General features: G+C 40.8%; 5 protein-coding genes across 11 annotated transcripts; 3 read left to right on the top strand and 2 right to left on the bottom strand.

Moving 5' to 3' along the window:
* Positions 1–20,937: 20,937 nt before the first annotated feature.
* On the top strand, positions 20,938–29,490 carry LOC124870402 (protein shisa-like-2A). 2 transcript variants are annotated; one of them, XM_047369060.1, is made up of 3 exons: positions 20,938–21,192; positions 21,727–21,863; positions 27,852–29,490. In XM_047369060.1, exons 1-3 carry the CDS (start codon positions 21,011–21,013, stop codon positions 28,031–28,033), a joined length of 501 nt encoding a protein of 166 aa, XP_047225016.1. In that variant the 5' UTR covers positions 20,938–21,010; the 3' UTR covers positions 28,034–29,490. The 2 variants fall into 2 exon arrangements, with proteins under 2 accessions (XP_047225016.1, XP_047225017.1); XM_047369061.1 differs by having other exon boundaries at positions 21,727–21,873.
* Positions 29,491–78,680: 49,190 nt separating this feature from the next.
* LOC124869389 (type III endosome membrane protein TEMP-like) lies at positions 78,681–83,306 on the top strand. Its single transcript, XM_047367186.1, has 3 exons — positions 78,681–78,811; positions 81,878–82,066; positions 82,172–83,306. The coding sequence occupies exons 2-3, from the start codon at positions 81,904–81,906 to the stop codon at positions 82,543–82,545; spliced, it is 537 nt and encodes a 178-aa protein (XP_047223142.1). The 5' UTR covers positions 78,681–78,811; positions 81,878–81,903; the 3' UTR covers positions 82,546–83,306.
* On the bottom strand, positions 82,337–85,736 carry LOC124869388 (transmembrane protein 125-like). 3 transcript variants are annotated; one of them, XR_007038576.1, is made up of 2 exons: positions 85,117–85,736; positions 82,337–82,474 (listed from the first exon to the last, which is right to left on the bottom strand). XR_007038576.1 is itself a non-coding variant. In XM_047367185.1 (2 exons), the coding sequence occupies exon 2, from the start codon at positions 85,003–85,005 to the stop codon at positions 84,310–84,312; it is 696 nt and encodes a 231-aa protein (XP_047223141.1). In that variant the 5' UTR covers positions 85,006–85,007; positions 85,117–85,734; the 3' UTR covers positions 83,456–84,309. The 3 variants fall into 3 exon arrangements, 2 of the variants coding, with proteins under 2 accessions (XP_047223141.1, XP_047223140.1); XM_047367185.1 differs by lacking the exon at positions 82,337–82,474 and adding an exon at positions 83,456–85,007 and having other exon boundaries at positions 85,117–85,734; XM_047367184.1 differs by lacking the exons at positions 82,337–82,474; positions 85,117–85,736 and adding an exon at positions 83,456–85,110.
* Positions 85,737–115,928: 30,192 nt separating this feature from the next.
* Positions 115,929–254,690, top strand: LOC124870090 (low-density lipoprotein receptor-related protein 8-like). Of its 4 annotated transcripts, XM_047368567.1 has the most exons (19): positions 115,929–116,089; positions 116,729–116,845; positions 156,980–157,102; positions 179,581–179,709; positions 197,619–198,008; positions 200,889–201,011; positions 203,258–203,380; positions 213,286–213,405; positions 214,988–215,113; positions 225,076–225,247; positions 227,730–227,957; positions 231,308–231,426; positions 231,682–231,821; positions 240,678–240,819; positions 240,957–241,109; positions 242,308–242,595; positions 243,349–243,417; positions 252,273–252,632; positions 253,509–254,690. In XM_047368567.1, the coding sequence occupies exons 1-18, from the start codon at positions 116,023–116,025 to the stop codon at positions 252,611–252,613; spliced, it is 2,970 nt and encodes a 989-aa protein (XP_047224523.1). In that variant the 5' UTR covers positions 115,929–116,022; the 3' UTR covers positions 252,614–252,632; positions 253,509–254,690. The 4 variants fall into 4 exon arrangements, with proteins under 4 accessions (XP_047224523.1, XP_047224524.1, XP_047224525.1 ...); XM_047368568.1 differs by having other exon boundaries at positions 242,311–242,595; positions 252,273–254,690; XM_047368569.1 differs by having other exon boundaries at positions 252,291–254,690.
* Positions 254,691–257,636: 2,946 nt separating this feature from the next.
* LOC124870454 (KN motif and ankyrin repeat domain-containing protein 4-like) lies at positions 257,637–278,766 on the bottom strand. Its single transcript, XM_047369139.1, has 9 exons — positions 278,385–278,766; positions 264,639–266,099; positions 263,036–263,111; positions 262,085–262,390; positions 261,832–261,916; positions 260,384–260,603; positions 260,163–260,305; positions 259,752–259,952; positions 257,637–258,273 (listed from the first exon to the last, which is right to left on the bottom strand). The coding sequence occupies exons 1-9, from the start codon at positions 278,392–278,394 to the stop codon at positions 258,181–258,183; spliced, it is 2,595 nt and encodes an 864-aa protein (XP_047225095.1). The 5' UTR covers positions 278,395–278,766; the 3' UTR covers positions 257,637–258,180.
* Positions 278,767–288,358: the final 9,592 nt, after the last annotated feature.

The raw sequence follows: 288,358 nt of genomic DNA, 5'->3' as shown, positions 1-288,358 counted from the left end.
TTTGCTCAAAATATTGAAATGCACACAACATTATGGGTGACAAACCAGATGACAATGCACCAATACACCCAGCAAGACTGGTGAAAGATTGGTTTGATGAACATGAAAGTGAAGTTGAACATCTCCCATGGCCTGCACAGTCACCAGATCTAAATATTATTGAGCCACTTTGGGGTGTTTTGAAGGAGCGAGTCAGGAAACATTTTCCTCCACCAGTATCACGTAGTGACCTGACCACTATCCTGCAAGAAGAATGGCTTAAAATCCCTCTGACCACTGTGCAGGACTTGTATATGTCATTCCCAAGACGAATTGACTCTGTATTGGCCGCAAAAGGAGGCCCTACACCATACTAATAAATTATTGTGGTCTAAAACCAGGTGTTTCAGTTTCATTGTCCAACCCCTGTAGCTATCACACAGCCATGATCTCACTTCCATAGAAAACTTCTAGGCAGAGCTGAAATGGTGTATGTATGTGAGTCCTATAAACCTGAAAACCTAAATTCTTGTCAATAGGAATGGGCCAGGATTTCTTCAAACTTTTGTGAGAGCTATGGCTGAGACTGCTCCTCTACAGCTCCGACCTTCTTCACCGCCACATGTTTCAACCCCTCCAGCTACATCTTCCTACTCAGCCGCAGAAGGCATTGTCAGCTGAACACCTCAGCGTCAGCCTCTGAGGGTCCAGCTGACGCCCCCACCCTTCTCCTGGAGGGTCTGACCAATGCTTCCTGCCTGCCTGCAATTACATTATCCCTTAACCACAGAGGGCATTGCAATCACAAGGCTTCCACTCCAGCCGCCGCCTCTGTTCCTGACTCCAAGAGTCTGACCAAATTCCCTCCCCTGCCTGCCACTACATTACCCACTTGTCAAAAGACACCAACTTCTGTACTGGTGGGCATGGCGGAAGCTTCCACTCCTGTTCCAGAAAGACAGAACTTGTCAGAATATCTGACAAACAGATATGTGTTTTCGTTTGGTCCTCTTTCTCTTTCTGTAGATGTTTAATAACCTCCTCCAATAAAGCCAATTTTCTACTCTTGGCTCTTTACCGATTTCCAGTCATACCAGCCAAACACACTCAATCTGTTTTATGCATTCAGGTGTTCTTTATTTTTGTTATTAAAGTTTTTATTAGTTTCAGAACACATACATAAAACAAAAACAATCCCAAAATAGAATAATAACAAACAAACAAAGATCTAATAAAAATAAAACATAAAACAGCCAGGTCAGTGCATATTAGATTAATAAATGTTCCATAAAAAGATTTGTGTGTACAAACATCCTTGATGGTAACAGCAACAGCTACAATAAACAAAAATTCTCCATCAGTATTTTCCAAATTGGAAGTTCAGTTGAGGTATTTATTTGTCCCAGTATTGCAGGAGAGAAAACAGTCCCAAGTTTTCTTGAAGTTTTCTGTGTCATTATTTAGCTTGGCCAACATTTGTTCATATGACACAGTTTCCAACATTAATTCCAACCAGCTTTTAACATTTGGGACAGATGCAGATTTCCATAGCCTGAGGATTACTCTGGCAGCTGTGACCACACCCACCTGCATCACTGTATTTTGGTGTTTCGACATATTTGGCATCATTGTTTGGTCCCCCAATAAATATAATCTTGGTGATATGGGTATCGCCACACCTATCCACTTTCACTTTCCAATGTGATGTATTACTGTTTTCCATAATGGGAAAATTTATTTACAGTCCCAGATCGCGTGTAAAAAGGTTCCTGGTTCCACTTTGCATTTATTTTGTATCCTGAAAATTTTGAGTATGATCCAACACATTGTAACAATACCGGTATAGATTCAGTCGGATCTGCTATAAGGGCTAAGATGTCATCCGCATACATAAGCGATTTATGCTCTTTCCCCCCTGCATGCATCCCTTTAATTCTTGGGTCGGCCCTTATTGCAACTGCTAATGGTTCTATAACCAGTGTGAAAAGCAATGGGGACAGGGCACAGCCCTGCCTTGTCCCCCTGGAAAGCTGAAAAAAGTTGGACAGCCGACCATTCGTCATAACCACTGCTTTTGGTCTAGTGTATAATATTTCTACCCACTTGCAGAACACAGATCCAAATCCAAATTTTGGGAGTACCGTCTTAAGTAACCCCCACTCCACGTGGTCTATTCTTAATGAAGCCTACCTGGTTTTCTTCTATGATGTCTGGGAGTACTTTTTCTAATTGCGATGCTAGCATCTTTGTTAGTATTTTACAGTCTACTCCTATCAGACTGATGGGCCTAAAGTTAGATGGATCGGAGATGTCCCTGTCCTTTCTGGGAATAAGTGATATTAGAGCCTCATTGAGAGTGTCAGGCAGAGAGCCTGATTCAAAAGCTTCTCTGTATACTTCATGCAGCACAGGGGCGATGGTGTCAATGTACTTTCTGTAATATTCAACTGGGAATCCATCCAGGCCGGGTGATTTCCCAGTCTTCATAGACATAATTGTAGCTTTGATTTCTTCCAGAGTGAGGGAAATCTAACTTTTCTCTTTGCTCATTGGAGATAGTGGGTAACTTCAAGGATGAGAAAAAAACATTGATTTCTTCAGTGTCAGGCTTGTTAGTGGATATGTAAAGGTTTTTGAAAAACTCTTCAAAGACCTTATTAATGTCTTTTGCTGAGGTAAATTTCTCACCATCCTTCTTAATTAATGGAATGTTATTGGAGTTATCTTGTTTAAGTTATCTCGCTAATAAGCTGCCGGTTTTTTCCCCACCTTCATAATATTTAGTTTTTAGTCTAAATAAGGCATATTCAGCTTTCTTGTTATATAAATCATGTAACTGATATTTGAGATTACATAGTGTTTGATATAAATGGTATGAATAATTATTTGCTATTTTTTTCTGTAAGAGACTAATTACTTTTTCCAATTGTTTTTCTTTTCCAGTGTTTTCTTTTTTAATCTTTGATGCATAAGCAATGAATTTACCCCCTATGTATGCCTTCAACGCTTCCCATACTGAGGATATATTATCTGTGGAACCAGTATTTACTTGGAGAAAAAATTGAGATCCTCCAGAATTAAATCACTAAATGCCTCATTTTGAAGTAGCATGGTATTAAGTCTCCAACGTCCTTTCCTTTCTTTTCCTACATTGAAATCTAGGTGTAACTCCACTATGCCATGGTCACTTATAATAATTGTTCCTATTTCGCAGCTTATGACTGATTCCACTAACTTGTTAGATACTAGAAAAAAGTCTATTTAGGAATGTACATTATGACTGTGTGAATAAAAGGTATACTCTCTCTCCCGCGGGTTTGTCAGTCTCCATATATCAACTAAGTTCCAGTCTTGTGCTAACATTTGGATTGCCACAATGTCCTTGGGTGATGGTCTACCCCTCAATGTACTTTTATCAATAAATCCATCCATCACCTGGTTGAAATAACCTCCCAGAACAATATGACCTTCAGTATTTCCCCATACACTGTTGATTTCATGAAAAAAGTCAGGTTCTTCCTGATTAGGTGCATATATCTTGCACCGAACAGTCCTGGTTCCATTTAGCAAGGCTTCAACACATATGAAACGTCCTTTTTTATCATTATGCCTTTTAAGCATGACAAAACTCATATTCTTATTAACAAGGATCATTACACCATTTCGTTTGCTTGAATAGGAGCTGTGGTACACCCTACCCACCCAATCTCTTTTAAATTTTGCTGCTTCTTCGTCCCCAATATTATGAGATTTTTGAATGAAAGCAATATCGGCGCCTTTTGATTTTAGATAAGACAGAACTTTTCATCTTTTAATTGGATTCCCACATCCATTTATGTTCCACGATATTATGTTAATATATCCCTTAGCCATTTTTTGCTATTTGATAGGCATTCTGTGACTTAATCTGACACCTATCAAGGTACACGTCAACATAATCAAGACTATTAACAACATCTATGAACTGTATTAGGCAAAGTGACCTGGTGCGAAAGACATAAACAAAAAACCATAACATGAAACTAAACCAAGCAACAGGGAACATGTTGCCATTTTTAATAACTCCCATCTATTTAAACTTGGTCCATAAGACGCCCTTGAATTTGTCCTCAGGCAACATAACTATCCAAACCCCGAGCACACAACCAACGCTTTATCAGATTTTGATTAATATACACCTCGTATAGTAACACTTGTCTTACTTAGCTTGTTGCAGAAACCTTTCAGCTTCCGCGCTGTCCCTAAATGCCTTCCTCTCTCCTTTCCAAGTGAAAATGAGTGTTCACCTCCATCTCCTGTAAGCGTTTCTTTACAGTGTTAAAAGCTCTCCACCTCTCCACAAGCTCCTTCAAAAAGTCCTCAAAAAAAGATAATCTGCAGCCTTCCCACTCCAGCCCACGTTTCTCCTTTGCCATCTGCAGCACCTTGTCCCGAGCCGAAAACATCGTATCAGATCACATCTGATCTGGGCGCCAGTGAGCGATGAGCCCACTCCACTTTGAACTCACTGCCGGTGAGGCTGAATCCCTGAGTAATGATCCGCTCCACATGCTGACCCATGTTCCCTCTTTCTTCTTTACCTTCTTTCAGCCCCACCATTCTCACATTGTTCCTCCGACTCCGGTTCTCCAAGTCCTCCACCCGTTCCCAGAGCGTCGTTAATTTCTTGTCATGTTTTTCCATACATTTCTCCATTTGAGCATTTGCATCTTCAATATCGGACACTCGCAGTTCCATCTCGCCTAATCTTGCTTGAATATTTTCCACCGAGTCTTTAAGGTCTCTAGTCGTTTCTTTGATGGAGACAACATCCGCCGCCACCACTTGTAATGTTGCGCTCACTTTTCGGATTTCTTCCATGAAATTGCAATCGGTATGGTTCTCGTCAGTACAGCCCGAGTTCCTCATAGGGTTAACGGGAGTGTTTCAGGTGTTGGGCTGGTTCGCGTTGCTAGCTTGCTTCTTGTTGCCGCACCCTTGAAAAAGTTAGCTTTGCTGTTACTCGACATTTCTTTCTGAGAAATTATTAATATCTGGCCCTTTAGGAGGATTTTAGAATTTAACGCATCACAGGTATTTATACCCCGACAAATAAACAGGTGTATATTCCAGAAATATGTGAAAAGAAGGTTGTCGGTTCCTGGAGCTCTCCTAGCGTGCTGCCATCTTCCTCGACATTTTATGACATGTGTGTTAAAGGAAGCAGCAAAGAACAGAGGTTAATGGAGAGCTGTGGTACGTGGGGGAGCTCTGCTGCTGTAAGCGTTTGCTTCGCACACTGAGATGTTCATGACTGAATTAGTAATGAGAGAAGGCTGGACTTAAGCGTCAGTTAGAATCTATGTGAGGGATTTTCATGAACAACTGGGTGTGTACTCCAACCATTACACTGCTTCTCAATCTCTCGTCCACCGTCAAGTAATCCCTCGTCTGTTGCCAGTTTTTTGCTGGTTGTGGATTGGTTTGGCAGAGATAATCTGGGATTAATCCGGGCAGCCAGTGATGGCATGCTCCTCAATCAAGGCAGACGTGTTCAACATTGACGGCTCTTACGCTGGTAGCCTATAGATATTTTATGACATATAGTTTCTGACATTCCTTCACTTTAAATGAGGATGACAAGAGACACTATATACCATACACAGTGTAACACTGAGGGGACTAGAAGATAAGACTCTTACACACACAGTCCAGGCTTCTAGAGTTTGTTCAGACACATTTGTACTGCCAGAATTTGACCCTCAGACAATCCTGATGGACATATGGGAAACTAATTCAGCACAAGAGACTTCCAACAATGGTTTGGACCATTCAGTTCAACAAAGAAAACAAAATCTTATTGGAAATGTCTGTTCTGAGGTGTTTGTGAATGGAGAATGCTTAACAAAGGCATTTGAGAGGCGGATAGCCTCCGTAATATGATAACTGAGTAGTTTGTGCAGACTCCAATCATCAGAGCAATGTCCCCTGTGCCGTACTACCAATGGAAGGCCTTGAACCTGGAGTCTAGAGATGTCATTATGAGGGCAAGTCTATTAATTTAGATGCCACTGTCCTAAATGTGGATAATTACCTCATGAGTATGTAGGATTTACACAATGTGATGATAGACTGTGTTTTATTTGACTCAGTAAGCTCATACACTTTAGATAGACCACTTGTATGCAAGTCCAAAGCAGACATAGAGAAGCAGAAGTATAAAATAAGGAAACATATCAAATAAGAAGTATATTCCTATAATTATTCTATCTACTGACTTAAGAATATGTGAGGACCCTTGTAATACTATTTTTAAAGAGGACATAGTGCCTTTCAAAAGTATTCTTACTCCCTGGACTCCATATGTCACATAATAACAGTCACAAACTTCACTGGAGTTTATTAAGATTTCAACCTGAAAAGACTCACAAATGAGAGAAACACAGAGATGGCAATTAGAGGAGTTTATTAGCTGGTGTTTGTTTTCTTTTGGTGCTCGGACCCCGGTGGAAGACTGGTGGAGGCCTGAGGAGATAAAGGAGTTGGAAGGAGCTTGAAGCCTGATGGTGGAGATGGGGTGGAGGAGGGTCAAAGCTCAGCTGAAGAGCAGGAGATTCTGTGTATGAAGGTCTTTTAAAACAAAGCCTTGAGGGATGATTGGCCGAAGAGGAATGCGAACCAAAAGCTGATTGGTTGGAGTGGAGAACATAGTGGAGTAGTTAGACAAAGCCAGAAGTAGAGGTGAGTCTTCCAAGTTAAATTTTCATCTAAACTCCATTTTATTTGAGAGACCAACACAAAGCTGGAAGTCATTGGTGGTGTATCTCTACCAGCTTTGCACTTCTAGAAATAGAAATCTTTGCTTGCTCTTCTGGCTGGAATGCGTCTCTGAACACCATATTTCAAGTCTTGCCACAGATTCTTCATTGAATTGTGGTCTGGTTTTGACAGGGCCATTTAAACACATAAATATGCTTTGATATTAACCATTCCATTGTAGCTCTGACTGTATAATTAGAGGTATTGTTCTACTTGTAAGTGAACATCTGCCACAGTCTCAAGTGTTTTGCAGCCTCTAACAGCTTTCTTTCAAGCTCAGTCTGTAGTTAGCTTGGTTAATCTTTCCAACATCCATGTTTCCAGTTTTGCTGATCCGATCAAGAAAAACATCCCTACAGCATGATGGTGCCTCAACCATGTTTCACTGTGAGGGTGGTGGGTTATTTGGTAGTGATGTGACATTCATGAACATGAGAGCTGTTCTTTGTTTGTTACTGCTTTGCTTGCATATAATGCAACTTCTTCAAAGTGCACTTTTTTCTCTTCTATTTTGTTACATTTTGCTTTCTTTGTTTTGTTTCTATATTATATATAGCATTAAAATGCTAATAAGGTACACAAAACGTATAGTAAAGAACTACATGGGTATTTGATTTTTATGATTTGAGATTTTATCCTTAATATTATGGAAATATGTACATAAAGATTTTTTTTGCATGAACATACTGTAGTTCTACTTTGCAACTTTTATATAAAAATAATAATCTTACTTAATAAAGATGATTTAGCTTTTTTTTTATTTATTTAGCTTTTGTTGTAAATTTCACTCACACATGCCAGGTTTCCCAGAAATTTATATATTTACAACTATATTATGGGTAAAGTTCCTTGTTCTTCAAATTCTGCACATCTTTAAGAATAAGTCATTTCAACGGCTCTTTTGAACGACTCTTTAAAATGAACGGATTCTGAAGATTCGGTTCCCTTCAAAAAGCCATAAGTCCCATCACTATGATTTAGCTTTTCTCCACACATAGAATAATACATGTAGGTCAAAAGGTTTGTATACTGGTCACACCTGACCTGACCATTTCCATTTCTTCTCATTTATCATCAAGTCACATGAGGGATGATCGTGTTTGATGCAATGCCTTAAAATAAAATACAGGTGTGCCTGTAAATTAATTCATCAGAAACGTACATATAATGTGATACCATTGTGTCTTATGCTTTGCCATATTGTTTAAACACATGTATGTGTTCTTACTCAAAACTTTGAAGAAGAGAATTGGTGCAGTTGGTAGCACTGTTGCCTTGCAGCAAGAAGGTCCTGGGTTCGAATCCCTGCTGGGGGTCTTTCTGCATGGAGTTTGCAAGTTCTCCCCGTGCATGCGTGGGTTCTCACCAGGTACTTTGGCTTCCTCCCACAGTCCAAACACATGCCTGTTAGGTTAATTGGTCTCTCTAAATTGCCCTTAGATGAATGAGTGTGTGCTTAGTTGTTTGTGTGTTGCCCTTTGATGGACTGGTGACCTGTCCAGGGTGTACCCTGCCTCTTGCCCATAGACTGCTGGAGATAGGCACCAGCTTCCCTGCGACCCACTATGGAATAAGAGGTAGAAAATGACTGACTGATATTTGCAATCCTTAATGACCTGAATGAAGAAAGCTTAGTTCATTCTCACTATCTAATGAAGAAAACACAAAATTTGTAATGTTACATTTTATATAGTTTCAGCTGTGAGTACTTTTTGCATATTGTATGTTTTCTTTATTTGCTTTTAAAAAAGCTCAACTAACATTGCATTTTCAGTTTCTTTTTAAAGGATGTATGATGGTAGCAAAATATGTGAAATCCGAGTTTAGGATAAAAAGAGCTGTTATAAACATTGTATAAATACAGACCCAGTTATTTTTGTTGTGCAGCCACTATGTTTTAATCCTCATTCTTCAGGAAAACACATAACACTGCAATAAGTCTTAGAAGGTTGGACCATTCCTACTGGTCACCATTGGCTCTATTTTACTGGAAACTGAATGAGTCACCCTGAACTCAACAGTCAACTAATGCCAGGAAATGCAATATTTCATCCAATATTTCAGTCTGAAGTCACGGTGACTCCAAAGAGGTTCAACTGAAAAAAAAAAAAAAAACTGATGTCACCAGGTCTGTCCATTTGTGCCTCATCCTCAAAGCTGCTCATTTCACAGAAAAGAAAACAAGAGCACCACAAATATTAAAGGTAACAGTCTTTCTTATGCTATGTTCAATATAAAATTCAATTTGTGAAAAGTTTCTTCTTTTAAATAAAAAATAATGTATTATTCTTTAGCTTGGAAAACATGCAAGGACACAACAAAGTTTTAAATTTCTTGTTTGGATCTGCCATTTTGTTCTTTGTGTTTGTTTACTTTACCTTTTGGTGTTTCTGTTCCTTTAGGTTTAGTAGTTATGTTCATTTATTCCCCACTGGTACTGCTTAGTTTTGTAACTGTTCCGTCTGTACTTCTACCCCTCAAGTTCTACTGGAGTGTCCTCCCCTTGTCCTTAAATTCCCTTTAGTTATTGTTTACTCAGGGGATTGTTTTCCTTTATATTATTTGTTTCCTCAGCCTTATTTTGAGTATAGTGCTGCGTTAGTTCCTCTTTGACTAGGTTCTTGTATTTAGTTTTTCAGCAGGTCAGTGGTACTTAGTTTTGTTAGTTCCGTTTCCCCAAGTATTTTGTTCCCTTCTGTTTATTGTTACTTTAGATTTAGTTTTTCCCCAGGGTTGTCATTTAGTATAGTTTCTCATGTCCCTGCTTTGTCTAGTTAGTGTTCCTCCCAGTTAGTTTAGTATATTGCCCAGCTCCTCGTGTTCCTGGTTACCCCTGCTAATTAGTTTCACTTATTCCCTCAGTTCCCTGCAGCCTGGTCCACACCTGTTACATGTTTCCTCTGATTACCTGCCTCCCTGTCTCATTGGTCCACACTCCACTTCCCTCAGTTTATAAGCTCTCTAGTTTTCATTGTTCCCTGCTGGTCCCTCCTGTTAACTACCCTGCTGTTTCCCTGCCTTCACTCTGCACTACCTTGTTGGAGGCTTATGTAAGTTCTTGGAAACCATTTTTCATTAAAAGAAGAACGTTATTTCTCATCATGCTGCTGCCCAGTGTCTATCTGCGTTTTGGTCTAAACCCACCACATTCTCTGACATTTATAGCATTTCTGAATACTTTTTTAGGTAATTTTGTGTTTTTAATTGAACTGAATTTTGTTCTTCCACATATTTGCTATGTCCCTGTAGCTAAGGGACCTTTTTCAAAAATGGCTCTCCTCTTGGCTCTCTTCCATTGAGGTCAGACTCATAGAGTGCATTTCTAGTAGACAGATTCTTACACCTGAGCTGTGACTAGTTACAGTTATTCTATTTTCAGATAATGGATTGAGAGCTCTGTGAGATGTTTAGTGCTTGAAATATTGTTTTCTAACCCAACCCCGCTTTATGCATATCCATATCTTTCTCCCTGACCTGCTGAGTTTCTTGGACTTCATGTTGGTGTTTGTTCATTAATATTCTCTAACAGTCTGCTGAGGCCTTCACAGAACAGCTGGATTTATACTGATTAAATCATACACAAATGAACTCGCTGCCTTGAGATGGAGACTTTCAGAATTAAATATGAGCAGGTTTTTATCCATTTTGAGTCTCCAAGAAAACTTAGATTTCTGGCTAACAGAGTTGTCTTGGTCAATTCATTTCCTCCCGACGTAATAAGTATATGAATTATTATTTTAAAATTTCAACTTGGTGACAAATCAGACTTTTCAAACTTAAAGTGACTTTTGTTTTGTTATAAAACATTAGTGGAAAATAACCAATGATTAAACAGACATTGCTCCATAACATTTAGCTTTGAACTTTAAAATATTTTTATTTCTGATGTTTCTGTCTCTATCAGAAAACATCAGTGTTTGAAACAGAGAGGATGTTCAAACCACCTGCCAGATGGACCAGATGTTGAAGGAACTCGTGTCTCTTTCATCAAATGTTTGTGGAGGTTTGGTATTGCAAGCAGACCCAAACTGTTTTAGCAGCACAGAATCTACCCAAGAAAAGTTTTCACTTCTTCGCCTAAAGCCTATAACCTAACAACAGATGTGAGATAGAATAGATAACTATACAACCAGTTAATGCTGATTTGTGGTTCAAACGCGAGACACTTCTCACACCCTGCAGACAGTAAAATATGCCATCAATGTCTCAGTGAACACAAGCTTTGACTCCGTGTCCTCTGCTTATTAGAGCTCTCCTCGGTTCTGCTTAATAAATAAGCAATTTGTTTGTTAGGGCAGGCTCATATTTTCTGAATCACAGCTATCTGGTGTCTCTGGAGTTCCAACACAGAGCCAAGATTTCATTCAATGTCTTTTTCTTACAGGTAGGAAGCAGTACATTTAAAGAAGACTATTTCCTGTACAAATAAATGTGGTCTATTTGTATAAATGTCCATGTGGGTGTATAAAGCTAACCTTTTTTAACATAAAAGCAATATCTGAAAGATGAATGATAGACTTTAAGTTGAACACGGTTTTCTAAAATTTTTTCCCTCTCTGGTAGTAAAACAGCCTCTTTGTTGATCAGAACATTATTCAGGATTCCAACTGAACCGAGAGCTCAAAATTCTTCTGTGAGAAATTGTTTGGCTTTTAATGAACTGTTTTCCACAGAAAACACCACCCTCTCCTTTTGAAGTCATTGTGATTAAAAAAGTTTCCTTTTCAAATTTTTGGTACAGTCCTGTTATAAATAAACTACAATTCATACAGAGTTTACATTAGTTTAAATGTTTTTCTGTGAAAGGAAAAAATATTTATAGAGAACTTTTGTAAAATGATCCAGAATCAACAATATAAGAAGCAGTATTAGAGTGACTTGGAGAAAATTGAGCAAGACCTATTTCTTGACCTGTTTTAAGATTAAGGTTGAAACGACAGGAAAAGGTTGAAAAAGGATCTGAGCGATAAAGTTGAAATGACAAATAAATCCATGACTTGTGTAAAGTAACACTGTACAACAGGATCCTATAACAAAGAAACTTCCTCTTTTAGAATATTTTTTTCAAAAATATAAAGAGAATATTTTTTATTTTCTTTTATGTTTCTGAAAAAAATACTGAGAGCAAGCGGAGCCAAAGACAAATTCCTTGTTTGTGGGCACAAACCTGGCAAATAAAGCTGATTCTGATTCTAAACATGATGTGAACACCTTCTCAATATCGTGCCTTCTCTTTCAGGTATTATTTCCAGTTTTTTTCCAATACTTTAACTTTAATAACAAAACAGTTTCAAACTTTTGGTAGACATTTTGACTTTATCCTTGAAATTAAATTGACTTGATTCTCAACATTTCAACTCTGTTCTGTAAATAATTATTTTTCCGCTCTCCAAGTGACTCTAATACACTTTCACAATGATAATTATGTCTTTTCTGTAGGTTATTAAAACTGGAAAGGGAGTGTAATCACAAAGTGCACACAGCAGCCTGGATGTAAGACTCAAAGCACTTCTTCCTAGCTGTGTCTTATTATAGCAGGGTGACTGTGATGGTAGTATAAAAAATGAATCATCTACTAGTTACTCCAACCCTGATGGTTGCATTTTAGCTTGCGGCCAAATTCTGCCGACATACAGATTCTTTCTGTTTTGCTTTTTTTCTCATACTTGCATGACATATTCAGATCATCAAACATTTATATCAGGTAAGATAACCTGGGCAAATACAAAGTGCAGTTTCCAAATTATTGTTCCATTTAAGAAAGACAAAAATGCTATCCAAACCAACTTGACTTTATATGAGAAATACAAAATATTGCTCATAAATGTAATTGCAGCCATCCTCAAAGCACTATGTGTTGGTGTTCCTCATTGAAAAAATCCTGATTCTGTAGAAACATGACAGCTGACAAAATCACCACTCACATGAGTTAAAGACATCTGTCCTGTTATTTTGGGTATACTTAGCTGTATAATGGTTGAAGACAAAGGTTAAAAATGATAGAATAACTTTATTTTTATACCTCTGTTTATCTCTGATGCAAACCTCCAGCAGAGAGCCAGACTGCAGCTGACACACAGACATAGGTTGCAGACTTGCCAATTTGCATAATCCGCAGTTGGTTTTTTTCTGTCCATTGAAATAAACAAGGATTTATTGTTAATTTTACCTTTTAATCAGCAGGTTTTGATAGTAGAAGCATGAGCCGGCATGAGCTGATATAGTTACATTTCAAGTGAGTGGAGAGCCATCCATTATCAATATGGTGGAAGGTGAGACAGATGAGCCACAGTCTGAAATGCTCCCACACACAGCAGCAGTCCCTGAGCTCTGCTCTTTGAAGAAAAATGTCACAATAATTTTCTGGATATAGAAGATATAGTTCGTTCCAAATGTTTTTCTGTGTAAAGCTTTCATTTAATACTGAACAGAATGCAGTTTAATGACACCAGGGAGAGGCTTTCTCCCTTGTAGCAAAGTTGCGCTCACTTTACGTTTGTCAAAAAGAGCGTCAATAAGTTCAAACAAGAAGGCCCCTCATAACACATCCATTCTCCATTTATTTATTTTGGATGGTTTACGTTTTTGTTATTTCCTTTTTCAACAGCTCAGAACAAAACAAATGAAAACTGGGCTCAGCACAACATAGATCTATACAGTTAAGACAAGGTGAAACAATTATGAACATCTAAATGCATCGCAATGCTGTTTAGTATAGATGCAAAAGTAGAGTATGTGAAACAGAGGTAAGGGGTCTAGATATGTAAGAATGGTCCCTTTGTATACTGAAGGGAACAGGTCAAATGGACTGAACTTATATAGCGCTTTTCCAGTCATACAGACTGCTCAAAGCACTTTACACTAGAGCAACATTCACCCAATCACACTCACTAACATATTCATACACCAATATGCAAATCAGTAGGCAACTTGAGGTTAAGTGCCTTGCCCAGGGGCACATCGACATATGGCAGGAGTCAGCTGGAATCGAACCCACAACCTTCTGATTGCAAGACAACTACTCTTCCTACTGAGCCACAGTCGCCACAGTTAAGTATTCTAAAGGAAAAAACTCCATTACAAGTTTCTGCCAAGATGTTTTCGAAGGTGGATAAGGTCTGATGCAAGACAAGAAAATGTTCTTACGGGCAGCGTAGGTGATGTTATCATATAGCCTGCCAGAACCAGGATTGGGTCTACTGTCCCTGTATCCCAAGATTAACTAGACAGGATCGAAGGCCAAGGCAACTCCAAATATGTTGCTAAAATCTTTCATGACGTCCAGCCAGTATGTCTGAATTTTAGGGCAGGACCAAACACAATGAGTATGTGTTCCCAGTGCTGACTTGCATTTAGGAAAGTTAGGAGAGGTTTGAGGGTTCATTTTATGTCTTTTGCTGGGAGGACTTTGCAGACTATGAATAATTTTAAGCTATCAAAGCTCAGCTCGATTACAAACAGATATTCGTTTTGCTGGATTCCAAATGACATCCCACTTCTCCTTCTCAATGACCACACCCAATTCGGTTTGCCATGTTTGTGCAACATCTGGAGCTGTCTGTGTACCACAGGTCTGATTCAGCACGATATAAAGCAGCTAGCCACCTTCTTATCTGGACACTTAAGCAGTAATTTCTCTATTAGAGATAAAGTGGTATTAGAAAAAAGTGTAGTTTTTTAAGTATAAAATAAAAAACAATCTAAAACAAAATGGCTAGAGGGGAGGCCATATTTAGTCTGAATTAACTCAAATGAGGATAAGGAAGAATTCACAAATAAATCACTCATCTTTTTAGATCCCTGAAATGTCCAGACATTATAGCCTGTATCTGTCATACCTGGCTCAAAACCAGGATTTCCTTATTTGAGTAGAGCAGAGGAGTCAGTGTTGATTTACCCTCTAACCTTCGTACCACAAACCAAGCTTTGACAGTATTGACAACGATAGGATTGTTGTTGCAAAGGGTTCTTACAAGCTTTATATTCTTGCAGGACAAAACGCCAAGCAGTGAGCAACGTGTATATGGTTTACATTTTAAAATAAAATGCTGCAAGTATTGTTAGTAATTATTTCTAGAAATTAAAAAAAACAATTTCTACACGGCAGCAGGTGATGTACTTAATTTGAGAGACGGTGATGAACCCTAATTGTCCCCCAATGGCATCGGGCACGGCCACCTTACCAAAATAACTCCAAGAGCTCATAAATGACTCACACAGGGGGTCACGAAAGATCCCAGAACAACACTGGAAGCACTGCAGGCCCCATTTGCCTCAGTGAAAGTCAGTGTTTATGATTTACCAAGGTGGAACTTTTTGGAAAATCTGCAGCTGATTAATCTGTCATAAAACAAAGCATTTCAGAAAAGTAATATCATACCATCAGTCAATCACGATGGTAGTAGTGTGATGGTCTGGGGCTACATTGCTACTTCAGGGCCTTGACAACTTAGATGGTCATCCTACAGCCAGAATTCTCACTTGAAATGTCAAGGGTCCCTTAACAACCCTAACCTCACAATCTAAAATCGCAGACCCCCTTTTAGGGAAGAGCTGCAGGGGGATTGCCAACTTCTAAGTAGTGTTTTTACTGTCCAAGGGTTACCGTAAAAGTTATAATAGCAAGAAACACCCATTCACCTTAAAGTCTACTGCATTCAATCTTAGCTAAAAGAGTCAGTATTTATTGTTGCAATAAGTTAACAAGTGCCAAAAGATATATTTATATTTTCTAAGTATTCTGATATTTCTTATGCCCTCATAATTTTGACCATTCAGTAAACCACACTAGCGCCTAGATGACGGACCAAGAGCATATATTAACGACATTTAGACATATATAAAATTTTTAACATTACCTGGCTTTTTACCGTAGTTCCTTGGTCAGTCATCTTGGCGCTAGTGCTGCTGCTTCTTCTTCTTCTTCTGCTGGTGGTGGTACGCAACAAATTAAGAGGTGCATACCACCACCTACTGTACATCATTGTATAACTCCACCCACTATGTGCTACGTTTTAGTTTTGTCGTCGTCGTCTTCCGCTTATCCGGGACCGGGTCGCGGGGGCAGCAGACTCAGCAGAAACGCCCAGACGTCCCTCTCTCCAGACACCTCCTCCAGCTCCTCCAGGGGGAGCCCAAGGCGTTCCCAGGCCAGCCGAAAGACATAGTCCCTCCAGCGTGTCCTGGGCCGTCCCCTGGGCCTCCTTCCGGTGGGACGTGCCTGGAACACCTCCCGAGGAAGGCGTCCAGGAGGCATACGGTATAGATGCCCGAGCCACATCAACTGGATCCTCTCGATGTGGAGGAGCAGCGGCTCTACTCCAAGCCCCTCCCGGATGGCCGAGCTCCTCACCCTATCTCTAAGGGAGTGCCCGGCCACCCTACGGTGGAAGCTCATTTCAGCCGCTTGTATCCGGGATCTCGTTCTTTCGGTCATGACCCAAAGTTCATGGCCATAGGTGAAGGTAGGAACGTAGACCGACTGGTAAATTGAGAGCTTTGCTTTTCGGCTCAGCTCTCTCTTCACCACAACGGACCGGAACAGCGCCCCCATTACTGTGGCAGCCGCACCGATCCGTCTGTCGATCTCCCTCTCCATTCTTCCCTCACTCGTGAACAAGACCCCGAGATACTTAAACTCCTCCACTTGAGGCAGGAACTTCCCTCCAACCAGAAGAGGACAAGCCACCCTTTTCCGCCCCTCCTTGAACCGCCACCTTAACGTGGTGGAGGGGTTTGAGTGCTCAAATGATCCTAGAGGCTATGTTGTCTGAGGCCTAAATGCCCCTGGTAGGGTCTCCCATGGCAAACAGGCTCTAGGTGATGGGTCAGACAAAGAGTGGTTCAAGAATCCCTCATGAGGACCAATATATCGAGGCACGTGACGTCGCCCGGTACGGCGGAGCCGGGGTCCCACCCTGGAGCCAGGCCTGGGGCCGGGACTCGTCGGAGAGCGCCTGGTGGCCGGGTTGCTCCTCGCAGGACCCGGCCGGGCCAAGCCCGAACGAGAGACGCGAGGCCATCCCCCAGTGGGCCCACCACCTGCAGGGGGAACCGTGAGGGACCGGTGCAAAGAGGATTGGGTGGCGGACGAAGGTGGAGACCTCAGCGGCCCGATCCCCAGATGCTTAGGCTGGCTCTAGGGACGTGGAATGTTATGGAGTTAAATTTGTCTCAATATTATTCAATCAAACAAAAAACTAATCTCAATCTAAAAAAACCTAATCTCAATCAAAAAAATTATATTCAATCCAAAAAAAAACTAATCTCAATCAAAAAATGGACTCTGTTTTATACTACACTTCATAAAATTATGAAATACTAATTCTGGTTATAGCGTAGATGACCCTCTGATAATATCTGAAGAGATTTTGTTGTCAACTCTCATGGTTTTGGAGAAATAAATTCCTGAAAGTGGGACAAATGCATATAATGGTTGAGCATTTTGAGGTATTTTGACAAGATATTTCTCCAAAACTTTACAGTAAAATATAAAATATGTATTCTTTTACATAAAAGCTTTATTCTTTTACATGAAAGTTGTAAAAATGTAATTAATATAAATGTTCTGTAGGTTACTTTTCTGTTTTCCTCTTATTTTCTCAACCGTTGCCAGGATCGGCGTCCTTTCTGCTCCATTACCGTAATGCGCCTTGTATGCCCGACGCTAATCTTTAAGAGAGAGCTAGTGTCGGCTCACTTGACCGCAGTTTTCTTCTGTAGAGTTGATGTCTCCTCACTGAAGCGACGCTGCAAGCCCTGCAGTTTGAGCAGAAGTTCAGAGATGCGGGGGATCAGAGTCTGCTGCTTTAGTCAGCGCTAACCAATAGGGAAACGTCTTACAGCGTTTGTCTTTAGGCCCCGCCCAGGATGTTCATGTTTCCAGAAGTCAAAATTCGTTGAGTTCAACCAAAAACAGAGAGCGTCAAAACCAAAAAAGCGAGACTCGTAACCAAAGATTTTTGACATGTGCAAATAAAAGTTTATGTTTTGCAAATAACTTTTTTCTCTTTGTGAGAAAAAACTCTGAAAGTTTTGATCACAACTTAATATTTTTTGATTGAGATTAGTTTTTTTTTTAATTGAGATTAGTTTTTTGTTTGATTGAATAATATTGAGACAAATTTAACTCCATAGAATGTCACCTCGCTGGGAGGGAAGGAGCCTGAGCTTGTGCGGGAGGTCGAGAGATATCGACTAGAAATAGTCGGGCTCGCCTCCACGCACAGCGTGGGCTCTGGAACCCATCTCCTTCAGAGGGGTTGGACTCTCTTCTACTCTGGAGTGGCCCACGGGGAGAGGCGGCGGGCTGGTGTGAGTTTGCTTGTTGCCCCCCAGCTCAGCTGCCTCGTGTTGGGGTTTACCCCAGTGGATGAGAGGGTCGTATTCCTGCGCCTTCGGGTTGGGGAGAGGTCTCTATCATTTCAGCCTACGGGCCGAGTGGTAGTGCAGAGTACCAGGCCTTCTTGGCGTCCCTGTCGGGGGTGCTGGATAGTGCCCCTCCCGGGGACTCCATTATTCTGCTGGGGGACTTCAACGCCCATGTGGGGAACGACAGTGACACGTTTTAGTTTTGTATTTCATAAAAATAAGAACAATCCTTTATTTAAAATACTCTTGATTTCCCCCCTATCTCCCCTGTGTTCCTAATACTCCTTTTAGACTGAATTATCTCTCATTACCGTTTTCCGTCATCCAATCCCAGCACTACGTTTACTGGCCTGTGAGGAGTGTGACAACGCATGCGCAACGCGAATCGACTAACTGTGCTCCACTAACCAGCCTGAGATCACATGATGCCAAGTCGCTGATGTAAATTCGTATTCTTGTGTAGCAAACTAATTCATAGGTACAAAATTAAACTCTTTGAGCCATCAACCTAGCATCTGTAGTGATCACACAGAAAGCCAAATTAAGCTTGAGACCTCCACCATCTTACTGTTTTTAATGGTAGTTGTTTTCTTCTAAATAAACTGCTGACCACTATCCTCTGGGGTCTACTTATAGTTCTGTGATAGGAGGAAGTTGCATGTCACTGTGTCAACACAGCAATTGCAATGCTATGCTAGCCAAAGATATGCCTGTTTAAAAACCTATAAAATATGCACCCTCACGGCTTTTCGGCTTAAAAAAACTGCAGATATCTAATTGATAAAAATTTTTATAAAAATGACCAACTTCTGGCCTGCTGTAATCCTATTCTTTTCTATAAAATTACATTTTGGGGTATTTATTAGCTGTAAGATATAAATATCAAATATTTAAAGAATTAAGCAATTAAAATATATACGCCTATGCGATTATTTCTACATAATGTATGACTTTTAATCTTTGAATTCAATTACTGAAATGAATTTGCTTTTTGGTGACATTCTAATTTATAGAAATGCACCTTTTATGTCTGTATTACAGTTTGATATCTCATTTTTTATTAGAAAGGCTTGCTACAGAGCGGGCCCACCGTTGGCAGCAATAACAGCTTCAGATCTTCATGGAAGGCTGTCTACAAGGTTTAGAAGAGCATCTGTGAGGTCAGACATTGATGTTCAACGAGAAGGCCTGATTTGCAGTGTCTAATTCATCCCAAAGGTGTTCTAATGGATTGAGTTCTGGATTGTGAAGGCCAGTCAACCTACTTCTCACAAAACTTGCTCATTCATGTCCTTATGCACCTTGCTTTCTTGTTGGAACAGAAATGAGTCATTCCAAATTGTTTTCACAAATTTGAACAGACGTCTGTAGCTATTAACACTAAAATATTTCCAGTCGCTTCCACTTTGTTACATAAGAGTTGAGTGTGGAATTTAGTAGTGAGGAAATTTCACAACTGGACTTACATCCCTTTGGCATCCTATAGCTCTGAAATAATAATAAAAAAAGCCTGTAGTGTGTATTTTTTTTAATGGTTTAAAAAGCATCAGCTATCACTGAAATATAATGATAGGTCAGTAGTTTGGGACTAGCATCCCCCTGCTTTGCAATAGGAACAGAGAACATTTCTAGTGTGTGCAGACTGACTGTTATCAATCCAATCAGAGAAATATTAACATTTTCTGGAAATCAGAAGATTAAATAGCAACAACCACATAGCCTCATATATGTATTTTTTCACCACAAATCTAATGCCATCACCTGTGAGTCTACAGTTTTGGAGATACATTTGACCTGCATGTGGGGCTACAAGAGGGAGACAGTGAGTAGTGGAGTAGTAAAATCACATTTCCATTTGTTGTTTTTGGTGACATCACCAAAAACACCTTTAAGTAAAACAAAATGATGAACCGCCACCTGACATAATGACTATAATGCTATTACAAATGGTATGATATAGGAAATACTATATAATTGTGTATGTCATGTGCACTACAGAGCCTGGTCAAAATGATTACCAACAATATAAACAAAATAATTAATTCATTAATTAATAGTTTTATGTAAAACAGTATCAAAATTTGCCACCAGTCTATGGCTGGCTATGGGGGGGCACAGTAAGATTTCTTTTCATGGGGCCCAAAATCCTTGGTGGCACCCCTGTGTCGAGGTGATAGGTTTTATACACCTGATTCAATTACTTGGAGGGGGAATGAATACTTTTGGAAATACGGTTTCTGTTCTGAACCAGCTCACTGAAAGTAGAGTTCACTCCTAGATTGAGTGTCAGAGAGCTGCACTCAGTTTAAGTTCTTCATGTAAAAAACAGTATTATTCTCCAAAAGGTTAACTCCACTCATGAACTCCTTCTTACACAACACAGTCCATTGTATTAGATATTCAGGATGTGTGCCTGACAGTGACTTGACACCAGCAGACACAGCAGTGCTGGTTAAGCCTCATGGTTTTACTCTAATTAGATACACTACTGCTGACGAATAAAATCACATTTTTGCAACAAATCAAGAGGAAAAATAGAAAAAACAATCGATGCTTCAGTTTTTGTGTGTGACAAAAACAAGGAGAGAGAGAGATCCGTACTTTTCTTTGGATTCAAAGTTTTCCAGCTCCCTCTCTACCTCTCTCTCTCTCTCTCTCTCTCTGCCTCTGCGTCTTCAACTTCACTCCCTCCGCTGATGCAGAATCGCACTTCACTTTCCTCAGTGGCCAACAGTGATCTCTCATCACCCCCCCCCCCCCCCCCCCCCCCTCCTCAAGCAGTGATCTTCTTCTGCGCTCTAATCCACTGATCAGAAGTGCTCTGTCTTTTTGTATTCCTCGCCCTTTTCCTCTTCGCTGCACCATGAGCACTGAATGCAGCAGTTACTACAACACTGACGGTGTGTTTGTGGAGGCTTTCTCTTGCCCCAAACCAGGCAGCGCTGCTTTCGCTATCTATTGTTGTGGCTTTAATGATGTGAAGTATTGCTGCGATGATCCCAACAGCTTTTTTCCCTATGAATATGGATATATGTGGTGGCTGAGGTAAGCATGGCTTTTTTGACACAAGTTATTTTTCTTGTGTTACTTCATTCATTTGAAATCATTGTTCTTTCATGGACTTAATGACCCTTAAAGACTTAATTAAGCTGCTTAGTTAATTAGTGTGAGCTTTAATTTTCATTGAGCATTTTTTCATGTTTGTTAGTGCCTAAAAAGGCAGAAGATTTTCTTAAATTTCCTAATTTAAAAATGGCCAAGGTCACAAAATGTTTCACAAAGCTTTATACCATCCCCCTTGCTTTTTAGCTTATCTTTTAACTTGATTACTGCATGGCCCTCCAGTTGTTTCTCTTGATGTTTACATGTTTTCTACTACCAACGGAAGGAATACATTCTGGTTTATCTTCTAATATATAGATTTGCACTTAAAGAAGTGTTGGCCTCTAAATGTTGATTTTTTCATTTTTCTTTCAAGCACCCTGGTTTTGACATCTCTTTAATGTATTATCCCTCCTGGTGCTTTTTAACCTACCAGTTGTGTTTCCTAATTGATGATCCTGTCTCCTCTCCTCTCAGTGTTGGTGCTCTGGTAGGTCTATCAATTGCAGCGGTGGTGCTCCTCGCCTTCCTCATCACTGTCTGCGTCCTCTGCTACCTTTTCATAGCCACCAAACCTAGTCGCCTTGACAACGGCCTGCCACTCAGAGCACCAGGTCAGGATGGGTGTGTGTCAGACTCTTCATTCTGTGTCTTTTTTGTTACTGAAATTAGGATGGATTTCAGCCCTTTTGTGTGTGTGTGTGTGTGTGTGTGTGTGTGTGTGCGTGCATGTGTTTCTGTGCCGGGTAAGGGTAAAGGTTGTAATGGAATTAAACCAGCAGCCGTGCTGGTAAGCTGTGACACAGCATGCAGTAGAACAATATTTTTATGCATCTTCGACACAAACCTTGAATCAGTACTTCGGTACCTTGATATTTTCAACATGGAAAAATATTGCTGGTGGCAATAGTTTGGTGGTGTTGGATCCATTGGTCTTCAAACTGAGTTTTAGATCCTAGATGAAACAGAGACTCCAAGGTATGTCCAAAGTTTAGGCTTCAACTCAGCTCTCTGTTCTCCACACTTCAAACTCTATCCCAATCTTTCTTCCTGCTAACCACACTCATAAAAAGGACAATGAGGACAAAACTTAAAGTCCTCTAACCCTAACATTACTCTAAGAATTTCACACATGCCACACTAACCCAGACCAAACGTCTATAGAAATGACATTATGCCCCTTCCCTTCACAAGTCTGCTCTCTAAACGACTAACTAACTCAATGTTGTGAAAAGATCAAACACAGACTTTCATTAAGTAAAGAATGAATTGGGCCGTTCTCTATACAATGACTAACACCAAATCTAATTAAGACAAAGGGGTGTAAAAATAAATAAAATAGCCCTCACCTAAACCAGTAGAATATTTATGCCTTTTAAAATGATATACAGTATGAGTAAGTTACTGTTGTGCAGTCAGGATGCTTATGTTATTTAATATTTATTTAAATAATCATTTTCTGTCAAGTTTTGTCCTGGTAATACCAGCCCAACATGGAGGCGGTATTAGTACATTAGTTGAAAGAGTGATTCGAGCACTGGCATTATTGAACCAAACACTTTGAACACATATCGAATAAATTGACAATAACTTTCAAATATAAGAATTTATTTTTCAAAACAATTCAAATCCAAGTTAAACATATTTTAATAAGCACACTCTTTACTAGGCTATAACAATTCGACTACAACTACCAAGCAAAATGAAGGAATAAAGAAAACATAATGCACTATTGATGCAATAATATAACAATTATGTTTAGAAACCAAGGTTTATCTTGAGGAACTTGGAAATGAGGTTAAAGTAGTTTTACAACTAATTAAAAACATTAATTGTTATGTCTTTTAACAACCAGTCACAATGCAATTTTAGAGGAAAGGATAAAACATTATTTTAATAAAATAATATTTTAAAGAATGATTTGCTGAATTAGAAATAAACCCTTTTAGATAATTGATTCTTAGTGTTGTTTAATTTGCCATCCTTTCGTTGGTAAAATATTTAATGCTATATTATTGGCTGGATCAGAAATAAGCAATCTTTTTTGAGTAATGGACTACCAAAATGGCGACAAGGAACATCTATAAGATGGCGACTACTCAGATCTAAACATTTGACCTGCCTGGAACTAGTTTTAGTCATTAGCAGTTTTGAGTGCATTTAAGCTTATGTTGTGTTATAACACTGTTTCTTAGGTTTGATTATGTCCTTGTATTCCTGTTTTAGTTCCAGCCATGTTTTGTGTTCACTCCTGCCACATTAAGTTTATATCAACTTCACAACCACGCCGATCTAGCTTGTAACCTCAGGCTCTGTGGCCTGTTAGCATTCAAATGGTTTAGCTTTTACCTCCACAAACAAAACAAACAACACGTCTTGCGTGAACCGTTCTGAGGAAGGAGAACAGAAATTCCAAAGGGTGCGGATTTGGCTTGAGAAGTCCCGGTCCATCCACAAACAAAGAAATGTGGCAGCTATTCTCAGTAGACATTATGGGGTAGATCCTACATTGGAAAACGTGCAATACTGCGATCCCTGTTGTTTCCTTTTTGGCAGGAAGGATGCCTCTTCACTCGATGTGATTAGTGACAGAGTCTCTTCTGGGAACTCTATTGTTCAAATGCCTTACTGCAAAAGTTGAGAAAGAAAAGTTTCAAGACAAGTTTGTCTTAATTACCTCTTTTTGCATGAGCCCTGGATTATGTGGACAGCAGATCACACTTAACTTTGGATATTCTTGATCAACGAATTCGCTAACAGCAGATCGTAGTTAACTCTGATTTGAAGTTTGAAGTATTTGTCCAACTTGCCAGCAAGTGTGACATTCACATGTGTTTCCACTCTTTGGTCCACCTCTCTCGGAGAGTTGCGTGGTAGAGAATGAGGTGTGGCGGTGAAAGTGTTTTTGTCAGTGGAAGCATGACATCACAGGGGTTCCAGCTGGACCACGTGTAGGTAAGGAGCTGTATTTAAGGAGCTGCAGTTTCCTACCAACAGTTTTGTTTGTACAAAGTTCAGAGTCCGTGTTTTTATCCGTTTTTTTCCATGCCTGGGGAACAACACTACTCACCACTCATCAAATAGCATCTGTTACTACACAAAGTTCCCATGGTAGAGGCTGATGGCTGTAATACTCGGCCTCACATGCCAGTCCTCTCTAAGTCTACCAAGAGTATCCACCTTATCATTCTACCCCATCCTACCCTGTTGCCATGGGAGACTATTAATATCTTCTAATTATAAGGCGACTGGTGGAGTAAAGTGCTTTGTTTTGATATCTAATCATATGTAGTGAGATGTATTTTTGAAGTAACTGGTTTGTAGTTTGACTAAATGCCTTCATTTTTGCACGTTTCACTAATCACACACCTAGGACATGTCTCCGTGATGCTGAGACATGTTATGCTATGGTTGTAGCTTTAACCACAAGCTTAACTTGTGCCTTCATCAGGTATGTGTAAGAAGGATCCAAAGTGAAACCAGATCATTCCTGCAATCACTCAATTATTTTCCAGCATTTCCCAATGGTCTAGAAATCAAGATGAATGTGGTAGGAGAATAAATCTAAAGCGATCACAGAAAGCCCTGTTTCTGTGGTCTTTTCACTTTGTCAACTGAAAGCTCATGGAGATGAAAAATCCTTATTCCATGTTGTTATTGGGCAACAACCGATTACAAGAGAAGAAGCATTGGATTCTAAATTGGATTATGATTTTAGGTTCAATAGCAACTAATTTAGTTACCACTTTTTATGATCCGTAATATTTCATTAGTGCCAACAAAATGACATCCTGGTCTTTCCGTCTCTAACCTTATTCTTAACCTAAAGAAGAAAATTACCTCCTAAAAATATTGTGGTCAAATACTCAACTAAAGTGATCCAATTGATTTAAATCATAGAAAATGCCAGATCAATATTGAATTAAAATATATATATTTTTTACGTCTGTACTCCACGGCAGTAAAGTGTACAAAGCATTTATAGTTGGTATACAAAACACATATGGCGGCTGAAGTTTGAGACTCCAACTTGAGCCACACTTAAGTCACAAAAATAAAACGCTTCAGACTCGACTTCCAGAGACGGGCGTACCTGACTCCATTGACGTCCACTTGTACTTGAGGTGGACTCAATGTGGACTCAAAGCAGACATCAGACGGAGACCTCCATGCAAAGCTAGATTTTAATAACCCTGTGCATGTACCTGAAGTTACACAATAAACTGCTTGGCGGAAAAAAGTCTTCACATCAAACTTTGTTATATGTGACACACTGCTCCTAGCAAGCAGTTGCAAAGACGTATAATGTCTCTGCCACTCTGTATCGCACTTACAGGTGTGCCGTGGGCAGTGTTGCCAGATCTCCCTACTTACTGCAATTTATACTCAGGCTGTCACTCTGGGCTCTAGTGCGAGTGTGTTACAGGTGTGCAGTGTCGACTTGGGCGGGTGCGATAACCAGGAAGGACAAACAACATACCATTGTGTTTTGCTTTATTGTGGGGAGCTGGGAGATAATCAAGGGGTTTCACTCAGAAAAAAGTCAAGTCCATATAAGCAACTTCACAGTCGAAACAAGCCCAAAAACCACAACCTGCAACTTAAAAGATTTGTAAGAGACTTTAGAAAAAAAACAAGTACAAAGTTGCTTTTAATAAGCAGACTTGGCAACACTGGCACTGGATGTCCTGGTGGAGAATTAACGAGACTAACTAGCTCATCAAACAAGAAATACCATCCATTCGGAGGTATTTCTTGCTGTCCATCGTCTTCATGTCCTTAACTAACGTACTGTATTCCCCTTCTTAGCCTCTAGTCTGGTTTAATGGCCGTATATACAGTACAGACCAAAAGTTTGGACACACCTTCTCATTCAAAGAGTTGTCTTTATTTTCATGACTATGAATATTGTAGCTTCACACTGAAGGCATCAGAACTGTGAATTAACACATGTGGAATTATATACTGAACAAAAAAGTGTCAAACAACTGAAAATATGTCTTATATTCTAGGTTCTTCAAAGTAGCCACCTTTTGCTTTGATTACTGCTCCGCACACTCTTGGCATTCTGTTGATGAGCTTCAAGAGGTAGTCACCTGAAATGGTTTTCACTTCACAGGTGTGCCCTGTCAGGTTTAATAAGTGTGATTTCAAGCCTTATAAATGGGGTTGGGACCATCAGTTGTGTTGTGCAGGAGGTGGATACAGTACACAGCTGACAGTCCTATTGAATAGACTGTTAGAATTTGTATTATGGCAAGAAAAAAGCAGCTAAGTAAAGAAAAACGAGTGGCCATCATTACTTTAAGAAATGAAGGTCAGTCAGTCCAAACAATTGTGAAAACTTTGAAAGTGTCCCCAAGTGCAGTCGCAAAAACGATCAAGCGCTACAAAGAAACTGGCTCACATGAGGACCGCCCCAGGAAAGGAAGACCAAGAGTCACCTCTGCTGCGGACGATAAATTTATCCGAGTCACCAGCCTCAGAAATCGCAGGTTAACAGCAGCTCAGATTAGAGAACAGGTCAATGCCACACAGAGTTCTAGCAGCAGACACATTTCTAGAACAACTGTTAAGAGGAGACTGTGTGAATCAGGCCTTCATGGTAAAATAGCTGCTAGGAAACCACTGCTGAGGACAGGCAACAAGCAGAAGAGACTTGTTTGGGCTAAAGAACACAAGGAATGGATATTAGACCAGTGGAAATCTGTGCTTTGGTCTGATGAGTCCAAGTTTGAGATCTTTGGTCCCAACCACCGTGTCTTTGTGCAGCACAGAAGAGGTGAACGGATGGACTCTACATGCCTGGTTCCCACAGTGAAGCATGGAGGAGGTGTGATGGTGTGAGGGTGCTTTGCTGGTGACACTGTTGGGGATTTATTCAAAATTGAAGGCATACTGAACCAGCATGGCTACCACAGCATCTTGCAGCAGCATGCTATTCCATCCGGTTTGTGTTTAGTTGGACCATCATTTATTTTTCAACAGGACAATGACCCCAAACACACCTCCAGGCTGTGTAAGGACTATTTGACCAAGAAGGAGAGTGATGGGGTGCTGCGCCAGATGACCTGGCCTCCACAGTCACCGGACCTGAACCCAATGAAGATGGTTTGGGGTGAGCTGGACCGCAGAGTGAAGGCAAAAGGGCCAACAAGTGCTAAGCTCTGGGAACTCCTTCAAGACTGTTCGAAAACCATTCAGGTGACTACCTCTTGAAACTCATCAACAGAATGGCAAGAGTGTGCGTAGCAGTAATCAAAGCAAAAGGTGGCTACTTTGAAGAACCTAGAATATAAGACATATTTTCAGTTGTTTCACACTTTTTTGTTCAGTATTTAATTCCACACGTGTTAATTCATAGTTTTGATGCCTTCAGTGTGAAGCTACAATATTCATAGTCATGAAAATAAAGACAACTCTTTTTGAATGAGAAGGTGTGTCCAAAGTTTTGGTCTGTACTGTATCTTCATCTTTTATTAAATTTTTCCACTACCCCACTTGTCTTACCTACCTGCCATAACCCAGCATTTGGGGTAAAGAAATAACCCAATCATATTTTTTCGAGTTTTGTGATTTTGTTTTGTCTTTGTGTTTTTCAGCCAGAGACCTCTGCGGGGGACCCAGTCATGGAAGAGTGACCGGTCACTCTGGTCCGCAGGGGCTCAGAAAACACATGATGAACAGGAAAGTGGACTCTGACAATGAACCAGACCCAGAACGGCTTTTCCAGCGGTGTTTTACTGCTACGGTCACAAGTGTTAAAGTGGAAAGTCCAACCTAGGCTGAAGAGAAATTTGTCTTTAAGAAAAGCAACAAGCAGCATCCAGCTCAAGGAGGCAGGTGTACCTGGATGCAGTCAGAGCTGCCAGCTAACTTCTATTAGTGGGAGGACAGCTACATTAATTGACATCATGTGTCTCACATTGTAGTCATGGTAGCTGATTGAAGTAAATTACTAAGCGTTTCCAATTATTGGAGTAAAAAAGCACTCAGTGCTGTAGACCACTCTTGAAAGCACTTATCATGGTGACTGAAACTTTGTTCCTTTTTAAGTGGAAATAGCTGATTTTTTGTCCTCTTGGAAGCGAATGCAAACAGTATGTGTGGCTCTGTGAAAGCCTGAAAATATGATGATGGAGAAGGGATTGCTGAGAAACATCAAAATGTTAACAGGGTCTGCGTAGTGAGTTTTTAATGTTATATCAGACCCTTGTGACATTTAGTGGTGCGGTTTTTAAGCGGTGTCATTACAGGAATGCAAGGGTTGGGGTGGGGTTTGCCATGAAAAACTTTTTCTACCAAGAACACCAGTTGTTTCTTCGCATGCTTACAGTAACATAGTCTTACATTTAACTGGCAGACATCCTCTTCTACCCATTGATATGATAACTGAGACTGTCAGGCTTGTCAAACGTACGCATTATTTTCCGTTTCAACAGTCAACAATTACTTCTTTCATCACTTTCACAATGTTTTTCTCAACCAAATACAAAACTCTCCTTGAACATGTCTAATGACATTGATCGTGTGATATTAACAGTTTGTGACAGAGTGTATTTCAGTTAAAGTCATGAGGTGATGATGTAATGAGTCAGCTGACAGCACTGTGTATGAGCAAATTACTTGTGAAATTTGAATAAAACAGACAACCTCAGAGCTCTGGCTGAACTGGTAGTATGCTTCAACATGATGATTTCTCATCTACATTAAGGATATCTGCAATGAGACTTTACAGTTGAAACTAGATATTTACAATGGATAAAATAAATACTGAATAAATCTTTTAACCCTTTTTTCAGTTTAAATATTTCTAATGTGGCCACTGAAATAAATCGACAGCAGATGTCAGCAACAACCCAGGTAATCCACACCTACAAAACAAATCAACTGAAATATTCCACAAATGAAGCTATGGGATAACATGGAGTGACAAAATTGAACACACCTAAAGAAATATATTAAATACTTTGTGAAAGATGTGATTTTGACCTATTCATCCAAAAAGAACATCTTCAAATCTTGAAGATTCTAGAGGTTCTTTGTATGCACTCTGATCTTCAGTTCTTTTCATAGACTTTCAATTGGATACAAGTCATGAGATTGATCATTGTAATAATTTTACTTTCTTTATCTAAAACCAATTAAGAGTTTCCTTGGCTGTGTGTTTGGGAACGTTGTCTTACTTGGAAATCCACATTTGTTTCATCCTCAGATTCTTATTAAAAACGTCCTCATACATTTCTCGAGTCATCTTTTCTTCAATTTTATAAAGTGTGCCTGTACCTTCTGCTCTACGCCAACCTGCACTATGATGTTCCCTCCTGCAAATTTGTGCAGCTGATGTGCAGAACCCATTACCCTATTAAGACAGTGTCTCGCCCACGGCCAAAATTGAATAGGTTAAAAAATAATCTAAAAGGAGGAAATCAGGAAAATCTCATAAAAATAAACACAACTCAGACCGAAAAGAAAAATAAAACAATTAAATGTGGCCTACTGAACATAAGATCTCTCTCTTCAAAGACATTGCTTGACCTGATTTGTGACAATCAGATTGATTTATTTTGCCTCACAGAAACCTGGCTGCAGCAAGAGGATTATGTTACTATAAATGAGTCAACTCCTACTAATTATTTAAATTTTCACATACCTCGAAATACTGGGCGAGGAGGAGGAGTAGCAACCATCTTTCAGTCCGATTTATTGATTAGTTCCACACCAATCGATAGCTACAACTCTTTTGAAAATTTAATCCTTAGTTTTCCTCATCCAAATTGCAAAGCACTAAAACCACTTCTGTTTGTTGTTTTGTACCGTCCACCAGGCCCTTACTCTCAATTTTTAGATCAGTTTTTAGACCTTTTATCTCATTTAGTGTTAAATACAGATAAAGTTATTATAGTGGGGGATTTTAACATTCATGTTGACGCTGAATGTGTTAGCCTAAATATAACGTTTAATGCTATCTTAGACTCAATTGGCTTTGCTCAAAACATTAACAGACCTACCCACCTTTGTCTTCATTCTCTGGACCTTGTGCTGACATATGGCATTGAGTGTAAAGACATAACAATATTTTCTCATAACCCTATCCTGTCTGACCATTTCTTAATAACCTTTGAGTTTAATTCAACCGAGTACTCCACACCTGAAAGGAAATTTCATTATAGTAGATCATTATCAGGCAATGCTGTAACAACCTTTAAAGAATCTGTTCCACTTTTAATTTCCTCATTATCAGTGAAAAGCACAGTGGAGGGCAATAATTCTGTTACTGCCCCTTCACAAATTGATTTTTTTGTTCATAGTGTTTCTTCATCATTGCGTGATGCATTAGACAATGCAGCCCCCTTGAAAAAGAAGGTAATTATTCATAGGAGGCTAGCTCCTTGGTTTAATTCAGAGCTGCATACTTTAAAGCACAATGTTAGAAAATTGGAGAGAAAATGGCGCTCTACACACCTAGAGGATTCCTACTTAATCTGGAAAAATAGCCTACTGTATAAAAAGACACTTCGCCAAGCCAGAACAGCTTATTTCTCATCATTAATAGAAGAGAACAAGAACAATCCTAGGTTTCTCTTTAGTACAGTTGCTAAACTTACACAGAGTCATAGCTCTGTTGAGCCATCCATTCTCTTAGCTCTTAGCAGTCATGACTTTATGGGATTCTTCTTAAATAAAATTGATCCTATTAAAAAGAAAATCTTTGACATACTCCCGAAGATGATCACTTCATCCTCAGCAAGTGAGACAACATTGGAAATAACTGCAGAACCTAATTTGTGTTTGGACTGTTTTGATGCTGTGAAGCTTCCTGAGTTATCAGAAATATTAGCTTCATCTAAACCTTCAACTTGCATGTTAGACCCAATCCCAACCAAATTATTTAAGGAAGTGTTCCCTCTGATTACCAGCCACATTTTAGATATGATTAATCTATCCTTAGTAAATGAATATGTACCAAAGGCTTTTAAGTTAGCTGTAATTATACCTTTACTTAAGAAACCTTCGCTTGATCGAGATAACTTGAAAAATTACAGACCTATATCCAATCTTCCATTCTTATCTAAAATTCTTGAGAAAATAGTTGCTAATCAAATGTGTGAGCATTTACACAGCAATGACCTGTTTGAAGAGTTTCAGTCAGGCTTCAGAGCTCATCATAGCACTGAAACAGCTCTGCTGAAAGTCACTAATGATATTCTTATGGCCTCAGATAATGGACTTGTGTCTGTACTGGTTCTGTTAGATCTCAGTGTAGCATTTGATACAGTCGACCATAATATTCTCTTAAAAAGGCTGGAATATGCTGTAGGGATCAGGGGAACAGCGCTAGGCTGGTTTAAATCTTATCTGTCTGACAGATTCCAGTTTGTTCATGTAAATGATAAATCACCTTTAAACTCCAGGGTTAATTGGGGAGTACCACAGGGTTCAGTACTTGGGCCAATTATCTTTACTACATATATGCTTCCAATAGGTCAAATTATCAGGCAGCATAGGATACATTTTTCCTGTTACGCTGATGATACTCAGCTTTACTTATCCATAAATCCTGATGAGCCCAACCAGTTAGATAGACTACAAACAAGTCTTGAAGATATAAAAACTTGGATGACTTTACATTTTTTGCTTCTAAATTCAGACAAGACAGAAGTTGTTGTCTTTGGACCGGAGTCTTTAAAAAAGAAACTGCTTAGTCAATCACTTAACCTGGATGGCATTAAATTGACCTCTGGTAATAAAGTAAAAAACCTTGGTGTTACTTTCGACCAGGACATGTCATTTAAATCCCATATTAAACAGGTTTTTAGGATTTCCTTCTTTCACCTCTGGAACATTGCCAAAATTAGAAATATCCTATCCAGGAGTGATGCTGAAAAACTAGTCCATGCATTTTGTGAAGTAAAAGTGTAAATGATACATTTTGAAAGTTTTAAAATATAAAACTGTGAAATGTGTGGGATGCATTGCATTCATCTCTCTTTACTCTAATACCCCTAAATAAAATCCAGTGCCATCAATAGCCTTCAGCAATCACCTAATTGATAAATAATGTCCACTTTTGTGTTATACCAGTATTGACGTTATTTGTTGCTATAGAATTATTTGTGGGTGCAGCTTTCAGTGAGATAGCGGAAGTTGCAGTATTGCTGTTTCGGTAACTAACAGTATGAGGTGAGTAGTATTATTTAATTAACTGGTTGTGAGATTTGCTAAACTTCTTCTTTCATATCTATTTCAGTGGCATATTTTTGGACATATCCCTGTAAACCCTAACCCTAAGCTTAACATGCTCCCAAAGGGAAATGCGATTATTCATGGAATCAGTGGTTCAGTTTCTATCGCCTACCAACAGATAACCAGTACTAATATGGCTGGAGATTCTGAAGGTAACTGCCAAAAGGCCTGTGTGTTTGGTCCTTTCATTTTGTCAACAAAGATCCCTTACATGAAAATTCTGCAGAGAGCAGATAAGGTATAATTTTAGGGTTTAGAAATAACTTGGAAGTGGCTACGTCCCTTTATGAAATAGCAGTGACTGACATCCCATCCATCCCTACAACAGAAAATGTACCCATACAAATAGTCAAATACACAAACATAGAATACAGCCTATCAAATCAAATTATCAGCCCAATATGCTAATATATATGGGGCATCTTAAGAGACCATTTTTTCAGGTCATCCTCCTAAGGTGCAGAAGATGGATAAATACAGCTGTTCCGTGAAGGCCTCGAAGGTTTGTTCGAGAGCATTTGTGAACATACAGAATTATGAAGACTAAGGAAAACAGCAGACAAGTCATTGACAAAGCTGTCGAGAACTTTAGGAAGAGGTGAGAGTGACACACCAACACACACCAACATGCACACAGCTCACTAGATATGTCAAAAAAAACGTTATCAATTTCCTTCCAACTCACAGCTACACACTACCTTGTATTGGTCTTTCTCATGAAGTTCCAACAAAATAAGCTAAATTTTGTTGTTGTAATATGTAAAAATTTAAAAATGCTCACTGAGTATGAATACTTCTGCAAGGCACTGAAGCTGTAGAGATTAAAATATGTATGCTGCAAGATGAGGCTTGTAGGAAAGTTTTGTTGGAACCTTATTTACCCAAGCTGAATTTCATCACACGTGATAGAAACACAAGTCAGATACAATCTAGTGTGACAGACTATATGTATTTATTTTTTTCTCTAGCAAATCATTTGAAGAAGTACTTTGCGTGTCCTAGTGATTAACAGTCGAGCCTGTTTATGTTTTTCTCTAAAGCTAAATGATATAGCTTTAGAGAAGAACAGAAACAATTATTGTTGCTGTGCTTAGAAACTGATCACATGGAGGTAAAAAAATTATGTCCGGGTGCAAGCATTTTCAAGATTTGAAACAAAGCCCTCTCCTTCCAATGCCACTTATCTGATGAAGATATTGTTTGCCAAGGACATGCACAGCACAGACCACAAGGAAGTAGCCCATCATCATCATCTAAATGCCAATCATTTTAAATCGTATCGGATCTCGATTATTATCTCTTTTTTTAACAGTCAGAAATGTTTTTGCCCTTTAGTTGATTGTTTGAGATCAGGCTTGCTTCGAGTGGGGTCCGTGATGACTGATGTGAGCCTTGCATTCTATAGTGAATCTTAGTAGGGAGATGAAGAGGTGGTAGAGTGAAATATCACTTTCTGCTAATAATGTAAAAACTGACTGACAAAATTAAAGAAAGATATTGCATTATTATAATACTCTAAAACACAAAGAAAACCCTTTCCAAAGACCAAAATAAAGGTAGAAACTATCTGGTATGTTGCCTAAATTAAGTCCATCTGAATTTTGCTGGGGTATTCTAGCAAAGGTTAATGAAAAAAAAGTTACAGCACGTTTGGAAAAGACTAAAAACGTGACAAGCATATTTGTTCAGCTGCTTAGAGTCAATATTTTGTTGACCGCAAAAACAGCTGTAGGTTTTAGGTATTGCCACAGATTCCAAATTGATGTAGGTCTGGACTAAGACTGGATCATTCTAACCCATTAATATGCTTTGACCTAAATCTTTCTGTTGTAGCTCTCACTGTATGTTTAGGGCCGTTGTCCCGCTGGGAGGTGAACATCCACCCTAGTCTCAAATTTTTTGCAGTCTCTAACATTTTTTTTATGAGATTTCCCAGTATTTAACACCACCCATTGTTCTCACAACTCTGATAAGTTTCCCTGTCCCTGCTGAAGAAAAGCAACCCCCAGCATGATGTTGCTGTTAAAAGTGTTGAAAAACATGCTAGTTTCCACTTTATAATTGTGCACTACGTTGTGTTTGTTTATATCATAAAACTCCAGCAAAATACTTTCAAAAAGCTCAAATGGTATTTCAAGGCAGTGTAAATATATACTAAATGACAAAAAAAAGAGAAATTAGAAACCCAGAAAAAAGTTACAGATAGTTTGTTATACTTCCGAACCAACAATCAGTTTGTAAATGCTTTGAGGCGCATGGAGCTGGTTTGTCTACAAAGGGCCACCAAAGGGTGCAAGTGGCACCATCAAAGATGGGGCTACACTGTTCCCAGGCAGTCATTCCAGCCCTGATTACGGCCCTGTTTGACTGAATCAAATAGGGCTGCACGGTATATTGCAAATTTATTATCATCGCAATAGCATTGTACGCAATATGCATACTGTGGACAACTCCAATAACTAATAGCTAAACATTAGCTAATTATTTAAGTACCATGCATTCAGGTTCTCTATGTCTGTAATATATTTGGTGACACTAGTTGTTTAATACAACAAAAAAGTGGAAAAAAAAACAACAGACGTCCAGAAGCAACTTTTTCAATAAAGCCTTGTTGTTGAGATGGTAATATTGTATTTATATTATTTTTTCCAGTGTTTGGATAGACTACTCTATTCATGCCATGAAACCAACATAGAAAGACAGTAACACTTTTTAATTATTTGTTTATTTATAACAAGTCATACTGTCATTTCAACAATCACCAATAGTATTGCATAGGCTCCTTCAACATGTATCCTTCATGAAGACTATTATACTATTATATCGAGGCACGTGACATCGCCCGGTACGGCAGAGCCGGGGTCCCACCTTGGAGCCAGGCCTGGGGTCGGGACTTGCCGGAGAGCGCCTGGTTGCTGGGTTGCTCCTCGCGGGACCCGGCCGGGCCAAGCCCAAATGAGAGACGCGAAGCCATCCCCCAGTGGGCCCACGACCTGCAGGCCCTCAGCGACCCGATCCCCGGATGCTTAGGCTGGCACTAGGGACGTGGAATGTCACCTCGCTACGGGGGAAGGAGCCTGAGCTTGTGTGGGAGGTCGAGAGATATTGACTAGAAATAGTCGGGCTCACCTCCATGCACAGCGTGGGCTCTGGAACCCATCTCCTTGAGAGGGGTTGGACTCTCTTTTACTCTGGAGTGGCCCACGGGGAGAGGCGGTGGGCTGGTGTGGGTTTGCTTGTTGCCCCCCAGCTCAGCCGTCTTGTGTTGGGGATTACCCCAGTGGATGGGATGGTCGCATCCCTGCACCTTCGGGTTGGGGATAGGTCTCTGTCTGTCGTTTCAGCCTACGGGCCAAGCAGTAGTGCGGAGTACCCGGCCTTCTTGGTGTCCCTGTCGGGGGTGCTGGATAGTGCCCCTCGGGGACTCCATTATTCTGCTGGGGGACTTCAACGCCCACGTGGGAAACGACAGTGACACCTGGAGAGGCGTGATCGGGAGGAATGGCCTTCCCGATCTGAATCCGAGTAGTGTTTTGTTATTGGACTTCTGTGCTAGTATGGATTGTCCATAATGAACATCATGTTCAAACATAAGGGTGTCCATCAGTGCACTTGGCAACAGGACACCCTAGGCAAGAGGTCAATGATCGACCTTGTTGTCGTATCATCAGACCTTCGGCCGCATGTTTTGGACATTCGAGTGAAGAGAGGGGCTGAGCTGTCCACTGATCACCACCTGGTGATGAGTTGGATCCGCTGGAGGAGGAAAAAGCCAGACAGACTTGGCAGGCCCAAGCGCATAATGAGGGTCTGCTGGGAAAGCCTGGCGGAGCCAGGGATGTATTCAACTCCCACCTCCAGGAGAGCTTTGACCAGATTCCGGGGGATATTGGAGAAATAGAGTCCGAGTGGACCGTGTTCTCTGCATCTATTGACGATGCTGCTGCCTGTAGCTGCGGCTGTAAGGTCTGCGGTGCCTGTCATGGCGGCAATCCCCGAACCCGGTGGTGGACACATCAGTAAGGGCAAGCTAAAGAAGGAGTCCTATCAGCTGTGGTTGGCTTGTGGGACTCCTGAGGCGGCTGATAGGTGCCGTGGCAGAGGCAAAAACCCGGGCCTGGGAGGAGTTCGGTGAGGCCATGGAGAAGGACTACCGGTTGGCCTCGAAGCAATTCTGGCAAACTGTCCGGCGCCTCAGGAGGGGGAATCAGTGCTTCGCCAACACTGTTTATAGTGGGGGTGGGAGGCTGCTGACCTCCCACCCCCACTGACCTCGACTGAGGACATTATTGGGTGGTGGAAAGAGTACTTCGAGGATCTCCTCAATCTTGCCATCACACATTCCGTGGTGGAAACAGAGGCTGGGGACTCGGGGTTGGACTCTTTCATCACCCAGGCTGAAGTCACCAAGGTGGTTAAAAAGTTCCGCGGTGGCAAGGGTTCGGAGGTGGATGAGATCCACCCTGAGTACCTCAAATCTCTGGATGTTGTGGGGCTGTCATGGTTGACACGCCTCTTCAACATTGCGTGGCGGTCGGGGACAGTGCCTCTGGACTGGCAGACTGGGTGGTGGTACCCCTTCATAAAAAGGGGGACCGGGGGGTGTGTTCCAACTACAGAGGGATCACACTCCTCAGCCTCTCTGGTAAGGCCTACACCGGGGTATTGGAGAGGAGAGTCCGGCCGATAGTCGAACCTCGGCTCCAGGAGGAGCAGTGTGGTTTTCGTCCTGGCCGTGGAACACTGGACCATCCCTATACCCTCCACAGTGTACTCGAGGGTTCATGGGAGTTTGCCCCCAACCGGTTCACATGTGTTTTGAGGACCTGGAGAAAGCATTCGACTGTGTCCCTCATGATGACCTGCTGGGGGTGCTCCAGGAGTATGGAATCGGGGGCCCTTTATTAGGGGCCTTCCTCGGGACGTGTTCCATGCACTGGGGAGAGGGATGTCTGGGTGTCTCTGCTGAGTCTGCTGCCCCCGGAAGACGACGAGTACGAGTACGATGTTTTCCTCATATCATGCAGCCATAAAGAGTCCCTTACCTCATTCCTAATGATAGGAGCAGATGTCATGGAGATCTGTAATGCATAAAACACACCATGGTAGTGCTGTGTCGGTGTGGTCCATCGTGGGTGACAAGTACCTTCACTGTGCCCCATGTTCCACACAGCATCATACGGTCAGCCGCTCCCATTCAAATTTAAAAATGCAGCCTCTACAAACTTGATTAGGTTCTGCTCATGACCTATTAAGCGTCCTTTGTCTGTTGACCTTTAAAGTCTATACTTTGAGCCAGTTAAGAGAAGTAAAACTGTTATATTTGATAAATACCAAAATAATGAGAGAAAATGTTTATTACTTTCTTCAAACTCAGAGGTTTACATACATAACTAATACCTTGCTTTAAACAGTTTGAAAAAGCACAGATGATGAAATGAAGACTTTGTAAGCTTCTGATTACACTTAATTCCCAACATTTGAGTTTACTGGAGGCACACCGGTAGATGGATTTTAAGGCAGCACCAAAATACAATGCTTCGTTGTGTGACATCATAGAAAACGATCTAAAGGAATGGACAAAATATGAGAAAGCTTGGCATTAGTAATTTTATGTTTATCAGTTTAAACATTGCACAACAGCATGAGAATGCCCAACCATAATAGTGTTCACAAAGAGGATACATGCAATGTCCCAAAAATGAACGTATTCTGGTGCAAAATGAGTGTATGAACCCATGGTGCAGGTTGAAGATGGTAAGATTGTTATTATCCACAATTAAACAAGTCCTGTACAGATATGGGTTCAAAAGACACCGATTCCCCTTTTCCACAGGCTCTACTTAGGCCAGTTCCACTCCACTCGGCCCGCTTTGGAGGTGTTTCCGTTCGTTCGTTCGTTCGTCGTCTTCCGCTTATCCAGGACCGGGTCGCGGGGGCAGCAGACTCAGCAGAGACGCCCAGACGTCCCTCTCTCCAGACACCTCCTCCAGCTCCTCCAGGGGGAGCCCAAGGCGTTCCCAGGCCAGCCGAGAGACATAGTCCCTCCAGCGTGTCCTGGGCCGTCCCCTGGGCCTCCTCCCGGTGGGACTTGCCTGGAACACCTCCCGAGAAAGGCGTCCAGGAGGCATCCGGTATAGATGCCCGAGCCACCTCAACTGGCTCCTCTCGATGTGGAGGAGCAGCGGCTCTACTCCGAGCTCCTCCCGGATGGCCGAGCTCCTCACCCTATCTCTAAGGGAGTGCCCGGCCACCCTACGGAGGAAGCTCATTTCAGCCGCTTGTATCCGTGATCTCGTTCTTTCGGTCATGACCCAAAGTTCATGGCCATAGGTGAGGGTAAGAACGTAGACCGACCGGTAAATTGAGAGCTTTGCTTTTCGGCTCAGCTCTCTCTTCACCACAATGGGCCGGCACAGCGCCCCCATTACTGTGGCAGCCGCACCGATCCGTCTGTCGATCTCCCGCTCCATTCTTCCCTCACTCGTGAACAAGACCCCGAGATACTTAAACTCCTCCACTTGAGGCAGGAACTCCCCTCCAACCTGAAGAGGACAAGCCACCCTTTTCCGGTCGAGTACCATGGCCTCGGACTTGGAGGAGCTGATCCTCTTCCCAGCCGCTTCACACTCGGCTGCGAACCGCCACAGCGCATGCTGTAGGTCTTGGCTAGAGGGGGCCAGCAGGACCACGTCATCCGCAAAAAGAAGAGACGAAATCCACTGGTCCCCAAACCAGACCCCCTCCGGCCCTTGGCTGCGTCTAGAAATCCTGTCCATAAAAGTTATGAACAGGACCGGCGACAAAGGGCAGCCCTGCCGGAGTCCAACATGCACTGGGAACAGGTCTGACTTAGTGCCGGCAATGCGGACCAAACTCCTGCTCCACTCGTACAGGGACCGGATGGCCCCTAATAAAGGGCCCCCGATTCCATACTCCTGGAGCACCCCCCACAGGGTATCACGAGGGACACAGTCGAATGCCTTCCCCAGGTCCACAAAACACATGTGAACCGGTTGGGCAAACTCCCATGAACCCTCGAGCACCCTGTAGAGGATATAGAGCTGGTCCAGTGTTACACGGCTGGGACGAAAACCACACTGTTCCTCCTGAAGCTGAGGTTCGACTATCGGTCGGACTCTCCTCTCCAATACCCTGGCGTAGGCCTTACCAGGGAGGCTGAGGAGTGTGATCCCCCTGTAGTTGGAACACACCCTCCGGTCCCCCTTCTTATAAAGGGGGACCACCACCCCAGTCTGCCAGTCCAGAGGCACTGTCCCCGACCGCCACGCAATGTTGAAGAGGCGTGTCAACCATGACAGCCCTACAACATCCAGACACTTGAGGTACTCAGGGCGGATCTCATCCACCCCCGAATCCTTGCCACCGCGGAGCTTTTTAACCACCTCGGTGACTTCAGCCCGGGTGATGAAAGAGTCCAACCCCGAGTCCCCAGCCTCTGTTTCCACCACGGAATGCGTGATGGCAGGATTGAGGAGATCCTCGAAGTACTCCTTCCACCGCCCGATAATGTCCTCAGTCGAGGTCAGCAGTCTCCTGCCCCCACTATAAACAGTGTTGGCAAAGCACTGCTTCCCCCTCCTGAGGCGCCGGACGGTTTGCCAGAATCGCTTCGAGGCCAACCGGTAGTCCTTCTCCATGGCCTCACCGAACTCTTCCCAGGCCCGAATTTTTGCCTCTGCCACAGCCCGGGCCGCAGCACGCTTGGCCTCACGGTACCCGTCAGCCGCCTCAGGAATCCCACAAGCCAACCACAGCCGATAGGACTCCTTCTTCAGCTTAACAGCATCCCTTACTGCCGGTGTCCACCACCGGGTTCTGGGATTGCCGCCACGACAGGCACCGCAGACCTTACGGCTGCAGCTATGGGCAGCAGCATCGACAATAGATGCAGAGAACATGGTCCACTCGGACTCTATGTCTCCAACATCTCCCGGGATCTGGTCGAAGCTCTCCCGGAGGTGGGAGTTGAATACATCCCTGGCCGAGGGCTCCGCCAGGCGTTCCCAGCAGACCCTCACTATGCGCTTGGGCCTGCCAAGTCTGTCTGGCTTTCTCCTCCTCCAGCGGATCCAACTCACCACCAGGTGATGATCAGTGGACAGCTCAGCCCCTCTCTTCACCCGAGTGTCCAAAACATGCGGCCGAAGGTCTGATGATATGACAACAAAGTCGATCATCGACCTCCTGCCTAGGATGTCCTGGTGCCAAGTGCACTGATGGACACCCTTATGTTTGAACATGATGTTCATTATGGACAATCTATACTAGCACAGAAGTCCAATAACAAAACACCACTCGGATTCAGATCGGGAAGGCCATTCCTCCCGATCACGCCTCTCCAGATGTCACTGTTGTTTCCCACGTGGGCGTTGAAGTCCCCCAGCAGAATAATGGAGTCCCCGAGGGGCACTATCCAGCACCCCCGACAGGGACACCAAGAAGGCCGGGTACTCCGCACTACTGCTTGGCCCGTAGGCTGAAACGACAGTCAGAGACCTATCCCCAACCCGAAGGCGCCCACTGGGGGCCCACCACCATTAAAGGTTTTTCATCCCAGTACCTGCTTTTTTAGTACCTTCTCCCAAATAGGTACGATCAGGGCTGAGTAAGGGCTATATGTGACGTGAACAGACTGCAGGTCACTAATCACACATAAAATCAGCTGTTTAGACACACATTCATTTCCCCTTAAAACACACAAAACAATACTCCCATAAAACAGATCATGCAATAGTCCATGTAGAAAAACGAAAGTGTCTCTGAAATAAATCCTGTTGTGAGATTTTGCTAGAAAATCTGCTTACAAGGGCTCAAAAATAATGCATGAAAAATAACAATGGGGCAAAAATAACAGACAAAATACTGCCTCATAAAACCCCAAATTTTAAGACCCAGTAGCAAAGGCAATTCAACCAAATACTAATGAAATGTATGTAAACTTCTGAATTTGAAAAAAGTTTTTAGAAATTCTCGAAAGACTCACTCACATTATTCTGGCATTTAGGGAATAGAAATAATCTTGGTAATCCTAGCTGACCGAAAACAGGAAAAGTTTAGTCTGATGTATTGTCCGAGTGTAAGACATGAAAAGTGTCTTTTTATACAATGTATGTAAATATCTGGTTTCAGCTAGATGTCATCTGGTCCCTGTGTCAGATTTGGCATCTTCAAGTGCTCATCTAGTACATGTGTACTAAACTGCATCCAATCGGACCACTCCTACTGGGCTCCGAATTGAGTATAGGAGATATAAATTGTTATTTACATAGAAGAGTAAATACTCACAGTTAATGTTAGAATTGCTGCATGCATGGAGAGCTGAAGGAAGAGTGAATATGAGCACATTAATATTTAAATGGAAAGCAGTGTACACACGTTGTGTGGTTTATATTATTAAAAAAGAGCTGCCTTGCTGTGTGCCACCTCTATTGTATTGGATCGTTCACACATAAATGCACTTCATAAACTGGACTGCACTGGAAGGTGTTTCTTCATGCAAATGATAAATTGTATTAATTTATAAGTCTTACCTGTTTTATTGGTGCACTTTTTGCACCAGCACAGGTGTATTACAATCGTGCCTGAGCTATTTTCCTTAGTTCATGTCAATGCATGTATTTTTCTGTGTAAACCGACTTGGTAGACATTTGGCCTTCTGAAGACGCTCCCATGCCCAGCAGAAATTTACATTTCAAAGAATGAAAGAGGTCAAAAATCTGAGGTGGTTTGAATTGTTTTCATCTGATGTCCAAATATATTTTATAATAATATATTTTTAGATGCGTGCCACGACCATATACAGTGACTTATTAATGCAGCTCATGAAATTTAAATCAAAGCCAAAGGCTGGCATTGCCTTTGCAGAGATCAAATACATTATCTACAGATTCATATTGTGCAAAAACAGCAAAGAATTTCAATGTAATTAACACTAGTAGTTGTTTTCTGCACTCCTGTTGAAATAGTAACAGATGTTGGAGAAAGCACAGCATTAATCTTCGCTATGTTCTTTTTTTGTCTGGTTACTCAAAAAAAAAGAACAAATTTAGTAGACAAGTTGTTATTTTCTTTTAAACAGCTTCACTGTTGAGCTATGTGTGGATGGGGAAGCTTTTGCTGTTTGGCTCTCTGTCAACATTCAAAGCTGCAGTGTTTTTAAAAACAGCAACAGATTACATGAGTCAGTGAGACTAAGAATTAGACCGTTCAGATTCGGTTGAGCTTTTAGGTTCTTCAGTTTTTTGTTGCCAAGTCAACAGTCAAAACTGCATATGAATAAAATGAAATGCACTTTTTCCTACATCTATCATAGTTCTTTTTTCAGCGCAGTGCCTATAAATTCAATATATATAGTGGATTTGTTTTTGTCATTTGCCTCTTTTTCTGAATTGTAACTCCTAACTAAATTGGAGCAATTAAGCTTTTAACATGTTAATCCTGAGCCTACTGGGACAGGTGTTGTGCCAAGGTAGTTGTTACAGATAGACTCTTTATCCCCTGGTGCGGGAGCGTGCTTTCGTAGATCGGATCCAGTTGACTGCGCTACAATTCCAACCAACTAAACGTGGAAGTAATCATGTTTTCCTTCAATGAAAATGTGAAAGATGAGTATCATATTTCATCGCTCAGTTATTGTTTAGTTAAACAGAAAATGTTCTGTCGTGTTACTGAACATGAATATTTCAACATACCAAGAACCTTTGCCTAATACTGGGATGATCATGTCGCTGTAAACTTGATTGATATGAAAATTAATGCTCAATATACCACGTTCCCAACAAATAAACGGCTCTGCGTTCATTTGTAGATGTCCTACAAAACTACAATTTGCTCTGATTGTCGCATATCACCAAAGGTGATATGCGACAATCAGACAATCAGAAAACAATCAGACAATGCTAAAAACAAAATGCACCTTCCTGAGTAGATCAACAGTTGTCTGCTTTATGCTTGTAAAAGACGGTTTTGTTGCTAGGAAGACCACATGATAGAAAACAGAACCCAAATGTAATAAAATGAACACTGAATAAATTACTCATAACTCTAGCGGAACAAGATTTAAAATGACTTTCATTCAATCAAGAAGTAGAAAAAAGGCGGATATTCTCAAAATATAACAATGTATAGGGAGTAAAAAATAAAATTGTATTTACATTGTATTAGAATGGCATGTAAAAAATTATTCATAATCTTCATAATAATCAATAGAAAAACGTTGACTGTTGTTAAAGCACGGCATTTATAAGTGCTGACCAGCTTTTTGCATGTTTCCACTGGTGCTTTGAATTTTTTCTTTGGAGCACAGTCATTTAGGCTGGAAGTCCTCCTTGCCATCACCATAATCTTTGACACAGTGTCTGTTCTAACATTTTCATTCTGACATTCTTATTTCATTCTACACTGCCAGAATCTTTATAACCATTCTATTCCACCCGTCTAGTATTTTCATATACATATTCTTAAGATTATGATTAGAGCTCTTTACCTTTGTCTTTTAAAATCTTTCTTCCCCAAAGTGTAAAGTGTATAAAACATGCTATTAATGAAATAAAATCATCAACATAAGGCAGATTTATTACTAATTACTCTTATCTACACATGGGAAACTTGCTTTATCTCTGTAAACTATGTACACACCAAACAAAGAAAAGATTCTTCAACAGGTGGGCTTTCTATGCAGTGCTGGTGGAACCATTGCAGACAATTGTCGCACTGAATCTATAAAAAGAATTAAGGGTCACCCTATAATTGTCTTGTAACCATCAATTGTGCAGAAATGCCAGCTCCACCTGGCACATTGCCCATTAACACTTTTGTGGAACAAATATGTTTCAACTGATTTAGTCCAAATTTGCTGCAGTTATAGTCAAGTTGTTGGTGAATACAATCTGTGGCTTCTGCTAGGATTTCATAAGGATTTTCATGGTGTTTTGCAATGTTCATTCAGGACAAACATTTGGGGAGCTCAAAACATTTTTGTCTTTGTTTATTCACAAATAAATCAGACATAGTAACAGTTGCAATAGTGGTTCCACTGGAAATATATAATTTTATGTCTTATTTTTATACAGGTACCCCATGTTTGCATTCAGACTTTATGACCATGGAGCTATACTTGATTTATTCCAGTTATGCAATTTCAGGTGGAAATTGCTTCTAAAACCCTCAGGGCTTAACAGGATAGAGAGGTAATTGCACTGAAAACAGCAAACAATGAAAAACTTTTGATGTTTTCATCCAATTTTCCTTATAAAAAAGATTGTATTGGGTGACAATAAGAAGCTGATGCATTTTAACACACAACTGCTTTTGAGGACAGGACAACTCTGCAAACATACCAGTTCACAACCTGTTCCCTCTTTAAAGTTCTACTATTGAAGTGTGTGCAGGTGTCTATTACATCAGGTAAAGCACTGGGATGAATACTCAGAGATATTTTTGAGTTCACCAAGTTTTGGGTCCCAACCCTTAAAACACTCTTGTTTAAAAAGATAGTTTAGAATTTTTGAAGTGAGGTTTTCCCAAAGTAAATAAATCCAGATTCAAGAGTCTTCGTTCTGACCCAAGACTAAATAGTTATTTTAATGCACACGCTATTTTGCATTAAGTGGTTACCTAGATGGAAGGAAAATGCAGGTAAGAGGCTGTACACCATCTTCCTTTCTGAAACGCATAACTCAGAACAGAACATGTAAATTATGAACAATCTGAATAAAAACCTGTTGGAATAGTAAGCAATAAAACAATATTCACTTAAACTGCTGCAACATTATAGCTTTTTAAAGCACTTTACTTTCATAACAAACAGTTGCCTAGAAACCCTAGATAAATAATCTCTAGTTTCTTTGTAAATTCTTTGTAAAGCACAGTGTAACGGTCATATATTAGTAATTGTATAAACTTGATGTTTTTCAGATTGTTGTTTTAAGATGGTGAAAGTCTGCTGTTAGCTTCAACCTTCAAGACAGAAGACAGACTAATCTAAATTTAAAAGATTTACAATAACAAGATGGTAATTTGGAGGAGGATTTTAAGATGTTTTTAAACAAAGAAAGGAAAACCCAGTCTTGCAAAGCAACATCAGGCAGGTCTAACAAGTTCTTTGCCCTGCTGTATGTTCCACTGTTCATCACTGCAATCTCAGTAAAATAGGCCCTCTCTTTAGCATAAAAGCCCTGAACTCTTTTTACAGGCTATTGATGGGAAAGGGAACATTTATGGCCCCGCTGCACTTCACTGCCTCAATGTGAGTACACCAAACACATTTTTGTAAATCTTTTAGGATGTCTTTTATTGGGACAACATTGAGACTTTTTTCTTTCTTTTTTTTTAACCGTGTCCTGTACGGCAGAGCAGCGCTCTGAATTGTTGTCTGAGTGCCAAGAAAAAACCCAACAGATTTACTTTCACAAGTGGAGCATTAGAGCTAATGCTTTAAAGCTCTGCTTGATATTTTTAAAAATAAACTTTTTTAGAAGCTGCTTCGGGATTATTTCAGTTGTTATGGACACGGAGACAGAAATGAAAAGGAGAAAAAAAGAAGCATGAAAGAGAGAAAGGTGGGGCAAAAAGGAAAAGGGGAGAGAAGGAGAATAGAATGGAGGAAAGAAAGAAGGATGAAGAGAATACAAGATAACACCCTGCTTGCTTCTTTACCTGCAGAAACGTTCCTATTACCAGCTTTTTTACAGAAAAGTGCACGGTACTTATCAATGCAAGATGTATTTAGTGGTAAATGCGGCTCAATATAGAACATTGGTGTATCTGTTAACACCTGAATTGAAATGACTGTGGGTCTGAGTGTGAGCATGCTTTGTTTATACAAGGTTTCTCCATAAAAATATGTAATAGTGAGTGTGAGGAGCCACAGACCTGCCCCCATGGACCCGGGACAGATACAGAGGAGATCCAAGCCACAGACATCCAAATGCCCCCCAGAGCACAGGAACCCCAGCGGAACCATCGCCGGGACTACCGCAACTCCCCCAGAGAAGAACAGGGGAGAGTCCCAGGGGAACCACCCAACAGCCACAGTGCCCCAGGAAGCTGCAGCAACAAGCTCACAGGCCCCCGCCGGCAGCCGTCTATGCCCGAGCAGATCCAGCCATGGACCCAGAGATCCGACACCCCGGGAAATATCACTCCCCAAGCAGAGGCCGGACAGAGCCCAGGGGTCCAGGCCCCGGCAAGCAGCCACCGGGAGAGAGCCAGCACACACCAGAGCACCCAGCCCCGGATACCGAGAACCACAAGTACACTGGTGGTCAGAGACACCAACCACTGGCAGGTAGTGTGGCGGGGAGGGAATAGGCCCCACATTTGATGGGGAGCCTAAACTGATCCAGGAGAGGGAGCAGCCCAGGACCCAACCTGACACAAAAGACAGGAACACACAGTCACAATCACACATTCCCACCCTCATGCGTACACATTAAAACACTCACGCCCACGCACCCAATGTAAAGACAAACAACAATAGACATCGTACCCGCACTCACACTCCCCATACATATTCTATACTCCCAGGTCCAGGTGCTGATACCCCCAAGAGCCACAGAAGGAAGCATTGGAGGAAGGCCACCACAGCACGCTAAGGATCGGGCACCCCACCAACCCCACACCCACATCGGTCACCCACCCTCCCATACAGCACACCTCAACACACCAAGCAGGATGGCCAACCCCTCCACCAAAGCGAAGCCACATCTCAATCAACACTGCACACCGCCCAGCCAAGAAGCCAAAGGTGCCCCATCCCCACTAGGTGATGGAGCCGATTAAAAGAGCCCAGAGAGATTGATCTGATGTGTAGGCAGAGGCTGTCTCAAGACTTATATAATCCAACAGAAGGTTTCTGTACTGGTTAATATTAAGAAGGTATTTATTTTTCCAATTCATGAGGATAGTTTTCATAACAATACATAAGGCAGTGAAAATCATGTGAACTGAATTTGTCTCTATGGTGACATCATCTAAGTTGCCCGACAAACAAACTGAGGGGGAAAGTGATATATTACATCTCAGACACTTTGATAAGTCTTCACATATCAGGCGCCAGAACCTCTGAACAGGTGTACATAACCATAGTGCACGGATGTAATTGTCATGTATATTGCCTGTGCAGTGTAAGCAAGTATTAGATGGTGCAAAACCCATCCTGAATATCCGCTGACCTTTATAGTATACTCTATGAAGGATTTTATATTGTATTAATTGTAAACTGGTGTTACTAGTCATTTTAAAAGTTCTGGAAAACATCTGAGATCAAAATGTTTGGTCAAAGTTAACTGATAAGTCCACCTCCCATTTCATAATAGGAAGGGAAATTGATTCATCAATATTAGACAGTTTTCTGTATATCTTAGACATTAATTTGCAGGAGTTGAGTTTTAGGAAGTAGGAGAACACTGGGAGACTTTGATAAAATGTAAATTAGTCAGTGTACAGCTTGCATAATTGTAAATGTGCTGTCCCTTTCAAACAACCTCTGGCAACAAAAGTGAGTACACCCCTAAGTGAAAATGTTAAAATTGTGCTCAAAGTGTCAATATTTTGTGTGGCCACAATGATTTTCCAGCACCACCTTAACTCTCTTGGGCACGGAGTTTACTAGAGCTTCACAGGATGCCTGTGGATTCCTTTTCCTCTCCTCCTCCATGATGGCATCAGATTTGGTAGATGTTAGAAACCTTGCGCTCCTCCACCTTCTATGTGAGGATGCCTCACAGACGCTCAATATGGTTTAGCTCTGGACACATGCTTGGCCAGTCCAACACCATTACCCTCAGTTTCTTTAGTAATGCAGTGGTGGTCTTGGAGGTGGGTTTGGGGTCGTTATCATGTTGGAATACTGCCCTACGGCCCAGTTTCTGAAGAGAGAGGGATTACGCTCAATATGTCACAGTACATGTTATTAGTTAATAAGTTGGTGTTATTAGTGTTCTCAGTGTTATTAGTGTTTATACCTCAGTTAGGTTTGCCACAATACTCCCATCTCGTTCTTTCAGGTGATAATAAATATAAATGATATGATTTCATGTCATGTCATCTGGGCGATTAACACACATCTAGCCGCATATTATGATTTATGAATTATGAATTCCTTTGATAGCTCAATTATATTTTACACTCAAGAAAGATCTTCAAATCCCTTTTAGGATATTAATGTCACACAATAATTTGTTAAACTGTTTTTTTTTATTATTTTGTTTTTGCAACTTTAGTCCATAAACCACATCAGATTTAACTTTTCATTTTAACTTTAACTGCTTAACTCCAGGTCACTTCAAAATGTACTTGCAACAAAATATGGTCCCTGCAAACGTTGTAGATCTAGTCACAACACTTATTAATATTTGTCTAATTAATAACAATATTTAAACCATTGACTGAATAATTATTTGTAAAAACAGCTGACTCTGACCCAAATTATTTCTCTCCTTTCCAGTGTTAGAAGTGGACAAATCAAGAGGTTTTGAATCCTTTTCTTCTCCCAAACTGGTTGGTAGCAACAGCATCTTTGCTCTTTAGATTTGTAATTTTCAGTGTTTCTCATCCTTAGTAAATAGACATTCAAAATGAATAATCTTTAAATACAGTAATTATTAGTTCCCAGTGTAATTATTTTTGATTGATGCTAAATAAATCTTATTCTGTGAAATACACAGAAAAGAGGAAGTTAAGACCTCATCCTTCAGACAGTTTGGAATGGATTTATTTATATGCCTCAACATGGTCTACTGCAGCTTACCAGCTTTACACAAGGACTGATGAAAAGCCCTTTTTATCTCACTACAAGCCCTGTCAGGTTGTCAGTCTATCACGAGGACTTCTAACATGGCCCCTTCACTCACTCCTCACTCACAAGGATAACTAACCTAATATACATGTTATCAAAGATAAGGAGGAGAACCCTGAGATAAACTATGCATGCATAGGAGAACAAGATTTCAATCAGATCTTTACTGCTATGCAGCTTCACAGTCAGGGAAAATTCACTTAGTCACATTTAAAAAAAAATAACAATGAACAAAACATAAACATTATGCATGCATGAGTTTTTCACACTACAATTCTGCCTTAATGGAGACATGTAAGTTCGTTAAAGTCATCATTGACCATAGTTGCTTATAAATCTGCACATTTTCTGAGAAGTGCATAATTAAAATATAGACCTCAACAACCTCAACTCCATTAGCATAAACCTGAGAAAAAGCCCTGACTCATTCATACTCATTTAATTTTCTATGTCAAAGTGAGTCTGGAGTTAACATGAAAAATAGTAACAGACTAGCTTTGTTAACATTAAACCTTCATAGATCTTTGCCATAATTACAGGCCAGCAATGGCGCATATCAGACAAACCTTTTTAGCTGAGAAACTTAGTTTGAAAAGTATTTGTTCAAGTGACTCATAGTAAAGCAAGTAATAGTTGCTCATTGGAGACTTTTTTTTATATTTAGAGTGCCTTGCAGAAGTATTCATATCCTTTAAACTTTAAAGTCATTCTAACCACAGTCCTCAGTTTATTTTTTTTAAGGATTATTATTATTGATTATAAATATTAATAAAAATTATTATTAAAATCATAATTCAGAGGTAATATATTCTGAACAAAAATTATTTTGTACAAATTGAGATCAGAGTTCCAGTCTGGTGGTGTGATTATTATGCTCACAACACTAAATAATTACAATTACAAATAAATTGTACAATTACAAATAAAAATGTACAAACCAATTGTCCCTCCTACAGCCAACTAATCAGGTTCAACAACTTTCACCTAATTAAGCACGCACTATTCCACAAAAGGGGTACAATAATAACCAAAAATAAGGATGCGTGCTGAGAGTAGATTGAGATCAAACTAGCAGTTTATGGACTGAGTGGGAATGGAACAAAGCTTCAGATTGACTTGGAATGTATAAAAAATAAAAAATAAAAAATCAGTGGGGCGCTATGGGTTTCCACATAGGCAGCACCTTTGTGAGTGGCTTAGCTCTGTACCTGCTAACAGAGCTACTACACCAAACAGTCATAAAACCTCCCAAAGCAGGAACTTGGTGAAACACAAAAGGACATAAACTGTGACACAATGGAGATGAACATGAGGCTCAGGTCGCAGCCTCAGTCTGTTCTAAAGATCTACTTTAACTCCAACTGTCAGCGCTCAGTTGTTTAAAACACAGCTAACACATCTAACAGTATTAAACAGCAATCATACGGTTCTGCAGAACTTCAACAAAGCATTGCATGCAACATACAACTTAAAACACAATGGGTTAAATGAATGAAGATTCTAAAATCACCTTAAATAACCTCCTTTAGAAAACCTCGGTGGGTGTTTCTTACTTGATTTGCACGTTACAGACACGCCAGTACAGTAAATCTTCTGGTCTTCTTATCCCAGGATGATTTCTAGCTCTGTCAAACTTCTCATGAGGTTGGCCAATGATGGGGAATGGAGTGAAAACTCACCTGCGAGCTTTTGATTCTCCAGGGATGTGCCACCATTGCGGGCAACTTGTATCGGCTCCAAAGTTGGATTATTCCGCGAGCTATCGTCCAAGCTTCTGCTGGCAACAACTTAATGCTCACCTTCTACAGATGATCCACTTTTACTGTAACTAATTATATGTGCTCTCTTTCAGACTCTAACCTTGAAAACTGGCTCAGCGTTTATCTGTTCCTTCTTTCTAGATGAAACGACTAAAGGAACTACATCCATTAACATTTACTTTTCCTCCCCATAGAAAGTACTCCTGGATCAGTGCTTCTGTGTTCTTTTTGTGTCTCTGCTCTGTTCTCTCAAACCCCCAGTCGGTCGTGGCAGATGGCCGCTCCCATTGAACCTGGTTCTGCTGGAGGTTTCTTCCTGTTAAAAGGGAGTTTTTCCTCTCCACTGTCGCTACATGCATGCTCAGTATGAGGGATTGCTGCAAAGTCAACGCCAGTGACTGTCCACTGTCGCTACATGCTCAACCAGGAGGAGTAACTGCTACAAGTCTCTGACTCGATGCAATCTGCTGGGTTTCCTTAGATAGAAAAACTTTTTATCCAATTTGAATAAATAACTGAATCTGACTGCACTGTTCAATGGTTACGATTAATTGGAATGTATGTACCTCAATGTTGTGAAGTGCATTGAGACGACATGTTGTGAATTGGCACTATATAAATAAACTGAATTGAATTGAACTGAAGTAAACAATTCAACTAAAACTACCAAGCAAAATGAAGGAATAAGGAAAACTAATCAACTCTGTACAGCAAAGGAACAAGGGAAACAATAAAAATTATGTATTGATGTTGGATGGGTGCAAAAACTTGTTATCACTCATGTAAAAACCTTGTGTTGCAAGGCACCTGCACTATGCCTTCCTCCCTGTGTGTGTGAGATCATTGTTATCTCTGTGTGAACCAGCCTCCTTTCTGTCTCACACACACACACACCCTGTCTGAACTGTCTGTTGAACTGTGCATATAAATAAAGAGATAGGGTGTCAAAAACTTTGTAGTTTCACTGCAAAGTGGGCTACCCTTGCTGCAAGTAACTATGACTGTATCGTTCTTACCTCTGAGTTGACTAAATAATACCTAACATTTATTGGTCCTTCGAAGCCGGATTAATTCAATAACCTTATTTCTCTTTGCTTTAACAGTGACTCTGGGATCCGTGGGGGAAGCCTGACGTCGAGTGAAGCACCGCTGCACAGCCTCCATTAGCCGGAGTGGCTGAAAGTCCCGGTGTGTGTGAATTCACACCTGGCCAGTGGGTTATCGCCTTCCTCGGCGCGGGGTGACTCTCACAGGGTCCAGAGAGTCACCAAGAAGTCAACTCCGAGGTGAGACAGTTTTAAAATACAGTTAAAAGTACTTAACAGTCGTTGGTAGTGCGTCGCCGGTAAGGACGCTGCATTCGGATGGTTTTATTCCACCGTGAAAGGGATAGTGACAAATTTGGTACAATCCCGCCGTGAAGGGGATTAAAGAAAACGACTGAGGATTATTCTCCTGAGAGGGAATAGAGTAAGCGCTATATAAATAAAAGAAGAAAAGTACTTAAAAGTCGTTGGTAGTGCGTCGCCGGTAAGGACGCTGCATTGGGATGGTTTTATTCCACCGTGAAAGGAATAGTGACAAATTAAGGTAGGGCCCCGCCAAGAAGGGGGCCAAATAAAACGACTAAGGGTTATTCCCCTGCGAGGGAATAGCATAAGCGCTATAAAAGTAAAAAGAACGGAGTAAATTGAGCTCATAAAATAACACCAAGTTAACTTAGAAAAATTACAAGGTACCTGAAACTAACTGTGTGACTGTGTTGTGTGTGTATGGAGGACTAAGCATTTTAATAGAATCATAGCAGGATTCTGCTAGTCCTGTGTTTTCTTTTGCCCAGATTAAAACTACGTACTGGTGACTTTGGAGATTCAGGTCGGATTTCATTCCAGAAAATTAACACCGCTGCGAATTAGTTGCAGTAGAAGGCCGTGTTAATGTCCTCTCCTTAAAGTCTCATGCCAGTGACCTTTTATCTGGGACATTTATACTATAATTAAACTAACATAAAACATAATGGGGAAGAAACAAAGTAAACTAATTGACTTAGAATGGGAGGTAAAGTTTATGGAGAACTATGTAAAAGGAGCAGGTATGATCTGTCATAGATGGAATAAAAAATAAAAAAACATGGGTTTTTGGGCAAATTAGATACAAAGGATGTCTTAAAATTACAAGGGGATCTAAAATTAGCAATAATGAAAACTAAAAAGAGAAAAATAACAAAGAACAATGGGGAAAGAACAGAGAAAAAGCTCTGATTTAACAGAAATATGTACACGATGGCATAAAAATACGGATTTTCAGGTAACTTAATTATCACTGAAATCCTAAAACTACACGGGGATCTTAAACTGGAGATTATGCATTCAAAAGATTCAAGAGACAATAAAAAACCTTGCCAGATTATAATTTCAAAGGGGACTTTTCAGTCCCTGAGTGCTCACAGTTGATAAACAGATTAAAACAAAAAGATGAATTAAAAAAACAACAATAAGAGCAGCTTTTAACTGACATAGCCATAATACTGAGGCCTTAAGAAAAGTACAGGAAAAAACTTTCAGCTTAACTGAAAACAAATAAAGGGGGGGGCGGACTGCCACCCATCCCATTTTAGAATACCAAGGTAGCCCCAAATTATAAAGACTAAGAGGTGGTTTTAGAGGACGTGGTAAAAGAAGTTAAAAGAGGAGGTGACAATGTGGACAACATGGAAACTGTCCAACTGGACAACCCAGTGAACAATGACTAGAGAAGAGAGAACAGAATGTTGTTAAAGAAGTAATCTGAGAGTAAAAGATTTTGTAGGCAAGCATTAGTGAGAAACAGGTGCTTTAAAAATCATTCTATGGTGTTATACTACCAACAATACCATGATAAAATGCAAAAGATTCATTTTACAGGGAAATAATTCCATATTTGGCTCAGATTGTGTGCATTCTTGATTTTTCCTCTTTGAGAGAAGTTAAATTTCAGCTCTGTGAAACGACCTTGACAAAGAGATGCAGCTGCCTGAAAACAAAGATAAAACTAAGCCTGTCTCTGCTGAAAGGTCTGAAAAAAAAAATTGTAACTCTACCCTGCATGTGTCAAACTCAAGGTCCGCGGGCCAAAACCGGACCTCAGAAGTTTAGTGATTCTCTAGAAGTAGAGCCTTTTAATATGGTGATTGTGTGCTTGAATGTTATTTTGTCAATCAATAAGCAGTTTTGTCTACATTCTGCCACAATCTGCCTTTTGAAAATGTTTTGAATCTTGCTCTTTATGTATAAAAAAAAAAAAAAGAAAAGAAAAATTGGCTAAAGTCTGCAGACACAAAATGAACCTGGATTGAAGCTCTAACTATGTTTATTTTATCTGAGATCCTCTCCAAATGCAACAGTATATGTCAGTCTACATGAGATACTAACAACTTCACCTACTGGTATAATATAAAGATCTGATTGAATATGTGAAACAAACAATGATGAAAGTTTTTCAACAGGTGATGCTCATCCAGGAGGAAGACAGTGTTCCTAGGAAATGCAGCTCATTCATTAACAATCAATTTTTCTCCTATAGGTGGAAGTTTTGGCTGACTAATCATAGGCTGAATCTATGAAACATTATGTGCACAGAACAAATGACCAAGGTTCTGACTGACTTATGAACCTCACTGACCTGACAATGATAACATGACACCCAACAGATAACACCTTTAAGGTGGACCCCACTAAGACCACCTTATTGATTCTTGGTGAATAAAAAAAAAAGAATTGAAGCGTTCAAAACAGACCTTGTGGAAACAAAAGGGGTTATGAGGAAACAATGTGCATTTTAAGAATAATAGAAGTCAAATTATGTTCAAATTTTTGCAAATAAAATTACTCTGACAGAGAAATAAGTAAGTAGTGTGTGAATGTGTGTGAATGGGAATGACTGATTTCATTGTAATGCATCTTTGAGGGACCTTAAAAGCGCTAATAAAGGTCTGATGTTCTGATGATCTTTGCCAAATTTATATCTTAATAAGGTTTCCAGAATCTTTTTCGAAAAATCATTTAAAGATGGCAAAGGTTCTACCTCTATTGAAAATACTGATAACCATAAGAAAGTTCATAGACCCGTCTTCAATTTTTCCTAATTCTTTTACAAACAGGGTATTTAAACTTTCATGTGGCCAAATGTCTGTATTTGACTTTCTGTTTTTGTGAAATAAATGTCTGTTTCATGTTATGTAAAAATTAGAGTCCTCAACATTACCATAATAATATTAGGTCAGTTCTCTATGGTAAAACAAAAAGATTTTAACAGATGTTTAGACTTTTTCCAGTCAGGTTCAAAATGATTGAATTAGACTCAAACTTAACATAAGATGAAATGAACCTTAACAGAATTACTGAACTGGACTGAAATAGAGAAAACTTTAGTTAATTGAAACAAACTTTAGTTACTTGAACTAAATACAAAGCTGACTGAAACTGTATGTTGTACCTATAAAACTGGGTAAGATAAACTAAGATTATAAGATATAATATGCCCTTCATTTTTTGTGTTCATCAGTGAGTGAGTTTTTATGTTTTATTTTTAATAAGAACTAAACCAAGCATTATTTATAATAATAGCAACTACCAAAAATAGTGATCTCATTTTTAAATGTAATAAGGACTTACTTTATAAAATATGATAAAAAAGAATAATAAGAATTTGGAAAAACAGAGGCTTTAAACCTCTGCAGGAACAGCACTGACAGTCAAAGGTAGATCCTAATACAGGAATCTGGAAGCTCATTCTGGCATGGATAGTCAAAGTCCATCCAAGGACACATTTAGATGAGGCAGAGGGACAAATACAGGGCTTAGCTGAGAGCAAAGAGAGCAACATGCATCCTGCCCTATCTGCTGTCCCACCTGAACTGTGGTCCCAATCATCAACTGATGTAGGGCTTATAAAGGGGTTCCCACCATACAAGGTTAAACTAATATCTGAAAAAAGGCCATTAGTCCGCCAATACCCCTTAAAGCCAGAAGCTGAAGAAGATACTAAGCCAGTAATACAAGATATGTTGAAGTCAGGAATATTAAGAGAAGCACCTGACGCTACATGCAAGGCATATCACACTGACATCGCTATTATTATCACAGCCAAACATAACTCTAAAAAGATGTGCCCTTTAAATCCAAGTACTCTAATACCTACTGCAGAAGATGGAAAACCACATTCTTATAAAGCAAAAGTTGAAGAAGACACCAAACCCAGACAAGACATTTCTCAAACCCTTATACCAGATTCATGTGTTGTGTTTGTAGATGGCTCAGCATCTAAAGATGAATATGGAAAGAATAGAGTTGGTTATGCAATAACAACCATCGACAGAATAATAGAAGCCAAATCTCTACTCAATACATGCTCAGCCCAAACAGCAGAATTATATGCTGTAGTAAGAGCATGTGAATTACATGAGGGACAAATACTTACTATATACACAGACAGCCAATACGTTTTCGGATCAGTACATCACCATGCTAAGATTTGGCAAAATAGAGGTTTTAAAACATCATCAGGGACAGAACTAACTCATTTCAACCTATTAAAGAGAAAATGTCAGATCTGCTATTTATAGACACAGACGTGCTGAAAGACGCCCAACAGTCAGCACCCAAGACAGAAATAAAGGCCTGGCTAAAGAGAGGAGCACAGAAAAAAGATGACATCTATCAGATAGAAGATAAACCAATCCTCCCAAAAAATTTATACAACACAGCGGCTACAGTGACACATTGGGAAGACCCACGTGTCAAGGGGGGAATATGTCACATCTGGTAAAGCATTAATGCTACACTATAAATATTTCTGACTATGCAAATCATTTTTGCAGATCATGCATAATTTGTTGCAAACACGGGGGAAGAAATATTGCCTAGTTGTAATAGATGAACCTAGTGACACATTTCTTCCCCACATATGGTATCCCACAGATTATAAGGTCAGATAATGGAACTCATTTTGTAAATAAATTAATAGATCTAAGTTCTAATGCATTAGGGTTTCAGTTAAAGATTAAGGAAAACAATGGAAGAAACAGGGAGGCCATGGCCCGAATGCCTATCCCTGGTTAAATTATGGATGAGAATAACTCCAAATCAAACTGGTCTTACTCCATTTGCCACCTTCTGTACATCATTGTATGGCTCCACCCACTGTGTTCTGAGCCTGAGATCACGTGACACCAAGTTGCTGATGTGAATTTGTATTCTCAAAGAAATAGTACATGGCAGACCGTTTTCTCTGCCCTCTGACATGAATGAAATAGAGAAAGCACAACAGGAACCTTCATTAGCTGAGTGGATGAATAAAATGTTGCAGACAAAAGAAGAACAAATGTCCAGTGGTCTGCCGATAATCTCTGCTCCTATCCCACAGAATGAGGCCTGGAGACCTGGTCCTGATTAAGACACTCCACCGGAAGGATTGGAGCACTCCTCGGTGGAAAGGGCCGTTTCAAATACTCCTAACAACGCCCACAGCTCTGAAAATAGCAGAGAGGCCTTCCTGGATCCATAAAAGCCACTGTAAGCCAGTTTTGCCATTACAGGAGCCAGATCAACCGACGGGGTAGCAGAGGAAGTCCGGGTTCAAAGATGGCCCAGCGTCTCAAACCGGTGAAGAAAACAGCTGATCTGCGCCCAATTATAAAATGGCTCTCTGTAACTTGTGGACAGGACTGATAAGCCTGAGCTTAATTCTGGTAGCAGGACTCTTTCTCTATCTAAAGCAGGATCCATAGGAGGTGATACCGAACCAGAAGAGATGGACATCAGACGGGACCCATCTCAGAACACTGACGGAAGAACATGACGCACATCCATTCCTACAGAATTTCTGGTATTGTTCATGGTGGCATATGCAACACTGAACCAGGTAGAAATACACGAAAATGAAGGGGACGATTATGATGACATGTTGTAAATAAATCACATCAAAAGCCTGAGTGTACTCATACATTGTATTTCATAAAATGACCTTACAGCAGAAAATCAAAAGAAGTTGTTGCTTAAGTGAAATGAGAAAAAGTACAATGATGACATAAACAGGGCAGATTTTTTAATTCTTTTATTTTTATGATTTCAAGTATTATTCTTTTATTTTTATGATTTCAAGTATTATTCTTTTATTTTTATGATTTCAAGTATTATTCTTTTATTTTTATGATTTCAAGTATTATTCTTTTATTTTTATGATTTCAAGTATTATTCTTTTATTTTTATGATTTCAAGTATTATTCTTTTATTTTTATGATTTCAAGTATCATTCTTTTATTTTTATGATTTCAAGTATTATTCTTTTATTTTTATGATTTCAAGTATTATTCTTTTATTTTTATGATTTCAAGTATTATTCTTTTATTTTTATGATTTCAAGTATTATTCTTTTATTTTTATGATTTCAAGTATTATTCTTTTATTTTTATGATTTCAAGTATTATTCTTTTATTTTTATGATTTCAAGTATCATTCTTTTATTTTTATGATTTCAAGTATTAATCAACATTTAACTTTTAATGGTCGCCGAGGGCGGCGGGGCCGTATGAGTATTTCCCACAAAATATAATCTGTTTACCGTCCGTGGGTTTTCGCTCATACAAAGTATTTTTCTTACTCGTTTTTATATTAAATGTTTTTACTTGTGATAAAAGGAGGGACTGTTGGATGGGTGCAAAAACTTGTTATCACTCATGTAAAAACCTTGTGTTGCAAGGCACCTGCACTATGCCTTCCTCCCTGTGTGTGTGAGATCATTGTTATCTCTGTGTGAACCAGCCTCCTTTCTGTCTCACACACACACACACCCTGTCTGAACTGTCTGTTGAACTGTGCATATAAATAAAGAGATAGGGTGTCAAAAACTTTGTAGTTTCACTGCAAAGTGGGCTACCCTTGTCACAAGTAACTCTGACTGTATCGTTCTTACCTCTGAGTTGACTAAATAATACCTAACAATTGATATCACTGCTTTTTTCTCTTGCTCTCGGTGGAAGACACGCGTTTTCTCTCCTCCCTCCCCGCTGATCCTGGCTTCTGCTTCTTGTCTGTATTTTTCTCAGAACCTCACTTTGCATATCCTCTAAACTTGTAAATTATGGATTTGGTCAGCTGGTCTCGCAACGTAAATGATCAAATTTTTTTGACGGGAAGACAGGGTGTAAAGGAGAACCCTCTTGTCCAGACGGGACGTTCTTCTCTGGATAAACAATGGATTCTTGGCAGCAGTGGAAGATTGTGTGCCTGACTACGATGTCGGTCGAGGACGTAGAAAATGTGTACATATTTGGACTTTTGAAAACAGGATTTCTGCTTTTTGGAGTTGGTGGTTACCTGGCTTATCGAGTGATTCGCAAAACGTGGGCAGATGTTGTAAGCATTCCAAACCTGCCTGTAATGTTGGATGGAGTCTGTAGAGCGATCAACACTCAGACTGAAATGTTAAGAGAGCAGAATCGCAAGCTGGACACGATTCTTGAACAGAATCGCAGCCTGGCAGCAGTTGGACTCAGAGGTTAAAGGATATAATCTTGGAGAAGTTGTATGCTCGAGATCTGCGGAAAGTACCAGAAATTCTGGCTATTTGGATTCGCAATTGAGACATACCAGTAAAATTCTTAAGGTAGGTGGAAAATCACAACTGCCTGAACCACAATATTTATTGTTTTTCTAAATCTGGTGCCCCAATGTGGCCTTGGCAACTTCTGCTAACTGGCTATCGACAAAATATCTCATGGATGTGGATCTTATATAAACACGACGCTCTTCCCCAGCACTCCCCTACCAGCTGTGTGCTGATAGGACTATGCGGCCGATTAATAAAACTTCCACCTCTCTTCTCAAGGACAGTGGCGCTTCGATTAGTGTTGACAGTCTAATTTTTGCAAACACACTCAGACTTATGTATTTCCACCCTCAAGATTCCACCGTACCCTTGCTAAATCTTTACTTATGTGTTGCTTACCCCTGTTGAGATATTTTGTACTACTTCAGACTGTATTCTGCTAAGAATAGATTCTGAAATATGATTTTTTTTCCCCCCTCCTATCTTACTTTACCTGAATGTGTAATTTCATTACTTTTCATAGATTTTCAGATTTCTCAGAAGGAATACCAGCAAAAGCCAAGTATTGTTAGTATATGAGAATTTGGACTAAAGCTATTTTTACGCCAATGACCAGAGATTTTTAGATTTCTTAGAAGGATTGTTTTACAACCATTTCATATCAGTGAAAGCCAAACATTATTAGTATTTAAAAAGTTTGGACCTAAACTGTTTTATACCAGCGACCCAGCTACTCTATTCAGACTTCATTGAGCGCCCATGACTGTTACTATTTAAATGATGGGACCATAACTGCCTCATACCAGCGACCTCAAGGATTAATATTATCATTTTTCTTCTAGCACAGGATTAATTCCTTACCACAGAGGACTTAATAAGCTCATTACCTCTATTAGAAAGATTGGATTAGAACCATTGTAATGTTTTTCCTCATGTACAGCGCTTTGAGTGCCTTGTTGCTGAAAAGCGCTATATAAATAAACTTGACTTGACTTAATATGGAATTATGTGTCGGGATCTGGGAGCCTGTCTGTTTTTTGCTTTCTGCTAACCTTATTCGTCCAGCAGAGGGTGTCGAAGCTACAGGAGGAACGTGGACAGGTGTTTTCCATCTTCTGATTGGTGTGTACGCTACTTAAGCCATGGCTGCCTGCTACTCGTCGCCTGAGTGTTGAGTCTATGTGGTGACCAGCTCAAGCCAGCTTTCTGGTTTTGATCAGTTCTGTTTTCGGTCTGTTCTGACTTGTGTTTTCGCCTTAGGAAACTGTAACCTGTATGTGCGACAATCCTATCATCATTCCTCTAGCGCTTGGAGCCTTTTGGATTACCTGTCTGGATTCTGCATACACTCCAGGACCGAGTATTCTTCATCTTCTACTGGACCTATGCTACACTACGACAAGTGTACTCCTCCTGCAGACCTGTTCACCATCCAACGTAACTCCAGCTTCACCCTCCGCTCACTTCCCACGGAGAGTACGAGTGCTGTGAATTCTACGTTAGTTTCTTAACTCCGTCTCCCCTGGCGGATTCCGTTCTCTTTCTAGTAAGAGCATTTACCTTTATCTTTATTTTGATATATATATATATAGATATAGTTATATATAGATAGATAGATAGATAGATAGATAGATAGATAGATAGATAGATAGATAGATAGATAGATAGATAGATAGATAGATAGATAGATAGATAGATAGATAGATAGATAGATAGATAGATAGATAGATAGATAGATAGATAGATAGATAGATAGATAGATAGATAGATAGATAGATAGATAGATAGATAGATAGATAGATAGATAGATAGATAGATAGATAGATAGATAGATAGATAGATAGATAGATAGATAGATAGATAGATAGATAGATAGATAGATAGATAGATAGATAGATATATTGCTGTCTTTGTCTCTTACCTGCTCTTTTCCCTGCACAGTTGGAGAGACCAGACTCCTGTCACTTCCTTGTAGGATTTAGGAAATAATAAACTTCTTTTCTCTGCTTGTGTTCTTTCTGTATGTGGGTCAGATCAGTGTCAAAAATAATGTCAGAACACTCATGCCAAACAGACCCAGCAGAAAGTCTCAATAGAACTCTGTCTGAACATTCTCACCAGATTCACTCACACGATTCAGCTCTCCGTTCACTTTCTGAACAGATCCAACAGAATAATCAGCAACTAGATCATATTGTCTCTTTACTCCAGCATTCTTTAAATCTTCAGACCTCCAAGTCCTCTGAGGGCGTTGTAGCAGCTTCTACTTCTCAACGTCTTTCACACTCTCGCGACGTCACTTCCCCTATTCCGGAGAAGTTTTCCGGTGACATTCATCACTGTAAGGGGTTTTTGTTGCAATGTACTCTCGTCTTTAACCGTTCTCCTGATAGTTTTCCCCATGATGATGCTAAGATTTCTTATATACTTGGATTACTTACTGGAAGGGCCTTACGTTGGGCTGAGGCTCGTTTTTCTGACTGTAATCAGTTTGATTGCTCTTTTGATGATTTCATTCTTGAATTCAAGATGACTTTCTCCTCTGAGACTGACCAGACTAGCGTCTCTCGCCAGTTATGGGCTTTGAATCAGAGGAACAGACCTGTCTCTTAATTAGCCTTAGAATTTCGTACTCTTGCAGCTGCCTCTGGCTGGAATGATAGTGCTCTTAGAACAGCTTTTTTCCAATCCCTAGATGAGCCTTTGAAGGATGAGTTAGCTTTGATTGATGAACCTAAGACCCTTAATGGGCTAATATTGTTGGCCACACGGATTGACAATCGTATGCGTGAGAGAAGGAGAGCTCGTTCTGAGCGTTTCATGGCTCGTTCTTCACTTCCTGCAGACTCACAACCCAATGCTAGATCTCTCCCTCTAGTAGTCCTGCCTGAACCTAAACCCATGCAGGTAGGCCGCACTCATCTTACCCCTGAGGAGAGGCAACGGCGTAGACAGGGGAACCAGTGCTTTTACTGTGGCTCATCCAATCACCTTATTGCAGCTTGTCCAACCTGTCCTACCCGGCCAAAAGACAGGGTCCGCTAGTTTTTACGGGGGAGCTAACGGACCAGTTTAATGATTTTGAAGCCCCTAGATTTTCCCTACCAGCCACCTTGATTGGTAGTCAGCAGACTAGGAATCTTTTAGCACTCGTTGATTCCGGCTGTGAGCAGAATTTTATCGATAGCAAGTTGGTAGAACTGGCCCAGATTGAGATTGAGCTTCTGGATACGCCACGATTAGTTTCTGCCTTAGATGGACGGAGGTTGCAGAGAATTACTCACAAAACCATACCTATTGAACTAGTTCTCTCCGGAAATCATAGGGAGATGATTTCGTTTTATGTATTTCCGGTTTCTCAGTCTTCTTTAGTTCTTGGTTTTCCTTGGCTGCAAAGACACAACCCTCATTTAAACTGGTCCGAGCTCCGCATTGAGGCCTGGTCTAATTATTGTCATTCCAATTGCCTTCAGTCGGCCTTACCTGTTAGGAACTCCACTGAGCCTAGTCCTCTTAGTGATGACATTCCTGACCTGTCCAGGGTCCCTGCAGTGTACCATGATTTAGGACTAGCCTTCAGCAAGAGTAGGGCTCTTACTTTGCCTCCCCATAGGCCCTATGACTGTGTCATTGACCTCCTTCCTGAGGCTCCACTCCCCACTAGTAGATTGTATCCCATCTCTGGACCTGAACGACAGGCCTTGGAGGATTACATTAATGACTCCCTGGCTGCAGGTATTATTCGTCCCTCTTCCTCCCCTGTGGGTGCTGGGTTTTTTTTTTGTTGGGAAGAAGGATGGTTCCCTTCGTCCTTGTATTGATTATCGGGGTTTGAACCAGAATATAGTTAAGAATAGGTACCCACTTCCTTTACTTTCCTCTGCGTTCCCACCAGTTCAGGGATCTACTGTCTTTACCAAGCTCGACCTTAGGAGTGCATTCATTTAGTTAGAATCCGCCAGGGGGACGAGTGGAAGACAGCTTTTCAGACTCCTTTGGGTCATTTTGAGTATTTAGTCATGCCTTTTGGACTTTGCAACGCTCCAGCAGTCTTCCAGTCGCTGATTAATGATGTGTTAAGAGATTTTTGAACATCTTTGTTTTTGTGTACCTCGACGATATTCTGATCTACTCCAGAGACCTTGAAGAACACCATCATCACGTTTGACTAGTCCTTCAACGGCTACTGGAGAACCAATTATTTATTAAGGCTGAGAAATGTGAGTTTCACCAGTCCTCTGTTACCTTCCTGGGTCTCATCTTAGAGGGTGGACAGGTTCGTTCTGATCCTGATAAGATCAAGGCAGTCCTTGAGTGGCCGATTCCCGAGACAAGAAGACAACTTCAACGCTTCCTGGGGTTTGCTAATTTTTACAGGAGGTTTATACGGAATTACAGCCAGACCGCAGCACCTCTGACTGCTCTGACCTCCACTAAATTGCACTACACCTGGACCCCGGAGGCAGATTCAGCTTTTCAGGCTCTAAAGATGAAGTTTTCCCAAGCACCAATCCTTCTCTACCCTGACACTACCAGACAGTTTACCATGGAGGTTGATGCTTCTGATTTAGGGGTTGGAGCAGTTTTGTCCCGGACCTCTGCTTCTGATGGAAAATTACATCCTTGCGCTATTTTTTCCCGTAGACTAAATGATGCGGAGCGCAATTATGATGTAGGAGACAAGGAACTTTTAGCCATTAAATTGGCTCTGGAGGAGTGGCGTCATTGGCTTGAGGGAACCTGTCTTCCTGTCATTGTGTGGACTGATCATAAGAATGTAGCCTACTTACAATCTGCTAAGCGACTAAATCCCCGCCAGTCCCACTGGTCCTTATTCTTCTCCCGCTTCAATCTGGCCATTTCTTATCGCCCCGGTTCTAAGAATACTAAACCTGACGCTCTGTCCCGTCAGTTTTCTGCTGATGAAGCTGAACAGAGACCTGTCTCCATTCTGCCTCCTAGTTGGAGGTCGTCCCGAGCAGGCATGGTATGGTTTGATTTAACGTATTTTGTCTTGGATTAAAGTTGCAATTTGTAAAGCCAACTTGAAAGAGTGTGTCATTTAACAGCTTTTGTAGTTGCCTTCATCAGTGGACTAGTCTCTGAAGTTGGATTGTTTAAGCTTAAAAGAGACTGAGCCAAGCCCTTTACAATTACCGTATTTTCCGCACTATAAGGCGCACTTAAAAACCTTTAATTTTTTCAAAAAATTACAGCGTGCCTTGTAATCCAGAGCGCCTTATATATGGATCAATTGTTTAATTGGTTGATCCATACTGGTTGTACACAGCGCTCTGTCAAAATGTTTCAGTGCGACTGGTAAACTACAAAGCCGCACCGCTTGCAGCATTACGGCTACCGTAGTCAGGGGCGTCGCCGAAGTAATAGTGGTAAACACCTGTACTGTGCTTACTCCTAGTCCAACACCACTTGTGTGTGTATAACGTTTGAATGTACTGTTGCAGGAATTGCCTGAACTATATGTGATTAGAAGCTCAGTGTGTGGGGTGTATGTTTCGTGTGTGTGTATGGAAGATGTTGACATTACTCCTCCGGACAGAAGTGGCGCTGTGTGCTGCCGTAGCTGAGAATCAAGAGTGAAGGAGTGACGTTGGTATTATTGTGTGTGTGGGGTGGGTAGAGACGGCGACCGGAGCAGCGGTGTATGAGTCTGTAAGCCCTGTGTTTTTACGTGCTGCAAAGTCATTAAAAAGAACCCCGAATCTCGTCAACAACTCAGTGTTTTGATGCTGTTTCTTCATGCTCAACTCAGCAACGTATGAGTGAGGGAGTTAACCCCGAGGAAACTAGTAACTTCGGCCCTGGAGAAAGCGTCTCCCCTGTGTCATCAGACTACGGTCAGGGGACAGAAACAGGAAAGGTTAACAGTACTAACGTTTGATTTAGTGCATCAAACTGTTTCTTTTACGTGTTTACTGAATCAGGGAAACGTTCCCTTTCACGTTTTAACTAACGTTTGATTTCAACTTCAACTTCATAGACTCCAATGCATTCCTAACGTGCGGTTGGCTCTATTCAATAGAATTCTATGTAGAGGAGACCTTACCATGAGAGTGAATGGAGTTATCAGAACGCTGGTTTGTAGTGTATTAATAAAGTTTGACTGACTGACTTATCTGACTGTTTTGTTGACATTCTCTTTAGCACAGCTTCATCTAGTGGATGCATAATGCAACCCCAGTCAAACGTTTGACTGCAGTAGCTTCTATTCTATGCGCCTTATAATCCGGTGAGCCCTATATATGAAAAAAGTTCTAAAATAGGCCATTCATTGAAGGTGCGCCTTATAATCCGGTGCGCCTTATAGTTCGGAAAATACGGTACTTTATAGAAGGCAGATAAGATTTTTATTTGTTTAAATAAATTGACAGATGATAAAATAAAGGTATAAAATTCCTTTACAGCAAGTCAAACCTTTGTTGCCCACGTTTGATAAAAAGGTGGTGCAAACGTTTTAATCAAATAATTCACTCAATGATAAAAAGCATCTTGAGTAAAGCATACTTGCGATTACTTTACGTTACAATTATTTTTACATTAAAAGAGCATACCATACAATTAAAATAAATAAATAAAAACACACAGCAACCAGTTGCTTATTAAGTTTAATATTATTAAAATAAGTATCTGGACTGCATAAGGCTTGATTAGGATACAAAGACTAAAATCAAGACTCATTTGATTTGGATAAGACAATATTTAACAGTTACTAAATCTAACAACAATAAGAGGAAAATAAATATATTTAAAGAACAATACAAACAATCTTTCTAAGAGAACGAAAATAAGCAATCTACCAACAGTGATTATCGGGTGTAAAAACCCAGATTATGTTTCAAAGATCCCAAAGATTTCTAAGAAATGGCAGAAAAGGACACATGGATTGCCTTCACCATGGCCTGAAAATGGAAGCTTTGACCTGTCACTATGTGAACAAATGGAGACTCAAATTTTGGATTATAAGGCAAAAGATAAAAGTAAGAAAAGAGTGGCAAAAAGAGAACACGAGTTGAACATTTTAAAGTTATTCAAAGAGGATGGTCAGAAATACAGACAGAACTTGAAACAGCAGTTGACAGACTTGAAAAAACAACATGATGGAACTAAAAACAATAATCTGAAGCCAGCAGGTATATACCATTCCCTGGCTGGAACACTTAATATCATGGGAAACTTTGATTACAAAGGTGAAGAAACTGAACAGGGAGAAGCTCAAATATTACAAGGTGACTTATTGCAGGACATCATTGATGAAGTAATGAGAACTAGAGAACGCCCACTTAGTCCACAGGGTGTGTCTCCGGTAAGTAACGGACCTAACATGCAGAGTGCACCTGCGGGAAGCAAACAAACTACATCTGCAACGCAGAGACCACTCCCAATAAATACAGATTCACCAGTTGCAATTCTACAGCACCTTTTCCTGATGTGGTGCATCCATCACAGGTGGGTCCTCCAAACTTTCAAACTGCCCCGCCACCGCATCCGGTAGTAAATGTCTACCCTACGGCGTGGAATTCACGACCATTTGGAGCACGAGGAAGACAGCAAAGAGGATCCCCATGGGCAAATAGGGGACGAAATGCTGCACCTGGAATACCTGGGAGATGCTGGACATGTAATGAACCTGGACATCGTGCTGAACAATGTTTCCAAAGGCAGCATCCATACATGGGGCGAGCGTGTGGCAGGGCCGGGCCGGGTCCTCCCAGAGGTCCAACTAACACGCCAAATTTTGGCTACTAGGGGTGTCCAGAGAGCTCTACAGGGGAGAATCAGTACCCAGTGGTAAGCATGGGTGCTGAAAATGAGCCAATGCTAGCCATTCAAATAGAAAATAAAGAAATACCAATGTTAATTGATACAAGAGCAGCTTACACATGTGTGAGCCCAAATTATGCAACTCATCTCCCCATGTCTGATAAATTTGTATCAACAGTAGGGTTCTCAGGAACACGACAACTAATTCAAATGACGGCTCCTGTATGACTGGTGGCAGATGATGAAGAAATAAAAATACCAATTTTAGTCTCTGATCAAACCCCAATTAATTTGTTGGGCAGAGATGCTCTGTGTAAATTGAAACTAAAAATGTGGTATACCCCTCAAGGAGTATATATTCAAAAAGAAGGTCTGGATCTCCAAATGTTCATGCAGGCACATGAGGCAAAGGTTTATTGGCTAGGAGACATTAACAATCCAGTTGGAAATGTGATTTCTGAGTGGGGCCAGTACATTCAACTCCAACTTCCAGAAGCTAAAAAACCTTGTTTGGACTACCATTGTACAATGTACTACGATTTTTCTAAAAGCAAAGAGTTTGAGGAAAAATGGGACAGCGAAACGCAAGGATGTGAACCTGGCAACCAAATACATTGTCATTGGAACACAAGGGGCAGCGATAAATGTGGAAACGAACGATTTCATTTCCATATGGTATAACATTCTGGAATCGGTGCCACACATAACTTTGTTTGTAAATAAATATTTTCATGCAAAAGACTTGGGACCAATGATGAAAGTTGCAACCACAACAAAATGGGAAGAAACAGACAATCCATTAATTTTCCGATCACAGGATGCATCAATGATTAAGATTGTGAGCGAAACATTGATGAAATCCAAACCACAGGTGGTGACAGTGCCTGTAAATGACACAAACACATCTGGAGAAAAGGAGTTGTCAAAAGGAGGCATGATGTTTGAGGACATGTTAAAACATGTTCCAGATCACATATGGTCAAAACATGATACAGATGTGGGTTTGGTAAAATCGGCCAGCCCATTTAAGGTTGAGTTGAAAAACAATTTAGACCTTCCATTCCGTCCACAATAACCGTTAAAGGCAGAAACAGAACAAGGCACTAGCAGAACTATTGAAGGACTACTAGAAGCAGGAGTGTTGGTGGAAACAAGACGTGAGTGCAACACACCAATATTTCCAGTCCGAAATGCAGATGGATCAAAATATCGTCTGGTTCATGACTTGAGTCATCAATCAGGTTGTTCAGGATTGGCGGCAGATGTGCCAAATCCACACATGCTGCTAACAGCTATTCCACCAGAAGCACAGTTTTTCACAGTTATTGATCTCTGTTCTGCATTTTTCAGCATCCCTTTAGCAGAAGAGTCTCAACATTTGTTTGCATTTACAAACAGAGGAAAAAAGTACAGTTACACTCGCTTACCACAAGGGTTCAAACACAGCCCTCGTGTTTAATCACATCCTAAAACAAGATCTTGAAGGGTTAAGACTGAACAGCACATTGCTGCAATATGTAGATGATTTATTAATCTGTGCACCAACATTGGAAGACTGTCATCAAGATTCAATTAAAGTCCTTCAGAGATTGGCTGAAGGAGGTCATAAAGCCTCAAAAGAAAAACTTCAATATTGTCAGCCACAGGTAGAATACCTGGGCAGAGTCATTTCACAAGGAACCATTGGCATTTCGCCTTCGCAACTCGAAGGCGTCAGCAAATTACCATGCCCACGAACGGTTGGTGAGATGATGACATTCCTTGGGATGACAGGCTTTAATGCAGACTGGATAGAAGACTATGCAGAAAAAACAGCACCGTTAAGAGAGCTTATGAAAGAATCGGGAAATCAGTCATTGAAAACCATGTTATAATGGACGGCTGAGGCTAAAATAGCTTTTGAAACACTAAAACAGGAAATGCAAGTGGCACCCACTCTGGCGATGCCAGACTGTGACAAACAATTCTACCTATATGTGGCAAACAGAAAAGATATGTATGTCTCAGCAGTACTGATGCAGAAAACCTGTGCAGGCCGTCGGAAACAAGCTATTGCTTATTATAGCACAAAGCTTGACAATGTAGCACAGGGCTGGCCACCATGCTATCAAGGGCTAGCAGCAGTCTACTACGCCTATGAGAAAGCATCGACCATAACAATGGGTTACCCAGTCATGATAAGGACTCATCACAAAATTGTAGAGTTAATCAATCAAGGGAAGTTTGTTGTAACCCAGACAAGATGTTTGCAGTACATGCTGCTTCTGACATATCCAGATATAACTTTTCAAAGATGTAACACCTTAAATCCAGCCAATATGATTCCCCTCGATTGTGAAGGAGAACCACATGTGTGTGTTGTTGAAACAATGAAATACACAAGACTAAGACCAGACTTGGAGTCAACTCCATTGACGAATGCGGAAATCACTTACTTTGTCAACGGCTCATGTTTCAGACATCATCTCGGGAACCATGCAGAATTCGCAATCGTTGAACAAAGAAGTGATGACTTTGAAACTGTAAAAGCTGAAATGTGTGAGCAACCATGCTCAGCACAACTAGCAGAATTGAAAGCATTAACTGAGGCATGTAAACAGGCAAAAGGAAAGGAGGCAAACATGTTCACAGACTCGGCTTATGCCCATGGAGTTTGTTATTTGTTTGCTTCTCTTTGGAAGCAAAGAGGGTTCAAAAGAGCAGACGGAAGTCCAGTTCTACATAAAGAGCAGCTTCAACAGCTAATTGATGCAATGATGCTCCCCTCAAAACTGGCAGTGATAAAGTGTCAGGCACACCGCAAAGGTAATGACGTAGTCATAAGAGGTAACAACGCAGCAGACGAAGCAGCAAAAATGGCATCCTGATGCCAGATGGCTATCTTGGCACCTGTAGTGTCATTGGAACCTTTGGTTACGCCAGAAGACTTGATACTGATTCAACAAGAGGCAAACAGCAGTGAGCGTGACCTCTGGGCAAGAAGAGGTGCAACAATGAGTGAAAATGGTTTGTGGAGATCCCAGGAAGGCCTACTGGTGGCACCAGTGGCATTGTTAACAATGTTGATTTCAGAAGCGCATGGAGAAGATCAATGTGACAGAACTAAGGTGTTGGAGAAATTGAGAAATCAAGGTTTTTGGTCCCCACATTCACGAGCCATGGTAGATGAAAATCTCAGTCAATGTGACATATGTGCTCAAAATAATGCCCGCCAAGGCATAAAATCACCCATTGGACACATTCCAGTCCCTGAGGGACCATTCAAACATCTTGTGATAGATTTTGTAGACATAATCAAACCAGTTCAGGGTAAACGGTACATGCTGGTAGAGATTGATCGTTTTAGTCGATTGGTGGAAGCCGTCCCATCAAAAACACTGGGAGTAAATACCATTATCAAATTCTTAACAAGAGAAGTGATTCCCAGATTTGGAATCAAAATTAGAAAACTTCGTAAGGTTAGATATGTGCATGCAGAATGGAAATGGAAGGCCAGCATTACAGATACCAAATTCAAATGCTAAATGTTAAATGATAGTAGAAATGATGGGAGGAAGGATCAGGTTACACATCTCACCCCAAGAAATGAGAGATAACTTGTTGGGTAGGAGCATAATTATTTCTAGATTAGGTCTCACAAATGGCAAACGGCGAATGTGCAGTTGGTACATGGATTCAAATTATCAGATTACAGTAACAAATTCAGGAAAATGTAAAATGTGGTTTACAAGTTGTAAAAACAACCTGTGGATGGACTGTGGAAATGAACGTGATAGCTCTTAGAATAGAGAAAACATATGAATTGAGGTTAGAAGAAGCTACGAATGGTGGAATAATAGAGTCAATTATGTTTTGGAAAGTTCCAGACAAAGAAACTGTATTAATTGAAAACAAGTGTTATTTGCTGTTTACAGTTAATAGTAAAACTCCCACAATTGAGACAGATAAAGATGAACAAGATGACATAATTCTACCCCAGGTACATACCACGCAAAAATTCATTGCACCCACTACAATAGTAAGCACAATAGCAAACCCTATAAACAATACAAATATTATGCCCTCATTGGCACCCACTAAAACAACATTAAGTGCATTGATTGTTAAATGGAGAGTCGCCTTAACTAACACTAGTGGAGTTGAGGAGACCACTACGTATGGTAAAACAGTAGAACAGGCTAAAAACACTACACTTGTAAATAACACAGAATTAATCATGTTAGCAGAATTTGAAAACGTAACTGTATTACCAAGAACGACTGGCACTACAAACGTAACACATGCATCGGGTCTAACTGATTATGTTCTGATCATGGTTAAAACCACACTTATGCAGGATGATTCAATATATTTGCCAGAGCCTAACCGAACTAAGTACAGATGCTCTGAAAAGGAGGGCTGTCGTGACTATCAGGGCGGCTTGGATAAATTCTAAATGGAGCGTCGGGACAACAAAGTAACCCCAAGGGCAATAAATAAATTACAAGACATTAAGTGGCATGTTTTGATTATTTTAGCTCAGTGATCAGACCGCCTGCTCCTAAAGTCTCACAATAATATTGCAGCTGTAATAACGGCACAAATATGCAGAACAGAATTGCTGCATGGAGCACGTCTACAGTTCTTTTCCTAAATTTCAGGGTCTGTGCTCTGTCCTCCCCCCGATGGAAGCTATCTCAAAAAGATTTTACTGGCCAGGGATGTCCATTGATATGAAACAATGGGTATGTCATCTAAGCACAACAAACTAAATCAAATGTTTAACAAACCCAGTGCTCAGCCTGTCAAGCCAGTGCCAATGTGCTTAATCATCCCACTGAGTATACTCCTATAAAAGTAAATCAATATAAGATAAAATGAGAAAACATTGAAACAAAGTATATTAGAACAGATGTAGAAGAACGTCTTTTTATTCCTGGGTATTATGGGGTTTTTATTAACCCAAGAGATACTAACAAAATGTCAAAAACTAGAAGCCAGCTTTCTAAATGGATATTTATCTATTTTTTGATAGTTTCACACTTTGACTCGTTGTTTCATGTATCCCTTTATTTAAGGTTTCTCATGCATTTGAGCTCATAGGAATGGACCTCTTAGGAAGCTGACCCAAACAAAAAAAGGCCACCAGTATATATGTGTCCTAATTGACTACTTTACAAAGTGGCCACAAGCTTACCCTCTGCAAACAAAGTCTGCACCAGAGGTGACTGAACGCATAATAAAATTTCAGTTTAATCAGTTGAAAGCACCAAAAATAATTTTGACAGCCCAGGGAAGAGAGTTTCTGAATTCAGTAAGGTTTTTTAGTTCATGTTATACAAATAATAAAATAAACAATGTATTGTTTAGATAAAAACTCCACAAACTCTGTTTCCTCAGATTTATGTTATGTTTAAAGTGGTGTTGAACATTCTGTTGGTGTCTGTTCTCTGACATATATTACCTAAAATGCAGATCTATCTATCTATCTATCTATCTATCTATCTATCTATCTATCTATCTATCTATCTATCTATCTATCTATCTATCTATCTATCTATCTATCTATCTATCTATCTATCTATCTATCTATCTATCTATCTATCTATCTATCTATCTATCTATCTATCTATCTATCTATCTATCTATCTATCTATCTATCTATCTATCTATCTATCTATCTATCTATCTATCTATCTATCTATCTATCTATCTATCTATCTATCTATCTATCTATCTATCTATCTATCTATCTATCTATCTATCTATCTATCTATCTATCTATCTATCTATCTATCTATCTATCTATCTATCTATCTATCTATCTAATATTTTTGGTATAATATTTGTGACATGTAGAGCTCTAAGTAAATTTGTGTGAAGACGCCCAAGCGACTGAGACCAGAACATAGATGCTGTGATGTTTGGAATACGAACAAAGAAGCAAATCACCACCCAGTACTCCCCATACTTTCTAATGGAAGAGAAGCACGTTATCCTTCTGAGGTACCTGAGCACTACCCAGTAGGTTCACAATAATTATTTTCATTTGTTCTGGGAGTTTATCTGGATAGGGTTCTGAGTTACAAATAAGACTTAAAAAAAATTTGTATGTGTATGATGTTCTATTTGGTTAAAAATCCAAGTAAAAGACATGACTAAAAGAAATTTAAAGGATTTTATAGTCTTTGCAGGGCTGCAGACATGGAGGTATGGTGATCCACAATCTTTAGGCACCCACAAAAAATGTTAAACCATCTTTGAGTAATTGCATCAGCAAGAAACGGGACACCCCCTCTTATATTATTTTATATTATGTTATTATTTGATTCAGTAGGGAAACTATTTACACATTGCTGTCAGACAGTAGCTCATTCAAAAAAGGCGCAGTATTAATTTTCATCAGGCAAATAGATGGGAGAGCCCCCGTATTCGGCGCCAGCGAATGAGAGCTGTGTGAATGGTGCAGTTTGCATGATGCTCCACCAGTTATTTATAAGTTAGGTTGGTGTTTCAGAGAAGCTAAAAAACAACCAACAGAAGGGTTTAGGTATTACATAGTATGGTGCAAACAGTAATATGTTAATTGTTAAAAGGTTCAAGTTATAAAGAGGGATGTATACAAGATCACTGATGATGGTATACAATACAAATAACCAGAATATTATTTCTCTTGGATTAAGAAAGCTGAAAGGAGATTATATACCTTGATGTATGGAAAGGACCAGAAGTAGTGTGGGAAATCCTAACAGCAGTCATCACTTATGTGCTTTATTTACTGTATTTACTGAATAAAGTTTCCCTACATCTCTACACACCGGCAGTGATTATTTCCGATCCACCAAGTGTCTTTTTAATTTTGACCCAAGAACATTGTGGATAAATTGACAAATTGGTCCCAGACCTCAGAGACATAATCAGGTTTGTGAATTACATAGAAATAAAGGAGCTCTGACCATTTAAGACTTGAACTGCAGTGTTTTGGAATGTCACCATCTTATACCTCTTCAACTTCATCATGTTGCTGTGCTTTTTATGTGGTATTCACTCAATAGGTCAATGAGAAATGCTTCACTTATGTTGTAGGTTTGAGTTCCATCTCAACTGTGGTTTAGTATAACTTAAAAATGTGTTATTCACCAGGGTTAAACTCGTTTGCAGATTTCTCTGACACATGTAATTCATATTGTCAAGTGAATATTACGCCTACGTGAGCGATCCAATAAAAAGATTGCACTGTGATGCAACATCATTTTGGAAAAGCACCTATTCTGAACTAGCATTGGTGTTTGATGAGACATTTTAGTCATTCTGCTACGAAACGGGGGCTCTGTTTTAATCAAATATATTGAACTGGAGCACAAAAAATATAATATTCAAAATATTTTAAGATTTAAACAAATTATATTAAATTTGATTTGTGTTTACAGATTTACGATGCAGTGGAATACAACATTGGAATAGAGGAGCTATCAGACAACATTCAAATACAACAAATACTTGTGGACATTCTGAGAGACAACGTCTCTAAAAAGCAGAAAGAAATTACGGGCAAAGCAAAAGAGAACAACGAGACAAGGTGTGGAGGCAAAATGTTCACAGTCAACAGAGAAAAGGGGGAAAGTTTGATGCTAGCTTTCTCGGGCCATTTACAATTAAGCTGATAATGGAGCAATTTTTAGTAATATCCGTAAGCAACCCAGAAGAACTAATCAGACAAAATGAGGAGCAGCTGTGACAGAAGGAAAGTGGGAAGGCTGAGGGAGAGAGATTAACACAGAACTAAAGAGAGATACAAGAGGTCAGAAATAACTCAAACATACTGAACACAAAAATAAACTGGGAGGCTAAATACAAATAATTAACTAATATAAAGACACCTACTAACAATAATGAAGGCGGAGAAATTAACTAAATCAGAACAGAACAAGGAAATGATCAGAATACACATACAAACTTAAAATCCAAACCAGTTCCATGTCCTGCTCCCTACATGCCAGTATTATAAGTCTTCATTTTTTTCCAACATTAAAACTCTTCACTTTACCTATCTGCCTTTGATCTGCCTGCATTTGGGTCCAATTGAAAACCAAACATGACACCAATATTTTGAGGTTGGAAGTCACCCTTGCCATCACTCTGATCATTATTTTCCTCTAGAGCTTCTCTTTCAGATTAAATTAAAAGATTGCTTTCAACTTGAACCTGTAGTTCTACAACTAGTTTCTGTTTTAAAAGTGAGGACGCTAAGAGAGTTATCTGCTAGAGGTAAGATATTAACTGTTCATGAGCTGTTACCATAAGCCCACTTTGAAAAATCGAATCGGTCGGTGACATTGTCTATTAAAAAAAAAAGAACACAAATTTTATAAAATGAGGCTTAAACATGTTACCATCTTGAGAAGTTTAATTGATATTTTTCACAAAAGTCACTTTTTCCCCCAATAACAAATTTAATCCAATTAAGATATTACCTATAGAGTGGGGTCTTGCAATGTTCCCTAGTTCAATTCATAAACAACTTTTTATCTTTGAGCTTGTGTCATGGTAAATTTAACTGCTTTGACCCACATGCAGATAACACTGAGGAGACAAGAAAAGGTTTAACAGATAACTTCAGGTAATGGACCCGGGACTGGAAGCACACCAGCTGAATGGAGAGGGAGAACAGGTAAGTGGATGAGGGGTTCACAGGTGAAGTTAGAAGTTTGAAGATCTTGTTTGCTAACGGAGTGGAGCTTAAGGAAGTCTTCAGAAGGGGGAAAAAATAAGGCGGAGCCTGGGAGGTTGGTGGATGTCTGTTGTGCAGGTAGGACTTGAAATCCTCATATGAATGGTTTGGAGGAACACAAGTTTGGATTGCCTTTTCAGGATAGACGACGCCAGAGTGAGGTGAGTGCACTTGGTGGTGGATTCTGTACTCCCGTTGGAGAGTGGACTAGGTTCGCTTGCAGGTTGTTTGGAGGTTTGGAGCTTGGAGTCAGCCAGCTGGAGCTTAGTAAGCGAGGGAGCTTGAAATCAGGAATACTTGGGATCTTGCCAGAGGAACGACACCTAGACTGGAGCCCGGAGGTCAGGAAGACCTGAGGAACAGTACAAACAAAAGGCAAGTTCTTGGGAGAATTTGGGAGTTTTACACAAGCTTAACTTGGCCAGTAAGTTACCACTATTGACTGCTCGCTCCTTTTAAACCTCAGGACCTGATTGATGATGAGCGACACCTGTTGCACACCTCCACAAGGAGCTCCGGCGCCATCTGGTGAGTAAGCAGCAGACAACAAGTTTCCCAGTCCCTGACAGTTTCTACATGACAGCATTAAAAATAGTTTGTATTAGACTATAAATCAAGATGTCAAGAAAAAAGTCCTCCCAGCAAAATGTCATTTCATGTGAGACAAAAGAGCTAAAACTGATGTGGACAGAGAAACCTGTTCTATTTTAAGATATCACTGCACCCTTTGAATCTGTCACTTCAAAGTTGCTGTTTCTGTTTCACTCAAAATGTCTCTCCAATCTTTATGGTGGGGTGGAAAAAAATTACATGTGTAAACATGCTAACTACGTGCATTGGAAATTAAAGCTTGTAATTTTAGAGACCTTGAGGCTCCATCACTTTAAATGTTCATCAGTAATCCTTGTATGAAGCATGCCTCGTATCATATTGATTAAAATGATCAAGGGTATGATGATGCCCTGAAGTGTGAAGATTAATGTGTGGGTCAAGGGCCAGCTGTTCTAAAATATTTTAAACCATTGCTTAAGAAACAGAACATTTGTTATGGAGCCAGGAATGTCATTTCAGCTGCAAAACAGCATGCAAACATTTGCTTTTAGCCTGCATGTTTCTGCAACATAACTCCTAGAGAAAGACAGCAGTGATGGTAACCCTCTGTGCTGCCTTCTAAAAGTCTTTATCACAATTTGGCGCAATAACAATGATAACAAAAACTAGCTGTATTTTATTTAACCAAACTAGCACTTCATTATACAATGAAAGTGAAATGATTTTTCATTTTTAATTGTGGTGTGCATTGAGCTCGCATTATTTTGAGACTCCTAAATAAAAACCAGAGAAAGCAAATTATTAGACAAATAGAAGTAAAAAATATAGTGCAGTAAAATTACTAAAAGTCCATTTTCTTTCAAATGCTTGCTCAAGAAAATGCAACTAAGTAAATGCAACCTTTTACCCACCTCTGACTATGGCTGTTTCAAAAACAGAAAGAAACAATATATATAAATGCAGCAACATTAGCTACAGCAGAACCTAATAATGAAAACACAACCTGTCAGTTTTCCTTTGTATTTTTGTTTTGTTTTATTATGTAAGTCTCTACGTCATTGTTTTCAATCATGTTTAAATATGCACTCCATGCATACACAGCGTGTACAAAAAACTGTCTGAACTGTTAATCTTCACTTTAAAAGCAGTTCAAAAATATCAGTTTTAACCACCAAAAACTCAGCTTGCATGTCAGGAAATTATCACTCTACATCACCCTAACACCACCATCCCATGGTGAAAGGTGGTGGCAGCATCATGCTGTGGGGATGTTTTTCTTCTACAGGACCTTCTTGCTGCAGGGCAACGGTGCTACCAGCTGCGCCAGCATGCGGCCTAGAGATCCAGAATTACAGAACAAGAGAAACTAAAAAGGAAAATGACAACACCATCTGTGAAAAACATAAAAATAAAATTTTACTGATTTGGTTGGGAGGTTCGGTCAAAAGCTGAGAAGTTGGAGTTTTCCTTGTTTACCAGCTGATTGACAGCTCATCCTCACAGAGCCTGGAGGCAGTGGAGATCTTTTTTATTTCAGTCTTTCGATGTGCTTTGGTGGACTGCTGACCTGCCCAGGGTAAAACACATTTTACGCCTAATGACCACTGGAGATAGGCACCACCCCGCAACCCCTCCCAACCTCCCACCACCCCCACGCCCCACGACCCAGGAAGGTTAAGCAGGAAAACACAATGGAAAGATGTATCATCTAATGTGGCGACACTGCCACAGTGTGGCCTAAAGCGCTCCTGCAGCAGTTGAGAGTAAATCCATTTCATTTGTTTATTTTCCATACATACACATTCCTTATCACTTCTACTTTCCACTGATTCATTATATTACATCCAGACTGAAAACAATGCCTTTGCTTTTACTCCTGTCTGTCAATGTAAGTTGCAAAGAAGGAGCTTAAAAAAGCAGGAGAAATGAGAAACCCCAATGAAGTTACTGATTAACGTCGGTCTTAAGACAGGTGGCATTATGGCATGCCGTGCTACCTTTGCCCAGCAACTGTTTTTATTATTTTAAAAAGGTGGGGAAGAGGAAGACTAAAACATAAGTATCACTAGCAGGCACCTGCTTCATTGTAAAACTTCTGTACAGGTAAGCCTTTTAATGCTTCTTTGGTTTTTGAGTTATTTCTGTGTTACTGTTCAATTCATACATACTCAGTGGCCAATATTTGGATAAACTAGAGGAATGTTCACCTATTCTATTCTTAGACACTGAATGCTGTGGGCCTACATTTGTTTGATTCTTTAAAGGTGAACAATCAACACAAGCTGTACTGATTGCGGGTTTGAAGTCAATAAGCAGGAAGTTCAGGGTAATAAGCATGGACATTGCTCAAGAACTGTCAGGCCAATTTCCAAACATCACGTAACTAAGTGTGAGCAAAAGGTCTTTAGCATCTCGAAATGCTCTTTGCTAATGTTTTCTTCCCCTTACCTCAAATCTGCAACCTTGTGATTCTCTCTAAGTAAAGTGTCTTTGACAGGGTAAGTCAATGTGCATATTCAAAAATGACAGAACAAGTAGGTAGGATTGTAGTTTATTCCAACAAGAGTTCATAAACAGGCTCCAGAAGCACACAGGAAGTATGTTGGTTAAAGCCAAAAGACAGACTGAACACCAGGCCAGTGGTGGGTAGAGAAGTCAAACATTGAAAGCAAGTAAAAGCACTTCAATATATTTTTACTCAAGCAGAAATGAAAAAGTACTCATCCAAAAAGAATCTAAGATCTGATATTCTTTGAAAACATAATTATGTAATCGGACAGACAAAAATAAAAAATTTTTGCAAATTCAGGTGTTTTAAAGAATAGAATAAAATAAAATATTTGTTAGACAAATGAGTTTCTTTTTCTTTCCATTACAAAGGAAAAAAGAAGAAACATATTTCCAAATCTATTTCTTATAAATAATTTTATAAACATGAATCATTTGAAAGTAATACTTACAGTAGGTAATGTATACATGTTAGAAAAGTGTAAAGTATTTCAAAGGGTAATATCTACTGTTTACTGTAAATTCACTTGATCTGCAAATTGCACAGCAGCATTGGCAGATAGAAAATTACATTAGAACCAACAATAAGTCTATGTGTGTGTCTGTGTCTGACATATTTTGGTTAAAATATGTTTGTTCATCATTCAGGGAAGTAACTCGAGGTGGGTAGAGTAGCCACAAATTATACTTAAGTAAGAGTAGCGTTACTTCAAAATAATGTTACTCAAGTACAAGTAAAAAATATAGTGCAGTAAAACTACTAAAAGTCCAGTTTCTTTCAAATGTTTGCTCAAGTAAATGCAACAAAGTAAATGCAACTAGTTTCAAAAACAGAAAGAAACAATATATATAAATGCAGCAACAAAAGCTACAGGAGAACTTAATAATAAAAAAAAAAAACTGTCAGTTTTCCTTTGTAGTTTTTTTGTTTTGTATTATTATGTACGTCTCTACGTCATTGTTTTCAATCATGTTTGGATATCCACTCCACGCATACACAGCGTGTAAACGAAAATCCCTGAATCGTTAATCTCCACTTTTAAAAGTAGTTTAAAAAATATGAGTTTTAGCCACCAAGAACTCAGCTTGCATGTCGATGAGAGATTCAAATGGGTTAATAAATACATACTCCACAAGAACAATGAAACTGGTTCTTTTCCTCGAGGCAGTATGATCCAGAGCAAAGTTCTTTCTATCCAGCACACTGGCCAAAAAACTTCACAAGAACTCAAGCTCAGAACTGGTAAGAGGTCTTCATCTGTTCCTCCCACTGCAGCACACTTACTTCACATTCACTGACACCACACAAGGAAAATGTTCTGCCCAGATTATGTGTCAAGAACAAGCTGCAAGAACAGTGTTACTTTGTTTTTGCAGCTCTGGAGGAGAGAACATATTTCTCTTCGTTCACAGGATGTCGTGGTCTTTAAGTTGGACATGGTCTTAAACACTGTTGATGTAATCACGTAAATTGGACGTAGCTGTAATTGCTTGAAAGTCAGGTAGCAGGTGTGATGAGCATGGAAAGCTGGACACAATGAAATTGATTTTAATAAAACAATATATCCGGTTAATTAACAGATTAAGCAACTCTTGTATATCTTGTCTCCAAACAATGACAATTCCACCTCCATGCTTCACAGTTACAAGGTTCTTTTGCTGGAATACTGGACTTGGTTTATGGCGAATGACCTTTATCCAGATGTCTAGACTTTTATAATTAGACGTATCTGCTCAAAGACCATTATTCCTGAAGTTCTGGTCTCCTTCCTCTCTGGCTAACTTTGGTCTGATCTTCTTAGCAAAGGTTTACCCCTTGCACACCTTCTATTAACGTTTAACTTGTTATGCCTCTTACTGATTTTATTTCACAGTAACAAGAGCTTGTTGTAGGCCTTGTGATTACATTTTATGGTTGATACCTCTTCTAGTAACCTGCAATCCACTTCAGGGTGAACTTGCTTGGACAGCCAAACCCAAGCTTCTAGGCAGTTGTTTTGAATGTCCTCCACTTGTAGACTATGTTCCTCATAGTGGACTGTCTGATTTAGACCTCTCTAAATCCCTTACCAGATTCATGCTCTTTGGATCTTCAGCATGCTGTTCACTGTCACGTCAACAATTTGGAGCACAAGATGCTTAAATAGGACATTTCTTTCGAAATACTGAGTATTAATGTTCTTATCATATGCAGACGTGATGCGCCTGTGTGAGGTTTTACCCAGTTTTAGTGGGAATAATGTATTTCTAATCAGAAACAGCATTTTTATTATGCTATTTTAATTTTTTAAAGTTTATATTTGACACATTTGTAAAATAAAATAAAAAAAATAAGATTGGTATTAAATATCCAAATATGCTTCTATAGGATGTCCTCGGGTTTTTTCAGGACTGTATATGTTACCCACAGTGTCCAAAGGATGTGTCATTATTTTTTAACTCGAAAGTTATGTTTACACTCATTATATTAGATTACATTGTTGCTGATTTTTAAAATTAATATTAAGTGAAATATATCACCCCTTTCCAAATTGTGTAACCTTAAATCACAGGTCTTGGTTTCCTGTTCTTGAAATCAAGTTAAATCCAGTGGTATATCCCAGCTGCATGCCAGTCCAAATTCCTCTTTCCTGCATAATATCTTATTGCTTTTTCCTCTAGGTTTGGCTTTGGAACAAACAATAAAAATGGCTAAGTGGAGTAGCTGCATCATAGTGATGAAGTTTCTCTGTGTGGCGTTCTTCTCAAATGCACATTCTGTTACTGTATCTGAAGCCAAGACCCTCAAAGGTTCCCAGAGACATCTTCTGGGGGTGACAGGTCCCTTAGCCACAAACACAACTTTAACAGGTGAGTAACAAAACATTCAGTCTTCCTTACTACTAACAATGTGTGTTTAGGGACAGTGAGTTTAAGATCAGTTTTAAACAGTTCAATTTTATTGCTGTTCAACAGAAGCAGGGAGCCCACAGTCTCCCCAATGGTCCTATCTGGCGTTAGGATTGGGCACACTCCTCCTCCTCTCCCTCCTCATTGTTATGGCTGTGAAGTTTCGGCTCTTTCACCGCTTTCTGGCCAGCTACAGGCACTCCCTGCTCCAGGAGACAGACGGGGTCAGTCAGTATAGCCCGGAGGACGTCTCATTTCCAAACGTGTCCGGTCAAATGGGAGTGGTGGGAGGCACTCAGAGGGGGGTGGAGGATGACGACGACGGCTTCATCGAGGATAACTACATCCAAACCAGTGAGAAAGACAGGGCTGAGAGAGAAAGCAGGGAAGGGGAGGAGGAGGAAGACAGCGATGATGATCTGCAGTTCACCATTGGTTGATTATAATCAGAATTACTGAAAAACCGCTGGTTCACAACTGAGATGAGCATTTTCTGTCTGTGGTTTACGAAGAATTCTGTCAGACATTAATGTGTGGTTTTGCACCCATTTGATGATACACTTTGCAATTCATGCATTTCTCATTTGACCCATGTCATGAGTAGTTTAACTTTGCTCTGTTTGAAACCTCCAGCTCATTAAAATGATTCAGTGTAGTTACGACACACTACGCAAAACCAGCTACAAACACTTTATCAAACTGGGAAGGCCAGTTTTTACTGTACTGGGTTTTTATTTAACTAGACGAGGTATGTATAATCTGGTAATAAAGTTGATTAGCTTGCAGTTGCTTTCCTTATATGTACTCTGACCGTGCTTCTTTTAAAGTCACAATGTTTCCTTTTGTTGCACAATTTAAATTATTTTATTTGAAGATGTTATTTACAACTCTGCCTTGAAGATTAAAGCAGTGGTCTATAACCGTTGTATGAAGAGCTTAAAAATCACACAAAATTATTGTTTGTACTTTGTTCCACTTTTGCAGCATAAACACTTTAAAACAGTTTAATGTACATGTCAAAAACAGAAAGGTGTACTTTTAAGTCTCATTTAAATTTCCTGCCTAGGTGATCGTGGTTTAAAAATGAAAAAATGACTAACACTCCATCATATTCCTTATAGTCTTATTGATCACGTGTTTTGGCTGGCATATTTATGAAATCTTCTATCCGAATAAATTCATTCATTCCTTAAAATCTGAATATTCAGTCAGTTATGGTATTTTCCATCAGACGTCTTGTTGTCTTACAGTTAAACATAACTTTTATTTATAGTACTGGTAAACAAAAAGTACATCCGTGGGGTTTACATATCTGTACATCACAAAAGAAATACCTGGTCTTTTAGGTTCTGAGATTAATTACATCTAAACTTAAATGTACAAAAACACACAATAGATTCTGTACTGTCATTGTTTCTTTAACAGATTCAAAATGGAGCAGTGGAGAAGAATGAGTGAATATGATTCAACAGGTTGTTGAATTATGGGCTGTAATATAGTCCGGGCCATCAACGCTCAACCAGCTTTTTTAGCTGGTAGCTGGATTTAGATGTTTATTTTCTGATATGCTGTGTTTAGGTTTTGCCACACACTCTGCGATATGGTCTAATATCATTTATAACTTCAGGTTACCTTTTTCTATAGGATTTTGTCAGTTTTAGCCCACTCTTCTTTACAATCATGTTTATAATTACTGAGTCTTGCAAACATGTGTTTCTGCATGGCTCTTTTAAGGTCAAACTACAACATTTCAACCCAACTGAGGTTTATTTCTTCTCTTTTTCAGTGGTTCTGTTGTAGATTTGCTGCTGTGTTTGAAATCACTGCCCTGTTGATGAGCAGTTTTCAGCTAAGCTTCAGTTGTCTGACAGATGGGCTCAAATTTGGCTCCAGAAAACTTTGGTACACAGAGTAGTTCAACCTCTTTCAGAGCCAACCCCTATCTTTGAAAGAAGTTGTATTATCCTACTGTGCATCTACAAACAGCCATATTAAAAAAAACGTTGCTGTCAAAATAGGAGCTGCATTCACTTTTATTGATTTATTGGCCCCCTACTATGAGTATCATATTCTGCATAAAGACTCTCACAGAGACGTGTAATGTGATTCTAGTCTTTATTGGTTTTACTTCCAGCTAACTGCAACATTTCACTTTTACTTTACTTTTGTCTTTTTTTATGTGCAGTTTTTCTTATTCAGTCCTTTCAGATCAGACTTGTTCTGCTGGTAGATGTGTCTCTCCTGGCTTGACTCATCTGCTGAGGAGAAACGCTGAACACTCGGACAGCTTGACCCCTCAGCCTCCTCGCTCTCCTGATTCTTAGCCTTCTCCTCATCCTCTGTTCCCTTCTCCTCTTGAGACGCATCATCACACTGTAGCCCACTACAGCTAGACCCATACTGGCACCAGCAACCATGAGCACTCCGCCAGACACCACCATTTCTCTGCTGTCATGACTGTGGCTGCCTATTGTGGCCACACAGAGCAGCACCACCCCGCACAGCATCACTGCCAGCCCCACAACTAAAATCAGTGCAGGATCAGCCCTCCCGCCGCTCCGCAGCTGCTCGATCTGACGTCGGCTGTGGACACAGTTCATGTCCTGGATAGCGGAGCTTAGGAGCTGCTTGAGTAAAACAGCGAGGGCAAGGAGGCAGAGGGTGGTTCCCACTCCAAGACGCCATTCCACAGACAGGCTGTTGGTGGTGTAAAGAAGCCCCACGCCACCAAGGCCCAGTCCCAGTATGAGGGCCACTGAGGCGCAGTAGCAAAACAAGGACCTTCTTGGTTCTCGGAACCACCAGAACTGCACTTCGTCCTCCAGGCCATGCTGCTGTGTAACTAAGGGGTCCAGGTAGAGGCTTGGAGGTTGACGCATGGTGTAATAAAGGGTCTCCATCTCTAGCATGACATGCAACGACTCAGTCAAATACTATATTAATTGTCAGAATACAACACTTTAACAAGATTGAATTTCATAATCATGAAAAAAAGCTTAAAATAAACTCACAGCTGTAATCATGTGTTGTTCATCCCTCTGCATCTTTGTTCAAAGCAAAACAATAGCTTGGAAAATACCCCAGTTGCCAGGTCTTGGTTCATTCTTTACACGAGATAATGCTCATTTGAAGTCAAAAGTAATTCCTCCTAGAAGAACTTCTAGTAGTCCAGTAGCCTTTTCTCATTCATTTGCAGCAGCAAGTTCAAGGGATTTAGCTGGTTGTAGAGTCTAGAATCTTGATCCAAGCTGAAGGCAGAGGAGCAACAAGAATCCAGCAGTGCAAAGGCAGAGACTAGAACAGTGTGAATCTATTTCGAGGTAAAGAAATAGCAGTGATGTTTACGTCATCCCTGTACATGACTGTCCTTGGAGATTTCTGACAGTACTGATGTCACCGATCGATATTCTGCATCCTTCTCACATTCTCCACCCCAGTGCCAGGTTGATCCTCACCCACACCCTCCAATCTTCACACACCAACTCCATCTTGTCTGGGTCAGTGGAAAAAAAACAAGTCATGACAGCACTGTTGGATCATGTTTGGACTCAAAGATTGGTGACATTGTCCATTTTGCCCCAGCACAGACAATGGGCTGGATGGCGAACACAATGACTGCACTACAGAAGGCAGGCAGTGGAGTGTGGGGGACACGGAGGGGTCCTGGGTTGGTGCTGTGGAGAACTGAGTGATGTCAGTATGAAGTGATAATGGTGTGTCTGTGATCCTAAGGATGGCATCATTCACACACTGAGCTGGACTCGCAGACAGTGCCAGTGGTATTTGTTTCGTGATGCTAACCTCTGCGCCGATACTAATTAATTTTCTCAAAAACAAATACTGTGTTTTTTTCCTGTTTAGATGATTGGAGATGGGATAGAATGAGATTTTCTGAGTATGAAAACCTTAAGTAAAAATACTACAGCAAATTTAAGTTTTTTATTTAAAAACTAAAAACAATTATTACTAATGTTGATGAAATAATTATTACAGTTATAATAAATATTCTTTGATATTCATAATAAATAAATAAATATATATATATAAAACATATTTTTCAATAGCTTATTGCACAGGATGTACCTTTTAGCAGTTCTGCTCACCATAAAGTTACACAAGCACAAGATACAGATATTAGCTGGTTAATTAAGCAGAGATGCCACTCGTAGCTTGCTAACTGTAGTTCTTAGCAGTGTATGCAAATGTTATTGTAGAGACAGAAAAACTACTGACATATTTGCATTAGGGGGTATTTACGTAGAAGTCTGTGATGGGATGCAGTGCAGGAGTACTACAGTACTGATGACGTGCTGCAAGAAGGAACCTAACAAGGTTTTCTGGAACAGTCTGATAAAAAACCTTTGTGGGAAAACAAGTACAAATGCAGTTTAAACAAATGCAATTGGAGTCAGTTGGTTTACAGTAGTGGCTTTTTTATGATTGTCCACCTTTAGCCTTATAATATAATTTACATTTATACAAAATAATATTTTTTAAAATGTAGTTCCATCTCAGTACATTGAATGTACAAAAATTAAGTGGAAAACTAAATTATTTTTGTCATAGTTTTTTTACTACGTTGGCAGCTTTCTGCACATGAAGTGGACTTGACTGTGTGACCTTTGAGAGCTTTATCAAACTGACTCTGGAACAGGCCCAGAAAAAGGTAGCTTATGGATCCAAACAGAAAATAATGTAAAACAATATATTGCCATTTTAATTCACGTAGAATGAATTTGACTGCATGATGTTCAGAAGCACTTATTGTTGTCAGCTTTGTTTTATGAGCTGGAAAACGGAGGGTGGAATTAACTAGAATCAGTAAAATGAGTCAAACTGCAGCTATATTTAGGAAAGGTTTGAGAGTGGATCAAAATGTTCAGAGCAGAAGGTCTACTGAATTGGATTTTATTAAATTTAACCACAGATGATAACTTTGCTAACCAAAAAGGGTTATCATGTTTCTTAGTTCATTCATAATGCTGACATAATAAATAAACATAAATAATATTGATTTCCTTCAATGCAGTTTCATATGTGTTCATAAAAGCCGTTTTTCATATTTAGAGCAACTATAAACATGCTGCACTGACCTCAGACCATGCAGTTTCTTATGATTTTTTGGGGGGCAATAAATAACCTGCAGGGGGCAGCAGTCTCTAAGCTTGCACCACTGTACATGATGCAATACAATAAGAAATTCTTCACAGCAGGTATTATGATGTAATGGGGTTTCCAGCTTTGAGCTGTTTGAGAATCCACATAGAGATACAACATATCCAAAACAACAGTTTTTAGGCTAAACTGTTCAGTTCAAATGAATGTGGCTATTTTATGTCAAATTAAACATTCTGTATTCATCAAAAAGGGACATAATGTTGTTACAGTGAATTAAAGACAAAAAACAAACAATATTTAAAACAAAAACAGGTAAATAACATGCATTAGGTCTTTACATTTTTATCTTGGAAAAGAAAGTCATTGAAAACAGTTATCACCACCAGGAAGTCAGACTTCATCATCAATTTGCTGGCTTAGTTTCTGATGCTGGTGCCCCAACAGATATCTGCATTTTCCTCTGCAGATTTATACAATAAAGGTGCATTTGAATAAATTAGAATATAATCAAATTGTTTTTTTAATTCAGTAAAAAAGTGAAAGTCATTTGCTATATAAATTCATTTGATTTTTATTTTGTGTGTGTTTATTTGGACATTTTCCCTGCCAGTCAGTGTGCTTTTTAAATATTGCCTTCTTTAGATCACTTCCCACTGTTCATTAGTGTTTGGAGTTTCAGATTATTCTTTAGTTTTGTAGTATTTCAGTGTTCCCTGTTCATTTAGAGTTTTTCTGGTAGTTCTCTTTTAGATATTTCCTTTGGGTTTTCTTTCACTTCAATGTAGTTTCATTCATGTTTGTTGGTCTCTCTCAGCCACCCTGCAATAAAGCTCACTCAGTCCACCTGCTGCCTACTCATCAGACTCCTGCTTTCCACCTGTTCCCCGTTATTTATGCGTCACATTTCTCATTTCTCCTCCCTGGTTTATACTGTTTCTGTTTATGTCTAGCCTGCCCATGTTCATGCCTGGTTTGCACTTGCTCCATGCCTCGTTCTCTGTAAGTTTTTGTTCTTTAATCTAATTTAATGTTTTCTACTCACCTTGCCACTCCTGCCTGCCTGTCTGCAACTGGGTCCTATTCCAAGTGCCCTTTCTGACACACAGATGGATATATTTCAGAAAAAAGCATCATGAATACAACAGTTCTTACCTAGGTCATGTCTCTGGGTGGTGATTCTTGAAGCTCTAACTAACACCATGGCCTTGTCCCAATACTCGCACTTCCACCCTTGTGTCCCTGAATTGCGCGTTCTCATTGATGGGCTCGAGTGCGTAGTGTGTCCCAATTCTCCAGAGTGGTCCTTAGCCCCGCCCCCTTTGTGCCCTCAATCCACACTTTGGCGAAGCCCACATCTAAGCGGACTTCCCCGAAGTATATTACTCACAATTGACTGCTGCAGATGACGTTCTGAGCAAAAACCAATCACAACCATCAACATAGACAACCATCAAATCAGAATAATAAGAACTGCGTAAACTTTAGCAGCATGTCGACAAATATTTTTTTTTACTGGTTTTCTAGGCTCAACATTGTAAGATACCACTGGGTTCAGAGTGAGTCTGGGCAGTCAGTAGGCCATAACACTGAAGTTACCTTTCAAACAAACACTGGCGCATCGAGAGTCTGGTCTAAAAACCTCCTTCGCTTCCTGCACTTTTTTCTCCTCAAAACAATTGCTTGTTGCAGTTATAAATAGTTTTTGTAGCAGCAAGACTGTGAAAACAGTGCTGGTTCCCGCCCTTTTTGATGTTGCAGTTACGGTGCAGAGGTTCAAGTCGATGACGTAACCCCTACTGTCCCAATTCTCCAATTTTGCACGCTTGTAACCTGCGCACTTCAACCCCTACATGCACTTGTACAAAATACACACTTCATAGAGGAGCATAGGGTGTAGTGTGGCTATTGGGACAGGGCCCATGTGAATCTTCGCCAATATCATGATCATTGGGTTTTTGAGGGCCCTGTTGGGCTCGCTTTGCTTTCAAGCTCCAACCCACTGGTCATCCGGCCATCTCTGGAAACTCAGCGTTGCCCTTTGTCCATTGCCTTCCTTCAGTATCCTTGCTGCACTCCAGAGCTCCTCCGTGGGTTCCAGTGGTCTTTGAGCTGACCTCCAAAGCCTCTAGGTGGGTTGCTCCGGTCTCCAGAGACCTCCATAACCTATACATGTGGGCATTTGGGTTTTGGTTTCCATTCCTTGTTTTTCTTTTTTCACTGCCATATTCTTCCATTGCGGTCATGCCAGTTCCATGTCTTGTCTTTGTGTCATAAACTACTTGTACTCATACTCGTCGTACTTGTCGTCTTCCGCTGTATCTGGGACCGGGTCGCGGAGGCAGCAGATTCAGCAGAGACGCCCAGACGTCCCTCTCTCCAGACACCTCCTCCAGTTCCTCCAGGGGGAGCCCAAGGCGTTCCCAGGCCAGCCGAGAGACATAGTCCCTCCAGCGTGTCCTGGGCCGTCCCCTGGGCCTCCTCCCAGTGGGATGTGCCTAGAAGACCTCCCAAGGAAGGCGTCCAGGAGGCATCTGATATAGATGCCCGAGCCTCCTAAACTGGCTCATCTCGATGTGGAGGAGCAGCGGCTTCCTCCCGGAAGGCCGAGCTCCTCACCCTATCTCTAAGGGAGTGCCTGGCCACCCTATGGAGGAAGCTCATTTCAGCCGCTTGTATCCGGGATCTCGTTCTTTCGGTCATGACCCAAAGTTCATGGCCATAGGTGAGGGTAAGAACGTAGACCGACCGGTAAATTGAGAGCTTTGCTTTTCGGCTCAGCTCTCTCTTCACCACAACGGACCGGCACAGTGCCCCCATTACTGCGGCAGCCGCACTGATCCGTCTGTCGATCTTCTCCATTCTTCCCTCACTTGGGGTCTTGTGAGCAAGACCCCAAGATACTTACCCTCCTACACTTGAGGCAGGAACTCCCCTCCAACCTGAAGAGGACAAGCCACCCTTTTCCGGTCGAGAACCATGGCCATGGAGTTAGAGGAGCTGATCTTCATCCCAGTTGCTTCACACTCGGCTGCGAACCGCCCCAGCATGTGCTGTAGGTCTTGGCTAGAGGGGGCCAGCAGGATCACGTCATCTGCAAAAATAAGAGACGTAATCCACTGGTCCCCAAACCAGACCCCCTCCGGCCCTTGGCTGCACCTAGAAATCCTGTCCATAAAAGTTATGAACAGGACTGGTGACAAAGGGCAGCCCTGCCGGAGTCCAACATGCACCGGGAACAGGTCCGACTTAGTGCCGGCAATGCGGACCAAACTCCTGCTCTGCTCGTACAGGGACCGGATGGTCCCTAATAAAGGGCCCCCGATTCCATACTCCTGGAGCACCCCCCACAGGGCATCACGAGGGACACAGTTGAATGCCTTCTCCAGGTCCACAAAACACATGTGGACCGGTTGGGCAAACTCCCATGAACCCTCGAGTACCCCGTTGAAGGTATAAAGCTGGTCCAGTGTTCCACGGCTGAGACGAAAACCACACTGCTCCTCCTGAAGCCGGGGTTCGACTATCGGCCGGACTCTCCTCTCCAATACCCTGGCGTAGGCCTTACCAGGGAGGCTGAGGAGTGTTATTCCCCTGTAGTTGGAACACACCCTCCGTTAACCCTTCTTATGAAGAGGTACCTCCACCCCAGTTTGCCAGTCCAGAGGCACTGTCCCCGACCGCCACACAATGTTGAAGAGGCGTGTCAACCATGACAGCCCTACAACATCCAGAGACTTGAGGTATTCAGGACGGATCTCATCCACCCCCAAAGCCCTGCCACTGCGGAGCTTTTTAACCACCTCAGTGACTTCAGCCTGGGTGATGAAAGAGTCTAACACCGAGTCCCCAGCCTCTGTTTCCACCAGGGAATGTGTGATGGCAGGAATGAGGAGATCCTCGAAGTACTCCTTCCACCGCTCGATAATGTCCTCAGTTGAGGTCAGCAGCCTCCCACTCCCACTATAAACAGTGTTGGCGAAGCACTGCTTCACCCTCCTGAGTCGCCGGACGGTTTGCCAGAATTGCTTCAAGGACAAGGTCATAAACTATAAGTTCTTTATTTTATCATTAAAAATGTTTTACTTTACCTCTCTGCCTCTGGTCTGCCTGCTTTTAGGTCTATCAAAATACCAGTCATAACTTCCAGTGACTGTCTGCTGGACAACAGTGAAGTCAGCAGTCTGCCCTATATTTGTTTAGGCCACGATATGGCCAGAAAATGTGTGGTTAAAATTCTTTTTTTATGTAATATTTATATTATTTAAGAAACAGAATTTTGGGTTTTCATTAGAAATAAAAATTCTTACAAGATAAGCAGGGTCTTGTATTCTCTTCACCCTTCTTTCTTTCCTCCATGATTTTCTCCTTCTCTCCCTTTTTCCCTTTGCCCACCTCTCTCTCTTTCATGCTTCTTATCTTTTCCTTTTTGTTTCTGTCTCCATGTCCATGACAATTGAAATGATCCTGTACATATATATATATATATATATATTTGTATAGATATAGATATAGATATAGATATAGAAATATATACATCAAGCAGAGCTTTAAAGCTTCAGCTGTAATGCTCTACGTGTGAAAGTAAATCTGTTGGGCTTCTTGGCACTCAGACAACAATTCTGAGCGCTACTTTGCCGGACAGGACATGGTTATAAAGAAAATAAATAAATACAAATTCTAATGAACAGAAATAAGCAAAATAAATATCAGTGTGTAAAATGAGTTTCACATTTTCAACAGAATTACTGAAATAAAGTTTTTGAAGGTATTCTGATTGAGATCCACCTGTATCTGCAGCATTTAACTGCAAACAACATTGCATTTCAGTATGATCTGTTTTAGACACAGACAATTTGGGGGCCTGGGTAGCTCACTAGGAAGAGGAGTTGTCTAGCAATCCGAAATTTGTGTTATTCCTATGTGTGTTTGTGATTTCAGCTTTTGAGTGGTGGATATGGCCAGAAAAGCCCTACAGAGGTTTGATGTATTTACAAGTGCTGATACAGAGTCTGTTTTGTTCTCGAGATCTAAAGTAAAATAGCTGAAAATAAACTGTTTGCATTTGTGATCCTTTGCACTAATAACAGGCCCTTTCTCTGGTTCTCAGTTATCCAACTGTGGTAGCACCCATCTTAATTTTCTGGATTTTTTCATATCACGGTGTAGGCTCAATCATGTTAAACTGAGTTAAGCACTGGGGAAAATAAAGAATATGATCCTTCTAGTGCTCCATTCTTTGTCTAGGTAGTGGAGTGTACCTCAGCAAGTGGAGGATAAACCTTTTGAATCCATCCGTGGGATGATGAGCTGCTGAGGGGTCTAATATTCTCACTGGCTTTTCCAGGTCAAGCAACAATAGTTACTTGAGGACCTTCTTAAATTGAGATTTCCAGGCAACAGGAACAAGTAGGGTTTTTTTTTTTTTTAGTAATTCCCTCCAGACTCTGCACCAAACGAATAAGCTGCTGACAGTGTTGTGGCCAGGACTGTCAGAGGTCACAAAAAGCTGAAATCAGCATTGTGAAAATGAAATTAAAAGATATTCTGAAATGTTTCACATCATAGGGAAAACGTTTGTGACACTGAATGCTTTTATTGTCAGGATGTGACGTTTTGGACTTTGTTTGTGGTTTTGTGTTTTTGTTTACCTTTTAGCTAGATGTTTCTTACTTGTGTTTTGTATTCATGTTAGTTGTGGTTTTCTGTTTTGGGTTATCTTCTGCCCCCCAGTTTGCTCTTCTATTTCCCTTGGCGTTGCTTTCCTGTTTATTTTCTTAGAATGGTTTCCTTATGATTATTATTATTATTTCTCTTAGTTCTCTGGTTCCCTTGCACTCTCATTTATTAGCTTCCTTTCTGTTACTCCTCTCGTCATTTGTTTTCCCCTTTTAGTTATTACTCAGTTTAAGTTCCCTTTATTCTCCAGTTCTTCTTAGCTTTGTTCCTCACGTTCTTCTTTGGTTTCCATCCTCTTCTTTATAGGTTAGCTCTAGTTATTGTTTACTTAGGTTTCTTTACTTTTGTAGTCTGGGTTTTGTTGGAGTTGTTCTTCTAAACTCCTGCGCGTTCGTGTTATTTGGTCAAAGCACCTTAATTCTGTACGAGAAACTAGACATGAATCTCTAAGAAAGAAAAACACGGACTAAGTAATAAAGTTGTTCACCCGGCCGGGGAGAGAGGTGCTGCATCTGCGTAGTCAGGAACACATCTGTTTTTCTCTCCCCTGCACCGTTCTTTTATTGAACACACACATACTACAGGAAATATACATTTTACATTTGTTGTGCAGCCTTTCTCAGTTTTCTCACACATTCTTTTGCTGAAGGTCAGTTTCCCACACGTCTTCAGGAATCTTCAGTGAGAGGAGTAAAATGCCTCCCTAATACACTGCCGGCTTCTCACGATACAGACAGAAAACACCTGCAAGCTTTAACCTTGAATAATAAACACTCATTGTGTGACCACACTAGAAGCTACTGTTTAAGGATTTTTCTAACTCTCAAAAGCATAACTAAAAACTCCTAATAATAATCAATCTATAAGCAGCAAATCCCAAACATATCTTAGCTTTAGCTACTAATGATAAGGCATTTATATTTCCACAATTCCCCCTTTTGAAGTCTGTTAAGACTTCACTAAAAGAATACGAAAAGTAAACGTCTATACCAGAAGCCTAAGCACAGCGGACTTGAATCAAATTCTCAACACCCCTTCAGGCTCCTCGTCGTCATCAGGGATAGCCAACAAAGGCATCATATGAGGGGGTGTGGTTGCCTTGCCTTCAATAGTTGCAGAAATAAAGCGCACAATCAAAGATCTAATACATGGTACACAACAACACCCAAACGTCACCATAGCAACAAAAACAGCAATGGATATAAACAATGACATAATTAACCCTTTCCAGTGTCCAAACATACCAGTCATCCAGTCTTCGAACGGATTGTCTATTCCTGAGTGCTCATGCATAGTGGTTGAAAGTGTTTTTAACCCTTCTAAAGCGTTTGAGACGGAACCATCAGGGGTATTATTGGGTATGAAAGTACAACACATATCACCAAATATTGCACATTTTCTGCTAGAAGCATATCCAGCGCCATTCTATTTTGTACTGTCATAAGGGAAGTAGGTCCTGTTTGATCAGCGAGTCCCTCAACTGCATCTCGAGTTATGTTTGCGAGGCGTAGGATATTGTAATGAATATAATTGATGCGGTTGACATTCTTGTTAGGGGTCACAGGGAAAAGGGCAGCAATGATTGGTATATTCTCAAATCCTGCAGAAATTTGGTCAGCCAATTTATATTCATTTGTTACTTCCCTAGGGACACCTATAGCATCTATATAGGTGGGGGAGCCCTGACTTAAATCAAATCCAGCAGTGCTTCGTTTCATAATATGCTGTCGCCTTCTGTGGGTGAGAGCTGTTTGTTGGGCATGTTTAGTGGGTAGATGTTTAAGGTCCTTACCCAAAAGAATAAGGGGAGCCTGTAATCTCACCATTGCACACACCCCTATGGTATTCTTAGGTATGTTGGTAAGTAATCTATGTCCACCACAGTAATAATAGAGTCCAGATCTGGCCCAAGGACCAATAACGTTACCCGGTGTAGTAATATTACACCAATCTGATGGGATTTGCCCCACATTGACTTTGGGGGTGGATTATGTGAAGTTAAAGCAAGTATACATGCCATTGGCTTTAGTAGGTGTGAACGGTCCTGTTTTAGTATTGTTAGGAATGGGAGGGAAAATGCTGGCCAAAGTTGTACAGTTAGCAGGAGATGCCTCATTGGTCAGTTGAATCATGCAATTGTAACCCCAATTGTCCTCTGGGTACAGGGGAGCAGGGTCAGTAATTAAATGTGGTCTTGCAGCCGCGCATGCCACACAATCTGATTTACTTTGTTCTTTGGCAGTCTGAGCTATCCATTGGAGCCAGAGGTTATCTTCAGTATATCCCGTGGCCATCTGGATAATTTCTATGGGTTTTAAGGTGTTGTAGTCTATCTTTATCCTCCCCTTGTCTGACTGCCTGATTGGAGTGATTTCCGAAATTTATCTTGATGATGCCTTCCAGATTCTGTGTGTTACATCCTCGTCGAAGACCAAACATGAAATGGGCGTTGTGTGTTCCTAGGGGGTTGTGTGTCAAGGCTTTAAGGGTTAAAAGAAATGGCTGTTGCCCGTTTGAGGCGGTATTCGGTAAAGTACCGCGTATCAGGGATATGTTTAGCGCTTCAAGTTTAGGTGTCGGGTCTGGGTTAAAAATATTGGTATTCCATGGTCTGCTGTAATGTATAGTATTTCCCCACCCCCTACCGCACAAAGGGGTGGGTGTGTCTGCACTTGTGGACTCACAGTGTGTGGAGAGTTCAACATTAGCGCATAGGTAATAGTGGAGCCTCGTCAACCATGTGCTGCCTGAGATTTGGTAAGAGGTACAATTGATAACGTTGCAGAGATCAAATTGGAAAGTCGTGGTCGCACCGAGAGTGTAATTTAATTCTATTCCCCCAAACGCCTGGAGGCATTTATCTGAACCCTGGGGTGTGGATTGGTTTTTATTGATCCTGGGATGACTGGAGCATGTCTGGAAAGGAAGTTCACACAACAATCCTAGAATCAATGTAACAGTGAAAAATGAGACAGCACCTATACCTCCCATGACCCGACCCTTAAGGGGCCTGGGTCCTAACTTTTGATCTCCCATTCTTTTCAAAGGTACCTGCAAAGGAAGATAAGGATTAACAATATGGTGAAAAACAAAAATAATTCTTTTTTTTTTTTTTTTTTTTTATTCAGAATGTTCAGTTCATTTCTTTGGTGGGAGAGCAGCTACAACCACCAGTGAAAGAGAGGAAAGCTCAATCACATCCGCCTCTTCTGTGTGATGTCCTGGTCTTCACTCACAGGTGTAGACTGACCTGGAGCTAAGTGGTCTCACCAGGGGATTATTCTGCCCCTTGAATTGGGTGAGAAGGGTCTTCTGGTGGGATGGTGTTGTCCCTCAGGTTCTGCTGGACCTCTGGCAGCGATCTCTGTGGTGCCTCTGCTGCTGCACACTGGCTCCAATGATACCACGTGTCTCCTTTGCCCTTGAGCCTCACCGCATGTGAGGTTCTCTCTGTGACCTGGAATGGACCCATCCACCTGGGCTCTGACCACTTCCGTTTGATGACTTTCAGAAGGATCCACTCCGCGTCTGAGGTGGTGGCTCGAGCCTCGGATGGTTGGGCGGCCACCTGTTTTGAGAATGCTGCAACCAAGCTGTGGAGAGATCTATAGTAATCACGGTGAGACATAGATTGATCACATTCAGTTAGAAATGGCAACCTGTTATGTGGGCCTGGAAAAGGTCTTCCAGTCTGTAGTTCATGGGGGGTCAGTCCGTGCTTCTGGTTTACAGAATTTCTCACAGACATTAGGGCTAGTGGCAAAGCAGTGGCCCAATTCATTTTGGTCTGTGCACAGATTTTAGCCAATTTCGTTTTGATTGTCTGGTTCATCCTTTCCACCTTCCCTTGGGATTGGGGGTGGTACACTGTTCCAAAGGAATGTCCCAGTCCCAAGAACTTTTCAACCTCCCTAAGTTCTTCATTTTTGAAGTGTGTGCCGTTATCTGACCTAATTTTCGCAGGAAAACCGTGCCTGGGGATGTAGTGAATAATCAGACACTTCACCACTGTTTTGCTGTCTTCCTTTTTTGCTGGCCAGGCCTCAGGCCATCCTGTGAATGCATCCACACATACCAACAGATATCTGAACCCATTCACTCTCTCAGTCATATCTGTATAGTCAATGATGATTTCTTTCCCCGCAATAGGATCTACTGGGAATTTCCCTGGCGCTGGCTTCAAGGTAGGTTTGACATTGAACTGTCTGCAAATTTCACATGAGTTTATCCAATGCACTGCCATTGGTTTTAAATAAGGATGCCACCAATGTTCGAGATTTTTCAGCATCTGTGTGGTTCCTACATGCCCCGTGGCATGGGCTTCCTCCAGGGCTGCTGTAGTGAGCCCTGGTGGCAGGATTGGACGTCCGTCTGGACTCCTCCAAAGTCCATTTTGGTCCTCACTGCCTCCTCTCACCTTCCACATCGACTTTTCTTCTGGTGAGGCCCCCTTTTGTAGTTTCACTACTTCCTCCAGAGTGGGCTCTGGTGTCCACCCTACCTCTGAACACAACAATATATTTTTTGGTTGATACCCAGCACACTGCTTCGCTGCTTGATCTGCCGCCTGATTCTCTAGTGCTACTCTGGTATCACTGCTGTCATGTCCTTTACACTTGATAACTGCCACCTCCTGTGGTAAGAGCAGTGCTTCAGCCAACCTTCTCATTTCCTGTTCATGCTTGATGGGTTTCTGCCCTGCTGTCCTAAACCCTGTTGTCAACCATTGCTTCAGTTCAACATGCACTGCGCCTGTGGCATATGCTGAGTCTGTGTAAATGTTTATTTTTTGTCCTTCTCCTAATTCTAGGGCCATGATCACTGCCAAAACTTCTGCTTACTGTGCTGATTGTGTGTCTGTCAGTCTTTCCGCTTTCACTGTTACAAAGTCTGTCCCTGTGTCCTCCACAACTGAATACGCTGCTTTCAGTCCTTCTGTGTCATGTCTGAAACAGCAACCATCTGTATACAGGTTTCTTGCCTCTGTTAAGGATGTGCTTTGTAAATCTGGTCTGATTTTTTCATTAAACTCCACTTTTTCTGCACAGACATGTGGTTCTCCTGACGTCATTCTGTCTGCCATGTTTATGCCTTCATGTGTGTATGTGATGTTGGGAGCTTCCAGCACCCTGCTCAGTCTCTGTTGTCTCAGTGGTGATAGTGTGAATGTCTTTGAGTTCACAAAAGTCACTACGCCATGTGATGTGAGAATGTGGAGGGAGTGTCCCATAACTACATGGGCTGTTTTCTGGATTATTTTAGCCATCCCTGCTGCATGTCTGGTGCATTCATGATGTCTTTGTTCCATGTTGTCCAACATAACACTTATGCACAATAGCACTGTCCTTATTCCCCCTTTTTTCTGAAACAGCACCCCATTGGCTGTGTGTGCTGTTACAGAAACATCTAAATAGAACGGCAATGTGTAGTCGGGGTGTGCCCAGTGTGCAGCTTGGGATAGGCTGGTTTTCAAAGCTATAAAAGCTTCCTCAGCTTCTCGAGTCCATTCCAGTGGGGCAGTGAGATTTCTCATGCCCTGCTCTTTGACCAGGTCCCTAAGTGGAGCAGTGAGATCAGTGTATCCTGGAACAAAAGATCTACTGTATCCAGTGAGACCCAAGAAGGAAAGCATGTCTTTCACAAAAACGGGTTTGGGATGGGAAAGAACAGCTGACTGATGAGAAGGGGACATCCCAGTGCCCGGTTGGGAGATAACTCTACCTAAAAAGTCAACCTGTTTTCTGCAAGTTTGCAGTTTGGCTTTGCTGACCTTGTACCCGGCTTTAGCAAGGTGTGAGAGGACCACAGCCGTGGCCTCCAAACATTCTGAAACAGTTGGCTTTGCCAAAAGGATGTCATCCACATATTGAATCAATGTGGTGTGTGGTGGAAGGGGGCAGTCCTGTAGAGAGTCTTTAAGAACTTGGTTAAAGATTCCTGGAGACAGAGCAAAACCCTGTGGCAAACGAGTGCATCAGTACCTATGTGATCTATAGGTAAAAGCAAAAACGTCCCTGCATTCCTCAGCTAAAGGCAGGCAAAAGAAAGCATAGGCCAGGTCAATGCATGTGAACCATGCATGTTCCGGATTAAGGTTAGTGAGAGCGACATAAGGATTTGGAACTGGGACAGTGGGAGTGGACAGTGCTGCATTAATAGCTCTCAAATCATGTGCCATCCTCCATTTTCCTGTCCTTTTATTCTCTACTGGCAAGATAGGTGTATTCCACGAGGAGGAGTCAGCCGACTCCAACACACCTGCATTCCACAGCCCCTCTATTGTGCTCTCAATGCCCAGTTCAGCAGTTGGTTTATGAGGGTATTGAGATCTCCAGATTGGTTGATCAGAAGTAAGCTGAAAGGTAATAGGAGTACAGTGTATGAGACCTACGTCCGTAGGACCTTCAGCCCAAAGTGTGGAGGGCATGCTCTGTACAACTGCAGCTGCCAGTGGGTGATCTGATTTTTCTCTGCCATGATGTCTGTCTAACTGTACATGTTCCAGGGTGCCTACATCTGTGGAATGATTAAGAATGCAATAAGTGTTCCCTGAAGGTGAATAGGAGAGGTTAGGAGTGGAAGAGAGATGCCAATCCTGTAGGGAGAGGGAGAGTTTTAACACACCCCCTAACTCACGTGCTTCATGTCCTGGATGGAGGGCTAAAGAAACGTGGGGAATGCTATCAGACCACATTTTAAACCATCCTTCCTGTTCTTTTGATAACTGTAAAGAGGCGACAATGCCTTCTGGAGCTACATAAATGTCAGTGGTGACAATGTCCCATGTCTTACCCTCCAGTTCATCAGCAAAGCTTTCCTGGTAGCATTCACAGTTATTTCTGTCATAAAACAGTGTGACATGTGGTGGGTCAGGGGCAGGAACATAGGGTGCCAGAGTGGAGATCCAGGATTTCCACCGAAGGAAGGAAGAGAGAACACCTCTGCATGCCCTGGTTTCTAGGTGTAGCAAGACCCAGTAAATGTCAGCCTTAGGATCGGGCAAGGGCTGGATTAAATACTGTCCATGTGAAAAAAATGTGTTGCTGCCACATGAGAGTTGGGTGCCATTAGGAAGATGCACCTGCAGTCTGTCTGAACCACACAGAATGTTTGCGCCCATTTTGATCAACATGTCTCTGCCCAGTAAATTTACTGGTGTGTCTGTGGACACTAAGTAGCTGTGGTTCAAAATTTGCCCTCCTATTTCAGTTCTTAGGGACTTGGTGTAAGGTAGGACCTGTTTAGCCCCAGAAAACCCCATGACAGTGGTAGTCCTTGTGGAGAGAGTGTTAGGAGGGGCTTGTTGGATGGTTGAGCATGTAGCCCCAGTGTCCACTAGAAAAGGAAGACTTTGTCCATACACCGTCACGGACAGTAAGGGGTCCTCAGTCCCTCTGTCCGGGGGGTTCTGTGGGGATCCTCAATGGTGGTCTGGCCAGTGACTGGGCTCATCCCAGGCTGGCAATTGGAATGAAGGCTGCTGCTGTTGGCTTCCACGTGATGGACCTCCTCATCCCCTTTGTGGGCGTCTCGCAGGCGCTCCCATAGGTCCATGCCATCCATAACCCACATGTGGACCGCGTTTGTAGGGACAATCCCTGCTCCAATGACCAGGCTCTTCGCAGTAATAGCACACATCAGCATTCCCCCCCCTCCGTGGCGGTCCTCGCTGGAATCCCCTTCCCCTGGGCCCACCCCCTCCCCTGAAGCGACCAGCATGTGCCTGATAAGGACCAGAGGCCATAGGCCCCTGTGCAAACGTGTCCTGGTTGGCAGGAAAGGGAGGAGCTTGTGGAGGTTGGGACACAGCACTTTCATACATTATTTTAGGGGTTTTACCTTCTTTCTTCTTTTGTCCAGCTTTTTGTTTTGCTTCAGCTAACTGCATTTTCAGTAGCTGAGTTTGTAATGTTTTAAGTTCTTCGTCATCTTTCTTATTTTCCTCTCTTATTTTAGATAAATGGTGAATTAAATGGCAGTCCCATATTCCAGTATCAGCCCCTGGCAAATCAGGATTGTCCTGGCTCACTAGACGCCACCTCACGCAAAAGATACCTGTTAGGTATGGGCCCACTATGCACGGATGAGGGCCCCACACCTTCCTCATTTTCTTCCACTAGACTAGTGGGCTCATTGACTGGGGGGGCTGGATCCGCCGGGGTGGAAGCATTGACGGTCCGTGGAACGAAAATAGGAGTAGGCAAGGGTTGGGGGCCTGGGTACCACTGGCCGTTAAGGGCCATGACTACTGAGCCCTGTGTTGGCTGTGGGGTTTGTGGAGTGTGTTGAGGAGCGGATTGGGTGGGAGTTTGGTTAAGCTCGCAGTAATTGGTATGCGGCTGTGGGGGTAGATATGAGTCAAGAGGACCTGCAGAGTCAACAATCTGTTCGAGACATTCTCTCATCTGACGCACGTTCCAATTGTCAAGAGGCAACCCTCTGTATGTGTCAAGAGAAGGTTCTTCATCTGTGGATGATTTAGAGGTACAATCGAATGAAGAGAAAGGATTTCCGGGAGATATATGACCGGACAGAGGTCCGGAAGACACAGTAGAGAAAGATGCTGTGGGGGGTGGTTGCGGTGGGGGAGCTGAAGCTCCGCCTGCTGGAGAGTTTTGTTCAGGCAAACCAGTAATCCTCAGTCTGCCCCCAGAAATGTCCAATGTGGGGTAAAGGCCCAATGGAGTGGGAGAAGAAGATTCCTTAGTGGAGGATTTTGGAGGAGGAAGACCATATGGTGGCGGTTTATCTCCAGTGTGTGTGTTGGTGGGTGTTGTGTGGGGTTTGTCAAACATAGCATATCAGCACCATTTGAGACCAAAACGTCTCCTTCTTTGCCGCTTTATCTCTTGTTTCTTTAAACTTCCCTTTAAACCGTCCTCTATTTTTGCATTTTTCCTCAGCCAACTCTCTTTCTTTCTTAGCCTTCTTCATATTCAGCCAAAACCACATTCCCACGTTTTTTCTGCTCTTTTCATCAGTTCCATCTTTTTCAACCTCCTCCTGTATTTTCTGATTCATCTTCTTGATCAACTTTTCTGCCTGTTTTTCTTCCTGCGTCTGCTGCACCAACTGCCTCACCACACACACCTGTTCCTTAAATGTTTTCCACACTGGTGCCTCTTCACCCCAACCTGAGTCATCTGTGTCCCGGTCAAATTCACCATCCATCCTGCTAGCCTGTATAAATTCTTCACCAAACGTTTTAGCACCTTAAAAAGTTTTCACACCTTCAAAAGTATTTGGCACCCTAAAAAGTTTTCAAATCTTACAAACGTATTCACACCCAAACAAGTATTAGCACTCTGAAAAGTATTAGCACTCAAAAAAGTATTAGTACTCTGAAAAGTATTGGCACTCAAAAAAGTATTAGCACTCAGAAAGTATTAGCACTCAAAAAAGTATTAGCACTCAGAAAGTATTAGCACTCTGAAAAGTATTGGCACTCTGAAAAGTATTAGCACTCAAAAAAGTATTAGCACTCTGAAAGTATTCACACTCAAAAAGTATTAGCACTCAGAAAAGTATTAGCACTCAGAAAGTATTAGCACTCTGAAAAGTATTGGCACTCAAAAAAGTATTGGCACTCAAAAAAGTATTAGCACTCACAAAATATTGGCACTCAAAAAAGTATTAGCACTCAGAAATGTATTAGCACTCAAAATGTATTAGCACTCAGAAAAGTATTGGCACTCAAAAAAGTATTAGCACTCAAAAAGTATTAGCACTCTGAAACGTATTGGCACTCAAAAAGGTATTAGCACTCAAAAAGTATTAGCACTCTGAAAAGTATTCACACCTTTCTTCACTCCACTCTGTTCATTCACTGGTCAACTGAGGCCGTCCAGAAAATATGGCACGCTGTGTCCCTGGTATCTGGACTATTTTGAGAGTGACATAAACACGTCTCAAGACACCTCAGTTTCCCCACTTACAATCCAAACAGCAATCAGCACCCTGTCATTGTTGACACCAGTTAGGTTTCCATACAGGAATGCTACATTCATTCACCTGCAATGAGAATCTGGCGAACCGCTGCACCTCTCTCCAGTCACACCGTATTTTTCACACACTCCTCCTAACAAGTCTGTCTCACAGATTATTCTTCCGAGGACAGCTCATTTATTTTATGTGTCTCTATGTTTGTGCACTTTTATCTATTATTGGAGTGCACTAAATGCGCTCCAGTTTCTGACTAGTCTTGCTGAATTATCCTATTCAGCTCATAGGTTCTCTCATGCTGGTCTTGTTACAAATGTCATTTATAACTCACAGTCATGCTCTCACTGTTACTGGTCTTACAGATTCATACAAACTGTTCACAGTAACTTATAGCTTCACGGGACTTCAGACTATGTGTTTTATGAATTACCACATCTGTAATCTGGTTTTATTGAGACAGAACTCGAATAAAACACAGCATTCAAACCTTTGTGTTTTTGCCCATTCTTAGCTTTCTGACTCCAGAATACAATGAACAACCTTCTTTCAAACTTCAAGAAAACTGTTTACACTTCGGAGGTCCCCACCCTCCGGGACTTCAACCCAATGAAATCATGAATTCTCGTCAGAAAACATGTGAAGTTGCCAAACTCAGGAAACAGAATTTGTAATCTCTTCAAACTACAGGCATCAAACCCTATTTTCTCACTTTACTTTACTTGACCTCTTTTATATTATCTTAACACACTGGTCTACACATTTTAAATTTAGCAGAACATTTCACTTACTCAGACATCTGACACCAAGAATTTAGGCCTATCGACAATGCCAAAAGTGCAGAGTTCGTTTTAAACAGGTTTCTGCTTACCTTGTAAGAAGTGCGGAGGTACCCTGGTGTCAGACGTCTTTTGGTGAAGTTCTGATTTAGCCGAAAGTCCTCGCTTTTCCCAAATCACGTCGGGGGTCACCAAGTTGTTGGAGTTGTTCTTCTAAACTCCTGCGCGTTCGTGTTATTTGGTCAAAGCATCTTAATTCTGTACAAGAAACTAGACTTGAATCTCTAAGAAAGAAAAACACGGACTAAGTAATAAAGTTGTTCACCCGGCCAGGGAGAAAGGTGCAGCGTAGTCAGGAACACATCTGTTTTTCTCTCCCCTGCACGGTTCTTTTATTGAACACACATACTACAAGAAATATACATTTTACATTTGTTGTGCGGCCCTTCTCAGTTTTCTCACACATTCGTTTGCTGAAATATACATTTTACATTTGTTGTGCAGCCTTTCTCAGTTTTCTCACACATTCTTTTGCTGAAGGTCAGTCTTCAGGAATCTTCAGTGAGAGGAGTAAAATGCCTCCCTAATACACTGCCGGCTTCTCACAATACAGACAGAAAACACCTGCAAGCTTTAACCTTGAATAATAAACACTCATTGTGTGACCACACTAGAAGCTACTGTTTAAAGATTTTTCTAACTCTCAAAAGCATAACTAAAAACTCCTAATAATAATCAATCTATAAGCAGCAAATCCCAAATATATCTTAGCTTTAGCTACTAATGATAAGGCATTTATATTTCCACAGTTTCCTTATGGTTTCTGTTTTGCTAAGTGCTTAGGTTGTTGTGTTCCTTTCAGTTTCTCAGTTTCCTTCAGTTCATGTTTATCCCTGATTCTTATGCTTTATTTTTATCTTGGTTTATAGTTTCATTTAGGTCTGCTTACTGTCTTGTCTTTAGTCCCTTTCCTCATGCTTTGGTTTTATTAGGTTCACCTGCTCCCTCTGCCTCCCAGCCTCCTTGTGTCACCTGTTCCCTGTTCCTCTGATTACCTGCCCTATTGTTTCTTGTCCACCTTTGTCTGTATTTAAGTTTGCCTTCGTCCTTTGTTCCACGCGGTGTCGTTATGTCTCTTTGGATTTCGTTCTTGCTCCAGATCCTGTTAAGTTCTAGTTTGAAGATGCCTTGTAATCAGGATTATCCTGTCATCCAGTACCTCGCCTGCATGTAAGTGGGCTCTCTTTAAATTAAAGAAGGAGTTTCGACCCCCTCTGTGCTTTTCTCCGTGCTTGTCTGCCTTTTGGTCCAGCCAAAACAACAATTATGACATTTATCTCTCTTGAAGAACCCAAGTCTTTCAATCTCTGATAGAAAAGTCACATGGAGAAAGAAAAATACAAAATCTTTAAGCTCTGAAAAAAAGCCAATCATTAACTATTTGCAGCAGGTGTCTGTCACAGCCTCTCAGCTGTCACAGTAGCAGAAGTGAAGAAAGCGTAGCAGTAGACTTCATCAGCAGGAATCCTTAACATCACTATTTTATATCTACAGAGAAAAACATCAAAACACGAGTATATTGTGTAATTTTTTTGTGCTTTCTACTTTAGTGTATTTTATTCACATTTTTAGGTGAGAGACCAATACAAATTAGAGCATAAATATTAAGTGGACATGGTTTGCAAATTGTTTTACAAAAGAAAATCTGTAAAGTGCGGCAACCATTCGTATTCAGCCCCTTCCCTCTGACACTCCTAAATAAAATCCAGTTCAACCAAATGCCTTTAGAAGTCACCTAATTCATAAACAGAGTCCACCTGTCTGTAATTCAAGAATCTTGTTGACAAGTGACCATAAAATGAGGCAAATCTCATCAGGACCAGAGAGACAGAGGTACCCTCATCTGTGTGGTTGAGCAATGGCTTCTGGGGCTTGGCAAGCCTAAACCTAAAACAGCAATTGGAAAGCTCCTTCATGTGGGCCCACCACCCAAGAAACAGGATTTTGAAGTCAAGCGCCGTGTGAGCTGGGTTGCGTGCCAGTTACTTCCCAGTATCATCACCTGGCTCTTTTAACAATTTATTATTCAAACCTATTGAAGGACATAAACCAGAGCCAATAAACTGACAATTTAAGATGGCCCAAATCAAACATAGTCAGCAGAAATCCATGTTAAAATGTACACTTTATTATTTCTCCACAGCAGCCAGTGTGGTTTTCCTTTAGAGGGTCTTTAAACCTAATTATGTTAGTGCTTCGAGTCCATCTGTGGGTACTGTAACTCAGCCATGATACCTGTCAGGACCTGCCCCTGCAGCTGATTGAATGTTACAAAGAACAACCACTAAAATGTTGTGCTTGCTCAGCACATTTACGTCAAAGACCAAAGGTAGCCATGGTCACACATTTCCTGCAGATTGATCACAGGAGGAACAGCCTGAGCATCGGTACATTTTGATATGCTCAGACTGTATGTGAGGAAAATAATGTCCCTCCAGCTGCATGTTTTTGATGTCAGATAACATTGATGGGAAACAGAAAAAAAACAGAAATCAGATTAATTTTTTGCGTTTTCTTTTCCAGATTCCTCCAAATAACCCACTATGTCGCTGAAATGATTCAAACCACAACAGCCCTCATGCAAATTAGGAAAGATAATGGATTTTGTTGTGCAGTAAAATTTCTACAGAAACTAATGGACTTCCCTGACCTTTTTTACATTGTGTCCCCAGCCGGCTGTCTGAAATGTCATTAAATTATATGATGATAAATCAGCTTCATTACACCTAGAAATAGCTGAAGGAATGTCATCTGTGCTTCCTAGGTGATGCTTCGGAGCACCATTAGTCCCTCGTGCAGGATGGGTTCTAGGGGATACTGTAGCTTCAGGATCAGCTCTAACTGTAGAGCAGATAATTGTTAAAATAATTACAGACATCTAATTGTCACTCCAAATTTCACAGGTAAGAACAATTATGGTTAAAATGTAAATTTACTTTGAATTACACATTTAGCCGTATTTAGTAACAGTCTGTAGATGCAGGGGCGTAGCCAGGAATTTTGGGCCCTATGACAAAAAATCAAGTTGGACCATCCACGCTACAACACCCCCACCCCCAGCCACCACAACCCTAGCATCTAATTGACCTATGCAAAGCTTAACATTGATAACTTTAAAGGCTTGCAACTGTCTTGCTTGCTGTAGTTTAATACTAGTACCAGTACAATATTTATTGATACTGCATACAGTATGCAACTCACTATTTGATGCAAGGTTAAAGCAGACAGAAAACAATATGCTAAAAGACATATTTTACAGTACTGCAGAACCTAAAAATACCTTAACCAAAATGAAAATTTCTCTGAACATTCTTGATTTGGGTTGCTTTGGAAACCCAAATCTTTCTCCTACATAAGCCATTTGACAGCTTCACTGCGCATGCTCAGTACTCATCAAGAGCAGCGCCGAACCTTCTTGCTAGCAGATCCATTGATCAAGTCTTTGAAATCTAGCTTCCTCTTTCTTTTTCTCCTTCCTTTTTTGATACCCCGATTTTTATTATTTTCCTAGGCAGCATAGCCATCACTGTCTTTCTTAACTTCTGACTGTTACTCTAAACACTGTCATGGTAAACTGCTCTACGGCAGGAACAAACAATTTCATATACAGGAGGGTGTTTGGTCAATTTGGATGTTTACTTCTGGGTCTGGGAGTCGGGACATTTAACTTTTACAGCCAAAACAAGTAAAAACAAATATTTATTTTATTTACATATATGTGCTTGATGATGTTTATTATCTTGACTGTAGAGGTACCAAACCATAACAAAATGTTTATTACTGAAAAAACCAAATAAACCAAATTGAGAAATGTTTCTAATGTAAAATTGTCAATAGCATAAAAATCTCGTTAAAAACACAGGAATTTGGGCCCTGACATTGCAGACCACTAACTAGCAAACCCAAGCAAGGCTAAAATGCCATTTAAACTTGCAGCTAAAATGCCGCATAAATCTGGGACATTTTGGCTTGTCAGAATATTAATTCAAGATATCAAAAATACAATGGCCTTCTAGATAAAAAAAAATTTGTTCAAGATATTTTTTATTAATTGGAAGAAATCGATAAAGGAATGTTTATGTACCCCTGGGCAAAGCACTTCCACAAGTTACCTACCGATCTGCGTATCGGTGTATGAATGCGTGAGCGTTAGAGAGTGTGATTGGGTGAATGTGGCTCCAGTGTAAAGCGCTTTGAATGGTCAGTATGACTGGAAAAACGCTATATAAGTTCAGTCCATTTACATTAGAGATATTTTGAATAAGGAGGTAATTTAAGATATCTTAAACTGGAAATATGACCAGTCAGAACAAAAAGCTATCTAGAGATATCTCAGATTTACTTTATGACTTGCCTTTACATCATTGTTGATATCTAAAATATATATTTCAGATAATCAGACATTTATTGCAGATCTTGGATTTGAGCCTCCAAACAACTTATTGGTAAATCTGATGTCATTGAGATGGTTTTCAGAGATATCTCAAATTGGAATTTTGTCTAGTCAAAATAAACGTAGCGATATCTCAATTAACTAATATGCCTAGTCATTAATCAATTTTAAATATCTGGAATGTAAGTGTGGTGAAGCCGATTTTAATGGCCTGCCACAGTTCTACAAAGTATTGAGTGATGGGGGTTGAATACACACCACACTTTAACATTTTTACATGAAAATATGTACTCTATTTCTTTCACTTTACAGTTAATTGCTACCTTGTGTTGTCTAACACATAAAATACTAATATAAGACTTTCAAGTTTATGGTTGTACCATGAAAAAGTCCAATGTGTGGAAAAAGGATCTGTATCTAAGAACCCGGGTGACATGAACACAGTGTAAGGTGTTTGTGGACAGTCTGACAGAACCACTGTGGTCCATCTGTGAGCCGGACATTGGGTCATGGATTAGTGGGAATAAACAGTTATCTTAGCCTGGTAAAACAAACTCTGGAATAACTGTTTCTGCCTCCGGACAAGACAACAATTGATGTATTTCAGGATAATTTCTATAGTTCTAGATCAAGCAACGGGTCTAAGCTGTTTCTCTCATTTAATACTTTGATCAAATATGACATGCATGTTTTTAGTGAACGACTTGCCACTGCCATATTGTTTCGAACAGATTTGACCCACATGCAGAAAGCAATTCAGGAGACAGAATTTGACAGTAAGGAGTTTATTTACAGGAAGTTGAAATGTGCAGGAAACTGGAACTGGGATACCAACTGTAAAATAAACAGAACGGTGAGCAAGGGGAAACACTGGACCTATATTCTTAAATGATAATTCTGTCTTACTGATTTGAAGGAGAGATCCGCCAGAGGGGGGTGGAGAGACCAGGAGGTTGTTTACCCGTGGCACTGTGAATACTGGTGTGCCAGGATGATAGATGGTCCTAGAGTTTCTGTAGTTGGTGCAATGGAAGAAGGAGGGTGGACAGGGTTCACAGAAGGAGATCCACAGAACGAAGGAATCAGGAGACTGCCAGCTAGTTTGATCCAATGAGGTAACAGGAGGCTTGAGTCTTGGTTCATGGAGCTGGATAGTTTCTTTCCAGAAGATGGTAATCCAGGCAGGGTTCGATGCTGAAGGTAAAGTCAGGTTCAGGTAACCACAAAGGGGAACATTCTGGCAGCGAGTTGCTGGCAGCCTCCTCCTTAAATACTCCTCAGCAGATCATCAAGAAGATAGAGAACACCTGTCACCTCTCCTCTGGTTCCAACTCCATCTAGAGGCTAAGAACAGTAACAGCACCAAACAGACAGACATGGCACAGATCCTGACAGCCACGAACAGCCAGGGTTTCAAGAGACATAATATTGTAAGGACTGCCTATGGAAAAACATGAATACATTAGTTTACTATGATTTAACTGAGTATATCCCTGCCAAGCAGCGGTGTAAAGAGGTGACTTAAGTGAAATGGACAGACTTCAGAGACAGATGCAGTAAATCTGTTCATCACTATCATCAGCAAAACACTGAAAGGACGCACAGTTGAAGTGTATTTTGATGTGTTTACTATACAGAAAGTAGGTTGGATTAATTTACCCTTCATCTTATAAGTAACCATTTGAAATGATTATGCTGTCATCAGTGGTTATGGCCTGATAAAAAAGGCAGCTAGGCTTGCTCTGCTAGTGATCCTCTAGACTTTGTGAGTACCACTGATGCACTTTTATCTTTACTAGATAAGTGTTACATCATTTGGTTTAGGAAGGTAATTTAGCTGTTGTTTACTTAATAAAAGAGGTTTCTAATGAGCAGCTTTCTTTGAGGACCCCTGAAGTCAAGAATTCACCTCAATGTTTCCATAATTTGCATGTAGATGAGGCTTATCACATTGTTGCTTGGGGCAGATCGTTAATAATTGGGCTGCTGAAAACCAGGTATATGCAAGAGTTACCAGAGAGAGACACCAAAGTAAGCTGCTGGTTGGGTTACATTACAGTGGGTTTATAAATGAGTCCTTAAACTGTGCTACTACTGTATCTCTAACATTAGCATTTTATACTCTCTGTTGTCACTCACTCAATGGATGCAAGATAACTAGTAATTTTCCCATTCCCCCCTTTAACTTTGTAAACTGTCCTCTTCGGAGCAGGAAACTATTGCAGTGGTGTTCTGTTCCATAAGAAAACATTTGTTTGATGGAGATGTTGTGAATTCATCAGATCTCAAGCCAACTGTGGAAGAATGTGAACCGGTTTAGCTTCATTTCACTTTGGAATCTCAGTAAACAGTGAGAGTAATGGCCTGCAAAACAAAATAGAATACAGTCACACCCAAGTTCACAATACCTGTATTTTTCTTCAAAAAAAGCATGTCAGCAACAAACAGATCAGTTTTATGAAAAATATTTAAATATGGCAGTTTTTTTAGGTTTTGGCTTTTCGTGGATGTAGTTATACAAAGTTATTTTTTGGAAGTCTGAAACCTTGAAAAAAATCCCATCCAGAAAATGGAGCATAAATACAGGTCCTTCTCAAAATATTAGCATATTGTGATAAAGTTCATTATTTTCCATAATGTCATGATGAAAATTTAACATTCATATATTTTAGATTCAATGCACACTAACTGAAATATTTCAGGTCTTTTTTTGTCTTAATACGGATGATTTTGGCATACAGCTCATGAAAACCCAAAATTCCTATCTCACAAAATTAGCATATCATTAAAAGGGTCTCTAAACGAGCTATGAACCTAATCATCTGAATCAACGAGTTAACTCTAAACACCTGCAAAAGATTCCTGAGGCCTTTAAAACTCCCAGCCTGGTTCATCACTCAAAACCCCAATCATGGGTAAGACTGCCGACCTGACTGCTGTCCAGAAGGCCACTATTGACACCCTCAAGCAAGAGGGTAAGACACAGAAAGAAATTTCTGAACGAATAGGCTGTTCCCAGAGTGCTGTATCAAGGCACCTCAGTGGGAAGTCTGTGGGAAGGAAAAAGTGTGGCAGAAAACGCTGCACAACGAGAAGAGGTGACCGGACCCTGAGGAAGATTGTGGAGAAGGGCCGATTCCAGACCTTGGGGGACCTGCGGAAGCAGTGGACTGAGTCTGGAGTAGAAACATCCAGAGCCACCGTGCACAGGCGTGTGCAGGAAATGGGCTACAGGTGCCGCATTCCCCAGGTCAAGCCACTTTTGAACCAGAAACGGCAGCAGAAGCGCCTGACCTGGGCTACAGAGAAGCAGCACTGGACTGTTGCTCAGTGGTCCAAAGTACTTTTTTCGGATGAAAGCAAATTCTACATGTCATTCGGAAATCAAGGTGCCAGAGTCTGGAGGAAGACTGGGGAGAAGGAAATGCCAAAATGCCAGAAGTCCAGTGTCAAGTACCCACAGTCAGTGATGGTCTAGGGTGCCGTGTCAGCTGCTGGTGTTGGTCCACTGTGTTTTATCAAGGGCAGGGTCAATGCAGCTAGCTATCAGGAGATTTTGGAGCACTTCATGCTTCCATCTGCTGAAAAGCTTTATGGAGATGAAGATTTCATTTTTCAGCACGACCTGGCACCTGCTCACAGTGCCAAAACCACTGGTAAATGGTTTACTGACCATGGTATCACTGTGCTCAATTGGCCTGCCAACTCTCCTGACCTGAACCCCATAGAGAATCTGTGGGATATTGTGAAGAGAACGTTGAGAGACTCAAGACCCAACACTCTGGATGAGCTAAAGGCTGCTATCGAAGCATCCTGGGCCTCCATAAGACTTCAGCAGTGCCACGGGCTGATTGCCTCCATGCCACGCCGCATTGAAGCAGTCATTTCTGCAAAAGGATTCCCGACCAAGTATTGAGTGCATAACTGTACATGATTATTTGAAGGTTGACGTTTTTTGTATTAAAAACACTTTTCTTTTATTGGTCGGATGAAATATGCTAATTTTGTGAGATAGGAATTTTGGGTTTTCATGAGCTGTATGCCAAAATCATCCGTATTAAGACAATAAAAGACCTGAAATATTTCAGTTATTGTGCAATGAATCTAAAAGATATGAATGTTAAATTTTAATCAGGACATTATGGAAAATAATGAACTTTATCACAATATGCTAATATTTTGAGAAGGACCTGTAATGAATTAGTTGGGAGCCGGCCTGAGTTACCAGTGAACTTTGCGACTGCCCTTGCAGTCAAGAGCACTTGAATATGCACCCCTAGTTTATAGGTGCATATAAAAAAAAAAAATTTGAATATCATGAAAAAGTTAAATATTTTTTGTCACTCATCTGAAAAAGGGAAACTCATGTATTATATAGATTCATTACACCCAGAGCAAAATGTTCCAAGTCTTTATTTCTTATGATTTTGGTGATTGTGGCTAGATAATGGAAAGCCACAAATTAGTGTCTAGAAAAATTGGAATAGTAGATCAAATTAAAAAAAATTGTTTTTAAATCCAGAAATCCTATGTTATGGGCTACACAATTTTTTGGAAGACTGCTGACTTGTCAGTTGTCCAACAGACAGTCATTGACACCCTCCACAGGAAGGGTAGGTCAAAAAAGTCTTTGTAAAAGAAACAGGCTTTTCACAGATGGTATGACAGATATAATTAGAAAGAAAACGCAAAGGAAAACCAAAACACATACACCTGTGGATTATGACAGAACTATCCTGCAGCCTTTAGATGCATCTTTCCTCCAACACACCTGAACCAAATGAAATCCTCATTACCAGGCATCTGCAGAGTTGATCTGGGAATTCAGCCATGTGATTCAGGTTTATTAGAGTAGGGATGCATTGAAATGTTGCAGGATGGTAGCTATCAACCACTGGCATTGGACACCCCTGCCTTTGGACAATTTTAGGGTAACCAATTAACCTAGTTAATAAACCAGTTTAACCTAATTGGTTAATTAAGTTGACCTCTCGAATGCATATGGAGAGGTCAGGATTCAAATCCTAGACATGTTTGCTGCAAGACAAAAGTGATACTACTGCTCCACCATGCAGCCTCACTTGTATGCACGCTAGAGAACAACTTCATAATTTGTTTGTAATGCTAATTTAATCATTTATGTAACACATGTCTGAGCTGGGGTCACATTTCATCTACTGTAATTCACTTCTTTCTTCACCTATCTTCCCTGACCTTTCCAAGTCTGTAATATTTGTAATGTGTTTAAAATGGGCACCACAATGGAACCCTGCTAAGACCTTTAGGTAGACCGAGAACTTGCTGAAAAACTACATTTATCCCATATGGTTTTGACTACCTTGCAAGTCCAAATAATGAGATAGAGTAAGAAGTGACTGGACTTCCCTTCTGGACCTGTTGTATGGATGGATCTGAACGTAAATTCTATATATTCTTGGATTTGAAAACAAAAACAAAATAAAAATTAATGAACAGTATTTTTTAAGACAGAAGTTACTACAATGGGCCAGCCAGATATGCAGCATTGTGCAACTGGGATCTGTGATCCACAGAAATGTGTTTTTAAATCTCAATGTTAATATTTTAGAGAAAAAGAACCTAAAACTTGCCAATTCCAGCCAAAATGCTACACTGCAGACACAATGATAGGAGAATGGCTATCTTGCAAATGAGAATAGAGAAATTTTGAATAAATGTACTGAGGAGTTTGGGGGAAAGTGTGGGGGGAACTAAGCAGAGATCAGAAGCAGTTTGGTTTAATGGGGCTGATAAAACTTTGTGTAAATAACTAAATTCAAACAGATTCATAACAAACACCACTGTTAATCACAGTTCAATTTTATCTTACAAGCAGGGAGTTTTTTTTCATCACCAACTGTCTTTTGTAACAAAAAGCAATCAGATTTATTCAATTTATAAAAGCATACGTTAAAACTGCCTTTTTCAGTAAGCATTAGGCTGAGCAGGGGAGCCACCTGCTTACAAATATGGCCTTATTGCCATTTATAAACAATACTTTCTGTGCCAATTTAGCAAAATACAAAGAAAGGTTTTGTCTGTGCAGTTTTGATAGCAGTGTAAAGGATAGAATGCTTTGTGTACACATTGTGGAGAGGCATGTATTGTAATAACGCGATGCTTTCTTCACTGCAGCCCTCGGGCAACTTGGAACTCATTCTCTATTCTTTTCATCAGTATTTCCACTATTCCAAATAAAAGCATCACTGATCAAAATACAGAAACTCTGATGGAACAAACTGTCAAAATTTCATCAATAAAATACGTGCAACAGTTTGCGCACATATTACTTGTGATGATTTTATTCAATATTTCTAATTACATACATTTAACAGCTACCATTCATATAAAAAAATTAATTCTAACAAGTTTTAGAATGCACTTACCCTATTCACCAAAATTACTTTAATTCTAACTCGGTCAAAGATAATTTTATTCTAATGAATACATTTAATTGCTCAAATTGACTTAAAACATTAAACACAACAGGCAATATTTTCCAATTTGCACATTTTATTACTCAAATGGAGGTATAAAAACATGTGAACAATAAGTGGGTCATAAACAGAGGGATAATAGCATGTGTAAAATGTCTCAGTCTATAATTAATTTTCATTTTAAACCTACAAACTCAACTTAATTAGTTGTTTTAAAGCTGGAGTCATCAGTGTGTACAAACAGGCTTCATGGATGCAAAGGATCCCCATTATGACAGCTGAGCACTCTACTGGGTCCTCCTTCGTAAAAAATCAGGACTAACAAGCACCTTCACTGTTTCTTCATGAAGACATCTGATTTGCACTCAGTGTTGAAAAAACAACAACAAATAAGGCATTAAAATGCACAAGAAGTTAAAGAAAAAACCGTAAACGTTTCCCTGACATCACAGCCAAGATGCCCATTGGCAGAAACATTTTGGATAGGAAATCTCAGATTGCTGACAAGCATTAATAATGTCACTAAACTTGTTAACCTTAACTTTTTGCTCTAATACAAAAACTTTCTTAACCACAGGTCTAACACCAGCCCTTAGCTTCCACTGAATTGATATAGTCATTCATAAAACAACAGATATAAACATGTCCACCTTACTGCTCTCTACTGAATCACTGCACCCAATGAATGAGAACAATGGTTGACTGAACCTACATCTACAGTTAAATTCAAAACGTTTAGGTATGATTTGTTCCCCAAAAAATAGTTTAACGTTGTGACGCTGATAAGGCATAACAATATGACCACCTGCCTAATGGTGTATGGCTCTCCCGCTTTTACTGCCAAAACATCTTGATGCTCAGTTAGGTTGAGATCTGAGGAATATGGAGGCCAAGTCAACATCTCTTACTTCTTACTGTGTTTCTCAAACCATTCCTGAGCCATTTTCGCTTCTTGACACGGTGCATTATTCTGCTATCAAGGAATATTTTATTTCTGCTCTGACATCTTTCTAACATAGCAGTAACTGTTGGATTAGACCATATGAGCAACTTTAAGGAAAAAATTTTCACTCGCTACCTAAAACGCCCAACCCACTACTACCATGTACCATGAGGAAGAGATAATCAATGTCACAATATTATGTATAATTGGTGTAGCAATCATTTAACAACTACGGAATGTTAACATGTTCCACATATTACATGCTTTGTTAAAAATAAAAAAAAATTTGCAAATTGAAATTCTGATGAGTCTATTGCTTGTATTTTTATTTTTAGTGTAAACATCAAATCTTGGAAGAACTTAATCAGGTGTCCGTCTCTCCTCGCCCCGCCCCAGGCGCTGTCGTCACCACCCGACCAGCCAATAAGGCGGAGGCAGGAGTGAGTGGGTGTTTGGCAGCGAAAGGTCGAGCAGCGGCAGCGCAGAACCACAACAAGAGCGGCTTTCGGGCTTTGTTTAGTGGATGTGAATGAGCTCCGTCACCTCCTCCAGAAATGTGGTCGGATATAAGGACCATGTTACTTTTTCATTTGTTCGTCCTCAGGCTCTCTTACCTGAAAGGTCAGTAATGCTCCTTCTGTTTAAACATATTTGTAGTTTTTTTCCCGTGCGCGTGAGTGGTTAGTGATGCTCAATGTGTAGCTTAATTGGAAGGCGTCCGTGGTACTCAGCCCACGCGTGCCTCTGATAGCTTAAGGGGATAACGCAAGCACATGCTCGCTATCTCTATTATTAATAAGCTTTTGATACGGTTTGCTTCGCTATGACTGTGGGGTGGCTTGCTTTGGTGCTTCCTTGTGTTCAGGACGCGAAAAGCTGCGTGCCTGTCATGTGTTTCCCGGCTGTGAGCATCTCTAATAACCCACTGCATCAGTGGTAGTAGTCTCTGTGTAGTAGCCCAGACTGAATGAACCTGCTCATTTAGAAGAACTGTGTGAAACACAGGGCCTTCTCGGCTTTTTTCCCCCCCTAAAAGTATTAAATATCCCGGGAAATTACAGCAGTAATGTGGAAAACAGGGACAATGAAGCTTGTAGCGCATCTTCCAGTTGACCCGAGTGAATACTGCATACCAATTAGGTATTCATTTGCAAATGACAGCCGAACTAGCAGTTATGCTTATCCATAATCATATTGCTGCGGTGATCATCCGTCTGGACTATGATCTCCCTCATGTTGTGTCCTTTATTGTTCTTTCAGCTACTGATGAGTGTGAGGATGGACAATTTCAGTGCAACAACAAAAGGTGTATACCGAGCATCTGGAGGTGCGACGACGATGACGACTGCTCAGACAACAGCGACGAAGAAAACTGCCGTAAGTGTTGCGCTTAGTAGGGATTAACACATTATACATGTGTTAATGTGAGAAATGGTCTGTGGGAACACATTTTACAGAATGACATGTCAGGACAAGCATGACAAATAAGAAACCATAAGGATTCCGACTAAATCAAATAACCTGAAGCATAGTGTCCTGCAGAAGTATTCCATCCGCTTAAACTTTTTCACATTTTGTCACCTTACAGCACCACATTTCAATGTATTTTTGGGGATATTATGTGGCAAAACTACACAAAGTAGTGAGGAAGGGATACATTTCTTTAACAACAAAAAGTAAGTGTGTTTGTGTTCTGCATCTCTGAGTCAGTACTTTGTAGAACTACCATTATTTTTGCAATTGTAGTTACAGATCTCTAGGAGTATGTTTCCACCAGCTTTGCACATCTACAGACAGAAATGTTTGCCCATTCATCCGTTGCAAAATAAATTAGGCTCAGTCAGATTCGATGGAGAGCATCTGTTGACACCAGTTTTCAAGTCTTGGCACTTATTCTGTTAGATTTAGGTTTGAACATTGACTGGGCCGTTCTAACACATGAAAATGCTTGGATCCAAACTATTCCATTGTAGCTCTGGCTGTATGTTTAGGATTGCTGTCCTGCAGGAAGGTGAACCTCTGTTCCAGCCTCACATTTTTTACAGCATCTAACAGGTTTTATTATAGGATTACTCAGTTAGCTCTGTCCTCCTTCCATCATCCCTGACATCATTCTTGTATGTTCTGAAGAGAAGCAACCCAACAGATGTTGCCACCGTTTCACAGTGGAGATGATGTGATCATGGTGTTGTGCAGTGTTAGCTTTAGCTTTTTTATGCAGAAAAAAAGTTCAACCTTAGTATTGTCAAACATAGAGCACCTTCTTTCATGATTTTGCTGTGCCCTCTACGTGGCTTGTGGCAGGCTTAAAGGTCAGTCAGTCATTTTCTACCGCTTCTCCCATAGTGGGTTGCGGGGAAGCTGGTGCTATCTTCAGCAGTCTATGGGAGGGAGGCAGGGTACACCCTGGGCAGGTTGCCAGTCCATTGCACGGCAACACAGACAGGACAAACAACCACGCACACACATTCACACCTAAGGGCAATTTAGAGAGACCAATTAACCTAACTGTCATGTTTTTAGATTGTGGGAGGAAGCCAGAGTACCTGGAGAGAAGCTTTAAGGTGTACTTCTTATAGATTTCCAAGAAAAAAATGTTCTTTTTGCTTCACCTCCATAGTTTTGTGTAGTGCATGACTAATAATTGTCCTTTCCTATATTCTTACACCTTAGCTCTGGAGCTCTACTGTTTTTCTAGCTGCCCGTAGCTTGAAATATTGTTGTCTAAAAATATTTCCTTCCAGTTTTCACTTTTTTGCCTATTTGTCAAGAGTGAAACATTTATAGATGTTTTGAGCAAAAAAACTGACCTTTCTTCGTTTACTTGGTGGAAGTTTTATTGTAGTTGCATTTTAACGGTGGATTGCCTTTACCATTTATAATAAATCAAGTTATTTCTTTTTACACTTCAATGGAGACATATTTTAGAGGGGCATAAAACTAACATCATTTACAAAAAGATACCAGTGTTAATAGGATTGGTGTGAAAACATGTATTCACCTGAGGCTCGGAGTTTGTCCAGACTGATTTCCTGCCTTCAGAAAAAACAGCTCAACAAGCACATTTGGTCAGAATGAAGGGTGATTGAGTGGAACCCTTCTCCAATCTTCTTCAAACAGAAGAAGCATTCCAGATGAGAGACAGATTGCTTTCCGCTTCTTTCCAGTGCGCAGAGGATGTGCTGTGTTGTATGTAAACAGGAGAATTGCAGTTTTTCTCTTTTGACTGTGTGCCAGTGGCCTACATTTTGAGGAATATTTGCACCGAAACCAGTGCCAAAGAGCTGCATGTTTGAAGCCCAGCTACCTTCTTTTATGTCTGGGTTAATTGTGGCTCGGGAGGAATTTTTCTTGCCCCCCCCCCACCCTATCTGTGAACAGATGTGCGCTACACTGCCTTTCTCTCTTTGTTTCTTTCTGCCCCAGCCACTCACTCAGCTCTATCGTACTGGATGCAACCACATTGTAAGGTCTGAAGGTGTTGCCATTGGGTTCCTGCATCTGTCCTCAGGCATCCAATTGAAAGCATTCATCAATGTCTTCCTTTCACCCACTATTACAAACCTAATGCTGATGCTCGCACATACTATTTATTCTGTCAGGCTTTTTATATCCTCAACATTTTTCCATTAGTTAAATAGAAAATAGTTTGACATTATATTTGCAGTCAGGATGAGCTTTTGATGCATTTGCTGTTTGAGTAGAGATGCTTCTGAAAGCCTTTAAAGCTGTGACAAGTCAAGCCACTGTCTGCTAATTGTGACCGTCTGGCGTTCACTCTGTGTCCGTTTCCTCTCCGTGTGTGGGTTGCTGTATTCGTGATGGAAGAGGGTTGGTTTGTCTAAGCAAAGAATGTTTTTTTTCCTCTGAAATGGTGTCCTTGAGCAGTTACAGTAAGTCATCAATAGAATAAGGATGTGACTCTTACTCTTGCCCGTTGTTCAGCTCTAGCACGTTTTCATTGATGCAGTTGATGTGGGTTATTTTTATAAGCTGCTTTATGCAGTCAGAAGCTGAAGGACAGGAGGCTTTCAGTGAACTGCTGCAAAGAGTAAACCTCACCTTTTAACTTATGGTGTGCATTTTGATTAGAAATACACCAAAAAGTTGCAAGAAAAGAGAACACCTGCCAGATGTTGAGCAAGACGTCCTTTTGTTACCAAACAGCTCTGAGAGAGCTCGCTCCACATGCCGTCTGAGGATCCCTTCAGACGGCATGTGGAGCCTGTGGTACTTGGCACCAAGTTGTCAATAACCAGTCATAAGTTGCTAAAAGTTTGAAGATAGATCTTCCACGGAATGGATTTGTGAGTACAGCACATGCACAATTGGATTGAGATTTGAAATGTCTGAAAGCCAAGTAAACGCATCAGTTTAATTTAGCGCTGAAACGATTTATTGATTGATTCTAATGACTTGTTTTCAAAAATAATAATAAAAACCCTATTGGAAATGTCTTTTTACTTGATGCTTTGTTAAATTTACAAATGCATGCTGTTCATGAGCCTAAAATAAGTTTGGGGCTATAATCACAACTAACAAAAACCCAGGATACTCTACTGCACACTCAATTAGAATATTTACTAATCAATCAGCATGAAGGGGCTTTGTCAGAAATTATTATGCATAAACTGTAGTTCAGGCTTGACTGTGATAATGTGCTCAACAAATGGATCAGTCCTGGGTCTTTGAGCATTCATCTTTAAGCTCTCATTTATAATTTTTAAAATAAAACAAAGTTTAATATGCTAACATGTACTTAAATGTAATGACAAGTGGTGGCAGTTAGTTCTGTCACGTCACAGTAAGTTTCTTGGCTGAAACTCGTGTGGAGTTTGGATAATCTCTTTATGCTGGAATGGGTTTTCTCTGGGTACTCCAGCTTCCTTCCACAGCCCAAAAATGTACAGGTCAGGTTAACTGGCCATTTTGAATTGCCCTTAGGTGTGCATGAATAGCTGTTTGTCCCGTGTGTTTCTGTGATGGACTGTGAATCTGTCTAGGCAGCCACTGTTGCCCTCAGGCAGGTCAAACACCTAGTTTTAGGTCTCTGTCTTTCTATGTACATCAGCTGGAGACTCCAGTACATTATTCAGATAAACAAAAGGTTGAACATGATGCACACACAGAATAAATGACTGAGCTGATGGTCAACAGGAGATTGGGATATGTGAGTGCACAGTTCTGATTGTGGAAAGGGGGGACGGGTGAAATGGCTCTTGTTGTAGATTGAATTATGTGGCCTCCAGAAAAGAGAGGTTGGGAACACCTGGTGTAGCAGATGTAGATCAAACAGTTTGATTAATGGAGGGTGTATTTACTAGAGTACTCAATTACTAAAATAGCTGCAGCCATTGTCTAGTTTTTATGTTCTTGTAACTATTTGGTAACATTGTTATACTGTTTCAACTCATTTTCTTTCCACTTCCAAACCTAAGTATACCCTAACCTGTATTTATCTTTTCCTAGTCACTACCCAGTACTATTGTAATGTCATAATCCTTTTTGTTTTCACCTCATCTGTCACTCTTTGTAATGTTACGACTGTTCAATGTGTAACAAATCACTCAGTCAGTTTTTGTTCACCATAGATTGAATCCAATAACTAAATGTGCTCAGCAGACTGTGGCTGTTGAATATGCTGACAGGAAGAAACCTTTGCCTTAGCTGGTTATTTTCGCTCCAGTGTCACCTAATTTCTGACCTGACTGGATCCGGGAGCTGAAACTCACAGAACATGTGTCGAGCTTCTGTAACTCTGATATTTCCTACTCTATTGTTCATACAAGGGATGCAAAACACCACTTTTTTTATCCTTTACCCTGTTTCTGTTGACCCCATCCCCCAACAGTACTTCCACACGTGTGCTATCTCATCTCCTCATCCACCCCACCATCCCCCATCATTTGATCTGTATTCCCTGCTGACCATTTGCTCATGTATGCTAACATGTACAATTGCAGTCATAAGAAAGCATAGGCAATATCATTAACCAGATTCATGAGGAGCTTTACTATTTTGTGAAAAGGAAATACAAATGTTCATTGCCTTGCAAGGTTAATTTCCCATTAACATTTACATATTATGTCACATTTTAACAACAAACCTCTGAGTATTATTTCAACAGATTTGATCTCATAGAGCAACTCAAAGTAATGCATTCTGTGAAGTGCATAAACACATAAATGGTTTTTAAAATGGAAAAACAAAATCCAAAAGGTAAAGCCTGCATTTGTATTCAGCACCCTCCAATATGACACGCTTGAAAACCCAGTGCAAACAACTGCCAACATGCCCAGTTTTAGCCAGTCTAAGAGTGTTCACCCCAACACCAGACCGCAAAATGCTAAAAGAAGTCTTAAAAAACTCTAGAATGTAATTAGGGAGCCTAGACCAGGCTCTTTCTAAAGTGCATGCTTCTATAATCAGAAAGAGACTGCAAAAGTTTAACATCAATGGGAGGTGTGCAATGAGGAAATCATTGCTTAAGACAAACACAAATGCCTGTCTAAAGTTTACCAGAGAGAATGTAAATGGTCAATGGCCTGCACTTGTATAGCACTTTATCAAGTCCCCAGAGGCCTCAAAGCGCTTTACCCATTCATACACATATTCACACACTGACAGTAGTAAGCTACAATCTAGCCATAGCTGGCCTGGGGCAGACTGACGGAATGGTAAAAAAGACCAGGACTTCCAGATCAATGTAGTTTGGACAGATTAGTCTATAATTGAACTTTCTCAGCACTAGAACAGAGAATATGTCATAAACCAAATAATGCATTCTAGATAAAAAAATAAAAAAAAAGAAACAACTCATACCCACTGTGAAAAATAAAATATGTCATGGTTTGGGTATGCTTTCCTGCTGCACGACCTGGCAAGCCCACCATCTTAAAATCCACCATGAATTCTGCCTTTTATCAGAGGACTGCAAGAAAGCATGAACCAAGTGTGAACTTTGAATAGCGATCTTTGTCCTTTTGAGATGGGTTAGGGTTTACTTTAAATGGGCTGTGGAGGCAGGAAATCCCTCAAACGTCTCATAGCTGAATGTGAGGATTGGAAACCTTCCTCAGACTGTCAGAGACACGTACATGGCTACAAAAAGCGTCTCACTGTACTTATTGCAGCTAAAGGGAATATTATCAACTGATTTGTTTTCCACACGATTAGTTTTAATGAGTAAAACAACGTTAATTTTGTTGTGCGTGTTCCAATAGAATAGAGATTTGCTCCTGTATTCAAGGTGGCAAGAACATTTCCAGAACATTTCATAGTTTACAAGAACTCAAGTGCAGAACTCTTGGGAAGTCCTCATAGGTCCCTTCTACCGAAGCATTTCTATATAATAGCTGTTGGACACCACACAAGAAAACATGTCACGTGTCAGTTGTTGACACAACATCTGGGTAGAATATGTCTATATTGGTAATTACACTGTCTATCCTTAGTCTGGCATTTATGTTTGCTTGCAAGTACTCCCCAATCAAAGCTACAAAAACAGAATAACACAGTCTTGCTCTTGCAGCTCTGGGAAAGACAACACATTTCTCTGTTCTTGCGTAGCATATCTAGGCCTAACATTTTCTAGGGAGGTGGATGCAAAGCTGGCCTGCCTTCATCACCTTTTCAACTTGACAGCTGAGAGAGCAACAAAAGAATTCTGCTCTGGACTCCTGAAGTCAGATTTGTGCCAACACTGACAAAGAGACACTGTTTAATCCTCATCCTGATTATAGAAGGATATCACCCACTTCCCATCTATCTGTCTTACCTTCAAAGTCCAGCCTGTCTGCTTGTCTATGCCTGGATGTGATGATGAGCTTTATCATCCACGTTCATGACTTTCTCATCCCTACCTGAAGGAATTTTACATCACCAAGCTGAGTTCAAAGTCTTTTGCTGTTTTGCTGTGGGATGCAGAGTCGGCACCAAACTGTGTGCCTGTCTTCTTTGTTTGCTTTGTTAAATATATTTGCAGAACTTTTAATCTGCAGGCTTACTTTTTAAACATCATGCATTCGTCTAGATATCCAGGTGCCAAGTTTTATTTCTTTATGACAGAGACTCTTAGTGTATTCGTCCACCCTTGGAGCAGAAGTGGAAAGTCAAATAATACATTTAAAGATTGGTAAATATAAATATATCTCTGGATCCTTTTGTAGTGTTTATTTGTTCCAACTGTTCTTGAAAGCAGCTGTATGTCCAACAAGTGTGTGGGCACCCTTGTCCTGCAGAAATGCCGTTGACTTATTTTACCCTGGAATTATATTCAGGAAATCCACCTGCTCATGAAAAGACAGGTGCATTTATTCATTATACAACGTGACCATAAACAGCATGAATAAAATAAATACCAATGTAGTAAATTCTTGGATTTAAAGAATGGAGCCATAGACTGAAACATCATCCATTGCTCATAATCTAGGATGTATTTTCTTCACAATTATTTTGTAAGAAAAAAAAAAACAATGTCCTCCTTCACATTGTGTTTTTAAATGACTAGAGATTCTGCTTTACATATCAGCTTGGAAGAAATGTATCCCTTTACCATCTGGACTATTTTCTTCCTTTCTGTGTACAACGAAGTTGAATTTTTGTTCATTTGCTATAGAGAACATAAGATCACCATAACGCTTTAGTTTAATGATACTAATGGAAAGTTGAGCAGACATACTTCCAGTCAGCTTTCACCACCTGGTAAATCTGTATTACTGTATTGAGAATAACATTACACACAGGAGTACTCAATTTACTAATTAGATAACTTTTGAAGGCAATTGGTTGTGCTATTTAGGGACATTAGATGGAGGCTACATACAACTGAACACCACACAAGATGTACGCATAAATTGTTGAAAAAAATATTTCCTGCATCTTTAAAACATACGTGGCGTGGCGCTGATGGTGTAGGGGCGACCATATGCAAAGGCTATAGTCCTCGAAGCAGCTGTCCCGGGTTCGAGTCCCGGACCCGGTGACATTTGCCGAAAGTCTCCCCCTCTCTCTACCCCTCTTTCCTGTCTGCCTACTGTCCAAAAATAAAAATAAAGGCCACTAGTGCTGAAAAAATATCTAAAAAATAAAAATAAGTGTATAACAAAGGGGGTGGATGTTTTTCATGGGTGTGCATGTAGTTAATCCACCATGCCTGGTTGAGTGTCAAAGTTACTTTTTTTTCTTTAGATCGCACATTTTTATCTTAAGCTCATCTTTTTGTTTCTTTTAACTACTTTGTTTATTTTTAAATGTTTAGCCCTTTTTGTATTCTTAGAGTTCTCACATGTTTTTGCCTCTTGTCCAGGTATCTTAGGTTTTTCCCTTCAGTGTTAATGGCAGATTCGCTTTACAAAAGTTGGAAAATGAGATTTCCCCCTTTTGCACAGTTGACTTTATCAAACTAATGTCACAACAGGCTGTGTCTGGTTCAGGCAGAAAAATTGGACAGGTCACAGTTATAGAAAGACAAGAGATAACGAGGGGAGAAAGGGGTCAAGGAAACCAGGCAAATAACAGGAATGACTTTCGAGTGTCACCGTTGGATGCCCTCTTTGAAGTTTATTTTATTTCTCTCTATAATACAAGAGCACTGGTTCAAACATTGTAGCCTGAAGGCGGTGCACCAATACACACAGCAAGACTGGTTAAAGATTGGTTTGATGAACATGAAAGTTAAGTTGAACATCTCCCATGGCCTGCACAGTCACCAGATCTAAATATTATTGAGCCACTTTGGGGTGTTTTGGAGGAGCGAGTCAGGAAACGTTTTCCTCCACCCGTATCACGTAGTGACCTGGCCACTATCCTGCAAGAAGAATGGCTTAAAATCCTTCTTACCACTGTGCAGGACTTGTCTATGTCATTTCCAAGACGAATTGATGCTGTATTGGCTGCAAAAGGAGGCCCTACACCATACTGATAAATTATTGTGGTCTAAAACCAGGTGTTTCAGTTACATTGTCTAACCCCTGTATGTCTATGCACACTGATCTTCAGTTCTTTCCATATACACTGCTCAAAAAAATAAAGGGAACACTTAAACAACACGATATAACTCCAAGTAAATCAAACTTCTGTGAAATCAAACTGTCCACTTAGGAAGCAACACCGACAATCAATTTCACATACTGTTGTGCAAATGGAATAGACAACAGGGGCAATTAGCAAGACACACTCAATAAAGGAGTGGTTCTGCAGGTGGGGACCACAGACCACTTCTCAGTACCTATGCTTTCTGGCTGATGTTTTGGTCACTTTTGAATGTTGGTGGTGCTTTCACACTCATGGTAGCATGAGACGGACTCTACAACCCACACAAGTGGCTCAGGTAGTGCAGCTCATCCAGGATGGCACATCAATGCGAGCTGTGGCAAGAAGGTTTTCTGTGTCTGTCAGCGTAGTGTCCAGAGCCTGGAGGCGCTACCAGGAGACAGGCCACTACACCAGCAGACGTGGAGGAGGCCATAAGAGGGAAACAACTCAGCAGCAGGACTGCTACCTCCACCTTTGTGCAAGGAGGAACTGGAGGAGCACTGCCAGAGCCCTTCACAGACCAACACCGTGTAGGATGCTTGGCATTTGCCAGAGAACACCAGGATTGGGAAATTTGCCACTGGCGCCCTGTGCTCTTCACAGTTGAAAGCAAGTTCACACTGAGCACATGTGACAGACGTGACAGAGTCTGGAGACACCGTGGAGAGCGATCTGCTGCCTGCAACATCCTTCAGCATGACCGGTTTGGCAGTGGGTCAGTAATGGTGTGTGGTGGCATTTCTTTGGAGGGCCGCAAGGCCAGAGGTAGCCTGACTGCCATTAGGTAGCGAGATGAGATCCTCAGATCCCTTGTCAGACCATATGCTGGTGCGGTTGGCCCTCGGTTCCTCCTAATGCAGGACAATGCTAGACCTCATGTGGCTGGAGACATTGAAGCTATGGACTGGCCCGCCCGTTCCTCAGATCTGAATCCGATTGAGCACATCTGGGACATCATGTCTCGCAATGTGACGTCCACCAACGTCATGTTGCACCACAGACTGTCAAGGAGTTGGCGGATGCTTCAGTCCAGGTCTGGGAGGAGATCCCTCAGGAGACCATCCGCCAGCTGATCAAGAGCATGCCCAAGCGTTGTAGGGAGGTCATACAGCCACATGGAGGCCACACACAATACTGAGCCTCATTTTGACTTGCTTTAAGGACATTACATCAAAGTTGGATCAGCCTGTAGTGTGTTTTTCCACTTTAATTTTGTGTGTGACTCCAGATCCAGGCCTCCATAGGTTAATAAATTTGATTTCCATTGATGATTTTTGTGTGATTTTGTTGTCAGCACATTCAACTTTGTACAGAATAAAGTATTCAATGAGAATATTTCATTCATTCAGATCTAGGATGTGTTATTTGAGTGTTCCCTTTATTTTTTTGAGCAGTGTATTTTGATTTCATACCAGTCAAGTGACTGACTAGTTAATTCTAGTAGATTTACTTTCTTTCTCTTAAATCAATTAAGCGTATCCTTGGCTGTGTGTTTGGACTATTAACTTACTTGGAAATCCACACTCATTCCATCAGGTTCCCATCAAGAATGTCCCAATACAATTTTATATGAATTTTTCTAGTTCCTCCTGCACCACAACGTTCCTACCTTCACTTTTGGCATGGTGTTTTGGGGTGATGTGCCGAAACCTTCTTCCTCCAAACATGGTGTGTTCAATGATATCCAAAGACTTCAGCTTTGACCTCATCTGACCAGACTATATTATCCTAGTCTTTTATTGGCTTGTCTGAATCTTCTGCAGTGAACTTTATGCAAGATTTAACATTCTTTTTTTTCAGCAGTGGGGTCTTGGGCACTGATTATGGACGGAGGCCATTGCGTTTGAGGACTTTAGTTATTGTTTTTATGGAGTAAACTGTACCTGCTATTTCGAGGTCTTTCTGAAGCTCTCTTTCACTGCTCCTTGGTTCTTGGGCAACTTTTTTAAATTCTTTTGACTCGTTTTTCAAAAGAGCCAAGATGTGGCTGATTTATGATTAAATTATGTTATTTCCACTTCCAGATTATTGCTCCAACAGTACTCACAGAAACCGAAGTTTAGAAATGCAGCTGGAACCATTGCCATTAGTATGTTTTACAACAGTATGAGGTTTTTGTGAACCTCTTTGTTATGCTAGTAAAATATAAACCTGGGAAATATTCAAACATTCAAAATGCACTTAAAGTTAAGGGTTACAACAGCGTTGTGTTTATGCATAACAGATTAACAAAGAACCATTATTAAAATCTTTTGAGTAGTCCGTATTTAATCCCATGTTCTCTTGTACATGAAAAACTAAAATAAACCAAGTCTGTTATAGGCAAAAAATAAACAAGGCAGATGCTAGAAAGCCTTTTAGCAATGCTGTATTTGCCTGAGTTTTCAGGGAGAATTTCTGTTAAACGTCAGTATAAATAGTTACATTTCACTTAGATGGGCCCACTGTAATTTCATATTTGTATGTCATAATGTGGAAATGGGAATTCCCACTGATTTCTACAACGTTTTAAATTTTAAATGTTACACAGCTTGATGTGTGGGAAATGTGAGTCTGGAAATTCCAGGCTGTCGAAACTAAAGCAGAAAACGGGTCAAACTACCTTTTTAAAGTAATGAGTGTTTAGAACCTGCTTTTACTGCAGAATCAAGTTAAATATACACACCTTGTTTTTGTTACTGACAATAAAAAAAGAGCAGAACATAGTATGTACTGTAAACTTAATTCTTAGTTAAAAACATTTAAATCAGCTTCTACAAACTGACTAAATGGTTTTAACCAGAATACACAAACTGTGCATTCTTGCTATTTCCTTATGTTGTAGTCTTAATATTTTGTGTGTGTGTGTGTGTGTGTAACTGTTTACTTTCCTGCTTGCTGGTCGTACTGGCCCACAGCTCAGTGTTTGTATGTCTTAAAGCCTGCTTGTCCTAAGTGATCATTAAGAAGTCTGCCGCTCCAATTGAGCTATTATCTCAGATTAGTGTGGGAGACACACGAATTTACATGGAGGGAGAGGGATTAATGTGTCGGGTGAAAAGCAGCACTCAGCCTTAGTCTGTTGCCCACGTCTGCTATGTATTATCCTTTTCTGGACTTGACATTTTGCTCCTCAACATCTCAAAAAAGTTGCATTTCCAAGGATAAAGAGCACAAAATATTATTGGGATGGACTCAGCGGTGCTTCATTAAAAACCTGAAAGTGCGCTTTCTGTTCAGATGAAAAATGGTCATAATGCTGAAGTTTTAAAATAACAATTAGAGGTGCACTGGATTCTATTAAGAATAATATTTTCTGAGGTTTCATTTTTGACTTGAAACATGTTATAAAGACAGTTAAAGTGTTGATTTTTTTTTTTATTGTATCCAAGTTTTACAAAAATATTTCCAGGTTGGTCGGTTTTGCTTTCCCTAAAGGTCACAGTTCTAATCTTACAATTTTAACTGCCTCCGAAGGCATTTTAGTAAAGGCTGAGTGCCAGACGATTGATGATTCGGTAAAATGTTTTATATTGTTTTAAGGCTGAGTGCCTAACTGTTTAGTCGGAACTGTGGGTGCGATTTCTGACCTGTATTTTTTTTTTTATAAAGCTTTGACCTCCTCATTCCCAGGTCTCTGTAAGAAATATATCTAAAGAAAAATAAAATAACATAAATAAAGTTGTTCCTATCCCTCCTGTCATGAAAACACATTAATTATTTATACCAGCAGCACTGGCTATGTCACAAGCAGTTGATTTAAAACAGGCAGGTATACTGGCATAGGCTAAGCTGAAAATCACTGGATTCTCATCACCAGCTGATTTATTGGTACATATGTAATTGAATATGTTACTGAGGAACGGTTGCTATTAAACAGTTTAAGTTTGGGATTCTGATGTAATCCCTGGTTAAGACACATGCTGAACTCTGCAATTGTAGCCACAGGCCAGTTCATTTTATAAAAAAACTCTAAGAAAGAAAAAAGTAAAGAACTCCATGAACAGAGTTGACACCACTTATAAGAGCAGTATCCCCCCAGAACGTGTGACTAATTTTAGCAGAAAATGCCTGTTGATATAATTCAACATACCAGCTTGTGAATCATTGCCTGAAAGTTCCAGGGTTGCTGGCTTTAGCCAAGTGGGACTGTGAGTCTCAATTTATATTGATGTATTTCTTTGTGGTTGAGGGCACACACTCATCCCACAACTACACATGACATTATTACTGTCTCAAGTTAAGCTGGGGTAACAGGGAGTGGCACCCATGTTAGTGGACTGAAATAATGAACCAATGGCTCTGACACAACCACAGACCTCAGTCTTTATTTTATTGATGATTCAGTGTAGCTGGCTGACTTACGAGTGTCACCTATGCTCACAGCAGCATCACTTATCTCCTCTTGTCCATCTACAGGGTGACTCATTGGAGTGTGGAAACTTTGCATGTTGGCTGTCACTGCCATCAGATCAGTCCATATGCCCACAGGTCTACACCATTAGTATAACTAGTAAACTCTTGACCTTCACTGGAAATGAACCTGGAAATGACCACAGTTGTACTAAGAGGCCCTCATAACAAGCAGTGTCACTTAGCTGGGCAGGTCAAACTTTCCCTGTGCCAGACTTTAATCAATTTCTCGTGCTGGAGTTGATAAAGACAGATAATCACCGTCATCAGTAAGTGTTTCATGCTAAAATGGATTTTGTGTGTTTTGCTTCTATTTTAGTCTATGCAATCCACAAAGCTGTTAATCAATCATCTTTTTGTGTAATGATTAGGGGTGCACCGATTTCCTTAATTTTGGGAGATACTTACATGTGAAACTGATTTTATCCACCAATTTAATTCAAAAATACTTTTTTCTTTATCACAATCTCTGCAACAGACTTATAGAAGATATGCAGCATCTTTCTGCAAACACCAATTGGACCTAAGCTTCCTCAAGAAGTACAGTCTGCTCTGTCCCTTCTTGTAGATGGCTTCACAGTTGCATTTCCACTCCAGTCCTGTTGTCCAGGTGAACACCGAGGTATTTATGGTCCTCCACCACCTCCTCCTTTTTTTCCATGATGGAAATATTGCTTGACCTATTCTTGTTTCTCTTAAAATCTACAATCATCTACTTGTTTTATTCACATTCAAGATGAGATAATTGTTGGTCCACCGGCTCCTTGTACTCAGCTTCTTGTCCATCTCTGATCCACCCCACAACTGCAGAATCATCCAAGCATTTCTGCAGATGACAGAAGTCTGTCTTGTACTGGAAGTCTGAGGTGTACAAAGTAAAAAGGAATGCTGAGAGTACAGTCCCCTGTGGTGCTCCTGTGCTGCTGACTACCTGGTTAGACACACAATCCTTCAGTCTCACAAACTGTGGTCTGTTTAGTCGGAACTGTCGGTAATCAATGGAAAAGATGGTTTGAACTTCCTCCTTCTCGCTCTTCTCTTTGCTCCTGCTTTGCATCCACGGCGCCTCCTTTTCAACTCATCAGGGATTTGGGGTCGTAGTTGAAGTATTATTTGAGCTTTTGAGATATTAATCAGCTGCTCCCAGTTGTAAAAAACACTTCATAACAAATGTCCAGAAGCAAAAAAATTATCAGCAAAAATCCTTCCAGCTGCACAGCATCCAATACTGGAGAGGATTATCGTCCAAACAAAATCTATTTTCATCAACCATCCACCTTCTTGTTTGATCCGATAGGCATTCTGATGGGCAGCTGATCTCTACAGATGCTGGTTCACTTAAGGACCGTCAACACAGTTCTGAACCAACTCCGTTTCATGGCAGTATTGTTTTGTCTTATGAGGGAAATGTTTGTGCATCTGAACAACTGATTTTATGTGCGATTAGCTGGTTTAGGCTGTTATTAAATCGCTCTGATTTCATGCAATTCAGAAAGCTGACACGCTGTCCTTTTTCTTTCAGCCTTCAGGCATGGTTTATAATTTCTAAATAGTAAAATTATATTTCTGGTTGACCCGCTCCGGCCATTGTGGTCCTTAATATTATTCTAGTTGCTCTTGACTTTATTAACTTTTCCCTACACTAACTCAGTGCAAACCTTCTCATATGCCCCCTTTCCACTTCTCAGTGGAAAAGGGGCTTGACAAGGGCTGTTTGTTAGTAGGGTTTGTCAACACAACAGACCAGATTAAAAAAGACTTCCTTTTTTTCTTCAAAACAAGAGTCTCAAACAGGATGTTAATCTTAAGAGTCATCTTAATATATAGGGCTCATAATGATATTTAATAAATTTTGTTAAAAAACAAATAATCATCTCTTACCATTCTTAAAAATAATTAAAAAAAAAAATCTAAAGCTAGTCTTTGTGAAAAATGTATATGACAGAACTATTTGGATTCAAACTCTATTAACCAATAAAGGTTGTCAGTTATTCAGTGCATTGTGGGAGTTCACCAAGGATACATCTGATGCACCCTTAATAAAACTGATTGGTGAAAAAACACATCCAGGCAGTTGGACAGTGTACTGGTTCAGTGCTTGGGCTGAGACAGTTTCACAGGAATGTGAAAACACAATGGCAGTAAGGTACGCAGACTGAGAAATGATCTTAGTCCTTGGCAGAGTTACTGCTGGATGAGTGACAGGTGTGCTGATTAACTGAGCCAAGCTGGAAACTAGGACTACTGAGGGAATCGACAGAGAGGGAAAAGGCAAAATAAACAAAACACATGTAGGGAATGTTAAACACTTAGAAATGTTCGATCTTTAAACATAGAAACTATGTTGATTAGTAAACACGTAGCTGTTTACTAATCAAAACTCTCATGAATCCCATTAATAAAATATCTTATCATTCCAGTCTTAAATCTATCAAAATCTATGTTAAAGAGAAATTATTTACAGTGCCTTGCGAAAGTATTCGGCCCCCTTGAACTGGTCAACCTCTTGCCACATTTCAGGCTTCAAACATAAAGATATAAAATTCAAATTTTTGTGAAGAATCAACAACAAGTGGGACACAATCGTGAAGTGGAATGAAATTTATTGGATGTGTCAAACTCTTTTAACAAATAAAAAACTGAAAAGTGGGGCGTGCAATATTATTTGGCCCCTTTGCTTTAATACTTTGTAGCGACACCCTTTGCTGCAATTACAGCTGCAAGTCGCTTGGGGTATGTCTCTATCAGTTTTGCACATCGAGAGACTGATATTCTTGCCCATTATTCTTGCAAAACAGCTGGAGCTCAGTGAGGTTGGATGGAGAGCGTTCATGAATAGCAGTCTTCAGCTCTTTCCACAGATTCTCGTTTGGATTCAGGTCTGGACTTTGACTTGGCCATTCCAACACTTGGATACGTTTATTTGTGAACCATTTCATTGTAGATTTGGCTTTATGTTTTGGATCAGTGTCTTGTTGGAAGATAAATCTCCATCCCAGTCTCAGGTCTTTTGCAGACTCCAACAGGTTTTCTTCCAGAATGGTCCTGTATTTGGCCCAATCCATCTTCCCATCAATTTTGACCATCTTCCCTGGCCTAGCTGACGAAAAGCAAGCCCAAACCATGATGCTGCCACCACCATGTTTGACAGTGGGGATGGTGTGTTCAGGGTGATGAGCTGTGTTGCTTTTACGCCAAACATATCGTTTTGCATTGTGGCCAAACAGTTTGATTTTGGTTTCATCTGACCAGACCACCTTCTTCCACACGTTTGGTGTGTCTCCCAGGTGGCTTGTAGCAAACTTTAAAAGAGACTTTTATGGATATCTTTGAGAAAAGGCTTTCTTCTTGCCACTCTTCCATAAAGGCCAGATTTGTGCAGTGTACGACTGATTGTTGGCCTATGGACAGACTCTCCCACTTCAGCTGTAGATCTCTGCAGTTCATCCAGAGTGATCATGGGCCTCTTGGCTGCATCTTTGATCAGTCTTCTCCTTGTTCGAGATGAGAGTTTAGAGGGATGGCCGGGTCTTGGTAGATTTGCAGTGGTCTGATACTCCTTCCATTTCAATATGATTGCTTGCACAGTGCTCCTTGGGATGTTTAAAGCTTGGGAAATCTTTTTGTATCCAAATCCGGCTTTAAACTTCTCCACAACAGTATCTCGGACCTGCCTGGTGTGTTCCTTGGTCTTCATGATGCTCTCTGCGCTTTGAACAGAACCCTGAGACTATCACAGAGCAGGTGCATTTGTACAGAGACTTGATTACACACAGGTGGATTCTATTTATCATCATCAGTCATTTGGGACAACATTGGATCATTCAGAGATCCTCACTGAACTTCTGGAGTGAGTTTGCTGCACTGAAAGTAGGCCAAATAATATTGCACGCCCCACTTTTCAGTTTTCTATTTGTTAAAAGAGTTTGACACATCCAATAAATTTCATTCCACTTCACGATTGTGTCCCACTTGTTGTTGATTCTTCACAAACAATTAGAATTTTATATCTTTATGTTTGAAGCCTGAAATGCCGAGAGACATTGTCCCTCCAGCATGTCCTGGGCCGTCCCCTGGGCCTCCTCCCGGTGGGACGTGCCTGGAACACCTCCCGAGGAAGGCGTCCAGGAGGCATCCGGTATATAAATTGAGAGCTTTGCTTTTCGGCTCAGCTCTCTCTTCACCACAACGGACCGGCACAGTGCCCCCTTTACTGCGGCAGCTGCACCGATCCGTCTGCCGATCTCCCGCTCCATTTTTTCCCCCACTCATGAACAAGACCCCGAGATACTTAAACTCCTCCACTTGAGGCAGGAACTCCCCTCCAACCTGAAAGAGGACAAGCCACCCTTTTCCGGTCGAGTACCATGGCCTCGGACTTGGAGGAGCTGATCTTCATCCCAGCCGCTTCACATTCGGCTGCGAACCGCCCCAGCGCATGCTGTAGGTCTTTGCTAGAGGGGGCCAGCACGACCACGTCATACGCGAAAGAAGAGACAAAATCCACTGGTCCCCAAACCAGACCCCCTCCGGCCCTTGGCTGCGTCTAGAAATCCTGTCCATAAAAGTTATGAACAGGATGGGTGACAAAGGGCAGCCCTGCCGGAGTCCAACATGCACCGGGAACAGGTCCGCACTGCTCCTCCTGAAGCCGAGGTTTGACTATCGGCCAGATTCTCCTCTCCCATACCCTGGCGTAGGCCTTACCAGGGAGGCTGAAGAGTGTGATCCCCTTGTAGTTGGAACACACCCTCCGGTCTCTTATGAAGGGGGGACCACCACCCCAGTCTGCCAATCAAGAGGCACTGTCCCCGACTGCCACGCAATGTTGAAGAGGCGTGTCAACCATGACAGCCCTACAACATCCAGAGATTTGAGGTACTCAGGGCGGATCTCATCCACCCCCGAAGCCTTGCCACCGTGGAGCTTTTTAACCACCTCGGTGACTTCAGCCTGGGTGATGAAAGAGTCCAACCCCGAGTCCCCAGCCTCTGTTTCCACCACGGAATGCGTGATGGCAGGAATGAGGAGATCCTCGAAGTACTCCTTCCACCGCCCGATAATGTCCTCAGTCGAGGACAGCAGCCTCCCACTCCCACTATAAACCGTGTTGGCAAAGCACTGCTTCCCCCCCTGAGGTGCCGGACGGTTTGCCAGAATCGCTTCGAGGCCAACCGGTAGTCCTTCTCCATGGCCTCACCGAACTCCTCCCAGGCCCGAGTTTTTGCCTCTGCCACAGCCCAGGCCACAGCACGCTTGGCCTCACGGTACCCGTCAGCCGCCTCAGGAGTCCCACAAGCCAACCACAGCCGATAGGACTCCTTCTTCAGCTTGACAGCATCCCTTATTGCCGGTGTCCACCAGCGGGTTCTGGGATTGCCGACGCGACAGGCACCGCAGACCTTACGCCCACAGCTACGGGCAGCAGCATCGACAATAGATGTCTCCAACATCCCCCGGGATCTGGTCAAAGCTCTCCCGGAGGTGGGAGTTGAATACATCCCTGGCCGAGGGCTCCGCCAGGTGTTCCCAGCAGACCCTCACTATGTGCTTGGGGCTGCCAAGTCTGTCCGGCTTTCTCCTCCTCCAGCGCATCCAACTCACCACCAGGTGGTGATCAGTGGGCAGCTCAGCCCCTCTCTTTACCCGAGTGTCCAAAACATGCGACCGAAGGTCTGATGATACGACAACAAAGTCGATCATCGACTTCCTGCCTAGGGTGTCCTGGTGCCAAGTGCACTGATGGACACCCTTATGTTTGAACATGGTGTTCATTATGGACAATCCGTGACTAGCACAGAAGTCCAATAACAAAACACCACTCGAATTCAGATCGGGGAGGCCATTCCTCCCGATCACGCCTCTCCAGGTGTCACCGTCGTTTCCCACGTGGGCGTTGAAGTCCCCCAGCAGAATAATGGAGTCCCCGGGAGGGGCACTATCCAGCACCCCCGACAGGGACACCAAGAAGGCCGGGTACTCCGCACTACCGCTCGGCCGTAGGCCGAGACGACAGTCAGAGACCTATCCCCAACTCTAAGGCGCAGGGATACGACCCTCTCATCCACTGGGGTAAACCCCAACACGAGACAGCTGAGCTGGGGGGCAACAAGCAAACCCACATCAGCCCGCCGCCTCTCCCCGTGGGCCACTCCAGAGTAGAAGAGAGTCCAACCCCTCTCAAGGAGAAGAGTTCCAGAGCTCACGCTGTGCGTGGAAGCGAGCCCGACTATTTCTAGTCGATATCTCTCGACCTCCCGCACAAGCTCAAGCTCCTTCCCCCCCAGCGAGGTGACATTCCACATCCCTAGAGCCAGCCTTAGCATCCAGGGATCGGGCCGCTGAGGTCTCCACCTTCGTCTGCCACCCAATCCTCTTTGCACCGGTCCCTCACGGTTCCCCCTGCAGGTGGTGGGCCCACTGGGGGATGGCCTTGCATCTCTCGTTCGGGCATGGCCCGGCCGGGTCCCGCGAGGAGCAACCCGGCCACCAGGCGCTCTCCAGCGAGTCCCGACCCCAGGCCTGGCTCCAGGGTGGGACCCCAGATCCGCTTTACCGGGCGACGTAACGTGCCTCAATATTTTCGTCCTCATGAGGGATTCTTGATTATTCCTTATTTTAATGAATAATTAAGCAAAAAACAAAACACCATTAATAAACAAATCTAAATACTTAAATGAAAATGTCCTAAGGAGCTGAGAATCAGCATTCAGAGTATTATGACCAGGTAAAAGACCTACGTTTATCAAAAGTATATCACTCTCTCTTTGTCTCATGGTTTCCTGCATAGTTTGAAGTTCTGCATACCTTAATATCTTAATTTTAAAGCAAATTGTTGGGGAGACAAAGAAATGGCAGAAATAAACTACAAGTGTGCCACTTCTAGTCCAGCACCTTTGGCCACCTGTGAATTTTCACCATGAAACCTTATTTTGGTCCAAAATCAGACTGGTGTCACCCCTCTCTGACAACTGAATATGGACCTCGGTAGGTTCCCACAGTGCTGGCAAGGAATAGTCACTCTCCGATTGATTGGTGGTTCTTCTGGTACTGGGCTCTGAACATCTTAGTGTCTTGGTGGGTTCTTCACTTGGACTTCAGAATGGGTCTTTAAACAGTATTGAAACACATTTTGCTGGATAAGTCAGGTTGTCTCTCTATCTCAGGTGCACTAAGACAAGACAAACACATTATGCAGGAACTTTATAAACCTCTACAGTGAACCAAAACAGGGTTATCAGGTTTGTCTTTGATTCTGATCAAGCTTCCTTTCTTGTTTTGGCTCCCTCTGACTCGGGATTCAAAGCTCCACAACCCCATCAGGAGGAACTTAGGAAAGTGTGCCACAGTTCATTTGATAGCCATTCGAAAAAAATTATTTTAGTATTCTTTTCAAACCCTGTTGTTTATGTTTTCATGAAGAGAAAGATTCAAAACAAAGACTGATAACCTATATCACTGGCTGGAGCTGCATTTCATTCCCTGGTCTAATGACATCCATTTAAAAAGGGACTACTTGGTTTCAAACTCTAAAGAAGGGATGGGCAACTCTGGTCCAGTGTCCTGCATGTTTGATGATGATCTTGTCCAACACACCTGAACCAAGCAAAGGGGCTGGATGGAAGAGAAACGGGCTCCTGCCATTTGAACCACAAGCAGGACACTGGCTCTTAAGAACCTGAGTTCACCAACCCTGCATTATAATTGATTATGAATTCATTATAGGCTATTTCAAAAGCTTCAGTTTTATTAAAAACAAATATTCATGTTAAAGAGCATTATTTCACATGTATTAAGTAGGGCTGAGTGATATAACAAATGTATTCAATGTAACGCGCTTTGTGCCACGTATGATGTCTAAAATGACAATATTGTGACTACTCCAGTATTAATTTAATTAGAAACCACTGCACTTCTCCATCTAATTAGCTGGAAGCTTAGTGTCGTCTAGTGCTGCCGAACCCACCCCCCCCTCTCCCAGAACATTCTGAAGTGAGCAGACTGTTTACCAGGTGAGAGGAGGATTCACAGGCGACACTGTGAGTAATGTAAAAGGGTTCCAGAGTTTTCCATGTCATAGATGTTTGACTAGTAGATTATTGACTTGTTTAGAAAGGAAAACAGCTCCAGGTCAAGGAAAGGGAATCAGGAAGAAATATTAAACAAACGGGACTTATCACAAAGTTATGCTGGACAAGAGATTTCAGCCCATCGCCATCAAACCTCCTCGGGTTTATTGGATGCCAGGGTTATGATAAACTAACAAAAGGATAATGAACTTTAATAACTCTGCCTTCTTCAGAGGGTGAATAATTTGGTTGTGAGTAGTTTGCTTTTATTTTGATCTCTGCACTGCTGCTTCCATTAACCCATCATTGAGTTTGTTTGAAACATTTAGTATATAAGTCATGTTCCTTTTAATTCTGGTTTATTTATCAACGTTCTCTTTCCCATTGTATAGTATTTATTTAAACCTAAAAAGTACTGCTTTCTGTAACAAAACATAGTGTGTGTTACTAGGCAGATGTACTAATAGCTGCTCTCTGAACAGTGTTCTGTGTCGACGCTCGGCATTGATCTGTGATGTATTAATGTCTCATCTGTTGATTTACTTGTTTTTGTGTTTGGCAGGTTTTATAAACAACTTTTATTCTAATCGTTATGCTACTGTCTTTCAGCCTCCGTCAGGGTTCATTTGTAACAGTCATTATATGAAGCACAACACTTTGAATATGGATCATTAAACATAGTTTTCAGTTGGACTGTACTAGGATTAGTGTCTTCTCATGGCATGTGTTTAAAAGGCTGCTCTTTCAGTCACTGATCCCTGAACAGTGTTCTGATGTTTTGGTGCTTGTTTTGGTACTCATGATTGCGATATCATTCTGTCTCAACAGTTTTCATTTAGTTTGTGTGTGTTTGGCAGGTCATTTTGGGGTTTTTACACTAGCATCTGTGTGTTCTGATTATTGGTCAGAAGGATTTATTTTTGTCTTAGATAATGAGTTATGGCTTCTTTTTGCAGATATGTTTGCCAAAATGTGTATTTTTTTTTTTTCAAACTGAGCAGCCAAACTGCAGCTATGTTTTGGGCATGAACTTGTTAAGGATCGCATCTTCTGTCGGATTATGTGGAAGAACACTGTTGCTGTTGTCCAATGACTTCCTGGGTGCTTTTGGATCCCAGTTTAATAATGTTAAAGAATAAATTTTAATTATTGCAATATATATTGTGTATTGCAACATATCTAACCTGTATCACAATATTAATTTATGGCCCTATGACCCACACCCAGTATTAACAAATAAACTTTCAACATAGGTTCAGGGTTATAAACATTGCATTTGGACGTTGTTTAACAATCTAAGAATAATCATCTATAATATAGAAAATTATCTAAGTTCAATTTATGGTCATGATATAGACCTTTTGCACAGGCTGCGGTGCAAAAGTCAGATTTCTGATCATCAGTAATGCTACTACAAACATGGAAAATCAGCCAAAAATCTAATCAAAACTCTAAACCAAACGTGATCCAAAACAATCCATGACAGCAGCTAGACTTTACAATTTATGCCACTAACCCCTTTTATTGTATGGTTTGGCACGAAGGTTACAAAGACCAAAGACCGCTAGGGGCCTTTTATTTATTCACTGGTGAACCAATCAAGCCAAACAAGTCCTTCAGTAAAGTGTTTACACACACGATTGAGCGAGTGCAGATTGTTGGTTTGATCACCATTACTCTCAGCAATAAACACTCTTAATTGATTTCTACAAGCACCTTGAGAAAAAGGTATAGCATAAAATAACTAATTGCTTTATGAAGATCTATTATAGCTGGTTTTATTAACCATAAACTTGTACTTCAGAGAACAGTTTCTTGGAAGTGTTACGGATAACAAGCTGTAGTAGGAAATGGTTTGTATGAGTTGTGCCTGCACCTCACACACTTTGCGGAAGCATAATATGATCAAAGCTTTGAAACTCATCTCTGCCGACAGATAGATAGGTTTTTATGCATAGCCCTTGGCTACTCATATATACGCTGAGAAATTCACATTCACTCAGAACCCCAAACACACTGAACATCAAACATTTTATTGCACACAATAAAATGTTTTCTTGGCTTGTGTATACCTGTTGTGCATCGAGAACGATGTCATCTGATTTGACATGGATCAACAGAGAGAGATGAGAATGAGCAATAGTGGGAAGTAGAAAGTAGTGGTTGTATGCTAACCAAGGATGTTTCTGAGTGGGTGTGGGGATTGAGGTGGTGGCAGGGATTAGGACTGCTGCAGTGTCATTGATTTTAAAGTGATTGTTTTGCTGTTTTAGTGGTAATGTAGATCAGATCAAGTTTATCTGAAAGGACAAATGGCCTTTGAGGGATTACCTGTAAACCTGGCCACAGAGAGGTTAAAGTCAAGGTTGTTTCCTTCTGCACATGGTTTTGTGTGAAGTGTTGCCATTTATGGCAACATTTCCCCTCCTCACAGGGGAGGGGAGATTTATGTAGTGGTTTGGTCCACAACAGCAACAAAATAAGTTATTTCATTGTACTTGGTTGCCAAAGAAAGCAAAAGATAAAATGATGAGTTTTTTTCTGAGTATTGAACTCCAAGCAGAAGAATCATGTTTGGTTCAGACTTGTTTTAGAATATCTTCTGGTTCCACCAATCACCCAGACAGCTAGGGAACAGGAATATTTACAGCTGCTATTACTAATATTTGAAGTGAGTCATCTGAGTTAACTGTACTCATCAAACATAGCCTTAATGTTGCTCCTTTACAAAAAGAAAAGTTTAAATCTAGTCTTTTTAGTCTTTAAAATAAAGTGTCTGATAAATATACCAGTAATAAAAAAAAAAAACTACAGCAAATATTTCATTGTATTTTCTGTGTTTTCGAAATCTGTTCTTAGTTTGGAATCTTGAACGGTTGGAGCATACAGAGGGAAGGATCTTTGATTATTACTCTTTGCACAATTTTGTCTACATTTTCCAGAGTTCTGGCTCCTTTCCTCTGCTCTCCTCTCTAAGCTCACCTCATGGGTTTTCTGTAGGATTTAGGTCTAAGGACAGAGATCACCATGGAAGGTTAATTTTGTCTGGTTAACCATTTCTGTATTGATTTGGCAATATGATTTGGATCAATGCCTGGTGAAAAACCCAGTGGTTTAGTTTTCTGGAAGAGGGAATACATTATTATCTGAAATGTCCTGATATTTCTGAGAGGTCATGATGATATGTGCTCTAATAAGGTTCCTAGGGCTTTGGAAGAGATACAGACCCAGAGTATCACAGTTCCTCTGCAATAACTGATAGTGGGCATGCACTGCTTTATTTGCATACTGATCCTCTCTTCCATAACAACTACTTGGTGTCTAGATGGCATCTAGTTGTTATGAAGAAGCTTTGGTGACCCACAGATTCCAATTAATGCTGCAGTTCTCTGACAGTGGGCTTTTGAAATCTTTTTTTACCTATGTTTTCCCACCCTGCTCACTCTTGATGGTGGCGAGACAAACCCACATCATCATTCACCTTGTTTCCAGTTAATTAAATCAGGGTTCTCCAACTCCTGGCCTTGAGAGCAACAGTCCTGCAGCTTTTGGATGCATCTCTGCTCAACCCACTTTGGGCTGATCTTCAAAGTTTTCAAAACAAGGAATGCTAAATTGCTGTTGCTGAATTTTGGTCCACCTTTTCTGCGCTGCCCCAGTTCATCCATAAGACATAATGGTGTGGTCCCAGAAAGTGATGGTGTGGTGGAATTATAATGCTGCAGCTACAAGATGGCATTGCTGGATAGATGATATCTCTACTATTTTCTTTTCTGACAGTAAAGAAATTTTGCACAGAAGCTTTTCTCTGTCCTTTGTCATTGTATCTATGCCTCCATCTCACCATATTGACCACAGACATTTTTACATGTCAGTTTTCACCTGCCTTTCAAATGTGCTAAATAAAGATGCGGAAACTGTTAAGGGATTACATTTGCATGTCGTCCTCCCATAAATTTGTGCGTGATACACATGTTTGCCCATGATAAACATATGCATTACACATTCATGAAGGCAAACACGCATAAAAATGTTGCACCCGCTGTTCTGTTCATTTTACACATGCAATTCGATTTGTACCTGGTTTGTGGATCAGCTTTGCGCACGAAATCCAGTTAGCACCTGTTTCCATACACGCATTCCTTTTGAAGATTAGGCACTTAACACTTTGAATGGCAGGTCCTTTTGCCTTTCCCATTTTGTATAGAGAATGGGCCTCTGTGTCTTGCCATGGTGTAAATATGGATTATTTTGATCAATCTTCAACTTTTTTCAGGGTGAGATCACGCCACTGTACCAAAAGATGAATTTATTTTAGAGCTTCCTGCTAATCTGGGCAATACAGCACAATGGCCTACTTTCAATCCTGACGCCACATGTATTATTTTACTGTAGAAATAATAACAAAAAACATGGCACAGAAAAAAGCTTCATTTTTTGGTTACAGTATTAGGTTAGTAATTCCTGTTAAAGTTGTAGTTTATTTGAGTCTAATAGTGGAAAATTGTGAGCCTTATTTTATTATGCTAAGTTCTTCTAAAAGTGACTTGAGGGAAAAACAAATGCTAATGAAACCTTTTTTTTTTTTTTTTACATCATTTGCAGTTTTAGTCCAACCAAAATCTATGTTGACATCTGAAAACCTTCTGATTCTGATGCCAGCTTTGTGTTTTAGTGTTCAGAATTTTATTGCTGTTGTAGTATTCCTTTGCCTATTAAAGCTGAACTAAGGTCTTTCCAAAATCTGCTAACGAATCATCTCTCATCTTTCCTACTGATTGAATTAGGCAAACTAAAATCTTAAGTGTCTGATGTGCACCAAGTGTTCTGTGCTTCTAATGGAGGCATTAAGCAAACTGCATAGGATTTCATCTTCAGCTTTCCTGAAGAATATCTTGAAGGCGCAGATGTGAACCCTTATGTTGGAAAACATTTGCCGTGAGATAAAGCCACATCAGTGTATTGCCAGGTGTAGATTTTTACATGAAGTTACATAGCCTCTTAAATATCCAATTCTTCAAAGTAAAGTGTTAAATTGATTGAACTGGACATCCTTTACTGCTACAAAATGCACTGTCCATTTCTGCCCTTGCTTGAGCTGTTCTGTGGGTGAAAGAAAAACATCTAGTCACAGTTTGTGCAATCTGTTTATGTAGTAGGTGGCTCCTGGATTTCTGGGCTAAAAGGCAATGTGAGCCAGCATTAAAGATTATCAATGGTCACTTGGCTTCATCAATAGCTGTATTTCCCTTTAAGTTTTACTGGCAATGTGTGCGATAAAGAAAAAGAAAAGAAATAAAAGTGTGGATGTGTAAACATGAAGGGCCTAATCACACATGTGCAGGGTGGGTGTGTGTGAATGCTTCCATGCAGCTGTGGGGCTGCGTTCAAACAGCAGCTGGAACTTTAATCTGAGTGTGTCTTAATTACTCTCCTCTGTTACTAGAGGCAGATTTTCTAGAACAAAAAATGTGACCTCAGGCAGTGTTACAGTTATGTTAATTTTTTGCCTGCAGTGGGCAATGTAAAATGGGCTCCCAGTGCCTTGTCACAGTAATTTGAATGCTTTAGTCCTCAGGCCAGTAAGGGTCTCTCTGAAAATTTGGTCTGCACCAGGCATTATACAGTGTGAAATTCAGTGTCTAAAAGCAAATGTGGGAAGGAATAAAGAGATGGTGCAATTCTCTGCTCAGGGTAAAAGGCTAATCTCCTATTTTTAAGTGACAGCCCTTCAATTAGTAAGGAGGCTCCATAATCCGATGTGACACACATTTCCATATGCAGAACTGGCTGTGTTTAAGGATCCCGCATTCCCTTTCTGGGGGAGGCAGGGACGTTTTAACGTTCACTGTCAAATGTTGGATGTAAACGTTAAGGTCATTCGAATGGAATAACAGCAGACATCACTCTCTTTAAAGAGTAATGAAGATCTGACCCTTCAAAAAGGTCTTCTTTTCTTAACTCAAAACAATGAGCTGCTAACATAACTGCAGAGACGTGTTCTAAAAATGAACCAACCAGCTACTGATGGTTCTTCTTTCTTGGTATGCTGCATTGTAGGCATTTAGCAGGTCTTAGCAATGACTGAAAGTATTTGGTCAGGAGTTATAATTACTTTTGACAGATTTATAATGATTTTTAAAGGGAGGGGGGGGGGGGTCTCTTGTGTTTCAGCTACTGAAACACTGAGATTTACTTAAGTGAAAGAGGAAATTGCTCTAGGATTCTGTTAATTCTTTCTCTCATCTTTACAGCTTAGCTGTTTTAGACTCATCACTGCACGCTCACTTCAACTCTTGCTGGGTTAGGTTCCTGTGAACTTTTTGACTGCAAAGCAAAGCTTCACTATGAAAGATTGTGTGCAGTCAAGCTTCATTAATTTGTTGTTAAAGGTTAGAGAGTGGAAAAATGAAACCTCTGTGGAAATGCTCTGTTTCAACAGCTTTGATTGCAGTGAGAAATGTTAGATCTCAGGTCTCTGGAAATACCAAAATAGGAACTAGAAAGGTTTAAAAATATCAAAGTTCTGTTTACAGGATAATAGTTTAAGTGTAAGGCTCTTGCATAGATTTTTTGGATAATTTCCATTAAAGCATTCAGATGCACAGCAAGGAAGAGGAGTGGTTTATTTCCTCGTTTTAAATCCATGAATTGGCTCTTAACACAGAAGGCTGATCCATCTGTCTAAAAGGATTAGTTTTTGAAGCTGCCTGTTGTTTCTGCCTCTTTTGTCATCAACAAGGATTTGGGGCTACATCAGTTTCAACAAAAAAAGAACACATGATCTGACCTTTTGGCATGGATTTACAAATGGCGATAAGGACCAAAATTGAGCTGTTCTCCAAAGTATTGTCTTTTTGCGTAAGGAGCCTTTTTCCATGAAATCTTGTCTTATTGGCTGACTTTTCAGTGTGTTCTGGAAAATGTACTGCTTACGTTTAGGCTCAAATTGTGAGTCATGCGCTACAGAAATAACCTACTGTATTTTAGGTGGATAAAAAAAAAAAAATCACATTTGATTTGTAAGATAAGTTTGTCTAAAGTGCACCACTGCAATGTCTACTTTAACCTTCACTGTGCTTTTTATGCCTTCCATTATACCCTCCTACATTGTGCTTCCCATTGTCTGTTTATGGTGGAGTTTCTCTTGAAAGTGAGTCTTCTGTCTTTCAGCAGCAATCAGTTTTGTCAGTCCGGGGCTTTCATTATGCTCTATGCTGAATCATTAGCAGGAATTGTTGAAATCCATACAGTGACCAAGTCCCATTTGAAAGATCTGTGTGACAGCTTTGACTGCTTTGTAGAATAATTGTTTGAAACCATAATGAGATATAGAATTCATGCTTGAATCTAGGTTAAATCTTCCAGTAAAAGTGGAAAATTAAAACTGGGTGACATTACACCTTGATTGCATCACTTATCGTGCTATAGAGATGCTATATGTGGGCTATTAAGAAGGTACAGAACAGTCTGAATAAGCTTTAGTTTCTGAGTTACCTTCACTGTGTATTGTGCCTGTTTTTGAGTTCATCAATATATTATATGTTTGCTGTTTCTTGCCTGATATAACCTACTGAAGTATTTTAAGGAATCATTTAAGGAATCAGTGACAGAGTGCATAGTTCATAATAAATGGTTTAAGCTAATATAGCACAGTTCAGTATCTGACTACATCAATTTAATAGTCTGTCATAGTCTGTCAGGGACCTACGATGTGTCAATACGTTTCTGCATCCCCATCATCTCATCACAGGTCCACAAGGTTTAATTACTTTGTCCTCTTGGTGTTATATGGTACCTGACACGTATGGTCACTTTAATTTCCATAACTAAACATCTACCATCTATTTGTGCACTTCAAGCATGAATAGATCCTAGTAGTGAAGATGTACTTGCACCATAATAGTATTATTCAGTTTTTGTTAAATCCTGATACTGCAGTGGAAAGAAGTCCTGCTTTTCTAGAATGTATTCAATTTAACCAGCATTACATGTCTCTTTGTTACAATTAACCAAATGTTAAAGCATCCATTTTCAAAACATATTTACCTGAACAAGTCTTACTTATTGTGTATTGTGCCTTTTTGTCACAATTGTCAGCAATTTCAGACTTGTTTATCTAACATTCAGTCATTTGGTAGTCATCCTACTTAGGTTCTGTTTGGCAATCAGTTATACTCATAACCTACTGAAACTGTACCTCAAATTATCTTAGAAACAGAACGACATAAATTCCAGCTAGACATATTGGCACCATAAATGCTCTATTATATTCCTGCTCCAGTCCTTACCATTTTAAGGTTGTAGAGACAGACTTTAAGAATTATTAGTTAGTGTTGAAACGTTTTATCAAATTTTGACTGTGAAAAATAACAGACAACACCAAGAAGAACATAGATTTTGTGGGGGGGGGGGGGAGTAAAATATTTAGGTGCTATTAGAACATCATTCCTGATTACTCTGTTTAGTAGGGATATGCCAATCAGAATCTTTTGTCTATGATACCATCTTATGAGTACAATTAAACAAATGTTCTACAACTACAAACCGCTGAATATATCAGGTGATTGACATTAGTAAGCACATCCACATCTGATCTGTCACGTAGATACTGACACACTTCCACCTGTATGTGCTCAAATTTGATAAGGCTGGTCATACCTGTGGCTTCAAGAAAAAAATGTCCAAAAATGTCTACAGTGTCTACCAAAATATCCTGAACATAAATCTCTCCAAGGTTTCCTCCAAGGAGATAATGAGGCTGCCCAGTTTTTTGCTTCAAGTGTTTGTGCCAATGTAAGCTGACGGGAAAGGTGAAATCATGTATTTTAGGAGACTGGGGGCTATAATTAGCACATTGTGTGTCTTTGACCTATACAGAAGGTTAGAAAACTTGCTGTGTTTTGAATCGCACCAGGTAGTCGCTGAAATCCTGCGTGCCTCTTGATGCAGATATGTTGACAGGCTCAGAATAATAATGTCCCCTAATTTTAACAGTGCCTGTTTTGTAAAATACCATGAACCATTTGTAACAGTTCCGATTTCACAGTTTTGTTTTCTGCAAGCCCATCTTTATTCCAGCACATTCCCCCGAGTATACATGTCTATACATACAGGTCCTTCTCAAAATATTAGCATATTGTGATAAAGTTAATTATTTTCCATAATGTCATGATGAAAATTTAACATTCATATATTTTAGATTCATTGCACACTAACTGAAATATTTCAGGTCTTTTATTGTCTTAATACGGATGATTGTGGCATACAGCTCATGAAAACCCAAAATTCCTATCTCACAAAATTAGCATATTTCATCCGACTAATAAAAGAAAAGTGTTTTTAATACAAAAAACGTCAACCTTCAAATAATCATGTACAGTTATGCACTCAATACTTGGTCGGGAATTCTTTGGCAGAAATGACTGCTTCAATGCGGCGTGGCATGGAGGCAATCAGCCTGTGGCACTGCTGAAGTCTTATGGAGGCCCAGGATGCTTCGATAGCGGCCTTTAGCTCATCCAGAGTGTTGGGTCTTGAGTCTCTCAATGTTCTCTTCACAATATCCCACAGATTCTCTATGGGGTTCAGGTCAGGAGAGTTGGCAGGCCAATTGAGCACAGTGATACCATGGTCAGTAAACCATTTACCAGTGGTTTTGGCATTGTGAGCAGGAGCCAGGTCGTGCTGAAAAATGAAATCTTCATCTCCATAAAGCTTTTCAGCAGATGGAAGCATGAAGTGCTCCAAAATCTCCTGATAGCTAGCTGCATTGACCCTGCCCTTGATAAAACACAGTGGACCAACACCAGCAGCTGACACGGCACCCCAGACCATCACTGACTGTGGGTACTTGACACTGGACTTCTGGCATTTTGGCATTTCCTTCTCCCCAGTCTTCCTCCAGACGCTGGCACCTTGATTTCCGAATGACATGTAGAATTTGCTTTCATCCGAAAAAAGTACTTTGGACCACTGAGCAACAGTCCAGTGCTGCTTCTCTGTAGCCCAGGTCAGGCGCTTCTGCTGCCGTTTCTGGTTCAAAAGTGGCTTGACCTGGGGAATGCGGCACCTGTAGCCCATTTCCTGCACACGCCTGTGCACGGTGGCTCTGGATGTTTCTACTCCAGACTCAGTCCACTGCTTCCGCAGGTCCCCCAAGGTCTGGAATCGGCCCTTCTCCACAATCTTCCTCAGGGTCCGGTCACCTCTTCTCGTTGTGCAGCGTTTTCTGCCACACTTTTTCCTTCCCACAGACTTCCCACTGAGGTGCCTTGATACAGCACTCTGGGAACAGCCTATTCGTTCAGAAATTTCTTTCTGTGTCTTACCCTCTTGCTTGAGGGTGTCAATAGTGGCCTTCTGGACAGCAGTCAGGTCGGCAGTCTTACCCATGATTGGGGTTTTGAGTGATGAACCAGGCTGGGAGTTTTAAAGGCCTCAGGAATCTTTTGCAGGTGTTTAGAGTTAACTCGTTGATTCAGATGATTAGGTTCATAGCTCGTTTAGAGACCCTTTTAATGATATGCTAATTTTGTGAGATAGGAATTTTGGGTTTTCATGAGCTGTATGCCAAAATCATCCGTATTAAGACAATAAAAGACCTGAAATATTTCAGTTAGTGTGCAATGAATCTAAAATATATGAATGTTAAATTTTCATCATGACATTATGGAAAATAATGAACTTTATCACAATATGCTAATATTTTGAGAAGGACCTGTACAACTATGAACTTACATATTCAGGAAAATAAATCCATTCACCCGTCCGTCCGTCCCAATAACATATTTGTGTAAATAGCTAAATATTATTTATTTATTCATTGGCTCAAAAAACGTTATTGCATTTAAAAGCCGCAAAATTAATAAATTTTTTGGAGGTATGACATCAGTCATTGTTTATTTATACATTATACTTAGCTAATAGCATGAAATCACACCAACTCGAATCAATCCAAAAACATCCAAAAGAAGAAAGTGTCTTGATATTAAGGAACTTTACCTGATCAGGTGTTGGGGTCATGCAGCTTGATGAAAGTTGAGCAGTATGATGTGAGATCCTTTGCTTAACCATGAGCATTGATTTGCCAGTTTGTTTGAAATGGAAAATGTTCAGCATTAGAGTCACAGAGTAGCTAGCAGATTGATTCTCCCCTGGCCTCTCTCTGTCTTACTACAAACCACACAAACTTGACTGATGAGAAACAAGAAAAACTTAAATTTTGTGACACAAAAGTACATATAGAGAAATGAGCAGAACAATTATGTTGCCAAAGGATAGTTAATATAACTACATGAAGCTTATGGATACCTAACGACTGTGGGAATGTAAATATAAATAGAAACTGAAAACAAAATCTGCACCTGGCCCTTTGAATCAAGCTCAACTCTCACGTCAATCTAATTATACTCGGTAATTACTTGCAAAAACAATTTTAGGAACAGCTTGTCTCAGGATTTGTTGGTGTCATGCTGCATTTTCTATGCTTCCATCACACCCCATTAATGTTAGGAGGTTGGTGATTTGCATGCTGCTTTTGGCCGACAGGATACATAATGTCTCCTGTTTTGACAACACTCCCATACCTCAGTCTGAGCTAATGAAGCTATTTATCTTGCATACCCACAAGAATGTGTTTAGCACTTCATTACCTACATTCAGCTTCTAATGGCCACCATAAATAAATAACTGCCATTAATATCATTTATGGTGAAATAAATAACTAAAATAAAATAGAGAGGAAATGGTTGTGCATGTGTGTCTGGATGTATTGATATTTGTAAATATCTGATAACCAAATGGCGTTTGTTTCTTTGCACAAGTACAACCATTTGTCCTGTGTGTAATTTAATCTCAGTATAAATCTAGATGTTCTTCAGAGGCTTGTTAAAGAACATTAATGGTCAAACAGCAACATGAAGACCAAGGAACAAACCTGTATAACAGGAGTAATGTTATGAAGAACAATTAGACAGTCTTTAAAGGTTAATTTTTTATTGTTTATGACACTTTTTTTATTGCTCATTATGGTTCAATGTTATTGCGACTCTGTCTTGAGGTCAAACCACCAATATGTCTCGGATCAACCTCAGCAGGTTGTGCCAAACCCATTAACATTATAAACTATAAGGGTTAATCTGGGTTATTAGAATGAGTGTGTTGCAGTGGTATCATGGAGTCTGCGGGTGTACATAGAGCAGAGCCACCGAATGATCCTCAATGTGCATCTGATTAGAGAAAGATGTTGATTAGTAGAATGTGATGCAGATATTGGCATGTTGAGTAAGTCCTATAATAGTTTTGTTTCAATTTACAACACTAAATGCATTCAGACAGCCTGCCTGAGGACAGCAACACGGAGCACCATCAGATACAGTGGAAATCCCTCATATATATACACATATTGCACAGGTGAAGGCTGCAAGTTGTAAGTCACACCCCTTTGGTTACCCAATCCTAATTGCATGCTCTGAAAGCACACAGGGCCTTATCCATAGGGGGTGGGTTTATGGTTGCTTGTGTTTTAAAGGACTATGATGTCAAAGGGCTTGTGAGTGCCTACTAGTGGTCCAATAATTGGACGGAAGTAAACTGAATTACCCTATTTTCCGCATTATAAGGCGCACTTAAAAACCTTTAATTTTTTCAAAAAATGACAGTGCGCCTTGTAATCCGGAGCGCCTTATATATGGATCAATTGGTTAATTGGTTGATCCATACTGGTTGTACACGGCGCTCTGTCAAAATGTTTCAGTACGACTGGTAAACTACAAAGCCGCACCGCTTGCAGCATTACGGCTACCGTAGTCAGGGGTATCGCCGAAGTAATAGCGGTAAACACCTGTACTGTGCTTACTCCTAGTCCAACACCACTTGTGTGTGTATAACGTTTGAATGTACTGTTGCAGGAATTGCCTGAACTATATGTGATTAGAAGCTCAGTGTGTGGGGTGTATGTTTCGTGTGTGTGTATGGAAGATGTTGACATTACTCCTCCGGACAGAGGTGGCGCTGTGTGCTGCCGTACCTGAGAATCAAGAGTGAAGGAGTGACGTCGGTATTATTGTGTGTGTGGGGTGGGTAGAGACGGCGACCGGAGCAGCGGTGTATGAGTCTGTAAGCCCTGTGTTTTTACGTGCTGCAAAGTCATTAAAAAGAACCCCGAATCTCGTCAACGACTCAGTGTTTTGATGCTGTTTCTTCATGCTCAACTCAGCAACGTATGAGTGAGGGAGTTAACCCCCAGGAAACTAGTAACTTCGGCCCTGGAGAAAGCGTCTCCCCTGTGTCATCAGACTACGGTCAGGGGACAAAAACAGGAAAGGTTAACAGTACTAACGTTTGATTTAGTGCATCAAACTGTTTCTTTTACGTGTTTACTGAATCAGGGAAAAGTTCCCTTTCACGTTTTAACTAACGTTTGATTTCAACTTCAACTTCATAGACTCCAATGCATTCCTAACGTGCGGTTGGCTCTATTCAATAGAATTCTATGTAGAGGAGACCTTACCATGAGAGTGAATGGAGTTATCAGAACGCTGGTTTGTAGTGTATTAATAAAGTTTGACTGACTGACTTATCTGACTGTTTTGTTGACATTCTCTTTAGCACAGCTCCATCTAGTGGATGCATAACGCAACCCCAGTCAAACGTTTGACTGCAGTAGCTTCTATTCTATGCGCCTTATAATCCGGTGCGCCCTATATATGAAAAAAGTTCTAAAATAGGCCATTCATTGAAGGTGCGCCTTAAAATACGGTACTCAGAAAACATTTAAATTATTATGTGAATTTCATGGTGGCTCTAGTCTTGCATAACATGTGCTATTATTAGCTGAATTAGCCTCCAGTGCCTTTACAGCTAAAGAGAAAAGTAATGGAGAGAGCATGCTTGTTTGTTTAGTTGCTTCACTATTTAGTAGCTGTCTGAGACATTAGCTGATAAACATTTTCCTGCGATGTGATTAGAATGTAGCGTTGCATAATTAGAATTTACAGTTGTGTGGTTCAGAACTGCGCACATGGGAGGTGTATCTTGATGGGAAAGCTCAGACCGACAGAACACCATCATTGGGCTGTCCGTGTCAGTAATGCTAATATTTAAGCATATATCATAAGCTACATGTTAGCTTATGACATCTGGGAAGTTTACTACTTCGGTGTTGCAGATACAGGAGATTTACTGACCTTTTTTCAGTTGCTTTGTTATCAGTGTTGTAGCATTAGCTTGTAGCGTGAACACAGCTAGCATGTGGTATCCTTCTGCATTTTGTTTTTTTTCATGTCCATCCGCCTCTTATGGAAAGTATCCCTGAACAAGGCTTTTGTGTTTGCCCTAGGTTTTTCTGGATGTACTCGCCACGTTAGCAGAGTTTAAAATTCAGCCACAGCTCAGGGAGGGGAGGGGCTGAATGTCACAGATATTGCAGCGCTGCTCCCTGAAGAAGTGCAAACAATTTGGGCAAATGAGAACGGGTCAGTTTATATAGATTGTTACACAAATGAGCATCTTATAATACTATCGTATAAATATTTATGTTTCTAGTATTGATTTTATCAAAATGTTTGATTTGTGATGCTCATGTCAAAGGATTCCTTCACATGCCCAAAAAACCCGAGCCTGGCTCATCTGGAGATCACGTTGCGCATGCTACAGTTTTATATGTGTAGAAAGTCAATGATAGAATTTTATTTACTTGCTTATTTTCGCATATTTTCATTTGTATTAGAAATCCAAAGCAGATATGCACTTATGTGTCGGGACTATAAGTTAAATGGGGGGTCATCGGAAGTCCAACTGTAGACAGAAAGAGCAGGGATAGTGAATGTTGCCAACATCGATTCCAATGGGGAAGACTTCCTTCATGTGGTACTTCCTCCTGGAGACATAACCATGAGTGAATGAATTTCCCTGAACATAGACATCAGTCGGAATGAGTCATATTCTATTTATGATGCCCATAATCAGTGACTTACATCACACCAAACTGCATTTGTTTTGAACAATTTCAAATGTACTGAAATTGTGTCTCTGTGTAGGAATCTATCATTAATAATTGAACAGGAAGGCAGCAGTAGTTTGTCTTTGTGAGAATAAGTAGTATAGATTTATCTCTGCCATTAATGGAAATTTTATGTCACTTTTCATCATAATCAACATTGCTCAAAATCTAAGAGCCTTCTTTCTGCTGATTCTCATGTCATGTCACTTTTGTCTCCATGCCAATCAAGCTCACTCCGTTTGAGCCTAACATTTGAAAACTTCCCCTATTTAAAACTAAAACTCATTCCAAACAGATGGTATGAGTTGGCCTGGGTAATTATTGCCAAGCGAAATGTGGCCCTCGTGGACCTTGACTGAAATGAGCAGAGAGCGCAGCTGGATTGGGTAAAAAGCTCAGTTTCTCATAGAGTAAGAACATGATGAGGAAACATTTGACCCGCAGGGGCTATGCAGCTGATCAGTGTGGGATTTTTAGATTCATCATGCAATCAAATAATGTTGCAAGTCTGAAAAGTCTGAATTTCTGTCCTAAATTGTGTTTTCATCAGTTTATCATTTGTTAATCACATTATTTTCTCAGTGATAACACTAATTAATAAACATTTGCCTTTCTATAATGAGAGAATAAATTATTGTAGATTATTCCCAGTAGGATTCTCTGTGCTGATCTCTTTCTCACCTACTGCCAAGCTGCAGGTTTATAATTTTTAGCATGAGTTACATGTTTTTTTACAGGAAGCAAGGAGGTTACATATTTCAGAAATATTGGCCTTGGCCTGCTGCTGGATTATATAACTAAAACTGGAGTTGATCAAACAATGCCACAGTCCTTATTTGCTACCTTAGCTATCCATCTTCAAAAATAAACAAATGCCCACATTTCTGCTTTCCACTGGGGATACAAATGATACATAAGCCCCACACTGAAAAATGTAGTTGCTATGTTATTTGAGAAGAATTACCACTTTATAATAACAAATTATAAATTATAATTTATATACCAGTTTATAATAACAAATAGACCTCAGATTTGGGCAAATACAAAAAATACCTACACTTTGAAGTACAGGAAAAGAAGGAAAGGGAAGGTCCTAGAAGTATACTGTTTTTTTTTTTTTTTGGCAGCATAATGGGGCCAATTCATACATTTTGCAGGAAACGCATAAAAGAGTTGGTGACAAACACATTCACTGCTCCACATCCAGTTAGAGACTTTGTCAGACTCTACATGTTTTGCTAGCTGCAAGAATTAGTAGGAGATAATAACCTTCTTGCATGAGTGCTTTTCAGTGCGATGCTAACAGCTGAAGTGCAGTATCAAGGCTAAAAATTACAGGATGATTCTAAGCTGTCCTTCACTGCAGATATCCTCTGCCTAACAAGTCCAGCTCCTCCAGTCTTATTAAGATGATTGGCTGTTGATTTAAAGTGTAAGGTCTTGACATAGACTCCCAGTTCATAATGTTAAAATGTTTTATGCACAACATATTTTAGGTAATTAGACTGAGTATAGCTGTTTTGTAAGTTGCTCCTTGTGCTAATCAGATACAATTTCTAAACAAAAGCTTTTGTAACAAATGTTACTAGTTTATGATGGCTGAGCTGTGTTTGTGGACCTCACTTAATGGCTGTTGTGTCCTGGGATAGGGACCAGTCTGTTCATAACTCTGACCCGGATTAAGTGAAAATAGAACATGGTTGAATGGACTTCTTGCTCATGCAGATTTACCTCTGTAGTCATGGAACCAGACAAACATGCATGATTAGCCATTATACCAATGACTCAAGGCAGAAGAGATGCCTGTATCAAAATGTATATCATAAAAAAGGCAACAAAGGACATATTTGAATTGTTTTATTGCTTTTATTGCTCCAACAGCATCACCCTCTCGCTGTCTGGCAATAAAAAAACGAAACTGATTTGACATTTGCGCTTACCAAACATTTTTATCAATATGCTGATGTCCGAATAATGAAAGATTTTTTTTGTGTTTTATTTTTACAGGATTAGTGTTTGCTTTCAATAGATCCATACAGTTAGTTTTCCATGTCTTTAACAGTTAGCCCAGATGATGATTGATTCCCAACATCTAGATTAAGTGGAGGCATACCACTGGCTGTATTTTAAGGCTTGAACACATGTTTTTTTTTCTTGGGTACAATTTCCTGCTACCTGAAGATGCCACGCTCATCTGTTCAAACAGTTAGATGTAAATATAAACACCAAGGGAAACCCCAGCCAACAAACCACTCAGGAAGGAGACTGATTCTGTTTCCAAAAGGTGAATGGATTTGGTGCATAATGTGTGAATTAACCCCCAAACAAAATGAAGGAATTGCTGTCCTCTGGCAAAGGTGTTACTCTTTGTGTACCTCATGATGGTGAAACCTCTGTTTGGCTTGGGGACATATTTACTAATGGCTTGGCACACAGAGTAAAGTTAATGTTTATTTGTTGGGGTTTTCATTTATTGCACCCAAATTATAGGTGGCAGAAATATTAACATCCAGTAAGAAATGTTGTGCATTGGGTCTGCTGAAAGATATGATAGAAAGGAGTGAGACAGATATTAATTGCCAAAGTATATGATTCTTAATTAAATAATAAGAATTAAACTCTCTTAACAAAACAAAACATTTTAGACTATGAGAACACAATCTCTCCACTATGACAGCATCATGATGGGGAAATTCTATCAGCAGAGACATGGAAGCTGGTTAGAGTTGATGGGACGATGGATGGAACTACCTGTTGGAGGCTGCAAGAGACATGAGCCAGCAGTGGACAGCAGGACAATGACTGTATAGAGATAATGGAATAGTTTAGATAAAAGCATATTCAAATTTTTGAATGGCTCAGTCGACGTCCAGACCTAAAATCGATTAAGAATCTTCGGCAAGACTTCTTTTCACATGCGTTTTTCATTCAACCTGACTGAGATTTAACTTTATTGCAATGAACAACATCCAACACCCTGAAGGACCTGCAGCTCTTTTTGCAGTGAAGAGTAAAAAGTATTGACTCAGGGGGGCCAACTAGAAATCCAGACTTCAGATTTTTTTTTTTTTTGTTAAACTTTTTCCTTCCACTTCATTGTGTTTGTCATAAAACCCCAGTAAAAATACATTCAAGCTTGTGCTTGTAATATGACCAAATGTGAAAGATTGATTACGGTATAAATACTTTTGCAAGGCACAACAAATGTGTACTGGAATTGCTGAATATCTGCAGTCCTGCTGAGCGTTGTGGGGGCCATTCGATGGGAAATAGAAAATGGGCCAGCAACAGTTGTGGCTGAATAACAAGACCAGACAACTGTGCTGAGAGCTTGTAGCCAGTGATTTATTAGTCTGTACAACAGGTCCTCCTGGAGTACCAGCCTTAGAAAATTGATTGACTCTGACCTCTGCCTATGTTTGAGTCTTTGGCAAAGTTTGCATGTAGGAGAGGGTTTTTGTGTGAAAGCAACTGTGATAGCCTCTTGGCTGTTGGTCATAATTTTCTTCATACTGCTTTCACAGACAGAATCCTTAAATGTTTTTGACATTTTGATTCTTTACATCCTTGATATGTTTCCTGGCCCATTGCTGCCTTGTATATTAATGTAGTACACAGCTTTGGAAGGTAAAATGTTTAACCTTCTTGAGATTTAGTGATTAAAATCCATTTTAATGCTCTGTGATGGAAAACCTGCAGGAGGAGACTCATTTTGTCGACCAGACAGATGGAGTGAGGGGATGATAGCACAAAGAATAAGAGTCACAGAAATGGTGGGATATGGAGATAATTAGCTCAGGGTATAAGGAGAGGAGGAGAATGGTGGAGAGGTCTAGGCAGGAATAATGAGAGGAATGATGAGACTGATCTCCTCTGATCAGAGGATGATTGCTGGGATTTAAATTAAGTGTACAGGTTCTGACCAACATGGTTTGACTGCAGTGTTGTGACAGGTTTTAATTCCCTACATTCACACATTCTGACCTAAAATGTGCTTCTTTTTCCTAACAGCCAGGAAAACATGTGCCCCTGCAGAGTTTGCCTGCTTAAATGGACAGTGTGTACCGGGACGGTGGCGCTGCGACGGGGAACCAGAGTGTCCAGATGGCTCCGATGAAGCAGAGGAGACATGCAGTGAGTCTTGTTTTCCTGCTTCAAAATCTCCAAACTGCCATTTAGAAAAGTTGCTGTCAGTCAAGCTCTACAACCTAGCAACATAGAGAGGTGTTGTAAAATTTCTACATGAAATAAGTAAAACTATTAGCTAATAAAAAAAGCAATTTTGAAAACTTTCATCCATCTTTGCTTTTGCAGTAAAACGTTTTAACTATGTTTTTGAATGATAGGTTTCATAAAAAGAAAGTTGGTAATTCTTTCATTAAATGTAGTGTGAGCTTTTTTAAACAGTTCTTCATGCTCTATTTACTGTAGTAGCAACATTAGTGCTAAATAAACTGATTCATTAATATTTTATATGTACTTCAGTACATTTAATATAGAGAGACTACCCTCCCCCCCGTGTATTAATGTATTCATCTTAGGTTGTCAAAAAGCTATATTTTGCTACAAATAATTATTACTTTAAAGATGCATTTACTTCAAAATCAAACCAAACCCTGCCATTTTCATCTCCCCCAGTTGATACCCAACTTACTTTGCACAGCACCACGCAGACATAGACGCTTAGACCCTCCCCTCCTCTCCCTGCAGAGACTCACCTGAACAATCATGGGTGAGAATCAAAGCATAGCGATGCTGGAAGTTTAAAACTCCATTAAATTGACAGGCATGTCTGGGGGCATATTCACAAAGAATCCTCTCAGAGAACTCCTATTTTAGGCTAAAAATTCTTGAGAGTGGTTCAGCTAGCTGCTGAGAGTGACTCTGAGCGAGGAGACAGCGATTCCTATCTTAGTGAGGTGTGGTTGACCCCGTTGCTAGGTGTGACGCTGTCTTTGAAGAGCTGTGATTGGTTGTTGCAAAAAAAAAAAAAAAAACATGCGCTCCTTGTTTTCAATGGAGAGAAAAAAAACTGATGATAGAATTTACATTCTGAAATGTGTAAATCATGATGATAAAACACACAGCATCAACATTTTTGAATGTAGCTTATTTACAACACTCGTCATTATTTTGATTTGCTTATTATTATGTTTGCTTGCCATGCTGGTCATTTTCATACTGTATCTATTTCATACTTGTTAGGTATTATTTAGTCAACTCAGAGGTAAGAACGATCATACAGTCATAGTTACTTGCAGCAAGGGTAGCCCACTTTGCAGTGAAAACTACAAAGTTTTGACACCCTATCTCTTTATTTATATACACAATTCAACAGACAGTTCAGACAGGGTGTGTGTGTGTGAGACAGAAAGGAGGCTGGTTCACACAGAGATAACAATGATCTCACACACACAGGGAGGAAGGCATAGTGCAGGTGCCTTGCAACACAAAGTTTTTACATGAGTGATAACAAGTTTTTGCACCCATCCAACAATACTAATATTAAAATTCAGCATTTTACTTAGATCCCCTTCTTATATTATGATGTTTAGTTTGGTAAAATGGGCTGCAAGGTGGCACTGTTGGTAGCACTGTTGCCTTGAAGCAGGCCCTGGGCTTGACTCCTGCCTGGGTGTCTTTCTGCATGGAGTTTGCATGTTCTCCCCGTGCATGCGTGGGTTCTCACCAGGTACTCCGACTTTCTCCTACAGTTCAAAAACATGATTGTTAGGTTAATTGGTCTCTCTAAATTGCCCTCAGGTGTGAATGAATGAGTGCGTGCATGGTTGTTTGTACTGTATGTCTCTGTGTTGCCCTGCGATGGATTGGCGACCTGTCCAGGGTCTACCCCGCGTCCCGCCCATAGACTGCTGGAGATGGGCACCAGCCCCCCCATGACCCACTATGGAAGAAGAGGTATAGAAGATGAATGAATAGTTTGGTAAAATGACCAAAACAAAATGGAGAAAAAAAGGTCCCTGAGCAGATAAATGCGTTGTTCCCTCTGCTTTCAGCAGCAGCCTGGAATGTGAGCAACTCTGGTACCTGCTACAAATACTTATTCACCTCATTTACACACACACAAACACACTCCCGTTTGTTGTCAGCTTCATTGGTCTCACACACACAGGCCCCAGTGGGGATGACTTGATTTCAAGATCAAGTAGGATCTCTATGGGAGGCTACTAATCAATTAATATATATATATATATATATTTTGTTTTTATTCATTATTTTTTTGGCTCCTGTTTGCTTGGTTTCCTCTTGAGGCGGCAGTTATTAGAGAGACCTGAAAGTACTGCACCAGTAAATGGTATGAAGAGATTTTAACTGCCTGAATTTGAAATGCATCATTTATATCCAGAAAATTTCAGCTATTTTATATATGATGCGTAATATTAGTTAATTTCGATTCTTTTTTTTGTAAGTCGTTTTGCGGACAAAGAAGAAAAAACTAGTTTTAGCAGTCAGCCAAACGGATGGTATTCGGACCTTGGTCACTGTTGCTTCAACTTTCCATACAGCTTCCTTCAAAACCTTCTTTATGGCATGATTGTTGGACCCGACAGTGAGCAGACAGCTCACTGCAGGGGGCAGGGATATCCTTCTTTTTAGAAATGCACATAAAACTTGTTCAGAATACCTGCATTTCATCTGTTGGTTTGTTATGGTGCGTTCAGACCGAACGCAATTTGAGCATCGAGGCATCCAACGCCTCAAGTTGGACATTTGTGCACTTTGAAGTCAGGCGCTCTAGACGTGTCTGACCAAAGTGTGGACAGACGTGTGTTAGGAGGAGCTACCCTTGGTTACATTCCTTTGCCGGTCTCTTGTGTACAATAGCAGATGCAATCGAGAGAGTGGCTTGGCTTTATTTGCTAAATAATGGCAGGACGGGCACAAACCACGACAATAATGCCCCTTTTCCACTGGCTCGTTTTAGGCACTGCGGCTTTGCTCCACTCGGGTGGGGGGTGGCAGGAGGAGCAGCGAGGAGAGATGCTGCTATTTGGACTGGTGAAGCTTCAGAGTTTGCCTGAAATAGTTACAATTTTATGAGGAAGTTTTTGTCTCAGCCATGGTAATTATGACACAGACTTTAAAGTGCAAAATTGCAGACTTTTGACTGTGGTTAAGTCAGTTTTAGGTTGGATATGCTCTGTGGATACAGAGGGACCTCTTCCTGTTTGATCTGAGGTTGACAGTCTGATTACAGACAGCTGCTCCCTACCTGCTCCCTCCTCTTGCAGATGCTGGTTCACGGTTACAGTCCATCAATAAATTTCCAAACCAAACACACTGTTTCATCGTGATATTGTTTTGTGGGAAATGTTTGTGCATCTGAACAGCTGATTTTATGTGTGATCAGCTGGTTTAGGATGTTACTAAATACAGCGCCCCCTACCCGCATGTAATTCAGAAACCTGATGTGTCTTTTTTCTTTTCTTTCAGCCTTCAGGCATGGTTTTTGATTAGTAAATAGTAAAATGGTCTTTCCCTCCTATGATAAAATATGTCACTATGTCACAAAGCTGAGCTTCTGATTGGTTGACGTGCCTCATTCAGTTTTCCTAGCATCTGCCGCTGTAAGTCTCAAAACGCACAGCACTCGACGCATCAAAATGCGCCGGGCCTGCGTGAAAATGCCGCATGACCTCTCGACACCCTGAAACCAGACGCCCCTGACGCTGAAATCGCGTTCGGTCTGAACCCACCATTAGACCAATGTGACAATCACTTTTGTCTCTAATTTCTTATTTTCCATTTCGATTTTCCATAATGCTACATTTTGAAATAGAAAATGTTCTATTAAAGGAGTGCCTGTTTAGTTTCAGTATAGCAAACAATCAGTCATCTAGAAACAATTGTGTTTTCTACAATATAATGGCGAACACAGTTAAAACCACATATTTACATACACTTTATAAAAAGACCTAATTTTTTTTCTTTTTTGTCTGACATTAAGTCAGAACAAACATTTCCTGTTTTAGGTCACTTAGAATTACCAAACCTTTTGTTTGCTATGTGTCAACTTCATGAGAGACATCCTTTTCTTTTCTAGATTTTCTTTTTATTACAAGTTAACTATTCCTTTAAACAATTTGAGAAAACTAAGATTAGATTTAATGGCTTTGCATACTTGTGATTAATTTGAGTAAGTTAGAGGTACATCTGTGAATACTAATCAAGCACATCTCAAATGATCTGGTTCCTTGTGTGGCATTATGGAGAAAAAAAAAATGGGAAAGATATAAGAAAGAAAATTGTGGAGCTCAACAGTTTTGGTTCTTATAGCGTACAATTTCCAGATGTCTGACGGTGCCACATCCATTGTCATTTTGAACTATTATTCACAGGCATAAACAGCCTGGAAATGTCCAGCCATCTTACCATTAAGAAAGGAGCCTCTGGTGAAGATGCTGGCTAAAGCTAAGAAGCCGTTCTTTATAAACATGAGCTGAAAGGCCACTCAGCAAATGAGAAGCCATTACTTTAAAAGCATAATGAAAAACAGATTATACATAAATATGCACAGGAGCAAAAACCTTAATTTTGCAGACATTTTTAATAAAACTGAAATTGAAGTGTTTGGCCATAATGTCTGTCATTGTATTAAGAGTAAAAAGGGAGAAGTTTACAAGCCTGAAAACAACATCCTAATTATGAAGTACAGAGTGGCAGCCTTGTGTTGTGTGAGGATTTTGCTACAGGAGAAACTGGTGCACAAAATACTTGACATCATTAGCCAAGAACATTATATGAAAATATTGAAGCAACATCTCTAGACATCAGCCCAAAACCTAATGCCTGGGCACAGGTTTTTCCTTCTAATGGACAATGACCCTAATCTTACCACCAAAATAGTTAAAAGGTGGATTAAGGACAACAAAGACAATGTTTTGAAGTGTCCATCACAAAACCTTGATCTCAGTCCCATGAAGACTTTTTAACCAAGTTTAAATGTATGTAAAACGTCAATTGTGTTTGTGTGAATATGTAAATACCCTGATTATTGATAAAGATGTAGTTTGTGTTTATGTAGTGGTAATTGGTAAATAGGTTGCATCCATAGTTTTTCTACCCTCTTTTCACTGCATTGTTTTGTTTTTCTAAGCATCAACTTTGTTCAGATTAGGCAAGTTGGTTGCCATTCTGTTGATGCTCCTGATAATGATACATTCAAGTCTACTACTACAGTTCTAGCCGAAATAATTGAAGTTTGCATCCTTAAACCCCTGAAAGTGTTTCTTGTGTAACTGAGTGGAAAACGAAATGGTTCAAATGAATCTTTCAGAGGATTGCTATTCACGTTTTATAACATTTTATTGGCTGTGGATGTGATGGTGTGTTTTTTAAATAATGTAGCAGCCAAACAAAATCCCTAATGCGTCCTGCAGAATTGAAGGAGGTAGACATAAAAAGACTTTGGAAGGACATCATGTTTATGTTGGAAATCCAATTAAAGATAAATGAAGGAGGGATTCATATCTTGGCTGCAGAATAAAGACATTGTTTGAAAGAAATCCATTTAAATGGAAATCTCATATGTTGTCACTTGATGCTTTCAATTACAAAAGTTTGAATTCCAGAAATCAAGATTTAGCAAAAAAAAAAAAAAAATCAGTTCAGTCCAGCATAGCTTGTCAGAAACAGAGGTTTTGTTTTTGGTTTTTTGCCGGAGACCGGCCTTTCAGTTGGTTTTCAGAAGGCCACATGGAGGTCTGGTTTCACATAAAAGAGCAGCTTGGGCATTAGTAGTTCTAACCCAGCTGCCTCTGGGTGTCTTGCAAACAGCTTCACATGAAATGACAGCATCAACTAAACGAGGGATTCCTAATGACATCTTCATCACCGCTGTCTTTCTGCTCTTTGAGTGACTCCCGCTGTGACATAATCACACTAAAGAGGCAAGAGAATAAAGAGAAACTCAAGAGTGGTCAGTTTATAAATACATCTCGAATTAGAGTAACCAATATACTCTTAGTCACCTCTCATCATCTTTCATAAGGCGCATTTTTGTGCTTATCTTGTGGGATAATACACGTAATGATTTTAAATTAAATTAGGACTTTAAAACAACAGTCATTAAGCCTTTTGCTTGGTATCAACATTTTGTACAACTCTCAAAAGTTGAACAAAAAACTGGTATTAGACACAATGTGCATACATCTGAAACATAATCTGAAATTAATTACTTATCATCTGTAGGCACAGATTTTCATGGTGCGGTGAGTTTTTATTTGTTTATATTAATGGACATAAAAGCAAAAAAAAAAAAATGACTAGCTTAACAGAACAATGATTATGTCCAGTTCAACATAATTATGATTATATTCAACATATAAATGACTGAAAAGGCTCAAAATGTTACCAACAATATTAATAAAATGGTATGATACCTGAGGAAAATTTGTTCCTACTGTTTTTAAAATATATATTAAAGCTATAAAATTTTTATATTTTCATTACGATTTTTAAATACATAAATATACTCAAAAATGTTGAAAAAAAACCCATCTGATTAATTTACTATTGGTTCTCAAGAAATCATTGCACAGAGCATTATATATTTTTCCATTCTGTTTTTTATACAGCAACATAAGTGTATCAAGCAGATATTAGATGGTTTGGGATCCAGGCTGCAGATTGCAAGCCTGCAATCTGCTGCTTGACAGACCAACCACTTCACTCTTGCTAACTGTGTTTTCTTTAAGCTTTACCTTAAAAAGAGTGATGTGAGGAGTTGTTTCAGTTTCCACACCCGTTTCTGTTTTTCATTAATGGAAATATTTCCAAACAGCCAAATGTACCCTTTTTGATAAACAAAGGAAAAGTGAAACACAGACACCATGCATATTACTCTGTGCAGGCAGAATAGATACTGGTGACTTTACTTTTCTTGCATTTCATTAAAAGTAGTTTAAGTCATAGGAGTCATAACTTTCTAAATCCTTTGTATACCTTTATATCAGTAACCAGCCGAATGAGCAGTCAAATGGAAGAATCCAGCTGAGAACAAAAAGAAGCAGTGAATGTTTATACTGAGGCAGGGTGGAGAAATGACAGGTAAACCAGATTAGCTAATAAGAGGAAATGAGTTGCAGCTGAGGCAGAGAAGAAGGCAGTGCAACTGAAGGAAGGAGACTAATTAACCCGAAAGGAGCTGAACAGAAATCCAAACAATCCCAGGGAAGGATATAACCGGAACAAATTCTAGATGTAAAAAGAAGACTAGTATAAAACAGAAAAGAAAGAACAGATAATGAATAATAAGCATAGAGAAATAATAAACTTCAGAAAACAAGACCTAAGGAACAAAATAAACAGCAAAGAAATAATCAAAATATACTTAGCAGAAAATCTAACCACAAACACATCAGGATCAGGACTGTATTGCTCTCATCAAAGCCTTTTTGTGATATTTTTATGGTAAAGTTAAAATATTTTAGTCTATGTTCTTAGATACAGGTTAAAGTGATCACACTGCTCGGAATTAATCATTCACCAATTTTAAGTTTGAATGGAGCAGAAGCACTGCAGCAGCAGCTGCTGAGTAAGTAAATAATCTGAATGGCCTTTTTAGGTGTTATAACATCTCTCACTCCCTGTAAATCAAGTAAAATGCTGCAGAAAATTTGCACCACCTTGTACAACAGGGGTTGGACAATGAAACTGACACACCTGTCATTTTAGTGTGGGAGGTTTCATGGCTAAATTGGACCAGCCTGGTAGCCAGTCTTCATTGATTGCACATTGCACCAGTAAGAGCAGAGTGTGAAGGTTCAATTAGCAGGGTAAGAGCACAATTTTGCTCAAAATATTGAAATGCACACAACATTATGGGTGACATACCAGAGTTCAAAAGAGGACAAATTGTTGGTGCACGTCTTGCACATCTGTGACCAAGACAGCAAGTCTTTGTGATGTATCAAGAGCCACAGTATCCAGGGTAATGTCAGCATACCACCAAGAAGGACAAACCACATCCAACAAGATTAACTGTGGACGCAAGAGGAAGCTGTCTGAAAGGGATGTTCGGGTGCTAACCCGGATTGTATCCAAAAAACATAAAACCACGGCAGCCCAAATCACGGCAGAATTAAATGTGCACCTCAACTCTCCTGTTTCCATCAGAACTGTCCATCCGGAGCTCCACAGGGTCAATATACACGGCCGGGCTGCTATAGCCAAACCTTTGGTCACTCATGCCAATGCCAAACGTCGGTTTCAATGGTGCAAGGATCGCAAATCTTGGGCTGTGGACAATGTGAAACATGTATTGATCTCTGATGAGTCCACCTTTACTGTTTTCCCCACATCCTGGAGAGCTACGGTATGGAGAAGCCCCAAAGAAGCGTACCACCCAGACTGTTGCATGTCCAGAGTGAAGCATGGGCGTGGATCTGTGATGGTTTGGGCTGCCATATCATGGCATTCCCTTGGCCCAATACTTGTGCTAGATGGGCACTGCCAAGGACTACCGAACCATTCTTGAGGACCATGTGCATCCATTGGTTCAATCATCGTATCCTGAAGGCGGTGCCGTGTATCAGGATGACAATGCACCAATACACACAGCAAGACTGGTGAAAGATTGGTTTGATGAACATGAAAGTGAAGTTGAACATCTCCCATGGCCTGCACAGTCACAAGATCTAAATATTATTGAGCGACTTTGGGGTGTTTTGGAGGAGCGAGTCAGGAAACGTTTTCCTCCACCAGTATCACGTAGTGACCTGACCACTATCCTGCAAGAAGAATGGCTTAAAATCCCTCTGACCACTGTGCAGGTCTTGTATATGTCATTCCCAAGACGAATTGACGCTGTATTGGCCGCAAAAGGAGGCCCTACACCATACTAATACATTATTGTGGTCTAAAACCAGGTGTTTCAGTTACATTGTCTAACCCCTGTATATAGAGGCTGCTCAGACTTACCAGTGTAACACAGCAACATGCGAATGCACATAGGTGTTATGCAGTCTGTGTCTGTGGCAATGAAGCTCCCATTTGTGGAAACGGTGTCCCGTTAACTGTCCTCTAGCTAAACCTGACTGGACACTCTTTAAATTGGCTTATTAAATGAAATAACCTAGACAGTACAAACTGGCAAACATTTGTCTGAATTCAAAGTGGCACTATCCTGGACTAATCTATTGTGCAGTATTCCATCTTTCTAAACCTCCAAAAAATGATATTGAAAAATGTTTTTATCAGGTAAATACTTTAAAAGGAGATGACTTTATTGTGAGTTATAAGTTTGAGCTTTTGACCCCGGGAGAATGTACACTTCAGATATTAAATCTTGGCTGGGTGGTTAGGTATATTTTTCCCCCCACTTTGCTCCCTTTTTTTATAACCTATTCAGGCATCCATGGCCACAGGTGTAGTGCAAAGTGCAGCCCCAGGCATGCAGAGAGAACTTCTACAAACATTTGTTAAAGAATTGAACTCTTTTAGGAGTTCAGGGATTTCCACCATGGGACCTGATAGGATGCCACCTGGGAATAAGTCAATTTTTTAAATTCCCAATTTTACAAATCATTAACATTCCACAGTCAACTGTTAGTAGTATAATAACAAAGTGGAAGTGGTTGAGAAAGACAGCAGCTCAAACATTATGTGGTCTCCAGACACTGTGGTGCAGAGGTTACCAGGTCAGTCACTTAAGACCTGCAAACATCATGCGGCCAATAAATTAGCTAAAGAACAGTACAGAGATAGCTTCATAGAATAAGTCTTCATGTCCCAACAGCTGCATCCAAGCCTTACATCAACAAGTACAATGCAAAGCAACCAATGCAGTGGTGTAAAACACGCTTCACCATACCATCACTATTATTACTGGTATCCAGAGGAGTGAAGAGGTTTTCTCTGGAATGATGTGCCATACCTCCCAATCTAATAATCCATTGGACAAGTCAAGGTTTGGCAGTTGCAAGAAGAACAGCACTTTCCTGACTGCATTGTGTAAAGTGCCAAATAAACTATGATGTGGGGTGTTTTTTTTCTCCAGCTGGGCTTGCCCTATTAGTTCCACCGAAATTAACTATTAATGCTTCTGCATAAACATTTGGACAATTTCATGTTCCCAACTCATTAGGTAAAGTTTAGGGATAGCCCCTTCCTATCCCAACATGCCTGTGCACCAGTGCACAAAGCAAGGCTCATAAAGACATGGATGAGCAAGTTTGGTGTAGAAGAACTTAACTGGCCTAAAGTCCTGATCTCAACTTGTTCAAAAGCTTTGGGATAAAGTAGGACGGAGACTGGGTGCCAGGCCTTCTCGTCTAACATTAGCGTAGGATCTCACAAATGTGCTTCTGGAAAAAGAGTGAAAAAGTTGCATAAATACAAAGCTTGTGAAAAATCATCCCAGAACAACTGAAGATATTTCAGGGGTGAACCACATCATATGAAAACCCTAAAGTTTGAGTGCAGTGTCACTCAAGTTCATGTGTGTTTGAAGGCAGATGAATACTTTTAGCAGAGGAGAGCATCTCCTTATTCCAAGGTTGCATTTATCAAATGCATTTTCTTGCATCCAAACCAGCCTGGATGTGACTGGTCAGAGGTACAAAAGAAGGTTTATGCCTATAGATGTGGAGTATTTTACACATACTCTCTCTGCACATTGTATTTTATTTAACATGTGCTGTTATGGTAATCAATAATTTGTGATTGACTGATGACCTGACATGGGTGAACCCCACCTCTTACTCAATTACCACCAGCTATAGAACATACCCACCTGTCCTCCCTCCGCAACCCTGAAAGGATAAGCGGGTATAGACAATAGATGGATGGATGGTAATTATTAATTTTCCACTGCTAATGAAATAAAATGTGTTGTGCACCATGACACACTGTTATTCTTTTTCTTTTCTTGCAGTACCCAAACATACACTACAAACAATCATGCTTGCACACACATTGCGGAGACATTTTGAACTTTGTTCTGCAGACATCTGTGCCAGAGTCATTCTGCCTCACTGATTGGATTCCCAATTACATGCTAGAGTAGCACTGCTCTGCTGATTTCAAATCCGGGGCACACGGAACAAGTAACTCACAAGCAGTGAAAATTGAATGATTCTTTGGAGAAACATGTGAAGTGCCAGCGCTCCTGGTTTTCAAATTAGATTAGCGTGTAATCAAGGAGGAAGTGGGCCACTGCAGCCAGCTGTGCAGAAGCTCCTCTGCTCCCACAATGCTGGAGTGACAGTTTCAAGGATTTAAGAGTGAGATGGGATGGTGGCTACATGATGCTTTCTGACAAAATTAATAAATTCAGCTCAACTCTGTGTCAGTTGGTCCTCTGGGATTTTAAAGACATTTCAATGAGTTGACAGCCAAGAGTGAAGTTCAGTGTTTTCCAGTTCCTTCAGGAGTCTTCATTTATTCAAATGAATAAAATTACAAAAAATGGACCATTAAGAAAGAAAAGGCAGTTCCTTTGAGATTCAGCGTGTTCCGCTTTTAATGTCATTTGTCATGTGTTATATAATTTAGGGTGAACTATAAGTTTTTAGATTATTAAAGTTTCCTCATAAGCCTAGAAAATATTGACTTTCAGTTCCTGTTGGGATTTTTCTGCAGGAGTTAACTCTGAAGTCAAGGCCTTATGTTTACTTTGGTTTTTGTATTTCAAAACATTATTTAACCAGGAAGTAGAAATCTCCTGAGATTTCAACAGTGTTTGATGCACAATGCATACATTATAGCTAAATCAATTCAAAAAGTTATATTTCAGGAGGTTTATGTTAATTTGTAATTTATAAATTTTTGATTATTGATTATAGCTAATAAAAAACTTCAGTCTCGGAAAATTAGAATAAAACCAATAATTATTTTAATACAGATATGTTTTGACCATGAGGGTAAACTACAAATGTTCATTTCTAAAGATGCACGCTGTTTACAGAGTGCTCTGTCTAGACAGAAGCCAGAGGGGTGGAATAAAAACATTCAGAGATATCTATAAGATAATGGCTGCAGTTAGTCACAGCTTCAAAGGCCATCACACAATTACATACCCAGGATGTGTGCTACAACTGTCACAATCCTTGACAGGACCCAAGATGCAGGCTGTGCAAAGAGGCCTGTGAAACCGTCCAACACATAACAGCTGGCTGTGCAAAGATGCTGACAGGAAAGGCATACATGGAATGCCATAACCAAGTGGGAGGAATAGTGTAGAGGAACATCTGTACTGAGTATGGGCTAGAGCTCCCCCAGTCAGATTGAATGACAACACCAAGCGGTGGAGAATGATAGGACTAAGATCCAGTGGGACATCCACATTCAGATTGATGGCTGATGGCTAACCAACCAAACATTGTGTTGATGGACAAACCAGAAAATAGTGCAGTAATGACAGATGTAGCTATTCCAAGCGACAGTAACTCAAATGGAGGAAATGGACTGTGGAGAGTCAAGGCCTCAGGAATGCAAATGGTTATTAGTGCACTTGGAACTGGACTCTCCAAATGGGGGGTTTTCAAATGACGTTGCGGTCTTGTGACCGCACTTCGCAATTGCCATCTTGGGTGGCAGCTACAGCCTAGCCTGTTTTTGTAGTATTAGTGGGATCAGTGAAGCAAAACTCCGCACCATTCAATTTAACTATTGGGAAAATGTACTTAATTGTGGGTTGTGCTGCGCGTGGTGGTCAAGACCAATGTTCATTCTATCGTCTGCCAGCCGTGATAGAAAATCAGTCTGAGGAAACAAAAACACTGAGTACACAACGTCGACTGCTGTGGCATCCCTTACTGCCGGTGTCCACCACTGGGTTCGGGGATTGCTGCCACGACAGGCACCGCAGACCTTACGGCTACAGCTAAGAGTGGCAGCATCGACAATAGAGGCGGAGAACATAGTCCACTCTATGTTCTCCAACCTTCCCCAGAATCTGGTCAAAGCTCTCCCGGAGGTGAAAGTTGTATACATCCCTGGCTGAGGGCTCCGCCAGACGTTCCTAGCAAATCCTCACTATACGCTTGGGCCTGCCCAGTCTGTCTGGCTTCCACCTCTTCCAGCACATCCAACTCACTACCAGGTGGTGATCAATGGACAGCTCAGCCCCTCTCTTCACCTGAGTTTCCAAGATAAGCGGCTGAAAGTCGATCATCAACGTCCTGCCTAGGGTGTCCCAGTGCCAAGTGTACTGATGAACACCCTTATGCTTGAACATGGCATTCATTATGGACTGGCACAGAAGTCCATTAATGAAACACCACTCGGGCTCAGATCGTCATAAGCGGTCATTGATATACGACCGCCAGGCTTACCATGTGTGCACCATTCAAACTCTATTCTTGCCTGTCACTTTGCAGTGCTGACTAAACACAAGCTGGCAGGTCTTCATACCCGACATCTTGCTCATTAACTCAGGGTGCATGTAGTCTGAAGAAAATCAATTGAAGGATGTTGATTCCTCATGAGGAATGACTTAAATATTGTCTGTAAAACTGGTATGAGTGAGACAATGAAATTTACAACTACAGGTATTTCACAACGTCGACTGCTGTGGCTGAATCGGATATCCAGGGCGGATTATGACGGCTTGAACTTCACTCACGCCCGAGTGTGCAGTGCACATTTTGTGACAGGTAAATAAAAATGTTCGTCTACATTTATCGTCATAATATTCTAGAAAGTAGTTTGCTAAGACCATGAGCTGATCAATTGATTCTGAGCTGGGTGGCAGCACTCAGTGCTGTGACCTACTTCAGTAAGCAGCACTCACACCTTGACCAGCTGGATGTAGGCTGCAATTTACCTTTACTGTTATACTGTATTATCTATTAATATAACTATTATGTACTTATCCTATAAAAGGCAAAGTTGTACTTAGCATGGATTTTTGCCTATGTTGTGGCTATGAAAAAATAGTTTAATACTTGTCTAAAAATTATGTGCGGCCAATCGTCCGGATTTGCACTAAACAAACCAACATATGGATCCACCTTTTTGATGACCACACTTTCCTTGAGGTACATGGCCTTATCAAGAGGCTGTAACAACTCTAGATACTTATCCATGGTCAAAAAAGTATTCAGTGTTGCAATGTCGTGAAAAGCGTGAAGCCATACAGAGACACCCAAGGTGGCGGACTGGAGGTGGAAATGCCCAAGCGGACAGGGCAAGCAAAAAGTTTTATATTCATTATATTTATGATATATTTATAATATATAATATTCATATAAACTTTGTACAAAGATACCACAATTTTTCTTGTTTAGCAATAAAACTGACAATGAATGGTTTTGGAGTGGAGGTTCCCAGGTTGCAGACAAGTAACTATTACTAATAACTTCAGCACTAGTAAATCATAGCTGTGTCATAAGTCAAACCTGAATTTAGAATGCAGTTTAACAGAGCCACCATATTCATATTACAGTCACTGCGTGCCCAGCTACATGATTTGGTTTTAAGTTAGCAGAATTTATTTTCAATGAATATAGTCAGAGAATGACATAATAAAAAAATTATCTTTTGTTTTGACTACAGAAATACTTCATATTCCTCACATCTCTCTGTGCTAAGCTCTGGCACAGAATTAAAATATTTTGAGTATATATTCACCCAACTGCTTTAGTCTGCACATTATCTAGTTAGTGTGAAAAACGGTGTGCATGTTATTGGTCTGATGGACTAGAAACCTCACCAAGCAAAGTCTGAGGAGGTTTGCTAACAAATGAATGAAAAAAACAATCGATTACAGAGGTTTTATTTAGATAATGGAGTAACACTCAGGGAGCAAGCAGAGATAAAGCATTTAATATGCAGCAAAGTTTTTTTTTTGCCAACACACTAACAATAACAATTTTCCATCCTGTAGTCTCCAAGCAGCAAGTTGGTTCTGTATAATTCCTCACTTGAAATTCTACATTTCTCCTTTCTTTAAGGATTCCCTTTTGCTCTTAATTTTCCCCTTTGTGTTTCTCCTTTTTCATTTTCAACCTTTTTATTTTCATCTTTTTTTGTGAGGTTCTACATAGAGCTAAAATTTATTTCAGTGGATTTCAGTGTTATTTCCACTTTCAAAGATTCTTTCGTCTTCCCCTCTTTCATCTTTTTATGTTTTTGCGAACCTCAAGCAGCCCCTGTATTGTCATTCAAACATTACTCCTTCGTAAGCATTCATTTCAGTTCAGCATTTACATACTCATCTGTCAGTGGTTGACAGTTGTGTTTGGAAAGAAGCAAATTAGGTTTGACTGAAAAAGACAAGTTGCAGAACAAAGACACGACATTGCTGTTGCCAGCATAGAAGTAGTAGAACACATTTAGCATCTTGACTCAATATTTTCTTTTTGGTCTTGCTAATACAGAACTGCCTGATCAAATTGCTTGTCACCATGAAACTTTTCTATCTCCTTCATCGCTGCAGGACATTTTCCAGCGTATTATTTAAATACAGTACAGCTGTCAACACGATGGTGCCAAAACTGCAAGCATTAGTTCTCTCCTTCATATTGAAGTATTGTCTATTTGACATTTACCTGCAGTTGTTATTCAGCCCACAAATATCTACTGATGTTGAAACAGAGAGCACTGGCCATGTCAGTGCTTAGATCTGTTTTTTTTATAGAAGGGATCATGGTCTGGCTGCATCAGCCATCTTTACTTCTATCTTTTCCCAGACACAAAGCGACTCAAAGACTTCCACCTCCTGCCTTCCTAGTGTCAACCCATCAATGCTGCAAGGACTGTAACATTCTCAGGCAGAGGGTGAATGCATGCCTTTAATTACACATTTAGACGACTTCTAATGCAGATTTTATGTATACATTTTGTACTTTCTGGTCTATAGTTTGGTTAATACAGAAATAGTATAGCTGAAATGTTACTGTTCTTGTTTTGCACAGCTGGCCTGGTGTTGTAGCTCCCTTTTTAATTGAAGTTTGAGTTCTGGGTGAAAGGCCAGCATCTTGGCTTCAAACTATGTTTAAACCTAGAACTAATATCTACCCTGCAACTCAAATAACTTTTTTTTATTTATGTATTTTTTTTAATTATGCAAACAAAAAGAAGAACTTTGGTTGATGTGATTAATCAAATGATTGAAAAAAATAGCCGTTGATTGTCCTTTTCCACCAGGACGTTTGTAGAGATCTATGTAAGACTCCATTAGTGTCAAAAATGTCATCATCAAAGGCTGTTTTAGTGGTTCTGTGTTATGTTGTGTATTTATTTTCACCACAGAGACCAGTGTATATAATTGATACATTTTATATCTCAGTAGGTCTGTATGGTACATTCGGCAAAGGTCTACGGGTCCGGGACTCGAACCCGGGACGGCCACTTCGAGGACTGTAGCATCTATACATCGGTCGAGCACTTCTGATTAATCATTGACAGTGATGAAAACTGTTTTGATTTTTATGTACAGAAATGCAGCATTTGTGTAAAGGTACTTTAAAATTAAAATAAAAAATATTGAATTTGTGCTTTATGCTATGCTTCAAACAAAAAATTTGATTAAGTAGCAGAATCTTTTGGGAGCTTACTGTTGGTGGTGGATGAGGATTTTCCTGAAGAAGGTGGGAAATCCATAGTGTTTGGTAGTTTGATGATTTAGAGTGTGTTTCCTTATTTCTAGGCAGGTTGTGGTGGATTCATTGGTGTTGGAGGGTGGACAGGCAGGTGAGTGTAAGGTAAGTTGGTGAGCAGAGAAACCGACTGCTTTCAGAAGAAAGTTTCAAGGAGCAGTGAGGAGAGTAACTCTCCAATGATCCAGGGAATGAGGACCCTGATCTCCATTACGAAGAAATTAGAGATTGAGATTGGACTGGATCCTGATAAAGAGAAACGGGTGCGATGTGTGATGCAGAGATAGTGCGTGCTCACCATTTAGAGGGTCTATGAGTCCTCAACGCAATCGTCCAGGGTTTGATTCCTGACCCTGGGACATTTGCTGTCCATTTTTTGTCTATGTACTGTAAAATAAAGTCTGCTAGTGCCATAAAATAAAGGAGAAACAGACTCTGATAAGAGCAGGAAACGAGAGTGAATTTAGTGTGCAGGCCTAATTATCATGAGCATGAGCTAACAATCTGGCATCTTCCTTATTGCTCCTCTTTATACTCCTCCTGATTAGCCTTAACGAGCTGTGGCTGTGGTGCTCCACCTGCCAGTCACACACTGTAGAGAAGCGGTCAGAAAGACATACATAGAAACGTCACCACCTCCTGGTGATGACTCCAAGAAGTTGGGTTATTGACCCAGACTCATCGAAGAGTGTTTTTGAGTCGCTAGATTGAGTCGCTTGGTTTGGCAATTAGTTTAGCCAGGATGACAGGAGAAATTACAATAAAGAGCCCAATGTATTACCTGAGAGTGGATGGGTGAAGGAATGTACTGGGGCAACCCCTTAGTGGATCTGGTCCTTTTTGTTGGATTCGGCTCTCCAGATCCCAGGAGTGATCCCCAACAATGCAAGACTTGATGGAAGGTGATTTCTGATTCTTAGATGTTTTTCTTCTGAGGAGAATTGTTTGGAGAGTGCATCGTGTTTGATGTTCCTGGAACCTGGATGATAAGTTATGGAGTAGTTGAAATGGGAGAAAAACAAAGACCAAAACCACTAACGTGACTTTTGTTGCTTAGCTGATTTGAAATAGCCGAAGTTCCTATGATTCGTCCAAAAGATGATCAGTTGCTCGTGCCCTCCAGCCAATGTCTCCATTCTTAATGACAAGGAGTTCTTGATCTCAAAAGTCACAGTTCCTTTCTGGAGGAGAGAAACTTTTAGAAACAACCCCACAAGTATGGAGCTTACTGTCAAAAGGAGATCTTTGTGAGAGCACGGCTCCAACTTCTGTGCCCGAGGCGTCCACCTTGAGAGTGAATTGAGCAGATGGGTCAGGATGGACCAGGATTAGAGCTGTGAAGAATCTTTCTTTGAGTTCTGAAAAGGACCTGTCTGCTTCATGGCAGCTGTGGCCACAGTGTAGCTTACCACTGTCCGTGTGTGAATGTGTGTATGAATGGGTGAATGACTGAATTTAGTGTGAAGTGCTTTGGGGTCTCTGGAGACTTGATGAAGCGCTATACAAGTACAAGCCATTTACCATTTTTGGGGAGCAGAAGTGAGAGCAGGGAGACCCTAACCCAAATGAAGAAATTTGCAATGCCTAAGAAACCCAGGAGCTGTTTCCTAGTAATAGGAGTAAGCCATTCCTGACCTGCCTTTATCTTAGCAAGGTCTGCCTTCACCTGCCCACCCTCAAAAGTTATAAATTTCACATAAAACTCAGACTTTAAAGCTTTTAAAATTGCATGTTCTCCCCGTGCATGCGTGGGTTCTCACCGGGTACTCCGGCTTCCTCCCACAGTCCAAAAACATGCCTGTAAGGTTAATTGGTAACTCTAAAATTGCATTTAGGTGTATGAATGAGTGTGTGTATGGTTGTATGTGTGTTGCCCTGCGATGGACTGGCGACCTGTCCAGGGTGTACCCTGCCTCTCGCCCGTAGACTGCTGGAGATAGGCACCAGCTCCCCGTGACCCACTATGGAATAAGCGGTAGAAAATGACTGACTGACTGACAATTCTCTAAAAGCATCTGCAGGACCTGTGGATGTGGATTTCCTGGAGAAGGTAAACAATGGATGGTGTCAGAAGGAAGACAGGCTGGTGAGTGAAAGGTAAGTTTCTGAGTGGGGGAAGCAACTGCTTTCAGCAGAAAGTCCCAAGGAGCAGTGAACAGAATAACTGAGGTGATCTTGAGAAGATTTCTCCAATGACCATTGGAATGAGGAAGCTGATCACAAGGATGGAGCATGGACTGGATTCTGATAAGAAGCAGAAACAGGTTCAGGTAAGATCAGGAAATGGGAGAGCGAATAACATTTGGTGTGCAGGCCTGATTACCACGCTGCATGACCTAACAGTCTGGCATCTTCCTCATTAAATCTGCTCCTCTTTATGATCTTGCTGATTAGTCTTAATGAGCTGCAGCTGTGGTGCCCCACATGCCAGTCACACCCTGCAGAGAAGAGCTAAGAGACACACACACAAATATGCACCAACATGTACACAGCTCTGTGGAAAGCTGCAATGTAAGAGTTGGAAATAAAGCCAGACATCAGTGACATATATCAGCTTGTCATAAGTGTACTCATACTCTTACTCGTATTCATCGTCTTCAGCTTTATTTAGGACCAGGTTGTGGGGGCAGCAGACTTAGTAGAGATGCCTAGACACCTCATTTAGCTCCTCTGGGGGGAGCCCAAGGGCACCACGAGGTACAAGGTCGAAGGCCTTCTCCAGGTCCAGAAAACACACGTAGATCGGTTGGGCAAACTCCCATCAACGCTAGAGTATCCTTTAGAGGGTCTAGAGCTGGTCCAGTGTTCCACGGCTGGGACAAAAACCACACTGCTCCTCCTGAAGCTGAGGTTTGACTATCAGCTGGACTCTTCTCTCCAATATCCTGGCATAGGCCTTACCAGGCAGGCTGATGAGTGTGATCCCCCTGTAGTTGGAACACACCCTCTGGTACCCCTTTTTGTGAAGGGGGGCCACCACACCAGTCTGCCAGTCCAGAGGCACTGTCCCCGACCACCATGCAATGTGGAGGTGTGCCAACCACGACAGCCCCATAGTATCCAGAGACTTGAGGTACTCAGGACGGATCTCATCCACCGCAAGCTTTGCCACCATGGAGCTTTTTGACCACCTCGGTGTCTTCAGCCTGGGTGATGAACGAGTCCAGCTCCGAGTCCCCAGCCTCTTCTTTCACCAGGGAATGCATGACAGCAGGATTGAGGAGATCCTTGAAGTACTCCTTTCACTGCCCGATAATGTCCTCAGTTGTAGTCAGCAGCTCCCCACTCCTACTATAAACTGTGTTGCCAAAGCACTGCTTCCCTCTCCTGAGTCTGGGTTAGACACTTTGCCAGAATCACTTCAAGCCTGACCGGTAGTCCTTCTCCATGGCCTTACCGAACTCCTCCCAGGCCTGGGTTTTTCCCCCAGCCACAGCCCTGGCCACCGCATGCTTGGCTTCATGGCACCCGTCAGTCACCTCAGGAGTCCCACAAGCCAACTACAGCCGATAGGAGAACTTCCTATAGCTTTAACGGCATCCCTTACTGCCGGTGTCCACCACTGGGTTCGGGGATTGCTGCCACGACAGGCACCGCAGACCTTACGGCTACAGCTAAGAGTGGCAGCATCGACAATAGAGGCGGAGAACATAGTCCATTCTATGTTCTCCAACCTTCCCCGGAATCTGGTCAAAGTTCTCCCGGAGGTGAAAGTTGTATACATCCCTGGCTGAGGGCTCCGCCAGACGTTCCTAGCAAATCCTCACTATACGCTTGGGCCTGCCCAGTCTGTCTGGCTTCCACCTCTTCCAGCACATCCAACTCACTACCAGGTGGTGATCAATGGACAGCTCAGCCCCTCTCTTCACCTGAGTTTCCAAGATAAGCGGCTGAAAGTCGATCATCAACCTCCTGCCTAGGGTGTCCCAGTGCCAAGTGTACTGATGAACACCCTTATGCTTGAACATGGCATTCATTATGGACTGGCACAGAAGTCCATTAATGAAACACCACTCGGGCTCAGATCGTCATAAGCGGTCATTGATATACGACCGCCAGGCTTACCATGTGTGCACCATTCAAACTCTATTCTTGCCTGTCACTTTGCAGTGCTGACTAAACACAAGCTGGCAGGTCTTCATACCCGACATCTTGCTCATTAACTCAGGGTGCATGTAGTCTGAAGAAAATCAATTGAAGGATGTTGATTCCTCATGAGGAATGACTTAAATATTGTCTGTAAAACTGGTATGAGTGAGACAATGAAATTTACAACTACAGGTATTTCTGTAAAAGTGACATGCTGAGTACTGTGGATCTCTTAAGAGAAACTGCAATAAAAGCAATGTCCTTTATATACTGAGTGTAATTGACCTGTAAGACCTCCATGACAGTTGCAAAATAACACATAAAACTGAAATTGGAAAGGCATGTTTAAGGTTCTGACTGTAGTTAAGACATTAACAAGAATGTACTGTAGAGATTAAGAAACCATGTACTGTATGTTTAAATCCTAAACGGGCACTGATGTTGTAATAACAGAACTTCTACAAGCCATACCAAAACATTTTATAATCTGACTCTTTTAGTCAAATAGAGAATTTCTCCCTTTTTCTAAGTGAAATCTTTAGCAAATCGGATTTGTATGAGATAAGTAGGAATTCACATTTAACATAAATGCAATGTTCTAACTGGACGAACAGATGTACTATGTGTGCAAACATGGCCTCGGAGACTCCCTTGCTGTCTAGTTCAATAACCCACACTGTAATGTACAGCAACAGCTACTAATATTACCAGCGACAGCATCAGAGATTCTGTTAGAACTCACAATGATGCTCATTATGGAGCTTGTTTTTACTCTTCCCACAGCAAATAATGGAGTTGGCTTCCTGTGTGGGGGCTGCAAAAAGGTTGTCACGGGGAACATGCATAACTGGGACAGGGATATCTGTAGAATAAGCATCTAAGCAAAAAGCGTTACATTATATCTCCTTTATTGTTTGTTTGTTTAAAGCTAATTATTTTTCACTATTTTTCCCCTTTTTCCACATCAGAAATTGTAATGGGCATCATATCACAGAATATAACTTTTTTTTTTTTTTTCTTCAAGATAATTTCAAAAATAATTACCAGCTATAACAGTTCTAGAAGGAAAAAGAAACTACATGATTACAGTGAGAATATTTTAAACTGAATACACACAAAGACTGTTATCAGCGGTCTATGTGTATTCCCCAGTTTGTAAACCTGTACCTTGACAGTTAACTTCTTGTGGTGGCATCCTCACTAAACCCCCAATAAGCCTCTGGAAAAAAGCCATTTCTTTTGAATAGCTTCTTTAAACATTTGTGCTACCTGATGTCATTTCACCTCACTGATAGTTAACCGAGTCTTCTTCCTGTAGTAACAACTTCCACAGTGAGGAGCATTGTTTGTCAGTGTGACTTGGCAGTGCATATGTATGGTGACTTCACTGATTGCAAAATATAAAATCTTTATTTTCCAACCTGCTGATTGCGGATAAGGGCTGGTAAAGCGTAAAAGTTTCTGGAACTTCTGATTACCAGATGATTTCTTAGTGCATCTGTAATTATATTTATCAGTAAATAATATTAAGATCAAAAAGATGGAATGATTGGTTTGTAGGTTGTCCTTGATTTTTTGCTGGAAATCTTCAGGCTGCACTGTAAGCAAAGGTTTATTATTAACCACATTCGCCATATTAAACATCCTGTAATCTGAGTCAAATCGACTGTGCCAATTTTAACGGATTGGCAGGAAAAGAAAAAAAAGGGGGTATGGGGGAGCTGGGTTTTTCTCTTGCGTTTCCACTAATGGGCATTAGCTGTGCTTCAGGATCCTTCTGCATGCCTCGCTGCTATAGAGGCAAACCAAACAGTAAAACCAATTGGCCGGACTGTTGTATTATCAGATAAGTTTTAACTGCATCACGAATGTTGTGTTTTGTAGTTTTTTTAACTGCCTCTAAGGGACTATAAATTCACTTCAGGAAATCTTCCCTGCCTCTTTGATCTCCATCCACAGGCAAACAGACGTGCCCTCCAGAGAAATTTGACTGTGGGGGATCCACCAACAAGTGTGTCTCGTTGTCATGGAGATGTGACGGGGAGAAAGATTGCGAGAACGGAGCGGACGAGGAGGACTGTGCATCTGGTGAGTCTCACAAAGTCGCTTTCCTGTAAGCAAATGTCTTTTTTATTTTTTACAGTTGATTGCATCTTAGGAGTACATTTTGATAAGAAATGGTGACATTCACAGATTTACCTGAGTGAATGACTTTCTGAGGAACACAGATGAACTTAGATTTTTTTAGATTAGAAAAGGCTTGATCCACTTTGATCTTGTTATTTAGAGGTTAAACACATTAAAGCACAGTAGAAAAGATACTATAATCAGATGGATGTCAGGTGAATTCAGATTTAAGCCACCTGCACTTGACTGTAGAGTCCCCTTTGATGTAAAATGATTTGTGATGTGAAATGTCAAATATGGGGGCTTCCTAGTGATACTAGGAGGATTTCTACAATTTGTATAATTCTTACATTCTCCATGAAGCCCTTAGAGCCATCAAGTATGAAGGCACCTTAGACACAGCCAATCACATGGCTCGCACGTATGGTAACCCCCACCCCCAAATCACTTCAGGGACTATCCTTGGCCTACTTCTGAGGATCCGGGAAAAAATCTGCTGTTTTTTTTCTTGCTTCTTTCCTCTTCATGTCAGGAAAATGTGATTGAGGCAACAAATCTAAAGGTGTTTAGAGTTGAAGGCTGTGGAAATGGCGCAATTCAGCATTTGCAACAAAAAAAAACCATTTTAAAAATATTTTTTTTTACTGTTGTGTGAATTCAGCAACTCACACACCTGTACTTCTTGTCTGTTGGGGATTTAAATAAATTTTGACCTGTTAAATATATAGCTAAAAATATAACTTTAAAATGAAAATCTTCTGTTTTAACCCACCTGAATAAAGGTGGTTAATTTGTTGTCTAACAATATTTGTTTGATTATCCACTGAATGACTTACAGACCTCAAAAGTAACCCTTATGCACTCATGCTGGAGCAAGCGGTAGTGACTGTATTGAATTTCAGTCTAACACCTTCTTAGCTTAGATGGCTTATTACTGCGCTGCTTATTGAGACCCAGTCTAGCCTGGACTAATCCTGCTCTCTTTCTAATGTCTGTATTGATGTGGCAGTCTTAAGCCTCTCAGTAGTGACACAAGGGCAGGCAGCAGGATGTTGTCCACCCAGCCAAAGGCTCAAATCTCTGTAGGGACATGTGGCGCCAAGCTTGACCAGCTGAGAGAGGCTGGCTGCTGCATTAGCAACGGGGCCTGATAGCATCACAAATTAGTGCTATTAAATGCTGATCAGACCATGTTATCTAAAAGCGACTGGGCTCAGTACCAACCTGAAGGATGATGTTTGAAACAAGGATTAGATGCTTTGAAATGTCTCTGCAGATCAAATCTGGAGCTGCAAAGCATTGATTTCCCCCTACTTTTTCTGTGCTGCAGCATCACTAACCACAGTACTCATCAAAGTTCAGAAGGTAGTACTAATATCGTTGTCATACATGTCAGTAAAAAGTAAACAAAAAAGTTAACCTGAGGCTTCCAAAAAAAAAAAATCTTACATTGGTCTATTGGTCTATGTTTTATGTTATACAGAAACCCTTTTCAAAAGTCTGCCAAAAATATTTAGAATGTCTTGTCACGGAGCAGTCGGCCCAGTGTAACATTGAGTCTCCACGTAGAGCTCACTCAGAGATGAGTTATTTTCACATCTAAATGTAGCCCTGATTAAGACGTATACAGTTCAACTAGGTTTAGACCAAGGTAATTGTCTGAATCGAAAGTGGTCTAAGCTTAGACAGAATTAAAAGGTCTCTAAATCATGCAGAAATGCCAGAAAGCATAAACGGAAACTTGAAGACAGCATTATTTGATATAGTATGAAGGAATGTCCTTGCTTTTTCAGTTGTGAATTTGTATTTTTGTTTATTTGAGATCTAAAAACTGAGTGGTAAATATGACAGTTTCTCTAAATATTTGTTTCTGTGCTGGCAGGAGAGTTGTTAACATTTAAGGTTTACAGTCTGTGCTCTGACAACAAGAGGCTTTCTAGGCATCATCAGAGATGAAGTTTAGTGAGACAACTCACTTGTAAATGTTGAAATAAATGTCTTTGTTAAAGAGTATAGAATAGGTTTGGATCTGACATCTAGGCTCCAACCCCATCACTTTATTCCAATGTCATTCAACATGTCATGGAGTGACAAGTTTCTTTGCCCCCTGAACATGACTTTTAGCATGGCAGGAATGAGGAGTCTATGAGCCCACGTGGGTGCTGGGTTGGTGGAGGGACTGAAAAGCAGCAGAGCAGCAGCAGCAGTGTGACATGTTTTGCAGAATGATTCAGAAAGCTAAAATAAACCGTCCTAATTGGTGAGGTCTGCTTGTATGTTCTGTGGAGTGTATGGGAGATCACGTGTGAAGCAGCAGCACAGGCTACAGCTCACTGCCTAAACTAGCTCGCAGGCATCACCTCATTCCAGTTCATTTTCATTAAAGTAAAATTGTCAGTTGTTCAGCAAAAATCAACTATCCAACCAAAGCTGCACTCTCATACAGTGGCGCAGACATGGCACTACACTGTACACACCAGGAGTCCTGGACTTAATAATATATATCCAGTATAAAGAGTGACTGTGTTGCTCTTGGTTTTAACATCAGCAACTTAACATCATCACAACTTCTTTGATGCTTGTTAATCTGGGCTAAAACAGGACTATATTTAGACTACAAACACAATGGAAAAACTTTTACTTTTAAATTAAATATATACCAATTTTAGCTTAGATGTCTACAGATGTTTAAGATTTTTTGGGATTTATTTTCAACAAAACATATACTCACTGGGCGTGTTCCGTTTTTGATGTTTTCTTTTACTTATGCTGCCCTTAGATAAGGGTTACCACTGTTTTCATCCTCACTGAAATGCCCTATTAATCTGAAACACGTACAAACCACCCAACACTAATTGTAAACATGAAGACCAAATGAAGCCTTCATTCCAAAGCTGCTCTAAAGGAGATACATTTTAGGTCAATTTTAGACTTCAAAGATCACTTATAACCCGCATTTAAATGACATTATGTTCTGTATTCAACAACATGCTACAGCAAATCAACCTAAATCTGTTTTGGTGGCAAACTGATAATAGCGAAGGACTATTTTTACATATTTTCTACATTGGTAAAGACAATTATGATACCAGGTATACAGGTCCTTCTCAAAATATTAGCATATAGTGATAAAGTTCATTATTTTCCATAATGTCATGATGAAAATTTAACATTCATATATTTTAGATTCATTGCACACTAACTGAAATATTTCAGGTCTTTTATTGTCTTAACACGGATGATTTTGGCATACAGCTCATGAAAACCCAAAATTCCTATCTCACAAAATTTGCATATCAATAAAAGGGTCTCTAAACGAGCTATGAACCTAATCATCTGAATCAACGAGTTAACTCTAAACACCTGCAAAAGATTCCTGAGGCCTTTAAAACTCCCAGCCTGGTTCATCACTCAAAACCCCAATCATGGGTAAGACTGCCGACCTGACTGCTGTCCAGAAGGCCACTATTGACACCCTCAAGCAAGAGGGTAAGACACAGAAAGAAATTTCTGAACGAATAGGCTGTTCCCAGAGTGCTGTATCAAGGCACCTCAGTGGGAAGTCTGTGGGAAGGAAAAAGTGTGGCAGAAAACGCTGCACAACGAGAAGAGGTGACCGGACCCTGAGGAAGATTGTGGAGAAGGGCCGATTCCAGACCTTGGGGGACCTGCGGAAGCAGTGGACTAAGTCTGGAGTAGAAACATCCAGAGCCACCGTGCACAGGTGTGTGCAGGAAATGGGCTACAGGTGCCGCATTCCCCAGGTCAAGCCACTTTTGAACCAGAAACAGCGGCAGAAGCGCCTGACCTGGGCTACAGAGAAGCAGCACTGGACTGTTGCTCAGTGGTCCAAAGTACTTTTTTTGGATGAAAGCAAATTCTGCATGTCATTTGGAAATCAAGGTGCCAGAGTCTAGAGGAAGACTGGGGAGAAGGAAATGCCAAAATGCCAGAAGTCCAGTGTCAAGTACCCACAGTCAGTGATGGTCTGGGGTGCCGTGTCAGCTGCTGGTGTTGGTCCACTGTGTTTTATCAAGGGCAGGGTCAATGCAGCTAGCTATCAGGAGATTTTGGAGCACTTCATGTTTCCATCTGCTGAAAAGCTTTATGGAGATGAAGATTTCATTTTTCAGCACGACCTGGCACCTGCACACAGTACCAAAACCACTGGTAAATGGTTTACTGACCATGGTATCACTGTGCTCAATTGGCCTGCCAACTCTCCTGACCTGAACCCCATAGAGAATCTGTGGGATATTGTGAAGAGAACGTTGAGAGACTCAAGACCCAACACTCTGGATGAGCTAAAGGCCGCTATCGAAGCATCCTGAGCCTCCATAAGACCTCAGCAGTGCCACAGGCTGATTGCCTCCATGCCACGCCGCATTGAAGCAGTCATTTCTGCAAAAGGATTCCCAACCAAGTATTGAGTGCATAACTGTACATGATTATTTGAAGGTTGACATTTTTTGTATTAAAAACACTTTTCTTTTATTGGTCGGATGAAATATGCTAATTTTGTGAGATAGGAATTTTGGGTTTTCATGAGCTGTATGCCAAAATCATCCGTATTAAGACAATAAAAGACCTGAAATATTTCAGTTAGTGTGCAATGAATCTAAAATATATGTATGTAAAATTTTCATCATTACATTATGGAAAATAATGAACTTCATCACAATGTGCTAATATTTTGAGAAGGACCTGTACATTGGATTCTGGGAAAACATAATAAGCTTTTCACTGACTGGGAAATGATCACAGAGTGCATGGAAGCTGTGGTAGAAACACTTTGAGATGGAAAAGAAGAACAATTTAAGGAAAAGGTTAAGCAAATTACCCTGCCTGCCACAAGCACAAGGAGAGCAGAATTATACCAAGTTGCACAGATGCAGCTCGATTTTTGTCTCTTGATTTAAAATGTTCGGACCCCAAAGTGTTTGGATGAGGGAGGGAGTGGACCTCCTGCTATTTTAATAGGAGACCCCTGATCTGAATCTTTAAATTTATGTGTTTTCTGGCCAGTTCCATTGTCCCAGGTGTATAAAACTAGCACCAGCATGCAGACTGCTTCTATAAGCATTTGTGAAAGATTGGGTCACTCTCAGGAGCTCACACACTTAAAAAATCATTTTGCAACAGAATAAAAAACAATTACTTTCATAAAATTCCACAACTTGATCAAGGACATAATATAAACTAAAAACCAATTGCACTTACAACATGAACATGAATACACATTTGTTGCTGAGACTCTAACAGATTTCTTGGAAATTCAATTTAAAAGTAGATTTCTAATGAGCAAGTTATGGATTCCAGAGCTTCCCTCTCTTGACGGAGAAGACTGTGAGCAAAAAATTTTTTACTTAATGGAATTTGATAATTAACACTTAAATTTGTTTGCATTTCTGTAATTTCCTAATATAGCCATAAAGAGATGGTGGACCAAATCCATTTAAATACAAACTTTAAGTAAGATAAATCTTGCAAAATGTTTGCAAAATTCCAGAACTTACATTTTTGTAGAATGTGGCGGTGATGATATTGTACCAAGAATTTTTAAATTTGATCATACAGTGCATCTAAAAGATATTCATGGTCCTGCACTTTTTCCACATTCAGGTATGTTACAGCCTTATTCCAAATGGTATCAAATTAATTCATACATTCATCCATTTTCTATACCTGCTTCTTTCTCACGGGGGAGCTGCACTACACTTTAATTCAAGCAGATGGCATTACTCCTTTATTCCGTTTATAACACCTATTAGCTACTAAATATTGTTTTTTTTTTCAACTGATAAAAAATAGACGAAAAGCAGCTTCAAAGTTATACGGTTAAAAAATTCATTCCACTATTCCTTAAGTTGTACTGGATCCTTGAGCAGGAAAAGTTTAAATCATTATTTGATTTTTTCCCAACCTGGATTTGGCCAGAGTTGTTGCTTTACAACTACATGATTCCTTTTCAATAACTACCAAACACTGACTAACACACTTATATTTATTTTATTTTCATCAGGTAAACAGAAAATGTTTTGGTAAAAAATCGGTTTATTAGAATAAAAAAAAAAAAACATAAGCAGTCCAGAATTACAGGAAATACAAGGATATCTTGACTGTCTAATCATAAGCAAATATTTATATAAAATTAGAAGATGCGTAGACAGTGGAGTAGAGGATGGCAGGACATGAAAATGATCACTGAGCTTCTGAAAATTCTGAAATACATTTAATTTCAATATTACTTCCACCACAACAGAGTACAGGTATGATCTGAGTCTAGTATGTTTATCTCTAATGTTGATCATCTGATTATCTCCATTTTAGGTATGGTTAAAGAAACACAACCATTACATTGCTATACCGCCAGTACGTTATATCACCCATCTAGGGATGGGTTGTACAATGAAAATATTTAATGCTATGTACTATGTGCAATGGCTAAAATGACAATGTTGAGACTATTTGAGCATACATTTCCAAAGTAACTATTACTCACATGGATCTAATCCACTGGAAGATTAGTTTATTTTAATGGTCCCAAATGCAGGTGAGGACACTGTTCAAAATGTTAGAAATTGGCTATAGAGACCATCAGGAGTTGCAGAGTTTTCTGCCACAGGGATATTAGATTAGTAGACTGACACTGAGCGTTTTCTGTTCCTTACAAGCAATCTCCTTTAGGTTTCTGCCTAGTTTTTGTGCAGCAGGCCAGTTGATCTGAAGGCCTGTAAAGGAAGATGAAGCTGAAACAAAACAGAGAGGTACAGAGGAGCAAGAGCATTTAGCCATTTTTAAGCCAACATCAGAATTTTGCTATTAATTCTGTGGTTAACAGGAAGCCAGTGGAGAGATGACAGAGTCAGTGAGACGTGCTAGTGTCTGTGTGTACCAGTTAAAAGATGGGCAGCAGTATTTTGAACAAGTTGAATACTTGAAAGGGATGCCTGAGTGATGCCTTCTGCAATGCATTTTATTCAATGCAAAAGTCAAGATGCGTTGAGATATAAGCATGTATTTTCTCCAGTCTGCTTGCCTAAATCAAAGACAGATTTCTGCAAAACAGAAATCTGAGTCCATAATTACTCCCAGGTTGGTTACACACTGTTTGATGTATGGCTAAAGGCAACCAAAATTAGCAACTTCATTGTGTGAGGTATTGTTTGGCCTGAATAATATGATCTCTCTTTTCCTTTCATTGGAATTATGATCATCCAAGCCTTATGGTCATCAAGACTGTTTTAAGTATTTTAAGTATTAAATGGAGCATTGGCCAGGTGTCAGAGGCAGGTGAATAACCGTGGAATATTCCATGTTTCTTAAAAATAGACCATAAAGAGAGCAGGTACAGAGAAAAAAAAGAAGAGGACCAAGAACTGAGCCTTGAGGAACCTTGCAAAAAAAAAAAAGAGGCTTATGTTGACAGAAAGTGCAAAACATCAGGAACCACACTGAAAACAATACTACTATTTATAATGGCAAGGACTGAGGTTCTAGTTGAAGGAAAAACCTCTTTTAAAGATACATGCAGGCATGGCATCAGCATGGTATCCTGAATGTTTTATATGACTAACCACCTCTTTAACACCTGCAGAAGGTGATATCGCTGACCTAGTTGACTCAACCTTGTCAACAACAAAGCTAAAGACAACTATTGCAAACATCAGCTTTCAGGCTGGTAGACTGGGGCACATTAAGAATAGAACTGGTAAAAAGAACACAGGGTTTATGACAATTTGAAGCAATGACTTAGGAAGAGTAAATTCTTTTTGCCATTTTGCAATGTTTGATAACATTTCCAATATTCTTTCAACATGTTAGAAGAAATCTGCAATTTCTTTCTTCCACTTTTGCTCTGTTCTCTCACACTGAAGTCTGGCTGCTTGGGTTGTGTAGTTTTACAAGGGCTGAGGTAGCACCCGCTTTTTAATGGGGCCACTGTTTCTAGGGTCTTAATACAAGTTTCCTGAAACTATGAAAACAGTTCATCTGTGGTGAGACAAATAATGGTCCCAGAATCACTAAATAAAAGCAGAAGAGAAGAGAGCAGCAATGGAAAAGTTAAACATATGACAGCACTTGGCTGGAGCGCCAGCTGTATACTCAAGGACAAAAGAAATGTCATATAAAACAGGTTTGTGATCAGAAAACACAGCAGTTTCTAAATTAAAAACAGCTAAAACAGTAAAATGTGTGCCCCTACTAATGTGTAGGACCTTCTAAGGAATATGCAAAGCTAAAAGACTAAAAAAGATTTATACATTCCTGAGAAAACAACTTAGCAGGGCAACACATGAATGGTAAAACCACTAACAATAAAATACTCAATTATTTTTAGGCATACATTCAGCCAAAAAGTCTAACAAGTTATCCAAAACTCTCTGTTGAACTTTGCTGGTTGGTAGTTCAACTACCTGGTCACGTTTTGTATGATTACGAGCGATTACGAAATACAAACAATTTGGATGGCAGCAGGTATGGAAATCTAAAGGTGCTGCAATTTACTAAGGCATAAACTCCCAGAATGGGTATTTACGCATGTGGAAGTTTTAATAAAATGTGAGATGTATTCGTCAAAGTTCTTCTTAGATTATCTTGTTCAGGCAAGGCAGTCAGCTGGGCTGGTCAGAGGGCAAGAGTTCAGAAAAACACTGGATTCAACAACTCACATGGCTGGGGGCAGGCTTACACAGCTTTAAGTCTTTCCAGATTTTTTCAATCTTTCTAGAATTTTGTGTGACCACCGAAAGACTGGGGATAACAAACTTAACAAGTGCAGGAGATGAAAAATCACAGAATACATGATTTCTTTTTTTTTAAACCAAATGGGGTAAACTGAACACAGAAAACGCTTAAAGTGCAGCAGTTTAAATGGTAAATGAGCTGAAGTTAATACAAAGAGAGGTTCCAGTTGGATTGATAGTGCCGGATTACTTTGATGGCAGATGCAGTCTTGATTTAATGAAGTCGATCAAGCAATTAGGATTCGATCGTGATACATCTTTTCTGTAGAGCAGGACTGCCCTGGTAAATTTAGGCAACCAGCTTCTTTTTATATGGTATGCCTAAAATGCAAAGAATACGACAGGTAATCTGTTGGATTAGTAATCAGCTCCCACTACCTGTTTGCTCAAAACAATTCCAAGTTCCAATTCCAAGTTGTTTAACTGGCTCTGACCGAGATCAGGTTGCATCTTTTCCCCTCATATACTGACAGATGTTTGTCCCAAATAGCCATGGAGCCTGGTGCAGACTAGAGGCTGAAATTTTTTCGGGAATCCCGCGGGACGGGAGACAGCATCAGTAAAGATCACGTGATTGGGACGGTACAGGATAAAAAATGAACGGGAGCAGACGGGAGCGGGAGGTAACCAATAAGAGGGAAAATAAACTAGGATCAATTGTCTTTGGAAATGTAAAACTGAGACTTTGTTATAAACTTTAAGAAAAAAAAACTTGAATCAACGCCGCCATTGTGTAGTTTTGTTCCAAGAAGCCTATACTATAATGCGAGTCAAACGAACTACACAACCCACAAGCCAACAGTGCTTCTGATCGATGTTTTCCACCTGCGTTCAGGATGGAGGAGCAAACGCAGGTGGAGAACTGGACGTGGTAAAATTGGGTTTGCAACGTAAAGTCAGAAATAAGGACTTATCTATTAAACTCATAGAGCTGACAGGAAAGTCGCAAATATTACCGAACTTCAGGAGAGTTGAATGTAGCGGTGTTAACACGCAGTCTGCTGCTTGTAAAATGTATTTAGTCGTCATCAAGTTCACCAGTGATTAAGGGACACTTGTAAGACAGATTCTGGATTAAATCAGCCCTGCATCTCTTCATTCATCAAACCAAAAGTACCAACATGTGTCAAGTCTCATCTGACCAACAAAATTGCTGCATGTGCTCTAAAGATTTAGGAGGTAAGGTACGGAAGCCCGTGAGGGGACATGGGGAAATCTATCCCCCCTTTTCCCCTCGCGGGCTCCGTAGAAAGGCTTCATCAAGGGAAGATATTAAATAAATATGTTGTGAAATAGAAAAAAATTTAATGTACCATTAAATGTACAATTTATTTAATACATCATTAAATATTAAGTGTACCACTAATTACGTCATGTCATCTTAAAATTATACTTAATTATTCAGTGGCACATTTAATTGCATAATAGTCTATTTCATGATATAATGGTACATTTATTGTTTCCAATGATGTATTAAATAAATAAATGGTACCTTTAATTTAATGGCACATTTAATGTTACATTTCTTTCATGTTACATTTACTTCACTTATGGGACATTAACAACATTTATTTATTTAATGATGATTTTATTGTATAAACTTTGTCCAGTTTGACCCTCCATTCTTGATGCCTGTATAGGAGGTCATGTGAGAATTTGAAACAGGTGTTCTGGAGCAGACACACATCTAAAACCTGCAGGGAAGAGGTCCCTGAGGACCAGGGCTGTGAACCATTGAGGTACAGTTTCTAAATTATGAAGGTAATGCCTTTTTGGCCTTTTGTTCACCAAGTACAGTTCTCTTACTAGGTGCATTTTTCTTTCGTTCCAGCAACTTGAAAGATAAAAGTGATGTCATTGTTCAAAGGAAACGATCACTTAATAAATAAGTAAAATACAACTATGTACATTTTGTTTATTCAGCTAAGATAGGCATGGTCTGTTTCCTTGTTTGATATTTTATTATTTCTTCATTATTATTCTTTTTACTTTAACTGGCCTTTACTACAACTAAAAACAGGGACCTAACTGGTCCTTCAAAGAAATTGTCAAAAGACTAAATGAAGAAAACAAAAATGGGAGTGGCACAGGAGTGGGAGTCGTTCTGAATGGGAGCAGGATGGGAGTGGGAGTCAATTTACCAGGAGTGGGACGGGACAGGATTTTTTTCGTTATGCTGGCCTGGGATTGGGATGGGACAAGACATTTTTCTGTGGGAGCGGGATGGGACAGGAGAGAAAATCCACTCCCGTGTCACCCTCTAGTGCAGACGTGGCTTAGCTGGAAATTAGTGGTAAAATATGTGAAAAAGTCTTCTAGTGCATCTTCAGCTTTAGGTTCAGCCTGAATTGTTCAGGTAACACAGTTCAGAGACTATGGGCAGTTAAGCTCACATTTTTCTTTGCACCAGATGGGTGATGCGGATGTTTCAAGCAATAAATTCAATTCTATGTCGAACCAGCTTTACCAGCTTCCCCAGCTTCATAGATTATTCCTGTTATAAAATGCTGATATACACTCACCGGCCACTTTATTAGGTACAGCTGTCCAACTGCTCGTTAACGCAAATTTCTAATCAGCAACTCAATGCATTTAGGCATGTAGACATGATCAAGACGATCTGCTGCAGTTCAAACCGAGCATCAGAATGGGGAAGAAAGGTGATTTAAGTGACTTTGAACGTGGCATGGTTGTTGGTGCCAGACGGGCTGGTCTGTGTATATCAGAAACTGCTGATCTACTGGGATTTACACGAAGTACCATCTCTAGGGTTTACAGAGAATGGTCCGAAAAAGAGAAAATATCCAGTGAGCGTCAGTTCTGCGGGCGCAAATGCCTTATTGATGCCAGAGGTCAGAGGAGAATGGCCAGACTGGTTCGAGCTGATAGAAAGGCAACAGTAACTCAAATAACCACTCGTTACAACCAAGGTATGCAGAAGAGGATCTCTGAATGGACAACATGTCGAACCTTGAGGTGGATGGGCTACAGCAGCAGAAGATCACACCGGGTGCCACTCTTGACAGCTAAGAACAGGAAACCGAGGCTACAATTCACACAGGCTCACCAAAATTGGACAATAGAAGATTGGAAAAACGTAGCCTGGTCTGATGAGTCTCGATTTCTGCTGCAACATTTGGATGGTAGGATCAGAATTTGGTGTCAACAACATGAAAGCATGGATCCATCCTGCCTTGTATCAACGGTTCAGGCTGGTGGTGGTGGTGTAATGGTGTGGGGGATATTTTGTTGGCACACTTTGGGCCCCTTAGTACCAATTGAGCATCGTGTCAACGCCACAGCCTACCTGAGTATTGTTGCTGACCATGTCCATCCCTTTATGACCACAGTGTACCCATCTTCTGATGGTTACTTCCAGCAGGATAACGTGCCATGTCATAAAGCACGAATCATCTCAGACTGGTTTCTTGAACATGACGACAATGAATTCACTGTACTCAAATGGCCTCCACACTCACCAGATCTCAAGCCAGTAGACCAAACACTCTGAGGAATGTTTCCAGTACGTTGTTGAATCTATGCCACGAAGGATTAAGGCAGTTCTGAAGGCAAAAGGGGTCCAACCCGGTACTAGCAAGGTGTACCTAATAAAGTGGCTGGTGACTGTAAATGTTTTGTTTGATGCACCTTTTCTTCTCTGTGAGTGAAAATCAGTCACAGAGAAAGGGGTGGGGTCATCAGGCTCCAGATTTACTGTGAAATTTATGCTGTTTTGTAGAGTCCTGACCTTTTAGTTCTGCACTGATGTGTTCTGCCAGTGTCTGGGTTAAAAACGGTGCTAAATGGCCTGGCGCTGGAGCAGCGGTACAGGGTGCAACCCATGTATAGAGAGGCTTCAGCCCTCAACACGGCTGTCCCCTGGTTTGAGTCCCGGCCACACCAACCTGTGCTGCAGGTCTTCCCCGCGCTTCACCCTATTCCCTGTCTGCCTACTTTCCAGAAAAAAATGACAAAATAAAGGCTAGTGGTGCAAAACGAGTCTTTAAAAAAAAACGTGCTAAAGCTTGTGCCAAACCAAAAGTGCCTGACTGGAATTTTTAAGGACAAATGCATGTGTTTTTTACACCCATATAAACAGTAGTGATAGATTTGAGCAAATCTTGGTCCAGTTTCCTGAGCTGCAGCAATAAGTCATACTCCATAGGTGTATGAGGTGTGACTCTTAATTTAGGTTTTGCAGGTCATGTGTGTGAAGTTAGCTTCAGTCACAATACAGATGTATGAGAGTTTAATATGAAACTGCTGAAGCCATTAAGAGACTTTCAGCAAATCCCACATTTCAGTTCTATACAGGTGTCAATTAATGACAAAATGTAAGTCTGGCGACCTGCCCAGGGTGTACCCCGGCTCTCGCCCATAGACTGCTGGAGATAGGCTCCAGCTTCCTCGCAACCCATTATGGAAGAAGCGGTAGAAAATGACTGACTGACAAAATGTGAGTGTCAGGAATGACTTCGATGCAAGAGTTTGGGATGTTGTATTAAAGAGAAACATAATATGTGACACTCAGAGTGTGTGTACATCTTTAGAAATAAGTAGGCTTGCTATAAGTCATGCTATACCTTTTTTCCTTAACCAAAGCATTCCAGTTTTCTTTTTTCTTTAACTCATTTGTTATGACAAAAAGGAAGTCTTTCAAAACTCACTCAGCTGGAACCTGCAGTGAGTTTCACCACATTCTGCTAATAATAGAAATTCACAGACTGCACTGCCCAACCTTGACTGGGTAGTCATTCTTGCCATACTATCCTGCTAATTGAATAATGCACATTTCGAATTATGCTTTAAATTGACATTAGCTTTCCTCAATGAAACCATTCCAGGATCAGCATCATATTAAGCAGCAGCTTTAGAGTAGATCTACAGCCAAGTTGATATGTTTGCCCTTTACTATCAGTGGTAAAGAGTGTAATGTTTACTTACTAACCTGAAATTGTTTCTGAGCATGTCTGCTTCCAGGGATCTCCATGTCAGGATTTGTGTGTTTTCATGTGTTTGTGTTTGTACTTCATGTCAGATTGGGTTTAATTCCTGCTGTGAGGTTACCCTATAATCTTGTTTTCATTATTTATGTTTCTCTCTTCGTGCAATGCATATTGGTACAAGCAGAAATCCTTATATCCACTTCCTGTAATGAGTAAAACAAATCTGGTTAATTTTGTTCATTGCCTGTGAAAGCAGAGGACCTTTTCTTTTCTTGAATGTCCTTTTCGTAATTTCACTCTGTTAATTAGAAACTAGGGAGGCTTTCAATGTTTGCTTGATTGGGGGATATTTTGTCTCAGTGCTGATTCTGTGTCTCATTTGTCCCCATACCTTTTGGCAGAAAGTCGAGCGGCACACGCAGTGACTAACGTGCTGTGTGTGTGTGTTCATTCTCATCACCTGTTATAGTACTGCAAGCAGATCAACCAATCTTCCTTTTGCTCTTCATCTGAACCACTGGTTGCCGCTGGCAACAATCTTCCATCAGTAATGCAGCCAGATTAAGGAAAGTGCTAAGCTCCCAACTTCTGACTCTTTTAGTATGAAAAAGTTAGATAACAAAAAACACTGACCAAGAATTTTAGGCTCTCTTAGAATTAAGTTTTTTATTTCCTCCCACTATTGTGTGCTCTCTGTTTAATGATGATATGCATAAATGGTAGAAAAACGTCTTCTTTAAGTTGCAAAGGTATTATTACTGTAGTCAACTTGTTTGAATTAATTCTGTTTCCTGCCAATGACAAACTCAAATAAAAATTTTTGCACTCATCTTATTGATCCAAATATAATTTTGTGCTTTTATAAATGAAATTATGGTTTCATGCATCTCAAGTTATGTTCAGTCTAAACTCCAGAAGGTCACAAAAGAACCCGGGACATCATCTAAAGCAGTACAGACCTCAGTGTGCGAGGTCAAGGTGAAAACCGCTGCTGACCAAAAAGCACAAAAAGACAGATTTTTCACAAAATATCTTGATGTTCTCCAAGACTTTTGGGATAATATCCTGTGGACAGAGTGTGTGTTCTGTTCAATCATAAAAACCAACACAGGGCTGCAGTAAAAGAACCTCATACCAACAGTAAGATATAGTGGTGGTAGTGTGATGGTCTGGGGCTACCTTGCTGTTTCAACTTGTCAGTTTGCCTTAATTTTCTACCAGAAAACTTAAACAAACAGAAGGAGAATGTCCGTCCATGAGTTATTGATCTTAAGCTGAAGAACATCTTGGGTTATGCAGCAGGACAATAATTTGAACCACACCAGCAGGTCCAACTCCAAATGGCTCAAAAATAACAAAATTAAAGTTTTGAATTGACCTAGTCAAAGCTTCCACCTAAATCCAATGATAGTGGCTGGTTAAAATGTAAAAACCTGTTTTTGAGTTATTAGGTTTGGAGGCCAGCTACTTTTTCACATTAGGCCATTTGTTTGAGGATCTAAAACATTTAAGTGATTAAAAATGCATAAACAGTAGAAATCTGTCAGGGGCAAATACATTTTCAAAGTGCTGGAAATAATATGAAATTTTCAACTTCACTTAAAACCTGTGTTTTGTATTATTTATTCATCAATTAAAACATACTAACTTGTGTGACATCCTCAGCAGATGGTCTGTGGGATCAAACTTGCTCAGAAGTCTTTAAATTTACTCATCGTCCCAGTGGAAGATAAAGTGCCTCTCCTGTGTAACCCTGCCAAACGTACATTCTTAATGCTCTGCCCCTTGTGTAATAATGCACATGTTTATTTAAGGTCTTTAATTATTTAGTTCTAAATTAGGATAGTGTGTTGAAGTGAAACCAGGGCAGTGGTTAAAATCCACTGCAGAACCAGCTGCAGCAGCTTGTTTAATATTTATAAATAATCTTTTTATTGAACTGAATCCATAACACATGCTTTTTATTTAATTCAGTCTGTTGAAGAACACAATAATCAGACCAAAGCAGAATTATGTACTCTGCAGCCTCTGCTTAGTTATATTTTGTGGCCCCTTGAGGTTTAGCTCCTTCCTCAATCTGTAGCAGTTGTAAGGTTTGCAGTTTGCCATCGACGGTCTGCTGCTGCTCCACACTACAGCTTATCCTGCGTAAAATAAGGTAAAATGTCAATCCTTTCCTGCAACCAGCTGGAGCAAATAAAGTAGTGTGGCAAGGAAGCTGGACTCCCCATGGTTTGTGTAAATATGAAGTTATCTTTTCCTGTTGCTGACCTCTGTCCAGTTGTGGGCTCTCAGTGGGAGCTCTCACTTTCCGCCCCAAGTGCTTTTTATCTAGAACAAACATAATTCTAACAACACTGGAAAAGGTAGCAAGTAAGAGTGTAGAAAAAAACCAGCCGAAATACTGATGTTGTTTTTTGTAAATACTGTAGGGGAAGTGTAAAAGCTTTTTTGACAGCTGGCCCGTTAGTCACATAGACCTAAGGGCAATTTAGAGTAGCCAATCCGGCAGGCGGAGTTCTCCAGAGAAAACCCACATGTGCAGAAGGAGAACATGCAAATTTCCATGCAGAATGAGCCCAGGCTGAGTTTCACACCCCAGACATAAAAGTTGCTAACATCTGTGACAACAGGTAACCCTTATGTCAAACTTTAACCCAAAGGTATTTGTATTTTATTGTGTAGTAAACACTAATATTAAGAATCAATGGCCTACCTGACAGTAGCAAGTGTTCTAGCTGATTCGGTTAGAAGTAGATAGCTTTTCAGACTGTTAACACCTGGCTCTAAACTCCATTGTGTATAATCATATCTCATTTACCCATTCCACATAAGATAAACACAAACTATCCACACAACGAGCTGTCAACACCATTATCAGGCCTACTGATGTATCTGTAAGACAGAGAAGACCACAGTGTGGGACCAGTGTTGGTGTCTGTGCAGTGACACAGAACATTTGATTATTTTCGCCCAATAATATTCTACTGCACTGAAACACTAGACTGCTTGCTGGCAGCTGTAAAGCCATCGGTTGATTTGCCGTGTATAAGTGTAGGGGAACCCGAGTCCTGGTAATGTATGGATCAATATTAGTCCAAAAACAGTCTTTAATTTAAAACCTTGAACCCAATACATAAAATAAGAAATTGTTCCTCTGGAGATCAACCAGATTGTTGTTTAATTGTTGAAAAATACATGTCAGCTGTGCCAACTGCAGTGTGTTTTTCATTTTAAAGGGACAGATAATATGTATATATCGTGGACACAAAGCTATATTGCACATCCCCATTACAACCTGCCTTTGTTATAAAAAAAAAACGATACTGGGTGTATATAAGATATAAGTCTTTAGTTTTATTTTTTTTCCACTAAAGTTTACATATTTATACTTAATGTCTGTACCCCTTGAGTATACAACACCAAAGTGGAGATTATTACTTGTTCGTACAATCTTGGCCAATAAATCTGGTTCTGCTTCTTATGGACATACAGTAAGGCACAAAATTGTTGAGGCTTTAATTAATGCACAATAGGTTATTTCCTCATGTAGACACACTGCGCATAGAGGAGTAGATTTTAGTGGAATATTTTGCTAGATTAAAATACTCTTTAAACTTAATTTGAAGTAGATACAACATAATGCTTTTAATGGATCTAGAGCGACAAGTAGAACGACAAGGGTGACAGGAAAATGAGACACTCTTTACAGAAACAGATGTTCGTAGAGAGGTACCGGGCTACAGATCCAGTGGAAAGAGGAGAAGCATTGGCTTAGGGAGCTCTATTATCACCTACTCTTCCGGAGAGGAAACCTCTCCACATTTTCTTGTGATTACTGTTCTCATCCTCTCCAGCTTCATTTTAGTCCGATATGTCACCAAGGAAGTTCTGCTTCTGTGACTGTGGCCTGCTGCTTAAAATTATTTCGCACAATTATGTCTCTGGTTCTATTTTTCATATTATTCCTTTAGTTTCCTAAAATTTTACTTTTGTTTAATGTGAAGATAAGCTTTCAACGTTTTGTTCTGTCTTAGTTTTCTTTTTGTGATATAACAAAGAAATGAAAGCCAAGAACTTGGACTGTCTTCACATAAAGAAGTTATTATACTGTATTTATGAAAATGTAATACTGTGGCTTGTTAGACTCATCTCTGCCTGTCATTTCTGACTTTAGATGCCAAAGCGTGCCCGAGCGCAGAGTTCATGTGTGCCAACCGTAAATGCCTGGCCACGGTCTACGTGTGTGATGGTGATGACGACTGCGGAGACGGCAGCGATGAGCTCAAGTGTTCTTCTCCACAGACCTGTGGGCCCAACCATTTCCGCTGTAATGCCTCGGAGTGTGTACCATTAATGTGGAGCTGTGACGGAGACCCTGACTGCTCTGACGGTTCGGACGAAAGCCCAGAACGCTGCGGTGGTGATGGCGCCCCCTACCTGCCTAACCGCAGAGCCAACTGCACTGCTGGCGAGTTCCGCTGTGCTAATGGGGAGTGTATTCGCCTGACATGGAAGTGCGATGGCGACCCAGACTGCAAGGACAAATCTGATGAGTCTGACTGTCGTGAGTTTCTTATGACTGTCTCCCTCTATTCTGAGCAGTTTCCATTTTTAAAGTCCAACAGCTTGTAATCAATTGTTTTGGTGCACAGTCTTAAATTAAGTTTTAGTAATATATTTTTTTATGACTAATGGTGGTGTTTAAAATTTAGAGTGTCTGATGGGTATTGCAATAGGGCAGTGATTCTCAAAGTATGCCACTAGTTGCACCTGGTGGACCTCCAAAATATTGTTAACCAGGCCACCCTCCGGCGTGACGCAAGCCCATGATGGAGCTTGATGGCAATGTCAGCTCTCACATTCGCCTATCCATCGAATAATACAACTCAAAACAATACTTGAGGCAAGAAGTATAAAAATATATTGCATGTTTTTTTTTGCATTATTCTTTCTCTTTCTGACTGAGGCCTTGATGCAGTGAGACACTTTTAATCCTTTGTAACCTATCTTTCAACTATAGCCCTTGTTAAATCATCCTTTCATTCTGTGATCTGCAGAATTTTCTCATGCTTATGATCCTGTGGAACGGAATGGGCGAAGTCCACCCACTCATACACTCACCAGCCACTTTATTAGGTACAGCTGTCCCAACTGCTCATTAACACAAATTTCTAATCAGCCAATCACATGGCAGCAACTCAATACAACGATCTACTGAGGTTTTCACGCACTACCATCTCTAGGGTTTACAGAGAATGGTCCGAAAAAGAGAAAATATCCCGTGAGAGGCAGTTCTGTGGGCGCAAATGCCTTGTTGATGTCAGGTCAGGGGAGAATGGCCAGACTGGTTCGAGCTGATAGAAAGGCAACAGTAACTCAAATAACCACTCGTTACAACCAAGGTATGCAGAAGAGCATCTCTGAATGGACAACATGTCGAACCTTATATATATATATATATATATATATATATATATATATATATATATATATATATATATACATATATATACATACACCTAAGGGTATATAATATATACCCTTAGGTGTATGAATGAGTGTGTGCTTGGTTGTTTGTGTGTGGCCCTGCGATGGACTGGTGACCTGTCCAGGGTGTACCCCGTCTCCTGCCGATAGACTGCTGGAGATAGGCACCAGCTCCCCCGCGACCCACTATGGAATAAGTGGTAGAAAATGACTGATATATATATATGTATATGTGTGTATATGTGTGTATATATATATATATGTGTGTATGTATGTGTGTATGTGTGTGTGTATGTATGTATACATACAAAATTTGACGGAGGAGAGCACCCCTCTTTCAGAAGGTGTTTGAGGAGCCGCAGCCCTCACACATGCAGCGTTTGATCACAGCTTCTGAAGGAGAGAGATCCTGCAGTACAGATGATATGCGCCAGAGCTCGTTGCTCTGAGCCCCTTTGCCTCATCAGAACACATCACTCAGTAAGATACATCAGCTACTTATGCAGCTGCACACAAGTCTGATTTGATTAACAGCTGCTTGATCAACTGGAGGGTGTAATGTCACGTGTTTTTCACACACACGCAGATATTTACATTGGCCTAACCAAAACAATTCATTTATTGGCCGAGCATTCTCACCCGTTAATTATAGCAAAAATGGTCACTATAGGTTAATATAATGACCAATGTATTGCTCACCTTCTACTGTAGGAATTATTAGGGTACCAAAACTAAGTCCTAACAGTAAAAACAGTTGTTTGAATAAAGAGAGGAATAGTGTTATAAACCCGTAGAACTGGATGAACCCTAATGAAAATTTTTAGGCTGAGAACCAAAAAAATAGAAGAAAATCCCACCAGATTTCTTTGTCATGTAACATGACATTTCCATTGTGCTGGGTATTGAACATTTAGCTGGACATTTAGTTTAATGTTTGTCTTTTCAAATATTTCTGTTGAATAACACTGTATGGATGGAGCTTTGTGATAAAGCAGTTTTTCCTGTTAGATGGCCAGTGATCACAGCGCCCAAAGCTCTCACAGAGCCAAAGTGTGAAACTCAGATAGTCCCTCTACATCATCGAGATGTGCAGCAAATATGTCCGATAAACTCTCCTGGCGTGTAGTGCCATCTAAGCAGCATTTGGATGAGATGGATGTGCTCAGGTTTAAATTAGAAACCGGATTTTAGGTATTTTCACTCCCTTCTGGATCTATTTAAGGAATTAATTGTCATAAAAACGGAATTTTATACATGGTTTTTAACAGAAATGAATTCCTATAATGGACACTGACTGATATGTTCCCCTTGTTATTGCTTTTCTTTTTCATGGATCTATACTGAGCATCATTTATTTTCAGATCTAGGCTGATATTGACTGATATTCACCACAGCACAACCCAGAGAGGATGAGCTGTTGTGTACATTCATGTTGAGGCATCAGCTGGCCTGTCTCCATTATGTTCCCTCGGTCCTGTACTTATCTTGTCTTATGATAACAGTAAATCACATCCCATGAGTCATATATATTGCTTTTTATTGGGGTTCAGAGGGGAGTTCTGTTGTTGATGAAAATCTGCTCTGGTCTTGAGATAATAATGAATTTTGGTGTTGTAAGTCTCTTTGGCTTACAACACCAAAATTCATTTATCGCACACCCCAGGTTGACATTGTCTGGGCTGCATCAACCTCAGAAAGAAATTAGCACAGCTCAAGTATGTAATTACACAGTTTTGCTAATTTTATACATGCTTTCTGCCAATTATCTTTTCAAGGCAGGTTACTGGCACTATCTCAAAGCAAGCAAGCAAAGAGACATGGCAAATGTGTAATGGGTAAAATATAAGAAAATGTCTTGGAATCGGATTTGATCCAATACTGTTAAATTCAGAATATGAATCCTAGTTTTTTTTTTTTTTTTTTACTTATTTTGTTTTTATTTGTGTCCCTTTTGCAGCTCTGCTGACATGTCGTCCTGATGAGTTTCAGTGCGGTGATGGTTCGTGCATTCACGGCACCAAGCAGTGTAACAAGGTCCATGACTGTCCTGACCACAGTGATGAGTCTGGCTGTGTCAACGGTGGGTTTCAGAAACTACACCCTCCCACCCCAACATCGCCACAGTTCTTTATCTAAGCCTCTGAATTCTTCTCTTCTTTCCAAAATCTTATACAACTCTTGCTACCGGAAGTGATCACCTCTCTTTTAAACTATTCATTAAAGAACATCCAAAGCATTCAGTGGGTTTGGTGGAAAATGGTGTATGTTCACTGATCAGGTATAACATTATGGTTATTTGTACACCGTTGAAAGCTCCAAAAATAGGTATCTTAGCATCAGAACTGGACCTCTGATCAATGGAAGAAGCTGGCCTGGTCTGATAAATCACAGTTTTATTTACATCACGTGTGTGTGTCGTTAATTGGGTAACCACATGAAACCAGTATGCACTATGAAGCCAAGTTAGGTTGGTGGAGCCAGTTTGATGGTAGGGCAATGATCTGCTTGGTACAATTGGGTTGTGGGCTGGCATTCATGTGGATGTTTTTTGACCTTATCATTGTCATTCCCTATATATACACCCTTTTGTTCCCTGATGCATGTCCCATCTCTCAGCAGGATTATGCACTCTGCCACAAAGCAAAAATGATTCAGAAATGATCTGAGGATCATGACGAAGATTTTGAGTTGTTCCCCAGATCTCTGAAAAAAGGAACATCTGTGCAATGTGCTGGACAATCTTACAGGACTTAAATGATCTGCTGCTAACATCTTGGTGCCTTATAACACAGCTCATCTTCTGGGGTCTGGTGGAAACAACTCCTATGGCTAAGGTTTATTTTGATATGCAAATACACTATTACACAGGTGGTCTTAATTTTATGCCAAATCAGTGTGCATCATTTCAGTATTTGTTTTGTTCCATGTGAGCTAATGTACTACATGTAAATAACTACTTATAATTGCATATGCATTCAGAGCAGCAAGCAGTTGTTCTTTAAAATGTTCACCAAAAATGTTGTTTTCTTGAAATGTATAAATATTGCTGTAAATGTATCATAAAAATCTCATGAGTACAATATGTTCTTAGTGACAATGAAGTAATGATTACAGTAATGATCAAAGTGACTCTATTATTTGATTTGTGTATCTGCTGGAAATGGAGCAAGGCTGAGTTTATCAGCCCCAATTTGAATCTTGAAGATAAAGTTCCTCTTTACTGTCTAAATCAGGGAAATTAATTATCACTGGAGCACATATTATCACATGCCACTCAGGCTTACTGCATATGGAAACAAACAGCGCTGGTGCTAATAATACTGTTAGTGCAATATGTGATAATGCAGCAGTCCTTTTCCATGTAGCTGATGGTTTTAAAGGTTTCAGCTGTTGAATATAAAACAAAACTTTAGTCAGATGTTGAAAACACAAAGCAAATTTCTTGCTTGTTTGAGGAGTGAGTGACCTGTGGTATCCAAAGGTATCTTATCACTAGAACAAACATTGCAAAACCTCACGTTACACCTAAGAGAGCAACAGGTGAACCTCATTGGTTTACAGCACAGGAAAGCTGTATTAAAAGCAGAACTGAACTGCCGGGTCCATGATATGTTTACAGCATGGTGCTACCTTGTTGAGTGGGTGGATTCATTCAGTCTGTTGCTTTCAGCTCTCTAATTAAAAGCTCTAAATAAAAGCTGTTTTCTTCATTGTGCCCTTCATTATCTAAAACGAATGCACTCTCGACAAACGCAGAAAACATCTGTTTTTGGTTTAAATTTCTCCTGGTAAACGTGGGAACAAATGATTTTTTATGAATCTGTGAACAAAAGGTGTGAAGCTGACATCAGTTAAATAAAATGAGGCAGGAGTACCTATGCTGAAGTTTACTGTGAGTCACTCATATTTTCAGTTTAAGCAACTATATGGAGGGGTAACTAAAGTGTGAACAGTACAAACTAATATGAACAAGCTGGTAAAGTTTTTTGGATTCAGACAGTGCTCTCTGTAAGCCACTTTTCTAAGTTCACCTTCTTATGGATAATTTATCAGCTTCCTGCTGAATAAAGGGGCACGGAAATAAGAACAAGTAAGAGAAAGTAAAATTCAGAAGAGGAGATGAGAAAGTTAAACATTGAACATTAATGTTTTTACATTGTGACTTTTGTTTTGTAGGTGCTTCCAAACTTCAGTTGGAAGAATTATTTGCATGTTTACTTAATGTTAATAGGTATATGGACCTGTTTTCACTTCCTCAAACAAAATATTTATATTTTGATGTGCAATTTATAGAGTTTGTTCTGTACTTTGTCTTTTTTGTTGCAGCCACAAAATGTGAAGGACCTCTGAAGTTTCAGTGCAAAAATGGGGAATGTATTGACAACTCTAAGGTGTGTGACTCTGTCAAAGACTGCAAGGACCGCTCTGACGAGCCTAAGAAAGAGTGCGGTAAGATGTTGTATGTATTTAACACATACAGGTCTGGTTGTAGATTGTTCAGACAAGCTTTTATTATTTCTGTCTTTGGTGAAACTAAAACATTTGTTCTGATACTGATACACGAGAGAGTCCAGACATCTGTATCTACAATGTGTGTACCTTTTGTATAAGGGAATTATGTCATTTTGTTTTGTTCTCAGTTTTATTAATCGACTACTCTGCGCCCACAAACTTGGAACGCACATTGACACAACAAAGCGCACTCATTAAATGACTCCTGGTGATACACACTGACCAGCCATTTTCTTAGGTGCATCTTTTCAGTTGCTTATTAACAAATTGTGAATCACAGCAGCATCTCATTGCATTCTGGCATCTAGAAGATCAAGATAACTTGCTGAAGTTCAGAGCAATCATAACAATGGCAAAGGAGGGCATTTAAGTGTCTTTGAGCGTAGCATGGTTGTTGGTATCTTGAAGAGACTTCTGATATGGGATTTTACATACTCAACACTTTACAGAGAAGGATCTGAAAAATAAGATTTTCTGTGAGTGCAAGTGTGTGAACACAGATGTCTTGTTAATGTCGGGAAAATGGACTGACTTGTTTGAGATCACAGAAAGCTCACATAACCACTCATTACAACCAAAGTACAGTATACAGAATACCACCTCTGAACATACAACAAGTATTTCCTTTCCACTGTAGCCACATTCTTGCTCAGGAGGAGGGACGGCTGCAAAATCAGTGACTTGATGCAAATGGTTGTGCTTTCCTTACACACAACCTTGGACCACCTGGCAGTTAGACTATCTTGAATGACATGCAGGATCAGATTGGACAGCGTGTCATTGAACCTTGACAGTGATGGGCTACAGCAGCAGAAGACCACACTGAATGCCACACTTGTCACATAAGGACCGGAGACTGAGGATATAATTAGGTCCATCTTACCTTGTATCACTGTCTTATGCTGGTGATGGTGGTATAATGGTATGAAGTAATTTTCCCCTAAAACCAAATAAACATTGTTTAAATGTCACTGTCTACCTATGTATTACTGTAGACCATTTCCATCCATTGATGACCACATAATGCACAATATGTCACAAAGCTCAAATGGTGTTAAACTGTTTGTTGAGCATACAGTGAGTTCACTTTATTCCAAAGGCCTCAAAGTCACTGGATCTAAATCAAACAGCTCCTTTGGGATATGGTGAAATAAGAGATTTCCTTCACGCTGCACATGTGATAAATCTGCAGCATGATGATATGTACGTATGGACTAAAATCTCAGCAGGACACCCTGTTGAATCCATGCCACGGCAAATTAAGGCCATTGGAAAGGCAACTAGTAAGGTGTGCATCATAACATGATCAGTTAGCGTTTATATGGTTTCTGAATAGTAGTAGTAGTAGTTATTCATTTACATGATCATTTAGAACCATTAGGCTAAAACAATACAGTTCATTTTACAAAATTGTCCAAAAAGGAAAGCAAATCAAAAATGCTTTTTCAGAATTAACATGGTTATCCTCAGTTTGGTTGAAATTATATTCTTCATTACCTGAACATGTTTAATGAAACAGAAAATTAGAGATAAAATTGTTTGGGTTTTAGATATCAGTGAGAGAATTTCTGACACAAGAAAGTAAGAAGCAAACATCCAGCTTCAAATAAGGATATTCCTCAGAGGAATCTAAATCTGTGTGGGAAAAGTGACAGGTCCCAAAGCAGACTGACCTCTGCCAGGAAATGAAACTACAGAACCGAGACCGATATTCCAGAGTGTAATTCCCTTCCCCTTCTTCCTCCTCTTCCTCCTTCATTTCACATTCCCAGCTCATTAAAAGCATGTCCACACACACACCTTCCTCATCTCTGTGCTCGCTCAGCCATTTACCTGTTCCACTTCTAAATCACACGCACAAAACAGACTTGGATGCATTAGCGTGTGATTCGTGCTGCAACACACTTCTGCTCCGATGTTTGCCTTGCTGGCCTCTTACCCAAGAAAATAAAAACAATGCATTTCTGAGTGCGCTCAGGGAAATGTTTTACTGTCTCATGGAAAAATATGACATCACCACAGCACCGGCTTATTACTGAACACCATTTATTTCTTCTACTGTCGAGGATGGTATTATAACAGGCTCAACATACCACATCTGCAGAAAGGCAGTATAGATCTAGGAAGAGGAAAAAGATGCAATATTTTGTCACTCATGGGGAAAAGGGATCTGCCCTTTAAATCTTCTTGGAAGCAGTGTTGAAAGAGCTGTTTCTTTTTTCACACATGGATTCTCTAGGGGCTTCAATCTTACCCAGCATGCCCCTCCTACACACGGGATTGAGTGAGAGCTCACATGCTGCTGCATCTTGGTCTTTTTTTAATCTAATGTCCATTTTGAACTGATAGGGGAATAGACGGTGCTGCTGTGAGTGGTAGGTTGCTGCCACTCATTCTCTCTGATTTATAGAAGGGAATTTAATGGCGACAGTGGTTTAGTTTGTTGGGAGTAACGGACAACAGAGGGGGGTTAGTACATGACAGAATTTACTTTAAATCGGAAGAAGGTTCACCTTTCTCCATTAAGAGTTACCTGTAACTCACCCTCCTCAATTTGTGCAGTAGGAAGGCCTAGTTTGTGGTCTCTTCAGTCTCAATATAACTTTTAGCAAATTCAGCAAGCCCAGTAGCTCTGTGTCAGCTCTACAAAGGATTTCACCTACTTTCAGCTTGTTTTGATTTTTCCAGCCTGCAGCTTCTCTGTTTTGCTTCACTCTAAAGATCAATAGTACTCCACTTGCTATCTGTTCAGAACCAGAGAGTACTATTACATGGTAGACCTCATAGCTCATGAGGCGATGTGATTGTTTGACAAGTTAAAAAGAATGGAGAGCAAAGCAAAGCTAACTGTGGCTGTATAATTATCAGAAAATCCACATCTACAAAGTGCTGCCACTGGCAGCTGATAAATGTCATGTGTACTTCATTAACTCCTGTGATGATAGAACATCAGGGCATCATTCCCTTTTTTCAGCTGCTTCAAAGAGGTATCAGAAATATAACTAGTCTGTAAAATGTCTCCTTTGACTTTTCTACTCCTACTTTGTGCTTTTTGGGGTGGTAGGAGGCTGGTGTCTGTCCTAGCTGTTAGAGAGGGTTGTTGTAAATATGAATCTGAGAATATTATTTAATATTTAATATTAATATTTTATCACATAATATTTCGGTCTGTTAAGGGTTGTCCTGTGAATACCAGCCCAATAAGGCGATGGTATTAGGACAGAATAGAAAGGTGTGAGACGAGCTCTGGCATTATTGAACAGCATAAACTCTGCACATATATGGAATGAATTCACACAATTTCTTAAAATACAAGAATTTATTAACAAAAATAAGTCAACTCAAAGTCAAACATATTTCAATCAACAAACTCTTTACTATGCTAAAACAATCCAACTAAACTACCAAGCAGAATTAAAGAGTAATGAAGACTAATGGGCTATGTACAATATAAACAAGTTGATTAAAGATGATTGGAAATCATGACCAAAAGGAGTGATGCAACATTACCATGCAATGTTTGTTTGAGAACCAAGGATTATCTTGAAGAATCTGGAACTGAAGTTAAGTTAGTCTTGGAACCAACTTAGGAAATAATCAGCAAACGTTTAGACAACCCTTCACAAAGCAAGATCAGATAAAATATTATTTTAATAAAATAATGTTTTAAATAATGATCTGCTGAATAAAACCAACCTCCTGGATGACTAATTCTCAACGGTGTCTAATTAACTGCCTTTATTTATTGAAATAATATTTGAAGAAATATTATTAAGGGAGTATTTTGGAAAAGAGCCAAATCTTTCTGGAGAAATGGGGCTCAATGGTGTTTACTTAGTTATCAAATCTAGTAAATGATGTTCAGGGATTATTATTCACTAGCTTGAAAACCAACAACCTTTCTTTTGAATAGTCTTTAGTAGCACATGTTCTCTACCGGTTAGCCGTTAAGCTAACAAAGAAGCTTAGCACCAGAATCAACACATACCTTTAAAATACCAGGATTAATAAAAGGGTTAAAATGCATAAGCGCGGACGGCGCGTTATGAGCAATGTTCTGGTTAAAACCACCCTTTAAATAAAGTTTATCTTAACTTTAAAACATACAAAGAACACAGAACCGGCGCATGCCGTAGCTAGCCTACTAGCACTAAAGATAGCCAGGTTCCACAAAACAAAACTTCATAACATGAAAACGTTTAGATCATTTCATCCTAAACCTATCTGTTAATCTGCCCAAACCTAACCTCTGATCATGTTGAGTAAACGTTGTCCAAGGGCGATGAAGTTCGAATAAACGTCCACAGTCAACAAGCGGTTGGCTTTCAGCTAACCTCTGCGTTCGCTCTGTGAACAATAGTGTTAGCTCCGGAGGGCTGGGCGGCTGTTTGTTACCGTAACATGGTGGTGCAAGCCGTAGTCCGTCCTTCAGGCTCGGCTTGTAGAAACAGCTTCTCCACCGGGGATCTCTCTCTGCGACACAGTTTTGCTTCTGCAGGACTTCGGAGAGAAAGGTAAGCAACTCTTACACCTTAATTTCCCCGTTCATGAATGAAAATACCGGATACACAGACAGTATTTCATTCTACTTAACTTTGCATATGATCGATGATCGTATGGCTTTGGATCCAGTTGAATTTATGTCTTTTTCCCAGCAAAAGACATCAGCGCGCTTTCCTTCCTCTGGAAGGCCGCGTGGAAGAGAAAGACTTGTGGAAAGGTGGGGGCTTATATGCGGCAGTGTCATCGTGGGAAGTCCTCTGCTACCCCCCCCCCCCCCCCCCCCCCCCCTCCCCCTTCTGAAGTTGTGCTGGAAGTCAGTTAAATGCCATTTATTTTGAAAGTTCCAGAAATGTTCGTACCGGAGTTTTAATGTTGAAATCCATGGCTGTAGGTCCCAACAGGGTTCACCCAGCACAGATCAGTGTCTCAGGGTCATTGAAGAGACATAGTGGCCAAACAATCCGGCAAATCTGCACTAACGTTTAAGGGTTACATAAACCTGTGGCATATGACACACTTCTAAAAGTATTCCCTCATTACTAGTCTGGTGTGGGTTGGCCACAGTGCCTTAAAGCCACCGACCAGACTTCACTGGATACGGATTTAAGGAGCTGTGCCCAAAAATTCCTTTTTAATCCTGTTTTTGTTTAGTAGCACTGGTCCTTCTGATATAACCATCCATGGCTGAAATCCAGTAATCTGTCTCGACTGAAGACTCAGCAAGACTCATCCAAAGTGTTAAAGTTCCAAACTGACATTAGACAATTGATGTCTCACCATGTCGCTGCTGATCCCATTTCCTTTTATACCCAATCATTCTGCGTATCTACGTAGAAATATACACTATATGATGGGAGAAAAGATTCATCCAGCTCACAAGACAAGACTATGCATAATGTCGGGTCCACAAGAGATGAGATTTTAGCAATGTTGTGACTAGTCCGTATTTTTTTCTTTCTAATTTCTGAGGTGGTCCTATAGTTAAAACACCTAAAGGAGCTTAAAATTCCCATTTTAGGTGTTTTCATGACCACTAGGCCACAAGTGGTCTAAATATTTTGATGCGGCCCCTGACACTAGTTCAAGAATAGTACAAATTTAGCCCAGCAACATTGTCAGATGGACACTTTTTTTAGGGCAGTATTTTTATTTTTATTTTTTAAAGATATTCTTTTCAGCACTAGTGGCCTTTATTTTTATTTTTTGACAGTAGGCAGACAGGAGAGAGGGGTAGAGAGAGCAAATGTCGCCAGGTCCGGGACTCGAACCCGGGATGGCCGCTTCGAGGACTATAGCCTCCGTATATGATCACACGCTTAACCCCTACACCATTAGCGCTGCGCATTTAGGGCAGTATTTTCACTGACAATTAAAATCTTCTAAAAAAAGCTAAATATTAGGTACAGCACAAAGTATTCATATTTTATTAGCAAATATCTTGTTTTTATTTTAATTCCATTGTAAATAGGACTAAAAACATCCAGTGGCTTTTAAAAGCACACTTCCAGGTCCTTCCATTCATTAAAGTTGGCTAAACTAAATCCAAATAGAAAATAATCAGCCCCCAAAAAATTAGGAAGCCTTCTTTTATTGTGCAGCACAAAGGTTGGCCACCACCTTTTATGTTTTGGATATATAATATTTACAGATCCTTTTTTAAACTACACTTATTTGTTTGTTTCAGTAGAATGTTGAATGTGTAATTTATTGTTGCCACAATATGCACACACTCCTTCTGTGCTACTGAAAACCCACTCACTGCAGCATGCTTAATGCTTGTGGCTTCTACTGGCCATCTGGGTCACTTGTAGAATGTGATATAGAGAACTGAAATTCCCCAGATGATCAGGCAATCAATAAATATAGAAAAAATGAGACAGCTCATTATTGCAAACCTAATTTACTCTGTGCTGGGGCTGCAGAACACCATGGATTCTACTCCTTCATTCTAATACCTCTACACAAAACTGAGGCATAATCAAAGGCAATACATGTTTCAGACTTGATGTTGCATAAATGTGTTTCTTCACATTTACACCCACTAACATATTTCAGATGCCTCAGCCTTTTTGGCTACATAATAAACAGTGCGAAATAACAACTTTATGGTCAAATTAGAATCATAATTTCAATTAACATTTAGGTTTATATCAAATAAAAAAGTGAAAATGGACAAACATCACACCGGAAGGCATGCAAGCCAAGATCTACACCAAAGAGTTTCCTGCTTATTGAACACGGAGCAAACTACCTCATTAACATAACCACTGAATGTATTTACCCTCATAAACATATTAGCAACACAATAGTATTTGATAGAAAAACTGTAATTCCACCATTTCCTGTTTAAATTGACATTAAATAGTATCTTTAAAATCTTCATAGGATTTCAGAAAAATGTTTGTACAACTTTTAATAAACATGTTAGGAAGATATTATGATACGTCTGAATCTTTACAAAGCTGGACCCGTATTCGTCATCTTCCGCTTCATCCTGGACCACCGGGTTGCGAGGACAGCAGACTCAGAAGAGATGCCCATATCTTCCTCTCCCCAGACACTTCCTCCAACTCCTCCAGGGAGAGGCCAAGGTGTTTCCAGGCCAGCCAAGAGACATAGTCCCTCCAGCATGTCCTGGGCCGTCCCTGTGGGCCTGGCAGCTGCACCGATCCGTCTGTCAATCTCCCACTCCATTCCCACTCTGGGTGTCTCCTGACACCCCGCCTGGCTACAGTGTGGGATCCCAGCTCCGGTGTACCGGGTGACGTCACGTGTCTCGTTCTATTGGTCCTTATAAAGGTGTCTAAACCACTCATTGTCTGATCCATCACCCAGAGCCTGCTTGCCATGGGATACCCTGCCAGGGGCATTCAGGCCACGGACAATATAGCCTCTAGGGTTATTCGAGCTCTCAAACCCCTCCACTACATTAAGGTGGCAGTTCAAGGAGGGGGCATTTTTAGAATTGCCATAATTATTACAAAGTATGTAAAGTCTTCTTGGAAATGACATGATACTGGTTTTTTTTTTTTTCTCTCAAAACCTTATGAGTCTGAATTTTAGATTATGCTTTTACTGGATATATTCTGAGAACACAGCCAGTAGAGGTAAAACTGTTTATTCTGTTTACTGTTGCAGTGTTTGGTTCATGCAGCTACATCCTGACACCATTCACTGTTCTGCTGATGCAGAGCTTTGCTTTGGCCAGACTGTCAGCTAACTCAGGCACACACATTGACGCATACACTCACACAAGTTTAGCTTTCAAGGGCTGATGATAAGAAGCTCTCTGGTTATTGACAAATGTGTAACTCTAGATTGGATAGAACACTTCAAAAACTATGATTGAGAAGCAGGGATTCTCTTGCAGCTTAATCCATTTTTCTTTTATCGGCCCTTTTCAGCTGGTCATTCACTGTAAAAGCAATACAGACTTCTGAAAGAAAAACGTCAATGTTTTTATTTTTACTCTGTCCGCTTTCTTTGTTACTCATTTAAGCATTTTTAAACAAACACAAAAGTGTGTTTATTTGTTAAGTTTAGAAAAAATGGCATCTCCTTCCATTATTTATCTTATGATGGCCAAATCTATGTGCTTTTAAGGCGAAGTGATGCTGGCCCATAACACCTATTTTATCTTGTTTAAGGATATTAAAGCTGGATGGCAATAAATTTCCTGAATTTTAATGAAAAAAGACTGAGGTACTTGTCTTTGGACCTAGTGAAGCATGTCGGACCCCTCCTATTAATTTAGACTCCCTGGCAATGTATGTTAAGTCTAAAGTTAAGAGCTTTGGTTTTAAGATGGACAGTGATTTTCAACTTGAAAGTCAAAGTCCAGTTTTTATCATAAAAAAAAAAAATAGCAAAGGTAAAATCTATTCTTTCTAGGCAACAGTTGGAAACAGTGATCCATGCCTTTTTTTCATCACGACTGGATTACTGTAATTTACTCGGAATCAGCCTGTCCTCACTAACTCATTTGCAGCTGGTTCAAAATGCCAATGCACCCCTTTCAATAGGAACACATAAAAGGGAGCACATTACCCCTTTCCTGACTTCCCTCCACTGGCTGCCTGTGTACTTCAGAGTTCATTTCAACGTCCTTGTTTTTAAGGTGTTACATAGCCTTGCCCGTCTTATATAACTGAGCTTCTCCACCACTACACTCCCGCACGCTCGGTCACGCAGGTCTGCTGACAAGCTGCTCCTGGTCATTCACAGTTTGAAGCAGAAGCTTAGAGAGGATAGGGCCTTCTTTATTGGGGCCCCTAGGTTAAGGAATGCCTTACCTTTGCACATTCTACAGGCCCCTTCACCGTTCATTTTTAAAACTCGTTTAAAAACATATTTCTCTTTGGCCTTCAACCCAGCTGAGATTTGATTTTACTCAACTTTTATTAGTATTGATTTTATCTCTTTTATTGTTTGGTTTTTATGATGTTTTTTATATTGAGTTTTCAATTTATTTACATTGTTGTGTGTTTAGCTTTGTTATTTTATTTTTTTTCTTATTCTATTTATTCCCGATGTTCAGCACTTTGCTTCAGCTGTGGCTGGTGTTAAAGCTCTTTATAATAAAGTTGATGATGATCATGATTCCTCCTGGATGAGCATGTTGTGCCAGTGGACAGTTGATTGTATTAAGTAATAAAGTTTGCAGCAATCCTTTATACTGAAAATTCATAGAACGACAGCGGAAAGGAAAACTTTAACATAAAGAAACATCCAGCAGAACCTGAATCAGTGTTAAGTGGTGGTTTTCAGAAGACAGTATACACACACAACAAAGAAACACAGATGAACTGATCCAGGAGTACTTCATTACTTTCCAACAAAGGCTCAGCTAATTGCTTTGTCTAGGAGAGAAACAGGGTTAGTGTATCCCATATTTGAATTTTTGTCATTTTTAGGATCACTGTGAAAGATATAGAGTTCCTGTTTAATTTAGCTGCCTCCCTTTATTTCTGTGACAGATCCTTATGGGGCCTCTTAGATTCTCAATTCACAGCATTAAAGCCCTCTACACACACATTTCATATCCCAACAGATGGGACTGACTTTCAATTAACCAGCTCCCCTTGTGCGCTGTGGCGTCTCTTTGAGGCTCTCTCTACTGTTGAGAACAGCTGATAAGCGTTCTCAACAGGATATGGAAGTTAAAAAGACAAGATGAATGAATTTTTTTCTCAACCTCTGTGCAAATCATACAAGAGTGTCAGAGCAGAGCAGGAATGGTCCATTTATGAAGGAATTGACCTGCAAGTTGTAAACATTGTGCCTGCCTCTTTTGTAATTCTTTGCATTAGAACACTGTCTTCCCCTTGTTTGTCTCACAGGGTTGAACGAGTGTATGATCAATAACGGCGGCTGCTCCCATGTCTGCATGGACAGACCAATTGGTTTTGAGTGCCAGTGTCCCACCGGATACCAGCTGCTGGACAAGAAGACTTGTGGAGGTAAAATTGCATATATTAAACACAGAGATCAACAGAATCTTGCAAAAAGAATACCCCTGAAACCTTTCCCAAATGTATCATGATTCATTAAATATACTTTATTGGGATTTTGTGTGTTTGGTGAACAGAAAGAATGGAGGAGTTATGGAAGAATGGCACTAAGTGAGCAATTGTTGGAAAAAACATAGGACCCATTTAAAATTTTACCCAAACCATGTAGGAACACAGCAAACACAATGAAGAAGGTGCTTTGGTCAGATGACACCAATACTTAACATTTTGCATTTAGGCCTAGAAGTTATGTGTGGAGGAAAATTTAACTCTGCATGTCATTCTAAATACACCAACATGTGGGTTGACTTTTCTTCAGCAGGGCCAGTGAAAATGTAGGGCATCCTTGGAAGAAAACCTGTTAGAAGCTGCAAAAGACGACGGGGGGAAGGTCCATCTTTGAGCAGTTTTAATAGGAAGCCAGATCCAGACATTTACCTTCCACTTAGCATTAATGTTCTACCTTGTGTTGATTTAACACAGACCTGGGTATGTCACAGAGTTGACTGGACCACACAAAAACTGGAAATCAAACATGCAAACAGTGTTTTATTCTGCACACAAAATAGAATATATTGCTTTAATTTTGAAAAATCAGCTTTCTTTGAGGGAAACTTCTGTTTCTTGATATCTGTACAGCACCTTCCTACAGTCCTGCAGAATCAGCTCCAATAAGCAGGGATGGAAGTTACTGTAAGAAGTGTCAGTTGATGTTAAAGAAGAAAAGATAGAAAGGAAACATAGATGTTTTTATCAATATAAATAAAACAGTTGGAAAAGAGTTGGACTTGTTTTTGGAAATTAGAACAAAATTTGATTGATAAGACTAAACATTAAGTGAAATAATATGAGACCTTGCATATTTATGAAAATTCTTTGTTTATACAGTGAAATGATTCCATATGTTAAGGAAATCTCAAGTTTCAACTGTCAGTCTGGTTGTTTAGTTTCATTGGCTTCTGTTGCGAGAAGAAGATAAAATTATATTTATAATGTATTATTTAATATTTACTCGTGTTCAGCCAATTGTGCGGCTCTTGTCAACAGTCAGAGTTGCTGTTGTGGTCCTCAATACTTTTTAAAGGCACTGTAAGGAGCAGCCAGCTGACTGCTGACAATGCCAGTTTAAACGTGTTTACTTCTTTCTAGCTGTCTGTCTATCTGTGCTGCTCATCATTCCCGCAGGGAAAAAGATGCACTTGCTCTGCTCTCGCACGTTCACATACACATAACATGCCCTTCACACCCTTTCCCCCCATTTTAACACAATCATTACACCCATTGCAACCCACAGAAAAAGGTGTCTGAAAAGAAAGGTCAGGAGAGGCTGACATGCATGAAACACGCCTCCTTATTAAGTTCTTTCTTTCCTTAAGCTTCTTATATGATCTGTGTTTGTACACCAATAAAAGTCATAAATAAGCATCTGTTCTCACTGTTTTTTTCATGTCACAGGGATAATTGTCAGTTTCTGTTCAGCTCTGATGTTCAGCTTCAGACTAATAACATCTCTTTCTTGTCTTCCTCGCAGACATCAATGAATGTGAGAACCCTGACGCTTGTAGCCAGATATGTATCAACTACAAAGGAGATTTTAAGTGTGAGTGCTATGAAGGATATGAGATGGACCTGGTCACTAAGACTTGCAAGGCTGAAGGTGAGTTACACTGATCTACAGTGATGAAAGTTTAAGGCAGTTATATACTGAGGAAAAAATAAAGTAAAACCCAGGGCACAAATTCTTAACAAGTGTGTATGAAATGTTTGGTTGATTTTTTGCTACAGGTCATAGCATCTATAGATGCAGTTTAACTAGTTTTGTGAATGTATTTCCCTTGATAAACAGTAAATTCTGCTTCATTGCTGATAACAATACAATCTCTGAGCTGTTGCATTGGCTAATTAGTGGACCCAATCACTCGTTTGTACCACAGCATCAAACCCTCTGCTTCATATAATCATTAACATCTTTCTGCAATTACAATCTTATCACCATTTTGCAGCTGTTTGTGTACCTAAGAGAACTGCTAAAAAACATAATGACGAGCATCATCAGAGCAGCCAGCCTAGTTTTTCACTGGCCAAACCCATCCACTGGCTCTCATTACTTTAGTTTCCTGAGTGACACACTGATGTGTTTAGCCATGCTGAACATTTATAAATAGGCATATCAACTCTTCGGGGGTACCTGGCAGATCTTGGTGGAGGAAAATTACATCAGTTTAGTCAATTTAGTTTGGGGCTCCTAATAAATGTTAGGTGACAAGCAGGGAATGAAGTGAACTGCTTGAAGACAAGTTCATATTCATTGGCTTCAGCAATGACTAGAGGCTATGAAGAAGGTCATTGTTCATAAAGGCCATTGTGTTCTGTGTTTACACTTCATTTCCCCCACAAATTGGAACTCATTAATAGGCAGAAAACAGTGAATCAGATTAATCACATTCATTTGCAGGTGCTTTTTTTTTTGCGCAATTAAAGTGCAGCTATTTTAAATCCTGCCTTTATATTGTGTGTGCATTTCACCCCTCCATATGTTACAGTGCTTTATTTAAAAGATTAAACCAACAAAATGTGTTGCACTATTTTAAAGTGTAAGAAAATCAAGTTGTCTTCGCTTTTTGCAAATATAAATTTGAAAGTTGTGCTGTGTCCCACTTTTCTCGTGCAACTTTCCAGTGATACATAGACCTGCTTTCAATGTAGGAGTTGTATGTAAACCTCATTAAGGAATGAGTCAATAAGACGTCTGTTTCTAGCTGTAATTTAGACCTATATATTTTGTCCAGGTTTAGGCCAAGCAAAGCTTGCTGGTCTTAAAGTGGTCTAAACTCAGACTAAAAATTCAAAAAATATAAGGTCTGCAAAGAAGTCTGAAGTATGCAAAAATGTTAGAAAGCATAACCTGAAACTCAGACACTAAACAAATTTCATTTTTTGTTCAGTTGTGATATGGTGATAACCTCAATGAGGACAATTTATTCTTTTTTGTGGGCTAAAACTGGTCTGTTTTAGACATCTAAAACTTTTTCTAGACAAGAGAAATCTTTTCCTGTACAACAAATTTCCACCAAAGGTAACCTAGACATTTATGAACCTTTTTAGAAGCTCGATAGATGTATTTTCAGCAAACAAAATGCTTATTGGGTTTTGTGTGAATTAATCTTCCTTTAAATCCAGCTGTTTTGTGAAGGGACATTTATGAACATGGAGCATCAAGAAGACCAAGGGGCACAGCAGACATGTCAGGGATAAAGTTGTGGAGAATTAATGATCTAAAACAACTTCTCAAGCTTAGGACATCTCATAAAACGCCATTCAGTCCATCATCAAGCAATGGAAAGAGAACGACAAAATTGCAAACCTATCGAGACGTGGTAATCCACCTAAACTGGTGGGCTTGGCAAGGAGAGGAATAATCAAAGAAGCAGCCAAGAGGCTCACAGTAACTTTGAAGAAGCTGTAAAGATGGACATCTCAGGTGGGAGAATCTGTCCACTACAATTGAATGGTTTAGATCAGAGGTGCCTGATTCCAGTCCTCAGAGTTCTACATGTTTTAGATGTGTCCCCGCATAGACAAAATGGATCTAAATGGTTGAATTACCTCCTCTGCATGTCAACGAGTGGTGCATAGGCATGGTACAATTCAATTGATTGAGGTGTGTCTAAAGCATCTCAAATGTTTTATACCAGCGTTGTGGACGGACATTGGACACCACATGTTCAGATCAAAGGATTTTATTTGCTTGGTTAAAGTACAGCCATATGTCTATTTGAGAATCTGTGGCAAGACCTGAAACTTGCTGTTGAAGCTCTGACTGAGCTTGCACTATTCTGCAAAAGAGGAGGCAAATATTTCGATCTGTAGAGATGTACCATGAGAGACTGCAGCTGTAATTGCATCTAAACCTGGTTCTAGAAAATATTATAAATAAGGGGACTAAATACTTTAGAAAAAAGTTTGAAAACCATGTATCATTTACCTTCTACTTCACAAGTATGCACTACTTTGTGTTGTTCTATTACCTAAAACTCCAATAAAAACATTGATATTTGTGGTTGTAACATGACAAAATGTGATAAAACAAAATCATGGGGTATGAATACGTTTGCATGGACCTATATGTGGTTATAACTTTCTTGTTTATTTCAGAGTCTGAGATGGAGTGTTAGAGAGGAATGGCAACAAATGTAGATGCAGATTCTTGTGGTGTGGTTTAGGCAATAAAAAAATAGGACTGACAGCGCTTGACACAGCATGGCAGCATTTCCACTCCAGAGACGTTAGAGATGACAATGTAATGACCAGTTTTTTTAGAACACTTGGTCCCACGACACACTTCCATCGTTCAGATTTGGGCCGGGAGAGTAAGGAAAGGGCAGAAAACAAGAAAGTGTTAGACCACAATGCTACACTGAGGTTGTGACACAAACTGTCAAATGGGGAACTGAGGACTGTAAACTATTAATGAGAAACTTTAAAATGTGCCTCTGGAGATGAGAGGTTGCAGTTGGGATCATGTTATCATCCTCTGTTAAAGGGACATGGACTCAGAGAAAGGAGGGCACTAGTTCCTCATCAAAGAGATAAAACCCTACATGCACACTATATTACAATCTACTATCCTCTGGACATTTCAGGCCCGAGCAGGAAGCCTGCAAGGGCCTATTGTAATCGCTTGGTTTCTTATTATTATTCTATGCAGTATTTTCTGGGCAATATGGGGGCTTTGCCATGCCCCAATATGCACACGATTTTACCCAAAATTGTCCCCCGTGTGAAATTTTAGTTCTTTGATGTCATCATTTTAGTTCTTTAATGTTGTCAGTGGGCATGGCCAAACCTTTTAGCCACTCCCCCAAATGTGAGATAGACCAAATTGTATGCTGTAGAGATCTGAAATTTGGCGTACTGGTAGAACTCCTCAAACCAAGAAAAAAAGTCTTGGGGTATGCACTAAAACACACGGGAAGCCGGCCATTTTGGATCAAAGGGTAAGTATTTGCTGTTTTTCACTTTTACTCTCATTGAACTTTAACGAACTCCTCCTAGGGATTTTGAGCTATCACCTTCATATTTGGTGACTTTTCATAAAAGGGCGTGGCCGTGGTGGTGCTGTGAAGTTTGACGTCATGCCATGGCCATATGTTTAGCTCTAATTTCCTCATATATCAACTGAACTGCACCAAATTCAATATGATTGATTCTAGTCCAGACCCCAAAAGAGACCTGATGAGATATTTGGTGGGCGTAGCCTAATTCTTCCACAGCACCCCCTAGAAAATCTTAAAAAATCATCCCCAAGTCATGCTTTGACCGAGGATTGTAAATTTTGGTACACATGTACACATATGTAACTTCTCAGGACCTACAAAAAAGTATCTTGGAGCGCTGGTCCAAACCTCAGGAAGTCGGCCATTTTTGGTTGAAGTTGTGATTTTGACCCCAGTTTTGCTGTTTCTAGCCTCTGTATCTAGGCGAACTCCTCCTACAGCTTTTGACTTAGAGACTTCAAAATCAATCAGTATACTCTTAAGGCAATAGGGATCAAAAGTTATCAAAAGCTTTTTGCTGCATCAAACGTGTGGGTGTGGCCAAGCCTCAAAATATGACTTCTCGCCATAAAAGACGAAATTGATATAGCTTTTACAAGGAAAGTCACAGAGACATGAAACCTTCTGAGATTGATCTGCCTCTGGCCCCAAACAATAATCACTGATCAGATGCTGACATCATTGAAGCCCCGCCCCCTGAGAAAAGGAAGTGTCATTTTTTCCTTTTGATGGTCCATCAGTGTGACTCCCTCCAGGTGGACAAACGGACACAAGGCGTTCTTGGTATTTACTGGCATTTAATCAGACACTTTGTCATCAACGATACCGTGAGAACTGTACAAAAACACAAATAATACATTTCACACAGAAAGCATTCTCATAGAGAATAAACAAAGAATACTGTTTAACAACAAAACAATCAGTAATTTCACTTACAAAAATATCAACATTCTGTACCTCATTGGCCGCACCAACCCGAAGGGGTCAACAAACACCTCACAGAGTACGTCTTCTTTACACCTTCACTGCACAAAACTTCGCCGAATGCTTCCTCAAGTCTCTCTGTCTTATCTAAATCAAAAAAAAAAAAAAAGAAACATGCTGCCCTCTACTGAGCATGGCGTGCAACCAAAAAATCAATCCAAACCCAACAACAACATAAACATTGGTTCCACCCTGAAACATTCATGCAACTCTTAAATATGCATTTTACAACAATATTACACTCAGATATTAATAAACCTTAATCATTTTACTTTAGCTTATTTATTTTAAAACTATGAAAATGGCCAAAAATGTATAACTGCTATTGATGGCAGCCACATTTGGTGTCCTTCACCTAATCAATGTAAACTGTCCCAAGTGACAGATAACATGATGGTCTAAGATAAAATCCAGTACTGACTGGTTTGGAGGGAGGGTGGCGGCGTGGCAAAGTCTGATGACACGCCATGGCCATACGTTTGGCTCTAAATTACACACGCATGGTCCAATTTACTCCAAACTGAATATGGTTGATCTTTATCAGCCTCCAAATAGCTCTATTGGATTTCATTGGAATTTGGATCAGCAGCGCCCCCTAGGACATTTCAAGTGCTCTATCTCCCTCATACATCATCGGATCCACTTCAAATGTAGTATACATCATCACTGATCAATGTTGAACATGTTGCCACAGTCAATTGATAACATCACTCTAGCCCTGCCCACTAACAACCAAGTGAGTGCAGCTTCCATCGGGAAGGTCATATTTTGGCCAAAGTTTGAACACTTCTCGGCGGAGGAGAACCCTGCATGACCAAAGATTGTATGACAGGTCGCTCACAGTGCCACCTAGTGGCGACATGTGGAATCGAGCAGCGGCCACGTCGGTGGCGTGTAGGTGGTGATGCCAGGCTCCCGCAGTTGCTGCACAGGCCGAGCGGCGCTGAGCTGCGTAGGCCTACAATGCTGCTTGCAGCTTTAATTCAGTTTAGAATTACACATTCACTGTGCCCAGGTAAAAAAAAAGTCTTAGATGTGTTTTGTTTTACTAAAGGTGAGGACACAATTATGCAAATAATCTAAGCTTTTATGAACGAACAGAACAATTAATAGGAAGACAAGGTCACAGGGATTAGCTGCAGCTGAGAGAGCGAGAAATAATAAGAATGATTAAAACAACTACTTGATTTTGGAAAGTGGACCGCTGCATTGTCCACAAACATTTGTCCAAAGTAAAATGTTTTTGAATTTATTGGTGACCTTTAGTTTATATTTTAGTTAGTTAGTTAATTAGTTATGAGTTGTTTTGCTAATGTATTATAGTGATTTGTGAACTCAGGCTGAGGAATGTTTTCCACTCAGTTTGGATATGAAAGTTACTGAAAGGAGTCATAACGGGGAAACTGAATGAGGCAAGAACTGCATGAAATGAGAATGATGAGGGGAAAATAATGACGTGGTTAAATGTGCATTTCTTCTGTTGTATTAGCCTGTAGCTCCAAGTAAAAATAGTTGGGTTTTTTGCTAAATATAGCAAGTGTGATATTTCATAAGCTGAGGAAAATAATTCAATAATTGAAGAAGAGTTAATATTTATAGGTATATTAGGATTATCCTACTTTCTCTTCTAAAAATAACCAACTACTAATGGGTATCTGAAACAAAAGTCCTTTTTATTTGTTAAGTTGTAATTTTTCTTTATGTTATACATTCTAATGTTTTTGGATTTTGATTATATTATGTCTCTGTTTTAGAATAGCAAGGCTGATAGAAGAGGGGAGAGGAGGAAAATAGAAAGACTGTTAGAAAAAAGACTGAAAGAGCAGAGGAAAATTGGAAGAGTTAGAGAGGGAGAAGAACAATAGACTGATGGAAAGAAGAGTAAAGCTAAGAGCAGGGAAAGAGCAGTTAGAAAAACGAGGGGAGGATAGAAGACAGACATTACTCCTGCTATTTATTTGTTTTATTACTCTTAGGAAATGGTAACAACAGTGTGGATAGACTTTCCTGTTATTACACTTGATTTTTATAGTTTAATTATAAAAAAATATTTTAAACTAAAAGAAATGAATTGTACCAGTGTTTTCATTCTATCATGATAACATTTAATTCTTTTAATCTCTGAGCTGGAAATGTCTCTGGATTTGATTTCAGAAAAAAAGACTAAAACAATAACTGAAACTAATAAAAACTAAACTGAAACTAAGCATTTTCAAAAAAAATTAGAACTGATCTTGCAAATAAATAAAAACTAATTTAAAATAGAACTGAGAATGTGAAGTCAAAACTAAATAAAAACAAAAATGAAAGAAAACTGCAAAACTATTAAAACCTTGAATGTGCCACTGATTGATTTAATTATGGAAATCAGACAGTTCTATCAATAGATTTAAACATAAATGCTGGTGCTCAACATTAAGAGCAGTGGGAAATAACAGCAAAGTAAAACCATCAGTCTGTAAAAGGGAAGTCATGTTTTGGTTTGATGATGGACTCAATTGCAGAGACAAAGGTGAAATTGAGAACTTTAACAATAAAACAATGAGAACTCACTCAATGGTCTTGCACACAGAGAATGGACATGGAGCACAGGAAATGGAACTCCATGGTATGAGCTGTCAAACAGAAGAATCCAGCAGGGAACAATGAGAAAACAGGAACTAATATACTAAGACAGGGATGGGAGATGACCAATAAACCAGAAGAGCTCATCAGATGAAATGAGGAGCTGCTAAGGTGGGTGAAGGCAGAGCAGCTGAAGGAGGGGGACTAATTAGACAGGATAGATCTAGAATAGAAACGCAATTAAACAAAAGAAGGTATCCAACAGGAAATAATTCTAAATGTACCAAGAACACCAGAAGGAAGAAAACTCAAAAGAATGAACTAATAAAGAAAACACCTAACAAATACAAGCAGAGAGGAATAAACAAGCAAGACCTAAGGAACAAAATTAAGCGAATAAATAACACACAACAGAAAATCAGGATCAAGACAATATGTCGTTTACTCTTTTACAAGACATACTGTGCCTTGCAAAAGTATTCACTCCCCTTGGCATTTTTCATGTTTTTTTGCCTCACATCCTGGAATTAAAACCGGATTGTTTGAGAGTTTGCACCACTTAGTTTACAGAACATTCCTACAACTATGAAGATATATTATGAAGTGGAAAAAAAAAAAAAATATATATATATATATATATACTGCTCAAAAAAATAAAGGGAACACTTGAACAACACAATATAACTCAAAGTAAATCAAACTTCTGTGAAATCAAGCTGTCCGCTTAGGAAGCAACACTGATTGACAATGTTGTTCAAATGGAATAGACAACAGGGAGAAATCTTTGGCGATTAGCAAGACACTCAATAAAGGAGTGGTTCTGCAGGTGGGGACCACAGACCACTTCTCAGTACCTATGCTTTCTGGCTGATGTTTTGGTCACTTTTGAATGTTGGTGGTGATTTCACACTCGTGGTAGCATGAGACGGACTCTACAACCCACACAAGTGGCTCAGGTAGTGCAGCTCATCCAGGATGGCACATCAATGTGAGCTGTGGCAAGAAGGTTTGTAGTGTCCAGAGCCTGGAGGCGCTACCAGGAGACAGGTCAGTACACCAGGAGACGTGGAGGAGGCCGTAGGAGGGCAACAACCCAGCAGCAGGACCGCTACCTCCGTCTTTGTGCAAGGAGGAACAGGAGGAGCACTGCCAGAGCCCTGCAAAATGACCTCTAGCAGGCCACAAATGTGCCTTTGTCTGCACAAATGGTTAGAAACCGACTACATGAGGATGGTATGAGGGCCCAACATCCACAAATGGGGGTTGTGCTCACAGCCCAACACCGTGCAGGACGCTTGGCATTTGCCAGAGAACACCAGGATTGGTAAATTCCCCAATGGCGCCCTGTGCTCTTCACAGATGAAAGCAGGTTCACACTGAGCACATGTGACAGACATGACAGAGTCTGGAGACACCATGGAGAGCGATCTGCTGCCTGCAACATCCTTCAGCATGACCAGTTTGGCAGTAGGTCAATAATGGTGTGGGGTGGCATTTCTTTGGAGGGCCGCATGTGCTCTCCAGAGGTAGCCTGACTGCCATTAGGTACCGAGATGAGATCCTCAGACCCCTTGTGAGACCATATGCTGGTGCGGTTGGCCCTGGGTTCCTCCTAATGCAGGACAGTGCTAGACCTCATGTGGCTGGAGTGTGTCAGCAGTTCCTGCAAGATGAAGACATTGAAGCTATGGACTGGCCCGCCCGTTCCCCAGACCTGAATCCGATTGAGCACATCTGGGACATCATGTCTCGCTCCAGCCACCAACGTCACGTTGCACCACAGACTGTCCAGGAGTTGGAGGATGCTTTAGTCCAGGTCTGGGAGGAGATCCCTCAGGAGACCATCCATCGTCTCATCAGGAGCATGCCCAGGTGTTGTAGGGAGGTCATACAGGCACATGGAGGTCATACACAATACTAAGCCTCATTTTGACTTGTTTTAAGGACATTACATCAAAGTTGGATCAGCCTGTAGTGTGTTTTTCCGCTTTAATTTTGTGTGTGACTCCAAATCCAGGCCTCCATTGGTTAATAAATTTGATTTCCATTGATGATTTTGTGCAGATCCATCACATAAAATGCATCTAGTTTAAGTCTTCGTGTCAGTTGTAAAGGGGAACTCAGGTTTGGGCTTTTTATTGCTCAATATTAGCTGGATTTAAATTACTTTTTTCAGTTTCCAAGGCTAAAATTACTTCCCTTTGGTTGTGTTCTCTCTTTGTCTATTGCCTGTGTAAAAGTTGACGACATGCTGTTCAAAAGGTGCAGTCAGATTCAGCAGTGCCTCTGATCTATATTTGGAAGGTGTCAAGGAGCATGTAACTTATTCATACACACAGACCTGTTTATTGATATTCCAACAGCAGTTTAGCTATTTAAGTGAAGGATTATTGTCCATTAATTGTCCAGGGAGGATTGTCAGCAATAAATAAGCATTCCTGCATTTTTTATCTTTTTATAAAACATGATATTTACTGAATATTGACTGTGTGCTACAAATGTGGAGCTCAATAGTCTCCTGAAATTTTGATACTATGGTGAAGCCTGACCGCTTTAGCTAATAACTAATGTCTGACATGGAACATCATGGTTCACAGGTCTTGCATGTATTGACTCAAGAGCAATTACATTTTGTTTTATATCTGTTTTTTGAATGTGATAGTAATTGATCTCTCTGCAGAACGGTTAATTTGCTTTTATGCTCTTCACATCCTTGCTAGTTTGAATTATATTATTGGCACTGTGTTTAAAGATCATCTGTGGAGCAATAAATGATTTCTATTCAGGAAAACAGGCCAGTCCTCCTTCTTCTCTCTACTAAACCATCAAAGCTTATTCAGCTCTGCAATAATTGATCAACTCCCATCTCTGATGTGTTCCCCTACTAACCATGCATTTATTTTTTTTCTTAAAGGTGTTGCTCTATGATATTCTCATCTGCATTTTTACTTTGAATCCATCTTTACTTCCTCTTAAAAAAAAATTATTTTCCTTTTGTTTTCTCTGTATGCAGGGAAAAGCCCATATTTACTGTTCACTAACCGCCATGAGATCCGGCGCATCGACTTGGTGAAGAGGGACTACAGCCAGGTTGTATCTACACAGAAGAATGCAGTGGCTCTAGACCTGGATGTGGCTAACAACCGTGTCTTCTGGTGTGACCGATTCCACAGGAAAATCTACAGGTAAATACAGATCAAAAGTTTAGGATAGTTTAACCATCTAAGAATAGCACAAAATAAAGAATTTGAGTCAAATAAATGTTTAAAACTTTAATAAACCTTATATGCATAAACTGTTTCTCTCCAAACTTTGCATATCTATGAGGAATTTAGATATGTACTTTGTATGTGGTAGCAAATGCTGCTGTTGGTATTGATTTTAGACAGCAGCATTTCTTGGAACATCAGGATGGAAATGTTTCAAAGAAGACACTTTTGGTCTGCTTTAAACTGACCAGAGTTCGTTTTCCCGTTAGTCCTTTTGTGCAGGTGTGAATATGCTCAAGTAAACTCAAACGTGGACCAAACAACCGGACCAACCCCCACTTTTTGAGGTGGATTTTGTCCACTTGCAAATTAACTCTGGTGCGGTTCACTTCTGGTGTGAATACAAACCGGCCTCAATCTCACCAAACTACAGAAAACATAAGTCTTTTTGGACTTAACAAGCCACCATAGCGGTGAACTTTATACTTAAATCTTACCTTAACCGCACTTTGTTGCTTAGAAATGCTGCTGCCTTTTAGCTTGATGCAGAGCACAGCGTCTCCTTCGGCTTGCAGCGCGCATTCTCTGACGAGGTTCCAAAATTAGATTATAAATAAAAAAATATATAAATAAAAAATCTCAACATTGTTGTTGATTGAGCTGCTGTTGATCTTCGCAAATATATTGAAGCTGTAATAATATGCAAAACAGAGAGGCTGCTGGCAGGACTACCACAGTTGTTTTCCTTCATTTCCCAGTCTGTGCTCTGTCCTGCCCCCATAATTTTTGTTCAATGGGAGCAATGGTTGTCATCCACGTGGCTTTGTTTTTAAGCTATATTTCACTTGCAAAACGTACAATGTGAAAGCCAACCACACCAAAAGAAAAAGATAAGCGGACCAAAGGACTTTCCTGGTTCGAATACAGAAATCTATCTCTTAGGAGATGTAAACGTCCAGAGAGGATCTTGTTTAGAGATGCACCTAAAAATCGGCTGTGACCAGATTTAATCTTTTTTCTTATCAGTGAACACACCATACCCAAGAGCTACCAGGTCAAGCTAATCATAACAACCCCAACAGGTGTCTTGGCCAGTTTGTCGGACTGCTATAACAATAAAGCAAGCCCATGCCAGATGTCTTTGTGCCTATTCTCCAGGAAATAGACACAAAGAATGGTGTTAATAGTAAATGCTAACTGTGTTATTCACAAATCTGTTATAGGATAGATTAATAATCACTTTAGTCTTTGTTTTAAAATAGCAAAATCAATTCTTACAGCGTCTGCTTTTTCACAAACTTGGCATGAAGTTTAACCTGCTCCTGAAATAAATAACACCCGCTAGGGCAGGAATGCTTGAATAATTATTCAAATGCTGTTAATTATATTTATTAAAGAGAAATCAGAATCCCCCAGAATTGGTGTAACCAGAGATCAAAAATTGCCCAAATATCTCTGATTGGTGCATCTCTAAACTCTTTAACAGTTATAGCATCGTTTTTTTTTAAATTGCTACTTAAGAGTCGTTGCTGATGCCTCTTGGGCCTTGTTTTCATGCAAACTCCTCTGCTCAAAACCAGCAAAGAGTAAAAGTTTCTAGTTTATAAAGATAGTTACTGTTGATCAACTAAACAATGTATTTGAGAAGCAACACTTGGCTGTTACTTACCCACCTAATTAATCTTTCAAACTAGCAAGGCTGAGTTATAAGGGCACATTTATCCAAATACACTTCATGTGTTTATATTGCCATTCTTTGATTTATAATATTGTCTGAATTAAGCATTTTCTACAGCAAAGTCTCTAAGATGCAGATACACACCTGGATAAATTGACAGAATTTTATGTAACTATTTCTTTGATGCTCTCTGATGGGAATTAGCTGACAAAAGAGACAATCTGCTCATGTCTCCTTTTTGTTATCCAAACCATGTTTTATCAACTAGAGCATTCTAATTGGAGCGCTGTGTTCTTTTTATAAAACAGACATTAAAAGATCCTCCTCTCTGGAGAAACTAAAACTAAAATTCTTTTTAGGGAGCACAGCTGCTTTGCCCTTACCTAATACCTCTGCCAGGTCCAAATGAATAGCGACTAGGGCAATCTTCAAGTGAAGCCTTGTCTGACAAGTGATTTACCTAAGAAGGACAGAAACCCCTGCATGAACCTGCTTTGTGCATGCCCAGGACTATAACTCCCATGGTGACCTCATTCTCTGCTGATCATTGACTTTACAGCACTGTGGTGATTTCAGGGGTGGATGTATTCTTTATATATATCAGCTTTCATCAAAAAAAAATCTGTAAGTTACTGTGATTGGGCTGTGTGCCTTATAGTGTATCTTCATATTTATCTTTGAACAATTTATCAAACCAATGTGCCAAAAAGACAATCTTCATCAATAATCTCCCTCCCTGTCCTTTCACTCTCTCCTATACCCTCCCTTCCCCCCCTGCAGCGCCTTCATCCATGAGGCCAGTGACCCCTCCCAGCAGGTTCCACTGGTGGATTCTTCCCTGCAGACCCCTGTGGGCCTGGCTCTGGACTGGCTCCAACACAACCTGTACTGGACCGACTCAGGAGACAAGTCCATCTCTGTGTCCTCAGTGGATGGCACCAAGAGGCGCGTCCTCATCAGCTCTGACCTGAGTGAGCCCCGGGCTATAGCTCTAGATCCCCATCATGGGTAATTATATGGACATGGCCCCCCGGGTCAGTTTTCATTCTTTCATTATAAACATGAATGTTCTATGTATTTTGGACTTTAACTGATTCATCTGAAATTAGCAATGATTCTAAAACTTCAATGAATTTCACAGTCAGGAATTAGGTAAACAAGTCTGAAAATAAAGTGGGTTTTTTTAATAAACACAGGGTCAACATTATTCATACTGGCTCAAATATATACCTACAACCTCACCCCTTTTTGGGTAAATGTCCTTTGGAGAGTTTTAGAAGGAATACAGATGCTTTGTACCGATCAAGCAAGCAAGCTTTTGGCTTAAATCTGGCAAGATATTTGCCACCTTATTGTTAGAAATGGCAGAGTTTAAATAAATTAGTTGGTTTTCTGGCATGGATCCGTCTTTTAAGCATAGTTCACAGAACTTCAATAGGGTTGAAGTAAAGACTATTTTAAAAGCCTGAGGTAGGCCTGCTTTATCCTATTCTAAAGGCAGTTCCGATGCATTTTTGGGATCATTGTTCTGTGGGAATTTCCAGTTATGTTTAAGGTTTAACCATGAAGCTGTGGTAGCAAGCTGAAGATTCTGAGGTAGTACTTTATTTGCATTACTCCACCCACTTTGCTTAATGCCACCACCATGCATGGCAGCTGGTACATTTTTCTCAGATATGAAAGCTTCACCTGGACTCTTTCAAGCATTCTTGCTTTTCATTATGGCAGGACAGCTCAATCCTAAACCTTTCTCTTGAAGTCATTAGGCTTCTCCATATGGACAGCTGCAGATTTGTGTTGATTTTGGAGCATGCAAAAAAACCCTAGGCCGGGATTCGAACCCGGGGCTTTGTTGCTGCATTTGAACAGTTCAAATGCATCATTTATGCCCTTGATGAGTGGATGTAAACTTTTGACTGGCACTGTACTTTTCCAACCAGGCATTAAACAATTGATTGGTTAGTGATTCAAAACATTAAAAATCTTTTTAATTATCATTTATCAAAACGGACCCTTCTAATGCCTTCTAATTTTAAAATCTATGCTAATTACTGAGGTTTGTCCCTTGAATTTGCATAACAATTTACAATATATCAGTATAATATGGTGTCAAACTGAGTTTATTTGCACTACACTACAATTATTCTGTACTTTTTATTCATCAGACTAAATTATTAAAGGTGACTGTGATAATGAACTCAGATATGGATTTCAGTTGAGCAACCTGACATTAAACAAATTAAATATGTTTCCACTAACCTCTTTCCCAGAGTTAAAGATTTGTTACACAACCCCAGCCAGATTTTTACTGATTTTCACTTCATCCGAGAGAGTCTTAGATCATCTGTATGCTTGAGAAAAAGGTAAAACTGAATAGAAGTGACAGGAAGTGTTAACTGAAAAACATGCACGGAAATTCAGGACAGTACAGAGACAGATTTACCAGAACCACTGGAAAATTGAGCATAATATTTAAAAACACAGGAGCAAACATAAAATCTTCTATTCTGGAAATAGATCTAAATGTCTTGTTTGTAAGATAGCAGATCATTTTTATTTAAATTTAAAGCAAATAGTTAACTACAAAAAGCAGCAGCACGTAGACCGAAAAGTGGTATCTGGCATGCCACTTTTATAACTGGCATATAACTGGCAATCCAGTTATAAAAGTGGCATGCCAGTAGAACAGTGGAATATGCCACCAGAATTTTGTTTGTAATTTCTTTTTAGTTTTTGAAAGGACTTTGAACTACTTTAAATACTTCAAATTGGCACAGGACTAAACAAAGTGGTGGCTTTCTGTCTTTAACAACAATGGCTTTTTTAACGTATTGCATGTTTTTATCTCAAATTTAAATGTATGAAAATTATAGTTTTGTTGATATTAGGCCACACGCCTAATATCAACATGGTGTTAGGCATCTGTTGTTTGCAACCAAAGAAGAAGAAGCAGAGATCTGCATTTGATTAATTCAAACTAGATGTGACTAGGCCAATGCTTAGCAGATCACACGCTATCAACTGCTTACTCTAATATTGAGAACTGTCTCTCACAAAATGAGATATCGCTTCTTATTTAACAAATTACGGAAAAAAGATTAAATGAATGAGACAAATATATATAAACATAAAACAGATACTGCAATCAATTCATACATCTTTAACATCAACCTTAACAGCAGTTCAGCCTTTTAACAACAGAGTTGGAAAGCTGTGTAGCAGTCCGCTGGTTCTGTTCTGATGTTGTGGTACTGTTTGCCCAGTGAGAGCAGTTGAGAAAGTTCACAGAGGGGGAGTGAAGAGGCTCTGTCGATGTCAAGTCCTGTTCCTGCAGCATCTCTGGAACAGATTGTGGTGGACAGAAGCTCTCCCATGACCTTCTCATCTCCTCTCACTGTCCTCTGCAGGGCAACCATTTCGCAGCTGGAGCACCAAACTGAGAAACAGTACATCATCAACCATAGCTCTGCAGAATGGTGTGTGGTTGCTGATACACTGTGTTGCTTCTTTCCTAAAATAAACTGACTCTTCTGAGCCCAGAGTTCTGGACCATCTGTTGGTTCCTTTACTGAGGTATCATGTAAGATTTGGAGATCAGGTTTCACCTATGTGTAGATGGACAGTTTTGTGTCAGTAGTGTAAACAATAAAAGACTAAGCACACAAGCTTGAGGAGACCTAGTGCTCAGAGTTAACTATGGTGCATCAGTCAGGAAGTTCAGAATCCATAGACAAGTGGCATGAATATACATGGTTATACTATATGGGATGTCAATGCTTTTAATTCCCTGAGTCCAAACAGTTATTAATCATTGCAAGACATTTGCTTTGTAGCAAAAACCTAAGCATTTTAACGTTGAAAGGTGTCAAGTAAACAACCTAGAAGGTATATAGCTCCTTTTATTCGTGCTTAATTTCTATAACACATGCCTCATTGAGGCATTTAGATACACTCATGCAACACTTTTTCTTATGTGCATTATTCTCCACTCTTCACATACAACTTCTTTCTCCGTCACAAACCATAAAGCATACCAGTTGCAATCTGGTATGTAGTGTCTTGCCTGAGCTTACTACAACATGTGAAGAACCACAAATCTTCCAGTAGAGGACACCCATTCCTCCCACTGATTCTTGACCACTAACCTTTAAGAAAACTAGTTTAGATGTTTTTTGCATAACCGTGCAAAGAGGGTTGTAAAGACGGTAATTTCAGTGGAGTCATATGGCAAAGCTAGTACCTGACTTGTCATAATGTTCCATGATAGGTTCTATATATAGTGGTTTTTCAACATTATACATTTTAGTGATTATCAAAATATAAAAAATAAAGTAATCCCTTTATTGTCTTTCTTCCAGCTTCATGTACTGGTCAGACTGGGGCACACGAGCCAAGATAGAGAAAGCTGGGATGAATGGAGTGGATCGACAGGTTCTGGTGTCTGAAAATATTGAATGGCCCAATGGCATTACTCTGGGTAAGAGGAGACCAATTATGACAAAAGTTAGATTTTAAAAAACAACTGTTGCGTTAAAATAATATTTGAAGTGTTTGGATCCTCCAGTACATCTGTGTTGTGTAACAGTGAGACTCTGACATTTTAAAAAGTAATCAGTTCCAACCGAAGCGATTTGTCAATCAGAGTGCATGAAGGCTTACCACAGAGACGATCAATTTCTGCTCAGCCTGGGAAAGCCCTCCCTCCCAACCTGTGTGTGTGTGTGCTTCTCAGATGTAGCCAACAGGCGCCTCTACTGGGTGGACTCCAAATTGCATCTCATAGCGAGTGTAGACCTGAACGGAGCTCACCGCAGAACACACATGTCATCTGCGGAAAGACTGGGACACCCCTATGCTCTGGCTGTATTTGAGGTTTGTGTTCTCCTTCCCAGTTTGATCCCAGTATAGTAAGACTTTGCAACGCATTTTAAAGATGTTCTGCTGCTTTTCCTAATAAGACCCAACCTCCCCACATTTTATCACGTCTACATATTTGGCAAAAAACTCATAGGAGCCCCCAGAACGGTGAATTAGAGTCTGAATCAAATCATTGAACTCAGTTTATTTCATGCTCAGTTGGTGGGTGTATTTATTTTTAGCCATTTGTCTTATTTCCTTGTTGCTTTCAATGGCTTTGCATTTCAAACGAGCAATATAAAGCAGAGAGTATTCTAAAGCAGCATACACACTTCTGTTGTTGGTCACCAGCCAAATGTGTTGTGGGCATGTGATGAATCAGAGCATTCGGAGAAAATAAATCAAATTAAGAATCATCATGCCTGTGTAAGAGCACTGTCGTTTTCAGAAGCAGCAATATTCCAAGAGTTGCCTCTACATCATCATCCTAGCAAATGTAGAAACAGCCAAGAGACCTATTCCTCTGAGGGGTTCCTCCCATGGAAGTAGTCTGTGTGACTACAGGTAGAGACAGATTCAGCAGTAGACTGAGACTTCACCATAAACTGCTTCATCTAGGAGGGGGTTATGACCAAATGGGGCAGGCCACATTTGTTGACCCCTTTGGTACAGATATATGAAAAGCATTAAAATAAATTAATCTTTTATTGTAGTGTCATAATCTTACATAGAAAAAATTGTAGAAAAAAATAAAAAAACATTTTCACAGCAGGAACAAATGTTCATTAAGACATTTGCCCAGTGAGAGCAGGAAGGCGTTGCCTGGGAGCTAGTTCAGGAAGTCAACTCAGCCCGTTCAACTGCTTCACTTGTGATCTTTCACACATTCCGCAGTTTAAATCAAGCATATCCTTCCACTTTGGCGGCCTATTTAAGCTGCAAAGTATGTTATGTCCTGCTGCTTCCAGCCTTTGCGTGGTTCTCTCTACCACCTCTGTACCCCTCTTGGGCTCCCAGGTTAGAGACCCTCTCCTCACTTCCTGAAATGTGAAAACATCTCCAGGAAGGGAGAAATGCCCTTATGAGGATCTAATTAAGCATTTACATGTCGGTAGTCTGACTGGTTTGTTTTAAACAAAATCACCAATGACAGTTGCAAGTATTCCTAACAATTTTAAAATAAATGTTACTCAAGCATTTTTTCAATTGAGGCCTTTTTAAGTTGATCAGGGTAATCCAGGACTTCCTGTTTCCCTGGGGTATAAATATGACATAACACAGGCCCATTTCCTATAGCCACTTGCCACAAGGATAGCTGATGACCCATGCACCAAAGAGTGGCATCTGGTTGTCACCGGGTCTCCATAAGAACCATTAAACACTATTTACATGTGAACTGATTGTTTTGGAATGATGTCTTTTCTGTCTTACCATCACAAATGGAAACGCAAAGTTGCTGAACTCTATTGGAACTTTAACTGGAACCATTTGCTTTGGTCAGATAAGATTAAGATAATAAACAAGTCATGCATATGTTGAGTAAACAAAGGATGAATGTGTGGAAGAGCACCTCATAGTAGATCCGACAGAGGCAGTAATGTGATGCATGCAAGAAGCTCCACTCAGTATCGTTGGGCTGGTGTGTTTCCAGCATGTGGAACAAGAGAGTCACCTTGTAGTCACAACAGGGTAAATCGATTATGTGTTGTACTATAGGGTTTGCATCATAATTCACAAAGTACCACTACACTGCTGGCTTAACCAGGACAAGGGAAAATTGGCAGGGTTTTACTTAAAGCAGCCAAAAGAATATAAAAAGGGATCAAGTAATTTCATTTTACAATGTTTTTATTTAAATAATAGTATTCAGTAACTGATAATGTGCTGTCTTTTTTAAATATATGTTCCTCTGATATCAGGTGCTCGATGATCTCAGTCCTACTAATGTACTTTGAAGTAAACTTTGCAAACAAGCTTTGCTTCAGTAAAACCCGTAGCTTAGTTTTTACAGCTTCAGCTTTTGTTAAAAATGTTTTGAGCATTCTTCTAAAATCAGCCGATCATCATACGATTTAATATCTATAATGTAAATGTTATTTGTGACCAAGGGACACAGTCCTGGTAAGGGGGATAAAGGTGAGATGGGGAGACAGCAAAGGAAGACATTTTTTGTTGGAAATTGTAATGCAGCAGGCATTTTTACAATTTCTACCTTTGCATCTTTCATTCACTGTTTTGATAGGTTGTAATGTCATGATCAGCTGTCAGAACTGCTTCATTTGAGTTAGGAAACATCCTTACTTGGTTTGAATTATCTCAACAAAGCTTCTTTAGAGAATGTTGGGAATTCGAGTATTTTAAAAAAAGTTGATTTAAACAGAAAAGATTTGTAAGATACTAAGCTTTCTCTTCTTTCTTCTTTGTCATATGTCAGTGTTCTGAACCCTTGTTTTATTCTTTGTCATTTTATTTCACATGATTTAAACAATTAAGTCACTTGCTTTGTGTTTATAGCTAAATCTTTACTGTGAAACAGCATGTACATAGAGCCGCATATTAGAAAATGTTGCAATGGCGATACTAATAATTATTGTGATAATGAAATCAGGTGTAATATATTTATATTTTCTTCTTTTCTCTCTTTGTCATCTGCGCATCCATCACCTTCTGACCTTTTAGTATTTTGGCCATTGTCGTTGTGTCCAGTGTGAGCATCTACTGCTGTGAGACTCTGTCCATGTGGCCATACATTACATTAGCATCTAAAATTAAAGTTCATAACACTTAAAATATGTTAGCCAACAGTTATTGTACTATAATTGTGATATAAATACTGCACTCACTGATTATTGCGATGGCGATATATTCATCATATATTGTGCAGCCTTTTTTAAATAAAATCTACTGGAAAAACACAAAAAACGATGTTGCATAAAATGTAATTAAATCACTGAGGCTTTTAAATTTTGTTATAACTTAGCGGCAGCTTACTTAGGCGCCGACCCCATCAAAATTGCAGGTAAAATGTACAAACACAGTAAACCAAAATTGCAAAATAAAAATTATCACATCTGTTTACTTATAAATTCTGTCTGACTTCTGATTTTTCAGCATCCCCACTCCAGTTTTGGTTTATTTGGGGTTATTTGTTTGTGTAGGCCTGAATACATACAGTTCAATGTTGAGGGATGTGTATGTTCCTGAACTTTTGGCTTCCATATGACTTCATGCTGGTCTCTAATTGGTTACATATTGCCTTTTCGTGTCATTGTTCATCCAATCGGATTAATTCCTAAAACCTGTCAAAGCCACACCGCTGGAAGCTTACAGTGCCTTGCAAAAGTATTCGGCCCCCTTGAACTTTTCAACCTTTTTCCACATTTCAGGCTTCAAACATAAAGATATAAAATTCAAATTTTTTTGTGAAGAATCAACAAGTGGGACACAATCATGAAGTGGAATGAAATTTATTGGATGTGTCAAACTTTTTTAACAAATAAACTGAAAAGTGGGGCGTGCAATATTATTTGGCCCCTTTACTTTCAGTGCAGCAAACTCACTCCAGAAGTTCAGTGAGGATCTCTGAATGATCCAATGTTGTCCCAAATGACTGATGATGATAAATAGAATCCACCTGTGTGTAATCAAGTCTCCGTATAAATGCACCTGCTCTGTGATAGTCTCAGGGTTCTGTTCAAAGCGCAGAGAGCATCATGAAGACCAAGGAACACACCAGGCAGGTCCAAGATACTGTTGTGGAGAAATTTAAAGCCAGATTTGGATACAAAAATATTTCCCAAGCTTTAAACATCCCAAGGAGCACTGTGCAAGCAATCATATTGAAATGGAAGGAGTATCAGACCACTGCAAATCTACCAAGACCCGGCCATCCCTCTAAACTCTCATCTCGAACAAGGAGAAGACTGATCAGAGATGCAGCCAAGAGGCCCATGATCACTCTGGATGAACTGCAGAGATCTACAGCTGAGGTGGGAGAGTCTGTCCATAGAACAACAATCAGTCGTACACTGCACAAATCTGGCCTTTATGGACGATTGGCAAGAAGAAAGCCATTTCTCAAAGATATCCATAAAAAGTCTCGTTTAAAGTTTGCCACAAGCCACCTGGGAGACACACCAAGCATGTGGAAGAAGGTGGTCTGGTCAGATGAAACCAAAATTGAACTGTTTGGATGCAATGCAAAACGATATGTTTGGCGTAAAAGCAACAAAGCTCATCACCCTGAACACACCATCCCCACTGTCAAACATGGTGGTGGCAGCATCATGGTTTGGGCCTGCTTTTCGTCAGCAGGGACAGGGAAGATGGTCAAAATAGATGGGAAGATGGATGAGGCCAAATACAGGACCATTCTTGAAGAAAACCTGTTGGAGTCTTCAAGAGACCTGAGACTGGGACGGAGATTTATCTTCCAACAAGACAATGACCCAAAACATAAAGCCAAGTCTACAATGGAATGGTTCACAAATAAACGTATCCAGGTGTTGGAATGGCCAAGTCAAAGTCCAGACCTGAATCCAAACGAGAATCTGTGGAAAGAGCTGAAGACTGCTATTCATGAACGCTCTCCATCCAACCTCACTGAGCTCCAGCTGTTTTGCAAGGAAGAATGGGCAAGAATATCAGTCTCTCGATGTGCAAAACTGATAGAGACATACCCCAAGTGACTTGTAGCTGTAATTGCAGCAAAGGGTGGCGCTACAAAGTATTAATGCAAGGGGGCCGAATAATATTGCACGTGCCACTTTTCAGTTTTTTCTTTGTTAAACAAGTTTGACACATCCAATAAATTTCATTCAACTTCACGATTGTGTCCCACTTGTTGTTGATTCTTCACAAAAATTTTTAATTTTACAGCGAAAGAATATTCAGTCATTATTTACAATACAATAACTTCATGAGGATCCAGGAAAAAAAATGGATAAAGGAATTTGGACCAAGCAGACCAAAAAATCTAGCAGCAGACATGTGACCATGGATGGATTATGTTCAAGTATAGTTTATTGAGTTTTTTCTCACCAGCCGTCACTGGTTATACTGCTGTGATTAACTGTTTTATGCTCAGGTCAAGACTCCTGAGAACTGGTAGCCTAAAGTATTTTCTGAACCTCTGAATAGGGATAGTTAATTAAAGATAAAGATGTATTCAAAGAATCATAAATCCATGCAATAATTAAATAATATTTGTACAAATTTATAAACTGTTTATAAACTTTATAATCTTCAAGACACCTTCATGAAGACCAAAACATCGAGGCACGTGACGTCGCCCGGTACGGAGGAGCCGGGGTCCTACCCTGGAGCCAGGCCTGGGGTCGGGACTCGTCGGAGAGCGCCTGGTGACTGGGTTGCTCCTCACGGGACCCGGCCGGGCCAAGCCCGAACAAGAGACGCGAGGCCATCCCCCAGTGGGCCCACCACCTGCAGGGAGAACCGTGAGGGACCGGTCTAAAGAGGATAGGGTGGCAGACGAAGGTGGAGACCTCGGCAGCCTGATCCCCGGATGTTTAGGCTGGCTCTAGGGACGTGGAATGTCACCTCGCTGGGGGGGAAGGAGCTTGAGCTTGTGCGGGAGGTTGAGAGATATTGACTAGAAATAGTCGGGTTCACCTCCCAGCGTGGGCTCAGGAACCAATCTCCTCAAGAGGGGTTGGACTGTCTTCTACTCTGGACTGGCCCACGGGGATAGGCGGCGTGCTGGGGTGGATTTGCTTGTTGCCCCCCAGCTCAGCCGTCTCGTGTTGGGGTTTACCCCAGTGGATGAGAGGGTCTCATCCCTGCGCCTTCGGGTTGGGGACAGGTCTCTGACTGTCGTTTCGGCCTACCTACAGGCCGAGCGGTAGTGCAGAGTACCCGGCCTTCTTGGCGTCCCTCTCGGGGGTGCTGGATAGTGCCCCTCCTGGGGACTCCATTATTCTGCTGGAGGACTTCAACACCCATGTGGGAAACGACAGTGGCACCTGGAGAGAGTGATCGGGAGGAATGGCCTCCCCGATCTGAATCCGAGTGGTGTTTCGTTATTGGACTTCTGTGCTAGTCACGGATTGTCCATAATGAACACCATGTTCAAGCATAAGGGTGTCCATCAGTGCACTTGGCACCAGGACACCCTAGGCAGGAGGTCGATGATTGACTTTGTTGTCGTATCGTCAGACCTTCGGCCGCATGTTTTGGACACTTGGGTGAAGAGAGGGGCTGAGCTGTCCACTGATCACCACGTGGTGGTGAGTTGGATCCGCTGGAAGAGGAGAAAGCCGGACCTACTTGGCAGGCCCAAGTGCATAGCGACGGTCTGCTGGGAACGTCTGGCAGAGCCCTCCGCCAGGGATGTATTCAACTCCCACTTCCGGGAGAGCTTTGACCAGATTCCGGGGGATATTGGAGACATAGAGTCCAAGTGGACCATGTTCTCCGCATCTATTGTTGATGCTGCGGCCGTAAGGTCTGCGGTTCCTGTCGCGGTGGCAATCCCCGAACCCGGTGGTGGACACCGGTAGTAAGGGACTCCATCAAGCTGAAGAAGGAGTCCTATCGGCTGTGGTTGGCTTGTGGGACTCCTGAGGTGGCTGACGGTTACCGTGAGGCCAAGCGTGCCACGGCCCGAGCTGTGGCAGAGGCAAAAACTCAAGCCTGGGAGGAGTTCGGTGAGTCCATGGAGAAGGACTACCGGTTGGCCTCGAAGCGATTCTGGCAAACCGGTGCCTCAGGAGAGGGAAACAGTGCTTCATCAACACTGTTTACAGTGGGGTTGGGAGGCTGCTAACCTCAAATGAGGACATTATCGGGTGGTGGAAGGAGTACTTCGAGGATTTCCTCAATCCTGCCATCAAGCATGCCCTGGTGGAAACAGAGGCTGGGGACTCGGGGTTAGACTCTTTCATCACCCAGACTGAAATCACCGAGGTGGTTAAAAAGCTCCGCGGTGGCAGGGCTTCGGGGGAGGATGAGATCCGCCCTGAGTACCTGAAGTCTCTGGATGTTGTAGGGCTGTCATGGTTGAGATGCCTCTTCAACATTGTGTGGCGGTCGGGGACAGTGCCTCTGGACTGGCAGACTGGGGTGGTGGTCCCCCTTCATAAGAAGGGGGACTGGAAGGTGTGTTCCAACTACAGGGGGATCACACTCCTCAGCCTCTCTGGTAAGGCCTATGCCAGGGTATTGCAAAGGAGAGTCCGGCCGATAGTCAAACCTCGGCTTCAGGAGGAGCAGTGTGGTTTTTGTCCCGGCCATGGAACACTGGACCAACTCTATACCCTCTACAGGGTACTCGAGGGTTCATTGGAGTTTGCCCAACCGGTCCACATGTGTTTTGTGGACCTGGAGAAGGCATTCACCTGTGTCCCTCGTGATGCCCTGTGGTCCAGGGGTATGGAATCGGGGGCCCTTTACTGGGGGCCATCCAGTCTCTGTACAAGCGGAGCAGGAGTTTGATCTGCATTGCCAGCACTAAGTCGGACCTGTTCCCAGTGGATGTAGGACTCTGGCAGGGGTGCTCTTTGTCACCGGTCCTGTTCATAACTTTTATGGACAGGATTTCTAGGCACAGCCAAGGCCAAAGGGGATCTGGTTTGGGGACCAGTGGATTTCGTTTCTTCTTTTTGCAGATGACGTGGTCCTGCTGGCCCCTAGAGCCAAGACCTACAGCATGCACCGGGGCGCTTGTCCTCTTCAGGTTGGAGGGGAGTTCCTGTCTCAAGTGGAGGAGTTCAAGTATCTCAGGGTCTTGTTCACGAGTGAGAGAAGAATGGAGAGGGAGATTGACAGACGGATCGGTGCAGGTGCCGCAGTAATGGGGGCACTGTGCCGGTCCGTTGTGGTGAAGAGAGAGCTGAGCCAAAAGTGAAGCTCTCGATTTACCGGTCGGTCTACGTTCCTACCCTCACCTATCGCCATGAACTTTGGGTCATGACCGAAAGAACGAGATCCCGGATACAAGCGGCTGAAATGAGCTTCCTCCGTAGGGTGGCCGGGCACTCCCTTAGAGATAGGGTGAGGAGCTCGGCCATCCGGCAGGGGCTCGGAGTAGAGCCGCTGCTCCTCCACATCGAAAGGAGACAGTTGAGGTGGCTCGGGTATCTATACCGGATGCCTCCTGGACGCCTTCTTCGGGAGGTGTTCCAGGCATGTCCCACCGGGAGGAGGCCCAGGACACGGCCCAGGACACGTTGGAGGGACTATGTCTCACGGCTGGCCTGGGAACGCCTTGGGCTCCCCGCAGAGGAGCTGGAGGAGGTGTCTGGGGAGAGGGATGTCTGGGTGTCTCTGCTGAGTCTGCTGCCCCCGCGACCCGGTCCCTGATAAAGCGGAAGACGACGAGTACGAGTATAAACTGGTCCCAAATATAAAGTAAAATCCTGAATATACTAGCTTTGTTCTTTCTACAGTACAAATTAGTAAATTCTCCACGTTACTAAAATGACAAATTTAAATCACAACATTTAATATTTAGGTACAACTTTGGGCCTTTGGGTAACCTCTGAACCACAGATGTCGCTGTAGGAAAGATTAATTCCTCTAAATGGAAAACTGTCATAATAGCAAATGGGAACTTTCTTGATAGAGAAATGAAGGTAATTCAATTTTGTCTTTGTTGGAATATACTTTCTGTATGACACTTGTAAAGATATCTGAACCTTCGGTGTTTGAGGTTCGGGGGTTAGAACTTCACCAACTCTGTGTAAGCAGGAATGAATACACTCCCTGCAATTGCAATGAGATTAAGATGTGATATGCCAGTGATGAACTGAGATTTTGAATTTAACACACATTTTAACACAAATGTTGAGGTATTGTCTAAAAGCCATGGTTACACTAACAGAATAAAATTTGTTTTTATCTTCTGTGTTGCAGGACCGGATCTACTGGACCGACAGAGACAAGGCAGCAGTTTTTATGGCCAATAGGTTAACTGGTCAGGACATCCAAGCTCTGGCTGAAAACCTGAATGACCCCCATGACGTTGTGGTCTTCCACCAGCTCCGACAGCCACCAGGTGCGTGTTCAGTCTTTGAGTCACATGTGTCTGCAGAAATGTCATCAAATCCATCCCTCCACTCTATGCTTATGTTGTCTTATGATGCACACACAACTGTGTGCATCTTTTTATCTCTCATTGGTTTCTATTTTCAGGTCCTGACAGCTGTAATATGGGCAGTGTGGCCAATGGGGGTTGCGAGTATTTATGTCTTAAAGCACCACAGATCACCGAACACTCTCCTAAATATACCTGCGCCTGCCCAGATGGACAGGACCTGGGGCCTGATATGAGGGGCTGTGTACCAGGTGAGGGTCTGTTTAAGAGTGGCGCTTGAGGGACTGCAAGTGTTTGTTGAATACAGTGTGAATAAAAAGATCCTCCTCTACACATGATGACCACCTAGAGCAGCGATTCCCAGCCTTAAGGGGATCTTGAGAGCTCGGGTCAGAAACAATACTTTAATACCCGAGACTGTCTGTTGATATGTTTTGCATACATAATGAAAAAAAATTATTTATTTTTTAAGTCTAAATAAAATAACATTAAACAGCTTTTACAGTGTCCAGAATGGAACAAGATGTATAAACTTGAGTAAAGAGTTATAAGGGTGTGCAGGTGGTGGGAGGTGGTTATACACATGTTTTGGAACACAGTTTGCAACATCTGACTTCAACACACCTGAATCAAATAATTAGGTCATTAGCAGGACTTTTGCAGAACTTGACTGAATGCCGAGGACGTAATTCAGTCATTTTATTCAAGTTGTTGTTGGACCAGGGACACATCTAAGAACTGGACTGGGACATGAAGGATTTCTTAAATTTTTTAAAGTTTTAAATCATCTGAGTTCAGTGTAGAATAATCCAGTTTCGGTTAGACCAGTCAAAGTGTTGATGAGAAGTGTGAGATGATCAAATGTATTCCAATGAAAAACTGAAATAACCCTTTAGTTTGCCACCGGTGGGAAGATCTCAAGCAGGTACTAACTTCAGTGTTATTAGCTAAGGCTTGACCAGCACTGAGAAATCATTCATATTTTTTAGCCACTCTTTAATCATTTTTTTTTTCTACCAGGAACCGGAAAAATTACAACACAGGAGTTAAATGTAGTTCTGTTGTAACAAAGTTTTACAAAGAGTCAAAATTACCTGGCTCATCAACACAACAAGGCATTCCTAGACCTACTTCCTTTTTATTTCAAAATAAGAGTCTCTTAATAGAAGTTTAAGATTCTCACCTTTAAACTAAGAGCTCATAATAATAGATGAACAACAAGTGGCTTGTGCTTGGTGAGACAGATTTTCTTTGATGACGATATTGTGTTTTTATTAACACTTTTTTGTAGATCCAACTCAAAAGAGTCTTTTAAAGAAGATTAGAAAAGGGAGAAGTAGCTAAATGAGACATGGACAATGTTTTTATCAGATAACATTTAAATCGTCTTTTATTTAAATATGGTATGCATCTCTGAAATGTTCTGCTTTGTTTTAACTTTCCTCTTAGCAGCACCAAGAGATGAGTTGACTGTGAGATCACCACCTACCGGCAGACTTACACCCAACACCAGAGAGACTGCTGCTGAGGGCATCGCTCCGTCCTCAGGGGGAGTCTCACTGGCAGATGATGTCCCCTATCTGACCGCTGCTCCATCTCCTCCTGAGTTTCTCACCCCACTCAGTACCCTGCAGCCTCTGTCATCACAAGAGTCAGAATCACTGGGCTCCCACTCCACGGCCACAGCTATGGTCATGTCAACCACATCTGCAGGGGACAGCAGTGTCTCCCAACACTGTGAGTTGGGTAGAAAATGTAGTCTCAATGTAGTTATGTTAAAGTTTTAAGATGAAAAATGATTAGAAATTGGAATGAAACAACTGCAAACTTAGCCTCCTTCTTTACTTGCATCTATGGATCTACTTCCTGTCATAACAGAGCTAACAATCTCCTCTTGGTTGCAATAATGACATTGAAGTGGGGTTTCTGCCAGCCTCAGCAGCCATCTGCAGGAATAATTGTCACCTTGAAAATTATGCTATTCTCCTTATAAAATTGTACTTCATGTGGGAGCGTGTGGGTTGCATGTCTGGGAGGAAATTTGTGTTGCAGCATAAATGCTTGACTTGTAAGTGTGTTCTTAAGTATGTTGAATGCAAATTTGCTCTAATGCAGTTAAATGGAGGCTGGATACATGAAGTGCAGAACGTCAGGGGTGTCTCAAAGTCACACTCTGGCAAATACCAGGCGGTGCATCCTTTACATTCCTTTTTCCATTTTGCTTTTTTTTCGTCATCCTTCATCTTTGTCGCGTTCTCTCTTTGTAAAACACTCATGGCCATTAACGCATGGTCACCCGCTTCTCGCCTCCCTGTTTTATCACCTCTCCCTTCCACCAGCTCGCCCTTCCTCGCCGCTCTGCTTATCTCTCACACTGTTTTTCCCACATTTTATATCTTACCTACCTTTTTACTTTTTGCTGTTACATTGCTGCCTTTTCATCCCCTCACTCTTACACCATTTAATTTCTCATTTCTTCTGTTTCCCCAGCTGGTGGTGAGAATTTTGTGCTGGGTGAGAACCTGACAGTGGCAGTTCTCGGAGTGGTCATTCCTATTGGTAAGCTACATGCAGTCCCTATGTTCTGTGTTTGGTCACAGAGAAGACGTTGCAAAATTATACATACCGCTTGAACTTTTTCACATTGATCTCATGCTACAGCTTCAATATATTCTCTTGGTATTTATGTAAAAGACCAACATAACGTAGCACATAACTGGGAAGCAGAAGGAAAGAGATATGTGGGTTTTAAACATCTTTGCAAATACAAGTATTAAAAGGGTAGTATACATTTGTATTCAGTTCCCCTGAGCCAATACTTTGGAGAACCATTTTCTCTGTAATGACAGATGCAAGCATTTTCTTTTTAGCAAAACTGCTTAGTGTCAGCCAGATTCAATGGGGGTGTCTGAACTGCTTTTTTCCAAATCATCCTCCAAATTATTATTTGGATTTAGGTCTGGACTTCAACTGGGCCAGTTTAACACACGAATGTTCCTTGACCTTAACAATTTCATTGTGGTTCTGGGTGTGCTTATGGAAGTGTCCAGTCTTTTGCATCCTCTGCTAAGTTTTCTTCCAGCATTGCTCTTTATTTAGCTCCATCCATGTTCCCATCAGTCCTGACCAGCTTCCTGTTTCTGCAAAAAAAAGCACCCCCACAGCATGATTATGCCACCACCATGTTTAATCACAGGGATGATGTGTTCTAAATGATTTCCTCTACAAACACTGTTTTGTGCGTTAGTCAAAATGTTTTATTTTGGTGTTGTCTGATCAGAGCATTTAATTTGAGCTGCTTTGTGTTGGTCCATCACATAAAATCCCCAAAAAATACACTGAGGTTTGTGGTTGTAAAATAAAAGAATGTGAAAATACTGAGGGATATGAATACTTTTGCAGGCTCTGTGTATATACTGTATACCTGCTGTTAAGGCCCCTGTTTGTTGAGCTCATCACACATCCAGAGCTGTGAATTAGATGGGCAAGCACTCATCCGTGGGTCTTCCTCTCTAACTGTCTAACTTTTTCTGTGGTTCTGATGTTCTTGCCATGCTGCATCATTCACCTTATATTGTGTTGTTTTGTGGGTAATGCTTTAGCAAGGACTTCTTGTAAGCAGCATTTAAGGCCATCGCACCTCAGGCAACTCGGCCTGTGCAGTGACCGCGGGAGCCTGGCATCACCGCCTGTGCATTACCGATGAGGCTGCCATTCAATTCCATACACTGCCATTAGGAGGGACTGTGAGCGACGTGTCATATGATGTTCGGACATGCAGAGTTCTCATTTGTCAAGAAACATTTAAAATTTAGGGGAAATCCGACCTTCCTGATGGAAGCTGCAGTGAGTTTTTTATTAGTTGGCGGAGCTGAAATTATGTCATGAACTGACTGTGGCAACATGTTCAGCATTGATCCCTGATGATGTATACTAAATTTCAAGTGGATCAGATGATGTATGAGGGAGATAGAGCACTTGAAATGTCCTGGTGGGCGCTGTTGATCCAAATTTCAATGTAATCCAATAGAGCTGTTTGGGGGTTGAGAAAGATCAACCATATTCAGTTTGGAGGGAATCGGACCTTCCATATGGTAGCTACATTTGTTTGTTTATTAGTGGGTGGGGCTAAAGTGATGTCATCAATTGACTGTGTCAACATGTCCATCATTAACTCATGATGATGTATACAACATTTCCATTGGATCCAATGATGTATGAAGGAGATATAGCCATTGAAGTGTCCTAGGGGGCGCTTTTGATCCAAATTTCAATGTAATCCAATAGAGCTGTTTGGGGGCTGACAAAGATACACCATAATCAGTTTGAAATAAATCGGACCATGCATATGTAATTTAGAGACAAACGTATGGCCGTGGTGTGACATCAGAATTCGCCACGCCGCCATTGCCACAACCTGAAGCTTAACCAGTCAGTACTGGAGACTGTCTTAGACCATCATGTTATCTGTTACCTGGAACAGTTTCACATTGATTAGATAAAGAACATCAAAAACTGACTCTCTAAAGGAAAATATGACACTTCCTGTTCTCAGGGGGCGGGGCTTTGATGATGTCAGCATCTGATCAGTGAGTGTTGTTTAGGCCTAGTGGCAGATCAATCCCAAAAGGTTTTATGTGTCTGTCACCATCCTTGTAGGAGCTATGTCAATTTCGTGTTTTATGGCGAGAAGTCATATTTTGAGGCTTGGCCACGCCCACACGCTTTCATGTATCAAAAACCTTTTGATAACTTTTAATCCCCAATGCCTTAAAATTATACTGAGTGATTTTCAAGCCTCTAAGTCAAAAGCTGTAGGAGGAGTTTGCTCAGATATGCTGGCTAGAAAGGGCAGATCCAGGGTCAAAATGGCAACTTCATTCCAAAATGACCGACTTCCTGTTGGGTTTGGGCTATCGCTCCAAGAGACTTTTTTGTAGGTCTTGACAAGTTACATATGTGTACCAAATTTCACAATCCTCGGTCAAAGCATGGCTTGGGGCTGATTTGTTTTTTAAATTTTCTGGGGGGCGCTGTGGACGAATTAGGCTACGCCAACCAAATATGTCATCAGATCGCTGTTGGGGACTGGACAAGGATCAATCATATTGAATTTGGTGCAGATCAGATGTTGTATGTGGAAATTAAACTCAAATGTATGGCCATGGCGTTACATCCAACTTTGCAGCACCACCACGGCCACACCCTTTTATGAAAAGTCACTGTGCTTCAAATGAAGTTAGACCCACTAGTTATCTGTCTTCTGACACACTTTCAAGTTGATTGGGTCAAGAGGGTCAGAGAGGCACCTTTCTAAGTGAAGAAAGTGACTTCCTGTTCTCAGGGGGTGTGGCTTTGATGATGTCATCATTTGACCAGATAGGATTGCTGGTGACCTTAGAGGGATCAATAATACCAGGTTTGGTGTATTTCAGCCAATTTATGTGAAAGTCATTGCTGTTCGAAATTTGGCGGCGAGAAGGTTAACCTTGAGGCCTGGTCAACCCCCCTTCAGCATGCTCAAAAACTCACAATTTTGATAACTTTTAATCCCCAATGCCTTAACTACATACTGACCAAATGTGTAGCCGGTAGCTCAAAATCACTAGGAGGAGTTTGTTAAAGTTCGACATGTATGAAAAGTGAAAAACATCCAAAAATTACCCTTTGACCCAAAATGGTGGACTTCCTGTGCGTTTTAGGGAATATCCCCAAGAGACTTTTTTTTCATGATTTGGGGAGTTCTAGCTATGTACCAAATTTAAACTCTCTAGGACTTACCAGTTGGCCTATCTCAATTTAGAGCTGTAGAGTTGTTTAGCCACGCGCATTTTCAATTCCATTAAAAACCTTAAATTTCACTAGGGGGACAATTTTGGGTAAAGTTTGGTGAGTTTTTGAATATATTTAGGCCCCCAAAAAGGCAATTCATTTGCCCGGAGAAAAATAATAAACATTCGAATTACAATAGGCCTGAATTACAATAGGCCTTCGCTGCGCTTAGCTGCTCGGGCCTAATTAAATATCAGCTACATTTACCATAACTGTAGTCATAGGTTAATTATCTCATTAGCTAAAACCATGTTAAAATAATCAAATAATAATAATATCTCAGACAAAATGTCAGGGTACAATTTTAAAGACAGAATTTCTCCAATGAAGAACTAAACTGCTGAGCTCGCCAGCATGCTGAGTGATATTGCTTTTTGAAGAAGGCTTTTAGGTAGAAGACAAGTTTATCTTCATTGCTGTTGTTCAACAACGGTACATCAGAGAATAGTGTGAAGCTAGCGAATGCAGCTAGGGCAGGGAGCTAAGGAAGAAGTCTGTTTAGGAATAATAACCCAGACTGAATCATTTGGCTGCAAAATTCTTTAATCCTTAAATACACCATCAATATTTTTTGTCATGATTTGTTTTAGAGCCTCTCCTTCTGATCATAGTGGTAAATTAGAAAACGCAATGTATCTCAAAAAGTGTACACACTCGTACTCGTACTCGTTGTCTTCCGCTTATCCGGGACCGGGTCGCGGGGGCAGCAGACTCAGCAGAGACACCCAGACGTCCCTCTCTCCAGACACCTCCTCCAGTTCCTCCAGGGGGAGCCCAAGGCGTTCCCAGGCCAACCGAGAGACATAGTCCCTCCAGCGTGTCCTGGGACGTCCCCTGGGCCTCCTCCCGGTGGGGCGTGCCTGGAACACCTCCCGAGGAATGCGTCCAGGAGGCATCCGGTATAGATGCCCAAGCCACCTCAACTGGCTCCTCTCGATGTGGAGGAGCAGCGGCTCTACTCCGAGCCCCTCCCGGATGGCCGAGCTCCTCACCCTATCTCTAAGGGAGTGCCCGGCTACCCTACGGAGGAAGCTCATTTCAGCCGCTTGTATCCAGGATCTCGTTCTTTCGGTCATGACCCAAAGTTCATGGCCATAGGTGAGGGTAGGAACGTAGACCGACCGGTAAATTGAGAGCTTTGCTTTTCGGCTCAGCTCTCTCTTCACCACAACGGACCGGCACAGCGCCCCCATTACTATGGCAGCCGCACCGATCCGTCTGTCGATCTCCCGCTCCATTCTTCCCTCACTTGTGAACAAGACCCCGAGATACTTAAACTCCTCCACTTGAGGCAGGAACTCCCCTCCAACCTGAAGAGGACAAGCCACCCTTTTCCAGTCGAGAACCATGGCCATGGAGTAAGAGGAGCTGATCTTCATCCCAGTCGCTTCACACTCGGCTGCGAACCGCCACAGCGCATGCTGTAGGTCTTGGCTAGAGGGGGCCAGCAGGACCACGTCATACGCGAAAGAAGAGACAAAATCCACTGGTCCCCAAACCAGACCCCCTCCGGCCCTTGGCTGCGTCTAGAAATCCTGTCCATAAAAGTTATGAACAGGACCGGTGACAAAGGGCAGCCCTGCCGGAGTCCAACATGCACCGGGAACAGGTCCGACTTAGTGCCGGCAATGCGGACCAAACTCCTGCTCCGCTCGTACAGGGACCGGATGGCCCCTAATAAAGGGCCCCCAATTCCATACTCCTGGAGCACCCCCCACAGGGCATCACGAGGGACACAGTCGAATGCCTTCTCCAGGTCCACAAAACACATGTGAACCGGTTGGGCAAACTCCCATGAACCCTCGAGCACCCTGTAGAGGGTATAGAGCTGGTCCAGTGTTCCACGGCCGGGACGAAAACCACACTGCTCCTCCTGAAGCCGAGGTTCGACTATCGGTCAGACTCTCCTCTCCAATACCCTGGCGTAGGCCTTACCAGGGAGGCTGAGGAGTGTGATCCCCTTGTAGTTGGAACACACCCTCCGGTCCCCCTTCTTATGATGGGGGACGACCACCCCAGTCTGCCAGTCCAGAGGCACTGTCCCCGACCGCCACGCAATGTTGAAGAGGCGTGTCAACCATGACAGCCCTACAACATCCAGAGACTTGAGGTACTCAGGGCGGATCTCATCCACCCCCGAAGCCTTGCCACCGCGGAGCTTTTTGACCACCTCGGTGACTTCAGCCTGGGTGATGAAAGAGTCCAACCCCGAGTCCCCGAGGCCTCTGTTTCCACCACGGAATGCGTGATGGCAGGATTGAGGAGATCTTCGAAGTACTCCTTCCACCGCCCGATAATGTCCTCAGTCGAGATCAGCAGTCTCCCGCCCCCACTATAAACAGTGTTGGTGAAGCACTGCTTCCCCCTCCTGGGGCGCCGGACGGTTTGCCAGAATCGCTTCGAGGCCAACCGATAGTCCTTCTCCATGGACTCACCGAACTCCTCCCAGGCCCGAGTTTTTGCCTCTGCCACAGCCCAGGCCACAGCACACTTGGCCTCACGGTACCCGTCAGCCGCCTCAGGAGTCCCACAAGCCAACCACAGCCGATAGGACTCCTTCTTCAGCTTGACAGCATCCCTTACTGCCGGTGTCCACCACCGGGTTCTGGGATTGCCGCCGCAACAGGCACCGCAGACCTTACGGACGCAGCTACGGGCAGCAGCATCGACAATAGATGCGGAGAACATGGTCCACTCGGACTCTATGTCTCCAACATCCCCCGGGATCTGGTCGAAGCTCTCCCGGAGGTGGGAGTTGAATACATCCCTGGCCGATGTATTCCTTGAACTGCCACCTTCACGTGGTGGAGGGGTTTGAGTGCTCAAATGATCCTAGAGGCTGTCTGGGGCCTAAATGCCCCTGGTAGGGTCTCCCATGGCAAACAGGCTCTAGGTGATGGGTCAGACAAAGAGTGGTTCAAGAATCCCTCATGAAGAACAAAATATCAAGGCAAGTGACGTCGCCCGGTACGGCGGAGCCGGGGTCCCACCCTGTAGCCAGGCCTCGGGTCTGGACTCGTCGGAGAGCGCCTGGTGGCCAGGTTGCTTCTCGCGGGACCCGGCCGGGCCAAGCCCGAACGAGAGACGCGAGGCCATCCCCCAGTGGGCCCACCACCTGTAGGGGGAACCGTGAGGGACCGGTGCAAAGAGGATTGGGTGGCGGACGAAGGTGGCGGACGAAGGTGGAGACCTCAGCGGCCCGATCCCCGGATGCTTAGGCTGGCTCTAGGGACGTGGAATGTCGCCTCGCTGGGGGGGAAGGAGCCTGAGCTTGTGCGGGAGGTCGAGAGATATCGACTAGAAATAGTCGGGCTCGCCTCCACGCACAGCGTGGGCTCTGGAACTTCATTGTTCTGGAACATTGCTGTTTAGGAATAATAACCCAGACTGAATCATTTGGCTGCAAAATTCTTTAATCCTTAAATACACCATCAATATTTTTTTTCATGATTTGTTTTAGAGCCTCTCCTTCTGATCATAGTGGTCAATTAGAAAACGCAATGTATCTCAAAAAGTGTACACACCCCAGCTCAAATGTCAGGGCTTTGTGATATGAAAAAATGCTGTTATTGTGATATTTATCCTGTACATTGTTTTTAAAATCAAAATTAGGTCATTAAAGGGGAAAGAAAACAAAAACATGCAATCATCCCGTTCAACAAATACTTGTTGAAACACCTTTTGATTCAATTTCAGCATTCAGTTTTCAGTACACACCTCCCATCCATCATAGTGAATCACGTAATGATGACCTAGCAGTAAGTTGAGCTGTCCTAGTAGGGTTTTCAGGACATTTTCTCATCCTTTAACTAAATCCATAGTTTGCAGAGAGGTTACAAAGGCTCTCATTGTACAAAGGTATTAGTAAGAATTGTACAAAACATTATCTAACATTATATATATGTTTACAATGACACAGTTAAGGCAGTTGCAACAATATGGAGCTAAAATAAAATTAGAAACTGAACATTTCTTCAAAAGCCACCAGCTGCTAAGAGGTCAACAGTAAAACCGAGGAAGCTGCAGAAATTTCCCACAAGCCCTAGTTGTGGTCTGCGTGTGACAAGAGTGTCCTGTATTATTTACTCTAGGCTAAGGAGTAGAGTGACAAGACACAATTATTTTGTTCCAGAGAAAACGCCTTGATCTGGCTGCAACCCCCTAAGACCTTGTGGGAGAATGTGTTACGGTCGGATAAAACCAAACCGGGATTTTTTGGCCTTGATTCCAAATGGTTTGTTTGGCAGAAAATAACCACAATGCACATCATCGAAAGAACACCATAGCCACAGTGTAATGTTGTGGTGGAAGCATCATGTTCTGGGTTTACTTTTTTTGGATGACAACGAGGTTTTTGACAAGGTGGATGAAGTTCTGAACAGTTCCTAAAAGCAGCCAGCATTGGTCCAAAACCTGTAGCTGTCTGCTAGAAAGCTGAAGATGGAAAGAGATTTAATTCATTAGTATCACAATGAATTAGGGTGACCTGACTTTTTAACAAGTAGTGGGTACTATTTCAGGTCAGCCAATCATACTCCTTATTTAGCCTAGAAAAACATTTAAATAGGACATTCTTAAGATCGTGTTATGTCCAGATTTAGCCTGAACAAAGAAGTAATACAGGCTTTAACCTTAGAGATGAATAGACATTTTTAACAGGACCACACTGTGCTTTCTAAGTTTCTCTGTTCTGTCCTAATGTAATCTATCTCTCGGCAGAGTAGTCTGCCAGTCAGCCATTAGGTGTTCAGTCATCACTCTAAATCCTCATTGTCTTGAGCAAAGGTCTCATTGCTCTAGCAAAAAGACCAGGACGACAGCCAAATGATTGACAGTAAGGTCTGGGTCTTGTCAAGGTGGCTACATCTACTTGCAAAGGCACACAACTTAAATTATTTTTGATTTTGTCTTGACAAAAAAATAACATTTAAAAATCACAGTGTATTTACTTTAAAAATAAAAGGCCTGATTTAAATCCACTGGATATAAAAAAAGCAAACCAAATTATCCTAAAAATATTGCATTACAGTCCATATGCTTTAAAGTAAAACCTAATTCTGCCTTAAATGAACGGGAACAACCTGAATCAGCCCCTTTTTCAGATGGACTGATTTCATTTGGCACGTAATAAAATAAGATCATAGTACGGCTGGAGAACTCAAAAGGTGTTGATCAACCCTGACAGCGTTAACAGTGTTAAATTGGTGTAATTCGATAATGCAGTGAAATTACAATGCTTATTTAAAGGCCAATTTAGTGTGATGGTTTTCCACCACATAGTCAAGTATGTGAAGGCTCCTACTAGGATCCTTAAAACAAATGTACTTCAAATCTAGGCCTTAATGATGGTTATTTTGAGTCTGTTTAGAATCTGTGGGTAACTGTCTGACTCATCTTTAACCCATGCTGCACCACCCACACACAAACACACACACAGGCGCCATTACGCTCCCTCTTCCCTCTGTCCTCTGCATGCTGCTTCTTCTCCTCTCTGTGCCTGTCATTTCACACCATGGACTCGTTTGCTTCGTTAACGCTCCCCCCTTCCCATGTCCCTGCTACTGTGTGTTAAACGCATGCAGTTCCTATCGTTGCCACAGTGGTGTTCGGCCTGGTCTGCGCTGGATTCTACCTGGTGTGGCGGAACTGGCGGCACAACTCCACCAAGAGCATGAACTTTGACAATCCAGTCTACCGCAAAACCACCGGCGAGGGTGAGGAGGACGAGATCCACATCGGAAGGACCGACACCATGGGACACCACGTGCACCACCACCCGTATCCTCAAGGGGTCACCATGGGTGTTGTAGGAGCAGGGGGTGGCACATGCCCACAGTTCATCGCCCTGCCTTTAGGGGGAGGCATGCCAGATGCAGGAACTCACTGGTACACGGAGCAGCCCATGCTCTCCACTGCAAAGTGAGGCAAAGAACCAACTGCAGGTGCAGATGGACACTCAAGCACACACACACACACAGTGAAGTAAGAATAAACTTGGACTATGTTTACTGAAGGGATGAACAACATAGCATTGACTCATTTAGCCATATACAGCCATTTCCTTTATCAAATTTCATATATATGCTCTGACATCTATTATTAGATCAACATAATGTTTTAGGAGTGAAATTCATGGATGTGTTTTTCTAAATAAACGCTGGGAGGTAATGACGAATTAACCAGTGTGTGCTAAAGTGCTCCTGAAGCAAAAAAATTAAGTTAAACTCACTGTTTTTAACTTTTCTATTGAACACTGAGGGAGATGTGTGTGTCTTAAATTTCACAAAGGGAATGGTTGAGCTTCTCTGTCGTCCTTGATGTGTTAATTTGAGATTTATGGTATTCCTTGTTGGCAGTGGAGCTCTGGGACAGCTGCTGAAGAAAGAGGAGCTCTTAAACTGGGGCAGCTGTTTGTGTTGGTGAGACAATCTGTGCAGATGGGTGTTCCCAGTCCCAAATGTTGTTACTGGACAAGTCTTGTGTTGTAAACATTTTTGTGGATATATTCTTCTGGTTCAGAGCCTTTTGGGGTGAGGTCACAATGTAGTTGAACAATGTTGGTTTCAATTTTTTATTTTATTTATTGATGAGTGGAAAGAAAAAGTTGAGACTCACCATGTTTGGTTCTATAAGCATAAAGGTGCTGAGGTTAGATTGCTTCTTCTTTTTGTAGCTTGTTGGGATGTTAAATGGTCTGAGAAAAGCAATGGACTGTAGATATCAGCCAGATGAGGTGTTCTGTGGTTGATAAAAATCACTGAGTGTTAATGATTTCATTTGACGACCCGCTTTTGACTGTGACATATGCACACACACAGATCCACCTGCCGTGCAGTGGTGTCAGATTCCCGCTGTTCCTCTGGCGAGGACAGGGACCAGATGCATTCGCCCTCTGCAAACACAAGCAGCATGCAGAACTGCTCGCCAGCTGAAAATGCAGCCATTCATTGTTCTATGTGAGACACTCTCACCCACATACTGCACAGTGGATTCTGTGGCCAGCTGTCCTCCCACTGAGGCGGCCGTTATTTGAGCAGACAGTTTGAGATAACGCCGTGCAGGAGAGCCTAGCAGGTGCCTGCTGTGGGTGGAAGACATGTCATGTGATGTAACCCCAAACAACAACAGAAAATCTGACTCTGATGCAATGCGCTTGGCGCCGACTGATGATGCGGGTGAACATGTTTCATGCTGGTTTAGCCTCATCACTGACACAGTTGACTTCATTTAGAAACTTTAAAATTCCCAGTGTGATCTGTTGAAATGCATGTGTGCCAATTGTTTATCCCATAGCCATATTTAAAACTGTTTTTGGATGCTATTTGTTGCACATTCTCTTAGAAGGCCTTCTGTACTGTGTTTCTCATGGAAGAAGGTGTGTGGGTGTGTGTGTGTGTGAGTGTGTGTGTGTGTGTTTGGGACAGTAGAAAAGCTTTGAGGGTGCTTTTTGATTCATCGGGTTGTAAATATGTTTTCATAACGTTTTTGATAATGTATTGTATAATTCTGTAAAAGAAGAGCTGTATATAAGATTTTAGATAAAGTGTTGACACCTATATTAATTTATTTGTATGAAGAAAGCACTGTTTTTCCCTGATTGTTTCAAATCAGTTATCCACCAAAGTGGTTTGTTTAGTTTTTGTTGTTTCTTGCTGTGCATCGTTTAGCATCATTTTTGTATGAAAACCTTCTTGTTTTATGTTAGCCTTCATAAAAGATTAAGATGCCCCACATTCTTCACCCAGAAAGGAAAAAAAGTCCACATCTGTTAAAGATTTTTAAACCTTAACCTTCAGTGAGAAGATTGCTTTGTATTTATTTGTGCCTTTTTTTGTTTACTCATATTAATCTTGTGTTTTTCCATAAAAAGAAAAAGGATCAGCCAGTTGCTGCACATCTAACGATGGACTGTATTAAGGACAAGCTGGTTCCATGTTTTAATTTTCTTAATTAGTTTTGAATATCTCTTTTTCTTGTTACATAAAATCTGACAAAAACAAGTCTGCAGTCTTTGTTTTTCTTTTTTCATTTTCACAACACGTTGTCTGGACCCTGAACTGAAAGACATTCTATCAGTGACTTAGGATGGAGAAAAACAGGAAGGAACTGACACTTATTTTGTGTAACCGTGAGTGAAAGTACACAGTAGGTTACATTGTTTGTGTGGTTTGGTATTCTGGTAAGACAGTTGTTGGGGAAAATTGAGAGTTAATGTGTCAGAGTTCATTATAACCAAAGCAGAAATTACAACCTCTACCTGAATGTTCTTAGAATTTCTATTTTTCATGTAGAAATCACCACTGACCAGGCCAGGCTCCCCATAGAGCTCTTTTAAATCCATGGCTTGTGTAGCAAATGAACTCCTATTTTAAATTAGATTTATATAATAAAGATTCTTATCTGTCACGTAATAAAATCTAATCTGTCTGAATCTTTCAATAATCAATCTGATGGGTAAATTCTTGGATTTCACAGACTTCTTTCAGCTCTGTTTTCTCTCTGCTACCAGCAGAGATTGTCAGCCTCTACATGTTCTGTCCGCTTGGGGCGGTCACTCTGGGAGGCTGTTGGTTCTGTGTTATGCTGACATCTTGGGGGTTCCTCTATTTGAAATTAGAAGCTAAATTGTCAAAAATGTTATCTCGGTGGATAAGGTGGCTCTGATCTCTACTGCAGGTGCAAGAAGGTAAAACCAAAGGTAGGGTGCTGCATCCGAATAAATTTTTTTATCTTTAAGTGGATTAGGCTTGATAAATCCTGTTGGGCTCTCTTTTTGGTTCTGTCCTGTGTCTGATGCAGCATCAAAGGTTCGGCTAGAAGAAATTGCTCAGTGACATCATCAGACACTAAAGACCAAAACATTTCATTAAATAACCAAGGCCAAAACGAAATATTTCTGTTTCAGACGTGAAGCAGTTTTAAAACACTCGACATGATTTACCACTGCCTGGAAGAATAGTCTGATCCAAGGTTGAGAAGAGACAGACCAAGAATGCTTGCAGTTTAACATCTTAAAAGGTAAATCTAATCATGAAATATGGATCATTTCTAAAGCTGAGCTCTAGATTATCATTCACTTCAAGAAATACTTTGATATGTATTCAGTTATCTAAATTAACAGTTCGTCACAACGGCTTCAGAATGATGAACATTGCATGTTCTGAACATGGCACAGTTTGGGAGAAAAACTCAAATGAGCTCAATGTCATTTTAGGTCCTGGTGGAAGTACCTAAGCATGCAGAAAGTTTGATTTGTAAGGTTCCATATCTCTACTATTGTAGGGAGTCTTTTTTATTTAGATCTTGGAGCTTCTGCTTTAAGGCCACATTACTCCTGACTTCCTTCTCATTGGACAAGTTTTGAAACCACATGAATTCCTCCCAGACACTTTGCCTTCACACGTTTAATTTGGTATAGATTGATCTCAGAGTTCGGTCTACTGTACATATTGTCATTACTGTTTAGCAACTCAAGGCTGCTTGCTTAGATGCTTTCAGTTCCCTTTTTCCAGTCAAGCTTTTTTTTTTTTTTACTTATTTCACGTGAATATAACTATTGTGAGCTATGAATACAACCAAGTTGAGAAAAACAGGATAGATGCTTTTATAAGTCTCTACTTTCTGCGGTGAATATAATCACTGAACGTGTTTATGAAGATGCACTTTATCAATCTGGGAAAAAATAGAGGACAAGATTCAAGTAATAAACAATGCCTGTTGATAAGATATAGTATATTTTAATTGTGCTTGTTTTTTTCCATTGCTGTACATTTGTGCCATCCTTAAAACCATTACAGTGGACATAAGCATCTTTTCTACAGGGTATCTCTGTTAACCACTGAAGCCAATTGGTCTTGCAAAACCTGTGTTGTGGCTGTAAACCTCTCACTGTAAACCGTCGCTGACTGAAAAGTGTTTCACTCTCATGCACTGAGCAAGTGATTTATCAGCAGACAGAACCCCCACAGTAGACAAATCCGGTCCATTATTGTTATTAAAGGAAAGCAGAGCAAATGTCTTCAGACTCAGCTGCCTTCTTGTTGCAAACCCAGTTCAGGGGCTACGTGATAAGTATTTTTTTATTGGTCCACTGGTGCCTGCAGCAGAAGAAAGAGGTGTCACACATGCTCACAAAGGCTGAGATGAGCCCCTTTATTCATTGTGACATTAAAGCCTGTTTGGGTGGGGGATGGTGAATTTATTCCCATACATGTGTGGATATGCTAGTATGCACAAGCTAGAAGGCTGGCTTAAATTCATAAATATTCAGAAACATATGTTACCTTTTCAAAAACATATTTTCATTTGATAGCGCTTTGACGTGGTAGGTTTTTTTTTTAATGATTCTTTATCGCTGATGCTTGAGTAATAGAAAAGCTTCCCATTTCATCTACCTCTCTGTCGCGATCTTCTTCTAAGGATATATATTTGCTCAGGTCATTGCAGCAGGGCAGCCAGCGTGGCTGTAAGAAATCCTCGAGGGAAATGAGATGGCTTTCCTCTGTCAGACAGAAATCCTGCATCTTTTCAATCTCCTTGCACTCAATCCCTTTTGTCTTATCTCACAAACATGAGGCCTTGCAGTCCACTGTTTCCTACATAAGGTGTATAATCCAACCCAATGGACTTGCTTATACCACTGACTGGGCCGCCCCTTAGCTGCCACGCATCTGACCTGCAGGTGAATCTCATTCTTCCCTCTCCCATGCTGGAATCAGCACAAATCTTTTCACACTGGAAAAGGATCAGATGAAATTCCTTGGATATCATTATTTTAAATAAGACAGTTCCATGTATTGTTGGTTTCTATTGTGTGTGATTTTCCTGGGATGAGTTGGGTTGAAATGGAGGAGGTGTGCCACCTGCTGGTTATGTTTTTCATGCAGCAAAACTAATTTAGAAAAAATTCTTATTTCTGTCAACTTCAACAGAAACGCTGCACTGTATTTGCTTTCATCATATTTATTGACAGATATACAGTGTGTAGTTTATTATAGCAACTGGAAGGACATGATATGTGCTTGTATCATTTGCAGGGTTCTATCTGGTTTGCATGCAGGGAGGGATATGAGCTTTGCAGAAATAATTTAGAGGCTGCTAAATTGCTGGAAAAGGTAACATGTTGATTATTTTTGATAACTCATACACATACAATAAAACCTTTCAGAATAAATACTTTTTCCATTGCATTGTTTGCAGAGCTAAGCTGCTACAAAAAAAATATGCAAAGCTCTGAGAAAACTACAACAACCACACATGAAAACACAATAAAAAAAAAATCAGATTTAATGTATAGTGCATCAACAGCCACCAGTCATCCAAGCTGTAAATAACATACAGTCTCATTTGTTTGATGGCTTCCTGTCCAAGGCTAAAGCTAATGCTCATGCAGCAGTCCAGAAAAATCACTATCATGAAAAGAAACAGCTGAGTCTCTTTTCAAGTGCCTCAAACAAGATAATACTTTGACCGATCTTGAGTTTTCCACTTTCAGAGACCTCGAGCCTTAGCGTGGGCCTGCAGGAGGGCTGCAGTATCGGTGTGGGAACCTTGCGTGGCAATAGAGAATGCAGTTTGCCCCCGCTAAGAAAAGGGAAAAACTACATTAGTGTGTTGAACAATCACAAAGTAGGTTCTGTACTGGCTCCTAAATGTTCTCAATGTTTGTTGTAGTTTTTACAAAAGCCTGTCCTGCAAATGTCACCAAGGTTAGCACATGAAAAAAGTACATAACAGTTTTGCAGCAACGCCTCATTTGAGTGCTAACACATATTGAACACATTTTAAATAACCACTGTAGCAGATCATGACTTAGTCTAAGTTGTGATTAAAATATTTTACAGATGCTATCTTCGACATTAGTGAACAGTATAAATCTTTATTTCATAGCATACCTAGGTTAAAAATCGAACTGTTTATTTGAACAAAGCAACATGAGTTTAGTCTAATCCCTTTGATCATATTTAGCTACTAGATGTGACAAGCCATTGGCTGGTCATGAAAACACGACTGGACTATCCATCTTATTAAGCTGACGTTTTTCAAAATAAAGTCAGCACACTACAAATGACATGTCTGTAAAGCAGCTGCCTGCAGGCTGGGTATTCAAGCAGATAGCCTGTCTAATTAACCAGCTAATATCAGCCTTTTAGACACGAGATACAGTATACTGTGCAACCACTACTACTAGATAACTACAAAATTTTGCAGGCATTTTATTTTTATTCTTTTTTAAATCTATGAAACCAACTCAATATATCAATTTAGAAATGTTGGAACGTAATTCTTTAATAATCTGTTTTATTATTTTAGTATCAGTATGAATAATCATTGCTTTTCAATCATGTTATACATTTATGTTCCTTTTTTGTTTTTGTAAATACTATAAAAGAGGGGTTGTGCAGTTGGTAGCACTGTTGCCATGCAGCAAGAAGGTCCTGGGGGTTTGACTCCTGGCCGGGGGTCTTTCTGCATGGAGTTTGCATGTTCTCCCCGTGCATGCAGGGTTCTTTCCGGGTACTCTGGCTTCCTCCCACAGTCCAAAGACATGCCTGTTAGGTTAATTGGTCACTCTAAATTGCCCTTAGGTGTGTGTGTGAATGAGTGTGTGCATGGTTGTTTGTGTGTTGCCCTGCGATGGACTGGTGACCTGTCCAGGGTGTACCCCACCTCCCGCCCATAGACTGCTGGAAATAGGCACCAGCTTCCCCACGACCCACTACGGAAGAAGCGGTATAGAAACTCAATCATACTGTAAATTCTCATTGCAGCTCATGCCCTGATGTGAAACTAAGCTAATGTTTTTTTGTATTTGACACCAACTGGGCACTGAAATAAAAACAATTGTTTTTCTGCCTCTAACCGTAAAAGCAAAAATTTGTGGGCTTTGAATAACATCTGTAGTCTATAAATCTATACCTTAAAAGTATTGTCTAAAATTGTCTTACACAAGTTTTGTCTTACAATTGATTGGTTGGGATGTGTGTAGCCTATACAGTTGTTGACAGTATAGGCTTACAAGATGAACCTGAACGGGATTTAGCTGTTGGCCGTAGTCTTACCTTGTCAGTCAGACTCAGGTCACACGGACTTCTTTCCAGCAGCAGTCTTGCAATGTGTGTGTGTCCTCGTTTTGATGCAAACATGAGGGATGTCATTCCCTGGTTGTCCTGGATGTTGGCATTGGCTCCACAGCTCAGCAACAGGCGAACCATAACAACTCGACCGTGTCTCACTGCCAAGTGCAAAGCTGTCTGACCTGTCTGTGGTGAGAGAAACGGAAGTATAAGATCATTACTTTTTTTTCTGCTCATCATCTCTCTGGTTTTAAAGCACTTTCATAAACTTGGAAACAAACGTCTTGAAACTTTGTTGCTTGAGCAAAGAAGGAATAGGCCAAAGGTATGAGTCAGTACTTCCTAAAAGTAATAGAAAGGCTTAACATAATGTGTGATGTTTTCACACATTTTTACCTGACTGGAGCGAATATTGACATCCCCCAACTCCATTAATTTTCGGACAACCTCCATCCCAACAGGTCCATCAGGAGCGGTGAGCGAGGCCAGCATCACAGCTGTGTATCCAGCTTTGTTCTGAACGTTTGCGTCACTCACACCTTGATGGAAGAGTTTTTATTTTCAACTAGTCCAGCAAAAGCATTTCCTAATGCAAAGGCGGCCAACAACCACATTACCTGTGTCCAGCAACAGACCCACAATGCCATAGTTGCAGTGGGATACACTGTAATGCAGCACCGTGTTGCCGTTGTCATCTGCTAGATTGATGAGGAAAGCCAACAGAGATGGTGCTTCCCTCTTTACGTCTTTCAGGTAAGCAGCCACCCTGCAGGCCTCAGAGGTCTCCTCCGCAGCAGCTCCGAACCAGTTCTGGAACATTGTTACCAGAGCTTTCCTCTGGACCAAAACATATCAAGAAAAAGCTGATGAATGAATTGGTCAACAGAAAGTTGATTTCAACCAATTTAAAAAAACAAAAAACTCAACTGTCTCTGGAGATCATCGCATTACCAAACTAGCAATATCCAATAATCACAATCTTTTTTGCAGTGCTAGAGGCCTTTATTTTTTGACAATAGGTAGACAGGAAAGAGAGGGGGAGACATTTGGCATAGGTCACCAGGTCCGGGACTGTCACATCGAGGACTATGGCCTCTGCACATGGCTGCGCACTTAACCACTACACCACCAGCACCGCTCCTGTAATCTGAACTATGTTTTGTTATTTATTTAAAGTTTCTCACATGAAACCTCTAATATTCACTCCCCTTAAAGCTTTAGTTTTCCCCCACCAACAAACTATTTCCTTAGCTGTCTGAATGCTGCATTTCAAGTGTGCTTTAGCAAAACACTGACATTGGCTGTTCCACTGGGGTCAACCCAAACATTTGGAGTGTTGCCCTTTTTGTTTTTTGCAGTTTTTTGGTGTTTTCAGCATGAAATACTTTTTGGTAAAACAAAACTCAATTTTATATTCCCTTAAACCACATCAGCATTGTTGCTACGTTCTCACACCACCATGTTAAACTATTTCAAATGGATGACTCAATACAAAACTAATGAAGACATATTATGAAACAAGTATCTGTTTCTTTTTCAGACATGGGTTCAAATGAATTCGGTGCTGAAATCGGACCAAAAACTGATATCCTTCTGGGCTCCAATTTCAAGCTAAAGCCACTGATCCAACCATCAACCCAACAGCATGATTTTAATCTAGAGGTTTAGGCTTACAGCAACACACTTATGTGAGATATATATTTTTTGGTATGCTGGATTAATTAAAGACTAAACATATTAATTGGGGTTGTTTGCACATCACTGGTCCAGCTCAGAACATAGAAGTATCCACCATCCCCAGCTTTATCTCTACCCAAACCTTTCAGATCATGGTCTCTAGTACAATTTAACCCAGTTCCACACATGACTAACAACCTGAAATAGGTCAATTCCAAACACCCATGATCAAACTACTGATAGAAAAAACCTTGGTAGAACAAAATTGCCAGTTGGGTTTTCTCATCAGTTAGCTGATTTTGAGAGGATAAACCCCCAGTCTACTGGTATCAACTGCTTTAAATTAATGTTTTCTCCTTCCCTGAAGTTTAATGAAAGAGGTCTTTACCATGTCATCATTGGGGTTTTCTTTGATGTCCATGTGATCCTTAACAAAATGACAAGCAGACACAAAATCTGCACTCAGTGTTTCCCTAGAAGAAAAAGTGAGAAAGCATAAGGAAAGAACAACACGGACGATCTGCCAACTTTTACAAAATATGTTCCCGTAAGACAAAATTTAAAAGCAAGAGCAATTTTTAGACAATGAAAATAATATTTCTTTTAAACAGACACTGATTTCTAGTCTATAGTGCTCTCACCATCCCTTGCTGTCTGAGCCAGAGATCCCCTCCATCTGTTCTTCCAAGGTTTCAGGTTTGGACGTTTTCTCTGGAGCCTTAGCTTCCAGCGTCACTGTGCCTCCATCTGTTTGTCCTGATATCGTTCCCACTGGTGTTAAACGTCCCCTTGGGCATGTTAACATCTCTGCTTGGACTCCTCTTTTTGCAGGTTGTACATCCACCTGGGTATCGTCCATCCCCTGGCTCCCAACACTGGTTTCCCTGTGCTCCATATCACTGAAACCACACAGGCCATCCACGCTTCCCTTAGTGGACATTTGGATTCTACAGAAAAATGAAAGATATCAAAGTATTATCTATTTTATCCTCCATAAGACTTTTTAACTGCTTCTACTGACCTGGCGATGACCTTAAATTGATAAAAGCAATTTCAGATGATTTACTCCCGGAAATCTTTTTAAAGTCTAGATTTATGTCATCATGGACTGATATTAGAGTCAGTCAACTATTTCACTCACAGTGTCATGGCTAATTCATTTATTGGGACCAGACAAAGATTTATGTAACATAGCTGAAATGCATTATTCATTTTCTATGAATAAAAATAAAACAATTTTAAGGCTTCAGTGGCTGAAACCCACAAAGATGAACCAAACTGAACATAGAGTCCGCAGGCTGAATATGTGACATTCTGAGCCAGAAATTACATTATTCTTCTTATGAGTCTTTAAACCTAAAAGAGTGAAAGAAACATGCATTTAAGGCTTTGTCTGCTTTCCCTCATGTCATCTTTCGACATGTGGGTCTTGTCTAACTGATCGCTTCAGATAGAGAAGTATTCATCCTCCAGACCAAAATCAAGAAGTCTTTTTTTTTTTTCTTGGTCACCCAAAGAGCCTCATTTTCAGCCAAGTAGCCAATAATCATAACTGTTAAGGCTGTTGAAGCCTCTGAGAGATATCCACTAACCCTTCATTAACATCCACTGAGTGCAACTTTTTTAACTTCTGGGTGCTTCCATCAGTCTCCAGGGTGGACTTGGAGGCTAAAAAGAAGACAAATACACAAAAAGAGATCAAATATAAGCAAGACCAAACATAGCTGATTACATATACATCTGATAATTGATTTTATTTATTTTATATGAAACCAGTTCTCCATAAAGAAATGTTTAGAATTTCTTCAGTTCACTATAAAATCCTCAGCTTCCTGAGTGCACATGCGAGCAAAATGTGTTGCACTTCTCACTGAATCTAAGCAAAAGACTGCAAATTTCACGTCACTATGTCTTATTCTACGGTGCCATATAAATGTATTCACACCCCTTTAACTTTAACTAAGTGATAGAATGATCAACACTTTGTCACGTTGCAACGACAATGTTTAAAGGTCTGGACTGAGTTTTTTTTAAATATATCCTATTGCTGCATTTCAGACGTAATACACAAAGAAGCTGGTGGCCTACATGTGCCAGGTAGTTTTGCTCTAGAATACGGAGTCCTGCTTGACTTTGACTTTATGAAATCAAGACTGGATCCAGGATGAAAGTAGGTAGGCCACATCGCTTCAATAGTAACCTGTGTTTTTATGGCCTTCACCTATTTAATTATTTGTATATGGGTGTGTGTGTATATAGCAGAGATGTTCACAAGTTACTCTTTGAGTGACCAGCCCAAGTCAAGTCTCCAGTCTTTCACCCCGAGTCTGAGTCTAGTCTCAAGTCTCTAATGATTGAACTAAACATTTTCTCATCAAATCCATGACATCTAGTTCACTTCTAACCCTGCATCACTGTAGGATAAGAACCAAACATGTACTGTTTGCCCTAAACTGTGGCCTAATTTACCACATGGACATTAAATAATTATCTTTCAATCTTAATGCTAGTCTCAATTATCTTTTAATAATTTAACATTTAATTTACCATCCAAGAATCTGAGTTATTTTATTTCTATTATTTTGAAAATTGATCAAATGTAATATATACCCCATTAGAAATATAATTAGGCATTTACACTCTAAAGAAATCATAGAAAGAGATTAAAACCAGCTGAAATGTTTGTTTTTTGTGTCTTGAATTGAAAATCAATAACTTAAATCAGAAGTAATGTTTTGCAAACTCCAGACAAAATGTATGGCACACCCTAAAGAATAAAATCAACCCCATTTACTGTCAAAGTTAAACACCGGTTTAATTTATGCGTCCACTTTTATTGGGAAGAAGTTAAACACAATGAAGGACAGTGATTACATTTTTTTGTTCCGTTGGTCAAACTTTACCTTTACGATTTATGATCTTATTTACATTGTTTCTGTATGAGCTTGTTATGTACTCTAGACTCCTGTCTGCTTTTCCTTTATAAGCTATAAAGTAGATTTCAATATCACCATCCAGATCAGGCTTCTTAGGTTAGCACTATCTGATTTTATTTAGAATTTTTCTCTTTAAATCAGTAATTTCATATGACCATTTAGTTTGTGTTTTTTTGTTTTGTTAATTTACAGCTCAGAAAGTATATTTTCTGCTGTCTAAATGTTTTGATGCTGTAAAAGAAGATCTGTAAAACACCACCTGTGTTCTGGATCTTCTCTCCATCGCTGTCATCATGCTGCTTGTATCCAGACACGAGGACATCGACAAGTTCCATCATCTCCTGCTGCAGAGAGTTGACTTTTGGATCTGGGTGTTTCAGGGGTTTGCCCTTCTCTCCTGACTCTCCACACACACACTCCCACTGCCGATCCAGGAGACTCTTGATTCTTTTAATATGGCGAATTATCACTGATGTATCTGTGCACCCATCATGTGAACCCCTTTCAGTAGACATTACTGAGTCTTGGTGTCTTTGAGCATTTGAGGTTACAGTTCTTGTGGAGATGAAGGAGGAGGCTGGATTATAATGGGGTTCAGTGGATCTCACCACAGTCTCATCTCCCTCCTGGTCTACCACCACCTTCTCTGCACGGACCCACACCCCTGGATTCCTGATGAGGTATTCTATCTTGCCATCTTTCCTTCTGCTCTCCTGCTGCTGGTCCTTCAGAAGTCCCACCATCCTCTGGAGGTCTTGCTCAGTGTCATGGAGCTTCTGCTCCAGTGCTGCTACTTTCGCCTGCAGGGAGGTCACTGTCAGCAGCTCATCGAGATCTGTGCTGGCTTTCCAATCATGTGTAGGATTTATTTTGTTCTGACTGTGATTTCTGGGAAACATGATGTGACTGTCCTGCTGGGATTTTATGACATCCCCTTTGCTGTAGGCAGATGAATGAGAAAGTTCTGTTGTTCCATTAACTGTTAATGGAGGGATGTGGTGGACCAAGCCCAGATGCAGCCTTTCCCTTTCCTCTTGTAGGATGCAGATCTGAGCCCTGAGCTCAGGAATGACCCTCACCTCCATCTCAAGCTCCCCAACACGTTCAAGGGCCTCGGTCAGGCGCCTCAGCAGCCCAGAGCAGTCCTTTGGACGAGGACTATCTGAGAAGAAGACATCCTCGTAGGAGGTGTTTCTTCCACCAAGGTAATCCCTTGAGCTCCGGATGCTGCTTCTGTCATCTGTGGACTCCGATTCTTGTCTGAGTAACACCGTGAGTGGTAAACTGGAGGCCCGCAGGAGATGAGGCCTGATGTGCTCTCCGAGAGGTTGTTCGTCAAACTCCTTGATCCTGGCCTCCATTTCTACCAGAGATGTAAGCCTTGTAGGAGAGAGAGGAGGCCTGTGATCGAAGGTCCAAGAATAATACCCAGGATGATGGTTATCGAACGGTCGGGATCTGGGGTTAAGAGCTCCTGTAGATCTCCATGGACTTGTTTGGTAGCCAGAACCAGAGGAATTGAGATTCCTGGGGAGAGTGCTGGCCCGGGGTCCTTTGCTTCGACGCTGAATGGGAACCCTTTTGATTGTGTTGCCTTTCTCTATGTCATCCACATATTTTAGGAAATCCAGATCTATTTGGAAGCCATAAGGGGTTTCTAATGAGTATGGGGGCTTCCCTTTAACTCCATTCTCAGCCATTTTATGACGTGCAATAAGACCTGTGAACAGGAAGTGAGGGTGCATTACAAATAAATCTCAGGGTTAGTGCATCTTTGACATTTTTAAAAACGTTATCCCTCTCTTGTTTCTGATATCAGTTCTTCAAAAAAATGTCCCGCTGAACCTGTCCTATCTGACAAAGATAGGTTAATAGTAGCTTAAATTTTCACAAATATTTCAGCATTTTGTAGGCTTAATATGTTTTCCTACAACACTAAACATATCCTTAACTTCCTGGAGTCTCACATCCACTGCAAGGTAGAAAACCCAAACATTTAGTAAGTGGCACTTTCCTTCTCCACCCATTGACTCTCCTCTTTTCCCAAAGAAGTGCGTAATTTCTTCTGTGCACCAGGCAGCAGTTTTTCAGCAGGGGCCGGCCTGATCTTTTTTTGATTACAACCATGGTTTCCAGAACGAGAGTTGAAAATAGTTTGCGACTGTTTCGCCCAGCAGTTATGGCCAGCAATGCAAAAAATATACTCCTACAGACATAAACACAGGCAACCATTGTTCTGACTCACTACTTCACGACTACACTCGTTGTGGCTCCTTCAGTTCAGCATCTTCTCTTAGATTCTGGATCAACTTTAATGATCTGTGAGTTCCTCTAGTATTGGTCAATTAGTTCCCAACCACACAATATTTTTTACTTCTCCCTTTAATAAACTGATCCATGGAGTGTTCCCACAGTATGATTTCTCTATATATTCCTTAAAAGCTGATCTCCTCACTCCCCCTGTTTCTCCAACCTTCTCCTGACCACCGGCCTCTGCGGGTGCTCACTGTCATCATGAGGCGCCACAGGCACCAAGCCACAGCCCCAAACAATGCAAGCTATGCAGTAAACAGACAAACACCCCCAAATGGCCCCGCCAGGAATCTGAGTGTCTGTCATTCATACACTCTCTGACAGCCAACAGCAAACAGCAACAAATCTACAAATCAAAGGTGGTTGATGAGCTCATTTTGTAAGCTAAGACACAAGCATCAAAATGTTGCAATGTGTGGCAAAATATAGTGACAGGTTTTTGCATTTAAACTGAAGAACCTTCATGTACACACAGTGCCTTGCAAAAGCAATCAAACTAATAAAATTTTTCACATTTTTTGCATCACAACCATAAATTTGGATTTTATGGGAAAAACCAATATACTGTAATGCATTCTAGTTAAGTGGAAGGAAAAGCTCCACAAATAATCTACTCAACTCTAACCAGCTTCCCTGTGGAAGCTGGCATGATTCTGCCACCAACATATGGATAGTGTGTTCAGGGTGATGTACAGTGTTAGTTTTCCTTCACACATGCTAAGGATTTTGCCTTTACGCAAAGAAGTTCAATTCTGGTTTAATGTCATGTACAGGGGTTGGACAATGAAACTGAAACACCTGATTTTAGACCACAATAATTTATTAGTATGGTGTAGGGCCTCCTTTTGTGGCCAATACACCGTCAATTCATCTTGGGAATGACATATACAAGTCCTGCACAGTGGTCAGAGGGATTTTAAGCCATTCGTCTTGCAGGATAGTGGCCAGGTCACTACGTGATACTGGTGGAGGAAAACGTTTCTTGACTCACTCCTCCAAAACACCCCAAAGTGGCTCAATAATATTTAGATCTGGTGACTGTGCAGGCCATGGGAGATGTTCAACTTCACTTTCATGTTAATCAAACCAATCTTTCACCAGTCTTGCTGTGTGTATTGGTGCATTGTCATCCTGATACACGGCACCGCCTTCAGGATACAATGTTTGAACCATTGGATGCACATGGTCCTCAAGAATGGTTTGGTAGTCCTTGGCAGTGACACGCCCATCTAGCACAAGTATTGGGCCAAGGGAATGCCATGATATGGCAGCCCAAACTATCACTGATCCACCCCCATGTTTCACTCTGGGCATGCAACAGTCTGGGTGGTATGCTTCTTTGGGGCTTCTCCACACCGTAACTCTCCCGGATGTGGGGAAAACAGTAAAGGTGGACTCATCAGAGAACAATACATGTTTCACATTGTCCACAGCCCAAGATTTGCGCTCCTTGCACCATTGAAACCGATGTTTGGCATTGGTATGAGTGACCAAAGTTTTGGCTATAGCAGCCCGGCCGTGTATATTGACCCTGTGGAGCTCCCGACAGACAGTTCTGGTGGAAACAGGAGAGTTGAGGTGCACATTTAATTCTGCCGTGATTTGGGCAGCCGTGGTTTTATGTTTTTTGGATACAATCTTGGTCACAGGTGCGCCAGCAAGACATGCACCAACAATTTGTCCTCTTTTGAACTCTGGTATGTCACCCATAATGTTGTGTGCATTTCAATATTTTGAGCAAAACTGTGCTCTTACCCTTCTAATTGAACCTTCACACTCTGCTCTTATTGGTGCAATGTGCAATCAATGAAGACTGGCTACCAGGCAGGTCCAATTTAGCCATGAAACCTCCCACACTAAAATGACAGGTGTTTCAGTTTCATTGTCCAACCCCTGTAGGTAGGCATGTGACAAGCTTCAAACAGAATATCTTATGGTGTTCTGTTTCATTCCTTCTTAACTGCCAGTGGCAGTAAACAAAGTGGATATGTCTCCTCGCGCTCCGCGCAGGTTGAGATTAAATGTAAACAAAGTTACGCACGTGACACGTAGCCCACCTGGGCGTGCGTCTATAAGTAGCACGTGGAAGGCTACGTTCGGTCTCTTTGATCTTCTCGCTGTCAACCGTCGCATGTTTCGCAGATTGGTCGCTCCTATAAGTCCGTGTTTCGGCGCTTATTGGGTATTGCAGGTCTAAGAGAGGTAAGCACACGGTTTGTGTGATTCGGCGTCATCCTGCCTGTAACTCTTTCATCGGAGTGCTCTTTGTAGTCCTCTAAGGCTGTGGTTGACGTTTCTCTGTTTCTGTGTTAGCAGAATTCTAGTAGCCGGAAGCTTGATGCTGGTGCTTCTTTTCCCCTGTTGATGGGGAGGAGCGGACAGCTGCAGTTTTCAGGTGAGTGGAAGCTGGATGTTCTGACTGCGTTCTGTGCTGCACAGTTCTCGCTCGGAGTGCCTGGCTCATGTCTGTATTGAGAAGCAGTGGATTAAAAAGAGGCCTCTGACCGCGTTCTTCAGTTCTATTGAAGTCCTCGCTCAGTTGGCCTGGTGCCTGCCTGCATTTCCCACGTCTGTGATTGGGATGCTGGCGTGCGCTTCATGTGGGGCTCCTCTACAGGTAGAGGACGGACATGATCTGTGCCCCAAATGCCTGGGCGTGGGTCATCTCAGGGAAGCTCTGACGGACCCATGCATGAACTGCAGCATTTTGCTGTTGCCTGTTAGAGAAAACAGGCTACGTCAGGTGGAGAATCTCCTCTTTGCGGATGAGCTGCCACCCTCAGGGATGCCTCAACCGTGTTCCGGGAGGCGGGGGGATGCACCAGCGGAAGAATGCCGCAGCCCACGGAGGAAGAGGCCTCGGCAGGAAGTGAACTCTTTGAGGGCCGAGGTGGAGCAGCTCAAGGCTCTACTCAAGGCCCCAGATCCCACGCCTGCCTTCCAAGCAGCAGCAGCTTGGGAGTTGGGGGAGGACCTGGAAGATGATGGAATCTCTGTGAGGGCTTCCAATTCGGAGTTCCAGTCCCTCGAGAACCAACGGGACCCCTTCCCAGACCCTCGGGATCGGGAGGGGGATCCCCCGAGTATTGGAGGAAATGGTTGCTCAGGTAATTCCCTTGGGAGTTCAGTTAGCTCTGGCCCAGGAGAGGAGCCATGCCCGCTACGGGCAATTATTTTGGCAGCCCTGGCCAAGGTTGACCTGGACGATGCACCTCCGTTCGAGGTGCCACCGTCGCCGGCCTTCGTGGAAGAGCTTCAGCGCTGCTGGAGGGATCCTAGAAGCTTCTCCCACCATGGTCAGGACGCACGGATCCTGGCGTGCATGCGCAATCCTGGGGATCATGGTCTGGACCGTATGCCCCCTGTGGATCACTGCATCGCATCACTGGTTCTTTCCCCAGATGAGGCGCTCAGGGAGAGGGCCCGCTGTCCAAGTACCCAGTGTCGGGTGACGGACGACTTCTTGTGCCGTGCCTACGACATTGCGGCTCGTATGGCACGTATTGGCAATTCCCTCTCTGTCCTCCTGTTGGCACAGTCCCAGATGCTGCAGCCGGGCATGGCGGGAGCAGCACTGGGCGACACAAAAGACGCAGCTCTCCAGGCCTTTGGACTCATGTCCAGGGAACTCTGTCGCCTTTTGTCCACTCTGGTGGTCACCCGACGCCAGCTCTGGTTGGCACATGCCCCGATCTCGGATGACTATAGGCAGAGCTTGCGGAGGCTGCCAGTGATACCGGGCCAGCTGTTTGGACCGGAGGCCGAGAGGGCACTGGAGCGCCGTCGGCAGTCCAGCCAGGCCCCTGAAGCTTGGGGTGGTCGCAGCGGGGCCATGGGACCCCCTGCTCCGCAACCCAGGAGACGTGACATGCGGGAACCGCGGCGTCAGTTTCGAACCGCCACTCCCGCACAGTTTGCGCAGCGGAGCCGCGCTGTGACAGGAGCTTGGCGGCAGCCCGGGGTGGAACGGGCACCACCTTGCGGGGCTCTGGCGGGCCCGGACAGGAGCCGACGCCCCCCCAGAGGCCGAAGCAGGCGGCAGAGGGCGGCCTGAAGGCTGCAGGCCGATGGCAGGGAGGTTTTCACAATGGCGCTTGGCCTATTGGGAAACCCACTGCAAGGATGTGTGGGTGTTAAGAACTATGTTCCAAGGGTACAGGCTGCAGTTCTGCCGTCGGCTTCCACCCCCATCGGGGGTCAGGGTGACTCCCGTCACAGATCCTGCACGAACTGTGATCTTGCTGCAGGAAATAAAGACACTGCTGGACAAGGAGGCCATAGTGGTGGTCCCGCCACATTCGCAGGCCGACGGGTTTTACTCAACCTATTTCCTGATCCCAAAGAAGTACGGTTCCCTTCGGTCGGTGTTGGACCTCAGGGGGCTGAACCACTTTCTGAAGGTGCTGCCATTTCGGATGCTCCGCACCTGCGACGTCCTTCGGGTAATCTGTCCAGGCGAGTGGTTTACATCCTGAGCCCTCTGTGCCTGTCAGGATTAAAGATCCTGCCATATTTGGACGACTGGCTCATCTGTGCCCCCTCCTCCGGCGGGGCGGATCGAGCGACGTCAAAGGTCCTGGCCCACGTCAGAGCACTGGGTATAGCAGTGAACTATCAGAAGAGTTCTCTCATCCCGGCCCAGCAGGTGGTCTTTATCCGAGGTCGGCTGAGCCAGCATGGCCACTGAATCGAAGGCCATGCCGGCTCAGCCAACCTCGGACAGGGTGGAGAGGATTCAGTCCCTGCTCCAGTCTTTTCGGGTGGGTGCGGCACCCCCAGTCAAACTGTCACTGAGACTGTTGGGGATGCAGGTGGCGGCCTCGGCTCTGACGCCTCTGGGGTTGCTTTATCTACGGCCCTTGCAGAGGTGGTTCAACAGCCTCCACATGTACATGCACAGTGCTCCTCCGTCGCTGGCGGGACAGGGCATATCTGCAGCGTGGGGTCCCCCTCGGTTTGGTCCCTGCAAGACGGGAGGTGGTGACTACGGACGCATCACATCTCGGACGGGGAGCAGTGTGGCAGTGCAGGTCCGTCCAGGGGCTGTGGGGGCCTCAGGAGGGAAGTCTGGACATCAATGTCCTGGAGCTCAAGACAATTTATTTGGCGCTAAGGCACTTCTTGCCCTTTCTCGAGGGCAAGCACGTGCTCGTCAGGATGGACAGCACCTCAGCAGCGTTCCATGTCAACCACCAGGGTGGGACCAGATCACTGCAGTGCCTGAGGGAGGCCTGGAGGCTGTGGGCCTGGGCATACCCTCGCTTCGCCTCCATCAGGGCAATGCACCTACCGGGGACGAGGAATTCTGTGGCCGACTATCTGTCCCGACAGAGGCTCCCCCCCGGGGATTGGAGGCTGCATCCTGAGGTCGTACGGCAGATATGGGGTCGGTTCGGCAGGGCCCAGGTCAACCGTTTTGCCTCAGGGAGCAGTACACATTGCCCCTTGTGGTTTTCCCTGGCAGAGGCCAGCTCCCCACTGGGGATGGACGCCCTAGCGAATGCATGGCCAGCCGGCCTGCTGTATGCCTTTCCCCCGTTTCCATTGCTTCTGCCCACTCTCCACCGAGTCAGGTCATCGAGCCTGAAGGTTCTGTTGGTGGCCCCCGAGTGGCCCATGAGGGTCTGTTTCCCACTGCTCCTCAGTCTGCTGGACGGGGAGCCATGGCGGCTCCCAGTCAGGGCAGACCTGTTGTCTCAGTTGGAGGGGAAGGTTTGGCATCCATCTCCGGGCCATCTTCACCTCACGGTGTGGCCGCTGAGGGGTACTGGCAGCCCCTGACGGATCTGGAGCCCTCCATTCAGCGGACACTGCGGAATGCCAGAGCTCCTTCCACTTTGAGGATTTATGCCTGTTGCTGGCAGCGTTTTGCGGAGTGGTGCAGACGCAGAGCAGTTGACCCAATTTCGTGTTCCCTGCACGATGCCGGATGGGCAGCATCAACCCTGAAGGTGCACCTGGCTGCCATTTCAGCCAGCCACAACGTCGTGGATGGCAGACGAGTGGGGACACACTATTGGGTGTCACAGTTTCTCGAGGGTGCAAGGAGGCTGCGCCCCCCGTTACAGAGACCGGCGGTAGCATGGGACCTCCCACTGGTGTTGAAGGCCATGAGTGGGCCACCTTTTGAGCCTATGGGTGCTGCCCCATTGAAACTGGTGTCTGTTAAGACTGCTTTTTTGTTGGCGGTAACAACAGCCAAGCGGGTCAGTGAGCTCCACGCACTCGCCATCACCCCGACCTGGCTGCGTTGGAAGGCAGGCAGGTCCGGAGTAACGATGTGGCCGAACATAGCCTTTCTCCCTAAGGTTCTGTCCCCAGGCTACATGAATACAGCCATTGAACTGGGGGCATACTGCCCTCCCCCATTTCAGTCCGAGGAACGCTGTGCCCGGTCCAGGCATTGCAGCTGTACATGGTGGCTACAGGCGCTATTCGCCAGTCGGACCAGCTGTTTGTGTGCCACGGGGGACAGAACAGGGGGCGAGCCCTTTCTAAGCACAGGCTATCACATTGGGTTGTAGATGCTATTGTGCTGGCTTATGAGTCTGTGGGGGCAGCTGCCCCTTCTGGTGTTGTGTGCCATTCCACCAGGAGTGTGTCTACGTCCTGGGCGGCACTGAGGGGCGTGCCGCTGGGCGATATCTGCGCGGCAGCATCATGGGCAACACTGTGCACGTTTGCACGCTTCTACCGCCTCAATGTGGCACATGAGTCCGCACTGGCCTCGGCAATCCTGCCTCTGGCCCCTTCTACTAACTGAGAGGTGCGTGACTACTGCATTCCTCGCGACATTGCTGGCATAAGTCATCCACTTTGTTTACTGCCACTGGCAGTCAGGAAGGAATGAAACAGAACGGAAGTTACGCTGTAACTATGGTTCTGTGAATTCCTGGATGACTGCCAGTCACACTGGTCACTCAGAACTTCTCCCTGCGAGAAGATCCCAGAGACCGAACGTAGCCTTCCACGTGCTACTTATAGACGCACACCCAGGTGGGCTACGTGTCACGTACGTGACTTTGTTTACATTTAATCTCGACCTGCGCGGAGCACGAGGAGACATATCCACTTTGTTTACTGCCACTGGCAGTCATCCAGGAATTCACAGAACCATAGTTACAGCGTAACTTTTGTTCTTTTAACAACAACCCTCTTTCTCTCACTCTTCTCTAATGGCCAGTTTTGCAGAGTAAACAACTGATAGTTGTCCTGTCAACAGATTCTCCACACCTGAGCTGTGGATCTCTGCAGCATCTCCAAAATTTCCGTGGGCCTCTTGGTTGCTTCTCTGAATAATATCTTTAATGGCCAGTTTGTTTAGGTGGATGGCCTTGTATTTTTTGGCTGTTAGTTGCACCGTCCTCTTTTCATTTTCAGATGATGGATTGAAAGACCAATGTGAGATGTTCAAAGCTTGAGATATATTTTTAGAACCTAACCCTGCTTTTTAGGGTTCAGTTCAATTCAGTTAACCTTTAATGTCCCAGAGGGAAAGTCTACACTTATACGCAGAAAAAAAACATACAAGAACCCTATCAACAACAATTTTCACAAGCTGGAATTTATCAAACAGCAGTGGCAATGAAGGATTTGCTCAGGGGATCGGTTTCAGATTCCCGTGCCAGTAGGTGACAGAAAAGGTATGAATGGACTTAATAAAACAAGAATAAAACACTTTCATAAAAACAGGAATGACATTAAAAGTGCAAAGTTTGTCATAAATGTTGGCTGGTGTGCTTTATTAACCGATGTTTCTACCTTGGGGCTGAAGATCAGTTCATCATCAGTAAGTACTCCCAGTTTAGCATGCCTATGTGCACAAGACCCTGTAACACATATTGGACAGACACTTCAAGGAGACTCCTGTTTAGCTTACAAGCTGAAGGAAATCATTCACATGACTGTGCTCCAGGTACAAAAACAAGCTAGCAGGTAATGACCCAGAAAGCAGCGTTGGTCAGAAAAGAGATGAAAAAATACTCTGTCTGGTAAACAAAGGTGCCAACAAACTGTAAAATTTCAGTTTCACCAAATTTCACAATTTTTTGGGAAACTATGTGGGTAAGTTGGGGGCCTTGACAAATCACTTGTTGAAAATGTACATAGATGTCTCCCTGGTAATCAGAAGATCCGGTTTCAGACAACTGGTTTTCAACCATCCACCAGACATGTGATGAAAGCTTCCTGTTGTTGCCAATAAGCTCTCGGTTTCCTACTTATAAATATAGACCTGTGCATTTCTTCCAGACCCGGTTACCACAGAGGAAACAATATAGCAGAATTAGGGTTAGATAATTCCCCAGAGTCATTGCCTAACTATGTCCACATGTCCATGGCACATATTCTAATTGTCTGGGCTCAGAGCAGTGAGCCCAACTCACAGGAAACCCAAGAAATTAAACATTAAAATATTCGCCTAACCCCAAACAGGCCCCAGCAAAACAGCAACGCTGGGAGCTACAGTGCTTCTGCTGCTGCATACTGAGCTTTTAAAGTGCGATCTCCAGTTTTTAATTCATTTCTTCAAACCAGTAAAACCTGTACTGAAGAGGAATGTCACTTCTTATCTTTGGGACAGTTTTGGGACAGTTTTGTCCCTTTCCCACAACATATATTTGTCTCCTCTGGGTGAAAAACCCTGCTGAGACATCCCCCAAACTCTCACTGCATCAGCATAAACCTCATAATCACACCAAGTCTGTTCACTGCATTCCTTACCAAAAACCACAGTATATAGGGGTTATCTCTAAGTGTAGTGATGACAAAAGCAATAAAATGGTATTCTGCTTCTGACCTTTCTAGATGCAAACAGGTACCCAACTGTGTAGAAATTAAATAGACTTCTCTTTTTATTTATTACTTCTATAAATATTTTCCAAATCATTTTATATTCTTAATTAAAAATCAAACTTACAATTAGACTAGAAGACAATAAAAACCCTGGTGTGGTCTGATACAGGGTCATATTCTGATTGACGAGTTGTTGCTCTGTGAGATCCAAACCTTAACTCAAAGCCAGTAATAGAAAACCAAGATCCAAAATGCCACAACGACCCAACACATTCTCACTCCCAATCTCTTTACACACTGAATACTGATAAGATGCTTCCTGCCTCATTTGTGACCCATAGATAATCCCTAAAGTGTCATTTTGGGACAAAGAAAGTCTGTAGACTCAATACATTAAATACATTTCATAGTGTTTTGTAACTCTTGAATATTTAAGGTTAATGGTCATAATCTGAAACCCAACTACTAAAAAGGTAGTTCAGGAGTTTTAAAGTAATGTTCTTTGAAAGGTTAGAAGTAGTTAATGTGTTCAACTGTTAGTATTAATTGGAATGTATGTACCTGACTGTTGTGAAGTGCCTTGAGACAACACGTGTTGTGAATTGGCGCTATATAAATAAACTGAATTGAATTGAAACTGAATCACCTGGAGATGACACACTATAATGGTAAAAATATTTATCTGTCTACTTTTACATGTACATGAACTATGATGACATCCTATTCTTAATGAATAAGGTCCAATTTGTTGATGGAGCCACCATAACCAGCAATAGCAACTTTAACTATTCTGTAAACATCTTCCTCAAGGTTTAGGAGTGTATTCATAGTTAGAAGAGAAAACCAGAACTGCAGCCTCCGCTCTAATTCATCCCATAGGTGTTCAAGAAGGTTGAGGTCAGGACTCTGTTCAGGCCAGTCAGGTTTCTTCACACCAGACTTTATACACCTGCAGCCATGGAAGTGATTGGAACACCAGAATTCATTGATTTTGGTGGTGTGACCCAGTACTTTTGGCAATACAATGTAACTCTCTTCGTGTCTTCATTCATAAATTCTGATTAGTTGGTCGTGGAGGTTGGAGCTAACTGTTAATCCAAAAGGGACCAAGACCAAGCGGATGTGTTCTATCTTAAGCATTAGAAACCATTCAAACAGTCATCACATTGGCTTTTGGTGTTTTTACACACAAGATGATTATTATTTACACAGGAAATGGAGGAAGGAGGTGGAGCACCACCAGGTAGGAAATACAAACGGTCTAAAAAGAAAACTACTGAGGTGCTGTGAGAGAACACAATTTCTTAGATTTTTTTTACACTCTTTTATATCGGGCAATAATCATGGAAACACTTTACATGTTTTGTTCTCAGTACATGTTTCAGACAGGATGATTATTTATTGCGCACCTCCTCCTACCTTCATTTTCTGTGTAAATGATTATGTGCTTCTGCCACCCAGTGCAAACATGTCAGTGGTTTAATGGTTCAGAAAGTGGCATTCTCATAATTTTTGAGATTGGATTAATTTTTGGACGGTTGAAGTCCCCTTTTATCTTGGCCAGTCTCTGACTAACTGTTAGCTTCAGTCTCCAGAACCTACTAATCTATATATAAATGAAATGGAGGTGCCAAGAGAGTTAACCCCTACAAGTTAGATATGAACCTTTCAACAGAGGCTCACTTAAAAAACCTTGAACTATTCCTTTAACCATTAACATGTAACAAAGCAGTAGTAGTACACTGGAAGTCACTACTCAAACATAAGTCCCTTGGCCTCAGGAAGATAAACAGCAAATATGAAGCAGTGTGTAAAAACATGATGGAACAGGTCTGTCCTGAAGTTTACACCTGATTGGACTGGCTTGGACCTATGGTCAATATAAGATGCGTAAGAGGTGAGAATATGTTCAACATGGCTGTCATGTCTGGCCTTCTTACGACACTGGGATTATTTTTGTGGTTTGATCACTTTTAACTTCACAGTGAAGCAGCTTGCACTCAGTTTTAAGCAGTTCTGTAAATTTACAGTTTCACACTTAAAAAAAACATCTTCTTTCCTATGTTCTTTTCTCTCACAGTATACATATGTCTGCATGTTTCATGGTCTTTGTTCTGTTCCTGGAAAAATCCTTCTCCCCCCATTTTGGCCGTACAACCTGTGGCTTTTTCCAGCACATAGCTCTGATCCTCATCTTCTGTTCAGGGTTGATTTAGGAGCCGGAGCCAACTGTTTGGACACACACACACACATACACACACACACACACACTGTCTCCTTTTTTTTCTGTCAGACTCATATTCATTACTAACTGCTTTCCAGAGCTCCTAGAAATCTCTCATCCTCTATGATCTTTGTTCAGTTATTCCGCTACTTGGTTTTTGGATTGCTGGACTGGTACTAGTCCTTTTCCAACAGCAACAAAGTCAGAGTTGCAGTGTGGCATACAAAGCTCCGCTGCATGGCAGAAACAGCTGCCAGGGCCTTCATGCAAGGAGGAAAGTGATGGTATGTTAACATAGCGGGGTTAAAATAGAAAGTGTGCCGCCTATGTGTATGTTTACATGATCACACGTTTGTCAGTGCAGCTGAATTCTTAAGCAGCATGCAATTTAAATGTCAGTGAAATTCAACATGGTGTCTTTAAAAGACAAAGTTCTTGTCTCCAAAGTCTTGTTAATATTAATGTTAAGGCAGTAGGTTGAGTCCACACAATTTGTTAAATCGCATTAGAGTCAACTGCTTTTCTGACCCTGAATTTAGAGCAGCCAGTTTCTGAACCACAGCGGTCAAGGTCAGCGTTCAGCATTCAGCATCTCAGCTTTGGGTAAGTACCCAATCCAAAAGCCCTGTCCAGCCTGGAAGGACGCTACAAGGTAAATATTATATCAGCTCTTACCTCGGGACATGCTCAGCACTTTCCTCAACTTGCTGATTTTGCCTGTCAGATTGTCCTCTGCAGTCTGTTCTCAGCTCTGCCTGCCTGTCTCTTCAGCAGGCAGGGACGGCATGCCTCGGCTGTCTGGGAAATGCCACCGTGTGGCCCCTGCCATAACAAGCTGGGTTTGCTCCTGTGTGTCTGAAGGAGAGCACTGAGCAAGGAGGAGCTAGGAACATGCCTTCCTACGTTGCCTTCTGTACAGCAGGTCTGACTGATTGAGAGGAAGGCATAGACTCAGAGAACCGCACCCACTCCACCAGACAGCAGTCAAAAGGAGTCTAGAAATACAGACAGTGAGGGAAGAGGGACGTTCTTTAAAAGTTTGATCCATGTGGCAAAACATGAGACAAATTGTGTTCTGACCAGAATCGAAAAGGCAACATAAGTAAACATCCAACCAGCCAGAATGGGGGTGGTCAGAGGGCTTGGTGTCATTCATGTGGGGCTAATTCTCTGAGGGCATACTTCTCATTCTTTCTGGATCCTCTTTCAGCATGTTTCCGTCATCTTCCTGTGAGGCAACACCATCAACATTATCCGGCCAGTGTAAGGTTTTGCCATGTTCTTCATAATGTCAGATAATCATAGTTACACTTAGTTCAAGATTGCCTGACCTTTGCAAATATATATCTTGTGGCAAAACTGATTGTATTGCTTAATTTTAAGTAATGCATGTCAGTAGATAACCAACAAATTCCACAAAAAATTGGAGCATCAGGATTGTTGCTTCTGTTGATGTCCAAAAACAGCTTTTTATTTATCCGCAATCATGCTGACAAAATGGTAGATGAATGAAGTTACATGACAGAAATTCGTCCACATACAAAGTGAAGCCATATTTTACAAAAACTGCATAAAGACACACAAAGCTGTCTTCTCTGACAATAAATCAGACTAAACCTTTGCTGATTAAGGTAATTTAAAATTACCAAAATGTCTTCAATTTACAAAATTCCAGAATAATGAGTTTTTTTTCTTACTTTCTTCATGTCTGACATTTACATTCTCTAAGATTACTATGTCTTTACCCCACAACACAAAAAGCAAAGGACATTGTGAAGATGATGGCTGAAGACATGGGCTCAAAAGTCACTCAGAAAGGAAGAAGTGAACACTCCAAAAGCAACATAAAAAGCCAGATTACATCAACATCTTCATTTCTGGAGACATGATCAAACTAAAATGGAAATGTTTGGCCACACTGACACTTTGCAAGACTGACAACAGCATCCCAACTGTGAAGTTCTGGGGTGGCGGCTTCTTGCATGGGTGTTTTTCTGTAGGAGGGACTGGTCCAGTTCACAAAATCAATGGCCTCATGAGGAAAGAACATTATGTGGAAAGATTCTTTTTTTGAAGTCAAGGTGTGGGGAAGAAACAGCAGCTCCTATAGGTGCCTCTGTACATGGGTTGCGGGCTTTACCCATGCGCCACCGCCAAGCCCATATGAAACCAAGATTAATGTAATATTTCCCTCATCTGTTTTTTTGGCTACAAAAATAGCATGTATTTAAATTTCACATTTTTCTTTTTAAAATAAAAATCAAATAACTACTTCTTGTTTGAAATATTAAAATCAAAGAACCGAGTGGTCTCTAAGTAGTTGTTGCTGTCCACCGATCTGAGGATTTTTACATTTTTCTACAATGTGACTTCTACAGGCAAGGGAATTTTTTTACCAACAATCACTTCACTTAACCTCAGTTCAAAATATAAGAACTTTGCCTTTAATCTGTTCAAGGTTGTGCAGTTGGAGGTGAGATGCACAGTGCACCATGGTCTGATTGCCAGTCCAACAGTGGCCCAACATAGAGACATATGAGCCCAACAGGCATTTATACAGGCACTCACACCTAAGATCAAATTTAAATCTCCAAATAACCTTACATCCAGGTTTGTGGGCAGTGGGGGTAAATCAGAGTACACAGTGACAGACTGCTCAGAGAGAACTTCTTACAGAAAAATCCCAGCTTATATTTAAGCCTAGCATATTTCCAGACTTTCACAACTCTTCTCTCTATAAGTACATCAAGACAAATGCAGATTATCTATGCCAGGGGTGTCTAAAGTGCGGCCAGATGGCCTTTTGCAGCCCCTTGAGTAATGTGCGTGACCCCCCGATCACAGTTCAAGAATGGTACAAATTTGGCCCTCCAGCAAAAGGAGCTAATACAGAGGGGTACCTTTTGTAATTTTTTAGGATAAAATAAAAATCTTATCTTCTCAAATGTACAATGTTTTCTTTTATCAGCCATGTTTTTTGCTTTCATTTTAATATCATAGTAGGTAGAACCACAAACATCCTGCCACTTTTTACTCATTGGCAGGTTTTGGCACACCTATTCATTAAACAATTTGTAGACCAACATAATAGAAAACATTTGAGCCAAAAAGTAAACTGTACACCTTCCTGAGGCCCTTTTTAAAGCATAAAATAATTAGTTTTTTTTATTTACATTGTTTCAGTAAAATATTAAATGTTTAATTTATTGCTGGACAGATAAAAATGTTGGCCCCAGCCATGGGAAGACCAAGGACTGAACTCCCCACAGAAAACAGGCTGCATTGGAGAGGGCACGTGAGTAACCATCTTTATCTTTTAATTTTTTTTTTGGGTTATGGTTTCAGTTTTATTCTTATTTGTTCATTTTTGCTATTTTTCCCATAAGTTTATTAGTTTTCCTTATTCTTTTCATTTTTACTTAGTAGTTTAGCTGAATGTAACAAGTCTAGTTAAAAACTTTCTGGACAGTAGTGTTTGAACTGGAAGTCGAAGTACTTTGTTAATAAATTCTTGTATTTTGAGAAAGGTTGTTTGTATTCCTTCTGTATATGTGCGCAGTGCTTGCTGTACGAGAACGCCAGTGTGTGAATTCACTCCTTCATCTGTTGTTCTATAATACCACAGCTCACCAGGCAGGTGTTCATAAAACAATAACTGGCAGATACAGAGAGCTGTTTGGCTGTTATTTCCTGATAATTAGGTGGCGCCTGACTTGGTAATTTTGATTAAAATGTAAAAAAGTAAAACTTTATTAGTAATAGCACTTGGTAATTATTAATAGTTATTCATAGCCAAAAAAAGATATTGTTACACAACACAAAGAATTCACAACAAAATTATCCTTTAAATTAGAAAAATAAATAAGTATTATGGCCCCTGAGTACTTTCAGTTTGGTGATTGCAGTGAAAAAAGTTTGTAGACCATTTATGCTGTTGGCCTTAATGCTTCCTGACATGATTCCAGGCTCCTTTGCACATTTTACTATATAATCCTTGCTGGTCTTTTCTTTTATTTATCTTCTCTGCTAGAGAAAGCGGGTTAAAATGTGGACTCATCTGACCACATTTAGTCTGACTCGTGTCCATCTGAGAGGAGCTTGCGCCCAGAGAGCTTGGCTGTGTTTCTGTGCAGACTGGATACACTGTATGGTTATCTTCTTGCACAATGGTTTCAGGTTTCTGGGCTGTGCGTAATCACAATTGTTTTAAAGGTACTCCAGGCACATGTGGCTATATTCAGTGATAAGATGGTTCCTGTTGCAGTTCCACCTAAAGACTAAAACATTAGACACACACAACAGCTCTTTTGACTGTTATGCATCTAGATTTTTCTAGATTTAAACTTTTGTTGTGCCATTTCACCTATCGCTCATAATAAAAAATTGCTCAGATCAAAAAATTGATTTTGTAAAAAAAATTATGGAAAAGTTAAGACACTGAAATGTAATTTTCCCTAACATATTTGAATGGAGTTTCCCATATTCAATATAAGCTTCTAGTGGTCTGATGAGTCTTTAGATTTTTTTATATCTGTTTCTTGTAAATCTTGTAAATCTCTTTCCATTTATTTTCACTGTTGGGGCCCAAAAGTCCTAGAGGAACGGTATTTCCCATCAATTCCAACCCACAAACTTCTCAGTGGATGCTTCAGTCTGCGTCTAAAGCAAAACAAACAGAGCGATGCTCATGAAACATTAAGTAAAGAACTGCAATTTAAGTCGTTTGCCCTGACATGAATGGAAAAGGAATTAGTAAAAGATCCTCATTTTTCCATTACCAGCAGACAAATGACTCAAGGAGGGATCGCGGTTTGATCAGGGAGAGAGTGAGGAAAAGAAAAGCCTTTATTGGACCAAAAAACTGCTGACACACTGACCACATGCTGCTGTTAGGGCAGTCTCAGAGAAAGATTTAGAGCTTGATCATATTTAACATATGTGGGGTATAACTCTTGTTAGGAATATTATGAAAACACAACTTGAAAAATGTGCTGTCTATTGTTGATGGACAGACAACGATTTTTAGGCCAGCAAAGTAAAATATATAAGTCCCAAGCAGCCTGTCTGTGTTTTGTGGGGTGGGAACTGCTTGTTGGTGGATACTAGTCAGAGGGAGGCAGGTTCTTGTTTTACCAAGATTCACATTAAATTTCCGCTGATTACAAAATTGTTGAAGGAAATCTAATCTTGTTCGGTTTTCCTGAACATTGAAAAACCTGACTGTTATTCTACTTGATTACAGTATATTTTAGCTTCTTCCACTGTAAATGTTTACAGGGAAAAAGAAATAGCAGACAGTCTTTGTGGGGGATGGCCTTTTGCAGAAGAACTACAATAACAGATAACAGATGGAGGAATATGAAGGAGTTTTTCAGTTCGCTCAGATGTCTGTACCAGCTGGCATCTTCTTTAAGTACAAATCAGCTGTAACCAGAACTGTTCAGAAAGCTTGTTGGCCCACTGAAACAGTCTTGTCATGGAACAGACTCTGAACCTAATCATTCATGAGAACAGCCACAGACATGCCACAATGAAAAGGATTTAAAATTAGATATAAAGACAGTAGGAGGAAGCAGTTTGAGGCCATTACACATGTAGATAGATAGATATTCAAAAACAATGACTGAGATTTTTAGTTCAGCTGCATTGGAGGTGAATAGTACTAATGCTACGATCCAGCTCTGCAGTACAGTGATTCTCAAATGTTTTGTAACAAGTACCACCTCAGTTAACAGTATTTCAGGTACCACCGTTTTGATAGATACTTTAAAAGCAGTGTCAATGGCCCTGCATGATTGGCTGTAGGATGTAGTTTATTTGCTTGTTTTATTTTTAATTAGTTCAAAATTTCCAAGGTTGAAGTTGGAAAAATGAACAGAAGAAAATCAGAATTCTGATGGAAGTGGTAAGGGCTTTCTCACCAATCTTTACAAACATGGCTGCCTTTATATAACATAGTCAAAGCTGCAGAAAAAAAATTTCACTTCTGACTATTTGTATCTAGAACATCTTACACACACACACACACACACACACACGCGCGCACACACACACACACACACACACACACACACACACACACACACACGCACACACACACACGCATTCTTGTCTTGCTATATGTAGTGAGGATGATGTGTTGACTCCCATTGACTTCCATTGATTTTCAGTCATTTTCAACCCTTTCTATGCCCTAACCCTGACAATAACCCTAAACCTAACCATTACCAGTGCATACCTAACCCTAACCTTAATCTAAACTCATAACATTAGCTTGTATTACTAACAGTAGTCAGTCTGGCCTCTAGGCATATAAGTTAGCAAAGCCCACTAGTTTTCCAAACTGGAACAGGGACACAGTTAATCCGGGTTTGATGTAATTCCCAGACCCAAGTTCTGACTTCATAGAATAAAATAACACATCATAAGAGGCCACTGACCATCATTCCTGGTTCACTTTTGTCTGCTTCTGTTCCAACTGGGAGTTTTCAAAGCGTTCACCATTTTGCTTCCCTTGTGAGTAGTTGTTTAAAATAAAGGTGCTCTCTCACTGTTGATCAGAGGTGGGTTGAGCAGCCAAAGATTGTACTCATGTAAGAGGTGCACTACTTCAGTATATCTGTCTGATTGTGAGATCTGATTTCATTTGTAAAAACAATGATGTAATCAGACCCAAAAATCTAAAATGATTTGCTTGATACTTCATAATAATATTAGTCAAAAGAAGTAAAACATATGATGCAGTGAAATTACCCCTAGAAGTACTTTTTTTTTTTTAAGTTACTCTCTGCTGTTGATCATTGTATCTTACAAATAATTCATACTAACCAATAACTAATTAATACCAGTGAAAGTCAGCCCAGGTATTGCAAGTGAAACTTGTACCACTTTTGTAGAACATAAAATCTTACATTTTAATTGGGTATTAGGTAAGCTGTCTTTCTTGCTCCAGAAAAGGTATATTTGTCATGATCCATAGATGTTTGGGTTTTGGTTTTCATTTGTGTTGTGCAAAAATGTATTTAAGTTTGGTTATTTATTATTAAACCAAACAACTTTCGGTCTGTGGAGTGTTGTCCTGTGAATACCTGGCCAATATGGCGGTGGGATTAGAACAATAGAAGAAAGAATAATTCGAGCTGTGGCATACTCAAAACAGCAAACCCTGCTTAGATACGAGAGAGAATTTAAGTGCACCCTTTCATCAAACATTTTGACAGGTGGGCGGGACTTCCGGTGGGGGCCATGTGGGCGCCATGTGGTTGCCATGTGGGCAGGAGGTCACGTGGTCAAGCAGGGGGTGTGTCCAAGGGGCGTAACAGTGGATGTTGATTGGTTGTCGTCATTAGGGGCGATACCTTAAATGAGTCAATTAAAACACAGGGGTGTGTTTAAGGGTGTTACGGGGAAGGCCTTAAATGAGCCAATTAAAACACACAGGAGTGTGTTTAAGGGTGTTATTAATAATCTGTATGTTTTTTCAGGCATTAATACATCTAAAAAACAAAAAAAAAAGACATGCATCCTTTTATATTTTAAAGGTATGATCAACTTAATGTTGACCTATCACATGAAATCCTAATAAAGGAACTGTGTAACCTGACAGAATTGTAAGTTAATTTTGCTTTACAGCAGGACCTATTTGTTGAATATATAAGCCAGTCTAAATCCGTTCAAAATAGAAAAGACCTAAAAAAGTAAATAAAAAAATTGTGCTTCACTACATCGATGGAACGAGAAAAACCTTCAGCTTCTGCGTCAACATACTGGAAAAGCAGCTGAAAATAGGTAAGACGAATATGAGATTAACAGAAAAAAAAAAGAACTTCAGTATACTGTTTCCAAGTTACAAATTGACTCTAGCAATGATGTGTTTGTTTTTTAATCATGAGAGACTCCATTTTAGGAAAAAGGAATGAGAATTTTAGTTACCTGTAGCTTTTCTAAAACAATTACTTTTTCATCTTAGAGTTACAGGGTTACAGTTATACTATATCCAACTGTTAGGGGCGATGTCAGGAAGGGGCAGTTACGTCTGTTTCTTAGATAACATATCACCTTTGAACTCAAGAAGGGTTTTGGTCTTAAAAACATAGTCTTTGCAGTTGAGATAACACTGTCATGTTCTGGTATAAATACTGTGTGTAAATGTTGTTCAGGGGCTGTTTCATTGGCTAACCTCAGTGTCAGGGTCTTCATATGCTGAATGTCTTTGAACCATAACACTTGTTACATTGAAAATACCAGTACTGACAAGAAAAAATGTCGGTAAATATTTCAGGAAACCCGGAAATTGTGGCTTCTACTTCTGATAATTCACAAAAGCACAATGACATCTTTAAACGTAAGTAAGTAAGTAAGTATTCATTTTTAAGAAATCATTAAATGCATGTGAATGTTCTCAAATTTTGTTTATATATATTGTTTATATATATATATATATATATATATATATATATATATATATATATATATATATATATATATATATATTGTTTTTATATATATATATATATATATATATATATTTATATATATATATATATATATATATATATATATATATATATATATATATATATATATTGTTTTTATATATATATATATATATATATATATATATATTTGTTTCTTTGTCATAGAACCCACCGCTGATGACCTTGATGATTTCATCCTGACACAATCAGATTATGGTAAGTAAATGTTAAATACAATAAAAAATATATATATATATATATTATAGTTAACCCTTGACAATGTTTCAATTTATAGATTTGATGAGAGAGGTAAACCCGAATGATCAAGTTGGAGGGTTCAGTGGCTGGAATCGACAGTCAAAATTGAGAAGGCGAATTATTTCCAAACAAGAGAAACCCGCAACAACAACTGAACTTTCTTTTAACACAGAAATTAAAACTGATTCTTTGAATACCCCCCCGTCAATTATCATCATTTCCCCTGAAGACACACCGGATAAGTTACCAGCACCACCAGAAAGTAAGTAAGTCCTAAGAACTATCTATTTTTTCTTTGAGAGTGAATGTATTTTAAACCTCAGATAAAAAACTGTTTACAGATTCGACTGAGAGCTCTGTGGAAGACACAGTTGTTGAGCAGCAGCAAGGTAAGGAAATAAAAATTAAATAAAAACAATATATATATATATATATATATATATATGTATTTTAAGCATAGTTCAATAAAATGTCATATAAACCTGTTTACAGATACATCCAAAGATGCCACATTGAATCCGCCCACCAGAAGGTCGCTTTTCAAAGATCAAGACAGCTTTCAGCAGAGAGGCACCGATTCAGTTCAACAAGAAGTGAAATCTGGAGGTTTTACCGCAAAGAATCGGAGTAAGATTTAAAAAAAAAAAACTTGTGTATTTTAAAAACTATTTTTCGTTTTATTTATGAACGCTGTGCTGCGCAGCGTAAGATAACTTTTATTGTCTTCTGTTTTTACAGAATATTTAACCCCGGCCAAAAGACAGCGACTCTCTGCGCTACAAAGCAGAGCAACGCTAGTGAGTGGATTAATGAACGGTACGTTTTAATTCATACATACATACTGAATTAATTTGAATTCCTTTGTTTTTTTTCCAGCTTTAATGTGATTATTTCAATATATATATATATATATATTTATTATCTATTTATTTATTTTTTGTTCATTCTCCTTACAGAGGTAACGTTGATGGTAGGACAGATTGGCTACAGAAACGGACAGCACAGGAAGACAGTCTCTACAGCCTCACGGAATCTTCGTAATAAGGCCTCATCGTTAACGCTTCTGGCAGCATGTCAGATTCTGTTAAAGAAGCATTTTGGTGACATCAAGGTGATTTTAAACTGAACTGATCACTGTGTTTTTTTTTTCGTTTTTTTTTTTTTTTCTGTAGGTTAGTTTTATTTTATTTTGTTTCTTATGTTCATAGAAATGGATAACCGAATCAGACTTGCCCTGGATGAAATAAGAAATTTAGTTAATGAACTTAACGAAATTCCCGTTAATGCAGAAGTAGCAGATAACATCGTTTTAAATGCATCTCCTGCTAACAGTGAAAATGTAATAAATGAACATCAGCACGGTGACGTTTTAAACGTAATCAATCAGGCTCTTTCCGATTTAAATAGCGCACCGTCTCCACACAGCATTGAGCAAAATTATCCACCTGACAGTCATCAGAATCCTTCTACGTCACACGCCGCAGATCAGCACGGGGGTCATTTCAATACGGACGTAGCAGTTAGTTCTGATCAAATAGGACGAAACCCTCCAGCTGTGGTTGAACGTGAACATTTTAATAACCATGAAATAAGGAGACCTTTTACCATACTGCCGCCCTGTCCAAGTAACGTTCCAGATTTAGCAGCATTCTATACAGACATCATGCGTATTATAATTGAATTAGCCGACGCTGCGAGATCGTTAACCAGACGTAACGACGTTGTGCAGCTGGAATTAGTGGGTGAAAATCTCAATCGTCACATCACATTTACTGTTACAGATGATGGAAATATGATCCTGCCTGCTTTCGAAAACTTCCTTGACGATTTAGTACAATCGAATGCAAATATACCTGTAGATAATAACATGGAATTTGTTCTTCAGGTTGTTAATGACCCAGCAGAAGGTTCTAA

Source organism: Girardinichthys multiradiatus, chromosome 6, assembly GCF_021462225.1.
Source record: "Girardinichthys multiradiatus isolate DD_20200921_A chromosome 6, DD_fGirMul_XY1, whole genome shotgun sequence".
NCBI lineage: Eukaryota > Metazoa > Chordata > Actinopteri > Cyprinodontiformes > Goodeidae > Girardinichthys > Girardinichthys multiradiatus.
Note: the sequence above shows the minus strand (reverse complement) of the source record. Positions and strands in the feature narration are given on the sequence as shown.

What these genes read in the sequence shown, in the direction of transcription:
- LOC124870402 (XM_047369060.1), top strand. Translation starts at nt 21,011, where the DNA reads ATGAGCACTGAATGCAGCAGTTACTACAACACTGACGGTGTGTTTGTG. An exon ending in GGATATATGTGGTGGCTGAG is followed by an intron (nt 21,193 to 21,726) that starts GTAAGCATGGCT and finishes CTCTCCTCTCAG; the next exon opens with TGTTGGTGCTCTGGTAGGTC. An exon ending in CCTGCCACTCAGAGCACCAG is followed by an intron (nt 21,864 to 27,851) that starts GTCAGGATGGGT and finishes TGTGTTTTTCAG; the next exon opens with CCAGAGACCTCTGCGGGGGA.
- LOC124869389 (XM_047367186.1), top strand. Translation starts at nt 81,904, where the DNA reads ATGGCTAAGTGGAGTAGCTGCATCATAGTGATGAAGTTTCTCTGTGTG. An exon ending in CACAAACACAACTTTAACAG is followed by an intron (nt 82,067 to 82,171) that starts GTGAGTAACAAA and finishes GCTGTTCAACAG; the next exon opens with AAGCAGGGAGCCCACAGTCT.
- LOC124869388 (XM_047367184.1), bottom strand. Translation starts at nt 85,014, where the DNA reads ATGCTAGAGATGGAGACCCTTTATTACACCATGCGTCAACCTCCAAGC.
- LOC124870090 (XM_047368567.1), top strand. Translation starts at nt 116,023, where the DNA reads ATGTGGTCGGATATAAGGACCATGTTACTTTTTCATTTGTTCGTCCTC. An exon ending in TGAAGCAGAGGAGACATGCA is followed by an intron (nt 157,103 to 179,580) that starts GTGAGTCTTGTT and finishes CTCCATCCACAG; the next exon opens with GCAAACAGACGTGCCCTCCA. An exon ending in ATGCTCTGGCTGTATTTGAG is followed by an intron (nt 231,822 to 240,677) that starts GTTTGTGTTCTC and finishes TCTGTGTTGCAG; the next exon opens with GACCGGATCTACTGGACCGA.
- LOC124870454 (XM_047369139.1), bottom strand. An exon ending in GGCTCAGACAGCAAGGGATG is followed by an intron (nt 261,917 to 262,084) that starts GTGAGAGCACTA and finishes TTTTTCTTCTAG; the next exon opens with GGAAACACTGAGTGCAGATT. An exon ending in TCAATATTCGCTCCAGTCAG is followed by an intron (nt 259,953 to 260,162) that starts GTAAAAATGTGT and finishes CTCTCACCACAG; the next exon opens with ACAGGTCAGACAGCTTTGCA.